Source organism: Colias philodice, chromosome 2 (genome assembly GCF_061535455.1).
Source record: "Colias philodice isolate Cphi_HAF_F1 chromosome 2, ilColPhil1 Martin Lab GWU primary, whole genome shotgun sequence".
In the NCBI taxonomy this organism is placed as follows: domain Eukaryota; kingdom Metazoa; phylum Arthropoda; class Insecta; order Lepidoptera; family Pieridae; genus Colias; species Colias philodice.
Window position 1 is genome coordinate 7,827,765 of NC_143087.1, and position 214,577 is coordinate 8,042,341.

General features: G+C 33.1%; 16 protein-coding genes and 8 long non-coding RNA genes across 32 annotated transcripts; 12 read left to right on the forward strand and 12 right to left on the reverse strand.

The window, feature by feature from the left end:
* Window positions 1-22,872: 22,872 nt before the first annotated feature.
* LOC149490595 (neuroligin-1-like) lies at window positions 22,873-33,095 on the reverse strand. Its single transcript, XM_089706505.1, has 13 exons — window positions 32,905-33,095; window positions 32,499-32,716; window positions 30,938-31,096; window positions 30,541-30,729; window positions 29,885-29,970; window positions 29,355-29,522; window positions 28,605-28,725; window positions 28,151-28,347; window positions 26,642-26,764; window positions 26,313-26,458; window positions 25,949-26,076; window positions 25,688-25,840; window positions 22,873-25,530 (listed from the first exon to the last, which is right to left on the reverse strand). Exons 1-13 carry the CDS (start codon window positions 33,093-33,095, stop codon window positions 24,632-24,634), a joined length of 2,778 nt encoding a protein of 925 aa, XP_089562631.1. The 3' UTR covers window positions 22,873-24,631.
* A 94-nt stretch (window positions 33,096-33,189) lies between these two features.
* Window positions 33,190-59,255, reverse strand: LOC149490596 (uncharacterized). The gene is made up of 3 exons (XR_016317682.1): window positions 58,758-59,255; window positions 33,503-33,560; window positions 33,190-33,248 (listed from the first exon to the last, which is right to left on the reverse strand). It is a non-coding gene; the product is annotated as an uncharacterized LOC149490596 (long non-coding RNA).
* A 17,430-nt stretch (window positions 59,256-76,685) lies between these two features.
* On the reverse strand, window positions 76,686-84,886 carry LOC149490597 (uncharacterized). The gene is made up of 2 exons (XR_016317684.1): window positions 84,814-84,886; window positions 76,686-76,838 (listed from the first exon to the last, which is right to left on the reverse strand). It is a non-coding gene; the product is annotated as an uncharacterized LOC149490597 (long non-coding RNA).
* Window positions 84,887-91,268: 6,382 nt separating this feature from the next.
* ath (ATP-dependent RNA helicase DHX33) lies at window positions 91,269-100,327 on the reverse strand. Of its 2 annotated transcripts, none has more exons than XM_089706609.1 (12): window positions 99,888-100,327; window positions 99,595-99,760; window positions 99,138-99,357; window positions 97,270-97,454; window positions 97,088-97,163; window positions 96,582-96,769; window positions 95,568-95,741; window positions 94,817-94,941; window positions 94,585-94,709; window positions 92,992-93,156; window positions 92,792-92,920; window positions 91,269-92,454 (listed from the first exon to the last, which is right to left on the reverse strand). In XM_089706609.1, exons 1-12 carry the CDS (start codon window positions 99,982-99,984, stop codon window positions 92,176-92,178), a joined length of 1,929 nt encoding a protein of 642 aa, XP_089562735.1. In that variant the 5' UTR covers window positions 99,985-100,327; the 3' UTR covers window positions 91,269-92,175. The 2 variants fall into 2 exon arrangements, with proteins under 2 accessions (XP_089562735.1, XP_089562729.1); XM_089706603.1 differs by having other exon boundaries at window positions 99,595-99,804.
* Window positions 100,328-109,295: 8,968 nt separating this feature from the next.
* On the reverse strand, window positions 109,296-110,112 carry LOC149490599 (uncharacterized). Its single transcript, XR_016317003.1, has 2 exons — window positions 109,934-110,112; window positions 109,296-109,831 (listed from the first exon to the last, which is right to left on the reverse strand). It is a non-coding gene; the product is annotated as an uncharacterized LOC149490599 (long non-coding RNA).
* A 1,706-nt stretch (window positions 110,113-111,818) lies between these two features.
* On the forward strand, window positions 111,819-113,972 carry LOC149490600 (FAD-dependent oxidoreductase domain-containing protein 1 homolog). Its single transcript, XM_089706622.1, has 6 exons — window positions 111,819-112,298; window positions 112,380-112,683; window positions 112,767-113,103; window positions 113,279-113,513; window positions 113,612-113,726; window positions 113,800-113,972. The coding sequence occupies exons 1-6, from the start codon at window positions 112,035-112,037 to the stop codon at window positions 113,937-113,939; spliced, it is 1,395 nt and encodes a 464-aa protein (XP_089562748.1). The 5' UTR covers window positions 111,819-112,034; the 3' UTR covers window positions 113,940-113,972.
* Window positions 113,968-116,172, reverse strand: LOC149490601 (calcium load-activated calcium channel). Its single transcript, XM_089706656.1, has 5 exons — window positions 115,945-116,172; window positions 115,612-115,689; window positions 115,335-115,509; window positions 114,473-114,613; window positions 113,968-114,385 (listed from the first exon to the last, which is right to left on the reverse strand). Exons 1-5 carry the CDS (start codon window positions 116,003-116,005, stop codon window positions 114,289-114,291), a joined length of 552 nt encoding a protein of 183 aa, XP_089562782.1. The 5' UTR covers window positions 116,006-116,172; the 3' UTR covers window positions 113,968-114,288.
* Window positions 116,173-117,754: 1,582 nt separating this feature from the next.
* Window positions 117,755-133,741, forward strand: PNUTS (Phosphatase 1 nuclear targeting subunit). The gene is made up of 5 exons (XM_089706524.1): window positions 117,755-118,220; window positions 119,751-119,848; window positions 120,788-121,062; window positions 121,182-122,333; window positions 132,081-133,741. The coding sequence occupies exons 1-5, from the start codon at window positions 118,218-118,220 to the stop codon at window positions 133,553-133,555; spliced, it is 3,003 nt and encodes a 1,000-aa protein (XP_089562650.1). The 5' UTR covers window positions 117,755-118,217; the 3' UTR covers window positions 133,556-133,741.
* A 2,193-nt stretch (window positions 133,742-135,934) lies between these two features.
* On the forward strand, window positions 135,935-136,648 carry LOC149490603 (uncharacterized). The gene is made up of 2 exons (XR_016317685.1): window positions 135,935-136,215; window positions 136,468-136,648. It is a non-coding gene; the product is annotated as an uncharacterized LOC149490603 (long non-coding RNA).
* Window positions 136,649-140,667: 4,019 nt separating this feature from the next.
* LOC149490604 (glycerophosphocholine phosphodiesterase GPCPD1-like) lies at window positions 140,668-148,932 on the forward strand. Of its 3 annotated transcripts, none has more exons than XM_089706538.1 (8): window positions 140,668-140,887; window positions 141,140-142,184; window positions 142,323-142,548; window positions 142,961-143,170; window positions 143,271-143,393; window positions 145,174-145,308; window positions 147,705-147,851; window positions 148,113-148,932. In XM_089706538.1, the coding sequence occupies exons 2-8, from the start codon at window positions 141,178-141,180 to the stop codon at window positions 148,482-148,484; spliced, it is 2,220 nt and encodes a 739-aa protein (XP_089562664.1). In that variant the 5' UTR covers window positions 140,668-140,887; window positions 141,140-141,177; the 3' UTR covers window positions 148,485-148,932. The 3 variants fall into 3 exon arrangements, with proteins under 3 accessions (XP_089562664.1, XP_089562674.1, XP_089562657.1); XM_089706548.1 differs by having other exon boundaries at window positions 141,143-142,184; XM_089706531.1 differs by lacking the exon at window positions 140,668-140,887 and having other exon boundaries at window positions 140,924-142,184.
* A 648-nt stretch (window positions 148,933-149,580) lies between these two features.
* On the reverse strand, window positions 149,581-150,101 carry LOC149490605 (uncharacterized). The gene is made up of 2 exons (XR_016317015.1): window positions 149,788-150,101; window positions 149,581-149,693 (listed from the first exon to the last, which is right to left on the reverse strand). It is a non-coding gene; the product is annotated as an uncharacterized LOC149490605 (long non-coding RNA).
* A 2,701-nt stretch (window positions 150,102-152,802) lies between these two features.
* LOC149490606 (uncharacterized) lies at window positions 152,803-157,546 on the reverse strand. Of its 2 annotated transcripts, XM_089706635.1 has the most exons (5): window positions 157,024-157,541; window positions 156,829-156,944; window positions 156,113-156,625; window positions 154,263-154,523; window positions 154,043-154,182 (listed from the first exon to the last, which is right to left on the reverse strand). In XM_089706635.1, the coding sequence occupies exons 1-4, from the start codon at window positions 157,301-157,303 to the stop codon at window positions 154,284-154,286; spliced, it is 1,149 nt and encodes a 382-aa protein (XP_089562761.1). In that variant the 5' UTR covers window positions 157,304-157,541; the 3' UTR covers window positions 154,043-154,182; window positions 154,263-154,283. The 2 variants fall into 2 exon arrangements, with proteins under 2 accessions (XP_089562770.1, XP_089562761.1); XM_089706644.1 differs by lacking the exon at window positions 154,263-154,523 and having other exon boundaries at window positions 152,803-154,182; window positions 157,024-157,546.
* A 2,618-nt stretch (window positions 157,547-160,164) lies between these two features.
* On the forward strand, window positions 160,165-163,517 carry LOC149490607 (suppressor APC domain-containing protein 2). Its single transcript, XM_089706664.1, has 3 exons — window positions 160,165-161,234; window positions 162,310-162,531; window positions 163,135-163,517. Exons 1-3 carry the CDS (start codon window positions 160,314-160,316, stop codon window positions 163,246-163,248), a joined length of 1,257 nt encoding a protein of 418 aa, XP_089562790.1. The 5' UTR covers window positions 160,165-160,313; the 3' UTR covers window positions 163,249-163,517.
* Window positions 163,518-163,817: 300 nt separating this feature from the next.
* mRpS18B (mitochondrial ribosomal protein S18B) lies at window positions 163,818-164,822 on the reverse strand. Its single transcript, XM_089706677.1, has 2 exons — window positions 164,281-164,822; window positions 163,818-164,055 (listed from the first exon to the last, which is right to left on the reverse strand). Exons 1-2 carry the CDS (start codon window positions 164,683-164,685, stop codon window positions 163,915-163,917), a joined length of 546 nt encoding a protein of 181 aa, XP_089562803.1. The 5' UTR covers window positions 164,686-164,822; the 3' UTR covers window positions 163,818-163,914.
* Window positions 164,823-165,258: 436 nt separating this feature from the next.
* On the forward strand, window positions 165,259-179,197 carry cnn (phosphodiesterase 4D interacting protein centrosomin). 2 transcript variants are annotated; one of them, XM_089706696.1, is made up of 13 exons: window positions 165,259-165,408; window positions 166,465-166,506; window positions 171,554-171,606; window positions 171,712-171,851; window positions 172,112-172,231; window positions 174,868-174,942; window positions 175,243-175,298; window positions 176,371-176,401; window positions 176,570-176,677; window positions 176,749-176,903; window positions 177,167-177,238; window positions 177,411-178,483; window positions 178,726-179,197. In XM_089706696.1, the coding sequence occupies exons 2-13, from the start codon at window positions 166,475-166,477 to the stop codon at window positions 178,917-178,919; spliced, it is 2,109 nt and encodes a 702-aa protein (XP_089562822.1). In that variant the 5' UTR covers window positions 165,259-165,408; window positions 166,465-166,474; the 3' UTR covers window positions 178,920-179,197. The 2 variants fall into 2 exon arrangements, with proteins under 2 accessions (XP_089562822.1, XP_089562815.1); XM_089706689.1 differs by lacking the exons at window positions 165,259-165,408; window positions 166,465-166,506 and adding an exon at window positions 169,724-170,237.
* Window positions 179,198-180,015: 818 nt separating this feature from the next.
* Window positions 180,016-180,967, forward strand: LOC149490610 (uncharacterized). Its single transcript, XR_016317039.1, has 2 exons — window positions 180,016-180,337; window positions 180,777-180,967. It is a non-coding gene; the product is annotated as an uncharacterized LOC149490610 (long non-coding RNA).
* A 6,922-nt stretch (window positions 180,968-187,889) lies between these two features.
* Window positions 187,890-189,830, reverse strand: LOC149490611 (uncharacterized). Its single transcript, XM_089711046.1, has one exon. It carries the CDS (start codon window positions 189,607-189,609, stop codon window positions 188,164-188,166), a length of 1,446 nt encoding a protein of 481 aa, XP_089567172.1. The 5' UTR covers window positions 189,610-189,830; the 3' UTR covers window positions 187,890-188,163.
* A 576-nt stretch (window positions 189,831-190,406) lies between these two features.
* On the forward strand, window positions 190,407-192,974 carry LOC149490612 (uncharacterized protein C18orf63-like). 2 transcript variants are annotated; one of them, XM_089707167.1, is made up of 8 exons: window positions 190,407-190,620; window positions 190,717-190,855; window positions 191,182-191,359; window positions 191,626-191,722; window positions 191,812-191,908; window positions 191,994-192,128; window positions 192,435-192,527; window positions 192,869-192,974. In XM_089707167.1, exons 1-8 carry the CDS (start codon window positions 190,484-190,486, stop codon window positions 192,947-192,949), a joined length of 957 nt encoding a protein of 318 aa, XP_089563293.1. In that variant the 5' UTR covers window positions 190,407-190,483; the 3' UTR covers window positions 192,950-192,974. The 2 variants fall into 2 exon arrangements, with proteins under 2 accessions (XP_089563293.1, XP_089563301.1); XM_089707175.1 differs by lacking the exon at window positions 191,994-192,128.
* A 16-nt stretch (window positions 192,975-192,990) lies between these two features.
* On the reverse strand, window positions 192,991-195,006 carry LOC149490613 (uncharacterized). Of its 2 annotated transcripts, none has more exons than XM_089707302.1 (4): window positions 194,715-195,006; window positions 194,501-194,626; window positions 194,124-194,245; window positions 192,991-193,437 (listed from the first exon to the last, which is right to left on the reverse strand). In XM_089707302.1, exons 1-4 carry the CDS (start codon window positions 194,911-194,913, stop codon window positions 193,297-193,299), a joined length of 588 nt encoding a protein of 195 aa, XP_089563428.1. In that variant the 5' UTR covers window positions 194,914-195,006; the 3' UTR covers window positions 192,991-193,296. The 2 variants fall into 2 exon arrangements, with proteins under 2 accessions (XP_089563428.1, XP_089563420.1); XM_089707294.1 differs by having other exon boundaries at window positions 194,429-194,626; window positions 194,715-195,000.
* Window positions 195,007-196,503: 1,497 nt separating this feature from the next.
* LOC149490614 (uncharacterized) lies at window positions 196,504-197,586 on the forward strand. Its single transcript, XR_016317687.1, has 2 exons — window positions 196,504-196,677; window positions 196,976-197,586. It is a non-coding gene; the product is annotated as an uncharacterized LOC149490614 (long non-coding RNA).
* A 600-nt stretch (window positions 197,587-198,186) lies between these two features.
* Window positions 198,187-201,903, forward strand: LOC149490615 (U2 small nuclear ribonucleoprotein auxiliary factor 35 kDa subunit-related protein 2). Of its 2 annotated transcripts, XM_089707125.1 has the most exons (8): window positions 198,187-198,317; window positions 198,388-198,461; window positions 198,588-198,808; window positions 198,963-199,226; window positions 199,516-199,692; window positions 200,928-201,093; window positions 201,327-201,432; window positions 201,692-201,903. In XM_089707125.1, the coding sequence occupies exons 1-8, from the start codon at window positions 198,292-198,294 to the stop codon at window positions 201,858-201,860; spliced, it is 1,203 nt and encodes a 400-aa protein (XP_089563251.1). In that variant the 5' UTR covers window positions 198,187-198,291; the 3' UTR covers window positions 201,861-201,903. The 2 variants fall into 2 exon arrangements, with proteins under 2 accessions (XP_089563251.1, XP_089563258.1); XM_089707132.1 differs by lacking the exon at window positions 198,388-198,461.
* A 1,096-nt stretch (window positions 201,904-202,999) lies between these two features.
* On the forward strand, window positions 203,000-205,291 carry mTTF (mitochondrial transcription termination factor). Its single transcript, XM_089707154.1, has 6 exons — window positions 203,000-203,448; window positions 203,534-203,712; window positions 203,808-203,904; window positions 204,303-204,456; window positions 204,606-204,756; window positions 204,920-205,291. Exons 1-6 carry the CDS (start codon window positions 203,271-203,273, stop codon window positions 205,139-205,141), a joined length of 981 nt encoding a protein of 326 aa, XP_089563280.1. The 5' UTR covers window positions 203,000-203,270; the 3' UTR covers window positions 205,142-205,291.
* Window positions 205,292-205,340: 49 nt separating this feature from the next.
* LOC149490617 (dnaJ homolog subfamily A member 2-like) lies at window positions 205,341-207,308 on the reverse strand. The gene is made up of 2 exons (XM_089707114.1): window positions 207,142-207,308; window positions 205,341-207,021 (listed from the first exon to the last, which is right to left on the reverse strand). Exons 1-2 carry the CDS (start codon window positions 207,208-207,210, stop codon window positions 205,876-205,878), a joined length of 1,215 nt encoding a protein of 404 aa, XP_089563240.1. The 5' UTR covers window positions 207,211-207,308; the 3' UTR covers window positions 205,341-205,875.
* Window positions 207,309-210,187: 2,879 nt separating this feature from the next.
* Window positions 210,188-210,904, forward strand: LOC149490618 (uncharacterized). Its single transcript, XR_016317126.1, has 2 exons — window positions 210,188-210,416; window positions 210,720-210,904. It is a non-coding gene; the product is annotated as an uncharacterized LOC149490618 (long non-coding RNA).
* The last annotated feature ends 3,673 nt before the right edge of the window (window positions 210,905-214,577 follow it).

The window sequence follows — 214,577 nt, forward strand, 5'->3', positions numbered from 1 at the left end:
ATTGATAATCCGTGAAAGAAATATTTGAATTATCCTGTTACATTATACACATTATACATATTATTATAATTCGCATTTTAGTAAATCTTATTTAAAATAATATTATTTTAATTGAATTTAAACACATTACTTTATACAAGTTTGGAAATTGAACATAAAAATTATAAATCTATAAAGACTCTTTTCATACATATTATTTCCTTGACGGAGTCTGCATGCCTAGAGCACGATATATTTTTAAGTCCAATAAAATATTGCACTAAAACGTAAATTTACTTATAAAAATATACCTTTGTCGTGAACTCATGCGTGTGCAAAGACGGTGCTCATTTGGGAGTTAAAAATTAGACTATACGTTGATTAAAATATAGCAAGTATCAACCAGCCGTATCCGGGAATGAGTATTGTGCTTTTATGCGACGTCTCCAGATTAAAAAGTGGGACAGAGACAATGAAGCAGGCGGTAGGTAAGCCTGAGGGTGGTGGAAGAAATCATAATGAAAATGTAACTCTAAAATATATCTAATTTTTGAATTGCTTTGTATACATAAAAGATATCCAGAATGCTTACGTAAATATTATTGTGTATTAATTAGAATAATAAAATATTATTTATTGATTGTTTTCTTTTTTCAAAACTGCACGAGCAATAAATACCTAAGTGTTATATTTTCTGAAAATGATATAAAGTATTTTACAATAAACAGCTGCTTAAATGCGAATTTGAAGTAACATTATTGTTTTCCTATCCGGTTCACGAAGAAAATTCTCACTATCAGTTGCAGAACTTGTATCACTAAAGTTCATGTGTATTTATTTACTGTAAACATCTGCAATATCTTTAACTTTCTGCTTTCCAATTTATAGCGACTTTAGTTTCTCTTGCATAGAGACTTTTGAAACACGTTAGCTTACTCGGTGCCAGATTTTCTATACTGCCATTTTACAATTACATTTCGCAAACGGCTAAATGCGCTTCAAACTTTCCACTAGCGTCATTTATATTAACAATTTTCTGTTCATTAAGTATTACTACCAGCGATCTCATTTCCTTAATTTGGCATGACTAACGAATTATTTAACTACAATGTTGTTGAAAACTCAGACTTCTACTACGAAGTCAGGCTGTCTTATTTATAGAGCAGCTGTTCCACACTTGACTTGCGTTTGGCCTCAGAGCTTGAACTTCTGCATTTGGTTGTTAAGTTAGCTCAATTTTCCGCTATCTACGGTTATTCGACATATCCGAATATTCCTGTAGAGTGTAGCGTTCCGTGTAGCACCGCCTGTGTTGCTTTACGGCAAAGTCGAATAAAGATACAACGCTAACAAACACTTGTATCCAACATATGTTCCATGAATATTAATACATATTATAACGAATGTACCATTGATTTCTTTTCGGACGAGTGCTTCATATTATTGGAGATTTTTCTAGTAAATACCGGGTTCATTTTAACAATGCTTCAGGTGTACCCACGTAGCTGGCTGCGCGCCCGAACTACGACGACACTATCGTACATAGGAGAGAGCCTCGCTGCACATTTGTATTGTACGAACATATTGGTTGCTTCGAGGCGGATGCACACAGCCTGATTTATAAGTTGATATCCACTGGCACCGCTACTAGAATCCAACACTCCAAATAAACGACTTTCTAGTGCGGTTCGTAAAAAGGATAATTTACGCCTATGTCTAATATATAAATATAATGATAAGTAATTTGATAATTTGAGAACGCTTCAATACTGTAATCACGATTTTGAATAACTTTATTCCAGACAAACAAAACAGCGATCTCCATATTCTCCCACTAATAAAATTATTAAATATGAATGGATTGTGATCCCGGATTGCAAATATTTAACCGGGAATAAAATGAGAACTTTAGTTAAAGCCTATTAATGGCGTCAATCGGATTTAGCCGGAGGGTTCGATTGCAGGCAAGCATCATAAATGCAGTAATCGGGTTCAGGCAGGGCGTAGTGGTGACACCAATCCTCACCGCAGGCTAAACGGCATCATATCGAATTACAAGCCGGTACTTCAAAAGATCGTTGACCGAAGGGATTTCGAGATTAAATGATAAATGTATGAATAACCTTGCCAACTTTAGCAGCTACAACGTGATTATTATTTATGCTCGTGATATAAATTTGAATTTTTAAGCAAATAAATTGACGTTGATGCCAAAAAATATGGCTGCCTGTGAAATTTACATGTAGACGAAATTTTAACAATTTTTTTTAAATTAAAAAGTAATGAAACTGAGTAAATATATAATCGAATATGATACGTAAAAATATCCAGAAAAGATACAGTTTATAAGAGTATATTATAACGTTGTACTCCAGAGATCCCAGTGGATGTGGGACAAATGTATTTGAAACTTTCATTAATCGAGTTTTCTTCTGCTTGCCCCATATATCATAGCAATTTTAAAGTTTGTTTTCACAACTGTGGTTGAAACGCCAACAAGAGAGAAAACTGACAAAATATACAATTAAATTATATTTGTTTATGATATTTGAGGTGACACCTTTTGTTTGCGTATTTGTATTCAGCTATTTGTTATGGCCTTATTAAAAATGTTATTCAAAGCCGGACGACGATATTTTTAAAGAAGATGAAAAATAATTGAAGTGATGATTCAAATTCGTTATATTTGCTGGTTCAGTGTATTTAAACCTGTACTAATTTGTTTAAGAGAATGACTTTTAAGTATTAAATTAAAGTTATTAGTAGGTCAATTACAATTTATTATTAGGTCTTATTAATTATTTTAAATACTGAACGTAAATTATAAAGCGATTCAGCGAGTTTCATTATCTGGCGGTAGAATACATAAGGCCTTAACTTACTACTAAAACATACCAATATTAATTTAGCAATACGAATTAATTTCTATATAGAACCACGGCCACAAAGGCACAGAGTGTTTCATATATCTAATAACCGCAAAACCTAATCTTCCCCACATAACCTCATATCCCTTGATATTACCAGACACTTTAACGCGTCTCACGGCTGAAAAAGTCTTTTATTTTATGCGCTCATAAAGTGACCATTTTGATGATAACGATGACACAGCCTATGGCGTTGACACGTCGTTATCGCTTTAATGTTTCATTCTGTTGCTATTAAAATCTTTAGTAAAAAAATAAATAAAAATAACGATTCGCACAGTTTCCTTTGCCTCTACATTGGGACATTGATTCTTTCAACTTAAGTAGGTATACAAAATTTAAAATAATATTACTTACTTAATTTATAAATCACAGAAAATATTTTTCTTTAGATCTGGGACTTGTCTTTTGGGAATTTCAAGGCACGAGGTATTTTAATCTGTAGAAATTGCTTGGGAAGTTAATTGTACCTATTATATGACGTTTCTAAAGCTAAGAGGTGTCTTTAATTAAAATGTATGTTTTCACTTAATTTGAATGAAAATAACAAGTTTATTCAACAATTTCTTTTATAACTAATCTATAATAATTCTAGGGCTATTGCTATCTCTAAATTGTAATTTACATCAGTTAAATTTAGTTTTCATGAAAATAATGTGAAGGTTTATTTAAAGTGAAGCATTAATGCATCACACTTAGTAAATTTAATATTCATTGTTTCTACTGAGCCCCTTCTGTAAGTTGAAATGTTCAGAACTATAATAACAAGCAGCGGCGAGTTTAGCCTCGGGCCATAGGAGCTATGGTCTAGGGCAGGCGAGAGACGACGTATGTCACTATAGCTTATTTAGCTGTTTTAATTGTAACAGACAACCTAGTTTCTATAAGTCGCAGTCTTATAGTATGAGTCAAAATTTAATTGTGGTTTAGGTATTAAATGATCACATTTCCACAAGAAATTTTTTCGACATAAGATATAAGCGGTTATGTCATTTCGCAAATTCAATGGAGTTTTGCCTGCCTCCTTAATTTGTAAATACAGGGATAATGAAAGATTCAATCCCGGGCTATATTTGATGGAAAGCTTGACCAGTGTGCCAACAAAATCGGGGACATTGCATAATATGTCACATATTGGCACCGTTACCGAATCGTTAAATTTACAACAATGGTCAAGTGTTCACAATTGTCAAAAATTTTATAATTACTACGTAGATAGTGTGGTAGATAGCGTAGTTTTTTTGTAAATAGTTGCGTCAATAAAATAGATCACGAATGCATTCATGTTACATTCCACAAAATTGATGTTTGAATTGAGTTTATCGAGTGCTTCTGTTAGGTACCTATCGTTGATTTTATGTGGACTCTTGCGGCGGTGAACATGTCGAACAATAAAACCGTTGTAGCGACCAATGCTGTCGCCACAAATTGGATTGACTGAAAGGAAATATACTTTTGCTCCCGGCGCTGCATTTTACAGCGCCAGACGATGACAATTCACTGTTTACTGTAAGTGTCCAAAAAACACCGCATTTCATGCTCTACAGAAGTGGTGTCAATTATAATATAGTATTAAGAATGAGCTTTTTTTAGGAAACACTTTGCATTAATTAATAGATAATTATTAAATAATATAAATCATCATTTTGAAAGTTTTAAATGGACACCTTCTGGACAGATTGTATTTATTTATTTATTTAAAAAAAGGCTTACCAGCTAGATACATTGTACATTAAATACCCGAATTAATTTGATACGAGATTTATTACTAAGCAGTATGGCTGATTTTTAATATCTGTAAGTAATAATTACTCTGAATAAATATAAGTACCTATTTCAAAATCAAAAAGCGAAAAGGGCATGGATGCACTATAAATATTATCTCAAAAGTAGTGCTTATTAAAAGAAGGAATAGTGAACAGGAATGCACTAAAGTGATTGAAATTGAGTTTTGTTGACTAATCCATAGCTATAATTTTATCTATCACATTAGTTAACTGTAGATAATGTAGTCCCGCTTTGTCATACGTAATGCGATCTTTATGATTTTCGAAAGAGGATATTTAAATTTGGGAGGCTTCCAAGAGAATTTCTTGCCAACGACCTTTTGGAATGAATTATAGTCATGAAAGGACCAAATACTCATAGAACGTAAATTTTTAATGACTACTCATCCACACTTATTTAATTAAGCGAAGCGCCACTTGCGACTTCTTAATTTTGTTACCATTGCATTAGAGAAATCGTTTTAAATTATAATTTTCGATGATCGGAGAGTAGATAAATTGTCCTCTAATAATTAAGCTTAAGTGAACGGAAATATTAAGTGAACGAACACAAATTAGAACACGAGCTAAAGGTCACAGAGGCAGTAGCTGAATATACCCGATTCCGACGGAGATTTATTTTGCAATTCCGAAAGGTAAAAGGAAACCTAGTTTGAGAATCGAGATGTTGCGAGATTTGTCGACGTAGTCCGTCTGAATATTCATCTCTATCTATCAAGGCGCGTAAATAACCGAGATGAGGCAGATATCTCGTTATCGCTGAAGAGTTACGTCCCTCCACTGAATAATACTTTCTCTTTTACGTAATAAAATTTAGATAGAAATTTGTACTAGTATAATAAGAAGTGTTTTAAAGGGTTTCTTATATTTTTGTTCAGAATTTTAATACCTATCTATTAGATAAAATATTTTAATCACTTTTAATAAAAATATGCCTTGATAAAACTAATAAGGTATTTTATTGAGACAATTTGAATATGTCGTCCCAAATATTTTTATTATCCTTCTGCCGCTGTTAAGGAAACCCCAGACATGTTTATTAGAATAAACAAAGACAATTGGTTCGTGCACAATTCATGAATAACCTTTATTGTTCATTGTTCACTGAAGGCAATAAATTACACGAGACATAATTATTAAGTGATATTTTGTGTAAAATCGGCACTCTGCTCAATATCCGAAAACAGGGCTATTTATAAAGACGGTATCTTTGTTTGCCTGCTATTTGGAACTCTCATCCAGTTTCAGCTTTTGTGCCGCTGAATAAGGATAAAACTAAAACTATGTTAATCCTCTTAGCTGTCAGTAGGTCAAAGTTGATCCACACCGTAGCTTAGTAATGTGTGGCCACTTACGTCAATAAAATGTTTACGAATATTTTCGGTATCGTTTTAAAAGTTGTAGAAATTTTCAATTTATCTATGGATTGTCAAATATTCAAAGACTACGAGTTATGAACAAAATATTATTGATAATTCAGATTAATGTTAATGTAGATAATTTAATGTCCAAGCTACCGGCTGCGATTCGTCTTTTCGTAAATCTAAAAGAATAATAAAATGAATATTGAAATAATGAAAATTTTTACTAAGGTCTGTGAAAACAAAACCGCTAAAAGTATTAACACTGTTATCGTTGAAAATGGCGTCATGTGTAACGTAAAATATTGCTTTGCTTATCTAGAGCGGATGGAAATGCACTACGCGGTGTGTTGGCATTCTACGGAGCTTTGCACCCGAATCTTAATTTTCTAGAATAAAACGCAAATATCCAAAACTCCGACCAGCATAGTGGCAAGCATGCAAACCAATACTTGCAAATTAAAGCAAAGCCGAACGGCCAATATCCATGATATTCTCGCTAAATCCTAACTCTTACAAGGTAATCAATGAAGCTAATAATCAAAGTTGAATCATAAATTCAGTTTGAAATATTCGAGAGAAGACACCAACGTTACCCCGCTGGAGTTATCTAGTAAATAACCCTGGTACTTGGCGATGAGATACGCTAATGGTTTCTTGTTTGAATACTCAAGCTAATGTTTGTACTGATGGCATCTACTCGAGCTGAAGACGAAATCAATGTTGTTCTGAGCTATTAAATTGTCACTAGCAAATTGTTTAAATTAATGAAGGTTCCTACATTTTTAAACCACATTTGGTGACATTGCTGGAGGCAATGGTATGTCTACTTCCGTCGATAAGTAGGTATGTTTTTCATGTTATTTTAAGACAACGAATTTATAGTACGTTCTTTCAAAGTATTACCTATCTATCGTATATTATCTATCGTATTAATACATATTATTTCAATTTCCTTATATTTAATGAAAAGCAGATACCTAATCTGAAAATATGTTAAAAAATGTAATAAAATAAATGTATAAATTAATTGAGAAGATGGTGAAAATGAATAATATCCATCATTAGAGTTTACTCAGTCCAAGTAAGTTTCGATGAAGAATCGCTTCACCTGTTGTACCAACACAAACAATAATTCTTCGCGAACCTTGCTACAGAAATATTTTTTATAAAAGTACCTACTGACAATTTATTTCAACAGTTATATTATGTTCAATTTGAAACAAAGACATTCATAAACGTAAGAAGAAAAGTCGTAAGAAAATAATATTATACAAACGTTGACTTGTTTATGTTTATTGAGTTTTTTACGCGAAAGATTTTTATAGCAAAAGCGATGAGACATTATAAGGAACATATACAAAATAATAATCTCTACACTAAAATAACAAACAACAATGGTAATGCGATGACTCTAATCAGTTAACAGTTTCTAGATATTATATTCAGTTTATTCTAATACAGTCTACCCACTAATAAGTACAAAAGTTCTATATTAGTCTAAGTATTTAATAACAATTTAACATCATTTAAGCTATAATTATTTGACCTAATGACGTGTAAAAACAATAGTAATCACAGCTAGACTTAATCAATTTTATAATATTGCTAATCGTTAAAGAACCGTAGGGCGTAGAGGATCTAATAATTAGTTTCAATAAACAGCGCGGCGGGAAGTTCAGTGTGTGGTAGTGACAGGATGTTAAATCTAAAACTGCCGCTAATCTGAGATAACTTCCTTCTCATGTATGATACCACTAAACCAATTCGAATAAACCGGCGCGGGGGTATTAACTTTTTATATCAAACTAGCTTACCGCCCGCGGCTTCGCCCGCTTTGTCTAAAACCTAATAAATGATATTCTAAAACCTTCCTCTTGAATCACACATCAATCATCTATTAAAAAACCGCATCAAATGCCGTTGCGTAGTTTTAAAGATTTAAGAATACAAAGGGACATAAGGACAGAGAAAGCGACTTTGTTTTATACTATGTAGTGATATCGAAATATTGAGAGGTGGCGTTCTGTATGAAATATATTTATTAAAGGTTTTAACCCGAGTATATATTATACCACCAAGTATGTATTCTCTCTATAAAATATTATTATGAAATGAAATTGATGCATTGTTGCGATACAATTTTCGGAATCTCGCAAGTGTTGTTTTCGCTACATTTACCTATTGCATTATAAAAATTCTTACCCACATCTAATAAAACAAAGCAACCCCGTCGGTTGATTTAAAGAAGAACTACTTCTTTAAATACTCACTTAAGCATGATTTATTTATTTATTTATTCATCTTTGACTTACAGTACAAAACATACCAACGATAAATGAACGATAAATGATATATCATTTAAAACAATATTACACATTCAGTAGTCCTAGTTTCACAGATGAATGATTTTAGTAATTTGTAAAAAAGGCCTGCATCTTACGAGGTATTTTCGTATACGTTTTCATTGTTCTGTATTTGAAGGATCCCCAATTCCCTCGGGATTTCATAAAGAACTGCTCAGTGCTTATCCCTTTCTGTGAACCCGCATCGCTCAATTCATACATGAAATTCAGGTGCGGAATTTTCCATACTTTCTTGTCCTTTGCGAAATATTAAATTCCCTCGCTGATTTATTAATATTCACCCACGTCGCCTCACGTTCAAAAATATTTTACCAGCGAAAGTCATTTAGGTTGATTGCTCAAAGATGTCGTTTATTCTTTTTCGTTTCCTTGCCACTATTAAGCAAACTTTAATGGTTTTAAACTTTAATATATTCAAGACTTTATAGTGCTCGTAGTGCCAGTTATCTAGTTTTCATAATACAAGCTTTGCTTGGATAAGCATTTGTTGGTAAAAGTTATAGGATAAGTTACATTTAGTATTGTGTATTTGAATTGTTATCGAGTTTCCCAATGTTCAAATTTTGGAAGATCAAGCTCAAAGGAGAAACGTAATTTTAAATAGAATTATATACATTTCCTAAATATTCTTACTGCTCCATATATGTACCTATGTTAGCAATAGTAACTTTGTAAATGTCATCCGATGTAGTTGGAATCCTTTTTAGCTATTTTTAAAACTAAATCTAAAAAAATAGTAAGATTAAAAATTAATTGAGGTTAATTTTGGTCATAACTTATATTTATCTCATTATATTTAACCAGTACCTTATGAGAACCCATACCCGTGGGTCTCGCCATCGTGCAATAGTTTGGTTCAATAACCACTACGTTACGGTCTACTCAATACCGACAGTCGTACATAAATCATTACTAGCAGTCTAGCAATACTAATCATAGTCAGCTAGTCACTACTGATTATCCGAGCTATGTACTATCTCTTCACAAAGCTTAACGATGTTTACCTCGTTATCTTAGTTTCGACAGTTAGAACAAGTAAGTGACCGCCTACAAAGTTTCTTGTGCGCTGACCAAAATAAATTACCTGCCTGCTATTGCAGAGTATCGAAGAAATAGATTAGTGTTTAGTTGATTGTATGCGGTTTTATCGTAAATCCAATTGCTTGTATCCTTCTAGGTCTTTAATAAAATTTAGTGATATAATATCATAAATTATAGGCTGCCAGGATTTATTTGTGAATAAGATGAAGTGTTCAACTTATTTTCTTCATAGACTGTAAGCTTATTTCTTCAAGTATAGTTTAAAATATATTTGTTGTTAATTATTATGAAATGCACATGTTGTAAATTTTATTCCATATTCAAAACATAATAAGAAGACACTTGACATACAAAAATGGTTTTCTTGAACATTGCAAAAACGAATACTTAATAGAAAAAATGTAATTTCCACTGCTACAAAATATTTTCGAACGTACTATGAACTATGACGACATAGAATCATAAAATCCCTACATAATAAACAAACTATTTTAAAAACTTTATCATAGCAATTATTTATTTAGAGACATATAAAAATCAGACTATATTTTAGGAGATAACTTTGCTAAATTCGCTATATATAAATATCAGGGTAATAGTTTTTGATTTACAGTCAAAGTTTGTAGAGAAAAACAGCACTATCCGAAATTTCAACACCATTTATTTCGCACTGCGCTAGGCATTTTGTCATCGATAAAAGGGTATGGGGGAAAGTTGAAATCGTACACTTAGTGGCCGTATGTACGTGACCGGGATTAATAGTTAATAATACATTATGATATAAAACATTAAATTGTCTGTTACAATTGCCCGTTTTACAATAATTTACGCCTTATAATTCACAGTTTCAAGCAAATTTCTTTAAAAGAAGGTAAGAACAATTTATTGCAACGTAAAATTGGCATTTCCCTGAGAACTTCCTGAATTCATGAGAACATCGAAATAAAGCTGATTTCACGGCGGCTTTAAACAAGCAAAGGTGTTCTAACTTAGGTAGTAAAATGGTAAAGAATTTTTATTTTCCAGTAGCGAGAATTATCTGAGCTTTAATAAAAACAATAGTTTTGAAGCTGCAAAAATTATCAAGATATAGTATATTTTTAGGCATATCTATGTTGGTGTTTCGAGAAGTACACCTGTATCAAATAAATGCTTTCATATAATACAGATTCCTTTAAAAAAATCAGGTGATATGCCTGTGTTTACCGTAGTTGTTCAAAGAAAAAAGTTTCACATAAAAATCTGTATCTACGGCATAAAGAGGCTTAGGTATTCCAAAGTATACTTGAAGTATACAAAGTTTTGTTCGATGTTCTCATTTTGAAAGTAGGCAGCAGATTGAACGTCAACTTTTCCTCTTTTTCGTCTTACAACAGACACTAGATGTACACAAAAACTCGCATCGCTCAATGGATGGAAACTTTACTCATCTACCTGCAAGCTTCTGTATTAAAATTGCGACGCGAAACAACGTTCTAAATATAGCTCTTTGATATTATTTGTGCAACCCACAAACTACTCATCATTAACTCGGATAGACAAACAGTTTGGAAAGTTACAAACGAAATTGAATAGTAGTTATCATATTATGTTACATATATATCAAAATACCCATTACTAAGTTAATGAATCTAGCTTTTATAAAAATCGTTTGTAATATTTATGTTTGTAAGGCTGTATTTAATTTTCAATATAATTTAACTTAACTGATTGTTTTAAACCGCCTAAAGCTACAGAGGCTACGAACTTTCAATTGTCTCCTTTATTAAATAAAGCGGCCGATAGAGCGGCGCAATGTTGAGTTATCTTTGTATTCTTGCCTTCTACCTTTCTATCCGTTTACTTGGACTTCTTGTTACACTTATTTGGGTTTACGAAAGTTAACTGTAGGCACTTATTTATTATACTGTTCTAGTTAAAGTTTTAAGCTGGGTCTTATGCATGATCTCTCTTTAAACAGGGCATTTTAAGTACAGGTGAACTATAAAAAGCTGACACAAATGAAGCAGTGACACGTGCAACGGCATAAGGCGCCCATCTCCGGGCTGCCTTCGACGTTGGCCTGGCTGACACTCGACAGCACGCCTACGTGACCGCGCAGACAGCTGCACTAATCTCATTCTAGATAAAATTCAGTTGACGAGTGAAAAAATACGTTTAATGTACACTTTTTTATATTCTAAGCAGCAGTATAGTATAACTTTGTTTAACTAGATATGGCAAAACATTATATAATAGTAACATTTATGGATTGATGAAACTTATCACAATATGCAAAAATAGTCTTGATTTGAGTAAACCAACATTTAAAATATTCCCTGTGTAATTAAACCACCAATACGTCAGCAACAATACATTCATAAACTGACTGTCTTGTTCGCCTCGTGGGTATCGTTAGGTTTTGCCAAATAAATGTTTTATTTCTTGTAGAACACATGTCGTTTTCGGTTCTTCGTCGGTCGTCTCCCAGCCCTTCAGTATGAGATTAATGGAATAGTGCACTTGTGTTTGCACACATAGTTGTGCACTATAATAAATCACCTGCGCAGTTGACTAGTCTCATTTCAAATTGGCTCCAGCGGCCGAAATTCGAACCGAAGAAAGTAGAAGATTATTCACCTAAAGTATTTAAGGATTTAGTGTAAATTGGCAATTAGTATAGGTATAACCAGTCTGAGATTATATTTTATTTCAATCGAAATCAAACCAGGCTTCTAATTTGTAGGTACTTACGCTCACTTGAACACAAGAATACATTTTGAGCCAGACGGAAAGTTATATAACAGGCAATATCAAGGAAAACTATAATTTGAAATGATATGGGTCGAGCTACTACATGTAGATATAGAACAAAAATAATTTGGAAAATCCAAAAGTGCACGCCTCATAATTTTTTTTTAATAAATATTTATTATTTTTGTTTATTTAATAACAATTAAACCACATCGAATCAGACCCTGAAAAATGAAAGGGTTCTATTCCTGAGCATACTCAAGCGTAAGAGAAAAAAAAAGACTCGATTAGTAAAGTATTTCGGTCGCTATCGTGTTAACAAGAAAAAGGATCCGCACATACAGACACACGGACGTCCAAGACAGAACTTTTTTAAACTGTTTTTTAACTAGTTTAAATAACAAAAATGACATCAAAAATATCATGAACGTTAAAAATAGTGTTTTTTCTTAATATGTGTGTGTATGTATTATCTTACAAGTGCAATGTATGATACATAAAGACATTTTAAGTTTGAAAAATCAGATGTTTTGCGCGAAGTGACAGTAGTACCCACCTCAACGCTTCGCTTATGAGGCGTGCAATAGATATTCAATGAAAAAAATGATACGAAACAGATATTTGTCACCAAATCGTGCGATGAAAAAATACAGTTACGTATGAACGACGTAAAAATTCACAAAATAAGTAATTTCTCGTAAAACCCTTCTTAGAAAAAAACCAATGTCGATTATACTTCGAAAAGATAGAAAACATAAAAAAGGTACAGAGCATAAAATTTCACGTATCAAACAAACTACGTTTGATATTTTATTCCGAGATTTTTTCATTTGTTTTCAAGGGCATCCTTTTTTTATTGTAATCTGATATCTAGGCAACATACCGCGCCATAGTAACAGTTTAGATAGGAAAGTTGATGTGAATGATATCTGCGAGGGGGACTCGTAAAACAGGCGGCTCTAGCACATCCCTGAGAATTCCTTCTATCATTTTGAGGAACCCTTGTCACTTCCATTACGTTTGCCGACACTGGCGACCGTACAGATCCGCCCGTCCTTCATTTACGCGAGTTATAACCGTCTCATATTGCCTGAGTGTCGTGTAGTCTTGACGAATTTAGAAGCTCTACTTAATTGCACGTCACTCTCGCTTATTTAGATTCCAAAGTGTGTTTGAAGAATGTAAAATTTGGTAAAATAAGGATCAATTCTATTTCCTAGTTAACATGTAGGTACCTAAATAATATCAAGATAGTTATTGAACACTACAGAACAATTATAGTTTGAACAATCGAGTATATCTGAACCAATTCATGTGATCGTGACCTCCTATAATGTATATGTAATATATAGTGGATCATTACATACCTCTCTCATGTCTTATCTTCAAGATATTACATGGAATACTAGAATAAGATAAATCGTGTCGAATTAAATGATTTCGTCCTCTAAAAATATTTTGGGAAATAAAAATTGATATTTAGACAGTAGATGCAGTTATTATTAATTTTACAAATTGGTTATTCTTATAGCCCTTAAGCCTTTCTCAAACCAACAAGACCAGACAAGAGCTTCAGCTAAATGTTAACGACTTAAGTTTGAATGCAAGTTTTTTTAAACCAATTATGTAGTCATTTTGTATCAAATGGTTTACTGCACGCCAAACAGTTTGGTTTCACAAAGGGGCGCTCTACCACTGATGCGGGAATAGCTCTTTTGTCACATATATATAAAGCATGGGAAAATTCAAAGAATGCTTTAGGGATATTCTGCGACCTTTCTAAGGCTTTTGACTGTGTAGAACATTCCACTCTATTACGGAAACTAAATTTTTATGGTATTAAAGGTTTAGCTCAGGACCTCATAGCTTCATATCTTCAGAACAGGGTACAAACCGTTGTCGTTAATGGACAGAAATCTCGCGGTGCGCCGATTAACATAGGTGTTCCGCAGGGATCTATCTTAGGACCGTTTTTGTTCTTAGTGTATATTAATGACCTACCTTATTATTTGCAGGATATGTGTGAAATAGTACTGTTTGCAGATGATACCTCATTAATATTTAATGTGGATAGACATGACACAAATGTTGACGAAGTAAACTCTGCTCTTTTACGCATATCCAATTGGTTCAATGCTAATAATTTATTATTAAATGCAAAAAAAACAAATTGTGTAGAATTTATCCTTCCAAATGTAAAAAAGGTGAAAAGGGATATTATTTTAAACGGGGAGGTATTATACCCTGTGGATTCCACTGTTTTTCTTGGTTTGACACTAGATGAGAAGCTACAATGGGGGGCCCATGTTGCCACCACCGCTGCTAAGCTTAGTTCAGCTGCATATGCAGTTCGAAGAATAAGGCATCTCACCTTACACACAAGAGTAGGAGATAGACACTGTTATGGCACAAGGAACAGAAATAAAATTGAATTGCCATTTTATCGTCTAGCTAAAGTTAAAAATTCATTTATGGGCCAAGGTATACTTTTTTACAACAGAATTCCTCATAGTATCAAAGAGTTTAGTAGTGCTAAATTTAAAAATTATGTAAAAAACGTATTAGTTCAGAGAGCCTATTACAGCATTAAGGAATATATGGAAGATAAAAACCCATGGAGGGTTATCGCGTAAAAACCACAGGACAGTTCTCTGGCATATTATGATAATATACATACCTACATATTTTGTAAAATTAAATTGTAATACTGATATGATTTAAAAGAGCAACTATGGAGTTTCTTGCCGGTTCTTCTCCATAGATACTGCTTTCCGAATCGGTGGTAAATGTAAAAAATATGTATTGACGTTTCAAAAGTGCTTCTCCAAGAAGTCTAATTGAATAAATAAATGTTTGAGTTTGAGTTTGAGTTTTATGTAATTGTTACAGATCTAATAATTCTGCATATATTATTACAGATAAAATCACTCCTGAACTAATTTGTATTTAATAAAACCAAACAAAGTTCTTAATCATATTTAAAACCAGATATAAAATCGCACACAATTTTAATATTGTTTTCATAAACGAAGAAGAGTATACACGGACTAAATTCTAACTTAATTGTAAAAACTACAAGGTACAGGAGACAAAAGGTTTCCTAGCTAGTCGACGGCTTAACCTAAATAAGAAGACCACAAAGACAGTAAATTAATGTGGCTCAACATAAGAACTTGCGCTAGTTCAAATGAAATATAAGGATAACGAAACTTAAAAGCTTAGTTTCATCTTTTTTATTTACATTTTTTGTTTTTAATAACAGAGTATATTTTTGTACAATTTTTAAGGTAAAATTTACTGCGTAATAACTTCTTCCATGGATTAGTATAAGTACTAGTGTAGTTTTAGGTATATTATCTGTAGTATTAGTATTGCAACAAAAAAGGTGAGGTGAGTTAGACCAATAAAAGTTTCTATCTAAATTAACTTATGGTGCGGACTTTGTATTCAAGCTGATTTGCAATTTTATATGTTTCTATAAACTGTATGTGTTTAGATTGTGAGTGTTTTATCGAAATGCTCATATTAAAGTCAATGATACACGGTTTAGCAGCTAGGCTGATATGAGATCAAACGCAATCTCGTCCAATGACAAGAGTCGTCGAGTACGTTATATAATAATTTGTAAAGTGAGCGGAAGTAAGAGGGCTTTAAATTGTCTCCCCTTTTATATATTTTCTTGCGTAGAGCGCAATAAGAGAGGCTCTCGGCAAAATTAAATCATTTTTTATTAAAGACCCACTTTTGCGGTGTTTATAAAAATAAAAATATAATAAGAATTTTGAAAAGTTCAAATGCCAAACCATTTACGGTTACGTAAATATGGCTTTAGCCGTAAGTTTTACTTACGTAACATGTATTTTAAAAGGAGCCATCATATTATTTCTAATTAATTGATTCAGAAGTTTTTTGAAGACAGATTATTATTATACTTTATATTACATTATAGGGTTTATCTGTAGTAACGGTAAGTTTATTCATCAATCTTTTAGCGTTGCGTAGCAATGGCTCCTTGCTTGGGTCTTATTTGTTTTCTTCGTTTTTAATTGCTTGATCGCGATGTATGCTGCATTTAGGATGCGCCATAATTTAATTAATATTAACTATTCCAATTTGGTACGATTAGCGAGGTCTTCGAATACCCATATTCCAACCAATTCTTAAAGATTAAATACTTCAATTAGTACTCTACTTATTTTATGATTCTTATCGTTACTTAATGAGGCTGAATGTTAAACATTAGGTACACTTGTAACACTTCATAGTTCATTTTAAGCAAATTCTATAATTTAAATATAATTCTGCTACTGAAATTATTTCCAAAAGTCCTTCTTATTTCTTACACTTAATATAAGAAAATACGTTACGTACAATTTTAGATTTCAATCCATCTTCTGTCAGCTTCTTTTAAATACATAGAAGAAGATGATTAATGATTTTATGCATAAGAAAAATATATGAGAGATGCGGTTAAGTATTCTGAATAATAAATGTATCTACTAATATATATCTTGGTATGACTAACATTCATCCTATCTTTTTCTATAGTATGACCTATGGTATGTCCAAATCCGACGTGCGGTATATAAATTCACTTAGCCCATAAATTAATGTTTTGGGTTATATATATCCCTCGCCCACGCATTTCCTACGCCAATCCTCTGTACAACTGTTAACTATAAATTATTCTTGGTCCCTACAATAGTATACTTACTTTTAGAATTTTACTGAAATCTTCATTCACATTTAGTACTACACATTATGTAACTGAACCAAAACGAAAAGAGTTTTTTAAACTAATTGAAGGTGTAATTCTTCTTAAATATGTACCTAAGGCCCTATTTAAAGTTTAGGTTTCCTGTTATCTATCCGTATGGCTATGCAAAATCATTGTTTTTATCATTATCTGAGTTAACATACAGAGATGATTACATACAGAATTGTTCTGGTCGAAATAACAACTGTTTATCCTTTGTCACGTTCCGACTTTCTTCATTTATTTATTACCTACCATGGCACCAAATACGATATACAAAACAAATATTATGTTCTTTTGTCACAAACTTGAAACTTCCTAATCGGCACAACAGAACTTTTTTATGGACTAGTGAACATAAAGATAATCGTATTAACAGAAAAATAAACGATATTAATCACGCGCCAATGCCGTAATCTAATAAAATAAAAATAAACAAAATAATATTTATATATATTTGAAACGCCACAACGTCCTGGTGAAAAATAATAGCAATTATTTAGTACAAAATCAGTGGAATTTTCCGTTACAAGACAAAAACAGGGCGAAAATGGACGGCAGCTTATTTTCTTCCACCTTTCGAAACATCACATTGTGATAAAACAAACAAGCTTTTATTCAACAGCCTTCTATCGATAAATGGAATCTATTTATACACATTTCTATTAAGGTGGATCAATTAAAGAAGTGATTCATATTGTTATGTATAAATAAACTCCATTTCATGGATTTGTCTTTGAGTATAAATTTATTTCTACTCCTGATAAAGTCAAGGAACGTGTACATAAAATATTTTACTTTGTATATCATCACGTTACGCAAGCCGACAAGCAAGTCTACGTGTTGTAATCTTTCGAGCCCATGCGAATCCCAAATCTTATTTGGTATTGGCAGCAAAACCGCAACTTTAAATTGTTTACAGCCTGGATTTACTGTATCCTATCAGAAACCTAACCGTTACTTACCTTAATAACAAAGTATAAAACTGTTGCTAAAGTGTTTTTAAACTTGCGTCATATTATCCCTTTAAATAAAAGCCTAAAAAAACTTATTATACGCAAAAAATATCACCCTTGTCGTTTATTATCACTTAACTCATTTTTATACCCGCTATTTTGGCTTGCTTGCTGTCCCAGATTCGCTATGAATACAAAATGGAATCCTATAATTCGATACATGGCCTACTTTAAGAGGGGTTTCCCGAATTTGTTTAAGTTTACTGTTATTCGGAATTAAGATTTATATACAGTGGGTTATAATATGGTATAGTATTTCGTTAAACCTTTGAGTAGTTAAGCTGTGCAAATACTAAACTGCTCGTTACTTTTGTGTTTAAAAACTAGGGAAGTCTCTACCTAGAAAAAGAGATAATATTTGCTGAGAAATAACACAAAATTCTCCTATATAATAATTTATCGATGCTCACCAGCCGAAACGAATTGGTGATGTAATACAAATTTCCATTCCTGAACAAAGTTTGTAGAGTTGATAAAATGAAGGGAGCGGCAGACCTTCGTCAATTAGGATACTTTATTGGATAGTGAATATCTGAAAGCCAGTGGAACGGCTACTGTCGATCGCGGGAGTAGCAATAAGGAGCAAGAAGCGGTCGAGCCTTCCCTTAATTGTCAATAAACGTGAGTCCCGGGGCACCCGACTTGCCTCCTGTCGAATAATTAACGAACTTCCACGATTTTCGAGTTTGTAAATTGCCTCATGGTCTCGTCGACCCGCGGCCTGGTTTACTGATATAAATTATGTGCGCCGAAAATTAATCTTACCGATTTAGAGGGTGCTTTCTTTACATGACTTCGAGTGAAGCTAATACATTCATTTTGTATGTCATAATTAATCAGACCATCATGAATATTGCTGTTATGTTTTACGGCATTTTGGATGTACACTTTATTTTGGTATGTAAGCTAATATACAACAGGTATAAAGTTGAAAGATGAGAAGTACATGGCGTATATTTTTTAGAACATAATAATGCTAAATACAATTAATTAGCTATAGCACCAATTTCATTTCAATTTCCATGCATAGCATTATTTGAACTAAAATTAGTTTTAAATATCTATCTACCTATTCGTAATTATTTACTCAATATAATTTACTAAACTCCGGGATGTGTATTCAGACTGTAATGAATGCAATGTCATGGTATTTTGATAGATTGTCAGTATTACTGAAAAGCTAGAAATATCTTTCAAGATTTTAGACCTTCAAATATTCGACCGATCCGAGGAAGGATACAAGACGGTAAACGTCTCACACTGACATCTCATACATTCATTTCTTTTTGTTGACACCACAATAAGTCTCCGTTGCGCAGCTTTCAGCTTTCGTTGTTAGAACAATTTATTTCAAAACGAGAACAACGATAGGCGCCATTCGTGAGAATACTGATGATCGTGGAATGTATTTCCTTATGTACGAATTTCGACTAAAATATAAAATGTTTCTTTAGAAAAATACAAAATGCTCCGTATTTTAGGAAAATGATATTTTTAGACAAGAACCGTTGCTAGCGTTAGGGCTGCGAACATAAACAGAATTTTTAAAAACCCAGCCTTTCATTTAAATGTAAACAAGCTTTCATACTCGCATGCGGTAAACACATCGACGAAGGCTATGCAGTAAAGAATGGACAGAGTACAAGTATAGAAACAAAATTTTATTTACTCTATAGTCTATACTACTGGCTTCGAATACGAGTTTATTTGAACAACTTATTGTATTAGCTATCTTGGCAACAACCGTACTACACAAGTAAAGTCACCATCATTTACAATAGGTATCTATAAATTACAAAACTGTAGTCTAGATTTTTTACATTATTTGTTAGAAAAGTAAAAACTATAGGTACCTTTAGTACGCACTTGATCCCTGGCATGAAAGTCTTATCGTTTTTGTATAAATAATATTATTAAAGTCGCATTAACCTAGCTTTATCGTGTTTCGAAATAAAATCCTACCATAAAATTTTACAAGTTCGTATGAAATGTTACATAATAAGCAATCATTTTATATACAGATATAATATATTTCTCCATTTAAACACAAATGTAAATGTCAAATTTGCGTATAATTATATGACTGAAAATGTATCTCATTACGCCAGAAATATAACGTTCTTTTCGTTATAATTGCGTAATTTGACTCTCGTAGTTAAGATATGGAGGGTGATAATTCACTGGGGAGCAAGTCGGTGTCGTAAATCGAGATCTTGTACTTGACCTCGATCAATTAGCTTGGGGTCAGAGACTGAAATCGGATAACCGATTGAAATGAAGTTATAAGTTATACATGTTCAGTAAAGATCTACATGTGTACCTATTTATTAAATACACATAGTTTATAATAATTTTAAAGGCTAAATCTATTATTTTTCTACTTAACTTCATAGTTATTGTAATGCTTAACATCTTTTAAATAACCAAGCATAAAGATAAAATTGTACAAGCGTAAATTGTTTGTTGAAATTGTTCCCTATTTTGTACACTTACAATGAGCTTCAATTGTATTATTTCCTTTGTTTGAATCCGAATATAGAATATTTTATTCAAATTTATATGGAATCATTAATTTATTTGTTTCCATGCTTATTCAATTTAGATTTAGCCAATAATGTTTCTTCTTTAGGTGGATACATAATATTTTATTATGTTTCTCACTGAACAACTCCTAAACAGCTGGACGGATTTTTATATTATTTTTTGGAGTTCTACAGGTAAAACCGAAAAATTTTCAGGTTACAAAACGATCGCGAACGAAGCCGCTGACAAACTTAGTTATAATATAATTTTAATCATCAATTTAATGATAATTCATTAATATATTAATATAATACATATTTCATTTATGTAATGAAATATCATTAAAATTCATATTATCAAGGTGGGTTAGTAACGACACTCCATCCCAATCTAACCACGAAATTACGAAAATCAAGAATCGTTTCCATTAGGGAAAATAGTTTCCTACAAGGTAACAGTAACAACCTTTCTCACTCACATGTCGTCCCTTGCCATAAAACTAACACACGCGTAATAATGGATAATTAATTGTTACATAACAATTAATAATCTGTTATTACACGTTAATTTTCCTCCACACAAAATTTGTTATATTTCAAGATAGATACATGCCATAAATAATAAATCTAACAATATTTTGTGAAAGCAAATAACTCAATTTACCCAATGTTAAACGTATTACTATGAGATAGAAAAACAGATTGTATGCATAATACACACACACTCGTGATGTAAATAAATTACTTGTTTTAAAATCCTCTCGAAATCACGGTATGGATTGGTAAAAATCGTTTACGAGTGTGGGAACTCACGGGCGGGAGGCTGGAGCGGCTATGCTTGCGTTGATATAACCTCGTATAGGCGGCCCAGCGCAAACAAATTGGATGCTTAAAATTCAATTTGAAGGTTTCACGGTCCGCATCATTCGCTCTCCTCGCTTGTTACAAACTGTTCACATGTCCAATGTAAACGCAATTATTTTTCTGTAACTTCTGACTTATTTTTTATAGGTTCCAGAGATGTGACACTTATTGGTTTAAAGGATAATGGAAACTGTTCTTTGTATGCCTTTTATTTAACTGTGAAAACTTTTTCGAAGTTTGCAAGTACGTACAGAAGTTTCGAAAATATTTGAGTATCGTTTATTAGTGCCGTACTAAACCTGTGACGTCATATAAAGTTTTAAAATGCAGACACGCTATAGTTTGTTGTTGCAAAGTTTGTGTGCAAACCTAAAAGGAACTCTTAAAATAAAGCGGAGATTGTGGTACTGTTTTATGAAGTAGGATCTGAAATAAACTGCTAAGTAAAGTTTGCTTCCTCAGACTTTACAACTTGTAGGAATAAATTAAACTTCGAAAAGGAAAATTGGCGAATATTCTAATACAATTTTAATGTAGTACAAGAAAATGAAGAAATGATTTGCAAATCCGACTTTCTCACAATTCCTGACAACGGAAGCCAAGTCCAAAGATTCAAGAAAAGTTATCTAATCTGACTTTTAAGTATACATAGAGCTGACATATTAGTCTGCAGCAAAATACTCTTTTTTCTGTTAGATCTGAATGTTATGTTTTTTGTTTTCTGAAACAAACAACTAATATTTGATAGTAGGACGAAATGGTTTATTTCGAAGCAAAGCTTTTGTAAAGATTATTCAAGTTTAAATCTTCTTTTACCCCTCTGTGCCATAAGAAGAGCTATTTTTTCGAGTAGGTATATTATGAATATCAGTGTGTATAGTATAAATAGCATAAAGAGCTTGAATTATTTTAAAGAGTCAGTACAAAAAGTATAAGGTTTTTAAACGCTTTTTCTAATTTATCCGAGATATTTATTTTTGCTGTCTGCAAATAAATCATCCAATCCGCTACAATAATAATCATCTTTCGTTCATATTTCATATGCAGCGACGATACAATATAATAATGTGTTATATAAATTTATGCGTAACCATACTTAATTATGCATCTAAATTGTAGCCTAAATAGGTTCCAAGTAAATCAATGTTATCCAGACTAGTTATTTTCAATCGATCAATATGCTATACTCTGAATACCGTTCGTATTAATCACTGGCATATTTGAGCGGAATCACAATTGGCAATGCATTTTGCAAATAGCCGCCGTACTATCGTTTAGTCCTGAAGTAATTATCGCCAACCAACACACTGAATGAATTATCACGCGGCACCACCTGCGGTTTAGCACTGCCATTAACTATAGATGTGAAGTCATTATTTCCCACATTAGTCAATTTAATATTCGTTTCACGTTCTTGTCTGCTCATTCAATCGTTTTAATTAAATTAAATATAAAACTTTTCAGTAAATTTATTCGCTTTGATGTGATTTTCAACGCATATATGGGTCAGGTGCTCTTCAAATGAAAATCTAAAAATAGTTTCAAAACTTTATTCAATACTATGTTTTACGCACTCCATTTAACTCCAAATTGTAACAAAATGTTGATTTTTTGTTTATTAAGTTTATATTTACATTTAGTTATAAATGTTACATCTCACGAAATGCATTGAAACGCTATTAGTGTACCTACACACGATTTATTTATGACCAATATGATGTAATATATGTATATGTAAGTAATTTTCTGCATTTTACGTGTTTTTATAACATGACCTGTTTTAATTACGATTTTGAATCGCAAACCAACATCATAATTTCGAATAAAATACAATTTTAATTACGTCACAGTGAATTGAAGAGAACATGCTAATAGATACTAACGTTGTTCTATGTATAATATATAGTAATATGTATTACAATTATAACTTACGTACAATGTGATTAAATACATGTATAACATACACTAGATAACAATAAAAATGGTAAAAATACGTATGCAATTCCTTTCAGGAAATAAAACATAGAAGATTTGTACATAACTTTCATAAAATTTAACAAAATGTTTAAAACTCAATAATTTTCAATTCCATATTAGACTGGATATATCATTACAATATATAACAGAAATGGTATATTTCTTCATTCACATTTTGTCACAATATGGGCACATCATTTACTTATCATTAAATCATTCACTTTAGATACTTAATCATCATCAATTCCTGCAAAGATAAAATATGGACGAGTCGTATGCAGAAGCTAGAGTTAAATAAGATAATATAGTTTAGGCCATTTATAAAAGTTCCAAACAATTGTGTTCATAGCTAAAAAAATAATATTAGAGCAAAGGAATGTATATGGCCAATCTCATGACAGCTTTCAACCGTTACGTGGTTTTATTTAGTAGCGCGTAATATAGAGCGTAACTACACTCTTGAAAATTTATTTTGTTCAACAAAAACCTTAAAATATCTGTTAAAAAGTACAGGGTTGATTAGTCTCAGTAAAGAATTAGAAATGAAATCATTAGGATGACTAGTTGATGTATGAAGAGAAATTGTGACACTTTACCCTGTTCACCTCAAAATGTTAATGTTTACATAATAAGATAAAATAAAATAAGAACTAAGTAGCAAATAGACTCGCCCATAGGAGTATCAGTTAATTTTAATATTTACTTATCAAAAACTACACACTTAATAGGTATAGTATGTTACTTAAATAAATTTACAAAAAATCACAACATACTCATTTTCCTTATGTAGTCTACAACTCTGAAACACTTTGATAAAGTTATTGTATGTACACCTAAATATTGGCAAGTTATTTAGTCTTATCTGCACTATATATTATTATTGTTATATTCACATTTGTTGGTGTATATGAATATGTTTATATAACTAACGTTATCCATTTCCACATTCCAAATTGTAATCTCCTATCTATTATGGCATAAGGATAAATTTACGTATAAACAGAACACGTTTTCAAATCGATGTAACTATTTAATAAAATGTTATTGGTCTTCTTTGCTTCTATTTACTTAACGATTTCATTTGATGAAAATAATACAAGTATTTTATAGATTTAACAAATAATAAAAATTTAGAAAAACTGATCAGCAAAAACATATGAACATGTTTGTTTACATTATATACATATTTTAATTAATCATAATCATTAACTTATATTTACACCTTAGAATATCATTTAACCAACACTATAACTTTGTCCTTTCATTAACCACCACTTCTGCAGTGCTTAATTTCTGTAAATCTCATACGGATATTTCCTGTATTTGAACTCTTTTCTTCATGATACCAGGAGGTGCCGGTGTCGTCGGTGCAGGAGGAACTCTTAGAATTCCTGAGCCACTAGCAGTCCCATTGTCTGAATCACCATTTGTTTCTGAAAGTAATTCATTACCATCGTTTAGAGGACCGAATTTCACTTGGGTCGAGCTATCTACGACACGTGGTTCAAACGTACTTGTACTAGTTCTCGCTACGGCTTCCTGTATACGTGCTTCTATTTTTTGGATATCCGGTTTCTGAGTATCTATACACACAACACTGCCGGCATCAATAGCACTTCCGACACTCACGTCCGGTAATGACCTTCGCGCGGCTAGATGTTTTTCATCATAACAACTATATTCACCAAATGTAGGTTCACCAGAATCCGACAAAGTTCGTAAATCAAATTTTGAACCTAAACCTCGTGGCACATGTGCTGATTTACATTCAAATCCAAAGCCTTTTCCTTCAAAGGCACGCACTTCGAAATCTAACTTTCCGTCGTAATTGTCCGAAGAAGAGGAACTGCCAGCTTCAGTCATGTCATCCTTACAACGCCGGGGCCTTGATCCTCTCTGGTGGTAAATTCCAGCGAAAATAAGGACATTTAGTAGTAATAGAAAACATCCAACAGCAATAGTTACTGTTAGAGCAGCAGTGTATGATTGGTAATGCGAAGATGCGAGACGGCGTAAAAGAGCATCATCCGTTTGAACCGGTGTAGCCGTGGCATTTGGAGGACATTCGGTGGACGCTGGTGGGGCCGGAGACGGTTTTGGGGATGCAGACCGAGGAGGTGGAGTACTTTTATCTCGTCCACCGGCTATGTTCACTACGTGTGGCACGTGAGCCCGGGACATTGACTGTGGTCTAACCGCACCTAGGAAAGTGATAAGTTATAGCTGTGCTTCTTATATTAAAATTAACATAGGTGAAAGTTTCCATTTTAAAATGTGTTTAATAGGTTTTGTAGGGTTCTACAATTACAATCAATTTTGAAAATATTAGGGTATATCGTTTAAGATCCCTAATCTTACCTTCATAATAATTAGCGCTGTCGTCTTGAAAATGATGATGTCTCATAGCGGCATCTGGCAAGTCTGAACCGGGTCGATGCAATTGCGGTATGAGGGATAACCATAATGACATCTTGTGACCGCGATAGTGACTTCTCATTCCAGGCTTGGTACCTAGGTGTCAAATTGGATACATTTTAGATGATATAGGATCTTCTCACTCAGAGAAGGCATCTACTTTAATGAGGTAATCACGAAATAAATTTAATAAAGGACACTTACCTATTTCCATATACAGCTGATTTATTGTATCATAAGTATCCCAATAAGGAATGTCATCAGCGCCCATTGGTACTGCTTCTCCCATTATTGGGCTTGGTGGTGGTGTCGCAGATGGATCGTTGGGATTTCTGTTTCAATGAAACTTCTATAAGTTACTTGTTTCTGTGTATATTGACCATAAATGTATTATATGTTTCAGAAATTACCAGAAAAGATGAAGACACGATACAATTATAAAATTGAAGAATCAAATGTGTTGGAATTCAACCCAACTCCTTCATTAAATTATTTGGCATACTTTAGAAATTATTTATTGTTCAATATCATAAGTAATGAAAACATTCTGACATTTTATTAAACTTACCCATTTCGAACAAAATTAGCAATGTAATGCATACAAAGTTTTGATACGCGTTGTTCTTGTGAAGTAAAATTCAAGTGATGGTAAGTCTGCGATAGAGGCATTCCCAGAAAGAACGGTAACTCCTCGCCATGCACGGATCCTGGTCGCTGATAATTAAATGAAAGCATTTTTAATAAGAAAAGAAAATGATAAAAATAATTCTTATATTATGATTTAATTAAGAGAAAAGTGAGCTCAAATATCATTTAAATCTCATTTTACACGTGAAAAAAATTATACATTTCTTCAAGTCATTTTGTTTAAGATTATGAGTTATAATAGCTATTTACCTGTGGGTAGTCTTTGTCTTGCGAAAGGTAATGAAAATGGGTAAAGTACGTGGTGCCCCGGCGGAGTGCGTGGAGATAACCCAATCGTATCAAAGGTGCTGCAGTACGACCATCACTTAGAATCTGTTATGAAGACAAATAATGCTGTTATTATAAATAATAATTACAAAATGTTGTTAAATCTTTAAAACATTAGCTTTTTCCCAAACAACAGAGTGGGACTTGAAAAATTAATGTTAGGTTAGATACTAAGATATCGTAACCAAACAATCTCTCTTGCAATGTTTTTTCAACAAAGTTTTATATAAATGAAACAACACAATTAAACGAAATCATTTATATCACATATAATCGTCTCGTAATAAAGCATTTATTTGGAAGCATATACCGCCTTCATTAACTTAGTAGAGCAGCAACGTCGCCGCACCGGTGACTTGCGAAAAATCTCTTGAGGATTAAATTAAGATCCTTCATAACGCCATAATCGACTTTATTTCAACAGAATATTATAGAGAATATTAAGATGCAATTTTATTGTTGTTGTGCTGTTTTGCTGTTTTTATACATAGTTGCATGAAATGTAACCACGTTACTCAAATTGAAATATGTTTTCAAGATAATCTCGAAAATGAACAATGATTTTTAAACAATCGTTACATTACACATCCTATTGTTTAAAAATAAAAAATGGAGGGCACAACGGTTTATTAATCATTCCAACTAGGGCCGCAGAAGCCCTACTCCCTAAACCCACATCGTTTAAAAGGGACTGCCGAAATAAATACATTAAGCCGGAATGCAGACATTCGCATATTTTGTTTTGATTAAAATTTAATACTTTGTGAATTGATAAGCCTGTGCTAAAGTTTTAAGGAAATTAATAATTTTAAGTTTAATTTTAGATGGTAAATTAATTACTTGACGCATTTATATGACAAAGGAATTGAGTCTTAATCTTTGTTATTTGTAACGACAAACAAAAAGCACGACGGGTGATAAAATTGAATAAATCATCTATCATAATTCAATTCTTGTTTAATACAGTCGGTGCCTGGATCAATCAAATTTATAAAAATCGTATTACATTTTAACACCCGAGTTCGACCTTTTGCCCTACATATTCTTATTTCCCCGTGGAAAACGTCGGTATATCACATCTCGATGCTTTTGATTAAGATATTAATGAGAGAATATTTCAACGCTTTTTTAACTAGAATACTTGGAATAACTGTCAATTTTATCTAATAATTATTATCAAGAACAAAGGCAAGACTCTGAAATTGTAATTATCGTATTATTCTACTGGGAATTAACGAAGTGAAACTATAATACTGTCGCAAAGATTATGGATAATTGTTTTGAAGTAAATAGTAAATACCTAAATCCAGCTTTAGACATATTATATACTACCTATTTATGTACAATTTTCGTAATTTTGTTAATTCTAAACATTATCGAGCAGAGCAAAACTTTTCATGTGGAACGCAATTAAATTAACGACTAACTTACCTCAAGAGTGGCGTCACGCACACTTAGTGGGTTCTGTAAAGGTTTATCCCAGTCGGTGTACTCGTTTTTAAGAGTTGAATAAATTTCGTTAAGATGGTAGTAATACGCGTTGCGGACGAAGGTGCGCAGAATGCGGTCGCGCCGGCTCTCATTGAAGCCAAACTCCAAGTCTTGAGCATTGAATTCCAAGTAAGATTCTGCAAGTAATGGCATGTCATTCATTTGCATAAATTTATGAGCCGACGCTTTGGCATTCACGTCTATTTAATTAAAAGTTGGAGCTCTGTAGTATTACAAATTTTTAGATCGGTTTTGCAAATTAATGCTGAATAATAATAACACACTATTTGTAATCTTTACATTTTATATTAATACATATTGGGTTTATATAAACTTAATTATTGTAGAAACTTATCGGCTTAATGCTTTTTTTGTGGTAAATAAAAATATTCACCTGTCGTAGTAAGTCCAAAGAGCAGTTCTCTGTGAGGAAAGTCGGCTAATTCATGACCAGCTGCGGTTGCTACGGCCGCCGCACCGGCCCCTAACCGCGAACTGTCTGTTGGCGGTGGTCCCTGATACCAAAAATATTGGTATATTTATATAGCCAATATTATAGTTAGAATAATAAACGATATATAAGAGACAATAATAAATATATTGAGGATGATTCAAATTGAACCTTTTTTCGTTGTTAAGGGCCTTCATAATTAACGGCAGTTAATTTATTTCTTCATTTTTTATCATTTCATTATTTATTGTATATTTTTCATTAATATATTTCTATCTCTCGAAGTATATTAAAATGAAAAAATATAATGAAAGAAAATATGAGGTAATTTTAGATATAATATTCAAAAAACATCACAATAAGTACACAAAAAATCATATTCAATAACGATATCGAAACAAGAAAATTATAATTCCATTTTTAATATTAATTTAACATGAGATTGTTTGATAGAAAAAGCAAATAGAAGGAAAACAATTTTAACGCAAAAACAAAAACTAATAAACGGATATTTAATATAAACGGATTGAAGTACAACATCGTAAAGTGTATTGGAGTTGCTGTCTACTGCTCCGTGAGGTGTGAGATTAACCCAAGTACCTACAATATAAATTAGAGTAAAAGATAGTAAAAGACAGATTTTAAATTTTTTTTTTTAATATGTCATATTACATACTAGTTATTTTTACTTACTAACGAAGGATTCACAATAACAGTCCCGTCAACAAAGGGTGCGAAACCAGGTAGAAAACGTGGCGGTTCTAAACGGACCGCAAGCAATTCTGCCAGCGGTTTATTGCGTAGACACGGCGCTAAGTCGTCCTCCAGTAGGTCCCCATGGCAACCAGTCTGTTCTGCTACCTGCGAGAAAATAATCATTCTCACTCACTTATTATGTACATTATTTAAAAACAAAATATCTACCATTCCCTGAGCTACACAGTTAACAAAATACAGGAAATCTTAAAACATAAAACGCTATAGCGCTAAGCTAAAAACCGTTAAGAAAGCGATAAAACATTAACTCAAGGAAAAAACCAAACGTAATTTGATTCTATCAAACTTATATTAAAGGCAAAATTGATGTATGCCATAAAATTAAATGAGACTTTGTATTTGACTTTGAAATTAATTTTGAATATCAAAGTTGACTATATTGAAGCCTTTAATCAATTTTAAAACAATATTCAAATCTATATAAACAAAGGTCCATACACCCGTACCTTTCTTTTTATTGTAAGCGGTTCCCTTTGCAGAGCCCACGAGCTCAACCCCGACCCGCTTAACAAAATGACGCGCTTCAATAGCTCTGAAACAGATAACCTAATTTAATATTGTTATTTCCGAAATGAACCATCCAGTAATGAGTCTCGTTGTATAAACATTTCGGTTAGCATAAAAGACAAATCCTTACAATTCTTTTAACTGATTTTTCTTAACGATGTAACTCAATGTTGACCTAATTACCAAATTATATTTGACAAAGAAAATTTCTTGCGCTTTTTAAATATGGGTATTAAGCAGGGATTTAATTACATTAACGGACGATGGAAGTAAGCGAGTCTCCAACATGAAAATACAATGAAATCTGCCGTGGCTCGGTCTAATTACGAACAATGGTTGTCCCACAGTCCCATGCGTCACTCGTGAACGGGTGCCATTTGCGGACTCGCCAATGGCGATTATGACGGCATAACCAAATAATTTATATGACTTTTTCGAAAGGACGGGATAACAGAAGTAGCTATAATTAAATCCTTGACGTTTATTGTTGAAATAATGGTAGAGATGTTAAATACCAAGAGAATTAACTTATTTTATTTAAGCGTAACAATAGATAGCGATTGTATATTAAATATTATACATTGCGTAAACCCACCCCTAGCAACAGGTGAAACGGCTAGGAAATTGGCCAGAGCAGCGCCGGTGCCATGACCCATCAAAGTCACTTTCTCAGGGTTGCCTCCGAAGGCAGGGAGGTTTTCCCGCAACCAATGTAATCCGGCGACCAAATCCATTAAGCCGAAGTTACCCTGAGCTGACCCTTTAGCACCAGTTTTTAAAAAACCTGTAAGAAGGTTAATGTTTGATTAATTGAGTTTTCCGAAGCCTAAAAGGTAAAAGGTTAAAACTACAATGCTATTTATCGTATTGAGAGTTTCTCAAGAGAAAAGCTTTTCTAGGTGAAAAGTTACGTATTTTAATTTATCGGTAAAAAATCTGTAAATTTTACGATTCGAAAACCATCTAAAACCAGGAGCTGCGTGTTTTCTCACCCAAAACTCCTAATCTAAAGTTGATAGTAACTACGATGACGTTGCCATGAGCTGCTAGAGTGGTGCCGTCATACGCGTTTCCTGAACTCCATTCATACGATTCCCCGTGCACAAACACTAAGCATGGCAATCCAGCCTTTTCATTTTCAACTTCTGCTCCTATAAAAATAAGTAATTGAAATCCATACAAGTTGTGCTCGAACGTTTAATGTCAGAATTAAATTACAATTGAAATTTTTGGAATTTATAATTTTGTATTCTAATTAAAAACTACATTTTATGTTTCGAATATAAACAGTAATTATGCTTGAACAGTCAAGAATTAATAAGCAGACTTGAAACGCAAAATACAATATATCTAACGACAACTCAAATATAAATCACATTTATTATGAAACGGGTTGTGCTGGTAATATTATATTCCCAAGTTATTACAAAAACGGATAAGACAAGCATTATAAGATCACAGATGTTGAAAAGCGAACAAATTAGCTAAGAAACAGCGAATGAACCGTTCCTCTTCTGTATCTTGAATCGTCGGTTTAGAGTGCCTTAACCTCACTTCCGCACTGCTTGCAGGGGGCATGATGCACTGCAATGCACTACGGAATTGAGGCCTCGACACCCTTTGTCTCCTCGCCCTTCTTCCACTCCAGATAATTATGTCTTCCTGGATTCCTTTTTCTTAATTAAGTATTTTTTTTAATTTTCATACTGGCAAATAGGCTCTACAATCTACATACCTACTACATATGTATTAATGTAATTAACTATTTTGTAAGCTTGCAAACTTTTATCTTTCATTCACTTTTACATCTGAGCGAAAGTTTAAAAAATATGAAAATGTTATTAAATAGTACGCGTACACCAATGAATTTTTGAATAGCATCTTATTTAGCGGACACTGAATTAGCGGGAAATGACGTGAATAAATTATGAATAAACCGCTGGCATGGATTAACGAGCACCGCGAGACCTTGCCGAGAATCGCCCACCTCAGACATGCCTCTATTATGATATTATTGTTTTGTTGTTAACATCAGAGGGAAATGTTGATTAGAATGTCTATACGGTTAATGTCGTGCTTTTGCGTATAATTCATGTGGGCTTAACAGAGCCGGGTTCGACAACGCTATCGTAAAATTAATTACCTACGCCATGTTCGGCTGAATAGACTACACCAGTCTATGTTATCCTACAAACTCAACTTAACTAATTTAGACCTAAACGAGAAATTTAAACACGTTAATATCATGTTATTAAATAAAGGGACAACGTTTTCATTCTTTTATAATAACATATTTTCAAACTGTAACTACTCATTCAATAGTTGGACATAAACGGTACAAATTGAAACCGCCCGCGCCGTCGCTCTTGGGGATGTGGATCAAAATAGTTTACTCCAATTCAATAAGTGTGACAGTTTATTATGATTTGTATAATACTTGATATCGTTTATAAATTGCTATATTTTACAAGACTATAAGTGTCATCAAATAATTAATTAAAGCTATTATAATTTATATTCAAACGTCCAAAAATATACGTTATCTGAACATACCATTAACAGGTACATATAAGTTAACATAAAGGCAGTCTTCGCTCTGGTTAGCTAGCGTGGGCAGCAGACGCTCTAGCTGGCGGATGCGCGCGCGTGGGTGCAGCAGCAGCGCGTCCTCGTGCGGCGCGGCGGCGGGCGGCACCTGCGGGCACGCCGGGCCCAGCGCGTCCGCCAGCCGCGTCGTGCGCCACTGCGACGGGGTCACCGGCGGCATGTATCTGTTCACACTTCACTCTTATAGCTATGCTCGTTTATAAGGACACAATTCAGTAAGTCATCTTAAATATCTGAACCAATTAGTAAATGTCATATTATTCTAGTTCGTTTTATGATATTCAATTTTCCCAGTAGACCACCACATACTAGAATTTTAGTTAAATATCATTGAATATCAGCGTAAACCTACCTGAGACTACCAAGTGGTGGCGTGGCATACGGTACGCCCAGATAGGCTTCAACTTGCGGGTGCGCGTGCACGACGATGCCACGCAGCGGGCCGTACTTGGTGCGCACGATGCGCGTGCTGTACTTGTGCGTGGATATCGCAGCGGCGCAGCAGACGAGCCACGCGTAGAGCGCGGCGCAGTCCGTGCGCATCACGTGCGCAGCGCGGGCGTGAGCGCGGGCGACGCGCCGCCGGCAACGCGGGCGCCGCCGCGCATCACGCGGTGTGCCGTGTTGCTCTCGCGCACCGCCCCACGACGCACCGACTCATCTTACAACGATACTCTTCTCTCTGGCTCGCGGCCACTGGTGTTAATAATAATTTTCAACTTAAAGATACGTCGATCGTGAGTCTATGTCCACAGAGATTAAGCTTTAAATGCAATCATTTTTATACATTTTAGAAGGATATGGATGTACTTCAATTATTGATGTTATAGTTAATAATTTATTAAATTAAATGTAATAATAAATAATTTCAGGGATTTTAAGGAAATCACTTCGTGTGTCATGTACATGTTGTATGGAGTATAATAATTTATGAGTTTCATATTACTTACCCAAATCATGATTTTCTTTCGTTATAAATGATTGAAAGTGGAGCAATCATTAGCAGACCTGAAACAAAATAGTCATTAAAATAAAGCGTTCTCTTAAATGTGATACTTTTACCTAAGCGGGCTCTAGGTAGGTATAGTAATTTAATATCTATAAAGCTCGAGCAAACAATGGAGTAGGCAGTAGAAAATGTTTATCTTAACAAACCTAACCCGTTCGTAAAATTTAATGGAACACAAACACGACAACAGCCACGCAATTTTAAACAAAATTTACAAGCTCCATCGCTTGCTCCGCTGAATACTGTCAGCGTGATTAACAATTATAATTAGATAATGCACTGAATGATGATTAAAGGCTTATAAATTGTCGTTGATTGGAAAATCTCTCTACATAAACATACATTGTGAAAACAAACAACAGATGATGTTTACAAATTTTTGTAGCAAGGTGACTTAAAATTACTGTTGCAGATTAATTTTTACATATTAATTTTTCTTTTACATAATATCGACGACCTATATTTTTTCGTTTGTGTAGCTGTATGTCTGTGCTTACGTGCTTTATAATATAGGTATGAACAATTTCATCTAATTTCTTTAAGAAAAATTTTTCATTTTAAAGCCATATTTAATTAAGAAGTGAGCTTAAGCCTAATCGCTGTCCGCGAGGGCATTTTTTTCAAAATATCAGTAACAGAATTTTCCTAAAAACGCAGGATACAAAGGTTTTGCGTGTCACGGCGCTGATTGATGGCCCATCTCCTTTTCTCTCTTTGTGAAACGCTTGTGTAACCAAATAAGCTTGTAAATACCATCACAGGCTCACAATAACATCTGTCAAATAAGGGAAATCTTTCAGTCAAAGATTCAAAAAGACCCTATTTATATTTCACACTTCGATATTATCAAAAGGCTTTTATCAATACAAAAGAAGATAAAACTCTGAAAAACAATCTCAAAAGGTCAAAGATATGTTCCGTAGCTCGTTTTGCCAATTCCGTTTTCCCGTTGCCGGCAATGTAGACGCTAAGCTTATTGTGTCTTACTTCAAACGGTCTGAAGCGAAAAGTATATTTACTTCGTTTACAGATATAACTTATTTCTAAGACGGCACGTGAGCAGTGATCGGAAAATTCATACGGGTATTAATAGCTTAAAGCGAGAGAGTGTTCTGATATTTTCTGAAACGTTAACATCGATTTGCGGGCAACATGTTAATCTTTTCTAACGTGAGCTTTGAGCGTCGCCGTCGTATCTGGCCGAAGATAACATCCACCGATTACCCAGATCTCGTCGGTTCTGGAAGCGGCAGTGATCGATCGCTTACGTAATAAATTGTACTATCGCATCTCGATTCAATTTCATGTTTGATTTATTTATCGGAGATGTAGATTAATTACCAATACTGAATTATCAAAAGTACACATTCATATACTATAGCGTTACATTCCCCTTGTAGGTACCTACATACAATGGGAACATACGTCCTTATAAAATCTACAGCAGGATATTAAATGAAGGAAACCTTGAATTACTTTACATGTACATATTTTAAATATTTAACGTTATGGTATCGATTCATAGTTGAAAAGATTTTAAACTGTTTTATACTGACTAGATAAAAAGAATCCGATTAAAATACCGCTCAAAATGGCAATCAGAAAGCAAACATCATAGTTAAACTTTGCCATTACAAAGTTTTATTACCATTAACAGTATATTAACCAAGTATGATGTTTGCGTTCCAATTTACAATTTATTTAGTGAAGTTGTGTGTCTCACAAATACGATAACTTAGATTATCTAAGTTCGCAGATCTCGAGCAGGTGTTCACAGAGTGTTAATTAATTACCTACGAGCAGAATTTATTTCTTCTAACTTAATTGATAAATACCAACAGACTCGTTACGGCTTCGCGGTTTCATTAAAATAAGGAGAACACACTCGTATTCTCTCCGTAACAAATTAAATTAATGGCATCCCTATGTTAAATGAATTAAGGTATTGCGGTACCTATATTGAAATTAAAACATTCAAATGTTTTATTTAACAGTTGAAGAAATTGTTATGGGGATTAAATGTTAAGCCGACTTTTCGGCTTAGCGGTAAAAAATACTGAAGAAACCTTTGAAATTTACAAAGGTTCCGTGACAATCGTATTAAAGCAAAAACGTTTATTGAATGCACGAAATGAAAAAGCCATCGGCGGCGATACAAACGACATGAATAATGCGTTAAAATATCATTAAGATAATTCAAATAGGTATTCATATCATCGTGTAATGGGGACAAGATAAAGCTGCGGTGACCGCAGCGGTGACGGCAGTGTCCGGCACGATACGTTGCGGTGGCAAGCGGCTTGGTTGTGGACGAGTGCGAATTAGCGTCATCAATCACCAACGAGCCATGAGCCATTCTTGCGAAGCATTTTAATAAGACGAAACTTCTTTAAAAGCACTTTTTCTACGGTGGCTCGGGTAATTAACCATACGGTTATAAGACTTCCAATTTTTACGTCAAAAATTTGAAGAGATTGTAACAAATTACTGGTTTACTAGAAATAATTACCGTAAAATATCTTCAGATGTGTTTATCTGCTTTCTATGCACAAAAATACATATAAAAGCTGAATAAATTTCATCATAAAGCATTTTTCAAAAGATAAAGCAAATGAATTAATGAAAAAACTATATGACAACGTTTCAGATGTTAATAGTATGGAAATTCTACTTCGTGCTTACGTTCGGTGAAAGAGTGGTACTTAACCTATATGGTATTAGAACGGAAAAGGTCCACCTTTCATTGCAAACTAGCCTCAACTATTATAAAAAGTACCTAGGTACATATTTTATTCTATACCTACTTTCACAGCTCATTTCGATACAACTTTAAACAATGTAAAAATAGCATATGATTAATAAAGAATATAGCCATAACTAAATTATCTGCAGCATCATAACTAAAAGCATTTTATCACAGACGAAAAACCTCAGCCAGTTTTATGAAAATTAATCAATGTTCGACCATCGACACGCCATTAATCTTCTTTTATAATCCAACTTTTAATATTTGTTCAGTACAATAATAAACCAAAAGCAGCTATTTATAAAAGTAAAACTTTTAGACATCTGTCAAATTTCTGACATTCGTGATAAACATATGATGTCATGAAAGTCATATCTTTCTTGTTTGTTTTATTTTAGTAAGATATAAGGTGGGTAAGATAAATATAGATTTTCTTTTATTACATGTTTCATAAGGATTGTTCCTATATATCGGTTGTTAGATCGAGAGGGTTGTAGCAAGAAATGTGAGGCTATTTGCACTGGGCCGCTCTCAGGGCGTCGAGCCCTCTCCACGACCGCTACGCCGAGCAAACAAGATTCATACGGCCTCGCTATAAACTTTCGAATCAAAGTAATAACCAGATTTATAAACACTAAAACAAATGTTGATATTCATGTAAATTTTTATATAAATTAATTTAAGCAGTATTTACACAGCACCTACAAAACATTTAAGTAATGGGTCATGCATACCTACATAGTGTTTAATAAAATAAATTGTAGTCGTTTTCTATCTCAATTCTTAATTCTTTTTTTTTCAATTATTATGAGCAACGTTTGTAATAAGCTAGGGAAAGCGTTGAATGGTAATATATAATAGCGGTCCGCCCCAGCTTCGCCCGTTGTACATATTTCGCAATAAAAGGCATATGTTACATATGTGGCATGTAGCATATGTTCTTTCTCAGGGTCTAAAGATTATCTGTGCCAGATTTCATCAAAATCGGTCTTGTAGTTTATGCGTGAAAACCAAACATACATACATAATTACAAACCTTTTCTCTTTATAATATTAGTATAGATAAAATAGTGAAACGTGACGAGTTTATAAACGTAATAAAACATTTAACGTAAAACAAAAACTGTTCACTAAAGTCGAAGTATTCCCACGACACAGACACTAATACAGCGCCGGGCGACTAAGTCCGCAATACACATAAAATCAATTTAGCAAAGCTACTTTGTCCCGTACTGGCCCTTAGATAGATAGTCTAAGAATAAAAGTACCACACACCCACAACCTCCGACTGCCTTTACACGAGCCCATCATTATATTTCCTCTTATTTATATTTTCCAAATTAAACATCCTCACGTTAAATATATTTTACATTATATTATGAAAACAACTTTATGGTTCGTTTTATTTTACAAACAAAGCAAAGATACTCATTTAATGGAACTCTTGAGCTCGCCTTTTTCTTATCTTAACGTTTTTAGGGATTCGCAGTGAAATGCTAAAATGGGTTAGGGTTAGGTACCTCATTGACATCTCTCTGTTTTATGGTATCATTATTCTTGGTATCGTCTTTTTTCTTTAAGAGCCAAATAAATCATGTTAATTTGTTATCATGTGGTTGTCATAATTGATATAATGTTATAAATAAGATTATAAAATGTTTGGCATTTTTTATAAGTCATATTTTTGTTGCTCGACAAACACTTGATTTAAGTAATATGTTTTACAAAATGAGAGCGTTACTACGTCTATACGTCTACATAATATTATGGGAATAATAGATGGATATAAATGGGTGAAAGTTTAATACATAGTTACCAATTGTGTTCCGACTTCCAAAATTGGACTTAAAAAGAATATACCTACAAGTCTGTAAAAGAACATAATATTTTTGGTAAAAGAACATAATAATTTTTTGTTATGTGTAGAACATTTTAAAAATTATTAAAATTAATTGTACTGCCTTACTAAAAATAAAATACCTAGGCTACTAGTAGCTATCTAACTTTTACATTAAAATATTTGGAAAATAGTTTGGAAAATCCAAAAGTGCACGCCTCATAATTTTTTTTTAATAATTATTTATTAATTATTATTTTTGTTTATTTAATAACAATTAAACCACATCGAATCAGACCCTGAAAAATGAAAGGGTTCTATTCCTGAGCATACTCAAGCGTAAGAAAAAAAAAAGACTCGATTAGTAAAGTATTTCGGTCGCTATCGTGTTAACAAGAAAATCCTCCGCACATACAGACACACGGACGTCCAAGACAGAACTTTTTTAAACTGTTTTTTAACTAGTTTAAATAACAAAAATGACATCAAAAATATCATGAATGTTAAAAATAGTGTTTTTTCTTAATATGTGTGTGTATGTATTATCTTACAAGTGCAATGTATGATACATAAAGACATTTTAAGTTTGAAAAATCAGATGTTTTGCGCGAAGTGACAGTAGTACCCACCTCAACGCTTCGCTTATGAGGCGTGCAATAAACTCATATTATGACTTTTGCTGTAATAGAGTAAGCGTACGTACTCGCAAACTTCCTTGTAATCATAATGGTCAAAGGACATTTTCCAATATACACGTATGTATTAAATTTTCCTCTAAAACGCTTTCATGTTCTTATATATTAACAGAACTAACTAAATTGCAAGAAATCCCTGAGATTACTGAAGACTCAATGAAGTTGCTTTACAAAAACATACTACTAGAGATAACTCAGAACAGACTAATGAAAAAGCGATCAAGAAAAGGCAAAGCAGTCTCCTTTAAGACACTGAGTTTCACCGACGTGCTCTAACTAATCAGCTTCTTTTACTATGTTCCTAACGTAAATCTATTAAGTTTCCAGTTCCCGACAAAAAATGGAAATGAACCTTTCAAGTCCAGTGTAATGGCTGCATTTAAATGTAAAAACATAGTATTTCAATAGTTCGGCAAAATGTCTCTATGGTATTGAAGTGAAGTTGTTCATAAATAACTAATGACTTGGCACAATACAGCGTCGCTACGAAAAATGTAGCTCGAAAATTGAGCAATTTAAATGCGTTATACAATGTACTGAATGATTTAATTTATAACTAAAAGCGATTTCATTATATTGAAAAGTAATTCTATGCAGGTTGTTTATAATAAAACGAAGTGAGAAGTTGTAATTTTTTAAATAAAGAGGACAAATGAGAAAATATCACCTGCCACACCTTTAACAGAATAGGAGGGAAGTCAAACGGAAAAGGGAATGGGAGGATTAAGGAAATAGGGTCTTCGAAACTCCTTCGCTGTAGAAAATTCGATAGAATATTGTTTCTAATTCATGTTGTTATTGTCACACAAAATGGAACGATTTCACAATTGAATGGTTTGGTGACAAAGTAAAGTTTAACGTGTACAAATGGCTAACAAGTAACAATACACTACTACAGCTACGAAGAATGTAAATTTAAGTAAATTGCTGTACAAATATTATTTGGATTCATTTGATTGTTAAAAATTTGTATATTAAAACAATAGAATTATGTTTATTATTCAAATATAATTATACCTAAATTATATTTTAAAAATCATAAATATGTACTAACATATCTCTTGATATACCTCTACTTGTGTAGCGTAGAGGCGGCCTACGAACACCTTTCCTTACATTTTCTCTGAATAACGAATGTTCACCGTCCTTACCATTTATCTATGTCACTTCCTGGCCATCAATCTAATCATTCCTAGTTATATTTGTATAATGGTTTACATGTCTTCTCTGAAAGTAAACATTTTTAATGTTTTTAAGCATATGAATAAACTTGTGTTGGTCGTAACGAAGTCATAACGTATGAACAAATTTTTTACGTTATATGTATATAAAAATGTAAATAAAAATTTCATCATTAAAATACAGTTTTGAATATTTACTGTACACAATCAATTTATACAATTATGGTAAAAGTATATCGTTTACAAAAGCGTCAAAGTGAATATTATTATAACAAAATTATTGTGGCAAGGCTTAATTATTGAAATAACAAATAATTACCATAATATGCAGCGAGTATTCAATTTAAAAGTTTTTATTACTTAGCAATAACGTACTCTGTATCGGCACTGCGATCGTTACGCGTTTAATTAATTGTACTTGGTGTATTATAACTGAAAACCACAGAGCAACAGGCTCTGTACGGACCCAGCTTATTATATTAAGGGATTAAAACGATCTGATCGTGCGCGCAAAGCACGTATACATAGTGTTTGTTTAATATCTCGCTATCTGGTTTGGTCCAACAAAGATCATAAATATTGCGATACAAGCGCCCGACCCACGCCCAAACCTTTCCACCGCTGTTGTTGGAATTAGTAACGATGTTGCCGAATCTTTATTAAACATGAAGCGCTGAAATATACTTACAAATATTTGTATAGGTTTTGTGAAATTTTATACCGTCAGTCTACGTGCCGCCAGCATAATGTAGCCACAATTTTGTTTTATGAAATTTCAGGAGCATAAAATAGGAATAACGCCGTTTACTGGTCGCATAAATAAGAGCGTAAGTATGCGCTAAATATCACGATACAAACAACCTTAATTGCTTGGAGGATGTGAGCTTATGAAGAATGTTTTCAGTTGGTTGCATACGGAACCGCGTTACGCTTACGCAAGTTGTAATGCAAATCAGGCCGTACCCTACATTTTATATAAAATATTGCGCTGTAGAATACTCTACATTCACAGCATTGTTATATTTGCTCATCGAAAATAGTAGGTTTCAGATATTAAAAGAATTCAAACACAATACGCACTCAAAAAAAAACTTGCTTTAGATTTTTATGATTAACTCGTTATTTACTCTATCATAATCAAAATAAATATCTAGTGATCGTACATGAAGTACAACTTCCTACCTTACAACGAATCACATGTACAGGAATCAATTTTATGGTACTCTTGGTAGCTGTGCCAAATTGCTATCGAAATAAATCTGAAATTCATCAAACTGAATACAATGAGTCAATCCGGAAAGGTAGCCATTATCATACTCCTGCAGTAGACAGAAAATAACCATTTCAATTTCATTGTAATTTACCCGAGCTAGAATTGCTGTTCTTTTAATATAAAGAGTATTGTTATTTGCAATATTCTATCTGCATAATTGATTACATATATAATATGCACTTAAAGTATCAATATTTTTATATTATATTGTTTAATTACCTAATTTATTTTGAAATAGATTAAGAAACGTATTAGAAGAGATTGAAACCTGTTTTTTCTTTCGGTTATATTTTTATATAAATTTATATATAAATTAAAAGTTACATTCCTAATAACCAATTTAAACATGAAATATTTTGCCTGAAAATAATGAAACTATTAACTGCAGTAAATAAAAATTGACTATATTACATAAAAAGACAATTTAGTTGTACATACACAAAAATTAAAGGACAGTTTCGTTTTTGGTTATGGTTTACACTACACCAGTTAGAAGTCAGATATAATAGCAGACCAATATAGATGAATTTATCCTCAAAATCAGAATGAGAAACAACATTTCAAGCATACGTTCAATAATATAATATCCCAAACTATAAGTAAACACTGTAAATTTGAACGAGTAGATAGCGTGGTTTAATTTAGCATCGCTATCGGTAAATTCGTATGGATATTAATACTATCGTAACCAGTGTGAATTTTGACTGTTTCGCGTTTATAACCACGAAACAACTGATGCATAAAGCAGTATCGAAGTGTCAGTAAATTAGGAAAATTACGGCTGTGCAGTTACTTATCTACAGGCATTATGCTGTTCAAATGATAATTTAATACATCTAAACTTATTTTTATAGTATCGTCATTTTACTAAATTATCAGACATGTTTTCTCTGATGTTATGTTTAGGTATATAATAAAGCAATTTATGTAAATTTTCCTGTACGTTCCTTATCAACGATGCTCCGCTTTAACTTGTGTGGCGTCTTGTAAGAAACTTTTTCTTTCTTCTTTTATAAGTTGAGATAGCTTATTAATCCGTGTTTAAGTTTTTGTAAGGTATCTCAAGCGAGAATACCATCTTAGTTGTTAAGAGAGTTCTATAACCACAATATAAAACCACAGAATATTAAATCAATAGAACTGACAATCCGACAATGCTAGACGTTTTAAAAATATATTCTTTAATGAAACGAATTTTTCAATAGGGCAATATAAAACAAAAATATATTAGTATTGCTTAATCTGTATTAATCGCGGAATTCAAATTGCTTTTCCCGCGTTGCGTAGTTTGTTGATGTTATCTGTGGAAAATAAAATCGGGCTGTGTAATTGCTGGTCCCTGTTATCTACATCGATATGAGGCTCGGCTGCGTTCGCGCGACCATCGCGCTTTTTCAGGAATTATCTGTATGCAGCTATTGTGTATTGAAAATGTTTTCCATGTTTTCCTTTATACACATGCGTGCAAATTAACTATTATTGGTTGGGGTTTGATTCATTGTGTTTCATAAATGTTACAACAATATACTATACATTGCGGTTTGTTTCTTAGTGCGAGTTAATAAGTAATATTGTGAGAGTATAAATAAACTATTACTGCTACTATAAAAATTTATACATAATTCGAATACTTTACAATAATAATGTACCTACCTAAATACTTAATGTACTAATAGAATTCAATGGTTATATGTGTATTGTATACGCATTAATTTCAAGTTTTCAACATCATACCGATCGAGATCATACTGATATATTCAATCATACAAAGCAACGGCTTAAAATTAATGTAATAAATTACCACATTCGATACAATAAAGCAGATTGAAACCAATAATTGATACCATTACTCATCATTTAGTATTTAATCGGGAGATTCGCTAATTAATTTTTGCGATTGCATTTTATTTCACGGCAGCAGACATTGAAATCTCAACAGAAGTAGTAGTAGCAACTGTGATTATACAGTTCCCAAAAATATTTATAAAATTTAAGTATGATTAATGTTACACACATGAATAAGAATTATTGCAATTGCTGTTATGGATATAAAGCGCCAATGCAATAGACAATTTTAAATTCGATTTTATCATATATTTTACTGCCTACATCTATATACATAATAACAAAAATAACATTTAACAAAAAAGAACAATGAATCAAATTCAAAACTCAATAATTGAATGTAACTAGGTTAATTGCTAATTATCTAGAAATAAGTTTCTATTTTCCCCACTTGACCTCTCCGAACACTAAAGCTTAGAGTCTTTACTTATAGAGTGAAGTAATAATTGTAAGTTTGTAACATAAAAGAAAAGATTGAGTAAGTAGTTTGAAGAAGAGTTAGCTTTGAAGTCAGAGCAAAGGTCGAGGCCCTTTGGGCATCGGTCAAAACGCTGAAAGGGTCGCACATGAAACAAGATGGAAGTGTTTTAAATATTCAGTAGAACAACCTATAAATATATTAGATGCATTCTTAATTTTAAAACCAACTACATTATTAAAATGTAGAATTAAATTATATTATTCCAATATAGGTGTAACTAAAACTGCGATACATACATTTAATAGACTTACTTAGATAATGTGTTCTGGTTGAAGTATAGGTACAGCAATGGATCGAATATTCCCAAGGGGTTGCCTGGAACTTTCCAGGCCATCTTAATTGAGAGAATACGATCGCCAGAGTTCTACTCTCAAACTAAAGTGATGATGTAGAATGTAGATACATATATAAATTGCACGTGAGAGTTACAAACTTAGTATTGTTTGAAATGCTTAAGATATATCGTCCACTTCCTCTGTGTCCTTGTTATTACACAACAAATGTACGGTGTTGGTTATATGTATACCTGGATTATTTTTATAACAATGATATGAAACATAATTTTCATTTTATTATATTTGTTTGATAATAGAGCAATAATATGCAGCATATATTATACTAGCATACCGCCCGCGGCTTCGCCCGCGTTTGCAAAGGAAAACCTGCATAGTTCCCGTTCCCGTGGGATTTCCGGGATAAAAACTCCTATATATATATATATATATATATATATATATATATATATATATATATATCCTAATATAATATATCCTATGTGTTAATTCAAGTTACCCTCTATATGTGTGCTAAATTTCATTGTAATCGGTTCAGTAGTTTTTACGTGAAAGAGTAACAAACATCCATACATCCATACAAACTTTCGCCTTTATAATATATATATTAGAAATATATTAGAATATTAGATATTAGAATTAGATATTAGATTAGATGAGCAATGCATGTTTGTATGTGAAAATGAAGTCATCAGATTACATAGTACCTATTTAATAAACATAGTCGTTGTATTTAACTCTTTGATAGCAGGCTCTGCGTCCAAACAGCTTCGTATTTCACGCTGCATTAATATCTTCATAAATAGGATATACTGAACTATACGTATATTTAAGTCCTTGTGGACGGAAACAAGGGAAGTGTTTGCCAACTAAGCACAATTACGCTTGGCATGTGGCAGCTGCGTCGACCAACACAACGCAAAATTACTTTCATCAAATCACGCCAGAATCACATGCATATCTAGTTTTCATGTAAATTGCGAAGTTCAGAGTTTAAACAACCGCAAACTAACGCAAACATGTATTAAAATATGCTGTTTTATAAAGTTTAAACATCTAGTCTGGGTAGAAGCATCCCCGATATAAATTGCAAAGTGTACACCTACTAACGCGAGCTAACCAAGGGAAGAAGACAGCGCAAAACCCTCAAGGCACTAAAAAGCGAGATTTAAGCAAACTCTCATCCATTTATATATACAAGATATTATTAAACAAATATAGAATACGTATCATATTGCAATTTCATTATTACGTGTATATGAAGGTAGAAAGTCACACGCACCACGTGTAACTGATGCCTTTATTAAAACGCTCGCGATTATTCCTTATGGGCCACACCTGTCAACTGTCACAATTAATTGAACATCAGCAACGCGAGAGATAAATTCGTCTTTTAGAAGCTTCATTTAGGCACGGTAAGAAAGTGACGTAAATATACCCTATCTACCTACATTATAATATTTACCCGATGTTTCCGAAACCGAGGGGATTTAATTTTAATCGTATTTTGGAAATAATAAACACCAAATAATACTAATAATATTCTCATTACAAACATTTTTACTTTTTGTATACATATATTATGTATGTTTCTCACACAGGTTTCTCATTATAATATGTAACGTAAACCTAAACCTGAACAAAAATCATCAAAATAACTTATCTTTGTTTAACATTGCTGTTGAATTAACGGTTAAGACAGGATAAAACGAAGTATTCATATTTAAATCTAGATGAGGTGAATAATTTTATCTTTAAATTGCAGGGAAGCAATTATAAGCGTAAATCCTATTTTAAATTCATTTCAAGGCATATTTTATGAGTGAGACAGAGTATAACAAGACAATTCTGTTTTGTAATTACTCTTTGTTTATAATAATTTTACTTATACATAAACCAATTGTTTTTAATGTTTTCAAATAGATTATGTAATGCTGCACCCACAATAACACTTAAAACAGTATCCCAGGAGGAACTGACACAAACAATACAATATTATCGCAAACGTCTGTGACCCGAAAACAAACAAAGGAGATGAACAAAACAAATTGCGCATTTGCTACGATTTTTGTATGATATTACATGGATATTACGAAATTTTGTATTACGTTCGGCTAAAATTAAATTTCTGAAGTGTTCTAGAAGAGAAGAAGAATCGTCATTATTTATGTTCTTCTATCCTCAACATTTTTTCGGTTTTGTCTTTACTATGTTTTGAAAAGTAGATAGGTATTTATTCATAGTTTTAAAAGTATAAATATAATGTTGAAGTGTAAATTCACACCGCTTAATATAAACAAATTTACCATTTTCACCGCAATAAAACTTGCGATGAAAAAAATTACTTATTTCTTTAGAATACTTTTTCTTATTTATTATATGATCGATGGAGGTTTTAGGTTTATTTCGGCATCGGTTTTTCCACAGAACAGGGTTTTTCTCTGCTGTGGAAGTTTCTTTATTTTTTTGTTCTTATTGAAACTCCGCGAATGAATTGTAAAGCATTTGACTGTTAAATATTTTACATTGACACTTAAAATTTACAATGACGGAAAAACGAGAATTTCCCCGCACTCGTTACAAGGATCCTTGCAGGATATTGCTTTTTTCTCTGCTATAATAAGATTAAATTTTTCTAATGAAACAGAAAATGAGAATGTCTTCAGTTGAAATGAAATTCAAAACATAATATTATGTTTACTACAATGAGAATTAGTATTCGCGACTCTAGTACAGATATTTTTTTTATCTCTATGTTAATAGATTTTATACAAATACAGTAAAGGGTTCTACTGTTCTACATTAGTACTACATTCTATAGTATTTAACAAATACTATTAAATTTGAGGTTAATGTTATAATTCTTATTTCATAAAAATAATATCTAGAATAGACACAGAATATAATGGTGTAGCGTTTGCGTAGTGGAAAACTAACATACAATATTGCAAACGACTCAACAATAAAAGTAAATGATACAGAACAAAATAAGGGAACTATAAAATATTTTAAGCCAGTATTTTTAAAGTAGACAGAGGTGAATATAGACTGTGACCCAGATCTGCTTTAAGATGCAGCCGAGCCAAGTGTTTCATGAGAGATTCAGTAATTTTAAGTAAGCCTAAGTTAGTCGCATTATTATGCACATATACGCATTGTATGTTTAATGTGATACGATTATGCATGGTGTTATAATTGCGTGCCTTTATCATTTGTCAATAATGTTTTCTTTATTATAAAAAATTGAGTATAAAATTTTATGTAGAACTTACCTTCATTACTTTAATTATCTTGGGAAATTAGTTTACATTTATTCAAGCAAAGTTATTTCGCTGCGTACCTACTAAATTATGAATTAAAACGGCATCGTTCCTAAAACCAATATCCAACAATCATTTCCGTTTAAATTGTCCTTTATTTGCTTCAAATTACTGATTGCTTAATTATAATTCTAATCAAACATTCTCAGCTTCTACCAAAATTCAGTCACGGATTTTCTTTAGATCCCTATTAATTTTGTTTATTTCATTTAATAGGGTTTTAATATTGCTCAACGCTGTAAAACAATCAATTACTTTTGCCGACACAAACCTTTAATTAACTTTACTCAATTCTATTTTAATCAATCGAAAGGAGTTGCGCCAATAAATCAGAGCCTGTTCTTTGGGCTTATAAACATTTGTTTTATAAATAGCTGTTCCTATTTTCTATTGATCTGCATTGTTACATTAACAGAACTGGAAAAGGGATATAAATGGAATATTAAATGCAACAATTAAAAAGTATTCATCAAATGCTAAGAATTAAGAAAATACATATACAATACAGTACTGGGTGCTAGTCGCGGCTTCGCCCGCGATTTTCACTGAAATTAACAGCAACAGCGTCATTTATCGGAATTTATGAGTATTTTAAACCGTTTTCTCTCCAGAGAGACAAATCATACCAAAACACTTTCTCAAATTATTGAGTATGTATCCTTAATTCTAGCTATAACATTACTCGATAACCAACTTCGAAAGTAATACATAATCTACGTTCAATAAATAAGCAACTGACAGGTTATGTTTGTGCTTCCAACTGAAAAGCCGACGAAACGATAAGCGACGTCATCGAAACCAAAGGTCGGCTGCTATCTGTGCCTTTGTAACTGTTATCTCTATTCAATAACGCAGCCTCCATTAGACTAGATGCTTCCACAGCTTTCAGGACATGATTTTCTAGGGATACGAACTAGCAGTATCGCTCGGTATTGTAAGATTTCATCATCTAGACCGCTGAAATTAAAAATAGAGACGACTTATAAGTATTTTACAAATCATCTACTCCTGTTTCAGTTAAAGTTCAACACAGAGCTTCAAGTGCTTCTCATAAGAAAAAAGTAAGCCACAGTGATTAGGGAAAATGAAAATCTGTCCATTATTTGTATTGGTTTAAACGTTTGTTATGTAATTTGTATATTTATATGTGGGTAGCATTCATTGGTTATATCCACATTGCAAAAAGATATTACAAAAGCAACGACAAATACATAATCTAAACATATTTTATTTCAGCATTCAATGCAATATAGTTTCGCATTTTAAAATGGTAACAAAAAGTACAAAGCCTGTCAGTGACATCATAAAATGGCAACCGGATGAATTGACTTTGGATGAACATTTTTGTTCATTTTATACATTTTGTATAAAATGAACAAAAATTGTCATATGTCTAGGTTTTAGAATATTGCAATAAAATATTGGAACTGGTAAAGTCCTTGTACCTAAAAGGTAAACTTTTAGAATTTAAATTCTTTGTTATTCTGTAACTTTATAGAGTTTACGTACTTACACAGTAAAATATACTTTTGCAGAGTTTTTTAAAGTTTACAGTTTCAAGATTAGGTATAAGGAAAGCAACTTTAAGATGAATTACACTTATATTTATATTGGGGTATAAATTTATTAACATTAGAAGGAAATGTATATTAGATAATGATTTTGTGAAGAAGGAAAATGTTTCGTCCTCATAATAGTTCGCCCTAAACTGTCAAAACGCTGACGATCATAATTGAAAATTTGATAATGGCATTAACCAAAGAAACTGGTGACACACACTCGTAAACCGCCGTAACATAAAAATTTATGAGGGTCTCGACGGAATTTACTTTAACTATATTACCCTAATAAAATTACTAAATACTTGCGTACGATAGCTCTATGTTTCATCTCATATTTGGATTTCCATTATTTTCAATTTCTGACAAGCTGCAAAAATGTCTCGAGCATCACAAGGATTTAAAAGTATGTATGTTATAACAATAATTCAACGATTGTGAAGAATTAATGTAGGTAGTAAGTATTTATAAACTTATGTTATAATGACGGGTTTCTCAATACTCACTTGTGTAATACGAAACCTAAAATTATAATTGTCTCATTTCTAGGTTTTCATTAATTTAGACGGTTAAAATGTAATTAATTCTTAATTTTAATTAACAGTTAATGAGTTGAGTTCTGTAGAATATAACTTAAAGATACTTTGATAAATATCTGAACTTATTTTCGTAATTGGTTTTTAACTTTATTCATTACAATCAAACTTATAAATAATCAGTCGCGAACTCTGTTTAGAATTTAGATAATGAAGATAGATAATATAGGAGGATTTTAGTTTTCATTTTATTTTAAAACATAATTTATTAATAAAACCGTATTAATTATTGTTTACTAAGTATTTTATACTAGCTGTCCCTGGAAACGTTGTTCTGCATTACTCTTATCACTTAGAGGTATGATAAAAAGATATGTTATTCAATTCTCAGACCTACCCGATATGCGCACAATATCATGAGAATCGGTTTAGTCCTTTTGGAGGAGTTTAACTACAAACAACGTAACATGTGAATTTTATAAATAAGTATTAAAGTCTAGATTGTAAATAAATTAATCTGTCCCAAATGGGAACAACGTTTTAGAAGAACAGATATTCAAGTTCTTCCAAACGTTGTAAATTTCCTGACGTAATGATTAAGATCAATGAACTGTGAAAGTAATAAAATTCAGTAATCATGGAATTCTCTTGTCAAGAAAATATTCAAAATTTAAAACGGTTTACCTGTGGTAACTAAATTATCTATTATGTTTGAATAATAATAACAGTCGATAAAGTTTGTACGAGAATAATTGGTGCCGTCTACGTCTTCAATTCTAATTTCGAAAAGTAGGTACATATTTTACATATTATTATTGTTAGTATATGTATAATGCATTGTATCGCGCTTTTGAACGCGAGTGCACTGACATCAAATTTCATATGAATGACACCTTGCTGAGTTGCATAATTGCATTTCCATCTGTCCATGAACACAATGTCGGCATCAATTTGCCAGTACACTTGTCACATAGATTCTATTAATGAATAATTAACCACGAGAATACACAAAGAGTTGTTTGATAAATTTGGGACTATGTAATTTATAGGCTTTTTATTTCTACTACATTATTTCACAGTACACCTACTACATTATTCCACAGTACACATCTGATTTCTTTGTGTTAATTGTGAATATTAAAAAGCTATTAACTGAAGTAAAAATAAACCAGTTAACGTGAAAAAATATAACACATCCATATGAAATATTTAAGGAAAAAGCTAAAATCCACCATGACTTTACGCTAGAGCGTGCAAAAAAATGACCAAGTCAAAAACACTTCTTTCTAGGTCATTTGATTACGTACGTAGTAGACAGATTCCGTGATAATAATTTAAATAGAAGCTATCCGGTCAAAAACTCAAAATGCCAAACATAAAAATCGATTGAGCTATAAAATGCGATCGTTGCACTTTCATACTAACGTAATTGAAAATTGCTAATCATTTTTAGATTTATAAAGCGGATAATAGCCCGAGTTTTCCAACAAAATAACCGATATTTTCATGAAAGCAGCGGTTTCGTGTGACATTTTGTTTGACAGTATTAACACTAACTACCTACCGATCATATTTTAACATCAGCCATTCTGTTGTTCTGAATTAACTGGGTGAATACAATAAACGATGATTTTGAACACATTAATTATTAATTTTCCTGTTTAAAACATATGTTAATAGATAACAAAAGGCATATTATATAAAATATATCTATACATCTATATTTTTCTATAAATCAAAGAACTATTCATTCAGGAAATCGAGTAGCGAGTTGTTAGAACGTAAGTAAATTTACTAAAGTGTCTAAAAATTCCGTCTAGAAGCCCGAATGTTTATAAATCGGAGCGAGTTATGTTAAACCATTAACCTATTAAGAAAATTTATCTTAGAGAAATCCCTAAGAAGTTACTGACTATAAATCAAATGTACATATTTAATTAAACGTTACCTAAACCTACTTAATACCAATTAATTTCCGGACAATTGACAACTGTCAACAACCGATCAATTAATTAATTAGGAATGAATCTCGAGTCGGGCTAAAGTGACACCCGGACCACAAAGATTGTAAGCAAACATTTAATTAGAAATCACACTAAAGCAAATATTATATTATTCAATTACGCCCACATATACATAGTAACGCATACAGTATTTGATCAACGCAGTTAACGCTACACTTAACAACTAATTAGTTTTAATTAAATACGAAATGTATAAATAATTCCATGAATAGTAAATTAAATTTCAGCAATCAAAGCTTTAACTGGCAGGTCATATTTAAGGCTACTGAATAATATTAGTGTGAAGAAAAGACAATAACAAAAACAATTTTACCTAAAAATGGACCAAATAAACGCAATGCCTGCGTTGAACGAAGGTTGGTTATGATAAATGAGGTTCTTCTTAATTACCTTCTATAAATCATAACACAATAAAACTGTCATTCTCAGTCGTACATTTGTTGTAATTAAATTTCTAGAACAAGAATAAGTTAACCAACATAAGTGCAGGTACCTTCACATCAGGGATATACTCATTTTCATCAGTATCTCTAATTCAAATTATTGTTCTTTATTATATGTATTTATTAATAAAAAAATTATCACCAAAATATTTGTCCTGTAGCACAATGCAATTTATGATTACACTCTATATGTTTGTATTATATTTAATTACCTAAGTGAAAATTTAAGTTTTACTCTCTCCATTCTTACGTCATACAGATCCGAAACATATTCAGACATATATTTATGTATATGTCTTCTTATCGAAGTATATTTAACACCATTGTATATGTGAACAAAGGATTAAACTAAGGTAAACGATAGTTTTGTTTTCCGACATCGTTCTCTTGAATTTAAAAGCTGAAGTTAGCATTCTCGCCTTTCTGTTTCTAGTAGCACGAGAATCACGATTCACGTAGTGTTTTGAAATAGACGTTTTCAAACTCAAACAAACTCAAACATTCATTTATTCAATTAGACTACTATTTAGTAGCACTTTCGAATCGTCATTACATAGTATTTTTAACATTTACCACCGATTCGGAAAGCAGTAGGTATCTATGGAGAAGAATCGGCAAGAAACTCCATAGTTGCTCTTTTAAATAATGTCAATAAATTTACATAATATGTAACTTATATCTACCTAACTACATAATATGCCAAAGAACTGTCCTGTGGTTTTTACGCGACAACCCTCCATGGGTCTTTATCGTCCATATATTCCTGAATACTGTAGTACGCTCTCTGAACTAGTACATTTTTTATGTAAGTTTTAAATTTAGAACTACTAAACTCTTTAATATTGTGAGGAATTCTATTGTATAAGCGTATACCTTGACCCATAAATGAATTTTTAACTTTAGCTAATCGGAAAAATGGCATTTCAATTCTATTCTTGTTCCTTGTACCATAATCGTGTCTATCTCCTACTCTTGTGTGTAAGTCAGAGCTTTTGTGTACATGCAAAATATTATTAAATATATACTGTGATGGTACAGTAAGGATACCAGTATTCTTAAAATGATCTCTTAGTGAGTCCCGAGCACGTAAATTATATATAGAGCGAATGGCTCTTTTCTGTAAGATAAATATAGTTTCTATATCTGCAGCCCTGCCCCACAGTAGAATTCCATAGGACATAATGCTATGAAAGTAGCTGAAATAAACCAATCTAGCCGTATCTTCATCGGTGAGATACCTTATTTTTCGGACTGCATATGCAGCAGAACTGAGCTTACCTGCAGCGGTGTTGACATGGGCTCCCCACTGTAGTTTCTCGTCCAATGTTAACCCTAGAAATACAGTAGACTCAGTAGGATGCAATACCTCCCCGTTCAAGGTAATATCTCTGTTCAACTTTTTTACATTAGGAAGTAAAAATTCAACACAAGTGGTTTTTTTGGCATTTAATAATAAATTATTGGCAGTAAACCATTCAGATATGTGTAAAAGAGCACTGTTCACTTCGTCAACATTTGGGTCATGCCTATCCACATTAAAAATTAATGAGGTATCATCTGCAAACAGAACTATTTCACACCTATCCTGCAAATAATAGGGAAGATCATTGATATATACCAAGAACAAGAAGGGACCTAAAATTGACCCCTGTGGAACACCAATGTTAATTGACGCACCGCTAGAACGTTCTCCATTAACAACTACAGTCTGTATCCTATCATGCAGGTATGACGCTATGAGGTTCTGGGCTTTTCCTTTAATTCCATAGTGAGAACCTCTGTCATCTAATTAACTTTTTTTTGCTCAAACACTAGATCATATAACATAGTAATATTTAAATAATAGAGTAAATTAAATAATATTAATTAGCTATCGTGCATTGCAATAATTTTAGAATCTCGCTAATAGATATGTATAATCAAAAGTGATATTTTACAAACATACACCACTATGAATATCTTTATATAGATAGATAGTAGTGTACCATGCGTGCGTTGAACTAAATACAAATGTAAGAACTTCTATTAGAACAGTGTAAATGAAGCTTGATAAATAAAAATACGTCTTTATTGCCCATATATTAAAACATCATCAGAATAAACAAATATCATGTCGGGTCAATGTTTCATCGAATAAAATAAGATTAATGAAACTGAATTAAACAGATAGTTCGATAATCAACAATAAATGGAGGCTATATAAAGTCACATGTCAGCCACATCGAAACATGGCCAAAAGTGGATAGTTCAAGTATCAATTAGCGGCATGACCTGTCGTTCATAATTCATGTGTCTGATGCACCTGTTGCCATTGGATACGGGTGACAGTGAGAGGCTTACATCACCATACTACGAAATTGAGTGCACGATAAGGTTATATATTAGATTCAGATCATAAAGGCAAGTACAACGCAATTATTAACATACTAATCTGATTTGGTGTACGCTGACTTTCAATATGGAAATGGTTCTGTACAACCTTCTCTATATTTCCACTGTATCTAACAATTATCTACCAAATCATCCGCGGCCGCCCAGCCAGTAAATTGAAAATTATTTACAGATGTTTTAAAATTATATTTATTTTGGTTTATTTTATATAAATATTTTAAAAAGAACAAAACGCATCTCGTCTTTGTAATTAATAATGTTTCGGACCTTTATAAAAATTATATGTAAATTCAAGTCAGTATGATAAATATATACATATTATATATGTTACAAAGGTCTTTATTTACTTAGATTTTTTCGATTTATTAACTGCGTGCTTACTGCGTGTGTAATTTTTATAATTATAATTAACATTGACTTTATACCAAATTTATCCATCAAATATATAAAATAGTCTCACGGTTATTTAGGCCATATTGCTAAGCCGTGAAATGTTGATAACCAATTCTGTTCGATGATACTTATCTTTATCGATTTCTCGCCCACAAAAATTACGAATTGCAGAATTCATCGAATTGAATGGTTCGCAGAAATTTTTCAAGAAACTATGAACATTTTTCAATAAAACACTCAGAAATTAAAGTGCTTCTCGTGAACTAAGTTATTGCCGGAGTTAAATGTTATAAAATTATATATATAAAGTATTTATATAACGTGAAAAATTAATGAATTCTGTAATAAAATCTCACAAATTAATACAGTAAATATAATTTTTACGATATGATATATTTTTAAACATTCTCGTCTATAAATCAAGAAAAAGCCTAAATAAGTAATAGTTTCCGGAGGTGACACTTTTGTTTCTACATGCGACCTTTTAAACGATGGGCCAGGGGTAAAGGTCTACATTATTAAAAGCAATTAATGTCCGTCCTTTTTGTCGGATTTTATCAAAACCAACATCATTAAGAATTTCCTTCTAATTCTGAAAAATAAAACAACGTTTCTTATAACCATAATAACAGATTATTTTTCTACAAATTTAAATAATTATAAAAGGCGATTTTAGAGAAAAATCTAATGTCCTTCTACGGAGTATTCTTTATAGAACATGCATATCATTTAACTGTTAATCCGTATGGATTTGTAAATAAATATTAATTAATTCATAACCAATTTGAAAAATTACACCGCCCTTACGTCATATATATATTGCATTCAGTCTAGAAAGTTTATTCAATTTAATTTAAGCTCCACATAATATAATTTGAACAGTTTTATTTTTCTTTTCTTTAAACTTGGGATCAATATTAGGGAAGGAACAGGTCCCCTTAATACAGGTTATACCTAGTAAGGGGGCCTGAACCCCAATCCAATATGTCAAACTTATGTATGAATTCAAATAAAGATTTTTTTATTTCTATAAGTACGTTATGGAAAAAAGATTAGAGCTAATGACCAAAGGAAGTTTGAGCGTCTTTCAGGTGCATGAAAGGAGTGTAAAATAAAGTGCTGAACGTAGGTCGGGTAAATGCGAGAAGTTACCCTATTATTTGCGTACGCCCAAGCGAATGTGGATAAACAGCGCTTACGCGCGTGACTAGAATGAATGCTACACGTAATATTCACGATGGGAGAAAGAACCTCAGAATTTGTTCAGAATATTATACATACCTAAATATTCTTTTCATAAATTCCGAGACAACGGGCAACAGCCAACAATGTAACAATGGATAAGACTAAGAAAATTAAAATGTAATTCTTAATGATGAACAAAGGAGCTTTATCTCGGTACCATGTTGTTTACAGTGAAACATATTATTTACTTAGGCATTTGCCGGGAAACAAAAGTCGAATTTTTTACTATAAAGAAATTATTTCAGACGTGAGAAATGATCTTTAAGCTTTATGGAATGAAACGAACCGCACCCAAAATCTATTCATTCTTTCGATTCACTCGCAAAATCGCTCCCTAACACTAACTCTACATTGAATAAATTACATAAAGAGTGTGCATTAGGGGACACTTACACATTATGGTAATAAATCCAATGCAACATCAGAAATGTTTAGTTCTAGAATAATGGATGTAGAACTTAGATGTAGAATTACTTTTGGAATAGAAGAATAGAATTGTATTTTAGTTGTATTTGTTTTATAACTTATATTTATCTCATTTTTTCTTAATATTTGTATGCTTTAAGGCAAATCATGATGGAATCCAAGAATAAAATAATTTATTGGAGGGATGGAATGGGCGAATGGCAGTTATTTATTTCATTGTATTACTTAGGCTTCTTCCGTTTAAAGATTCTTTATTCTCATCAAGAAAATATTACCATTTACCAAACATGGACACTATCTTTAAAAAATGCTTAAAAATAAACGACCCGTTAAAATAATCCCAAGTCGTGCCATCGCCCAATATATTATAGGTTGTAAGCTTCTTAATACTGCTTTTTCATTTTGAAAGATAGAAAAATAAAATGTTCATTTTTTAACCATCTGAATAGTATAAATAATGTAATTCTTCGGGCGGTAGAGATTTAGTTAAGTCAAACTGACTCGACAACTATGGATTATCGTAGGCTTATCAAGACTCAGGAGTGAAGGTCGGTCAAGTGACAGCTCACTACTCAATCATTAGCCGAGTGATTAAAGCACCGTTTTCTTAATATAACTGCAGAGAATAGATATAAGGAAAAACCGTTGAATCATAATAATGATACGAGTGTAATTCTGACGAAGCAGTATAGGTCCTTCTGCTAGAGGGTTTTGGTCTGATAGACAAACGAGAAAAAAGAGGTATTTGTATAACTTTTTTCATAAAAAGTACATAGCTTCGTCATATAGATTTGTAAACATATCAGTCATCTGCAGACGTTATTCTGAGAAAGGTTTGCAAGGAATTCACTTTTTAATTGCATCGCACCTGCGTCCCCTCTCGAACATCCGCCGTCTTTTGTCGATGTCCATCCCCATTTTATACAAACGATTTGCACACCTTTATATTTCCATGTCAAAATATAAAAAATGACCTAGTATAAATCTATTTATACTAGGTCATTTTTTATATCTATAATAAGTATAAACTGAAGTAATCCAAACAAAAAACATTATTAAACATTTTCACTACTTAACAAATCTATTGGTTCCTATGTGCGACCATGCGTACCGACTTACGTTATAGGGAAAACTTTGATAGCTTAATACCAGGAGTATACGAACATATTATAAATATTCAATAATGGTCGTAATTAAATACAACTATAACACCTTAATCAATCTAAGTTTAAAAAAATTATGTGTTTATTTGGCTCTCAGCGGTCAATATAATGAACGAATGCATATATACCTATTCAAATAGGCAAAGACTATGATAATGTCAATTGGTATTAACATAATAACATACATTAAAGACTTCAAAATTTTTGAAATAAAAAAGGCGTCGTTAAATACGGGCGACGGGGCTTTCAGTGTTCAGATCCCGATCTTTGGTTCAGTAGTTGGTTCAATTTTGTATAATAGTTCAAGACGAATTGAATATTGTTTCTGCTTCTTGACAACAATAACGCAAGAAGACTACATGATTTAAGAATAAGGATAAAGGTCACATTGTTTATACGAAAGAAATTTGATATATGTGTATTTGAGTAAACTGACACCAAAGCAAACCTTTAGTGCGTCTACTGTTACGAAATTCGAGCGAATAGTATAAGCAAGTAATGTTTTTTGCGCTTGTTATTTATCCAAGTCTCGAATAACAAAAATAATTACGTTTTCCTCGTAATTAAAAGGTGTAAGAATACAAACAATAAATCTGAGCAAAAAATATTACGCAAAATAAACCTCGAGGAAAGTTTTACTACTTCAAATCATGACAATAACGAGATATTTTATCTCTAGAGGCCTTTCTTGGGTTCATTGTTTCAAGTTTTTCATCATAATCCTAGATCTAGGGATGATATTCCAACCGCCGGATAGTCATCAAATCGCTGTTTTTATTTACTTCTATAAGACTAGGAAATTACTCAGGGGAAATGAAATTGTGTCGATTGCAATTGATTAATCTTCAGGCGTAACCCGAAAAAAATAAGATAAGATTAGCAAGCAAAAAAATCCATCCACGCCAAACATTTTCCAGGACGGTTTTCAAATCAAACCGACAGATTAAACAACCAAATACGTAAATTGATAAATCATCCAAATCGAGGCCTAAATACCTAAATAGGACGACCCTGTATTACACGCTGTTATTGCTTATTCGATTAAAAGATCCGTGACAGAGGTTTGACAGGTAATAGGTATGATGATTGCCTCATAAAACAAAAAATAATATCTTAACTATTATATAATTTTGAAATTATAAAATCTTAACTATTATATAATTTTGAAATAAAAAAGAAATAAAAAAATTCAAAATTTGTCAGAATTAGAATGCCTCTCAAAGATATAATCAAGGCTTGATAATATAATATTGGTGTTTGGAATAAGGTTGCTCTTTCTGCACACAGTTTAGCCACCGTCGCCCGCCGAGATAACGCGCGACCCTTATCAGTATACGCTCCTTACCGTTTGTCATAAATTTTATCACTCCGATGAGCGGACGTAGGCGAAGACCTCTTTTTTCGGCTTTTCTCCTCCACCGAATTAACGAGCCGTGAACTCGTAAGCAAGCTTCCGAGTGTCCTTTTTCTTATCACATACACGATCACTCGAAAATAAAATGCACACAATTATGGTTTTATATTACAGCACAACACGAGCCTTACTACTTATTTACTGAAAATAGTTTGTCATCAGTATTATGATATTACAGCGAAAAAAATCGTTGTGATTAATGTTTAAAAAATATAAACATTCCAGTAAAAGTTTCTAGCGGTAGGCCAAAAAAGTTCCAGTTTTTACATAAGAGCAATTCCTAATCGAGGTAAGGTTATCGTAATGTTATCGCGCGCTACGCCAAGTGTCAAATGTTGCGGGTATTGGCGACGGCGCGGGCGGTGAGACGATTCGTCGCAGGCAGTCGCTCGCCAGGCGGCCAGCTGCGGACTGCGCGGGTGAAGCTGAGTGAAGTCACTAGGGATGCCGCCCGCAGCAGACACCGCAGCGCACGCGCCCGCCGGTGATCGATACACCCCGCCCAAACCACCGCGGCACCCGCCGGGTGGCCGACCCACACACGCATTTGTCGCGACGCTCACACTTAAGACACGCTCGCTTCTCCACTGCGTCTTGATTTTTTTAATATTTTCATCGCATTAAAGCTTAAAAGTGACAGTATTTTACATATTAAATCCGTTTAAACTTTACCTTATTAACCTTTAATATCTAGCTTTACAATAGGCGCTATCTCTAAATCAGATTTAAATTAAACAACGAAAATTGTGAAGAAGTTATTTAAAATGGATATTCATTTTAAATCGAATGTATAGCCCATTAAAAATTCTATAAACTTGTTTTACATATCATAACAACTCGTCAACCGTCTCGTTATAAAGGCACAATACGTCTGTACTGAAAATAATATCCGCTCTTCATATTATGTACTGCTTCACACAAGGAAAATAGGACGTCGAAATATTAATTTTCATACGGGTTATTCATGTTTCAATTCTTCTGGTATATTAGAGTGAACATTTCGTGTTTATAATAAATTAAAATAATAATTGATGAAAGAATTTAATATACAAACACCATTAATTTTTGTGAGATTGTAACAGGGATTTTCTTAGTTGTGTATAAGTATATAAATATAAACGTAATAGTAAACTTTCATATAATGCATTTAGATTAGCTGTCGCTAACACTGACAGTTTGATAAATTGAATTATAACATTTAACTTAGTTATTTCATTTGCTACTGAAAAACAATACAGTACCAATCGGTACAAAGTTTATTTGAAGCAACATGAAAATAAAAAAATCCTAACAAAATATTCTTCGTAACAAAAAGTCTCGTATTCGTGTTTAATAATATCTAATGATATATTGTTTTTGTCACATAACGAAACATATTTTAAAAGCATTTAATTTAACATACCTACATTGAATAAATTTTGTGAAACGCATGCAACTCATATTACATTCCCGATAGAAATACACCTTACTTTATTTTCGTAACATTATGACAAGGATAATATAAATTGAACTTAAAATATGACAGCACACTTTATTGTAGTTTGTTAATAATAATATAATCAATGTCGCTAAGAATCATTAAAAAAATCTAAAACAATAAACTACTTTCAAAAAATATAAATACAATGTTCAGGACATTAAATCAGCGTGTAATGTGTATTATTTATAATCCTCTGAAACCATCTTTTAAATGATTACAACTTTAGTAACTAAGAGTAGCGTATATATAGATCGTTTATAGAAAGGCTTAGGCTAACATTTGTGAATAAAAATTTTAATCCATTGTTTTGCTCGGCCTTTGGATAAATTATTCATCAAAATTCATTTATTATAATTGCTCTCCGCTCTATAAATATTTAGATTGCCTAGATTACTGTATTAATTCACTTCACCAGGAATCTGACGTTATACATAATATAATGATAATATAGAATAAATATAATTAACATTAATGACGTTAATTGCACCATAAAACATATTAATTTTCATTATCATTTCATTACACGCTCACAACAATAACAAATGTGTCGAGGGAAATCAATTGTTCCCAAATTGACATATATATACGACGTATTGACCCGAAAATTAAAAATATACACGCTTAATTTTTATTCATACTCCCCTTCACCATGTAAGACGAAATACAAATTCTAATTAAATGTTATACGAAAGGTGAAAATAATTTCTTGAAATTCAAAACGTCACACACGAGCGGCGACTTGAAACCTGGCAAAAGTAAACGAGTTCAAAAATACACGAACCCTTGTAACATCTGGCGGAACTGCTAAAGAATTTTGCTCTTGAATGCATAAAATTTTCCTAAATATGAAACGTAATACATTGAATTTATTATAAAATATGCCGTTTATTTGTTGTTTTCGTCTGGTTTGTGTAATAATAGGATCATCTGGAACGGACTGCAAAGAAAGGGCCTATAATATTATTAGGGTTAAAAATTTTATTTAAAGTTATTTTATTAGATATATACCAAGATTCTTTATTATGCAAATAACACAACCCAATATATATTGCATGTTATTAGTTATTTTACAAATAATACGGGCCTATAATCGTAACATAGAAATATTTTATTTTGTCGATTCAACTGCTTTTTTGCTTCGAAACTTGGTACTTATTACTTTATAATATCGTTTGGTGTTGGTGAAATAAAATTTATATGTAAAACTTGATTTAAAACATCTGAAAAGGCAAACTATTATCATCAAACATATTATATAACGGTACAAAAAAATATTATTAATATTGATGATACATAGGCACTTTCCGAGTATAAGTCTTCATTTAAATTCTCAATAAAACCCAAAAAGTTCTCGATTTCAATAATAACCGTCGCCCAGGGCCGAAAGTGGCCGAAACGTGAGGACGTCTCCATTTTAATACCACTGCGAACCTTAAATTTTTCCATCCGATTACAGATATCAATGGCGGACCGAAAATAACTAAAAACTCATTACACAGCAGGTGTTTCGGTCGATGAGCAATAAAACAACTTTTATTGGTTTCTCTTTTACTGCTTCTTATTCCATTCTTGGGTAAAATAATTTTGTGTATTAAGTATATGGAATCGAACATATTTTGAAAGCATAAATTAAACTTAAATTCCCTATACAAATAATGCTTGGCGTAAAATTTATAATACTATTAGAAATATCACTCAAAATTGTTTTTTCTATCAAGAAACTTGTCAATACATAAAAAAAAACATCTAGTATTTAATGATAATGTTATTTATTCAGTAATATAATAATTGTAATTGTAAGGTTCATAAAATTATTTAAAATATAAAATAAAGTTTATAAACTAACTCCCAACAAATGCGAAATAACGAGGACTTATAAGTTACCTTAAAGCGGACTCATTTTCGTTGAACGTCATGATACTAGTTATAACGGTTCAGGAAATACATGAAGAGCTTTAACCTTACAGCAAACAAAATGTTCGCTATCCGTAGCGCGGCGTAGCGTAGCACGTAGGTATATACCGACGTACCGAAAGCTTCGTAGAGCTTTACACAATCGCTAATACCTTGCTACGCTATCACATTTATGCGCATATTTTGAAACAAACACAGGCCAATTTCAATAATGGATGCGGTAGGTTGCTACAAAAAACAATTCATAGCACATTTTAGAGATATGGCTGAGCAAACACTCCAGTAACGGATGTAAAAGTAACAAAAACTCACAAAAAACCGATCCTAAATGCCTGAATAATTTTGAATAGAGACACTTTATAAAAGTATTCTATAGGATTACGGCTTAATGAGTAACAAAAGGCGAATTAGGCTACGTCAAATCAATAAGCATCCAATATTAGCGCTCGACGCACGCTCTAGAATATGCATCGATGATTTTATTATAGAATCCAATTGTTTATGAGGCTATTTCCCTGCTGAATACTATATAACTATCTGGCTTCTGGGTTTATTATCGTGCATGATATATTACAACCGCTTAGTTACAGAAGCTTCTAATAAATTAAACATGAACAATCATCCGGAAAACCTATTCGCCAAAGTATTATTGATGGCGAGAACTGTTTCCGAATTTTCAATGGGTTTTGAAAAAGTTTGAAAGTAACCTGCACGCACATAAAGGCGATTTTTAAACTTTAAATTAACCCCGAATAAATACAAAAGAGGGATCTGAGTAGGTGTCATACAAATATACGTATATTGCGAACAAAAGCCCGGTCCACGGCATCACAGGTGAGGACTACTTGAGTGATATTTGCCGCGTCCTGGAGTAGAGCAGAGTACTGTTTACGCGGCAAACACTCATACTCACTCGGCCCTCCCCTCCCCTCCTCTCCCCTTCCCGCCGCGATCCCGCCCACAATCACCTGCTACAATGAGTATCACCTGTTAACCCTGTCTTTGCTAATGAAGCTGAAATTTAAATGTACACATTCAACGACTCATTTCTTGTCACGTCGCCTTAATATAGTCTGTGCTACACGAATTCTCGACTTTATCGTTGTTCTTGTTGTTAATGTTGTTTCTCGTACTATGTAACATGCGGCATATTAAAAACTTCAATTAATTTTAAAATGTTACATGAAACCTTCGCTAATCTTCTAAATTTCATATACATTAACGTATTACTTATAACACGAATATGAAAATAGCAATTTACACAACTTAAATTCCAATTTAGTTGCTACGTTAATTTCGTACGGAAACTTGTTAATCCAAATACTGTTATTTTACGTATAATTGCAATATTTTAATGAAATATTTATTATGATTGCCATAGTATGAAAGATGTAACTTATATTATTGAATTAATCATCGGAATCACATCATCATCATCAGTCCATCTGCAGGACACTATCCTGCTGTGAGGAATCATATTTATAAAAAATATTTTATTAATTCTATATAACTTTATAATGACATTTGAAGCAAATTAAAACCATAAATTTACAAACAACACTTACCACCTGACTTCGCCAGTAAAGGTTGTTGTTATATGAAACAATTCAAAATTATCAACGCGTCATGAGCAAGAGACTGTTTATTTTCAAGCGATGTTTGTAAGCAATATGTGTAAAAATGTAAACGAGTATCACACAAAGAGAACACAACATACCGAGCGACCTTACTCTCGTGGTATTTCTCTGAAAACATTCGCTGGCAAAGTGAAATGTCTTTCCAATTTATATTGTTAGATTCTTACTTACAAAAATATAAGCTAATATATAAGCTGCGCCATTCCTTAGACGTTGGTTGTTGTAATAGTCCGGGATACATCGCCCATTTTTGCAAGTGATTACTATCAACGTAATTTTTCGTGAGTAGCTTTATTTTGATGAGATGCCCAATAATTTCATGTACGAAACTCTCGATTGTGGTAGCTTACAGAGGTAACAAGGATAAAAATTTTTGATTTGACGGTTCTCAAATATTTATTACGCAATTTGTAGGACAATATGTCTGTTGAATTATTTAAGTATTAAATAAGTGAAAATAAAAAAATCAGCTGGTTAGTAATCATTTATGATGACTTCGTTATCGATACACATTGGAAAGGGGGACTCTTTGATCAAACCATAGATTTTGTAGGACAAATATTTTTTCGAATAATTTAGATAATTATCTTGAGATTGAACAAAAAAAAACATTCAGTTAGTAATTAATATTTGAGAACCATCAAATCAAAATATTTTATCCTTGTTTCCTCTGGTAGCTACCACAATCGAGAGTTTCGTACATGAAATTATTGGGCATCTCATCAAAATAAAGCTACTCACGAAAAATTAGCTTGATAGTAATCACTTGCAAAAATGGGCGATGTATCCCGGACTATAATATCTTCATTGTAAATTGCCTATTTTGTCAATAGGCGGCAATAAAATAATGCAGAAGTTTCTTGAACAATTAACTTCAGTCTCATGATATCATCGCCCCTACAATTGTTAAACTTTCCTTTTGTTTAAACCATCTTATCCATGAACGCATAAAGAACAAGCTCCAAGAACAAACCAGTCGGACAGAGTTTTGTTACTGCTTAAACAATAAATAATAATTATCTTCTTCACCAGTTTCCCTCACTTTAAAGCCCAACTTGCAATCAGTTTATACACCCGCGCTAATTGCTTTTTATTTTTAAATTTAAACATTAGAATTTGTTTTATTATGTATTGCGATTCATTCGATAAAAAACAATAAGAAGAATAATTTGTCCATGAATATTAATGAACTTGGATTCGCACTCATCGCTTTGCCAGCGCTTTTATCGCGTATTATTATAATGGCTTCTGAATTCTTATTAAGTTCCCAATATTTTGTGATCGGTTTTCGTATTAAGTTTTTCGGATCATAGCAAAAAAGTTTTTGGAAGACTCATCCATTGAATGAGGGATATAAAATATTTCTTTGACCTACTTAAATGATTGCAAAGTAAAATATTTCACATACTTTCGGGAACGTAAGTCAAACATTGGGTCTTCAATATTTATCAACACAACATACTTACCATAATATCGATTTTATTAATATCGCGAAAAATTTCATGCATTAATGAAAGTAACTTAAAAAAATATTTAGAAAGATCATTTGAATTTCGTTGCGTGTTGTTTATGATCCCATTGTGAAGTTGGGGATGATATAGATAAACATACACTGCAATTAACTTGCCTTTCTACGCTATGTTTGGGTTGTAGAAAAGGAAAAGGGTAGTATAGGTATTATAAGATTGTGTTTTATTGATTTTATTCATTCATATAATATCAACTACGCGACCCTGCTTAGCTTTCAAGTGCATATAACTTTTTGTTTAAAAGTAAATTTAAAATTAACCAAAAATGAAAACAACAGCCAGATCTATAGAATAATTTCCTCTGTAATTGTCGATTCATACCGATTTTGTCACATAACGGCAAACTATCGATTCAGACCCTATTATAAAATAATTATTGATTTTAAAGTAAAATGAACATATCAATTACCCACCTATAGAAACATAAAATTTTGAAGCTCACATGGTAACGTCATTTAGGCGGAACATTTTCTTTTACGATCGCGAATTTCTACGACACAAATGAGATCAGGTAACCTACACTTTTATTATGTGAGCTCCATTGAAAATGCCAGTTAATATTTTACGAGTTGGTTCTACGCTTCTACATATAAGAAAACATTTATAGTTCATGATTGTATTCGATTTTGATGTTTACCTACTGTTTCAAATATGCTCAGTATTTGGACTTAATTAACTTCTTTGTAATTAAATTCTATTTCTATTCATTTGTTAATAGCAATGCAAACACCTCTGCCATTAAGATCAAAGGAGAAAAAGTACTTCACAACATGGCCGCTCACCGCTCGCCCCTTGCACACTAAACAGCTACGCTCCACTAACCTCCAATGGCCAACAAGTATTTAAAACTTTTGCTAACGCAATAAAGCTCTCCCTAATTAATTGAAGGTCTTAATTAAATATCATTATCTTAATGTACACACATTATTTACCCTTAACTCCCTAATATTAAACAGCTCTACGGAATTGTACACTGTATATATTATGATTGGACTGTCAAATGATTTTGAGATTAAAATGGCTGACCTAAGATATAAAAATTTATCAATTTTGTGAAAGGATTAATTGCTAAAATATAAACTTGACCTGGCAGAAAATAGAAAAAAAAAAGATTTTTCAAACGTGAAATTCGTGATTCATAAATGAAATCAAATTACGCTTGAAACATTTCCGACTCCTTAATTAACACTTATTTTTTAACACTCTCTTAACAAGTTATCGTTAAACCTTTCCAAGCATCGTCCAATTAATGTGAAACGAGATGATATCTCTGATTACGACATAAATTTTATTTCATCACGGCTACGCTTAATTAAATCAAGAGGGTATGCCTAAATAAACAAATGATTTTCTTTTTTAATGGACCATTGTGAATATCGCTGTTTTACATTTTTTTACTGTATTTGTATAGAAACATCTACATTGGGATCAAATAAACATACACGTAGATACATAAAACGATACGAAGCACTCATAATTGATGTTGGTTATTGTATCCATCTAATTCTCAAATAATACACCGTTATTATTGATTAATACGAGCTACCTGTTGTGCCTTAGTCCATTCTTTTAAATTCTTATTCAATGCAGGTTTGTGTAATATACGATGCAATACATCCACGACCTAAGTTGAAAACATGCCAGCACCGTAGGCTATACCTACAGCATTATTACCATCTGAAATAAACATTATTCCCTATTGTAATTTATAACCAGATTTTGTGCCAAAAAATAGTGTTGAAAATTAATTCCATGTAGGTATAGATACATAATACAAACATAAAAAGAAACAAAGTACATTTTAATACTATAAATATATAAAAAAAAATATACGAGTGCTATTTAAAAACATTATACAATTTTTGTGAATATAACAATAGATTATTATCTAAATTAAATGAAAGCCAACAAAGATAAAGTTATGCCGACTCTTCTATTTCTCTATGATTAAAATATGAGAGTTATAATTATATCTATACAAAAGGCTCTATATGCACGTATTTTATATTAAATGTGCTGAGGAATTAATATATAACGATAATTATTTTCATAAAGTACTGCAGTAATCGTATCGCAAATGGAAAAGTTCAATAACTACTTGTCTACAGATAAATATCCTGCTTTCCAGATCATTTCATTTCATTACGGACTTTCGTTCTTCAAAGTCAGTGAATTGCTCTCATAACCATTAAATACGTAAATGGCATCTTAATTGCGAATCAAATTATGAATCAGATGTGTTTTCCGTAATAATCGAGAAGAATTAATGGTATTTTCCCGTACCTATTTGCTGATATGTAAATTTGAGACCGATTCGATTCTACTCAGGGTCTTTCTTTCAACCTCCACATAAATTGAATAACTTGCCAAGTAAAAGTCACCATAAATTAAATTTATTTCGAAAGTTTTTTTTTGTAATTTTGACCTAAATTGTTATATAACTTTATCTCATTAACATTAAGGGTTGGTTTTTTACAATAATATTTTTTAGCCTAGAAAAATATTTTTTGCCCACCATACCCAACTAACACAATATAATATATTCTGGGTTAAATGATAGTCATGATTAACTCTAGTTTCATTATACTGCATTTTGTAGTTGCTTACATAAAACAATCACAACGTTTTTATTTTTCAATTTTGTGTTTTTCAATCTGTATTACAAATTCATTACTTTAAGAACTATATACCTACATATATTACGTGTTTGGGATTTTACCATTTTAACATATATTTACACCTCTAATTTATGGTGGGTCACCACGAATAAACCTACTTCTTATAATTTTTGAAAAGGGTTTGCTTGTAAATCAAAATTAATTAATTATAAACGAGCATAGGGAACATAAATCATTAACTACAGAACTACATAAATCAAACATGTAGGTAGGTGTACCCACTCACCTATTTGAATATGTTTGTTTGGAAACAGATTTGAAATTGCTTTACAAGCAGGTACAATGATTAAACAAGCTTATGATTACATGAAAATCGTGTTAGAAGTACGTTCGAAGTTCTCCCAAAGTTCCGTTTATTATTTGAATGTCATACTGACATGCTGCTTTTGTGATTTATTTGCTACGGCGAAAACTCAACATTATTTCTATTTCTGTTTTAACTTTTTGGTGTCACTCAAAATAAAAGATTATTAAAAATACTCAAATAGTCAATTATATTGGGTTTACAAAAATGTTGTTGATAAAGAATATGATAATGATGCCTTTTTTCGTGCGCCAATCTTTATCTTAATCTTTTTACCTTTTCTGTCGCTAATAAATATGCAAACATGTAATATCGAATAATCATTTATTGCTGATAAATTCTGGACGTGTTTAAAACAGCTTGAACGAGAGCAGCATCCAAATTGTGCAGAGATTTAGCTTATGCGATTGTAATTACCTGCCTATCTATCGCCTCTAATAAACGATCTAACTATAAATAACTTTAACAGCTTTATTAGTATTGATTATTTCAGGCTCAATAGGTGTTACGAGTTACGAGTGAAAACCTTCGTGGAATATAAATACGTTCTCCCTTTCAGTGCTTGTTCACAGTCGGGCAAAAAAGGTTATTTCGTTAACGCGTGTCATTTGTGGGCAACTTGTAATGTCTCATATATGTGTATAAATACGTGCAGAGAATAAATATAAGGACGGCGACCGTCAAACACTCCGTTTCATGTCCGTTTCCTTCATAGTCACATTTGTATCCGGCCTACGTGATATTTTGCGTGAACGTACCTGTATACAAAAATAGAGATAAAAAGATTCTAAGATTAAATATTTCTTTCTAATAATAAACGAAGTAATTTTAGTCTACAAAATCTTATATAAATGAAACATATGATCGTTTTGGGATTTATAAACATCATCTCGGTAGTGCCAAATTAACAACAATTGAACGAATAATGCCGGATAAATGAACAATATTATAGATGTATCTATTTTACTAGGTTATCTATCAATTATCATAAGAAAGCTTTATTGATATAGATTCACAAAAATATCTACACTATTAAATTTATCCTTTCAAGCTTCGTGCCACTTTTCATGTGTCATTCCTTATTCACGTAAATCCATTCTCCGCTTAAGCGACTAACTCCCATAGAAACTAGATTTGTGTTCATAAAATTTGTTATAGGTCGTCTATTTTATTGTGGCACTTAAATGTTGTCTTTGACATTTTTCTTGGTAGCCATAATAATAAGCTTAAAAAATATTAAAAAGGTAATATGTATGTATGTCGTATATATTGAAATAGATAAGATTATTTGTTAATAAAAAACATTCAATTCGTATTGAGGAAAATAAGTATAGAGTCAAGTAAACGCTAAGCGGATAGCTTGCTAGTTGGCTCGTTCTATAACAAAGTTACCGCTGGTCAAGGCTGTATGGCTCGAATCTTTCACTTAGATTTATGTTTACTCTTTTAATTACTTACCGGAGTAATGTTGTTATTTAGTGCAATGTGAACTTTAACTCTATAAGGTAATGAAACAATCATATGTATTTTTTAAGTTTTATTTCTTGTATTAGTTAATTACTTAATCGATTCATATAGCTGTGCTGCGATAAATATATTTAACACATAATAAACCCAGAGTAAGAACCTATAAACTTTTATGTGTGCCGTAAAAGAAGACACGCAGCCATGCCTCGCCCCTAGATGACATTGTTCTCCGAGTCAAATAGTACAGTAAATTACCGTTTAGCAAATAACTATCATCGGCACTTTATAAGACAAGAGACACGACACTATCTCACTATATGCCAATTAAATTTTAAATAGCTTGGTAGTAAAAAAGCAGATTTACTAAACTGTATTTATAATTTACAATGATTATACGTGAAAATTCAAAATGAATTCTTGTCACAAGACCGCATTATAGGATCAATCACTTCACCCACAAATATACTCTTGGAATAGAATTTGAAAATTGGAGCATGTTGTTGGCTTTGGATTTCCAATTTAATTTCTAGAAGTGTAATCACTACTTCATAAATTTATGTATGAATAAAGAATATTTTATAATACTAACTAGCGGTCCGCCCCGGCTTCGCCCGTGGTACATATGAAAAATAGATGTTGGCCGATTCTCAGACTTACCCGATATGCACAGAAAATTTCATGAGAATCGGTCCACCCGTTTCGGAGGAGTATGCAGACTAACATTGTGACACGAGAATTTTATATATAAGACTAGCGGTCCGCCCCGGCTTCGCCCGTGGTAGTACATATGAAAAATAGATGTTGGCCGATTCTCAGACTTACCCGATATGCACAGAAAATTTCATGAGAATCGGTCCACCCGTTTCGGAGGAGTATGCAGACTAACATTGTGACACGAGAATTTTATATATAAGAAGTCACTAATGATAATAATTGTTAATGTCTAGTTTTTATTAATTATGTAGATAGTGATTATTTAGTAATCTGTGTTGGTATTTCAGCCTCCATTATAATGGATAGATCAATGTAAGATAGTTGTACTCAAAATAATAAAGTTAGTAGGTAAAAACTACCATATATTTAAATATTACATTTATTTTTGAAATAAACCATAACAGGCAACAGTAAACAATCTCGGGCAGCTAAATATATTCTAAAAACAAATTTCCTTTAGTTCCCCTACGGTTATATCGAAAGATATAAAAGTTCGAATCAGCCACAGCGAAGCGCACAGACAAGACATCGATTCCAATATCTTTCCACTACATAAAAAGAATATCGCAGGCTTTGAATCTCTCCATAAGTTTAACACCCTCCATATAAAACCTACGCGTCTCTCCCGTGTTGTATAATAGGTAAATGGTTTAATTTAATTTTAATGGAGTAATAAATAAAAATTGAGATATACTTATAATAAAAAGTCTGTGAACCCAAAACAAAATTGCATCGGGTTGAATATTTTTAATTCAAGATGTTAAAACAACTTTGTCGTTATGCGTTTGCCTTAAATATAAATAAATCGTTCTTTAAAACGCAAAAAATAAATGCCCTTCTACCGACCTTTAACCTTTTTGAGTGAATGTTTGTTTTAAAATTTAATTATGTTTACGCTGGAGGCAGAATAACTCGACAAGCTTCGTAGATCTGAAAATATAGTAAATAAAAAACAATATATGTACAATGTACACCTTACACAAAGGAATGCTAAATAAAAAAAGACTCGAGTATTTCATGAAAATAGAAGCCTGTATACCTATGTATTGTAAATCCAATGGTCATTTTCACTTCAACTAGAATTACCTACATGCTACCGTTATCGACCATTCCGTCTACAATCTGACTTGCCACAGACCACATTAATGTTTAAGCTTGCAAGCCTATCAGACTAACCTCTATTTAGATGATACGTTCATCGTTGCTTCAAATGCATTTCTTTTGTATAGATTTTCCAGTTGAAAGATGAAGTTTATCAATTTTAATACTTTCTTGCATTATTACGATGAATATTCGAATCCGATAACGATGTTTAATTAACATCATGATGAATGAATAAATTATACAGATGATAGACTTCTTTCGAATCGTTATAACTATTTATAACTTTATAAAATAGTCGAATCTGAATATATCTGACATATTCCTTAATGTACGTACTTAAAAAGTATTTTAACGATTATGGGTGCGGCACAAAATACCAAAACTTGGAGCCGTTTTAAGCTCGATCCTAAACAAACAGATCTAGTTACTTTTGAAAGTTGTCTTTGTCTTTTCATTCTCATATCGTTATAACATTTAACGAGCTTAGACTTTACTAATTAAATTTTATATTCCAAAAATTGATACAACATAAAGTTTTAATATTAGAGATACATGTTCAAAGTATGAAATGTTATTAAAATGAGTTACTATCAATTTAATTATTATCTGTTTAAATTATATAACAAAGTTTCTTAATTATTTTCTTTCTTCTCATTAAAATTATTTTCTTAATCAATTTAATGTAAGTATTTAAAATCATAAACCAATCGCTTGAGCATACGCCTATTTAATTCAAAGGTAAACCTAAAACGTTGGCGTAGATTTGAATAAATATTAAAATAACACTAAAATTTGTGTACAAAGCAAGAACCCTTCTACTAATGAGAAAGAATAGAGGTGCATGCGCGCTACTGAAAACAGAAATACAGGTCAAACTTACCTAATACTGAATTTCCTATCATTAAAAATATATACTTCATAACACATTTTAACTAACTTTAATTGCTCTCACAATAATGCTTTTGCACAAAACATACAAATTGCTTTCCTTAACCTATTTTATGATTCTTTGTCGTCATTATGAAATAAGATAAAATTCCGACTATCTGGTACATCATCAGTAACTACAAAAGAAATTGGAAATTTACCGTTGTACGTACAATTTGCTTTATTGTTAAGCGTCAACAGATGATAGAATTCTAAATGAAACAGGAGTTACCAGGAGATAGCAAATTAAGTTGCTGATGTAGAATTTTAAAATAGAAAAGTATTTTAAGCTCAGTTCAATTGTATAATAGCTTGAATGATACTGAGAATTATAAAGAGACATTTATTCAAAATTTGAGAAGCAATATGTAACCCTAAGTTCTATATATAGTGGAGTACAGAGCTTTGCGTAGGTACTTATTTTTTTTTAAATATAATATGTCAGTGAGATTTCCTATAAAATGAAATTTATAACCAATTTATAACCGATCACTCCAAGTTCGCAAATAATTGACAAACAAGCATCCCCCTTCGCAAATATCATCACACTCTTACAAACTTTGTTTATTATTTCTGTGCGCGGGATACGCTATAGACATCGTTATTGTAAAAGGAGTGCTAACCGACAGCTATAATATTCCGCTGCACACTCATAAATACAAATTAATTCTTACAACGTAGCAATCTACGAAGATTACTTTTTATGATACATTCTCAGCCTAACAAGTTATGATAATATAACAGAAAATAATGTATTAAGTGTCATGTAAATATTATGCTAATGCAGCCTCTTTATTTTTCGTAAACTATAATCAGGTTAGGAATAATTCACGAAGTAGTAGGTAGAGCCGCGGCTTGTCGCTTTCATTATCAATGGAAATGCTATTCGGCACCCGCGAGACTCGCTCGTATAAAACCCATAAGAACATAGCTCGTTCAGATTTTACATACAGCTCTTTCTAAATGGAAAGACATGCACAAACAAAAGCATTAAATTTATTGGGCCTTCTATCAATTCAATAGATATATTATTATCATATATATGAGACTTTTATTAGTATCGAGTAATATCGCCGTTGGACGGTCTGCATATTCTGTCAATTTATGTTATTTTCACTTATACATATTTGTATTTCATTAGAATGTAAACCTTGCATACAAAGTGGTGACGTTCTTTCATCACTCTCCTTTTTTAATTATCAGCAATGTCAAAGTTACAAATGGAACTACCTGTTTTAGATTCTTTGTATTCGTATTATATTATTCTTGTTTTATTATGTTTCTGTGTGACTGTAGATACTAGGTACTTACTTACGATGTTGGAGATTTAGATAAACCTATCCAAGTTATTGGTTTACAGTATCGATAATTCATATCCATTCAGAAAAAAAATTTAAAGCTAAAATCTGAAAAGTTATTTTAGACTTTGTTAAATGTATCTTTTTAAAATTGTAAATGTTGAAAGTTAAACTAGTCGAGAGAGCAATAAATTGTGTAAACAACTTGTCTGTCGCAGTTGTGAGACGCGGTATCTCGCCAATGTAGCGTTTCTTTTGAATGTGATAGAAACTACCCTTTGTGTGGAAATATGTTATTTCCAAATTGTAACATATTTATGTGCATCCTGCTTTGTTTGTACTAAATATTAAATAATAAGTTCTTCCGTTCATCTTTATTTTGCTGCAAATTGAACTCTAAACTTAGAATCTAGGAATAAAGGGTTTATAATTAAACGTTTATTACAGTGAATTTAAATTATTTAAATATTTTATACTAAAATACAAAAAAATAGCAAAAACAAATACACTTCTAGAAATTAGTGTAGCGAAGTGTAACATTTAAATTTCCAAGACAATTAGTATAAATTAAATTTGTATACACATAGCGAGCCGAGCTATCAGATCAACATTACAAACCGACCTCTGTAGGTACTTTAATTTAATCTCGACCACTCCGCCTTATAACAAATCAAATCGAATTAATACTAACAAAAACAAAAGGGTATTTCCTTGAACAAAGTCGCTATAATTAGTCCGGAGAACCGCAACATCATCGGGTATTCCGCTCTGCAGTGCGACGACAGTTGTGAAAAGATATTACTTTCTCATTAGTGCACTCTTTTATCCAGCACACACCTCCTGCGGCGAATCTTGCGTGTTGACAGTGACTAAATGATGGCTTTTTATAATATCCAGTTCACTCAGATTAACCGCAGTTTTATAATTCCTCAAAGATTAAAACTTCTCTGAGTTTTATTCAATGTTTTTGTACTTTATGTCTATATTTCAATTCCCAAGGATAATAATAGACAAAAAATAAACACTAAAGTGGCTCAGAGCCAATTGTCTGCTTCACGGGATTAACAACGCTCTCAAGTCATTGCGGTACATGATACGAACAATTCTCCTCTCCGCTCAAATATTATTATTGCTTAATAAATATCGAATAAGCTTTTTATTTATCCTTACCCACAAAACATTGTTATGTAAGTATGAGTAGACACGTATTTATACATTTTGTATGAGATATAATGGTCCATTTAGTCAAATACTACTCATAAGCATCTCCAAAACTTAGCTGAGACAACATTGCCCTTACATAAGTTTGTGGATTATCATGAAATAGTGGGATAAGATGCGATGGGAAAAGCATATAAGGAAATGTGAATCGTTTGGGAATTTAAGGGATAGTACTTACTTGTACACCACCATCGCACCGTTCTGAATTAATAACACCTATTAATATATCTTAAGTTGACTTTACACCATTTTTTTTGTATTACCAATTTCATTAAAATGATTACTAAAAACTGTTTTAAATCATTTTCTGAAAGCAAAAAAAGCCTCTTGGATAAAAAATACGAATCTTTTAACTGTGTTCTACCTTACATAATATTTTATGTTTGAATACAATTGAAAAATATGAGTAAAATGTATGATATTTTTTGGTCAAACAACATGTTCATTATGGAACAGGATTAATTAAAAGAGTAATCAAAAATTAAAATGTTTGGCACACGTGGCAGGTACGCCACGAGCGCTGCCAAACATTTCGTGCAATTAAATGGAGCCGTAGCACCACAGCGTCGGCGTTGTACTTACAAACTTTGTTTTAGCACTTCTTCCATTATATTAAATTTATATTTTTATGCGCTTACATATTATCATCGTGAAATAAGATTTTTATTTTAAAGATTTATATATTTTAAGACACAGACACTTTATCCTCACTCTCCGTACCTACCTAATATTATTAATGAGAAAGTTGGTATAAATGTCTTTCCTTCATGTCGCAACGGAGCTATTATATGCTACGAGTATGATTTTTGAGTATACAGAAGGGTATAGAGAGTGGCATAGACTACTTTTTAATGCGGTGAAACATCTTATTCCCATGAGAATTTCCTTTGCCTACACGTGTTAACTCGCAGGCTGAAAGGCTACATAAGTTATAAATAACTTGTATCAGTGACGATCATATCAAAAGTTGTTTTATGAATATAAGCTTCAGAATATAATTGACTTTTTAAAAATAGAGTTGATAGATACACATTACACATATAGTATTAATTTAGATTAGCGATTGTAAAATAAATCAAATCAACCTCATCATAGCAATATAACTTGTTATCAAAACCTGACTATGCATTCATATTTTAATAAGGTTTTATTGATGTATACAGGGTGTCCCACTATTGGTATACTAAGCGCGAAGGGACTTGTAGTTTTGCATATACTGATCACGTAAAAAATACTCGAACAACAAAATTACGTCAAAAATTTTTTGCTACATTTTTCCTTAAAATCCACGTTCTCTTCTCTAGCTTCGCACAGCCAGCATATACCACTTCGCTAATGTGAGCATTTTGTCTATGAAAACATAATCATAAACGATAGCTCACGTGCGGGTGGCAAAGTTGGACGGGTTGCTTATTACGGGTGTACACATAGAGTTTTAAGAATTCATCTATTTGGAAAAAAAATGCTTCTGGAATTTTATATAAGTATTTTTTACGTACTCAGCGTATGCAAAACTATAACCTCCTTTGAGCTTAGTATACCGTCAGTGGGACACCCTGTATAACGTTAAAAAGAATATACAAGTGTAATAAATCAAATAATATATGGCTACAGTAAAATTAAATATCGGTGAAAGGAATTAAAGAAATGCATTTTCCCCTTTGTGCGTCGCCTTGATCCAGTGAAATATGAAACATGTAGCACTGGCGGCGAGCCAGCCACTCGCCTTACCCTGCAGCCTGCAACAAAGGGATTCATATCAGAAATGGTTCTCAGAACAAAAGACGAATGTGTTGCGCTTTTATTAAAATTGCTGTAAAGTTTATTTGCTTCCAATAAATCTAATACAAGACGACAACATCACAAAACGAGTTAAACGCGACTGTTTCGTGCACAATTTGAGTGATCTTTCCCTGAAAAGTAAAGTACGGGGGCGAGGCAGGAAAACTGTCGAATCCGTTATTGCTTTGCTCTATTTTTCAAACGAGGGAGAGATAAAACTCCGAGGTACAATTGCAGTGATCGCTTTTTCTTTTTTTTTTCTCTTAATTGATTTAATAGGATTCATTAAATTTTATGATTGCAAATGTAATAATTGCATGGAAATATTTATCCAAAGCTACTAATTAATCTCAGAATATAATGATGTATATCATTAGATACTCGGGGATAACAAAGTTAGAGAAGAAAAGAAATGTTAATATGCAGTTATATACTTATATAAAAAACTGTAAAGCTTTACATTTTTAAGTTTCTTATAGTCATACAACCAACCTAATGTCTCACACGAGCAGAATGAAGATTTTAATATTCTTGTTACAAAGTACCCACTTACGCTAGAGTTCGTACTTGACCATGACGCGATTTCAATATTCACTATCGCATAGAAATCTAAAACACAACCAGTATTATGGTAGGAATGAATAGATATAAAATTAATTTTATTATGAAATAACTGGCTTTGTATCGTTTTAGCAGCTACATATTTATAATATTTTCTGATAAAATGTTATGTTTATCACATTACTGATAAGATGAGATGAGAAATGTTAAATTAATGGAATAACCATATAGTACAGGATATTATTTTATGTGTAGAATAGTATGGAATTTTGGAATAGACTTTTATTAATTATTTATGCATTACAATTAATGTAAAATTTTATTTTCACATTGAAAATGCGGAATACACCAATATTGTAATAAGTTCTACTTTACATATCTACATATTAACATAATTACCGCAAAATGGTAAGTGATAAAACGATGTGTGGGCAGCACTGGTACCCTTATTAATATGGAAATCGGTTGAAAATATTACCGAATGGCATATACAATCAGTCACTAATTAAATTTGGTAAGTGTACAAAAGCAGAGAGTTTTGCATTGTAATTATGTGAAACTCAAATTATATTTTAATCAGCGGTTAAGCAATTTGTACCTAGCGAACATAACTAAAAGACAAGAGCGGGGAATGGGATTTGTAATTACGACTGTTTCTATTCTAAATGAACACTAAGCTAAGCACTAAGATGTCGTGCAAATATTTATCCTAGTAAGTTCATTGTTTGAGGAATTAGTTACAAGTTTAAAGCCACGGCCACGGAGTGATAGTAAATAGATAAGTTTTTTCTACTCTTCGTTTCTTTAACTTAAACTTTAATCAAATAAATTTAATTAGTCAATTCAATATTATAATAATATTTTTAAATAATGGATACCTAGATACTGTTTTCTAGTTGCAGTGATGGCATCTACAGACCATAACTATTGGCAAAATAGTTGGGTCAACGCAACAGCTTCATAAATAAATAAAAAAATAAAAATCGTTTATTTGTTTCAAAACACAGTTTACAATCATTTTAGAATACACTAGTCCCCACACTAGGATCCCCTGTGTTGTGGGAAACTAGTCTCTTCCTATGTTACAGAAGTATTTTTTAGTTTCTAAAAATTAAAAGCTATACATTGCAGTGTAAGAAATATAACAAAAAACGAAAAACGAAAATAAAATATTTAACAAACTCCAGTGTATGTGTGAGCGAGTGTGCGTGCATGTGAGTGTGTTTGCGTGTGTGCATGTTTATGTGTGTGTGTGTGTGTGTGTGTGTGTGTGTGTGTATGTGTGTTTTATTTTTCACTGACAAGCAATGCTTCAGTTTCACTATAATTTAAGTTAAGTAAAAGTTGTTCTAATCTCTTTTTAAAAATATATATAGATGCATTTATTATATTTACATTCAATCTTTTAATGAACTTATTGTAGAGGAAAGGGCCCCTATAACTATAAAAGCGTTTGACAAAATAGGTATTACATTTCGGAAGCGTGAAATTGACTCGTCTTGGGGCTCTTGATGTTGGTGCAAAGGTTTGCTTAGACATTTTGTGGAACTTTTGTGCGGTAGCCAGAATGTAAAGTTGACGGACTGACAGAACTTTTGTGTCGGCGTAGAGTGTAGATGTAGCATATCGAAAAGGTTTCTTGTAAGCAACTTTGAGTATTGCCCGTTGAGCGCGCTCAATTTTAAGCATAAGGGTGGAACCGCCGCCTCCCCAGACTGAAATGCAATAAGAAATAATGGATTCGCAGAGTGCTTTGTAAACTAATTTTATTGTATGGGCATCGGCAACTGAACGTAATTTTTAAATATGTGTATAAGCTTTCTAATCCTAGAGCACAGTGTATTTATCTGAGGTTCCCAGGAAAGTTTGGAATCAATGATGACTCCCAGATATTTTATTTCATTAACTTCTACAATGGATGGACATAAACAAGAAGAAGAGTTTGTACACGAATGTATTTGAAGATTTAGCGACGTAGGTGGGACAGAGCGACTCGTTATACTGAAACTGATGAATTTAGTTTTGTCAATGTTCAAGGTTAAAAGGTTGTCCTGTAACCAAGAAGCGACAGTAAGAAGACCATTTTGAGCTACAGCTTTTACTTCGTTCCAAGAGTTAGAATAAAATACGAGAGCTGTGTCATCTGCAAAAGAGAACAAATTGGTATATGGAAGGGAAAGGGAGCAGAGATCGTTCATGTACAGTAAAAACAATGTAGGAGCGAGCACGCTGCCTTGAGGCAAGCCATATGGGATGTTCATTAGAGTGCTATGTTGATTATTTATGCATACTCTTTGGCGACGGTCAGTAAGGTAAGAAGTGAACCATTGCAGAGCGATGCCTCGAACTCCGTACAATTCCATCTTACGTAAAAGAATGGGCCGCGAGACAGTGTCGAAAGCTTTCGCCAGATCCAGGAATACCGCGATGCATTTCTGTCCTGAGTCTAACTTATTGCTAATGCAATCAACAAGGGAGGAAACAGCACCGTCAGTAGACCTGTTCTGGCGAAAGCCAAATTGGTTGCAAGCAAGTAGCGATTCTTTTTCTAGATAGGAAAGTAGCCTTTTATTTACGACTTTTTCCAGAATTTTGGATAGCGTCGGGAGAAGAGATATGGGTCGATAATTAGAGAACGTTAATTTGCAACCAGATTTATGAATTGGGATGACGTTTGCGATTTTCCAGTCATCTGGGAATGTACCCGTAGTAATACTGAGATTACATAAGTATGTAATCGGGGCAGCAAGGCAGGTTTTTGACATAATAATCATTTTACTTGGAATATTATCCCATCCACAGCTAGAAGAGGTTTTGAGGCTACTAATTAAATTGGCAATTTCAAGTTCGTCGGTCGGTGTTATGAAAAAAGATTTTGTAAAATTAGGTATAGATGTCTTAGCGGCAAGAAGATTCTCAGAGGTATTGAGTTTTTGTAATGTTTTATTTGCAAGATTTTTACCTATGTTAGTAAAGTATTCATTGGTTTTGCAAAGAGACTCGTCAATGGAGTCAGAACATTTTAATAAATCATCAGAATTAGAGTTGGGCGAGTTTAAACTACAGATATCTTTAATAGTCGACCATAAACGCTTTGAATTGCCTTTATTTTTCTTTAATTTTTCACTATCATGGAAGTTTTTAAGATTTTGGAGAATATTATTACAATAATTACGATAACGTATGTATTTTTCTTGCAGTACGGCATCCTTAGGGCGCTTCCTAGCAATGTTGTGGAGACGATCTCTTCGTCTAACGCAACGGAGTAAACCGGGCGTAATCCATTGTTTTCTAATGGCCTTAGAATTTGGAATTGTACAACAGCTTGAATTGTTTTTAATCGCTGTGTGAAGTGGATTGACAAAAGCTGCCACTGCTTCGTTAATGTTGTCGATGCTGTACAAGAATTGCCAGTCAATATTTTGAATATCATTATGAAGATTATCAAAATTAATTTTTTTAGATTTCTGTGAAGGAGGGAATGGTTCAAAATTGGTGAGGGTAACACCCACTATAACAGCATCATGGTCGGATACTGCTGAAGGACAAACAGCGACACGGCAAGATAATTGGCTTTTGATTTGTGCATGGTCTAAACAGCTGTCGCCCCGTGTCGGCAGGTTATGGCCAGAGGTTATTCCATAGTAAGCCAAGAGATCAAGATATTTATGGACTCTGGAGTCTGAACAGGAATTCCTTATATCGATATTGAGATCCCCTACGATAAATATGGACTTATTTTGGTACGATAAGATCAAACGTTCCAGCGATATTAAAAACTCGTCAATATTGTGAAATGACGGGGATCTGTATATTGATATAATAACAATGTTGCTATTCAAAACGGTAACCGTGCAGTTGGCATCAGTAAACGAAGGTTCGTGATTCTCAACTTGCAAGCTCGATTTAAAAAGTAGAACAATGCCATCACTTTTATTTAAGAATTTGTTTGATTTAAATAGAGAGTAGCCAGCCAGATTTAAATATGTAAATGATTCATCAATCCAACATTCAGTTAGGATTATGAAGTCAGGAGCAAAATTGAGTCTATTCAAGAATAAGGAAAAACTATCAAAATTCTTATGAATGCTTCTTATATTTTGGCTTACGATGGTGAGATGACAAGAATTAAAGTAGTTGGAACAACTTTCGGGACATGACAAAAGTGCATTTTGAATAAGCGGCGTGTTATCAATGTTATTAATTAGCTTTAAGTTATCGAATGTTATAAATTATTTTAAAATAGAGGAATTCGAATATATATGCATAAAAAGAAAAAGTATGTAAATAGATGTGAGATAAGATTATTAAATTGATTCCCAATATAGTTAATATTTTAGTATATGGTGAAAAATAATTATTTGTGAGTGAGATTGAGTATATTATGTGAAGTGTGTAAGGAATGTTAATATTAAATTGTGATTTAATCAACAAGCTGGAGTTTGTACTGTTATTAAATTTATGATACGAAGGCAAAGAGATGAGTAGTTTATAAAAGTGATTTTTTCTTACTTCTAGTCATTTATTGTTTTGGAGAGATTTAAGATGGTTTTCGTTTTTCACCAAGATGTAGGGGGCCCCATCGTATTTTCTTAGATAGATATTCCCGTTTGATATCCAGCAGTATTTGTATTCCTCCATTTTTGCGAAGTCACGAGCAAGGTAGAAGAGGCGTTTGGCATTATAGACCGGGAGATACTGACACAAAATTTCGAGTCATTTGTAACAGGATGGCGGTTCTACAGGGTTCTTAGTACGCAATGACAAAAAGAAAAATGATGGTGTGAACGCTGGTACCGGCGGCTTAGTCGCGTGGGCGTTAGTCGAACTCGTCGGAAAATAGCGAAAGTCAAACGATTTGTAACAGTATGACACTTATTTTTCCTGGAAGTTTGAGGATCAAAGAATATAAATACAAAATTTCAAAGATCTAGGTGTTGGAAATCTTCACTTATATAAATTAATACTAAATTAATTTTTCAAGTATGACAGCACTTTTTCCCCCTACTAGAAGTATGGCAAATATAATAATGGTCACATTTTATCAAATACTTTCCAAAAATCCAAATGCAATACTGGTACAAAAAGTTTGGCGAAATAAATTTTTTTTGCAGATTTTCGGCGGTATGGCGACCATTTGGAATCGTCCGAAAAGTATGGCATGGCGATTTTCGTAAATGGCTGCACGACGATGGTTACCTGTGCAAAAGTTAGCCTGGTACAAATGGTTGAATAATTGTTTTATTTAAATCAACATATTCGCGTCGGTATGGCGGGCTGTAAGTCACACCGGAAAAGTATGGCATGACACTACCGCCTACTTCTTTTTTATGGGCTATCGGTAAATACTAAAATTTTTGTGTTACAAATCGTTTGACTTTCGCTATTTTTCCGACGAGTTCGGCTAACGCCCACGCGACTAAACCACCGATACCAGCGATCACACCATAATTTTTCTTTTTATCATTGCGTACTAAGACCCCTGTAGAACCGCCATCCTGTTACAAATGACTCGAAATTTTGTGTCAGTATCTCCCGGTCTATTAGGCGTAAGCATTTCGGAAATATAAATAGGGGTGGGGGGAGCCTCGATACCCAGGTGATTACAGTTTAATTGGCGGGTCTTGTTTTCTTTATTAAATTTTCGCGCAGCGTTTAAGATGTTAGTTTTGTGTAAAGTATTTGAAAACTCAATGAATAGGTTGGACATAGATTTATCTTTCCTATTCGTCGTGCGAAACACATCTCTTAAATCATTCGGTTGTATAACAATCTTTAGGGTTGAGCAAAGCTTAGATACGTAGTCAAATAACATGGATTTTGTAGTTTGATCTTTTTTGGGAACATTACGTATTTCTAAGATAGTTTTGTTTAATGACCTTGCCAAGGTTTCATGTTGCTCCTCGAGAGCTGCAACTTGTAGGCTAACAGCTTTCCACTTGGCTTGCAAACCATCTATCTTGTTTTCCACGTCGTGAATCCTCTCCGTGATGAAATCCACAGATTTTTCAATATCCTGAGTTGTGGTGGAAATTGACGAGATATTCGCTGATATTTCACTTATATATCTTTCCATGGAGTCGAGCCTGGTGTTCTGTTGGTTGCGGAAAGTATCAAGTTGTTGATTTTGTTCTCGCTGGAAGTCTTTCAACCATTCTTTCATCTCGTTTCTAAATGTAATAAACTCATCGTCCTCGGATCTTGCCATCGCGCGCTTTTTATTCCGTGCAACAACATGATGTTTGTCACTATCACTATCGTGCGACGAGGCAGCATTGCGATTTGATGCATTACGAGATTTGCCTTCCATCGGGGAATACGGCATTATACGTACGCAATAAGGTTCCTTTTGGCACTTATGACGAATAAAAGTCGGTCGAAGATAGTATGAATGATAGATAATAATAAGGTGCTAATTAGTAGTTTTAATAGTTGTCATCCGTGATTGGAGAATTCAAGGTCATACGGGATGCGGTGCGAGACGGACGAACTATTTGTATTCTTTCTAACGCGTACCGTACTTGATCGCGGTACTAGGCGCACATGAACACTCAGAGATTGTCACTGCTTACACGGATCACCCCGCACTTATGTTCTCCTATTATTTTAAAGATATTTACGCAACTATTTTTTAGATTTTCGAAGGTTAAATTAATTATAATATTGTAAACGTCCACTATCCACGACATCCGAGAGGGAAGAGGTTAGTTTAGGAGGATAAAAGTCTAAATGAAACCACTACCCAGTATTAAAACATGATACGAGGCACAATATAAACCACCCGGATATTGTGCACAGTATCTGCAGAGTGCCTAAATAAAGTTTGCCGCATGCAGCCCAAAACATGTTCTACAAATTTTAGTACAGAAGGTATAACGGCAAACAGGCTATAAACTGTAAGGAAATAGGGATGCGGCCGCGCACTCACGCGCGGAAATGAAGCAACCCGCAAACGCTTCCTTCGCTCTCACATGGAAGTTCCTATATTACCTATACGTCACTGTCCACTGTGAACAACTTACGGCCGCCGGATTAGCCGTGTTCGCTGAAACGTATACGGAATTTAAAGATTTATTTTAAGTTTTACGACCCTAAGCTTTAACGAAAGATTTTATTGCTGGTTAAATTCCTTACAGGAAATCTATTTATTACCAAGTAATTGATACCTATTACGGTACAGAAATATTATGAGGCCATTGATATATATAAAAAATAATTATAAAATGTGATGCATACATTTAGCAAACGGCCAGGTTGAAACTGCAATATGTAACATCATTAAATGTTAAAATTAGAAACGTTGATCCAGTACATCCAATAGAATTGATTATAATCGAATTTCTATCCCTTTTGTAATTTGATCAGACTTACTTGGGAGGTTCAGTTTATATTCGTCGGCTGTATTCGTACGGCACATTTGCTTCCAATTCAATTCTCTGCTCGGCTCGTTGCAGCAGTGAATGAGCCATCGCAAAGATTGTCTCTAACCCCACCTCCTCTCCGCGCCTTCGTCCTCTATAGGCTCAATAAACATAACATCTCACGCACTGTATATATAAAAATTTGATTACTTTTTAGATTTTTTTCTGATAGCCAGCCAAATCTGTTGAGAAGCTTTTGTGTAAAAGAGCAACAATTATCGCAGGCAACTTTAAACAAGATTAACTGAAAATAAAACATGAAAATCATGTTTAAATAACATCTATTTACATTTTACCAGTAAGTAACATTTAAATTTCACATTATTCTAATAAGCTTGTTTAAAAGCTACTTTATCAAGTTTACTCGTTTCTCGCGTGATTGGCTAGCAATTATGCATAAGTAGAATAGCCCTCTGGAGATTTAATTATTCACCGACCTTCCCAAAATCAGTAGGCCTACATAGCATAGATTAGTAGGTAAATTGTTGCTGCTTTCATTTAACTTAGTTTATCCTCTTTTTGGTACGTGGTAAACATAAATAGATCAGTCTTTTATCGTGAGCTTTCACGTAACACACAACATATCAAACTACTAACACGCACAGTAAATATTTGTTTTCCATATAACATACTATATCTATATATACAGGGTGTAATCGTTAAGTGTGCACGGCGATTTTTCCGTAAGTATTACAGATAACAAAAAACTTTAAACTGATATCGAAAGTACTTAACCTAATGAGTAAAATGGCCGTAATAAATTTTTAAAAATAAATCGAGAAATATCAAAAAAATTATCTTTAAACCCTCCCATACATTAAGTATGAAATATGAATATCCCGTATACATTTAATATGAAAGATTTTTAGCTTTCTTTTTCTTTTTTGGTTTTCTGCTTTAATTACTTCGCAAATTTGAAGTGGCATTTTCCACGCCTTTTCCGGACATTTTCACGCATTTTCCGGATATTTTCCGGGGATTTCCCTGGCATTTTCCGGTTATTTTCCGGGATTTTCCAGACATTTTCCGGGAATTTCCCAGGCATTTTCCGGGGATTTTCCGAGCATTTCCCGGGGATTTTCCGGATGTTGCCCAGACATTTTCCGGACATTTCCCTGGCATTTTCCGGGAATTTTCCACGCATTTCCCAGGCATTTCCGGACATTTCTCAGGCATTTTCCGGGGATTTTCCAGGCATTTTACGGATATTTTCCGAATATTTTCCGGGAATTTTCCAGGCATTTTCCGGACATTTCCCTGACATAGCCTGTAAATGTCTGGAAAATCCCCGGGAAATGCTCGGAAAATCCCCGGAAAATGTCTGGAAAATGCCAGGGAAATGTCCAAAAAATGTCTGGAAAACATCCGGAAAATCCCCGGGAAATGCTCAGAAAATCCCCGGAAAACGCCTGGGAAATTCCCGGAAAATGCCTGTGAAATGCTCGGAAAATGCGTGGAAATTTCCGGAAAAACCGTGGAAAATGCCAGGAAAATATCCGGAAAATGCGTGAAAATGTCCGGAAAATATCCGGTAAATGCGTGAAAATGTCCGGAAAATATCCGGAAAATGCCTGGAAAATCCCCGGAAAATGCCTGAGAAATGTCCGGAAAATGCCTGGGAAATGCGTGGAAAATCCCCGGAAAATGCCAGGGAAATGTCCGGAAAAGTCTGGGAAACATCCGGGAAATGCTCGGAAAATGCCTGGGAAATTCCCGGAAAATGCCTGTAAAATCCCGGAAAATAACCGGAAAATGCGTGAAAATGTCCGGAAAAAGCGTGGAAAATGCCACTTCAAATTTGCGAAGTAATTAAAGCAGAAAACCAAAAAAGAAAAAGAAAGCTAAAATCTTTCATATTAAATGTATACGGGATATTCATATTTCATACTTAATGTATGGGAGGGTTTAAAGATAATTTTTTTGATATTTCTCGATTTATTTTTAAAAATTTATTACGGCCATTTTACTCATTAGGATAAGTACTTTCGATATCAGTTTAAAGTTTTTTGTTATCTCTAATACTTACGGAAAAATCGCCTGTGCACACTTAACGATTACACCCTGTATATGTATTCGTTTCAAACAAGGCTACTAAAAATCTTTATTCCTGTACGCATTACTATAAGTATAATAATATGTACTTTTCTTTCATCAAAATGGACTTGATAAATCTCCTAAATATTAAATTTTTGTAGAAGTGGGTATTGCAATAGACTACACTTATTTGTGTGACACGTCTATGCGTCTAAAATCGTGGAGACATAATTTATTTAACTTTGTCGTTACCTACAGCATTTTACCCTGCAAATGGAAAGCTTTTAGCTTGTAAACGAATTTCTATACTGACTATTCTGTGAGGGTTCGGGTATTCGTCGGCCTCACACGTTGTAAGATTTGTTAAACATTTATTTGCGTTAAGATGAATTTAATAAACTAACTTATTTAGTAGATACTTTCTCACTAAGTAAAATATAAGTAGGTACTACATGAATTGAAATAAAATGAGATGATAATATATCAATCAAATTAAAAGCTGTGGGTTGCTATTGCCTATAAAAGTGGTCCCGTGTTCGCTGGGATTATAGGGAAGATACATTACACTCTTGTGGGGCTTGCTATACAAAGATTTTTTTTTATTAGTCTCACTCGGAATTCTCATGCTCATGCGATAATCACTGAACTAGGAAGAGGATGACGTGCCTTATTATTTATGTAGGTAAAACAAATGTATGTTTTACTGAATGCTGATAAAGCCAACTCACAAGATCTACAGCTGCTTCCTACTATGTAATTTTATTTTTTAATAATTTAGATCACATGCTCATTAGAATACATTTCAGTAATAAGTTCTCCTCGGCTCCTCCACCTCTATGTTTTGTCGTTCTATGTTTCTGAAATCTTCTCCTGATATAACTTCCTAATATAAAGATAAAGAACATGTTTGTTTGTTTTTATCACACTGTTCTCGGGAACCTAGACCGGTTTAAAAATTCTTACACAGTTGCATAATATATATCTTAATATATATAAATCTCGTATCACAATGTTTGTCCTCAATGGACTCCTAAACCACTTAACCGATTATAATAAAATTCGCACACCATGTGCAGTTCGATCGATAGTTTAAACATGTAGGTACCACGGGCGAAGCCGGGGCGGACCGCTAGTTATGCTATATATTTGTATGAACCACAGACGAAGCCAGCGCTCACTGCTTATTTAGTCTTAAGATAATGTATAAAAATATTAAATAACGTTCCCAAATACCTTTATATGCCTTCTGTACAAAAGATGTGTCTTAGCTATTATAGGCTATATTTAATGAAGGCAAGATTAAAAACTTTCAAGTGATTAATCTTGCCTCTAGAGATTAAAAAAATACGACGTTTGTATTTAAAATTTATTGTTAAAAACCTCTCAAGGCTAGCTGAAATAGCCTTCAGTATACCGTAAAATCAATAAACTTTTTTTTTAATTACTTACCTAGTTATAAACATAAAGAAGAATTAATGAAGTCAACCTTTTATTAGCTTCTCCTGTAGGTATGTATGTGGCCGACTCCTTTTGGCTTTTAACTCGATTTAATTCAAACTTTGTCCACTTATCAAGATTCGGTGACAATACAATAATTTCATGTGTGTGTTTCTAAGTTGTTTTATTAGACTATTTTTAATTTTTATATTGTTTTATTAAACTTATCAGGTAGGATGATAAGTTGGATAATTCCTATTTTACAAATAAAAATACACACATATCCGTAGGCTGTATCAAACATTTTAGTTAAAAGCATTGAGCTATACGTAGTAATAGTAGCTCAATGGTTAAAAGCGGTTCTGAATTCTGATCAAAATAGGAATATGTAGGTATCTACGAGTAGTTTCTTAAGCTGTGGTAAGGGTTTAGCGGGAGGTATCTAATTTCAGAAATTGAGATCCGTATATAGTGTTTACATTTTGTCTATTATGTACGTACGTAGGTATTTACAATTTACATTCAGGCTATAAAACGAGCTCGTGCAATATAGAATTGCCGCGAAGATTTTTCGTTTGGAGTTCCTTCTTGTTACATTTTCATGCATTGTTAACATAGGCCTTTGTTTCATTTTTAAAAATAAAATCCAATACCACATTTCAGCTTCACATCTTCTCATATTTACGGATGCATTTTGTATGGATTTTTGACACAGAATATATATACTTAACTACCTACTTATGTTTATCAAAATCACCCCAGCTGGTGAATATTATATGGTCATATCAATTAGGTTGATGAAAATCAGAAATAAAATACAAATAATTCCAAGCAATATTTTATTACTAAAATAGTAAAATGTATTTACAAAAGGTTCAAGATAGTTCCTTATATATAACAATAACAGTTACATGTTCCTTATTTATAAAATAGGTAAGTATCTAATATTATAATTTATAATAAACATTATAGGTAGGTATATGTAATAGGCACAAAGGATATTTTTAGATACAACTAAACATTTTTAAGTAACAATGCTATATATAACTACTATGAACATTAGGTATATTCAAATATTGCATTCAAGCATTACAATAATAAATACACGCAAGGTGGTGTCAATAATGGTTTTAAAAAAACCTTTTAAAGTCCTTCAAATTCTAGTCTAATCTGATCAACTTAATCTGGTGTCCATGAATTATCTAAAAATTTAAGTGAAATCGTAAAAATACAGCGGTTGGGTATTACTAAGAGTATTACAGTTAAATTAATCGAACGATGAAATTAACTTGATACGAAAATTAATCACTGATAAAATCTTAACGACAATCCAGTTCAAAAAATAATAATTTTGTGTTTTTGATGCACAATGTTTTTATTTTTTTATGTTTTTATATCTGTGATTTTGTCGAATAGATCTATTTAGACAGATATAATAATTATTAACCCATTGACCACCGAGCGGCCCGATCGGGCCGAGACACAATAGATTTTCTATTGTGTCTGTGATCCGAGGACTGACGGAAATTTACCTTCATACGTTCGAACATTGCCATATGCGTGTTCTTATTAGTTATTGTCTAATACCTATTGTTCGCCCTTAGTGTACTTCACTTCATAGTGTATCCCTGACTAAGGAAGTCAAGAGTTACGACCATCACGAGCTTACACACGTACGAGGACATTTCCTGACGTCACACCTTTGGTTAAAAATTATTAGAAGCTTTTTGTAAAACTACATAACAGCCTGAGGCATTGTTCAAATCAGGGATAAAATATTTTTGCTTTTGAAAATAATCTAATTATGTATTATTTTAACAGATTAGTTTGTTGTTGTTTAGTTTTATAGCATTCAAATTTATTAAAAATGAACCATGAGAACTTAAAAAAATGTACAAAAAAAAAGTAGAGTTGCCACGGTATGGCAAAAGATGCGGGTTCGAATCCCGCCCAGAGATCGAATTTTTACCTATTTGTGAAATAATCTTATTACAAAAAAGAACTTGTGTGCCGAGCACACGTATCAGAAATGAAACTTCTTGGGCAAAATACAAAGATGCCAAAAATCGTCGCCTAACTCCATGACGGTATTGCCATAACGCGACCTTGAAATTTGACTCTCAACGTGCCTAAAGCAGTTACCCTTCAATAATAATGTACAAATTTTCCGTCGAAGGTAAATGATATTGAATTATTAAATGCTCCTAAGAGCCAGCGCGCACGAGCAACTTTGTCTCCGCAACTATTTTGTCTCTCCCATCAATTTGTATGGGGAGTTGCGTCGCTACGTGCGTGCACTTTGATACTAGCCCATGGGTGGAGAGACAAAATAGTTGCGGAGACAAAATAGTTGCGGAGACAAAGTTGCTCGTGCGCGCACTGTCTTTGTAGACAATGTACACAATATACTTGTCAATTGTTTATCATTAACAACAATGTCAATCAAAATATAATAAAGGTCTTCTGAATATATTTTTATTTGCTACAGCTAAACTTATGTTAAGTAGGCAGCAAAATATAATTTTGCTTATATAATGGTAACAAATTATTGCAACTATATCATGCATTTATTTATCTAGATGTATAAAAAATATACAATGTATAATGCAATCATAACAGTTAATATTTATTTTTCATAACAATTCCTTATTCTAAGCATGGACTAATAGAGTCTAAAAAAAACACCATATATTCTATTAGTCCATGTTCTAAGTTAACATTTTAAGTTTTAATTTGTACACAATACATTCTAAGTACGAAAACATCTTATATAGGTTTATGATTGATATTTCACTAGTGAATAGCAATATAATATACATAATTAAGAAAATACTACTAAAAATTATAGCAAAATAACTGGTTAAATGCAAGTTTATTATATCTTACTGTACAATATACAACGTGTTAAAGATTTTTTTTTTTACAAAACAAACACACAAACATAATATAAAAAATAAACTATGGCAAGCTCTATTATAATTTAAAACTTATAAACAATATTAATATTGACTATACAGTCAAGTCGTTTAGTCTAAAGCAACTATAAAACAATAGCACGAGGGTCTGATGATTCCTTTTTCCGAGGCGGATTATTTTATTGTAAGAATGGCGGAGGTACAGACAGAACTCACAGTCGAACTTAATGGCCTCTATCTTTATGAAAAATACAGCTTGATTGTGTATCAGTAGCAGTTGACGGAATAACTTCTCAGTTGAGCGTTCTCAGTTGTTTGTCGTGGCTGTACCTTCAGTCACAACGAGCATTCCTGTCCACACTAACTCACGTTACATTTCACATTAAATTTAAATATTTAAATTATTTTTTCATCACCGGTATCGTCTCGAATCCTCACGGACACAGCTACGAGTTATCTTTAACTTTGATTTATATTATATATGCACTAGTGGCCGCCGGTTGACGAAATAACTTCCCAATTGAGCTTTCTGTACCTCAAATAAGAATGACACATTTGAAACAGCTATAGTTCAGTGTCAAGCATTCCCGTCCACTCAAACACATATTCCAACATTGAGTTACCATGTACTACGTACTAGAGAGGGCATCTCTACTAAACTATTTCTATCACGAGTTAGAGTCAATCGTCTCAAGCCATTTTTTTTGTTACATTAAAAAAAAGTAAAGAAAATTTTATTCATATTTTTTTTAATAAGATAAACAATATTTATTTGTTACATTGATTGGATTTATACGTAATAAAAGGCAGAATATCTACAAAGTGTCTACTCACTATCCGGCCGGCGACGCCGCGCTTGTTACACAGATTTTGTTCGTGGTGTCCTCTCTATAGTAATACCTCAATGTATTCCAATAATCTTTTCGTCACCGACTAGCGCGGCACCGCCTTGCATACTCCGGCGCCACCTGGTGGAGCCAGTTAGCATCTATAACAGACACAGTTACTAAGTAGGCTCGTCTCGTATGCAATAGTTCCGAATACAGTAACGCGGGTGGTGGCGGCCGGATAGAGTGTAACACGGACGCGGGATGTATGGACGCAGCTGTGTTCGATGCGGTGACGTAACGACCCACACCGCCTGTGGCCCCGCCGCGTGCCCACGCGCAGTTCGTGAATAGACCGCTGAGAAGGCACTTTAGTAACTGAAAAAAAATAAACAAAAACATTCAGTATGTCTGAATGCACAATATTTTATTGCAAGAAAATTTGATATATCGAATAGAAAGTTTACACTTGAGTTAAGATTAGGATTCATTTAGTTCTGCTTTGCTTCGATTCTAAATATAACACTAGTTATATATTACCTATTTGTAATAATGGATTGCTACCTTATTATGATATACAATAATATTATATTTTTTTATATAATAATAAAATATGTAGTGTTTGTTAAGTTTAAGTCTGTATTTAATAAATTATAACTTATTCCAAGAGTTTTATTTCTAGTTTACACAAAAAATAAATAACAGTTAAAAATACCTGATCCAAAGCCGTTCCACAACTCATCACTTCCATATTCAACCTTTGACAAATTGATAGCAACTGGTGTCTAATGTCGCACGCGTAAGACAAATTCTTATGGTTCAAATAATTCTCTTTACACCATTGCTGTAAGATAATTTTTTTATTAGGTAACAGAAACCAATTCTGCCAGATTACAAATAATTTTTATTGTTTACCTTTTTAAGAGGTGCTTTACAAAACGCTTTAAAAACGTTAAGAAGAGTGATATGATCGCCGAGAGGTGACACAAATTTTTGTTTGACTTTTATGGCTTCTTCCCTTTTGTGTAATGGCGTGTAAAACACATTTTCACTGGACATAACCGCTACGAGACTTAATGCCTGTAATAATCACCAATTTTACTTTATGAATACCTATAAATATATATATAATTACTAGCGGTCCGCCCCGGCTTCGCCCGTGGTACATATTTACGTTTTCTCTACATAAAAACCATCCTCGTACTTCAAGGAATATAATAAAAAAAGAATTATCGAAATCGGTTCAGCCGTTCTCGAGTTATGCGCTTACCAACACATTTTGCGATTCATTTTTATATATAAGAAGATATCACTACATAGTATAAAACAAAGTCGCATTCTCTGTCCCTATTTCCCTATGTCCCTATGTCCCTTTGTACGCTTAGATCTTTGAAACTACGCAACGGATTTTGATGCGGTTTTTTTTAATAGATAGAGTGATTCAAGAGGAAGGTTTATATGTATAATAACATCCATTAAATAGTGGAGAAGTACCGTTATTTTTGAGGTTTCTAATGTGATGTCGTAAATAATTACATTTCTTCCGCTTACATTGCAAACGCAGGCTGAACCCTACGAGTTTTATCAAAATAATGTACTAAGTATTGTACACATTGAAAAGGTCTACAGAAAAGTCCGCGATGGCATATGTCTATCTCTTATGGATAACCCACAATAACTTTTTTTGTCATTTACTTTTTACGACAAATAATGGCTAATTTTCGAAGCCATTTTAACCAATACAGCATTAATCCTTAACCAATTAAATACCTTGAATACATTGTTCATTTAATATAGATCTATATGGCCCTTTACACCGTATGATTTAAGTGAATATTTTCGAAGATATTACAGATTTAAAAATTGCGGGACGTACCGTTTGCGGCGGTACCGGCCGGCCGCCCGGCTATCTATTTTAATACCCGTGCGAAGCCGCAAACGCTACGTCCGCGTCCCGCAATTTTTAAATCTGTAATATCTTCGAAAATATTCACTTAAATCATACGGTGTAAAGGGCAATATAGATCTATATTAAATGAACAATGTATTCAAGGTATTTAATTGGTTAAGGATTAATGCTGTATTGGTTAAAATAGCATCGAAAATTAGCCATTATTTGTCGTAAAAAGTAAATGACAAAAAAAAGTTATTGTGGGTTATCCATAAGAGATAGACATATACCATCGCGGACTTTTCTGTAGACCTTTTCAATGTGTATAATACTTAGTAGGTACATTATTTTGATAAAACTCGTAGGGTTCAGCCTGCGTTTGCAATGTAAGCGGAAAAAATGTAATTTTAAGAAACCTCAAAAATAACAGTACTTCTCCACTATTTAATGGATGTTATTATACATATAAACCTTCCTCTTGAATCACTCTATCTATTAAAAAAAACCGCATCAAAATCCGTTGCGTAGTTTCAAAGATTTAAGCGTACAAAGGGACATAGGGACATAGGGACAGGGAAAGCGACTTTGTTTTATACTATGTAGTGATCTATACTTACTTCCTCTAAACAATTGTATTCTGTAGCATTTAAAATTATTCTAGAATACTTGGGATCAATCGGAAATGCTGTCATTTTCTTCCCAAGTGTAGTTAATTTTGGATTACTTTCGTTTTCTATAGCTCCTGAAAGAAAAATAAATAAAAAATATTGCAAAATTTATAGTAATTATGTAGATTGTAGATAAGCACAGTCATATGCATAAAATTATCAAAATTAAATAATACTTTACCTAGTTCTTTTAATAGGGTTATTGATGCTTGAACAGAATCGGATGAAGGTGCATCAATTAAGGGAAATGTGCTGGGATCCATCCCCGTAGCTATTAACATTAACAAAGTTGCTGCCAGTGGACACCTGATAAACGAGAAAAATTACAAATTACAAATCTAAGTTGTATTTCCCAAAGAAACATTTTTTCAGTAATCTGATTGTGCTGACACATTTCGTTTTTAGACTTCAATGGTGCTACCACAAAAAACTTTAGACAGGGTTTAACTTTAAGCGCGGGTTCACTTTAATCTGGTTTTGTCGTATTTCACATAGACAACTATTAAAGTGACAAATTCCTGGTTTAAAGTTAGACTGTGTTTAAATTGTTTTCTGGTAATACCACAATTATTTAATTCCTTATACTATTAATTAAAATTTTAACAGATATTTCCAATATGTGTAATATTTAAGCTTCGTAGATCACATACTTTATGGAGCTATGTAATACGTACCAGCCGTAATATATATACAGGGTTACTTGTAAAACACCAGCAACCTCGCAGGACAAGATAGCTAACATCATAAGTAACAACATTTGTTCTACTTCAACTTTTTTAGGCGCGTTGAGAATAAAATTTCATGGCACTAACGTCACGTCGCGTCATGTAGTAAGATGACGATTTTGGTATCACATCATAAGAAGATTCACATCATAAGAAGTTTCACTTCTGGCACGTGTGCTCGGCCCACACGCTCTTTCTTTGACTTGCCTCAATATCTCCGGCGTATTGTGCGTTGGGCGCGCCGCGAACTCGCTCGCCGTGTAGAGGCGGTAGGCGGCGCCGGGCGCGGTGCGGCCCGCTCGCCCCGCGCGCTGCCAGCACGCCGCCTGCGAGCACGGCACCACGCGGAGCCGCTCTGCGCCCGTTGTCGTACACCACGTCCTAACGTTATTTGGAATTATATATTGGAATTTTATAGTTAAACAGCTAAAGCTTAAACATTTACAGACTATTAAAATAAACACTCATACAACATCAACACATACACACATACACATACACATATACACGCACGCATACACACACTTAACACTTAAAATGGCAAGTAAAGTTTGAAATATTTTTTATGTATAATACGATGAAAGAGATTGAGCCTCACAACACAGGGTATCCTAGTATGGGGTTCAATGCAGCATACGTAACTATATTATGTAACATTTTTTGAAACTAATAAAGAAATTTTTCATTTTCATTTTTCAAAGTCTGCGATTCCACCAGAGATGTGCGAGAACGCATAGCGAGGGATGTGTTTGTAAAGGACCAGTAGTATCGCTTACAAACGCTAATATGATTGGTTCTTTACAAACACATCCCTTGCTATCTCTTTTAGAAAAGCACAATAGTGTAATTTATACTTTCTATTGTTATACCTTGATGGAATTACATTTGTACATAGTTTAGATGTTTAAAGAAACACACAATTCATTATTTCTAATTTTATATCCTTCTCGATTTTTAATTTATAAAAACTACGACCGGTTTCGTTACATCATTGTCAGCTTTAAAGTAATGTTATAATAATATAATGCCTTGCGTTTGCACTGATTGACGTATTTGCTCTCGTGCGAACGGAATTATTTATTTTTATGTAGAATAATATACAAAATCATACGTAGTTCGTGACCGTGCTGCTTTAGTTGGATCTTGCGGATACAAGGCGAGTGTCTTAAAGTGAAGAAATTAAAAAAAATGAATGGAAAAGTAGTTCTTATTAAACCTTACCTTTCTTTGACAACTCCAGTGTCTATAACACATTTGATTTGTGGAATTGTTACAGACGCTTCAGCTATATTAGTTGCTAAGACAATTTTCCTCATTCCAGCAGGCACAGGTTGCCACACTTGCAATTGTTTTGCAGCTGGAAGACCAGCATATAATGGACAAACCCTTATGGGTGGCCCTTGTGATTCCTAAAATTAGCAAAGTTTTTAATGATACTTTTAATATTTTAACTTCACAAGTTTATAATAACAAAAACTATTTAATTGAAAAAAAAACGGGTTGCACTCCGGGAGTGCCGGCAGAAGTGAAAACTTGATTATTAACGTTCAGCATGTTTGATATTTTGGAATGGTATCCGTCTTACGCATGAAATATAAGGGCTAGAAAAAAAAAACATCCGTCTTACGCTTTTTCGATCAGGTCACGTGTCCTGACGCGAGTTTAAGATTTTATACCCAACGCCGCTAAAGAAGTGCTCACTTCAAAAATGCCAAACATGAACTCACCTTTGCTATTTGCCTGATGTTAGCCATTACAGTTTCAATTTCCTCTTGGCCAGTGAGGAATACTAAAAAATCATGACTGAAATCATTTAAAATTCTGAGTTATATAAATGATGCATAATATATTAAAGTAAACTTAATTACTAGTATTTAGTGCTTATTTCAGTAATATGCACAATACTTACTTGGCCGGTGTAGTAACATGTAGCTGGAATATAGCACAAACCACAGAATATTGATAGTCATCCTGCTTTATTTGTGAATGATATATTGTTACTGGAAATGTGCGCCCTTCTAGGTATATTACTGCACAATTGTCATAATAATTTCTAAATGTATCGACATCCATTGTAGCAGACATAATAATTACCTAAAAATTGTATATAGTAAGTAGAGATTATACAGTAAATTTAACATATTCTTAATTGTATATTTCACTATATTCTTAATAGAGCAGGCTCCAAGGAGATGTTTGTTTGCATAAATAGCGGACCTAAATCTGACTTCTGATATATATTGTATAGATCCCAGACATCCTATAGACAGATGTTGCCAACCAGTTTTGTGGTCCCCTTCCCCGCACCCCGGTAATAAAATATGGCATACAAAGAAAAAATAAACATTTCCAAAACATGCCGCGTGGGGTATCAAATGAAAGAGCTTATTGAGTAGATCACGAATATATAGCATACTATAACATTTCTTACACTTTCTCTAAGATTTTTTAGAAAATTTACGAAAATGGTCCATTTTTGAGTTAACTTTAAACCACTATAGATTGAAAACTCATGAATATATTTTTTAAATTATTATTTTAAATAATTAACAATAGTCCATTGTTTACGATTCAATAGTTCGTACAGTGAAATAGTTGCATGGGGGAGTGGGGGGAGCATCCAAAGATGGCGAGTATATTTTCAAGTTTATGCCAAATCTAATCACACAGAGGCTGATTCAAGAATTTTCTGCCATATTTTTCATTCAGTCGAACACAAAGACAGTGCAGAGATAATTATTCTAAGCCCTGACACCGATATTTTTGTATTAGGCCTTTATTTCTGGCATAAACTTGAAAATATACTCGCCATCTTTGAATGCTACCCCCACTCCCCCATGCAACTATTTCACTGTACGAACTATTGAATCGTAAACAATAGACTATTGTTAATTATTTAGAATAATAATTTAAAAAATATATTCATGAGTTTTCAATCTTTAGTGGTTTAAAGTTAACTCAAAAATGGAGCATTTTCGTAAATTTTCTAAAAAATCTTAGAGAAAGTGTAAGAAATGTTATAGTATGCTATATATTCGTGATCTACTCAATAAGCTCTTTCATTTGATACCCCACGCGGCATGTTTTGGAAATTTTTATTTTTTTCTTTGTATGCCATATTTAATTACCGGGGTGCGGGGAGGCGGACCACAAAACTGGTTGGCAACATCTGTCTATAGGATGTCTGGGATCTATAGAATATATATCAGAAGTCAGATTTAGGTCCGCTATTTATGCAAACGAACATCGCCTTGGAGCCCGCTCTATAAACGATTTTCATAATCTTTTAACTAGGGATGAACGATACATGATTTTGCCGATACGATACCGATACCGATATCGATATCGATGGCTTGGTAGAAAAATAAATAGTGAATAATGCATAAAAGTTACCAACATTTAACAGAGATTCAACTGTAAATCGTATTCTTTTAAATAAAAATGCCAAATCAAAAAACAAGAAAACCATTTATTTTAGTATTATTATTTTGCAAAGTCAGTTAAACTTTAAGTTATACACATACAATCAGTTCCTAATAAAAGTTTACTATTGGTAGAGTTTTTTCAAAAAACAAAGTGCGCACGCGCGGGTGGCCTCCCGCATCGTTCATTGGGCGCGGTTTTTTGAATTGTTTCATATCGGTATCGGTTGTTTTATAATCGGCGATACCGATATATCGGCTTGCCGATTATATCGGCCGATATATCGGTATCGGTATCGTTACATCCCTACTTTTAACACTTTAAAATTCAAAAATAAATTTCTTAAACATGTACCTTTAACTTATTTGGCTTGAACTTTCTTTCTCTCTGTGCCAATTTCACTATCCCAAATAAGACATCTGTATTCACAGTCCTTTCATGAGCCTCATCCAAAATTATAATAGAATATTTCAATAACAGTGGGTCAATAATAGCCTCCCTCAATAACATACCATCAGTTAAATATTTAACTTTGGTTTGTGGACTTGTCACATCTTCAAATCGAACAGAATATCTAAAAAAAAGAGTTACAATACAAAACTTTCATAATTTCAAAAAATATTATGCATTGTGTGTCTTTCACAGATGTGGTACTTCATTACTACCTATCTAAAAATGTGCAAATTCGGAGACCACCAGATATTTACTTAATAAATATTTACTTTCCATAAAGATTTATAAGAATAGTAGATTTTGTTTTAAGGAGTCCTTCATATTGTTTAGTCAAAATAATGAAGAATATCAAATTTACCCCACAATGGATCCTATTTCTGTTTTCATCTCAGCTGCCACTCGGAGCGCTAGTGTGATAGCTGCAACTCTCCTAGGTTGTGTAACAGCTATTCTACTGGTGCCTTCGAGCCTATGCTCATGAATTAACTGGGGGATTTGGGTAGTTTTTCCACACCCTGTTTCACCTATCAATATCATTGTGTTGTACTTCTTTATCTCTTCAATAAGTCTAAAATTAAGAAAAAATTGCAAAATGTTTCTGAAACCAATCTTATGTTATATCAATTATCATACAAGGATAAACAAACTCACCTATTTCGAACAGTGTAAACTGGCAATAATTTTCTGGACTGTTGAAAATCTTCAGAGATAACATTAACATTATTACTTGGAGGAAGAACGGATCCATTTATTTTATTTTCAAGTTTTTGGTCAACCGGCTTCTTATTATCGATACTTAGCTTAATCCTTTTTGCCTTAATATCGAAATGTCTCTTCTGATCTTTGTCCTTCCCAAATGATGTATATTTAGAATCCATTTATTTATATATTTATTTATTTATGATAAGGTACCTTACAGCTAGCTTATTATAAACTAAGCTATTATAAACTTAAATTCAATTATATTTCTCGGCTTAGATTACTGTAACATAAAATAAATAATATTAAATTTAATAATTTTTATTTATAGTCAATATAATCTTTCAAATAGTGCAATTTTGTAGGTTATTTTTTGAAATACAAAGCAAGTGTTTTAGCATGTCTGGTGCACTACATACAAAAGACGATTAATGCCATCCGTCTACCAATAGATGCCGCTAAGTGTATCATTTTAACCAGCAAAAAATAAAATTAGATTTAATTGCAATTTCATTGCTTTTTATAATTTTTTACATACTTTTGTAAATGGAACCTACCTATTTAATTTAATTTTCACTCGATTTTAACTAATTTTACAGAAAAGTTTATATTCAAAACAACGCCATCTCATGAAACTACTATAAACAAGTTATTCTCCTCCGATTTGGCGATGCTAAACGAATACTAGATGGCACTAAGACGTTTTTACGTTACTTTTCACGTTTTTAACACAGACTAATAATAATATCACAGACCACAGACTAATAATAATATACTACGTTTTTAATACATATAGTCTCATTGCCTTTGCAGTACCTATAAAAAATATTGTAAATGTGTTAAAGCCGTTATTAATTATTACTAACTGCGTTCCTGTAGCGGCTTATATTAGGTAGGTACCTATAGTCTGTCCACTATAAGAATTGCTTTTTGACAGCTCGACGGGTGATACCAGAAGTGATGTTCAAAAGATTATCGATTGTGATACCATTTCAATTATAAATTTAAAATATTATCATAAATCGAATCAGGTACGTAAATAATAATTACAACGTAAACGTACTAATAAGATATGTAATAATAAGACCACATATCTATGCATTGTATGTTAAAACTAAACTAACCACATATTTTATTATTTATTGGTTTCTATCTTACAATTCGGTTGTCTTTACGTTTAAATTATATAACATAACTAGCTGGTGCGTTGTGCGCGGGCTGCAAGCAGCCCGCGAGCCCCTTTTGCCCCTGGGTTGAAGCAATAGGGCAGTCATTAGAAAATGTGTTAGAATTCCAAGTTAATTTGTGATTTTCTGCTAACAGCAATTCCACAGTCAATCGGAAGTGCTTATAAATTCCCACTTAAAAAAATTTATATTCTGGAATGCTGTCGACCTTCGAGGGTGCGTGGTGCGCGGGCTGCAAGCAGCCCGCGAAGCATCACAGGGCAGAAATCTTCAGTCAGTTGAAAATGCATAAAAATTCCCCGTCAATTTGTTAATTAATATCTGCTAACAGCGATTCCACAGTCAATCGGAAGTGCTTATAAATTACCCATTCAAATATTTTCTATTCCGGGGGGCTGTCTACCTTCGAGGGTGCGTGGTGCGCGAGCTGCAAGCAGCTCGCGGCTCATCCCAGGGCAGAAATCTTCAGTCATTTGAAAATGCATTTGAATTTCCTGTCCATTTGTTACATCTGCTAACAGCAATTCTACAGTCAGTCGAAACTGTTTTTAAATTACTTATTCAAATATTGGTTAAATTCTTGAAACGTGATCCCCGAATTTCATCATTTTGAGGTGTCTAATGGATAGTGGGCAGTGACTTTTCATAATAAACTGTTAAAGAGTTTACTTAACACGCTCGTCGCTTCGCTCCTCGCTACCTATTTGAATATTTACGCCGGCCGCTGACGTGACTTGCTCGCTTCGCTCGCTTGGCTAGTGCGGTAGTTCAAAAGTACCCTAACTCGCTCGTCGCTTCGCTCCTCGCTACTTCTTTGAGTATTTACGCCGGCCGCTGACGTGACTTGCTCGCTTCGCTCGCTTGGCTAGTGCGGTAGTTCAAAAGTAACCTAACTTGCTCGTCGCTTCGCTCCTCGCTACTTCTTTGAGTATTTACGCCGGCCGCTGACGTGACTTGCTCGCTTCGCTCGCTTGGCTAGTGCGGTAGTTCAAAAGTTAACCTAACTCGCTCGTCGCTTCGCTCCTCGCTACTTCTTTCAATATTTACGCCGGCCGCTGCCGCGATTCGCTCGCTTCGCTCGCTTGGCTCGTGCGGTAGTTCAAAAGTTAACCTTACACGCTCGTCGCTTCGCTCCTCGCTACCTATTTGAATATTTAAGCTGGCCGCTGCCGTGACTCGCTCGCTTCGCTCGCTTGGCTCGTGCGGTAGTTCAAAAGTTTATAAATATTTTCTACTCCGGGAGGCTGTTCACCTTTGATGTTGCGCGGTGCGCGGGCAGCAAACAGCCCGCGGCGCCGTATTTGCCGTTGCTATTCCTATTACCCATCCTACTATGGAAATTTCCATACAAAATTTTCGAAAAAAAAAATTTCGCTTTTTACCAAAAATTATTATATGCCTGGAAGCGGACCAGGTTTTGAAGCATTTTTTACTTCGGCGACCCCGACCTAAGTGCCACCGGTTCAGAGAGCCGTTGAATTTCGTGATGTATGGAAAATGGAAACCGGGGGTCGGAGAGAAATTCTGAGTATGCAGTTTTGTAAATATGGCCGATAAGAGCACAAAAGTCAATTTTCAGACCGATCGTAAAGTAACCGGCGCCACCATCTTGCTTTGAAAAATTGGCCATTTTTGAAAAAAAAATTGCGTCCAATTTGAAATTTCTCCATTGCCCTGGTAGCGCCCCATCTTCCTGATCATTTTTTAGTTCTACACCCCCCACCTATCTGGCGCCGTTTCGGAGAGCCGTCGAATTTCGCGTTGTATGAAACTCGGAAACCAGCGATGGAAACTCGATGATGAGTATTCCAACGTAATGTGAGGCTCGATTAAAGCCCCTGTGCCAAGTTTCAGCGCGATCGGACCAGCGATGGCCGTTTTAGCATTTGTATGGCGGCGGCCATTTTTTCCGCCATTTTGAATTTTTTTCACTATCTGTGGTAATTGCTCGAGGTCTACTACAAGTTTAGTTTGAGCACCCCAGATGTAGCTGCTACCGTTTGCGCGGGCCGTTGACCGTCTTCGCGAGATGAGGGAAAGTTTAAGATATCGGATTTTTCTGGATATCCTGGGAGCTGGGCGAGTATGAATGCATCATTGGTGTGTTTCTCCGTTGCGCCACCTCGTCTAAATTTACGTTTTTATGTTTGCGCCAAAAATGGAAAAATTCCAAAATCGAGCGACCCACTATGGCTCCCTGGTAGCGTCCCAGGGTGGTGATCATTTTTAGTTCCGGGACCCCCCACCCAACTCGCACCGTTTCCGCGGGCCGTTGAATTTTCCAATGTATGAAAGTCGGAAACTGGGGCCCGGAGCCACTCGAACGGGGCACCGATCGATTCGCCGGCTCGAACAGAGCACGTGTGCCAAATTTGAGACGTAAGGATTCATAAACGGCGATTTTGGCAAAGTACGGCGGCCATCTTGTTTTCGCGAAAATCCCCATTTTTCCACCTCCCCTGGTAATCGCCACCAGTTCCGAGCATTTTTTGTTCAGACACCCCCCCTCCAGGTGCCACCGTTTCTGCGCACCTCCAGGGGTCCACTCGGTATTCGAAGGTGATCGAGATCGCTATATTTTTCCTCTGGTCGCTCGGCGCACCTCTACACGATCACGTCGTTATCCCCCCCACTTTCCGCGTAGTTTCCGAGAAAAGCGATGTCAGTCAGTGAGTGAGTGGTAGTGTAGCTTTATATATTATAATAATAATAATAATAGAAGAGTTTTTCTGTATCGGATATATTTTACAGAGTATTTGTATCGATTATTCTAATCTATCGACCCATTATTGAATAATTCTGTGTAGGCATCACTAAGTGGGCGGGACCTGTCCATGAAGTACGATAATTATTTGTATGACATTTTAACATAGACAATACAATCCTACATAGGCGTGAAGCTGTCAAAAAGCAAATAATAATATAATGGACAGAGTATAGTGTATTGATCGTTTTCATACGAAAAATGAATTGTCGGAAAACTTGCGAGATTGTGTGAATATTTGATTGCAAGATCTCATTACAAAATAATAATAATAATTAATCTCATTGCAGACGACTTTAATATTGAATTAAATAAAAGCAGTATAAATCTATACTTATAATAAATCTGTAGAGAGGCCAATTCTGTACATGAAATATATTTAAAAATACAACCTATACTTAAACCGTAGTAAGTATATTATTTCTAGTCACATTTAATTATAAGTATATAAATTATAAATAAATATTAAAGGACAATATTACACAAATCGACCTAGTCCCACAGTAATCTCAATTAAGGCTTATGTTGTGGGTACTAGACGATGATAAATATAATTTAATATTTTATAAATACATATCCCACCAAAAACATTTTCATGTAAAATGTTGCCAAGACGAGCCCATATGACTCGCACTGTCAAAAAGTTATCAGATCTCATGTAGAGCCAAGCTTCTAACACTACACGCCCTAACTCTACAAGGCCTAACTTCACAAACTCTACACCTTAGTCAAAATATGTGGCTTGGCCATTTCGCTACATTCACATCGGCGTAAGGTGAAAAATTAATTCACTGTTCATTACTTTTGTGTTATACAATAGTTCTTGTAGTAACGAACGGCCAAGCCACATATTTTGACTAAGGTGTAGAGTTTGTGAAGTTAGGCCTTGTAGAGTTAGGGCGTGTAGTGTTAGAAGCTTGGCTCTACATGAGATCTGATAACTTTTTGACAGTGCGAGTCATATGGGCTCGTCTTGGCAACATTTTACATGAAAATGTTTTTGGTGGGATTTCATTTCTTTTTGTAAGTTGTTTGTAACAATTTTTTTTTTATTTTTAGCTACTGTGTGGACGTAAGAGGCAGGAGACGTTCGCAACACTTCTATTCATTCATATTTATATGATCTGATCTGAAGTAGGTATATGTCTCAATATATGTCGATTAAATTTTTATTTTTTTTTTAACAAGGAGTACCTATACATATATATATATATATATATATATCTAGGGGAACCAAGTTTTAGATTATTAGATTAGACCTCTAGCGTCATCAAAATTTAATTTAAAATTACAGGTCTCATACAAACTCCCATCCCCTAGTTTAAGGGGTTGGGGGATGAAAGTTACAAGTTTTATAATTTTTTTGTTGTTTGTGTGCTAATACTAGCTTACATACAAAATTTCAGCTTTCTAGGACATTAGGAAATACCTTAAGAATTTTGATGATCATCAGTGAGTCAGTGACGAAATTAGCGTTTTTTAGATATAAATAAAATCTGAAGTATTAAAGCTAATGTAATTAAAACTTAATATGTTAAATAAGTCCGCTATTGACAATATATCCCGAAAATTTTGTTGATCTAGCATAATCCAAACCCAAGTTATGAGGGTTCAAAAAAACGTCGAAGCGCTTCGAGAAAAGGTAGGTAGTGCCCGTGCGTTTCGCTTGGCTCGTCTTGGCGGGGGCACTACCGTGCCCCCAGATATAGATAACACCCAGACCCAAAAACAAATAATCAAGTTCATCACACAAATATTTGCCCTGACCGGGGATCGAACCCGGGACCGTCAGCTCAGTAGGCAGTTACTTTACCTCTGCGCCAACCGCGTCGTTAAGAATATCAAGAAATCATCATAATGATAATAAATCGAAACTAAAGTTAAATACCTACCTACGTCATCTTGTTTTATTTTCTAAATAATCCTATCAGATTACCTTTATATGAAGTATTAACCAAAAAGTTTTGAGATTTAAACCGTAGAAAAGGTTTTGAATGATCCTTTGCGTTTTTTTTCTTTATGCGCCTAAAATTAAATATTTCGACATCGATTCCCATAAGAATGAAGTATTTTCCCGTTATAAAAAGTAGCCTAAGTTCATCAGGTAGGTATAATTTTTGCTTCGAATGGTGAAATAATTTTTCAAATCAATCCAGTAGTTTCGGATCCTATCCAATACAAACAAACAAACAATCAAATCATTTCTGTTTTGTAGATAAATACGAAAGTTACTCCGTCATAGTAGGACAAAATAGAAAATAGTGGGACCACGAGAAAATAGGTATTCCCGCACGCGTCTGAACCGATTTTGATGGAAATTTCGATATACATACACGGTACATACCTACGTTGAAAAAGGACATCTCAATTTTGTTGCATAAATATTAGTTGGATTCAAGGTGTAGGAACAGGGATTGAATAAGGCACACGGTTGAAGCCGTAGAATGAAAGTTGGTAATTTATAAGATTAATTTATTGTATAACTAGCGACCCGCCCCGGCTTCGCACGGGTGCAATGCTGATACTAAATACACTACAGAAAAACTGTGAACGTTGTATATAAAAACAGCGGCCCGCGGGCGGCCGGCCGGTACCGCCGCAAACGCTACGTCCCGCAATTTTTAAATCTGTAATATCTTCGAAAATATTCACTTAAATCATACGGTGTAAAGGGCCATATAGATCTATATTAAATAAACAATGTATTCAAGGTATTTAATTGGTTAAGGATTAATGCTGTATTGGTTAAAATCGCATCGAAAATTAGCCAATATTTGTCGTAAAAAGTAAATGACAAAAAAAAGTTATTGTGGGTTATCCATAAGAGATAGAAATATACCATCGCGGACGATTTTAGGGAAGCGCGCTCCATCTTAGGCCACATCTCAGCTTACCATCAGGCGAGATTGTGGCCAAGCGCTCCCCTATTGTACAATAAAAAAAAAAAAAAAAAAAAACTTTTCTATAGACTTTTTCAATGTGTATAATACTTAGTACATTATTTTGATAAAACTCGTAGGGTTCAGCCTGCGTTTGCAATGTAAGCGGAAAAAATGTAATTTTTTACGACATCACATCAGAAAACTCAAAAATAACAGTACTTCTCTACTATTTAATGGATGTTATTATACATATAAACCTTCCTCTTGAATCACTCTATCTATTAAAAAAAACCGCATCAAAATCCGTTGCGTAGTTTCAAAGATTTAAGCGTACAAAGGGACATAGGGACATAGGGACATAGGGACAGGGAAAGCGACTTTGTTTTATACTATGTAGTGATGATAAACTACTTCATTTTACTTAAACATATTCTATTTATCATTCATTGACTTATCATAATGAGTCTAGTTAGGTACTAGTACCTATTATGTGAAAATTTTGAAAAAAATGTTTTCTTTAGAAAATTATTTAGCATTAATTACCTTGTCTTGTCATTAATTTATTTACCTACTTGGTAATAATCGGTCGAACACTTGTTTAAAGTTTATTTTCCTTGTCTTTTCCAGGTAATCTAAATTATTTAATTTTTGCAGTAGGTAATTAATTCATTTCGGCTTGAACAGACAAGGCCATTAGGTGAAGCGAGATTGCCAAATATGGGTGATCTGTAGATTGCCGTCCTGCTGTCGTGCGTTCGCGGTACGGACGCCGCGCTGTTGCCGCACCGTGCATTTTGTATGAAAACAAACGACCGGCCGTGCGCCGTACGACAAACGCACAGCTTCGGCACTGTAGCGACTAGCGGTCCGATACGAAACGCATAAATTGAAAGAGCCATAAGTGTTGGAACAACATTCCACCACCATTTAACCAGTTTGACAAATATTAATAATTTTCGTTTCCAATACCGGAGACATATTTTAAAATCCTGTTCTAACCCTGCATTTGTATCGAATTACAGTTTACACATAAACTTTAATTAAATATTTATTTTATTTACTGGTTATAATATAACATAACATTATATAGACCGTTATTTTCTGCCTATTTATCATTATAATTATAAACATTGTAAGTATATGTTAACGGAAATGTATGTAATCCGTCATTGTATGAAATTCCCAGGAAATGTATGTAATTCCTAAAATCGCATGGAAATGTGTGAAATAAATTATTTTATAGTACACATTTCCTAGGAAATCCATACATTTCCTAACTAACAGTCGGAAATGTAAAACATCTAAGATATTGGAAGGTACGCGGGACGAGGGGTATGTATGTCGCAATCGGATTGTATAATCCGCCGAATTACAAACGGCCGGCATATTGTAATATACCGAAAATTCGTAATCAGAATTTTTTGGTTTGGATAAGGGGGTGGGTTAGGTTAGGTTCGTGTTTTTTAGAACTATACAGAAATAGGAGCCCCACGAAGAAAAAGCGTGGAAAATGCCTGGAAAATGCCCGGAAAATGCTCGGAAAATCCCCGGAAAATGTCCGGAAAATGCGTGAAAATGTCCGGAAAAAGCGTGGAAAATGCCACTTCAAATTTGCGAAGTAATTAAAGCAGAAAACCAAAAAAGAAAAAGAAAGCTTAAAATCTTTCATATTAAATGTATACGGGATATTCATATTTCATACGAGGGTTTAAAGATAATTTTTTTGATATTTCTCGATTTATTTTTACAAATTTATTACGGTCATTTTACTCATTAGGTTAAGTACTTTCGATATCAGTTTAAAGTTTTTTGTTATCTGTAATACTTACGGAAAAATCGCCTGTGCACACTTAACGATTACACCCTGTATATATGTATATATATGTATATCATGTTTTAACTGATGTATTTATTTATTTATTAGTATTTATCATATTAATAGAAATATATCTTTCACATAATATACTCATGTTAAATTATCATTATATACAATTCTAGACTGAAACTCCAATAGTCACTTGGGGTCACTGAAAATCAGTGGTGGTGAGGTATTAATCACCTTGCCACCATATACTGAGTTGGCTCCATTTGTCAGGTCACTCACTGCCACATTACAGTTCTTAGGAATAAGATTATTTTTATTTAATTATTTTTCTTTTTATTTCTTTTTGTTTTTCCTTCGTTTATAAATGTATCTCGTGTTGTGATCTTGACAATAAATGTGTTTTATTTATTTATTTTTTTTAATGTCCCTAACTGCATGCTTTTCATGCAGTTGTCCGCACCATATGTATTGTGGTCTTTGTCCATACACACTTTCTCCAAAGCCCTGCTTTGGTCTTGTTTGATGTATAAGCTCCTGTATATTAGTAAAAGTTAATCAAATATTTAATTCTTATTTCTTGAAATTTGGTATAGTATTCTTTGTGTGATACAAATCAAAACCAACAGTCAGGTTAGGTAGACTACAATTTACAAAACTGGCAGGGTTGCCATGCAATGGTTGGTGGTTAATGAAACACTTGACTCGACTGTAAGCTTGTATTGAACTGCTTAAACTGTAGAACAACAGGACTATATATTCTAGACGCACACATACAATAGATTACACACTACACTGTAAACTGTAGAATTAATATTAAAGACATAGTTCACTATATATTTTGTAGTCTTTGATTATTTATACAACAGACTAGAAATAAATACTATGTATGCGATTATACCTATTCTAGCCATCCATTTTAGTGTTCCTTAAAATTAAGTACATCTTAGTCAAAGGACAACTTATTGTGTGTTTGCCCGTAATGCACTCATAATAATTTTAAGTTGAATGTTTGTCATTCTTTATGTACCAAACACAGTCACGGCCACGGCGCTCATTCCATTTTACTGGTATTAAAACAGATGAAATCCTTCATGATCCCATATCCTTCTTAGTAGCAAATGTAGAAATCCCTTTCTTGTGTCTACAATGTTTTTGTGGAGAATCGTATTTACATTTGGGATGGATTAATTCTTCTCCTCTCTTGAACAAATTTGTTATTGCGAACGTAAGCAATAAGTCTGTAATAAAACAATCTTATATTGGGTTACAAATCCATACCTAAACCAATCATTAAAAATCATGTTTGTAAAAATTTATGTTCAGAGAAAATATCAGTTTACCATATAAAGCTTATTTTCTGCCGTTTTTCTGCCTGTAGATTCTACATAACCTGACAGTCCATCACTCATATTTAGCACTTATTTTTCAACAATTAAAAACGAAAACAAACAAAGCTTCTCGTTTTGGTTTTGACAGAATCTCGTAAATAAACTGAACTAAATACCAGTCATAATAATGTAGGTACTCACTACTCTGTGAGTCAGCTTTGTTTAATTAAAAATCCGAGTAGGTACAAAATATTATGTTGACAGTTGACAGTTGACACTTGACGCCAAAGACTTGAAAATAAAAGGTACGTGTACATATATTTACATTAGTGCCATCTAGTGGCTCTGGAAGGAAAAGAACATCAAGTCAGTGTTTAACGTGCCATCTAGTGTGTTAAAAGCAAAAGACTAAGAGATATAATCGAACATGTAGTACGTTATTTCCCCACTGGCGCTTTAATTGCGTAAATTCATAGTGCAACTTTTTTTGTATGGAGTGCACCGTCTGTTGTATACGTAGTATATTATTATTAGTCTGTGGTTTTAGGCAAGTTTTAGGACATAATATGTCAAAAAGACAATCATTGTCATTTGTCTGACGTCTGTTGTCATTGCCAGTGCCATAGACAAAGAAACAGACCAAAGAGTAAAGTAAGGAGTAAAGGGATAAGGGGCGTTCAAGTATTAGGGCGTATGCAGAAATAAAGCTGGTAACTTATAAGCGCTTACCGAAGCTTGTCAGCGCTGGTAACCGCGCAGGAAAATATATGAACACGCGCCGATAAGCGCTGAACGGCGCCGACAAGCTTCAACAAGCGCTGGTCAGCGCTGGGCGCTGAAATATAAAATTTATCTTGGTTTGCTTCAACCTGCTTCCTTTGTGTAGAACGAACCAGCGCTTACAAGCGCCGGTAAGCGCTTATAAGCTTCCAGCTTTCTTTCTGAATAAGGCCTTACGCTAAGGCCTTATGAGGGCGGAATCAAGGTGGAATCTATTTATTGACGTAGTAAGGTTGTCCACACAGGTTGTCCACAAGCACAGAACATCCACAAGGTTGTCGTGGTTGTGGTCGTGGTAACGTTTAGCTTCACATCAATTCGTAGACAGAGAAACTCTCTGTCTACCTCGCTGTCTACGCTTCAATAGGCATGACGACAGTAAACCATAAATGATCGTATTAGTGTTTTAAGGGAATATGTATAATAAATAAATTAACTATAGTGACTTAGAAATCTTAAAAACATTAAGATTAATGAGATTATCAATAAAATAAAACATTGAAATTCTGCAGTTGGCCATTTTGACTAAAACACGTGTGACGTCACGCTTAAGTAAACAACTCACGACAGATGTGATTTGTTGTTATGAATATGTTGAGAATACGCATTTTTATTTATTTTCTATTGTTTCACGTATGCTTTATCGACTCAGAACAGAAATATAATTGCGAATTCACGAATACATGGTTCGGGGTTCTCCGGGATAACTATATACAATCATTTCTTATTATTTTCTTGCTTGAAATAATTACTAACACATTTTTGAGCATTATTTTTATGTGGATTCACACTGCAATACTGCACACCACTTATAAACTTAGTAATTCGTTTCTATAACACATATTAAATAAATATTTTTTAAATTTTCTTCGCAATGCGTACAAATAATTACGTATTTACTAAAGAGTGACGTCACGCCTACGCCATGACACCTGCGAACTGTTTTGGCACAGTTAATAAATATTTTTTGAAAAATGGCTTTTATCTTCGTTAAATTTAAGTATATTACCGAAATATAGGGTTTTTCTTGTATAGTAAACGTTAACACACATTATGGAAGAGGATTTCAAAATCTTTCGTCATGCCTATTATTATCAATCACTTGTCAGTTGTCAAATGAAATGTCAAAGTCGTACAATTTATATTTTATATTCATTTCATTCCCGTATGTGTTACTTTTTAACTCTTTGATTTCATTTCAGTAGTGAAAAAAGAATCATCAAATAACGAGTTTCTCAAAAGTAATATTATAATAATTATTTTAACTATAGACTTTATAATGAACTCTTAGTTTGGATCAATAATAAAAAAAAAACTATATTTCTGCTACAAAATGTTCTCAATAAGCAAAATTTATTCACGTAAATATATTAATATCAGAACTTATGTGCAACATCAAAATCCGTTGCAACGAACTTTAGAAGCTTTAACAGGCAATATTCGATTTGGAAAGTTAACAGAAACTCCTCCTTCAAAGCATCCCGAACATGCAGACATAGTAATAATTGGGGGAGGATTTTTAGGATCATCAGCAGCTTATTGGTTGAAGACTATAGCGGGAAAAGGTTTAAATGTAGTTGTTTTGGATAGAGAATTTGTATGTTTCTTGCTACATTATTATAATTGAATACCCCTCAATCAATTTTTACATCTCATTTAACCCATTTAAATGTTTCAGAATAATTCAGCTCCACGAAAAATTCCTATAGGGATAATAAGCCATCATTTTTCATTGCCAGAAAATATCCTGTTATCAAAATTCTGTGCTGATTTTATAAGAAATACAAAAGAACATTTGGGTACAAATGTTAATGTAAGGTTTCAACCGCATGGCTATTTAGTCCTTGCAAGTGATAACTATTGTGATTTATTAGAAAGGAATGTTTCTGTACTTAAAGAGTATGCCATCAAAAATGAATTGCTTTCCCCTGAACAGATTAAGAAAAAATATCCTTGGATTAATGTATCTGATGTGAAACTTGGTAAATTTGGCTGTAATATTTAAAAAAAATATAATAATAGTATTATACAATTTAACACTTACATTTCAATCACTGCATTACAGGATGTTTAAGCACAGAATGTGAAGGTGTATTTGATTCCTCTGCACTGTTGCGAGGTATGATGGAAAAATCTATAGAGCTAGGAGCAAATTATGTTAATGGCAATGTGGTTGGATTTGAGGTTGAAACCCAAAGAGATGTATTAATAGAAGGTGTCAAACCTATGTCTTATCAAAAACTAAGTAGAGTAGTTTATAGAAATGAGGAAAATGAAGAAAGAGCTATAAAATTTGCTGTCTGTATATTAGCAAATGGATATGAATCACCAGAAGTACTGAAATTGGCGGAAGGTGGAAATGATAATGCACTTCTATCAATATCTTTACCTATAGAGAAAAGGTAAATGCATTGTAATATTAAACATAGTTTTTATTTCATTGATATATTAATATGATATTGATCTAAAGCGACTAGATAATCATTGCAAAATAAAATTATATATTTCTGCATTATTAACAAAGCTACAATTATTATCTATCAGTATATATCAAATCATTCATCAACATTTTTTCAGGGAAGTAAATATTTATTCTTTGGGTGAAAATTCGGCTAAAGCTTCAATTGGCCTGAATTCTCCTTTAGTAATGGACTCTTCTGGCTTATGGTTACGAAGAAATGGATTAAAAAATAATCTTATTTGTGGACAAATACCAGTGAAGTCTGATAAGCATTTATCAAATGAAGAAAATTATGAAAGAATATTTAAACCTTCTTTACACAATAGATTTCCAAGCTTTTCAGATATGGAAGTATGTATTCTCATTGCTCAGAATTGCAATACTATTTACATTACATTTATTGCAATACTACATTTTGTCAGATTGCTAAATCCACTTTTTTCTTTCAGGTGAATAACTTAGATTCTGAAGTTTATGACTGTAATACATATGATGAATCAGGTATTATAGGCCCACATCCTTATCATATTAATGTAATTTTAGCCACCGGATTTGGAAAATTAGGTAAAATTTTATTTAAAATTTTTGATATATTTTTTATAACATTTATCTGCTATTTCGATTTTTATTTTATCAGGTATCCAGCATTCACCGGGCATAGGAAAAGCCATAGCTGAATTAATTGTTGAAGGCCGTTACACAACCACTGATTTAACAAGATTAGGTTTTGATAGAATATTAGTAAATGAACCTCTAGTTGACTTTAATATTTACTAACTTATTGTATAAAAATAAAAACATGTCATCATAGTGGATTGTTTTATTTTCTATGGTTCTGAAACATTGACACAAAAATCATAAAATTCCATCAATTTAAAATAACATGAAGAAAAACCATTATGTTTTCTTAAAATGAAATAACGAGGAATAATAAATATAAATGCCGTTAAATAAAAACATAAATTTAAGAAATACATTGACAGTAACAATTTATCATGAAAAAAAAATAAACACTATAGTCTATACAAACTATCATTTTCCTAGTTTCTATGGTATTAAATTATTAATTATCAATACAGTACATTTATTTTTGCTAACATTTTAGCTATTACTGTGTGTACTGGATTTATTTAAATTGTCCAGGTGGTGCAGCAAATAATGCACCACCTTGTTTGGATGCAGCTCTTGATGGAGCAAATCCTAAAAGCTTTTGAATATTTTGCCTGAAAAATAAAATTATTAGTTCCAATTATAGAATCTATAATATTAAGTGATATACTTTTTACCAACTAATGAAAAAGTATATTTACCTAATACTCATTGTACATAAAATATACAAAAATATAAATGAGCAGTCAGTATAATCATCACCAGGTAAATTTCTGTGGCTTAAACCTTGAATCCATGAAATTGGATAAAAAGGCAGTTTTGCTACAACTCTTCCATCAAATCTGAAAATCAAATCAATTAAAAGCTATTTTATAGTCATATAAAATAGATAAATTACACATTTTACATACATAGCATAACTTATAAACAGCATTATAAGAACAAGTTTCTAGAATCTAACAATTATGATTAAAATGTGAAAAGGAGTTTTTTTTTGCACGCCTCATAAGCAAAGCGTTGAGGTGGGTACTACTGTCACTTCGCGCAAAACATCTGATTTTTCAAACTTAAAATGTCTTTATGTATCATACATTGCACTTGTAAGATAATACATACACACACATATTAAGAAAAAACACTATTTTTAACGTTCATGATATTTTTGATGTCATTTTTGTTATTTAAACTAGTTAAAAAACAGTTTAAAAAAGTTCTGTCTTGGACGTCCGTGTGTCTGTATGTGCGGATCCTTTTTCTTGTTAACACGATAGCGACCGAAATACTTTACTAATCGAGTCTTTTTTTTTCTCTTACGCTTGAGTATGCTCAGGAATAGAACCCTTTCATTTTTCAGGGTCTGATTCGATGTGGTTTAATTGTTGTTAAATAAACAAAAATAATAATCAATAAATATTTATTAAAAAAAAATTATGAGGCGTGCACTTTTGGATTTTCCAAATTATTTTTATTTCATTTAGAAGAACTGTATGAACTTACAAGATAATTAACAAATGGATTGAATATGATAATTGTTTCTATAATCTTATATTATTTGATACCTACATGCTATTGAACATGCTAAGAAGTGCTGTAAAAGCAAATCCAATGGCAAACATAGACTTCATCTTGACTAAACTGAGATCCCTATTATTATTTTTAAGCCTCTCTTCCTCACGTTCAATCTTTTTCTTATGTTGTTTATCTAAAGAATCGCCATGAACCTCCTTGCGTCGCTCCACTTCAACAACAAACAAAAATTATATATTTTAATGTAAATTATACCAAAAAATAATAAATTTCAAAAACATCGAACTTCAATATTTAAAGCACAATATCATACATTTTTTACTTTGACGTTCAACTTCAACTTTGAGTTTCTGATACTTCTCTGTTCCATATACTAAAATCCAAGTCAATCCTGAAATAGTAAAATAATTATTTGTTTATCAGTAATAAAAAATATATGAAATATAAAAAAATGTTTAAAAAATTACACTAGCAGAAATTATCAGATCGTGAATTCAGGCTCAGCTAAGCATAGGTAACCATTAGATGATTTTATTAAATAGTCCCCATCAGAAATTAATTTAAAATAGGTGACTTAGCATAAGCTTCATCCACTAATCTAACGCTATTGAATAAGTACACTGTGAATTATTTTTAAAAATAATACCTTCACTTAGTAAGGCAGTGCATATCGAAATAAAAACTATCAGCAAAGAATCACCCCACATTATTATATATAGTTTAAACTTTTCTCATATAAAACTTTAAACTAATCTATTTTTAAGTAGTAAGTACGTATCAGTTTTATATTCTATTAATTATATTAATTATATTTTTTTTATTATAATTTTATATCGTAATCATATGCATGCGAACTTCGACAGCGGACGCCGGACAGCCACAGGCCACTTTGTCAAATGTCATTGTCATCTGACGCACAGAACATAATAGGTACTCAGGTACTCAGCCATAAACAAATATTTTCTGTCTACGCGTGTAGCACAAAATATTAAAATATTTCACAGATATCTGTGACAGATATATTTGATTTGATAGAGAGATCTATATATCTGTGAAATTGTGAAATATTTTAATAGAGAGTTATCTATGAATTAAGTAACGACCAAGAAGCTTATCTAATACACTGGAGATTTCAGTATGAATGACGCCTGTATGTTATTTTATCCCTTTCACACCTAACTAGGCAAGTGGGTGTGAAAGGGATAAAAAACATACAGGCGTCATTCAAGGTCATATTTTCTTGTTACAAGTTAATGTTCATACTGAAATCTCCAGTGTATTAGATATAAGCTTTTTGGTAACGACTAATAAAAAATCTGCTTTAGTCAAATTATTGCCTTTTAAATACAAATATAATGAAGTACAAAATAACATGCCCGGACTATATTTTTTACTGTTCTGTGATTTTACCAGTTTACTTTTAATATATCTTCTATTTTAAAGTGAAACTTTTATTACATCGTCTCAAACTTTTTGGTCTGTGTAGCGCATGTCGCGTGTATCGCGGCTGCCGAGTAGGTATACTTACTCGGCAGCCGACCGACACGCGACATGCGCTACACAAAGCAGTGTTCGGAACCGTTCGAACAGTTTCACTTTTACCGTGGTTTCATAAAACCACACAACATTTTTTTTCATTTTTGATTCTGTAATCGTATGTTGTGTCTTTTATATTGGGAAGTTTTCAATAAATGTAATAAAAATCATATTAATAATTATTCAATCAAACTCAAACATTTATTTATTCAATTAGACTTCTTCTAGATGCACTTTTGAATCGTCATTACATTATATTTATAACATTCACCACCGATCGACTCAAAAGTAAAATCGACTTTAAAAACGACTTGTAGTGTTTTTTTTAATGTGGTTTTAAATCTGTGTTTCTAATGTTGTAAAGCTAGGCCAAAACTAGTCACATAGGTCTTTGCTCTACGTAGACAGAGAAGTCGTAGGAAGTGGTAAGTTTTTTTTTCTCTGTCTACGTTGCTCTATGATTAATGCCCGGAATGAATGAAAATTTAAATCGTTCATTCAGTACTGCCAGGTTCATGAATTTCACCAAAATTGCAGCACTCTTAAAGTGTGTGAACATAAACAAATATATATGAAACCCTGACAAATTATTAATAATATATCTGACCAAATATGTTGTTATAAAATTGTTGTATTTGGTATAAAATTGTTATAAGGTTACATAATTTGAAATAAGATTTTCTTTTTTTAGGAAAATATAGGAATAGCTATTAATATTTTACCAGTATAGGACATACGTTGTTTCTAAATGATAGTTTCAATGTAAATTACATTTATTTAAATTTTTAACAAACACTATACTATCCATTCATGGACTTCAATACTAAGATATAGTAACACTGTTTTCATTCATTAGTACTTCCGCCGTTAACAGGTCGTTGACTCTTTCAATTGTGCTTTCATTTTTCAATTCATTCTTCTACGGGGCATCTCGTTTGCAAGACGTGAATTGAGCCGGTGATCGAATAGGGGAAAGCTATTATCTTTCCCTGGTCTTCAATTGATTCTTAGGATTAGGAAAATTGTGTTTGATTTTTGAATAAAATATAAAATTATAATCCTCTGAATATTGCTCTTAAAATAAAAGAGCTCAATATAGTAAAATAGTTGTAAGGAATCCTACTGATTAGCTAAGTCTAAAAATAATTAGAACTGCCTTAGTGAATTCGTATAGTTACTTAATTTTTGTTGATAATGTGCTAAAACAATTTAAACGAACTCATTAAACAGTTTATATTGTGATCTATATTGTGTTAAAGCTTGGGAAAAGCTAATGGAACTATGATACGCCATTTTGTTTTACAAGCGAGGCGTGGCACGGTATAGTGCGACACGTCATCCACATGTTGAAATATTAAAACGCAGTACATTCACAAAATTAAAATGGTAAGTTAGTTATTATTGTTAATATTAAGAATGCTGAAATATAACAATTATAAAGAAAATAATAGTGTAAATGTTATTCCTGTCCAAATATATCATCGACCGTAATATTCGACACCTGCGAATTTATCACTATCAACAGCTAATCGTATTTGTATTTAGACTAAAAATCTATAGCTAAATTTAATTTATAATAATTAGTATTTATTATATGGGCATCTTATTAGTAGGTTGCAGTATATGTATTAGGGCTCGGCAGACATTTTGTTTCGATGTTCTCGGTCCTTCGCACAAACGTGATAAGTAGGTAGGTACCTACGTGATGTAATCAACGTGTATGTTACAAATAACTACCAGTTTAACTATAGCTGATAGCTCATAAATGTACGAAAGAAGTATTCACTATTCATTAGAATTTAAAATTTTAACGTGTGCAAGAGGAACTTATATCCTGCGTAGGTTATTATTTGCGCATAAGTTTGACGTTTATCGAGAGAAAGCGTAAATAACCTAGGTACATAAACTGATGAGTCATTGTAGGAAACGAAACTTTTTAAGACTATAAAATTTAAAAATATAATAAAATTTCCCTGAAATATAAAATACATAAATCCATCTTTTCAAAACACATTTAATTGTGTCGTTTTAAAGTCGACAGTCGACACGATCTTTTCAAGGTTTTGTGTGATATTTTTTTGTCTTTGACATTTACACAGTAGATTCAAAATTATTTTTGTTGTACTATATTACTCCAGTCTTTCTACAATTACAAAATTGCAAGATTAATTTATTTTTCTCCATGTGAAACCTATTTTTAATTAGTTTCTGACAATGTCCAAAGTACCTTACCTTTTGATTTTAACCTCTCAACCACCGAGCGGCCAGATCCGACCGCGACACAATAGATTTTCTATTGTGTCTGTGATTCCGGGGCCTGATGGATAATCTACTTCAATAACATGTCATTAAGTTTCAGTGATTATCATCATAATTAGATTTATTTAATGATGTACTTTAATTTGTTTGAATATTACTTAATTGCTTATGGATTCTCCAAAAAATAACTTTGGGACCGAATTCATAATCACATATTATATTAAAAAATAAAATATTTTGGCTTATAAAAAATAGTACACAAACATTCATTCACTCATGATTCATTTTACAGTTTTTTTCTGCCAAATAGTCAATGCTTTCTATATATTTTATTGTCTGGCCTTAATTTATTCATTTTATTAGTGAGAATTCGTTTCATTTTGTCTCAATAAACAAATAAACAATAAAAACTTGATTGGATTGGTTCCTATAAAGTTTTAAAATAACAAAAATTTTTATATTCAATCAAGATCATATAAATAAAAACTTGTCATTATTTAAATCTTTTAGGAATGCTGTGTAATGTGTGATATTAAAAAAAAAGTTAAATCCATAAAACCACATAACCCATTTTTATATTTTTAATTTTACCCATTTGATATACTGATTCAACTGTTTTATTTATGTGTTTAATAATTTGCCATTGATTTGTTGTAGCCACGGATTGAACCAATAAGATTGCTGAATTGTTTGAGAGTTCTTCTTTCCGACACTGGCGGCATCAAAGATGGTTCAGTTATTACTCCTCTTGCAAGGTTAGTACGAAAGTTTTATTTATGCTGTGTCATACTTAGTAGATTATTTTCTTTTCCCTGTATAGTAGAATTTTTATGTGTAGAAGTGGAGGAGTTATGCGTGAGCTAGATTTTACAGGTTTTTCTGTATCAAACTATAATATTTGAAACTATTGTTTAAAGAAAGTAATTTCTTAGTCCTGAAATTTATGAATATGATTTGTATACCTTGCAACAAAAGGAATAGTGGGTTAGCAGAAAAGTACAAAATTTGAACTAAATTGTGGTTGCAAACTGGGAACAAATTTCGTACATTAACCTGAAATAACCTATTTCTGTCCATTTTGCCTGCATATTTTGCATCCCGCTTTCACCGAAGCAATGACAATCGTTTTTGCAAACCTATGATCTTAAGATTTTCCTTTGTTTGGATAAGATTACATACAGATAATAGTGTTAAAAAGAATTGGCTTTATGTGACTACTAAGATGTGACAGTTGTATTGATATTTTTTTTAAATGTAGATTTTACCCCATTCCATTTAATTAACATCTCTATAACATCAAAAAATATGGCGTCGCTTGAATATCGTGATTTAAGGTTTATAACTTTATACTATATTTCACTTTTAGGTTAACCGTCAATTGGATTTTTGTACAAATTTCTTTGTAGCTTGCAACTGTACTTTAATATACACAATATACATTATTAGGCTGGTTGCAGAGTTTGACCGACCGTCAGTGCGTACCGTCGGTCCTGACGATACGCATCAACAATTGTATGACTATGACACTAATGCGCATGACAATACGCGTGCGTATGGTCGGTCTAGCTATGAACGGTTTTATGAATTTCCATACATATGACAAGCGCGACTGACGTACGCACTGATAGTCGGTCAAGCTCTGCAACCGGCCTTAATGTTTTATAATAACTGAGAGAGATTTCTTTATATTTCAGATTAATGACCACATATTCCAAAAAGCTGGTGTCTAAATGTATTTATATACAGATTTTAAAATGTACAGACTTAGAATTATTAGCTTCGTTTATGGGTTGTGGTGGTTGGCGATTAGTACATATGTGGCTAACAGAAAGTATAGTAGCACAAAATTGGCCTCTTGTACGAGAATTGTTAGAATTACTCTTACTTTGTCCTGTGGATATTGAAAGACTAAAAACAAATAATAATCCAAAACTAGTAAAGGAGCTATCAAAAGATGGCAATCATTTCGGTAAGATTTTTGCAATTAGCTAGTTAAGAACCATGATTTATGTTTTGTTACATTTTTTGTCATAAATATGTATATGTGCATTTTAATAAACCTAAAATAATATACTAATATTTTTGTAGATATCAGAGTTCTAGCATCAAAGTTGGTAGAGCAATGGCTAAAAATTGTTAAAGGTGAACAAGTAACTTTAATATCTATATCAGATATCCCTCAAATTATTGCAAAAGCACAAGAAGCAAAATCAGAAGTAGTTAAACCTGTAATTTTTGAGAATGGTAATGTTGAAAACTCAAATGAGGTTAAGTGCGATGAGTCAAATAATACCAGCTATATAGATGCAAATGAAAGTATAAAGGAAGAAAGTCCACCTGAAGAAGAAGATACTTCTGTTGCTGACAACTTATCTGAAGTCAAAGAGACAGTAGAATCAGATAGGGAACATGAAGCTATACCTATTATAAAATTAAGTTTGAAAAATGGAAAACAAATTATAACACAGGTTGAGGTTGACAAAAGCCAGAAAAAAGATTCATCATCAGACACAGAAAGAGTGAAAGACAAATCAAAAAGTAGAAGTAAAGACAAAGAAAAGGAAAAATCGTCAGAAAGAAGGAGCAGTAGTTCTTCTAAGTCAAGTTCTTCCAAACATTCTAGCAAACCATCCAGTTCTTCAAGTGACAAAAATAAGCATCGTTCAAGTAAACATAGCGATAGTAAAGAAAAATCTAAAGATAAGGAAAAGGATAAACATAGGCATAGCTCTGACAGTTCAAAGTCTAAACATAGTAGTAGTAGTAGTAGGAAATCTAGTTCATCAAGTAGTAAATCAAAAGATGATAAGGATTCAAATAAACCATCTGAAAAAGACAAAGTTAAGGATGACAAAGATGATAAAGCTGAAGATAAACCACAAGTTCCTTCAATCCACAAATTGGGCAAGATTCCAAAGTTGAGTGATGTTAAAAAAGAAAAACCATCAATATCAATAGAAGTCAGGAAGCCAGATGAACCCAAACCTAAAACAGTTAAAACATTTCATTCTAGATTTCGAAAACATGGTCTCGAAGAAGAGGTTAAACCTCCTCCATCAAGAGCGACTTTATTAAGCAATAAAAAACCTCCCCCAGCTTTACCACCAACTGTTTCAATACCTAAAAGACCATCTCCAGTGCATAATGAAACACCACCAGAAAAAAAACCTAAAATGCTAGAAATCAATGAAATAAAAGAGAAACCGGGTTCTATAAAATTAATACCGGCTAAACCGAAACGTAAGTGTGATTTCTTATATCCCTTATTATCACTGTTACTAATATATTATATTTTTCCAGGAAATACGCAACAGCCAAAACTGCTGCCAACATTTGCATCATTTTCCATATATAATTTTAAGTGTAATTTGTGTGGTAAGTCTAAAATGTATAACTTGGCGGGTTATAACAATTTATTTCTTGTAAAGTATTTGGTTTTTCAAATAAATGCTAAATTGAATTACACTCTTTCGTTGAATAATTATATGGACCTGATCTGTTTAAAGATGATATGAAATATGCACGAATCATCATTCGGTGGAAGATCCCGAGGACTCGCCGCCGAGCCAATGGGGCGTCGTCGCATCAAAATGTCTTCGTCAGTCCGTTTTATGGAGGACTGATAATAGGTTCACATGAAATTACACGTAACTCAGACTGTACTACACTTGCAATAAACTTTATTTGAGGAGTGGAATAAACTCAACCTACAGGCAATGTTAAATAACAGATAACTAAAAAGTCTTCATTCATATTCATTAAGGAAAATTATTTAAAGCAATTATTTCTGGTTGATGAATCTGGCATATTTATATTATGAGTTTTATTAAACAAAGCAAGAATACCTTTCTCAAATTTTAACTAGAGAAGACGTACTCAGCTTGTTTGTGTGACCCCTTGTTTGACAACATAAGAAATTATATTTTGATAATTTATCATAACTGTTAATTAATGAGTAATATAAAGTAGAAAACGAATTGTATATCTCCTTTAGTCTTCTAGCTCATTTGACCGGGAACTGAAATTAACAATGTTTTTCTTTTTATATAAACACTGAAGATTTGAAAATATCTTACCTGGAATACTCATATTGCTATAAGTTTGATTATAGTCCTTTTCATTTAGGATGATTCCTGTGACACTTCATCGTGTTCCGAATTACGTATTTTATGTTTAAAAAGTCAAAATAATTTTAGTCCATAATATTTTTATTTTATGGCGGCATTATTACCAAAAATATAAAAATGAAACATCTTATGCTTATAAATCAAAAACAGTATTGTTTAGTTTAATATAATGAAAAATAAAATAAAATAACACAAAAATATAATACCTACGCAATTCGTGTACATGAAATGGATCGTTGTAAAATCATAGAGTTGGAAAATCATATAATCGGCGCCCATCTTGTGATCGTTTGTCAATCGAGTCAATCGTCTGTACGAGTACGTCAGCCTTGTATACAAGTTGCATTTTTATATTGATACTTTACGTGGTATTCTGTTATTTTTACTAATTGTTATTGTTGACTTTTTGTTGCTGGTGTTTGCTAAGTTTCCTTAGTTAATTGTTGGCGAAATGCCGAAAAAACTAATTTTGGTACTTTATTCAAATCGATTTCATTTCCATATAGAATATTATCGATTATCGGAAACAATTGATACGATTTCAGTAACCGACATCTCTACACGTGTCAAAAATCGATGTGTCACAGAAATCATCTTAGGTGGAAAGGACTATAGTAGGTTAAGTGATAGATTATGATGAGCAGTATAGACATTAATTAATAGCATGTTGAGATGTGTTCATTTTGATATCATAAATTATAGAATAGTGCATTCTGTAGCTAAGTACTTCAACACGAAAAAAAATACGTGTGCACATGACAATCTACGATGTGGTGATAAAATTTTCAAAAAACATCGCTCGAAATTTCACACCACAATGAGCGTAATGCCTGCCAGATGAAATCTACCAGAAGTTACTGCATTTATATCTTCCTAAAGAAAATTCAGGGCATAGATAATTGAAGATTTTAAATTAATAATTTTTAGTTCCCTATTAACACAGACAGCCTGAATTTTCGTGTCTCAAATCTTCGTATCTGTTCGATTATTTGCGTAAATAAAGTTGCTAGGCAATAATAATATAATCCAAGTAATATCTGAAGCACTAAGTATATATTTTCATAGAAGAAAGCACTAGTTTTATCAAACGCGAAAGTTCCCACATTACATGAGTATCTAAGGGTATATTGACTTCGCGGGTGAGTACCGACATCAGACGTTTGTTCTATATAAAAATCTATGAAGATCTAGAATTGTGTGTTTAAAGTTTCCTAGCTAAGCCACTCGACCTTGGCTTAAAAAAATTGTGGCAAAGTACCTCACGAATTTATTATCAAGGTTCAATGTACCTCAACAATTTAGGAGGGCAATCGCCTCATCCATCTAGCAGGCCTCTCGCTAGAATTACGTTCAGAATAAATAATACCGATTGTATCGCATCTCAAACTACCTTTCGATTTGTGTATCAATTAGAAGGCATCGCTAACAGGACAGGTAATAAATAATAATCAGTAACAAAAGTTTTATTTTTCCAGTTTTTAATTCGGCGTATTACCCGTGGTCCCCCCGCTATGTCCCCCTGTGGGTCTACGGGTAATATTTTTTCCCCGTGGACCCACTGCTATAGAAAGATTTGACAGTGGGTCTACGGGCACTGGGAATAAAAGTACTTTTTACCCGTGGTCCCCCGCTACCATGCTTTGACCATTATAGAAACAGGATTATTATAATTATTATGTACACTTCCCGGTTTATGTCCTGCGTAATTATTTCGATTTACAGTTAGTTTCGAATAGTTTCAGTTGCGGATATCAGATTTACCATAAATCTATATTAATATTGTGAAGTTGAAAATTTATTTTTCAAACTGCAATACAACGTATAAATACAAAATATACGAAACTAGCTGACCCGACATGGCCGTTATTTTTTCGCATTTGCTTATTTTTTTGGCGCAAAATTATTTTTCATTTGAATTTTTCTTTAATAAGATCCTTGTCCTGACAATAACGACAGTTCAAAATAAGAATTATGGAACGCGGTCGAGCCGAACGCGAGTGATGCCGTGACCAGGAGAAATAGGGATTCATTTTTACATAAAGGGCTAAAGAGACGATAACCTTTAAAAATTATTTTTTTGATATCATACTCACACACATTGAATGAAGTTTGTAAACATTATTTTCTTTTTGAGATTAGAGGTACATTTTGGCACAAAAATCCTTAACTTTGCTTTATTTTTTAATTCTGATGCACACACACCTCACACCACTCATACGTAAAATTGTGACAAGCTGTTTTTTCTTTGCGGCGTGCCAAAGAAATATTATTGTCAGGACAAGGATCTTATTAAAGAAAAATTCAAATGAAAAATAATTTTGCGCCAAAAAAATAAGCAAATGCGAAAAAATAACGGCCATGTCGGGTCAGCTAGTTTCGTATATTTTGTATTTATATGTTGTATTGCAGTTTGAAAAATAAATTTTCAACTTCACAATATTAATATAGATTTATGGTAAATCTGATATCCGCAACTGAAACTATTCGAAACTAACTGTAAATCGAAATAATTACGCAGGACATAAACCGGGAAGTGTACATAATAATCCTGTTTCTATAATGGTCAAAGCATGGTAGCGGGGGACCACGGGTAAAAAGTACTTTTATTCCCAGTGCCCGTAGACCCACTGTCAAATCTTTCTATAGCAGTGGGTCCACGGGGAAAAAATATTACCCGTAGACCCACAGGGGGACATAGCGGGGGGACCACGGGTAATACGCCTTTAATTCAGATCACCGTAATTTTAATTAAAAATATAACACCGGCACCGTAATCGGCCTACTACAAAGTATCATACTATGCCCGGAACAGGAAAGTGCCAGGCTTTTGCCTGGCACTTTCCTATCAACACTCAATCGTATTGAAAATTACGAGGCTTTTGCCCACAGCCGTCGCCGATCAGCACAGACGAAGCATGCACGATGCGTCACAATTGACATACATACGGCAATTTTGATACGCTCTAGTGGGCATAGTAGACGATATCGTATTGCTTTCCGATCCTGATCCTTTCCCGTTAGAGCCATTTCAGACTAGCGTATTTTTCTGCGCGTTGTTTCAGTACGTACGCGCTGCATATTATGTGCTTGAAAAAATCAGACTCGCGTAAACGGGCTTATTTCGGTTTGTTCACTCGAACCGGTGGGTGCAGTGGAGTCGTGTCAGTATCGACATGAATTATACAAGCGCGCCTATACGCACATAATATAAAACGCTACCTACCTAGTCTGAAACCGCTCTTACGGTCAAAGTGTAAAATGTAGTTTATAATTGTAGGTATTGAGTAAAAAGCTTGAAATGCACGCCGTTCTTGTGTATTACCTACGTACCTCACAATTATTTACTAAAATTTCGTAGTTTTTTCCATAAAATAATGTAGCAGATAGCAGACACTAGGTGTAGGTTATATCCCCGCGAAATTTTATATTTTATAAGACTGGTGTGCATTTTCTGATCGTGTTTATAATAATATTGAAAATTACAAAGGACTCCGCAAGAAACTCGAAAAACAAAACTTTCTCGCTGAGTTATTCCTGTTCTATTAAAAAATCCTTGGAGTTTATGTATTAATACATAAATCTAAGTGTTAGGTAAGGACAGGCTCGATCAGATTATTATTTATTCTGAGCGTAATACAAAATACAAGTGATGGATCGCCGCTGGATGGATTTGAGGATTCATCGTAATTTCTTTCTAGATTGTTGTAGAATATTGGATCTTGTTAATAAATTCATGATCATTGGATCAGCAAAGCAATGCCGCATTTTTTCAGTCTAGCTCGAGTGGCCCCGCTAGGTATAAACACGTATATATATTACCAGAACACATGATCTAAAGTGTAGAATTGCTATTTTGATCGTCGCGACAGTGAAAAATAAATGTAATTTATTAAATTTAACTAGTTACTGAAATATAAAAATATACCTTCTCTACTAATGGTTCGTAAATCAATTTTATACACAATGTAATGAAATGGTTCACCGTAGAACTAAAACTCTTGCTCAAAATGAATATCTAATAGACTGTGTGGCCTATTTTATTAACAACCCGTTTTTTCATTGTCACTGTGAAAGTGCTCAGAAATTTCGAGAGAATAATTTTTGGTCACTTCATACTAAAATAATTGCAATTTATGCAGCTTCAACGATGATTTAAGTAATTAAAATATTCTTAAAACGTAGATAACCTTACAAATACATATTAGTAAGGTTACGAGAAACTTGTTGATAGATAGGTTTGAGTACCTAATATTCTTAATTTTTTTGTTTTTAAAACTGCGTCTCCATCAGACAAGAACTCGTAGGTAGCCTATATCTTTATAGATGGAAAGTGTGCTTTCGAAGTTGATAATTTATATATAACTAGTAGATAATAACATTAACGTAAGTACCTACTAACCTTAAACCTACCATACTCTTCTAATTATTCGTTGGTGAAATGCATTCGTATTACTACTTAGATTTATTAAGTAGGCATGCTCCATTGTCTGTATATTTTGATATTTTATGAGCAAACCGTATTTTAGCAAATCACGTGAAAAAAAATTGATATTATCAGATACCTTGTTTTTTTAATCATTAAAATATATACTTTTTGCATAATTACTACTGGTACTGCTCGATTTTAGAAAAGGATTTGTGAGTTCAAGATAAAATCATGCCTAAAATCCAGACAAACGGTCTATTTATTAGATTATTAATAATCTTACTAAAGTAGTCTTATCTCAACGTAAACGGGTTTTTTTAGTTGAAGATATTGTTACAATGTCAAGGAACTGTCTGTAACTATTATCTAGGTATAATATTAATTTATTAGCTAAATACCTATTTTACATACCTAGGTACATATAAATAATTATAGGTATGTGTTTGAACTAGCTTTTATTACCTACAAGGTAAAGATGTAAATATACTTTAGGTGATGTAAAAAATAAAGGAATTATATTTTTTCAAATCGATGGAATAGGTATTAAATTAAATAGTAATAAACAATCAAAAGCCCTCTTCATAAGAAATTATTAGAAGCTATTAGCGATAGAGCATTTTGGAATCACATAGGTTCATGCTATGTACCTATTTGATTATATAAAAACTTAAATCCGACTACTAAAACACGCTTTTAAAAATAACGAACTACCAGCGGACAACGAAGAGGCTTCTAACGACCGTATTTGTCTAATGATTACTAGTTTAGAAGCTATGAGTGAATGAGATGAACATCCAGACCCACATACCTTCATAGGTACTGGTCAAAATTGTAATCCTACTTTCGCATCGTCAGGCAAAAATACGAAGTAATACAATAGCCTAGGGACTCTTAAGAAACAAACAAAACTTATGTTTTATTAGAAAACCATTAATTATGTTTAGTTTTCTTGTTAATTTTGAATGTAGAATATATAACGTTGCTTAGAATACACATAATAATAATATGAATATTCAATAGCTCTTTGCGCCATGTAGTCTGCAAGTATTATTTGTTCAAATTTGCACTGTTTAGTTCAAATATGCAACTTTCATAATTAATTCAAATTATATGTCTTTTAAATTTCAAACGCTATTTTTAAATTCCAAATTCATTTAGATGGAATCTTTTCAGTATCAGTAGTAGGTATTAGGTCATATTTTTAATTAATTGGTGGAAATATATTTTAATGTAGGTACCTGCTTTAATAACAAGGCTAATTTAAATATAAATTGCGAAGATAAGTATGCTGTATGCCTATAATTATGATAAATAGTACAATTATTATTTATATCAGATATAGTTTTGCATGTTAATATTGAACATTCATAAAAGATCATTTATTTCTTATCTTATTTTAATTTGCATGTTAAACTAGGTCTGTTGAAAACTTTTGTTTATTTTCATTTGCCTAATTATGGAGCTACTAGGTACCCTATATATAAATAAATAAAGTATTTTTAACCGAAAAAACACTAACGTAACGTTAGGACTTAGGTATCTCTCTTCGACTAGCGTTCTTCATGAAATGTATCTCACATCTAACAATAATACACAATTAAAATGTATGTCTACTGTCTAGAGAAGTAAATAAAAAGGTTTGGCTTGTGCGGTAAATATTTGCATAGGTACCTATTTGCGTAATTATCTCTCGCACCGTTAATAACCCGGTTTCATATCCGAGCTTTCGCGTAGAAAAAAACTTAAATGCTTTTAATTAGTTACTTACTTACATTAATTATTTTTAATAATTGTAATTTAATGACTTCAAAAAAACCTGAGCAACACCATTTTAAACATACGTCACGGTCATCTATATATAATATATAAAACCGGCCAAGTGCGAGTCGGGCTCGCGCACAAAGGGTTCCGTAGCAGCAAATATAATAAATTACAGTTAAATCAACCTATCTCAAAAACTATAAGAGATACTTTGATCAAACCAAAAATCGTTGAAAGAGTTAATTAGCATGCATCACCTCTATTTTTTTTAGAATTTTATACCCCGTAGTTATAAAAATAGAGGGGGGGGGACATACTTTTTACGACTTTGAGAGCTGATATCTCAAAAACCGTTCACTTTAAGAAAAATGTTTTTTAGAAAACTTTATATCATTTTAAAAGACCTTTCCATTGATACCCCACACGGGTATGTACATCGAAAAAAAAAATTTCATCCCTCAGTTACATGTATGGGGGGCCCCACCCCCAATTCTTTTTTTTACTATTTAGTGTCATATTTTTGTAGCGGTTCATACAACACATATTCCCATCAAATTTCATCACTGTAGTACTTATAGTTTCCGAGTAAATCGGCTGTAACAGACGGACAGACGGACAGACGGACATGACGAAACTATAAGGGTTCCGTTTTTGCCATTTTGGCTACGGAACCCTAAAAAATGAAACCCGTTTTTCTTGGTCACGGCCGCGGCATCACGCTTGAACGGGTGGACCGATTTCGATAATCTTTTTTTATTATATTCCTTGAAGTACGAGGGTGTTTCTTATGTAGAGAAAACGTTAATATATACCACGGACGAAGCCGGGGCGGACCGGTAGTACGTAATATTTTATGAACATGAACAATCGTCTATTGGGCTTTGTGAGATTTAACATCAACTTTCTCTTTTAATAGTCGATTTATATTTTATAGTTTACCGTTAATTTAACCCAGATACAGTTTTAGTGTAAATGCTAGCATCCACACAGTATAAAAATCGAAACAAGATTTATTTTTACAAAATTCATTAAGAGATCCGCTCCGTGTTAATAAATAAGTCTAAGAACTGCCCTCGTTATTATATCAATACCAACTTGTATTATAATTTGTATTATATTTTATTATAATATAAAAATGTTATTATTTTTTTTTTACTGTGATACGTACATCGAAAAAAACCTGTTTTTATCACTATTTTATAAATTTTAAATGTGCCTTATTTCGGGTTCGAATCCTGACTTGATTCAGTTATGTTGTTTCTAACTCAGTTAATTTTATTATCCATATTTTCTGTAGGTACCTAATCAAAACATGGCGCAAATGTGATATCTAAGTGTATTTTATACGAGCTTTCGTAAGCTACGTATTTTTTAATTTATAGATTTTGTGGAGAAAAATTAGCTTTATTCAGCCGTATCGACTATCGATCCATCCATGTACCTACTAGGTACAAGTACCAAATAAAGAATATACCTATTTTAAATTGAAACTTCTTTCAATTGATACCTACATCTTTAAAAATTAATTTTTAATTCACGCAGAAATTTATAGGTATAGGTACGTGATTCGAGTACAAACACAGAAAAACGAAAATTAAATAGAAATATATTTTTGTTTTCTGTTCGAATAATTTTAAAATAATGTACATATGAACCTACATGTAATTTTCTATTTCATAAGCTTTATCATGACATAAATACTACTTACAAAAATTTATCAAAATCGGGCCAGTGAGAGGTATACATTTATACCTACATATTATCTACTATACAGATTTGTAATAGGTCTATTTTTGTGTTTAATATTTATAAATTAATCCTATTAATAAATTTATTAGGTCAGAGTATAAAATGCGATAAATTATCTAGTTATCCGACGTATTCAGATACATAACTGAGTACTACCATAGTGCGCTGTTTATAACGAAAGGTGACATTGTAATTTGTATTATGAACTAGTTTTCTTGTTTCTACCGAGACCTTGCTCGCGTGTACTTCACCCTCCACCACAACTGTTTTCCAATGTCTATGCACTTAGGTATTATTTTAGCGATAAAAATTGTCTAAGGCTCTGAGCTACGGTAGCTATGATATATTATCAAAATGAATCCACATCTATTATACCACTCAGCAGTCAGGGTCCGCCCCGGCTTCGCCCGTGGTACCTACATGTTTAAACTATCCTATCTCTCAAGTTGGATCGAACTGCACATGGTGTGTGAATTTTATTATAATCGGTTAAGTGGTTTAGGAGTCCATTGAGGACAAACATAGTGACACGAGATTTATATATAATAAGATAGATTAGTCTTCAATAAGTTTCTTTCGTTAGCTGCATGCCGCGTCTCCGCTCGGTTTCAAAATTTAAATTTTATACGAATAAAGATGGATTGCATAATTATATATTTTTTACTCGTCGATATGGTATTTTTGGTTTGTAATGTTCGAGTTTTTTTTTTCTATTAAATAATAACACTTCTGATACACTTAATACATCCTGTTTTAACACACATTTCAAACCAGATTTGTCATTATTTCTAATTATTTTATATCCTAGATACCCGCAGTTATACATTTTATTCTTATTTATTGACGTGTTTTAAAATGATTAAGTCTATAACTTTAATATAAGTTGACCTGACTATAAATTATAATTACATTATTTTGTTTCAGCGATGGTACTTCAGGAGAGTGACATGTTTATGGACGCTCTAAATGCTTCTGCAACTAATAAAAAAGAACCAAAGAAAAGAAAGCGACGGACAAGTGGATCTAAAGATGGTAATCCTTCAAGTGATGGATCTCCTCCCCACACACCTACTATAACAAGTCCTAACAGTGAAAATAAATCTGTACCTCCAAGATTTTATCAAGATACTTTAGATAACGATGAAAACAAGGATAGTAAAGAAAAATCAGATGAAAATAAATCGGAGAATGAAACTACTGAAATTTCTGAAAGTAATACAAGTAAAGACAATAAGATTGAAGTTGAAGAACCTCATACGTTAACAATAAATGGAATAAAAGGGGTTCTTTGCTATCACAAAAGAAAAGGTCCCAAGAAAAGCATAAAATGGAAGCCTGATTCAGAATTGGAAGAGATTCAATACTTTGAACTAGACGAAACTGAAAGAGTGAATGTTACAAAGACGTTTACGGATATGAAATACTTAGAAAGAGTCCATGAAAGAGAAGCATTCCAAAAAGCAAGAAATCTCATAAATGATGATGTTATGGAAGAAAAAACGAGTTGGAAACCTTTAATTCTCATAGATGTTGAAGGCCAAACTCCAGTAGAATATGGCAAAAATAGCAAAGAAAAAGATATTCAAGCAATCCGACAAAAAGGCACTCTACAACCATTATATTTTTATAAATCAATGATTCCTGATTCACCACTTGAGCCAGATGTTGAAACACACACATATTCAGAGCCAACGATTATACCACTTGAAGATGTAACAGGAAATCAAGATAATATAAGCGATTTCAGAAATATGCCCTGGCCAGAACCTAAAGGTAATGCCCCTCCAACTACAACCAATAATGCGAACGTTGCTCCAATATTTCCTACAAACATGGCGCAATTTCCAGCGAGTTTTCCTGGTCCACAATTTCCAGGTGTTCCTGGTTTTCAAGGACCCCCAATTATGCCTGGTGAATGGCCTAATGGAGTGCCACCTATGATGCCAAACGGAATGCCTGGCCCAATACCAACACCAGGTATGCCTCCTGGTCCTATGCCGCCTGGTAATCTACCACCTGGATTAATGGTACCTCCCGATAATATGATGATGGGTCCTGATATGTTTGGAGGACCTAACCCTATGTTTCCCGTCGGTCCTGACGGCTTTAATATGCAGCAAAATATGTATCCTGTTGATTTTAACATGGGTGGACCACAAGGACCACCCGGGCCAGATGGGTTTCCTGGGCCTGGAAATTTCCGTGGAGCTATGCGTGGGCGTGGCGTAGGGGGACATTGGAGAGGAAAAGCCCCTGGCAACTGGGACATGTCCCAGAGAGGTCGTGGAGGTCGCGGGGGTGGACGGAAAGCCGTTTGTATATATTTTCAAAGAAAAGGTTCATGTCGACAGGGTGATAATTGTTCATTTTTACATCCGGGCGTCAACTGTCCATTCTAAATTTTAAGTAAATATAACACAGTAAGAAATAATGTACATAAGATATGAATTAATTAATTTTTATACTTTTGCCAAAAGACTGCTATTGTAAATATTGTACAAATAAGTGTAAATATCTTAAATTAAGTACAGGCTATCCAAGTTTGTTATACAAAATGGTGCAAATAAAATATGTTACATGATAAACACTTTTTTTAACCTCTAACTATACATATATATATAACACATAACATCATAGAACTCTAAATAACAAGACACTAGAACCACAGCATTACCATAGTGCTAGAACTGCTACAATGTTATAATTAGTATGAAATCAAAATCTATACATTTAAACCGATAGCTAAACAGACACAATTATTTGTAAACTATACCTTTTATTAAACAGCTTGATTTCTGTGAAAAATCTTATATATAAAATTCTCGTGTCACAATGTTAGTCTGCATACTCCTCCGAAACGGGTGGACCGATTCTCATGAAATTTTCTGTGCATATCGGGTAAGTCTGAGAATCGGCCAACATCTATTTTTCATATGTACCACGGGCGAAGCCGGGGCGGACCGCTAGTAACATATACATATATTAAATTCAGCTTTTTAATTTGTATCCTAACGCACGATGTTACGGTTTATTTTTGAATAACATCCCTAGGTACATGAGACGTTTTGTTTTTTTTTTGCTCCAATACGAAAAAAATCGGCTTTTCTACAACAGCGGGCGTTAATTTTCAATAGATATAACTTTGAACCTAAACACATAGAAATAAGGTTGATATTTGTGTTAAACGTGATAATAAGAACGGTCGACTGTGATATTCATTATTATTTAGATTTCTATGGTGACATTCGTAATACTTGTAAGTATTCTATAATTTTAAGAAAAAACGGCATTGTTTCTAAAAAAAATACCGATGAAATGTTAGTCCTTTATTAGTATAATTACAACTTATGGAAGAATTTCCGCAATGGGAAATGCTGAAACACACCATGTTTACACACATACGTCTCGAGAGCAACTGAACAGTGACGAACGCACTGGTGGCTTGGAAGTCACCTGAGTGGCGACAAGGTCACGCGCGCTTACGACTTCTAGTGTCTTGTTATTTAGATGTCTATGTATATAATGTATCACATCCTATATTGATCTAAGAGCTGGTGGAGGATCGACCTACACCTATCTGATAACCTGATGAGATGTATTTTTATCAAATATAATTCAAATCATGAACAAAATATATGCCTATCAAGAATAATAATAATTATTCTAGAAATGAATCTTAAATGGCGGCCAAAGCTTACATTGACATAATATGGTAGGGTCAGCAAAAAAGAAAATAAAAATAACGTAAATGTATAATTATTTTAATTTGTTTGTTGACAAACTGTTTTGTTATGGTATTTGTGTATTTATATGAATTTTTATATTTACGTATACAGAATGCAACAAATCTAACTAACTAAACTGAAACTGAACAACTTTTCCCAAAGAACATATTATGTCAAATTCCAATAAAATATTATTTAATATTTAAATAAATACATAATTGTAAAGCAAATACATAATTGTCATTGTAAATCTTATCTTATATATAAAAATGAACGGCTGAACCGATTTCGATAATTCTTTTTTTATTATATTCCTTGAAGTACGAGGATGGTTCTTATGTAGAGAAAACGTAAACATGTACCACGGGCGAAGCCGGGGCGGACCGCTAGTCTTATATATAAAAATGAATCGCAAAATGTGTTGGTAAGCGCATAACTCGAGAACGGCTGAACCGATTTCGATAATTCTTTTTTTATTATATTCCTTGAAGTACGAGGATGGTTCTTATGTAGAGAAAACGTAAACATGTACCACGGGCGAAGCCGGGGCGGACCGCTAGTTATATATAAAAATGAATCGCAAAATGTGTCGGTAAGCGCATAACTCGAGAACGGCTGAACCGATTTCGATAATTCTTTTTTTATTATATTCCTTGAAGTACGAGGATTGTTCTTATGTAGAGAAAACGTAAACATGTACCACGGGCGAAGCCGGGACGGACCGCTAGTTTATGATAAAAATAACCTGCACCTCGCAAGTTAAGGTACCGTGCGCTCCTAAACGCTGGAAGTCGGCCTACTTGTTCTTTAGATACTATGATATTTGATGATATTATTGTACGTCTTTGGTCCTTAGAGATAATCAGTGAATAATTCAGTCATTTATCATTCAGTGAATTAAAGATCAAAGTGATAGATCGTAAACGTAAAGTTGTGAGTCCTCAGTCAACGTCATAGACCAAAGCGTAGACAGAGAAACCAATAGACAAACTGATATCTTATGTCGCATTCACACAAGAAAAAGAGTAACTTATGCCGGTGTTGTGTAAAGAAATGAGAGAGAACGATAAAATTTTTTGTTTCACGCAGCGTGCCACTTTTTTCAAGAAATAAGAATAGCAACCTAGTTTGATAAACAAAGTTTGACAGCTAGCTATCGTCTTCCATAAAAATATAGTTTTACATGCTCTAAGTTACGTAATTCATGGTATGTTTGGTTTTGAATAATTTAGACTTACTGTTAATGCCTTATAAAATAATACCATGGTGCGGTGTAGCGTTAAAGGGTATAAAAGTGATAATGGAATGAAAATGCCTGGATTGTCTTTTCACTCGTAAGTATACAACTCTTTATCAGTTTATAGGTCTTCATCATATTTTAGCGTGTTAATATATTGTGTATCACGTGCTGATGACTTGAATACATTGTTTAAAAACCACAAAAATAACAATTATAAATTTTAACCTAAAAAATTTTGTGTTGCCAACTTTTCTACAAATTGTTACCACTATTATGGGAAATAATAATATATATTCTGCAGTGTGTATTTAATTAAATATCTGAAATATTCAATGGCTTGTTCCAGTTTTCCTGAACCGGATAATTTACGACAAATTTGGATTGTAGCTACAAGACGAACAGATTGGAAACCAAAACCGAAGGTTAGAAAGTATTACGGCAATCACCACCACCGCGACGCTGCCCCGCCGAAGACAATGGACACTCTTGGTTCCAACATTGAACGAAGTTACTAGTTAATTAAGTTAGAGATAATTTAAATGTAATTTTTTTATCGGGTCGGTCAATATAATTAACGTGTGTATCTGTTAATACTTACGAAAATAAACATTAATTTATTTATTTTTTTATTTTATTTTATAAAAAATAATAAACAATCGAGTTTTCATCTACATTATCATTACATACACATTTTCATATGGGATTATGAAAATGATATATACATCTTATATATAAAAATGAATCGCAAAATATGTTGGTAAGCGCATAACTCGAGAACGGCTGAACCGATTTCGATAATTCTTTTTTTATTATATTCCTTGAAGTACGAGGATGGTTCTTATGTAGAGAAAACGTAAATATTATGTACCACGGGCGAAGCCGGGGCGGACCGCTAGTATTATATATAATATATAGGTATGTGTATATACATAATATATATTACCCATCTAAAAGTAATATGTTTATTATATACTAGCAGCGTTCCGCGGTTTCACCCGCGTGGCTCCACTCCTGTTGGTCTAAGTGTTATGGTACAATATAGCCTACTATAGCCTTCCTCGATCAATGGGCTATCTAACACTGAAAGAATTTTTCAAATCGGAATCAAAGTAGGTAGTTCCTGCGAATATCTCTTCCCTCCTCACCTTCACCCCGTCCTGCACTACGCCTCGTCAGTATACCTTCTATTTTCTGTAAATTGACACTTAAAAATTCGTTATATCTTTTGAATGGAATATCGCGGACTTACTTGTAGATATTGATCCATTCTATAATACCGTAGAACATTTTTTTGTTCTATTTTCAATACATTCCGCAGCGCACGCGATGACAGAATTTTTATTAAGGATACATTATTGCATTTTTGGTAAGGATCTCAAATTTTTTTGCTTTCTAATGGTGAAAGAATTTTTGAAATCGGTCCAGTAGTTTATACGTGAAAACCATACATACATACATAATAACAAACCTTTCCTCTTTATAATATTAGTGTAGACATGTAAGTATGTACACAGTACACTACATAATGTGGATATCTCATTATTATCCACTTATGTTATGTGAATAATGATATTGAGAGATTTGTATCTTACAAATTGTGGGGTAAATTTTCCCTCACACGGTAACCCTAAATATTGTGACGTATTCTTTTTTATCTCTTTCTGCGACACGCATTGCCGGCGTCTATTGGATTCTGTGTCTACGGACCAAAGTATTACCAGTAAGATTAATAATATTAAACTCTTAGGGCGTATTCAGAAAGAAAGCTTGAAACTTATAAGCGCTTATCGGCGCTTGTCATGTTCATATATTTTCCTGCGCGGGTTACCAGCACTGGGAGTATTCAGAGAGAAAGCTTGAAACTTATAAGCGCTTATCGGCGCTTGTCATGTTCATATATTTTCCTGCGCGGGTTGACAGCACTGACAGGAAAATATATGAACATGACAAGCGCCGATAAGCGCTTATAAGTTTCAAGCTTTCTTTCTGAATACGCCCATAGACAGGAAAATATATGAACATGACAAGCGCCGATAAGCGCTTATAAGTTTCAAGCTTTCTTTCTGAATACGCCCTTAGAGTATATATTAATACAATAGTATAGAGCGCGTGTATTGCACAAATTGCTTAGTGCGCATCGTAGGCAGATGAGCTATAGATACTTTATCGATGTGTGTGTGACAAATAGAGATGGGTAGGTATCAATTGCGTGTTGAACTATCGATAAGTTATGTAAATAAATATGTATCATAAGTAAATTTTATGTTCAATAAGTTATTAAAGGAAAAATATATGAATAAAGTATAAATATGTAATTTTAAATTTGTTTACCAACTGAATTATGTTTGTTTATTCCATTTGAATATTTCTTCTATTAATTATAAGTACTTTAAAAAAATATGTTTAATTGGAATATTATCAGAAAAACGTGAGTACTTTTTAAATAATAAAGTTAATAAAATAAAAGGTCGGGTATTTGCTATTTCTTTAATAATAAATCAAACAATAATAATAATGTTTTAAAAATGTTAAATAAAAATAAGAAATAATTAATAATTTAAAATGATAATATAATAAATAATATTAATAATTTTTTTATTTCATTTTATCCATTCTACTATCAAAATCTTCAAAATCAATTTAGCGGTTCAGAAAATATATCGTAAAATTACCTACATACTTTACATTTACACTATAATACATTCGCATTCATAATATTAGAAAGTGTATCATACAAAACACACCACAAATTTATTTAAAAATTTATTTACATTTTTAAAAGAGTTTTAATTTTAAAGTTAAATAAATAATTTGTAAAAATATAGTTCTTCTAGTAAACTTTATATCGAGTACAGCGTTGATCAGGTCACATCACTACAATAAAATGGCGGCAGTGAGGCGCGCGAGCAAGCCTGCGCATGTCCGCCTCCCACCTCCCCCTCACCCCCGCGATGCTAGATTTATTTTCATAAAAATAAGTATAACAATCGACTTACTGATGAAATGTGATACTGGATTTCAATTTTGTGTATTTTCTAGTATCGTTTTTGCAAGATAGAACTGCACATTTCACCATGTTTATTCGTATATATTATATGAAAAAAATTCCGGAGCAACGCACTTCGGCAGCACTCAACCACGACTACGAGCGCTCGCGGCGGGAACTTCATGTTGTTCCCACCTGTGCCTACTGTTCCCACTTGGTTGTTCGCACTCTATAGATAGTATAATATATACTCTACTAGCGACCCGCCCCGGCTTCGCACGGATGCAATGCTGATACTAAATACACTACAGAAAAACTGTGAACGTTGTATATAAAAACATAGCGGCCCGCTCCGGATTCGCACGGGTATAAAATAGATAGCCGGGCGGCCGGCCGGTACCGCTGCAAACGCTACGTCCCGCAATTTTTAAATCTGTAATATCTTCGAAAATATTCACTTAAATCATACGGTGTAAAGGGCCATATAGATCTATATTAAATGAACAATGTATTCAAGGTATTTAATTAGTTAAGGATTAATGCTGTATTGGTTAAAATCGCATCGAAAATTAGCCATTATTTGTCGTAAAAAGTAAATGACAAAAAAAAGTTATTGTGGGTTATCCATAAGAGATAGACCTCATGAGAGATAGACATATACCATCGCGGACTTTTCTGTAGACCTTTTCAATGTGTATAATACTTAGTACATTATTTTGATAAAACTCGTAGGGTTCAGCCTGCGTTTGCAATGTAAGCGGAAAAAATGTAATTTTTTACGACATCACATTAGAAACCTCAAAAATAACAGTACTTCTCCACTATTTAATGGATGTTATTATACATATAAACCTTCCTCTTGAATCACTCTATCTATTAAAAAAAACCGCATCAAAATCCGTTGCGTAGTTTCAAAGATTTAAGCGTACAAAGGGACATAGGGACATAGGGACATAGGGACAGGGAAAGCGACTTTGTTGCACGCCTCTTATGCGAAGCGTTGAGGTGGGTACTACTGTCACTTCGCGCAAAACATCTGATTTTTCAAACTTAAAATGTCTTTATGTATCATACATTGCACTTGTAAGATAATACATACACACACATATTAAGACAAAACACTATTTTTAACATTCATGATATTTTTGATGTCATTTTTGTTATTTAAACTAGTTAAAAAACAGTTTAAAAAGGTTCTGTCTTAGGGTTCTGTCTTGAACGTCCGTGTGTCTGTATGTGCGGAGGATTTTCTTGTTAACACGATAGCGACCGAAATACTTTACTAATCGAGTCTTTTTTTTCTCTTACGCTTGAGTATGCTCAGGAATAGAACCCTTTCATTTTTCAGGGTCTGATTCGATGTGGTTTAATTGTTATTAAATAAACAAAAATAATAATTAATAAATAGTTATTTAAAAAAAATTATGAGGCGTGCACTTTTGGATTTTCCAAACTATTTTATACTATGTAGTGAAGATTAAACTACTTGTAAACTACGTAGCTATACAATTTACTCTATAGTCTATTCTATGTTGAGTTGTCACTTGTCAGTGTAAGTGTAAGCTGTCAAATTGACTTTTGATTTTTGAATTTTGCAAAATGCCAGTATTGTTCTTCTATCTATTGTTGTAGACTGTAGAGTTTATTTAATAATTAATTAATAATACCACCACATTTATTACAACAGAAAAATGTATCTGATTGTGACGATGTTCTCATTATAGCATATAACCTTCATATTGCCTATCGAATATTTTGTGATCAATTTTATTCCTATAATGTGAGCTTCTTTGTTTATTCTTAGCTGTTTAATTTTATTGCCAAGTTTGTGCAAATAATTTTCGTAATAAAAATAAATTTTTTGAGTGAAAGCATATGGATTTATTTGTTACTTATTTTTCATCTATTTTCTTCTTCCATATGCACCATTTATCTTCGGAAGAGAGTTTCCATTGATTTCATGTTATTCATTTTCATATATTATAATTCTAAAGCAACATTTCGGTGATTATGCAAAGTTGGTTTTTTTTAGAAGATTCCAAGAGGCGTAAGTTAAAAATACAAAGAAAAATGACGGATAAACAAATACCTCAAAAAACAGAAATTGCAACTCAAAATTGGGTGTTTTCTGTCGCTTTATCGGATTTATCATCAAAAGAGAAACTCTTCATTACTGGAAGTACACCCGAGCTTGGTGAATGGGACTACAGAAAAATTGTTCCTTTAGAACTGAATGAAAATGCCAATGTTTGGACCAAAACCATTGAAATACCAAATGATTGTGATGTATACTACAGATATGTTGTTTGTGCTGTAAATGAAGAATGTAGTGAGACAAGAATATGCCGATGGGAATGTTCAATAGAACCAAGAGTTATTAAAGAAAGTATGTTGCACCCTGTTATTGATCATTTTGGAGAATATGGTGGTAATGAAAGGTTAATAAGAGGCTGGCTTACATCTCAGTCTTTAGTTCAATTTAAATTTATTGATAACCCTTTAAAACTTAAGAGCCGTCTTGCTGGAAGGCTTATGCACATCAAAGTTACACCTGTTAAGTTAAGTTTCGGGACAGAGTCCCATATTGAAGAGTCTTCGCTAAGTACTGATACAATGGATATAGAAACACCAGCAGGAGTTTATGTAGAAGTTGCCACTTTGGATAATGATCCTAGTCTTTGCTCTTTACAACCCCAGGAACAATTTGGTAGAGAATATAGACCTAATGATACATTATTAGTTAATGTATTTGCTCCAAATCCTAAAAGTATTGCATTTCTTATTGACTTCTATTCATATAGTACTAGAGCCTCCAGTGAAGATCCTCCTTGTCACATTGGATACACTTATGTCCTCCCTAATATGTTTAAGCCTTCTGAAGGTTTGTTAGAATTGCCAGTCACATGCAATGTTAAGCATCGTCCCCTTGGAACAATTAATTTTGAATACCTCATAATTTGCCCTATGGAGGAAAATCTTTCAAACTTTAAAGTCACTTATGCTAAGCATTGGGATCCCACTTGGACAGGCTTAGAAGTTGGACACCGGGGCTTAGGAGCCAGTTTTAAAAGAAAAGAGTAAGTTTTATTCTATTTATTTTAAATGTAATATTTTATAAGTACAGTTAAAGAAAACAAAATGTGTTTAAAGTGTTTATTTTTGTATTATAGTGGCATAGTCCACTTCCTTGTGCCGTAATTGATAAACATTTTCAGGGGAAATTCAATTCGCGAAAATACAATAGCTTCCCTTAAAAAGGCAGCTGCCAGTGGGGCAGATATGCTGGAATTTGATGTGCAACTTAGTAAAGACATGATACCTGTCATATATCATGATTTCCATGTGTGTATTTCTATGAAAAGAAAACGAGAAGTTGATTTCTCTGAAATGCTAGAATTGCCTGTGAAAGACTTGACCTTGGAGCATCTGCAGAAACTAAAGGTATCCTGATTGAGTGAGCTGTTAGCGCAAACCTGTATAAATAGATCTCAAATTTATAACATGCTCTAGAAATTTACATCATTCTGTAAGAAAACCAAAAAAGTAATAGTTCACATTATGTGTAACAGACCAAGGTCTTTTCTTTTATTTGTTGTAATTTTTTTTTAATATTAATGAAAAACAGTATTTATACGAGAATTTTAGATTTTGCTCAAACTATTAAGAGTGGTATATGTATTTCATAAGTAACTTGTGTCTTAAAAATAATTATTTAAGCACTTATATGATAGCTCCTTGATAACAGGCAGTCAACCCAAATTAATATGCAAATAAAATACATTCGAAATGTAAAAAGTAAAAAAAAAATATAGCGCATATTGGTGATAAACTAAAATTGTTTAATTTTTTACAGGTGTATCACTTAGTAGAGGGTCGAAATCATGAAATTCTGTTCTATGATGAAGATTTAGAAGAGCATCAACCATTCCCTACTCTCAAGGATACACTTGAAGCCTTGGATGAACATGTAGGATTCAATATTGAACTTAAATGGACAATGGAGCTTAAAGATGGCACATTTGAATTGAATAATCCTTTTGACATGAATACTTATGTGGACAAGGTAAAGTTAACTTTATTAAAATAAATAATTAAAAAAATGTCTTAACAATTAAATTTAATTTTAAATGTAATATTATTAAGTTATAATAAAATAATAACAGGTGCTCGAAGTTGTCCTGAAGCATGGTGGAAGCCGTCGCATCGTATTTTCCTGTTTCAATCCCGATATTTGTACAATGGTGCGGTATAAACAGAACAAGTATCCCGTTATGTTCCTCACTGTCGTAAGTATTGTTTACATAAACATATTGTTTACTAAAATACGATGACACATTCTTTGACTCTACGTTGCCTGGTTATTGACCTTTACTCACGCTACTTTATCTGCATAATGTGATTAGACCAATTAGACTTTGTTTCTTTTTTTTTGGATGGCATTGAACTTTGATGGATGAATTTTTTTAATACACTACTAAAATCCTTAATTAATCCACAGCAATTAATTAATTAAAATAACATTGACCTGATAAGGTGCTGTTTATAACATATTCTTAGGTTGTTAGTATATATGTTATGGACCAGGTGATTAATGCGGGCATTATTTATAATGCACGAGCATTATGAATAATGTCTAGCTTTATTGGGCTAAGTGATTAATTACTATCTTAACTTCATTATTTATCACATTGCACGGTCATTATTAAAATGCTACATGACAATTGGGCAATTTGATAATAAAGCTTGAAAAGTTGTCGCAAAGCCAAAAAGTTGTGTACCTCAAAATGCCATCACAGTGGCAGTTGTTCTAATAAATAAACCTGTTACTTGCTACATATTGTATAATTATTGTTTTCAATTTTATGTTCTATTTTACTTCTTTACATTTCGTTTATTAAGAGTAATTGCTTATTATGCCAAATAATGAGTCTGATTGCTTAAACTTTAGTTTATTTTATGTTTCATAATAATAAGTCATTTCTATAAAACAAAGGTATGTTGCGAAATTTTTGTTTTTTGGATTGATTTACTTGGAAAATTTTATAGTACTTTTAAAGTTTCTTACTGAAGCTGGTGTAATGATGGAAGAAAAGAAGGTTAAAATAACACAAAATTTATATTGTATAAAATATGGTTTTCAAACCCAGGTTTACATTTAAACCATATAAATCTAATCATTAAAATCTCAGTTCAAAAGTATTTACAGTACTGATAATTCTTCAATATTATGACAATTCCAAAAAAATAAAAATAAAAACAATCAAAATCAGGTCACATTATCTTTTTTTCTGAAATTTTAGATACATCGGAACTTTCATTATGCTCTTCTTCATTTTCACTTTCCCTTCTGCCATCACCTGTGTAAATCGTTTCATCGATTAATTCAATTCACCCTTAGAGTATGTATTACTACATAAAGAATTGACATTTAAAAACAAAACCAAGAAGGGTATGTAATAGCAGCTCTATATAATTCCACACAGAGAGAACACGTGCAGTCACCAATATTTAAAGACGACTGACGGATTTTTGAATTTTTTGACTGACAGGCTACCGTCACCTAACACCCGATTTGTTTTTGATTGTGTATGACCGTGAATTGACTTCTATTTCTTTTAAACAAGGTGTAAAATGCAAGTGCATTGTTTAAGGCTCTTACGATTCAACGATTCGAGTGTTTTCGGAAATTAGCGAAGATTTGCATGCGCATTATTAATTTTGGAGTACTGTAATATGACTTTTTAAATGCAAAAACTAGTGGATTTTTAAGGTAGAAGTCCTTGGTAATTAATCCCAATAATGAGCCTGATTGTTTAAGTGGTTTAATATTTAGTTTATTTTAAGTTAAATGACAATAACAATAAAAAAATAGTAATTAAATATGTTTGTATTACTCTGCCCAAAAGGTGATGGGCAATATGTATAATGCCCGGTCAATTTGATTATTTGAATAATTATTATCAAATTGCACTCTCATATTGGGCATTTTTCATAATGACCGTGCATTATGTATACTGCCCAATTTATCACTTGGTCCATAACATATACATTGTTATTTTTTTACAGGGTGTGTCTGAAAAGTACCCCCCATACCGTGACCCCAGGTGTCTGTCCATCCCTGCGGCCGTTCAAAATGCAATCAGTTCCGATATTCTCGGCATCGTAGTGCACACTGAAGATCTGCTTCGAGATCCAACACAAGTAAGTTTTCGAGTCCTTTTAAAAAAAACTGAATAAACTATTTGTATAAAAACATAACATCTGCTCGTCTTTATTTCAATGTTTGATTTTTACTACTTGTTTATTTGTGGAGACTGTAATATTATGTGTGTTAAGGTTTTTCTCAGTTTTCAATTTAACTCTTAATAAGACACCTACATAAGTTGCAAAAAGACGTATGGTTGTAATGTGTATTTTTACTAGCATCAATATTCCTCGTGCAGCGCCAACTGAAAATAGCGCAAGGTCAATGCGCTATTCAATATACAGATTTTATTTTAAAGTACTTACATATTATACTGTAAAACCTTATGAGTTATGGTATAGCAATATCAGGAGTCAGTACTATCACTCGATATAAAATAATATCTTATTATTTTAATCTTAACGATTAAGTCCTTGAGCAATTTTTGCATAATAATTTTCAATTTTTCAACAACGAATTTATTTTAGTATTTTTTTTTTGTATTTGCTACGATACGATATATCGTATTCCGGACGGCTATAACTGAAATGATTAGAAATTAAAACAAAAAAAAGTTTGAGTACCTACATAACATAAGGTAACAATTTATGTTACTAAATTAAAATCCTACTTTATTGCTGAAAGTTAAATATTTGGTTAAAATTTTTAGCGAAATACCTTACTACACCCATACTAATCTTATTTTTAAATCTTATAATTTATAAATAAATATTATATTAGCTAGAGAATATTAATCTTGCCTGGTTTACCTTCGAGCAGATACAAAAACATTCGTTTGCCAGTCACGCGATGATTACAAAACACGTGATCATTACGTCAAAAGTTCAGTCGCAGTTCAACAAATAATAATTGCTTGTTAGAAAATCAATTGTTTAATGTCTTGGGTACATAGTTGATCACATAATACGTAAGGATTACATGATCATGTCATACTAATCTATGTAGTCATGATGGACTAATATCGACAGTCACGTTTATAGAATTTAGATATTGGGTGTATATTTAAGGTGCTAATATTGCGTTTATCGGTCTCTAATAATAAGTTATTAGAGCGTTATCATTTCATTAGATGGGAAAAAACACACTAAATTTCAACAAACAATGTTCGATAGATGTAGATAACAAGATATCGCTTGACGCTTCTATAATAATAATCACTCCTTGCCGATTTCGGCTACGGCGACTGCTAATTATTATTGTCAACACGGCGGGTCAGCCCTTTCATGCGCACGTAAATGGCTGATGTAGCCAATTTTGGCTAAAAATGTACGGTCACATTTGGGGCACGTCAAAACACCACCGCAATAATTATAATTGATTGCCGCAGGTGGTCGGGCTTTGAGCTCATCGCGTTTGGCGTCTAGCTCTCTGCAACATATCTCCTCAAAAGCGTTGATGTTTTGCTTAAGAAGGTGTCTCCATTTAGATCGATCATTAGCCAATGCCTCCCATCTGGAGGAATCGATCCCACATTTTTTCATGTTCCGCTTTAGAACATCCTTGTATCGAAGGAGTTGTCCACCATGTTTTCGCTTACCTTCTCGTAGCTCACAGTAGAATATGCGCTTGGCTACTCTTTCGTCAGGCATCCGGAAAACATGGCCACACCATCGCAGCTGCCGTTGCATCAGGAATGCTTCTATGCCAAAGGTGTTAGTGCGACGAAGTATTTCCGTATTTCTGATCCTATCCGTCCACTTGATGCCTAATATATCCCGCAGGCATTGCAAGTGAAAGCGATCAAGCATGCGAATTTGTTTTCGAAAGAGACACCAAGTCTCCGATGCGTATAATAGGTTGGGTAGGACTATAGCCCTGTAGACCGAGACCTTTGTTGCCATTTTTAGGTCGTGAGAGCAAAAAACCTTTCGTCTTAGTTTGCCAAAAGCAGCCGATGCGTGCGAATAAAACTAGAACCATAATCAAATAAGTAGGTACTTTGGCAGACTTAAAGTTAATATAAAGAAGTAATATATACAGAAGAATGTTAATATGTTTTTTTAATAATGCGTAAAAATTGCTAACCGCATAGAGAAGTAGGTAACGTAGGTTACTATTTGTAAGTGGAAATATGGCCAATTATATAGGTAACACTGAATGATATACATACATATAACCCATCCTAGGTATAGTACATACCTGATGTAATTAATAGATAAATGTAATTGCATCAGGTTTTCAGAATGAGCCCTTTTTATTTAATTCAAATTGCCCGAATTACGCGTATGTACTTAAATAAGAATATTATAATAAGCTAGCCGTATCCGTAAAAACAGACATTCCAATTTTAGTTTTTTGTATAGACTATAGTTAACTAGATTATAGATAATATTATCGTTTCAATTCGGTTGGTCCTTAAGTATTTTAAACGAGATAAATAATATTTATTTAGGTAAAGCTGGCGACTGATGCTGGCCTGGTTATCTTCTGTTGGGGCGATGACAATAATGACAAGAACACCATTAAGAAACTTAAAGAGATGGGACTACACGCTGTCATCTATGATAAACTCGATCAGTACACAACGAAGGAAGTTAAGGTATATGAAATATAAAATTTCATTCTAAAGCTTCTGCTATCCTTTATCGTAGTTTAGCCTATGCGATCACTCGATCGTTTATAGTACATGAAAAAAGCCTATAGTCATGAGCACAGACACTTTCGTTAGTAAGCTTTATCAAAGATTAACATGTAGTTTGTCCTCACAGCAATTTTCGCATGAACCGCATTAATAATTCAATTGATTTATCGAAACAGAATGAGTATTTCATTAGTGCTGATTTATAATGTGGCATCACAGGAAAGCATATTCTTGATGGAGGCGCGGGAATCGCAACGAGAGATAATGCAGCTGGCTGCATTGGACGCGCTCCCCGCTTCCGAGAGCTCGAGCTCGGTACAGAGTCCGTGCGAGTCGGGAGTGCGGCCGTATCTCAATCTGGCCGCGCGCCACAAACTGGCCGAGCGCTCCACCGTCACGTCTCTGGAATCCCTCGCGTCCTCCATCGACATCCGCGACGATCTCACCGACCGCACCCTTAAGCGGAACCACGATATCATAATGAACATACACAAAGAGTCCCAAGTAAAGGAACAGCGCAACTCTTTCTTGGGACTCTTTCCGGCGGGCGATTCCAAGGGCTCGCCGAAAAAATTACGTAAAGATACGTGAATTTATCATACGCAAGCACTGTTTTGTAATTGTCGCCACCTAAATTTTAAAAACACATTTCGATGCTCAATTTTTTTGTCGAATTTCGCAACATTTTTCATGTTATTATTTTTGTATGTATAGTAATCATTTCTTAATTTTATCAATAACACTTGCTATCTCATGATAAAGCTGGTGATTTTAGTACATTTTACATAATGCTGCCAAAACATGTGACCACCTTATATCCAGATTTAATAATCTAATTTAATCGTAAGCTGGTTTGTAAAATTATAAAATAGAGTATAGGTTAATAAACGAATTTATAACAATTTTAATTTAGTTAGATAAATTGTAACGATGTTTAACTGTGATATCCAAATATTATTATTATTTCCCTAATTTTCATGTTATCACATTAAATTTTATGTTTGTAATTACGTTACTACAATAAAAATTTTACCAACGACATAGTAGTTTTTGTTCACTTTTTATTGAAATTTAACATGTCTGTGCGAAAGGATGCAGCGGATCAGTCTCGACTTCAATAAGGTACTTTGCATCATATTATTAGAAACGGAAGTTCTCAGTGAATATTAAGGCTTACAATGGGCTTACATTTTGCAGTCAGGGTCTTTATTGAAAAACGACTTTCCGAAGCGAATGTTAAAATAAAGATGATAAAAATGTTTACATTTTCTTAATACTAAGTTAAAATTTCATGTTTGGGATCGAAATTTCGTATTTCAATAAGGATCCATTTAAGATTGACTAAGCATTTTAAATATTTAAATCTATTTTTAAAAGAGTTTCGTCACTTCATTTTATTATAGATAATATTATAATGGTATAGGTAATTGCTGTTCACAATTGTATTGCTTCTGAAACGAAACGAACTACCTTTATCTTCTTTCCATCTACATTCGACCAAACGAGAGCTACCCATAAAATCTAAGCGCGCGTGACATTGTCGCCGCTCAGGTGGTTACCATGCCACATGACTATAACCATTCTTATTATCACGTTTAACACAAAGGAGAATGGGCATTTTACTATGGAAGTTGGGCCTGAACCCTTGAGTTGGACCAATACACATGAGATATTGTTTTTATAATAGATCATAACACATACATAACGGGAAAAATATATATAAAAAAATAATCAACCGGGTTTTTGTACAGTCACATCAAGTTTTATTTCTTTGTGTATAATATTTTTTGCAATAAATAACTGTTATAAGACAATGACAATATCTTTATGTTACTCCAATTCACTTTCACTTACAAATACGTACTAATCTTAAGCCTTCTAATAACCGAAATACACTAATATTATGTTTTGTAACAGGTACCTATACCGTGTTTATTATAATTTAACGTAGTTAGACGTTTTTTGTGGTTAAACTCAGTCACTCCAGTGACATTTAGATTTATACTTACTTCACTCGAATTAAAAACACCGTTATTGTGCGCAAAATAATAGCCAAATAAATAAAACTTTTTGCCTTGACTGTACAAGAACCCGGTTGATTTATTTTTTTATTTTATTTTTTTCGTATGGTATGTGTAATGATCTATCACAAAAACAATATTTCGTGTGTATTGGTCTTAGCCCAAGTTTCAGGCCCAATTTGCCCATTCTCCAAACAACCTTATTTCTATGAGTTTATGTTCAAAGTTATATCTATTGAAAATTGACAACCTCTGTTGTAGAAAAGCCGAATTTTTGCGTATTGGAGCAAAAATAAACAAAACGTCTCATATGCTTAGGGATGTTATTCTAAAATAAACCGTAAATTCGTGCGTTAGGATACATATTAAAAAGCTTAATTTAATATTTAAGTTAGTTTTCACTAAAATCAAGCTGTCCAATAAAAGGCATAGTTTACTTGTGAGTTGTGTGTACTGTTTAGCTTCTATGTGTCTTGTTGAAATAAATTATGATGAACGATGAACTTTTATTTTATAAGTTCACTACTGGGACCTGACGTGCTTGCCTCAGCCCACATTATACAAAAGGCGGCACATAACTGTAGCGCTGAGTGAAATCCAAAGTGGATTACTGTGCATGGTAATAATTGTCGTACTACAAATACAATTATTATTATTTAGTTACCTTTATTTCGACTTCTACGAAGGTTCGGGCTAGTATCTAATCTTTAGGCCCTTCCAGACTCACGCCGAGAACACCCGAGAACACCCGAGAAGCGTGAATGTGAACAGTTCCTCGCCTTCTCGTTCTCGTTCTCGCCTGTTCTCCGTTCGTTGTCGGTTTTTTCGCCCGCTTCAAAGGGTTTCTCGGGCGTGAACCGAGAACAGTACTACATTCTCGTTTTATCTCAGTTGTAACCAAGGCGCCGTCAGAGAGTGACGTACACGTATTGTTAATTTTGTCTTTAAATATCTTACGCGTCAACCATGTGGACCAACGAATTATCCTTATCTATAATATATAATTATCCTAATCCTTTTTTAGTTTGTTTTATTTTTGGCTAAAACATAATGAAAGTATGCAATGGCACATAAAGTCAATCCTGCTGCCGTCTCCGTAGCGTCGTCCATATCGGTTGGGAGCGAGATGACTAATGAGAACATTTGAGAATGTGAATACTTTCTTGTTCTCGGCGAAAAGTCTTGGCGAGACTTCTCGCCGAGACTTCTCGCGTGAGTCTGGAGGTGCTATTTAATGCATGTTCGGGCCAGCGCTAATGAAATTTGCCACTAAAAGTGTACCTACGGAAGTACCTTATATATGTCTTAATTTCTTAGGTTACTTAATTTGACTAAGTACGTCAATTCAGTCAGTCTTTTCAATCAGATGAATATCGTACAATAAACTAGCAAACCGGGCGAACTCCGTTTCGCCACCAGAGACACCTTTTCTTTGCTATAAACCTCACGGAGCTCGAGACCTTTCCAAGGAATGCAAAACCGTGGAAATCGGTTCGTGCATTCTGAAGTTATAGCGTCAGGAAGGAAAACCCGACTTATTTTTATATACATAGTAGAAAATATAATTAATTTAAGACTGTGAGTTGCGGAAATAAGTATGTACTTACTTCCAACGTATTTTAATGAATCCACAATAAAGAAATATACGAAAACGTTTTTGTTTCATTTAATCATTTATATATAAGCATATATAAGCGCAACCATCTTTTCGAGATTGCATTATTCAATTTTAACGGTTTTTTTTTTAATAGGAACAAGTATTTTACGCAATATGTTTCATGGGATACAATCGAACGTTATTCAGTATTAGCTGGTACTTTTGAATTGAGCTTGTTAGAAATCATTTCAATGTTAGCTTTGAACTGACAATTAGGTGATCAAACATCTTTGTCTTGCCTAACCGTGACTTTTCCTTGTTAACTTGATCTACGCCACTCTACGCTTAGCCCTGGGTCGGCGCAAACGGGCTACCGACCCCAGCCCCAGTAGCCAGCGACAGTCATTCACAGATTTTTTCATATATTTTGTCGCGGACATTTAGAGTGGTCGTCATCACACATGTGCGGTGCGTCTATAACAAACATACTACATAATATAAAAATGCGTTCAGTAGCTGTCGCCGGCCATCAATGACTGCGGTAGTGCGGTCGGTGTCCTGTTTGCGCCGACGTTTACGTGATAACCACTGTAGATACCAAAGAGGCGGTTAATGAGAAAAAATTGAATTAGGATCTGCAAGTTTTGGTTCATACTTTAATGTGCGGATGAAACCGCAGTGCATACCGCACACACATAAGTATTTAAAATTTATAAATTAGAAGCTATAAAGGGGTTAATAAAATAACTTTTCTAAATATTTTTTTTAATAGCACATAGTTTAAGTACTTACATTGTAAAAAATTATACATTATTATTAAATAATATATATAATAAGGGACGGAATGTATTTTTACATCACACTTTGTTGCACTAATAATGTATATTTACTACAGGAGCAATTAGGTATATTATATAATTTAATTAGTTATATAATTATATGTAAATACAATTTTGTATAAAATAAATAACTTATATAAGTATTTACCTACCCTTCATAAATAAGTTCAACACAAGTATAATAATACAATATTGCGTTCAGACAACTTTGGTGACAAAAACGAAATAAGTAAATAAAAGTGTTGAAAATAAATCCATCAAATGCATAATGCCAAAATGTAGGTATGTAATAAATAATAATGTAATTTGTTTATTGAAAATAATAGAGATTACTGAGAAATATAATAAAAATTTAAACTTGCAATGTTATAAATTTTCATTATATTTCTCAGTAATCAAAACAAAACAAAATTAGACATTTGAATTCATGAATAGTTGAATTAAAAAATTAAATTAAATTAATTATAGTTCAATTGAATTGTGAAATATAATTCTAGCACAATCAAGTTTTAGTAGTTGATTTTCAATTTCTATACAAATTATTCTTGTTTAAAAATTTAAAATAATGTTCAAGCACCTAAAATAACAAAACTATCATATAATTTCCTGATAAACGAAACTTTACGGATCTTTGAAGAATCAAAAAGAAAATATACTTTACAGGTTTTAAAAATAGTGGAATGGTAGATAGTGAGTTAGTAAATCTTTCTAAAAAAAGGATTACATATTAAGATTACTTCATTAAATTGGACGGATCATTTAAGTATTTGTGCTCTTAATTACAACCAATAATTGTAGTTGCATATTAGAATCCTATTCAATAATAATTACTTTTATGGCTATATGTTAATCACATATACTTTCAAATAACTATACAACACTGAAAATATATATAAATGTGCGCATAATCATTATAAATACTTACAAGTAGTTATTAAAAAACAATATAATGTTGTACATCGGAGCAATGTAACACTTTGATTAAGTAGTTATACAATTATTGCATCTTATTATTAATTGACTCAGTGATATGCAATTAATATAGTAATATCTTATTATTTTGTTTCCTATATTATATATATAAGTTATTGTATACTTTATGCGTTAATATATTATTACTATGTATATCCATTAATATACACCTAAAAAATATACGAATCTAATATAAAAAAGTAAATAGATCATAACTAATATATTGTTTTTAAAATAAATTATACAGGATTTAAATATTTATCCACACCATATAAAAGGGTTAACATACATGATTATGCAATTTAAGTACATAGTTCTATGGCCACTTATTGATTTATAACTATGTATTTTACAAAAAAAAAAAAGTTTTGTTTACTTTAAAATATAAACATTAAATGGTCCCTGGACGGTATGATATAAGATAACCATTAGTATAAGTTATTGTATAGGTTCCTACTTAATAATTTCAATATAGTAAAAAATTACACCAACATTTATACAAAAATATACCTGGATATCCATGTGCAAGTAATTTAGCAATTTTTGTTACTTATAGATGTACAAGTGCTAACTATCATTTACAAAGCGAAAATATTTCAGTTTGTACCAGGACGGATTAAGGATTCAAATAAAAAGTGTCTATCATCTTAATACACTTGAATACTTTGATTAGGTAAAGAGAAGAACTTGGCTAATCCAGCGGGAGGTTTTGTTTTAAGGTGCTCTTCTATAAATTGACACGGACAGATGTACTTTTCGCCATGCCGACCGGGAACAATACTGCTCAGGTTCAATCTGTTTTTCACCGCGTACGCTCCCCAGCGTGCGACGTACCGCAAATACAGAAGAGCGCCTCTGTCCTGTAAAGATATTTAAAATTATTTATATTGCAAAATATTGGCAGGTACAAAGTACGGAAATTATATGAATCGTGACTTGCCAAACGAACAATACGGTACAATCAATCCAGCCCGCGCCGCCTGAGCCAATCGTTGCATGTGGAACAACAGGCGCGCGTGTCTTTGGGCTCTTTGTTGCGTAGAATCTCTTCTACGTATTGGCACGGGCAGAGCGCATGCGCCAAGTGACGCGGCGCCGCGGGGTTGCCGCCCTCTTCGTCGAGCGTCCAGTCGAGCCGGCGACGCAAGAAGTCTTTGCCCCAACGTTGGAGGTAACGAAGGAACACTTGCTCGGCCATATCCTGCACATTTTATTTTCCTCACTTACCCATATACTACACACACCGACTAGCTATGTATACGTTAGTGGCATGCGTGCGTGTTAGCTCGATGACATGCTATGGTGCATAACAATGAGACATGCATTTGAATTAGGTGCTTGCTACCTACAATCTACATATCTATATATTTTATTTAACAAATAAGCTTTTATTGTAATGTAAAGTTATCTTAAATGTTTTAGGCGCATAAAAACATGCTTATAATAATATGTCTTAAATTTTACAAAGAAGTATATAATGGTGAATAAATGGTGAACATATGGCAGATTCCTCTATTTCCTCAATAGGCTGAAACCTCAAGCCTAGTTTATTGTAAATTTGCAACTACAACAACTAAATTGCATATCAACTTAAACAGCCATTGCATCTATTATTTGACAACAGGCATAAGATTGGAATGGCGAATGGATTGTATATTCAATGTCAAATAAATATAGAGAAACCCAGAATCAATGTCAAACTACATTTCAGTAGGAATTACAAAATATCATCATGCAAGCAATTACACAGCATTAATCTCAATAGATTAGTTAAATTATTATTTGAGAAATAAAATATTAAAACAAATGAAATAATTTACAATATTCCGCATTTCAATGTGAAACCCATTTACATTAGGTATATGTTTATGTACTTATATCTGTACTGTATATATTTTTTTACCATGAAGAATGTGAAAGAAGTAGGAAAAAAAATGCTTTGTTAAGTTATTTGATTAAGGTGCAGATTGCAAGAATTTTATGTTATTTTTTTTTATTTCATTCAGGTCATAAAAATAGCTTGATTGTTTTACGTAACACTTGTAAGAAATGTTACACTATGTCGCGCTAGTAACAATAAAAAAATTATCTCCTTAAGATGTATGCATTACAAACACCTTGTAAATGCGTATAACATATATTATGTGCTAATGGAAAATAACCTTTGGAACATTTATTATGAAATTTGTTGGCAATTGAATTAATTTGTATCATGTATGGTAATATATTATAAGAATAAAAATATAAAGTTGTTTTGTTACATTACAAGGCATTCATAAGTAAAATAAAAGCTTCAAATTCCTGCATCCCTATGGGATATCCCATTTAGAAATTTGTTATCTATATGGAATGTGGTAATGGTGTAACCCAACAGGTTTTTATACCTTTCTAGTATACCAAATCTATTTTCAATTTCTATACTTTTTAAATTTGGAATAGTTATAGAAATAATTTATATTACTACCTGACAACAGTTACTTATTCATGTATTTAATTAATTGTTTAGAAGATCATGATATATACAAAAGATCAAAGTACTAATAAATTCCCACAGAGATTTTAATTTGTGGTAATATGGAATCCTTCACCATAAAGTTAATAAAAATAACCAATATTATCACATAAGTCTTAGCCATAATTATTTAATAATTTATATTAGGAATTCCATACCCAAAATATTGCACAGTTTACAAGACATTTTTTGTTTTCAATACCATTATGCTGTCAGTATTAGTAAAAGTTAATAGAATAGAAAAAAATGCAGTAAATCTAATAAAAAGTACAGTTTACCTGTTTCCTAGATAATCTGGTTGTTTGACTTCCTCGTATCACAATGTCATTTGCTTGTACATCTAACTTCTGCTCCCAGCCTTTCATGATTGTTTTTCCTTCTTCACTCTCAATAAATTGTTGTAAATGTGTAATACAAGGTGTTGAATCAAAATACATATAACATAGATGGACTTTGTGACATGAGATTTTGCCTCTATCATCTAGAGCCAGTAACAACTTGTGCTTGACCAACAACTTATTCACACTCGCCAAACATTGTTCCAATCCCTTTGATAGTCTTAACTTGATCCACATGCATAGGAAAATTGCTAATGCATTCAATATCAGCCACAAAACACCAAGTGAAAACAATGTTAATCCTGTTAATCCTGAGAATAAAAGTGTGAGCAGGACCATAAAGGCTACAGTGATCCAACAAACAAGAACTCTCTTGTAGCAAATGTTATACAATGTAAACCGTGCATCATTCACAAGCAACTCCATCGCATGAACATATTCTTCAACTGTGAGCTGAAAAGATCAACAATATATAAAAAAAAAACAGTTTTAAGTAATTGTGAAAATAGCAGGTTTATGGAATATGGATATATTATACTAAATAATTCAACCAAGAAACAATAATTTGATTTTCATAAGGAAGGATTGCACTTATGAGCAATAATTGAGAAGTATGAACTATGCATAGTAGAAGTAATAGATTTAATGTTACTTACTGTTAAACCTTGAGCCATTAATTCTTCAGGCACAAGTTCTGGCTTAAATTGAGCTGCAGTTATCCAAGGTAACTTAGTGTTGACTGGTAACAATGTAACAATGATGTCTCCATTAGCTAAAATTGAATAATATTGGAAAATTAGAAACTATTATTTTAATACTGCCTTCATGTCTTACAGTAAAACTGAACTTACTAAACCCCTGGCGTATATTATTAAAATCAACATTCTTCAAAGCAGCACTTGATATTGGTTCTAAATGTTTGTCATTACGCTCTAAGTTAACATGAACAGTTTCAGTTTTTAAAACTGCAGGCAATTCTGTATTCAAAGATGATGCAGCTTCAGAGAGTCTTTCTGAACCAATTGTTGTATTTGGAGAAGGTACTTCAACTTGTGATGTATCATCATCGAATTTTACCCATTCTTTCTTCCTTTCTTGGGTTATATTTCCATTTACTTCTGTCGTTTCCATTTCTAATCACTACAATAGTTCGATGTTAAATGTTTTTGGTCCACTATAATAACTTGCATAAATTACACTTTAAAGAATTAAAAAGTATGAATAGTACTTGTGTAATAAATTTTGAAATGTTTTGAGTTTTTTAAATAGTTAAACTTCAAAGTTTATAGAAAAATTTTATACGTCAATCTATATAATCGTCATCGCCATAGTTCTCCTTGACGGTTAGAGCTGTCATTGACATTTGACATTCACAAACTCAGCTGTGTCACGAGTAAACAATCAAAGATTATAGCTCTGAGATATAAACTAAAAATCGTCACGAAAGAAGTCACAAACCCCGTTTTCCAATTACAGCACTAGAGCGCATTATGCGGCATAATGCTTAACGTTGAATGTTCCAACTACAGCAACGCTTCGCACAATCGAGCACTAGAAAAAGTAATGTGCGTGAATTGATGCGTGCAATCGATTTATCGTTAGTAATTATTAGGGTGCACTCACACACATCAGTCACCGTCACGGCACGTCACCGGACAGGATTAAAAAAAAATATGTACCAATAGTTCTAGTATGACTCTGTTCCCACACGACAGTCGCCGGCACGAAATCTATCAGTGACGTCCCCGGTCAGGCACGTCAAATAATCTTTCCATACATGTATCATACTTTTATCCCCACTCACCCGGTGCCGTCACGTCTCAGTTCAGTCAGCGTCGTGCTACCGTCAATTGCTACATGTTCTCTAGCGTGACACACGTCTAATCACTCACTAACCTGATGTATGTGTTCAATGATTCAGTCAAACCGGCGACGTGACTGACGGACAACATGACGGTGACTGGTGTTTGTGGATACGTACACAAACCGTCACCGATCAGTCATCGGTGACTTGACGGTGACTGATGTGTGTGAGTGCACCCTTAATTGTTGGAAAAAAATTTAAAGCTTTCGTTTCATTGTAGTTTTTTCGAAATAATCAAAGTTAATTCAAATTGTGTTAAAAAAATAAATTTAAGTATGGATGAAGGTACAAACATTGAAAAAAATGTTAATGAAAAAATCACAATCCAAATTACTTAAAATAACCGTAAATATTTTTCAACAAATTATTATGTATACCACTTTATTTACACATTATTGAGGTTATTGCTAACTCTATGAATATTTTTTTTTTCAACACTGAACTTAGCGCAACCTGGTTTCACGTTCCAATCAGCCACAGCAGCAGCAGCATCAGCATAATTCGGCATTGTGCGGCACTGAGTCGCATTATGCTCTGTAATTGGAAAACGGGGTTAATTAAAGGCGTTGGCAGACGTATAGTTTAAATTTCAGGACAATAAAATTTACACACACGGCACGATCTGATGATACAGGTCATTTCAACAATTGAAAATTATCATATTTTGTACATGCTGTTCACTGTTCAATCATTGTTTTACATGGCATGGTAATTTGGCATATTATAGTATTATATTCTGTGACTTGTTTGACCTTTGTTTGAAATGTCGCAGGCAAATTGTATAATCTCGCCGTTTCCAAAATTCTACAAAAAGACGGTCGCGAGCCAACGGAAGTGGGGCTCCTAATCCTATTTCTATGTACCTAGTTTTAAAAACACGAACCTAACCTAACCCACCCCCTTATCCAAACGAAAAATTTCTGATTACTTACGCATTCTCGACATATTACAAAATGCCGAGCTTTTGTAAGCGGCGAAATACGGCGAAATAATACAATTTGCCTGCGATATATTATATATATATACTAGCGGTCCGCCCCGGCTTCGCCCGTGGTACATATGAAAAATAGATGTTGGCCGATTCTCAGACTTACCCGATATGCACAGAAAATTTCATGAGAATCGGTCCACCCGTTTCGGAGGAGTATGCAGACTAACATTGTGACACGAGAATTTTATATTTAAGATATATATATATGCATTTTAATTTTGTACACTATTAGTTACATAAAAAATATCCAATGTAAGTACAATGATTTTATCATATTAATATGTATATTTTATTAAAGAAGATTTTTGAGTAATTCTGTCTGTATGACTGTCTCTTCTTCACGTCGAAACCACTGAACCGATTTGATTGAAATTTGCTGAAATTTGGTACAAAGATAATTTGAGAAAGATTTGAGATATGAGAAAGGACATAAGATTTTATATCGTAAATCCCACGGGAATGATGCTGGTTTTTCTGTTTAAGTTAGAATGTTAGTAACAATTTATGAACGTATGTTCGTTACTGTTTCATGCCATTAAACTACTCAACTGTTTTTGATGATGCTTATTGCTTGGCAGGGATGTAGCTTATGTACCAGACTAACACATAATGTAGATATAATATATAAACAGTTTCGTCCACGGATGAAGAAGCGCGGCACAGTTAGCCTTATAAAGTTAAAGTTCCTATTTCTTAAAATTTCACATAATATTAATTATTGATATACATACAGGTAAAACGAATATTTCACTTCAAACGTAAGTTCCGCCAAGCGAAGGTCGCGGGTTCGAATCCCGCCTCGTAATAGATTTTTTCTATTCTTTAAAAAAACAGCAGCATATAGCTTTCATACTATAACTAAATAATATTATGTTATTCTAAATATCAAAGAGTTTGATAAAAAATAAATAATAGTAATAAAATACATACTTATTAACGTACTTACATATTTAAGAACAAAACGAGACACATGAAAATATGCTTAACTACCTCGTATATAAGTAACCAAATCGACTGCACCGTCCATAGCACTACACTACTTGCCCAAAATGCCGCTTGACCGGTTTCCGTACATAATATTATACTCACACTTGAACGGCGATCTTATTTAGTCTGCAAAATCACTCCCACAATCCGGTGCGTGTTCAAAACGTTTATTTAAAAGTTATCTTACTAAGATTTATAAAACCTTTAGTTGTTATTAATTAATGTAGCTACAATCAGTAAGAATAAGTATCGAAGTGAGAATAAGGAGGTGAATTCATAACTTGAACTGGAATACAAACATGGAATCATTACCAAAACAATTCGTTTCAGCAATGAGGACCTTATTCGATATTATGGATGATAAACGGACTGGGTACGTTAAATTAACAGACATTGAAAACCGCTGGCGTGATGATCGTACCAAAGGTTTACCTCACGGGGTTATTGAAAGCCTCCAAAAAGTTGCTTCACATGACGGCTTCTTAACATTTGATAGTTTTTGTACTGGCCTCAAAATATGTCTCCTGCGTAATCAAGTTCAGAGCACTTCAAAACAAATAGATATTGTAAGTGAAGAGGTCGAGGATGTTAATTATCACTCACAGGCGAGTTCGCAAGATCATCGACCTCCTTCAGCTCCAATAATAATTGACTTAAATAGTGCACAGAATCGAGAAAGAAATTGGAATGCAATGAAAAAACCTGGTTCGCAACACCGCACACATAGTATGCCACATTTGGCTGAAGACAAAAGTTCGCGTGAGAAATCACACCTTGGAACATCCATTTTATCTAGTCACGATATAATTCATAGAGGATATGGACCACCAAAACCACCTAGACTTGAGAAAGTCGTAGACAGCAAAGAAACTATTAGAATTATATCCGACTCAGAAAAAAGTAATAATAATAGTAAATTGGAAATTGAAGAGATAACTGAATCAATAGAAGGACAAGGTCGGGGGTTAGGAGACGGGCGTTCTGCAACCGGATCACAATCGTACATAAGCCGTACATCAAGGCGCAGGGAACCCCGTCGACACACATTGCATAACGGTGTCGACTATAATTTGTTAAAGAAGATGAAACAAATTGAACAAGAGAAGGATATTTTGCTACAAGGTTTAACTGCAGTAGAAGAAGCTCGCGAGTGGTACCTCAAACAACTAACGGAAGTGCAAGATAAAATGCGATACGCTGGGAGGATGGGTGCTTATGTGGTAAACTTTTATGCATTCGATTTCACGAATTAATTTAATAGAAGCACCAATTTAGTTGAATCCCATAGATACCTCCCAAAATACGATCAACGTAATATGTTTAACTGTTTATCAATCCTATGCCTTGTTCATATGAGCAGATTTAGTCAAACTTAGAGACCAATGAAAATCTTAGTTTACCGTTATAGTTTCAGTTTCATATACCAAAATAGTCTTTCTAGTTTAGTTCTTTTTACCAAAATAGTATTTTTTACTATTTATGACTGTCTGTATGTTCCGGCTATTATCTCAAGAACGGCTGGACCGATTTTGAAGGGACTTTCACTGTCAGATAGTGGTTAAGGAGTAACTTACATAAGTATTAAAAGGAAAAACTCATTCACACGCAGATGAAACCGCGGGGCGTGCGTAGCTATTATAAAAATATAATTATATTTATGCATAATCTTTATATTGCGCAATAAAGCAACAACCTTGCTTTTAAACAAAAACGTATACCACATTAATGTTAATAACCTACATATTTTTGTTTATGTTAATGCTAATTAGGGGAGCCTACGATACTAAATGTACGTATATAATATTTACTCGAGCGCCACGGCCGCGGCGAACCTATCAGAGTTGGTAGATTAGGCGATAGCGAAAAAAAAGGTCCCATAATGATTTCACTATTAGCGGGGAGAAAACGTTTTTTTATTTTTTTTGATACTCTGTTGCGCGTGAGATATGTATAATTGATATTTCGCATACTCCAGAATGTCACTGAAATAAATTAATAAAGATTACTTAGACGATTGGGGGGTTACTTAAAATATGAGGTCCCAATTACGCTTATCTGACGATTTGAGCGCAACTTTAGAGAATGGTGGATTTTTTTTAAATTATTCTTTGAGCGCACTCCACAATACTAACTGCTCAATGCTCATACTGGCTAGGGGTAATCAACTATAGGCAAGGTATCGTAACTTATATTAATCTGACGCGCACGAGTTAATCCCAAAATCCCCTCTTGGGCTACTATACTATAATTTGTAAATATATATTATGAACTATGAACAATGAAATATAATTTCAGGAACCTTACAATGAAGCACACCAGGAGCGTTTGGAATTGCTACGCGCTCGCATTTTAGAACTCAACCGACAATTAGGGGCACTAGCAACGGCGACTGGTTGGCGTCATTGGCCCCTGTCATTGCATATGAACTTGGCTTTACCTGCAACAATATTCAATGCTTCATCTAACACTAGCAGCAATGCTTCAGTGTTGAGATCGCAGAATAGAATGCTCGCTGAGGTAAATATTGTTTATTCATAACTTTACTAAATAAACACACAAAATAATTTTCTTTTTCTTATGGACATACATTATCTGTGTCCATAAGAAAAAAAAATATTTTTCTCTTCTAAAAAAAACACAAATTATATTATCCGTTGCTGCATCTGGCAAAAGCGGCACCATATACACGCAACTAATTATGTCAGGAGAAAAACATTTGGTTATTGAGTATTTTTTTTATTCTATTAGCAGAAAATCTATACCAAAACAATTAATCATCTTTGCAGTGAACCAATACACATATGCACACACACACAAATAATGAAGTCCTTCACCGTGTCTCTCTAACCAAATCTAAATATCCATTATATTTTGTTTTCACCAATATTGGATATTTTGGCTCTCTTGGGTATACTACACAGTATATAAAATATGTTAATATTAAGACAATGCGGGGGGAAAGCTAGTACGGTATAATAGTCATATACTTACTTGAACCATTGACAGATCTATATGTTTCCTATTTCTAACTATCTATGAAATATCAAACAGCACTGGAATACCGTGATCTTAAATAAATTTACTTTAATAATGATTACTAATTATAACCTTTCTCTACAGGAGGTTAACAGAAAAAACGAAAGGATATCAGTATTGGAAAGAGAAAAATCTGCCCTCATCAGAGAATTACTACTTCAAAGAAATAGAACAAAAATGATTGATAATTTCAGTTAAATCTACTGAGACATGAATAACATACATAATGTATTATATGCAATTTTCGACATATATTAAAAGTATTGTTGGACTTGGTCATTATAATCAAAATAGAAAAACATCTTATTAATTATTATTTTTATGTATAAATTTTACCCTCTACATATTTCTTGATAGTGTTTAACAAAATATAAAATGTAGGTGAACACAAACATGATTCCAAAAAAATATGTAATTAACTTATTAAAGTACAGTAGAGCCTATATAAGACGAACATGAAATTGATTCCAACATTTAAAGTTATAGAGCCTAAGCTAAGAGGTAGTTAGCATAGACCAAAATAAAAGAAACCCTGTTTATATGAATAAAAGTCCTCTTAACAAAGTGACAATATTTTTAGCCTGATTGTATCAAGTTATTGTTATCAATCAAAGGGTTACTTAAATAGGTTCTACTGTTGATTGTTTAGTCATTTTTTTATAAGATTTTGGCTAAGATTATCATAAAAATATCATATTTGCTAAGTCATATTTGAAACATTGTTATACTTGTATTTTGTAGAAGGATTTTCAAATTAAAAATTAGTATGTGCCATTACTAACATTTATTAAATGTTTTGTAGTTAAGTTATACTTCCTAATAAAAAATGAAAACTAATATATTGTAATAGTATTCTTTAAATCACTAATTATTGTATAATGCGTAATCATACTCCCTAAATGGTACATCATAAGTAAGGTATCCTTGATCCCAGGCTTGTTCAATGGCAACTAACAACTGCCTATGTTTGTATTGACAAAGTCCCGTTTTAAAAGCATCCAGAATCTAGAAAAGAAAATGATATAGTTAGTCATATGCTCATATCTATCCAGAAAAAAATATCAAATAAAAGTAAATAAAATATTTTGACTCAAATAATTCTCACAATCATTTATATGCACAATATTTTTCAAAATTCTTTTTAACTAAGCTCATTTAAGCTTTTTGAATTCCAATGTTTTTTAATGTGTATTATTTTTGAATAAATAAAGTTAACTAATAAAAAATTACCTGTCCAGTGTACTCCGATATAAATTGTTCCAGTAATTTCGTATTCCTAGGATCTAACACCAAATATTCATCCCTGCAAATTGGGCAAGGATTTCCGGTAGCTATTACTCCGTTTCGAATACACATTTGTCTTGTCTTCTTCGGAGCAAAACCTCCTTTATGGTTGCGACGATATAGATGCCAAACAGGCTTATCGCCATAAGTTTGATTGTAAGCTTTGCTTTGAATATATCGTATACTTGATTCAACGGGAATTATTTTAGTTCTATCTTTACTTGGATCGATTTCTTTTTTTTCATCTTCAGCATTTTCGTTCGTTTCTTCGGAGTAAAATCGAACCCCTCTTCTTGTGTCCGATAAAACTATCCTATTAATCATTGACCTTATATTTCTTGTAATAGACATTATTATTCAATATAAGACTATAAATCTGAACCAATTTATTAAAGTATTTCTCACGTATTTCTGAAAATGTAATATTTTGAAATTTGTGTTCCTAAATTTTCTAGGTTATATCAAATAGAGAGTAACAGAATACAGATTATACAGTCAGCTGTTACATATTATGTCAAATGTAAATCACAGAGTATTAAAGGGCCCACATGTGGGCCCGTAAAATTAAAAAAAAAGCATATCTCGTGCAACGTTTTTTGGAAATAAAACAATATGTTACAATGTGGTTACAATCATGATACATATTATATTAGGTGCGTAGTGGAATAGTTCGGTAACTTATTTTAATTTAAATTTAAATAACATAATATGATTGGACCAACCAGATTGTGCACAAAAATTGTTTAGGCCATAGTTTTCATGGCAAGAAGTAAGGCCATAATTTATAATAGAGAATGAACTAGTTTATTCTCGCTCTACGAATTATCGTAACAATTTATTAAAACCAAAACTCTATAGTGGGTTTGTTATTTTTGGTCCATCGTCCGTCTGTGGTCCCGGGTCCGTCATAAACGGGAAATGACAGGCGTTTGAAGCTTGGGCGTTATTTTAAAAACAATCGTTCCGAATTTCGCCTACATTAATTTTATCACATTGCGCTCTGTTTTTCACTGTTTCCTTGTTGTTCAAGTAAAATAAAAACAAACTCCTAATTGTATCAAAAATTTATTGAATGTAAGTATTTTTTCTTTGTTTCTTGGTAACATAATATAATGCACTAAGTTTAGTCTGATCTATATTGCACGCCTCATAAGCGAAGCGTTGAGGTGGGTACTACTGTCACTTCGCGCAAAACATCTGATTTTTCAAACTTAAAATGTCTTTATGTATCATACATTGCACTTGTAAGATAATACATACACACACATATTAAGAAAAAACACTATTTTTAACGTTCATGATATTTTTGATGTCATTTTTGTTATTTAAACTAGTTAAAAAACAGTTTAAAAAAGTTCTGTCTTGGACGTCCGTGTGTCTGTATGTGCGGATCCTTTTTCTTGTTAACACGATAGCGACCGAAATACTTTACTAATCGAGTCTTTTTTTTTCTCTTACGCTTGAGTATGCTCAGGAATAGAACCCTTTCATTTTTCAGGGTCTGATTCGATGTGGTTTAATTGTTATTAAATAAACAAAAATAATAATTAATAAATATTTATTAAAAAAAAATTATGAGGCGTGCACTTTTGGATTTTCCAAATTATTTTTATTACTTGCTGGAATCTGCAACTTTATTCACGTTGTGCACGGGTAAAAATTAGACTTGGTGCAATTTCAGACTTAAATAATCTTTCTCTGTCCAAATTTCATACAGATTCGATCAGCTGTTTTTGCGTTAAAGAGTATCAAACATACATCCACACTTCTTAGACTTTTACCACTTCCTCAATTAAAATATTAATAGGATTTAAATTTGAATAGTATTTATAAGGTATTAAATTAATTTTTTGATAAATATAAATCTCGATTTTAACTAGGTAAGTACCAATATTTAAACAAAATGTTCATAAACTTCAATTTTATAGTACATAATCAATTTCTTACTATATATTATACCTAAACAACAGTGAAAACATTTTTCAAATGTGTAGTAGTTTGTGAGATAAGCATTTTCAAATAAACAAATCAGCATAATAAGAACTTATTTATTATTTTGATTGAAACATGTTTAATTTATGATGCCAGTTTATTTATTTATTTTGTCCCTAAAATATAAATTTTTTGCAGGTAATTCGCTATGGCTGATTTAGGGGATATTAACCTTCACATGTAAGTTAATATCTTTTTATATTTATATGAAAATGTATGGAGGTTGAGATGATGACATATTGATGATGCATTATAAATACCTATGTTATAGATTTGTAAACAACTTGAGCCACAACAACACCCTTAGATTATTATTAACCCAAGATTAAATAGGGTTGCCTGACATGATGATAAAACAGCCTAGAATCTATAATATGTCAATATAAGCCTATAGCCATATGATATAGTGTTTAATGTTAGCACTAAAAATATTAAATGCTAATTTTCAACTGATAAAAAATATTTTTTTTATGTTTATATTTAGTGTAGTTTTATGTCAAGCGACATGCTGAATACTTAAAGTTGTGTCGGATTGGTTTGATAGTCCAATGATTCCTTACTTATTTAATATCCTAAGGCCCCTAGGTGGGGCAAAGGGCGTCAACAGTACATCGCCATGTATCTCGATTTTTGGCGGCATGTTTTATTTCGCTCCAGCATTTTCCTATACACTTGGCCTCTGCGATGACAGTCCGACGCCAAGTTAGCTTTGGACAGCCACGTTTTCGTTTTCCCTGGGGGTTCCAATCCAAAGCCTGCTTTGGTATGTGTTCCGGGTCTCTACGTAGCGTGTGGCCAATCCACTTCCACTTACGGCGTTTAATCTGTTGGGCGATCGGTGTTTCGTTGCAGCATTCCCAAAGGTTGTCGTTGGAGATAGTGTTAGGCCAGTAAATTCTGATGATGCGACGAAGGCAGCGGTTTACAAACACCTGCAGCTGACGTGTGATTTCCTTTGTGACCTTCCATGTTTCACATCCGTATAGCAATACGGTCTTTACGTTTGACTGGAAAATTTTAAGTTTTATTTGCCGCGTCAGTTTACTCGATTGTCACACGGATCGCAGCCGAGCGAAAGTGGCCCTGGCTTTGGCTATCGTTGAAGCGATGTCTTCTTCGGTACCACCATTCTCTGACACAACGCTTCCAAGGTAGGTGAATTTGTTCACGCGGTCCAATGATTCCTTACCAATATTTAATTTTCTTTTTTCCTTTATTTCTTACTTGAGCAATAAGGAATGTTTCCTTTGCATTCAATTCTCTATCTACAGTATTAAGAGTGTAAGGGTGCTTTTCCACCAGATATGTGATATGCAGCTATGCTACGAAAATGACACTATGTGACCGTTCCCACTGATACCAACTATGGTACTATACTAATAAAGAGAGAGAAGTAAGTTATCTTCGAACAAGGGTTCATCGCGCCGTTTGAAATTACGCGGAGCGCTTGGCCACGTTCATGTACGTACGCACGCAAACAATTACCAACGCCACTTGGTTCCTACTCTGGGACCGGTCGGGTCTCTTGAGGGCCGCGCCATTGCTGTGAGCGGTCGCTGTTTGTTTATATACAATTATTTAAAATATCCGTGTGACAAGTGACAACCCTGCGCCTCTCGAGTTTAGGTACCATGTGCTCTAAACGACGGGAGTTGGCCTTCTTCTCTCTTTATATACTATGCTGATACTAAGCTAAGTCTAGTATCTAATCTGTGGCTACGTAGCGTTGGGAGTAAGATGTACTATGAAAATGCGCCGCCCGCGCCGCAAAAAAGCTTTGCGAGGAAGATACGCAGCTTGAGCTATGCGATGTATCGATAGTAGGTGCTCTGCAGTCTGCACATAGCACGCATCCTTCCATATAAAAAACGTATCTTAGCTGAATCCGTTTCCACCAGTTCTATCTTAGCCCGGTTGTACACGGACTGCTCGAGCAGTTAACGGCTGAGCGACGTACACGGACTGCTCGAGCGGTCGGTCGTTCACTGCTCGAGCTGTCGCTACAAACCGCGGTCCGCGCAGTAGACGGCTTGAAGCGGACGCGACTGCTCGAGCAGTCCGTGTACGGCAGTAAATGAATGTCTATATAGTTGACCGCGCGGTCGCGGCTTCAAGCCTTCGGTCTCAATTGCTTGAAGCGGTCCGTGTACGTACGTACGTACGTACGTACGGCCGCCCTTAATCTATACTAATATTATAAAGAGGAAAGGTTTGTATGTATGTATGGTTTTCAGGCATAAACTACTGGACCGATTTTGATGAAATTTGGCACAGATAATCTTTAGACCCTGAGGAAGAACATAGGCTACCTTTTATTGCGAAATATGTACCACGGGCGAAGCCGGGCTGGACCGCTAGTCTTAAATAAACATGTTTTTACGAAACTTGCTGGTGCATGAGCTTATGGTTTTCAAAAGGCTGAATAGATTTTCATGAAACATAGCATAGATCACTCTGAATAAAATATTACACAAAACAACTACATGAAAATTCTTTCTTTTATTCTATTCTATTCTAAAATTGGTACATCCGTATGTGAGTTACGATACCACAGTAGCCGCGATACCACATATTTTAACTTGTGATACTTTTCTTTTCGTAAAAATTATTTAAAAATGATTATTTTAATAAAAATATTTGCCTAAACCGTATAATAAATAAAACTTTAAAACAAGATTTCTCGATTCAAAGAAAATTAAAAATCATCAGCCACAACACCGCAAAAGATAAAAACTATTTGCCTACCAAACTGTCAAAATCTGAACATTTGATCATCAGGAGGTCGGCTTGGAACAAGCTTGGAAAGATACCGGGGCGTAAAAAATAATAGCATTCATCACTATGCCGTCACTAAACTTGCTTACAGAGAACAGATAAGAAGTAGGAACATCTATCAAACCTCATTTCGGAAATCAGTCTATATTTTAACACCCCTGACAATAAAAATAGCATATATATAATCACTAGATGAGTTTCGAACTTTCGAATAGCCTTGCCTTGTCTGAGTGATATTTTGTGAAAAGTACAAAAACTGGGTATGGATGTTGTCTTAATGTTGTATACTTGGTTTTAAGGTATGAAATACTTTATCATATTTTTGGTAATAATCTAAAAGAAGTAACTACCTGATTACCTATATTGCAATATTTTTCGAAATCAGGCTTATTTATCCAAATTAGTCTATTCGACGGGTTCAAAACGGGTTGTTAAATATGTATTTAATTATGTATATATTATAAGTAGTTCTTTTAACCAGTTAATACATTTCGCTCTGAATTTAGCTGCATCTATTCATTGTAAATGAAATCTATCAGGTAGTTTCATAACAAGGTGCCTACTACCTGCAACTTTTTATGGTCGTTGTCACCTTCTATAAAGTACATATTCATTTTAATATTGAGAGTTTCTGCATGACGTGCGACGCATCGTGTCTATTTTTGTCCTATATATTGTAATGAACAGCATCCGTCTACGCCCCTCCTGTGTCCATCTCTTTTCGTCGCATCTAAATCATATGTAGTGTTTTGTTTCAACGGCTTGCGGTGGCGGTCGAGCAGTCCCGAATCTCTGACATCGGCCCTTTTCTGCCCTAAATACAGTTTCATCTGGTAGATAATCAAAACAAGTGCAAATTATTACAGGGATTTTATTAATTAGTTCAGTGAAACAATAGGGTTGAATTTCTATATAATAATTGTTACATAGTGATAATGTAGGTACTCTGTTTATCAGTAATTGACAAAGTTCATAGTGCCAGTATATTAGTTATATTTGTGATTGTGAATACCAATTACTTACTTATTTATAAATAATATTCTGTAATGTGATTGAAAAAAAGAAACAATGGCTACTTTACCACGAATGAATAGTTCTAAACATGGTAATAATCCAAATATATCATCACCTTTCAGGTAAGTCATGAATATCAAAATTGTTTTTATTTTTGATAATTTTCCTTCAATTCAATGTAATTAATTCCCTTATTCCATATAAAGCAGAATTTGTGTTACATCTTATGTGGCAAATATATTTTATCATACTTAGTTATTTATTTGATAATAGCAAAATCAAGCAAAATTAATTAAAATAAAACCGGCCAAGTGCGAGTCGGGCTCGCGCACAAAGGGTTCCGTAGCAGCAAATATAATAAATTACAGTTAAATCAACCTATCTCAAAAACTATAAGAGATACTTTGATCAAACCAAAAATCGTTGAAAGAGTTAATTAGCATGCATCACCTCTATTTTTTTTAGAATTTTATACCCCGTAGTTATAAAAATAGAGGGGGGGGGACATACTTTTTACGACTTTGAGAGCTGATATCTCAAAAACCGTTCACTTTAAGAAAAATGTTTTTTAGAAAACTTTATATCATTTTAAAAGACCTTTCCATTGATACCCCACACGGGTATGTACATCGAAAAAAAAAATTTCATCCCTCAGTTACATGTATGGGGGGCCCCACCCCCAATTCTTTTTTTTACTATTTAGTGTCATATTTTTGTAGCGGTTTATACAACACATATTCCCATCAAATTTCATCACTGTAGTACTTATAGTTTCCGAGTAAATCGGCTGTGACAGACGGACAGACGGACAGACGGACAGACGGACATGACGAAACTATAAGGGTTCCGTTTTTGCCATTTTGGCTACGGAACCCTAAAAAGAGAAGTAATAATACACATATAATAAGTAATTAACAAATAACAATAATATGTAGTCACATAATCAAACAAAACACGACGTCGCTGTTCCAACAACAAAATATCACAGAAAATAAATTAAAATATTATTGATTTGTAAATAAACAAATAAATATTATAACTATTTATTTTTCAAAATTGTCAAACAATATTATATGTATATTGTATGTGAACCGATAACATAGTATAAAAATGCCGATAGCCTTAGCGAATAGCGACGCTTTGATATCGCTAAATTGGGGCTAATTATGCGCTTTTAAGTAGGTACCTACATATATGTAACATAATTATGTATTCCATGTTTCTAACACTACAATTACCTGCACCTTATTGTGCTAATTTAGATGTTTATTTGTAAACGGTAAAACTCTCCTTTTGTTGGTAGGTACTTACCACTTTTATTTTAAACGAAACTGCATTGTTCGTACAATGCATTTTCATCTTCATTAACAACGCTCGTGCGTTAGATGTACAACAGGTGTTATATTATATAAAACTGATTTTTAATATTTATTTCTAGTACCAGCCCGCGAAAACTACAAGAAATGACATTACCTAACCAAGAAGGACATGGTAAGTTCTTCTCACATTTTGCAAAATAATTAATAGAATTAAAAAAAGGATCATAATAAAATACTATTACTTAAATATCTGTTTAAAAATAAAATTATGTTTAAGATGTTACAACTGCAAGTGGTATAAGTATGAAGCAGTATGAAGAACAACTAAATGGATTGCGAAAAGAGAATTTTCAACTTAAGTTGCGTATATATTTTCTTGAGGAGAAATTGGGAAATGGTTCACCACCCGCTGTCCAGGTATTTTATTTATATTTATACCAGATGTATATAATATTATATGTTTTGCAATATTTTTCATTGAAGCTCCTGTCGCGCGTTTCGTAGCCTGATGAGGTTTAATAGGTATGACTCTGTAACACGCAAATAATATTTTAATTCGCCCCAGTAGTTTCTGAGTTCGAAAAAACAACTTTAGCTTTATAATATAAGTTAATTAATTTAAATATAGTATTTCTTATTTATTTTATTTCATTCACAATTTCTGTTCTGCACATCAGGGTCTATTAGAACATAATGTGAGGCTTCAGGTGGAAGTAGAAGAATTAAGAAGGCAGTTGAGTGATAAACAAGAATTATTGGCGGCCGCCGCAGAAGCGATTGACGTATTAGAGAATCAGGTAAGTAGTTACTATAAAAATTTACCTCCAATAATTTCAATTAGTCCATTGAATGAGTCCCTCCAAGGGGGGTCTAGAGTGCGTGAGTTAGTAACGTAAGATGTTTCTTCGGAAACATGTCAAGAGTCCCTAGGTAATAAACATACTAAAACCCCGGGACACTAGGAGGAGTCCCGGAGTGGGGGGAGGGGGGAAATGAGTCCATTTTTTCATTTTTCGCTTAAATCTCAAAAACGGTACATGTTAGAGAAAAACTTTCAAGGAAAAGTTGAAAGGCCATAAAGTTATCTACAAGTTGTACCTCAATCATTTTTTCCTATATCCTACCGTTTCTGAGTTATACGCAGTAAAAAATGATTTTGGCTCAAACAATTTCCCCATACTACACATCAATCGATCAAAAAATATTTATTTCTTCCAAAAAACTCAAATGTGCAACTTGTGACCGGTACTGATAGATTGCTCTTAATTAGGTCTATAATTGGTAAAATAAACACATTCCTCCATGGAAGCACATGAGTAGAAAGACGGAACAGAGACTAAGCTTCAAACAACCGCGCGAATCGATTGCACTACTACAAGTACGCGGGGCATGTGTGTGTGACCTCAGGCCGCTTGTCGCGTACGCAGCGATTCTGGAAAAACCCGGTTTGCGCTTGCACAGGCTGAGGACAGTCTCAGGGTTGATACGACGCACGTTGTTTGTTTTATTAGTTGCAACTTGCAAGTTTGAATATTTTAATATAAAACGTAATATTTTATTGTTAAAAATGGTTGTTTATTGTACTGTGTGTATGAAGCATACTAGAAAAACTAAAAATATATCATACTTCAACTATCCCAGGGAGTACAATAGGTGAGTAAATATTTTGATTATTACTTTTTCAAGTAAGTACCTACTTGCGTTTATTTTATTAGGTCCTTTTTTAATAAGAAGAGAATTGTACACGGTGTGTTTTTAGTTTTTTACCTTTCATTATTATTACAAGTTTAACATTTGTAAGTATGTATGTAATTGTGTGTAATTATAAAACTATTTAACAAATGTTTTGTTTAATTTGTCTTAACCTATTGTGACAACCCTACCAAAATAGGTAACAATTTTGCACGTTCTTAAGAAGCTTAGTCTCTGTTCCGTCTTTCTACTCATGTGATGGAAGCCTTTAGAAGGAATCGATTGTCAAAATATTATATTAGGGCAGTTTGAGTTACTGAACTTGATCTTTTTATTTTTTTCTTCCAAAAAACTCAAAAGTGCAACTTGTGACCGGTACAGATAGATTGCTCATAATTAGGTCTATCATTGATAAAAATACTAGATTCCACCACGGAGGCGTTTACGGGGAATTGAATTTTATTAGGGTAGTTACGATACTTGAACTTTTTATTTTTTTTCTTTCAAAAAACTCAAGTGCAACTTGTGACCGGTACCGATAGATTGCTCATAATTAGGTCTATCATTGATAAAAAAAACCAGATTCCACCATGGAGGCGTTTAGGAGCTATTGAATTTTATTAGGGTAGTTACGATACTTGAACTTTTTAACTAACTGTCCTAATAAAATTCAATTCCCCGTAAACGCCTCCATGGTGGAATCTGGTATTTTTATCAATGATAGACCTAATTATGAGCAATCTATCGGTACCGGTCACAAGTTGCACTTTTGAGTTTTTTAGAAGAAAAAAAAATAAAAAGTTCAAGTATCATAACTACCCTAATAAAATTCAATTCCCCGTAAACGCCTCCGTGGTGGAATCTAGTATTTTTATCAATGATAGACCTAATTATGAGCAATCTATCTGTACCGGTCACAAGTTGCACTTTTGAGTTTTTTGGAAGAAAAAAAATAAAAAGTTCAAGTTCAGTAACTCAAACTACCCTAATATAATATTTGACAATCAATTCCTCCTAAAGGCTTCCATGGAGCAATGTGTTTATTTTACCAATTATAGAACTAATTAAGAGCAATCTATCAGTACCAGTCACAAGTTGCACTTTTGAGTTTTTTGGAAGAAAAAAAATAAAAAGATCAAGTTCAGTAACTCAAACTACCCTAATATAACATTTTGACAATCGATTCCTCCTAAAGGCTTCCATGGAGGAATGTGTTTATTTTACCAATTATAGACCTAATTAAGAGCAATCTATCAGTACCGGTCACAAGTTGCACATTTGAGTTTTTTGGAAGAAATAAATATTTTTGATCGATTGATGTGTATACTACACATCAATCGATCAAAAATATTTAAATTGTTTGAGCCAAAATCATTTTTTACTGCGTATAACTCAGAAACGGTAGGATATAGGAAAAAATAATTTAGGTACAACTTGTAGATAATTTTATGGCCTTTCAACTTTTCCTTGAAAGTTTTTCTCTAACATGTACCGTTTTTGAGATTTAAGCGAAAAATGAAAAAATGGACCCATTTCCCCCCTCCCCCCACTCCGGGGCTCCTCTTAGTGTCCCGGGGTTTTAGTATGTTTATTACCTAGGGACTCTTGACATGTTTCCGAAGAAACATCTTACGTTACTAACTCACGCACTCTAGAACTTTTTATTCAATGGACTAAATGTTGATTGTTGGGTCAAAATTTAGGCCAATTCATCATTCATAGATTTCTTATAAATTTCTAGGGATCGATTTCTACAGAAGCCGCGGAGGTTTCCATGAACAACAGTAATCTAAAAAAAGAAAATGTAATTCAGAAGGTAATGTTTATTTAATTATTAATTATTTAACATCGTGTATAGAAATAACTTTTATAATAAAAATGTATGTTGTTGTTATTTCACAACTAACTGTGATGCGCTGTTTCACCTATGGGTAAGCAAGTATTGTATATAGCTCATGTATTATTCTTGCTACATAACTTTTAAGTATCATCTAAATCCGTTCAGTGGTTTTTGCGTGAAATAAAACAAACATACATTCTTACAAACTTTCGGGCTATATATACCTAGTTAAGTATATCAAATTAATTTCACGAGAATTATTTTTACGTGTTATAGGATACAAATGGACATGAGAAGGCTGATGAAACCTACCAGGAATCTGAATCAGCAAGGTAAAGCTGCATTTATCAAAAGACAGTACATAATATTATACCTATCACTATTATATCATACAATTTTACAAATATTTTCGAAATCCATCCATGGTCAATAAAACATGCAGGCTATATTATATAGGTACTTGTAGATAATTGCACGCATATTATACGTAAATGTTACCAAAAAATGTTGTGTGGTTTTATGAAACCACGGTAAAAGTGAAACTGTTCTACTACGGCCACACTACCGTGATATGCCAATAATTATTGCCACAACTTTAACAACACCTAGGTGTAACCACGACTTATGGCCATAATTCTACAATGCCAATCAATATGACAAATGGCGGTAGGCAATAGCTCCGGCGGCGGTATTCTTTCGCACATCAAAGAAGATTACCGCCGTAATTATTGCGTATGCGGCCACACTACCGTTTGTCCAGTGTGCAATATGAGCTCACCGGCGACGCACGTATCGACCGACATGGAGTGGTCAAATGAAAAAGCGCTCGATGGCGCAAATTTTTGGAATTCTTGGAATTCTTCTCTTTGGGATCTTGGGGATACCCAACAGAAGAACTATAAACATCGCAGTGTACACAATGATGCGTGGCGTCGGATCAAACAAAATTTATCATTTCCAAGTACAATAGATGATTTGAAAAAGTCCTTTTTAAAAAGAAAGAATCCTTGATGAATTATTACAGAAATCATATTATATATTAATTATTAACTAATATTTTTTTTGCTGCGGTAAATGCCAATAATTACCGACATATCTAGGTAAACTGTAGTGTAACCACACCAGTTCATGCAGTAATTTAGACGGTAATTTAATGCCATAATCATTGCGGTAACAGCCCGGTAGACGGTAAGGTAGTGTGGCCGTAGCATTAGAACGGTTCCGAACACTGCTTTGTGTAGCGCATGTCGCGTGACGGTCGGCTGCCGAGTAGGTATACCTACTCGGCAGCCGACCGTCACGCGACATGCGCTACACAGACCAAAAAGTTTGAGACGATGTAATAAAAGTTTCACTTTAATAAATCTTTTATAATTAATAAAATCCATATTATTTGTTTTGTAGAGAAAACTTAGCTGCAACAAATGACGAAATGGTAAGTTTTTCTTGACAACCCAATGAATTTTTCGTTTTTAACATAAATATATTATAGTTAATATGATCTAGTTAGTTATATTATATTAAAATTTTAAATATAAACTATGTAAGTACTTACTTATTAAAAAAAACTGAATATTATTGAAATGTGTAATAATGCCAACAGGATCAGCTTACAAGATTAAGAAAAGAGAATCGGAAGGCTTTACAAATGATAAAAGAATGCATGAAGAAGATTCAACAACAAGACAAAGAAATAAAAAAATTGAAATTGGTAATGCTCTTTTCATTTAGTTGATGAACTAACATTTTGGATATTTTGTAAATATTTGATTTTGCTTTTAGAATAAGGAACTGACATATGCACATGTAAGTGATTCCCAAATGGAGAAATACGAGGAGATATTAAAATGCAAAGACGAACACATTAAAGATTTGGAAAATAAAGTAAGACAGCTACAAAGTACTGTTGAACATGGACAAACAACAGACCCCACTGGGTAATATATTTATCACTACATAGTATAAAACAAAGTCGCTTTCTCTGTCCCTATGTCCCTTTGTATGCTTAAATCTTTAAAACTACGCAACGGATTTTGATGCGGTTTTTTTTAATAGATAGAGTGATTAAAGAGGAAGGTTTTAGTATATAATTTATTAGGTTTTAGACAAAGCGGGCGAAGCCGCGGGCGGTAAGCTATTTTACTAATATAACATGCATTTGAGTATATTTTTGTTAATATTTTCCAATTCTTAATTTCAGAAACTTACAGCAGATCCTTACTAAGCGACTTCAGGGAATGGCTTATTTTTTGGATAAACTTTTGTCACACAAGTATGTATATTTTTATATTTTATGTATTATGTACAATATATAAAATACGATCACGTAGCGAGTGTGAAAGGCAATCCTGTAAATTTTAATTGATTTAATAAAATTATACTTATGTATGTTTAATATTATATACTTTCGAACTTAATATATAAAATTGCATATATTTTTATAGATGTGTCCTTGGAGAGGAAAAGAAAAAATTATGTGAAAGTATTTTGGAACAAAGCCTTGCTCTTCCAGTTGGGTTAAAACTAGACGAATCGATGGCTCCTGAAGATTTCACTATGGACGAAAGCAACCTCGATATTTCTCAATCTATGAGGATAGAAGATTTGACCATGATGTTTGGCCATCACTTAAATTGCAATGACGAAAATCATAGACATTCCTCTAAAAAGAGATCATATCCTCAGGCTGATGCTATTTCCGAGTCTGAGGATTGGTCAGAGCCAGACAGAAACGTGTCGTTAGCGAGAGTTGGGCTATGTAATGCTGGAGTCGAAAGAGAATCAGCATCGGACAATGTAAAGTATCGGTCTCGAAGATCACGCGTGTCTTTCGGTTCACGTACTGAAGACCGAAAAACAAACAATTATCAAGCATTATTAGATCAAATTAGTGACTTGACAGAATATAACCAAGAGTTGAAAGATGAAAATAGAGAACTCAGTGCAAAATTAGAAACTGCAATGAAACAAATTGACGATCTAGTGAGTGAAAAAGACGAATTAAAAATATATGTAGAATCGGAGCAATGTAAACTTGACAATGCAAACAGAAATGTAGAAGAGATGAAACAAACATTATCACTTTTCGAAACCAAAATAAAGGATAATGAGCAGCAGATTGCATATAATGTGCAATTAGTAGAAAAGTTACGATCAGAAAAACAAGAGCTTGAAGCTGCGTTTTTGGAAACCGAGCGTTCTCTGCGTCGGGCCGCAGATGAGGCCACAGTCCAAGCGTCACAGGCTGCCTTGGAACGAGCTCGAGCGCATCACGACAGATTGAGGGTGGAGAGAGAACTAGAGGAAACAAGAGAAAAACTCTCTGCCGCTTTAGAGGCGAACTCTAGATTGGAAATTGAAATAACTCGAAAAATACCATTAGAGGCGGATAATAAAATTGCTGAGTTTCATGATGCACTTAATTCGGAGGAAGAGCGACCAACATCCCCAGATCAAGGTATAGATAGTGATAGATTGTCAAGTTTGGAACACAATGATGCAGTTAATTTATCTCCCCGTAAGTATATCATTAAAATATGTTTTCGTTGTGATGAAATTTTTTAGCAAAGGAATTTTAAATTTGAAAAAGTGGAAAAGACAGAATAGGCACGCTTAAAAACAACAGTATTCATCTGACTTAAATGCGATACATATTAAATATTTGTCTATATAGATTTTTAAGTGCTTTTTATAACACTCAATCATTTGTTGATGCATATTTAAAAATATAATATATGTAATATGAAATTTGCTTCACAGGTTCTCTATATGAAGAAAACGTTGTGTTGAAACAAAAACTCGCAAGGACTAAAGCGACCCTAGCAGAGACTTTAACACAATTAAATGCTGCCAATATGCGAAAAAGAAACGTGCAACGGGCTATTTGTCGTGAAATTCATAAAACACAAGGTGTTCTCCGTAAGGCTCGTGATCATCTAGAACACCATAATTAAAATGAAATAAAGAGTAACATACTCTAATAGTTACCGATTATATATGAAAAGCCTAATGTGTGCCTCTTTGGTCTCATTTTTTAAAACGGAGGTATTTTAAAAGTGGAGCACATTAAATGCACCTACTGAAAATATTATGTAAAAGATTTTTTGAACGATGGCTGTTAAATCGGAATTGAATATTGATGAGCACATGTCGCGAAGTAATTTTTTTTTAACTTTTACACAAAATGATAAATTTGGTATCATTCCAAAATTTGGTACCAAGCTCTGTGATGGTTCAATTTTTTTTTTTTTTTTTTTTTTAACCATTTATTGATAGAAAAATAAACATACATTAAGCATACAGAAGAAACACCACATAAATCGACACGATTTGATCGTGGTGCACATGCATTCTAGACGCCAAACAAATAACTACTAGACAGATCAATATAAATTTTGCTGCATTACATTTGAAAATAACATTAACATTATGAAATTACATTGAAAAATACATTAAGATGGCAAGTAAATTATACAACAGAAAAAATATGACGTACAATAGGGTACTTGTGGAAAAAATTATTTGCGATCACCTACTGTGCTGGCCGAGTCTTTATAAACGTGATATATAGTATGATTTTAATTGACGGTTAACATTTTTACAGTTTATTTTATTTTTAATGTTATTATCTAATTTGTTGATTAGAATACAAAAGTAATTCTAATTTGGACACCGAAACTACAAATTACGATTTTCATTATTGATATAAATATTGTCACTCACATATTGTCCCTGGTTCGCGATTAATAACGTGTCTATAGACGGCATCGCGTCGGTATAAGTGGTTGTAATAATTTATCTTAGTATTAAACGTTAATCAAGTTGTACTTATTTAATTGTATTTTTTACGACATTAACTTTTTTAATAAAATATGAAAAAATAATAATCTTTGTGTATCATTTATACCTATATTCCTTACAAAATAAATTTAAAATTAATAAATAATTCACAAAAAAAAACGTATTTGCATAGTAATTTTCTGTACAAAAAGAAATGATTTCCCACCATTGAGCTATTATTACTACCTCAGAGCAATAAACCTACTATAGAGTTCTTATATTGAGACAGAACAAAATACATATTTTCTAATCTACTTACTCTTAGTCAATAACAGCATAAGTCAGATTGAGATAGCGATAGAGTATCTGCACTGTCTTCAAACGTAGCGCGCCGGCAGTCAGTTTGTTTTCCAACCAGCTGGTGGGCTCAGTGCGTCAAGTGTTTTTAACGAAATATTTAGAAAATATAAAGTGTATAGTGTTTCTTTTTATTTGTCAGTGTGCTAAAATGACTATTGTATGTTTAGCTACCGGCTATTACTAGTCGAATGGGAGTTTTGGATGAAAACAATGAAAAAATATCTTTCCATCGGTAAGTGATTTTCAGCAAATTGATAAATATTTATGTTCTAACCCTATTTGAAGGTTTTACCAAGCGCTTTTTTATAAGTTTATGTTGTAACTGTAACATTTACCCACTTTATGGGGTTGTGGAATACAAAAGAATTAAATAATTTTTAAAAAATGTCACAATATTATCACGTTTGGCATTTTGTTTACCACCGTAGTGTTGTAACACATCTAGCGTATATTATCGATTTATGACAAAAAATCTATTTCATATTAACGTTGATTTATTTATTTTGTTTCTTATATCAGATTTATATGTAGTTGTTGTTGCAAATAATAGATGTAAACAATGTGATTTCTACAGCAGGAAAATAAAAAATACCACGTGGTTGTTTTATTTGACTTATCTGTTTAGTTTGTTGTTTCTCTTTTAGATTATTAATAAATTCATTTTGTTTTAGATTTCCAGAGCTAAATAAAAAATGGGTATAAAACATGAGACGTGTAGATTGGACGCCGTCGAAATTTGCTAGATTGTGTTCACTGCATTTCGAGCCTGCGTGTTATCAAGATGGATACTCTAGAAGAATTGTGCAATCTTACGCTTACGTTTTTTTTTGTTCCTTTAGATAATAAATACATTTGTGTGTGAGTGAATTTTTATTTGGAAATTTTTTTACACATTTACTTTAAATGTGTAACTATGTGAAAATTAAACGGTTGATTAAATGACAGTTCTCATAGATGAGAAACTACTATTGAAATACATACTTAATATACATGCGTTTTCAAAGAAAAACCCGCATAGTTCCCATTCCTGTGGGATTTACGGGATCAAAAGTAATTTTTCCAAATTTCATTGTAATCGGTTTAGTAGTATTCGCGTGAAAGAGTAACAACCATCCATCCTCACAAACTTTCGCTTTATTAGTAGGATGTAAGGAAAATGTTTTCTTTAAGACTGTCCTTTTATGAACTTGTTAAAATTCATGCTGACTGTGCCTTTCTCCTCACTCCTTTAACTTTATCATCATTTCCATCTTTATTTTAAATTAGTTACATTTCAAGTTTTAAAATTTATTTTAAAATATACTAGCTTTCCGCCCGCGTTTTTAAAGAAAATCCCGCACAGTTCCCGTTCACGTGGGATTTCCGGTATAAAACCTATCCTATGTGTGTATGTACAAAATTTCATTGTAATCGGTTCAGCAGTGAAAGAGAAAGTTATCCATTCTCGCATAATTTCGCATTTATTATATTCGTAGGATTAAACAAATAATGTATTCAACTGAAATTAATGATTAATTTTGTTTTTTTTTATTATTTATTATTTCACGAAACCGTAAATGCAAAATGCATTCACGATTTTATCGATTGAAGCACATCCCATCACTATCACCTTCTATCTATCTAAATACGTACCTATAGTAAAAATGGTGCCATGACTATGTTGAAACGTACTTGTAGTCTATAGCTATCTCATTCTTTCATACGACGTTTTCTTTAGATAGAGAGAAACAAATATATGTAAATTGTATACGCTCGATACAAGTACTCTATAGGTCTCAGAGGAATAAACCTATAGAGTACTTGTATCGAGCGTATACAATTTACATATATTTGTTTCTCTCTATCTAAAGAAAACGTCGTATGAAAGAATGAGATAGCTATAGACTACAAGCTACGTTTCAACATAGTCATGGCACCATTTTTACTATAGGTACGTATTTAGATAGATAGAAGGTGATAGTGATGGGATGTGCTTCCATCGATAAAATCGTGAATGCATTTTGCATTTACGGTTTCGTGAAATAATAAATAATAAAAAAAAAACAAAATTAATCATAAATTTCAGTTGAATACATTATTTGTTTAATCCTACGAATATAATAAATGCGAAATTATGCGAGAATGGATAACTTTCTCTTTCACTGCTGAACCGATTACAATGAAATTTTGTACATACACACATAGGATAGGTTTTATACCGGAAATCCCACGTGAACGGGAACTGTGCGGGATTTTCTTTAAAAACGCGGGCGGAAAGCTAGTAAGTATATTTTAAAATAAATTTTAAAACTTGAAATGTAACTAATTTAAAATAAAGATCAATAAAGTTAATGGAGTGAGGAGAAAGGCACAGTCAGCATGAATTTTAACAAGTTCATAAAAGGACAGTCTTAAAGAAAACATTTTCCTTACATCCTACTAATAAAGCGAAAGTTTGTGAGGATGGATGTTTGTTACTCTTTCACGCGAATACTACTAAACCGATTACAATGAAATTTGGAAAAATTACTTTTGATCCCGTAAATCCCACAGGAATGGGAACTATGCGGGTTTTTCTTTGAAAACGCATGTATATTAAGTATGTATTTCAATAGTAGTTTTTCATCTATGAGAACTGTCATTTAATCAACCGTTTAATTTTCACATAGTTACACATTTAAAGTACCTAAATGTGTAAAAAAAATTCCAAATAAAAATTCACTCACACACAAATGTATTTATTATCTAAAGGAACAAAAAAAAAAACGTAAGCGTAAGATTGCACAATTCTTCTAGAGTATCCATCTTGATAACACGCAGGCTCGAAATGCAGTGAACACAATCTAGCAAATTTCGACGGCGTCCAATCCACACGTCTCATGTTTTATACCCATTTTTTATTTAGCTCTGGAAATCTAAAAAAAAATGAATTTATTAATAATCTAAAAGAGAAACAACAAACTAAACAGATAAGTCAAATAAAACAACCACGTGGTATTTTTTATTTTCCTGCTGTAGAAAATTTACATCTATTATTTGCTACAACAACTACATATAAATCTGATATAAGAAACAAAATAAATAAATCAACGTTAATATGAAATAGATTTTTTGTCATAAATCGATAATATACGCTAGATGTGTTACAACACTACGGTGGTAAACAAAATGCCAAACGTGATAATATTGTGACATTTTTTAAAAATTATTTAATTCTTTTGTATTCCACAACCCCATAAAGTGGGTAAATGTTACAGTTACAACATAAACTTATAAAAAAGCGCTTGATAAAACCTTCAAATAGGGTTAGAACATAAATATTTATCAATTTGCTGAAAATCACTTACCGATGGAAAGATATTTCTTCATTGTTTTCATCCAAAACTCCCATTCGACTAGTAATAGCCGGTAGCTAAACATACAATAGTCATTTAAGCACACTGACAAATAAAAAGAAACACTAAACACTTTATATTTTCTAAATATTTCGTTAAAAACACTTGACGGACCGAGACCTCCAGCTGGAAGGCAAACAAAACTTAGCCGGCGCGCTACGTTTGAAGACAGTGCAGATACTCTATCGCTATCTCAATCTGACTTATGCTGTTATTGACTAAGAGTAAGTAGATTAGAAAATATGTATTTTGTTCTGTCTCAATATAAGAACTCTATAGGTTTATTCCTCTGAGCTATAGGTTTATTGCTCTGAGATTACTACGAATAGAGAAGACACCACGAACAAAATCTGTGCTGCAAGCGCGGCGGCGTGGGGCGGCTAGTGAGTCATAGATTAAGCAATGCCATCGCCCCACTGCTATAGAGGAGACACTTTCCCCGTTTTCCAATTACAGCACTAGAGCGCATTATGCGGCATAATGCTTAACGTTGAATGTTCCAACTACAGCAACGCTTCGCACAATCGAGCACTAGAAAAAGTAATGCGCGTGAATTGATACGTGCAATCGATTTATCGTTAGTAATAATTATTAATTGTTGGAAAAAATTTTAAAGCTTTCGTTTCATTGTAGTTTTTTCGAAATAATCAAAGTTAATTCAAATTGTGTTAAAAAAATAAATATAAGTATGGATGAAACATTGAAACAAATGTTAATGAAAAAATCAAAATCCAAATTACTTAAAATAACCGTAAATATTTTTCAACCAATTATTATGTATACCACTTTATTTACACATTAATGAGGTTTTTTTTTTTTTTATTATTATAATGGCAAGAAGATATGACTATTTGCCAGTGTCAAGTAAAAGGTAGGGAATCCATACACGGGAAAATAGGATAGGACCACGATAGGAAAGGCAAGGTGATCAGAAGAGTTAGGAAAAATCAATACAAATTACATTATATTATTACATATTTTTTACATAAACTAAATAGATTAAATGGAAAATAATAAACCTTACAATTTGACGTTATTCTTAAATATAAAAATAGATATATTATTAAAATATTTTTTAGGATACATTAAAAGATATGACATACGAGTAGGAAGAGGAACATTTGAGGAAATTAATGAATTATAAAAGGAAGAATGATCGTATAAAGAGCAAGAGAAAAATATATGGTCTATATTTCCCTCACTCTCTCCACACTCGCAAACTTCAGTATTTAATACGCCAATTCTGGCTAGATGGCTAGGAATACACATATGTCCAATTCTCATGCGACTTATTGTAGATACAACTAATTTATTTGCTTCAACACCAACGAACCAAGGCTTTATTGGTATTGTCGGTTGAATTTTATAATAATATCTTCCCTTACACTGCCCAGTATCTGCCCAGACCGTATTCCACGCTTCAAAGAGATATCGCTTCGGTAATGTCATAAGATCATGAGGGTAATTAATGTATGGATACATATCTCCACATTGCACCGCATCCTTTGCCAAACTGTCAGCCCTATCGTTTCCTTGGATTCCACAATGACTTGGAATCCAGGCAAAAGTCACCGAGTATCCCAGGTTAATGCATTCAGCTAACTTATTTCTGATTTCAAAAATAACAGGGTAAAATGGTTTATTATAGAAAGGATATTTATCTAAGCATTGCAGAGAACTCATTGAATCAGTAAAAATTACAGATTTATGTAGCTTCATTAATATTATATATTCTATTGCTTTTAGTAGGCCAAAGCATTCCCCAGTGAAGACTGAAGACTCCGGCGGTAACTTGATCTTTTGTGTAATCTTAAATTGAACGTGTAATATACCAACTCCAACACAACTATCAGTCGAGGTTTTAGATGCATCCGTAAAAATATGATGCCAATTGCGCCACTCCCTATCGACATTAAACCTAAAGTTTGCATTTGAATTCATATCATTCTTATTGATTCCTATATTGTAATGTATAATTGGTTTGATCAAAAGGCACTTGAAATTATATGCATACAGAGGTAAAACTGGGGACTGAAAAATACTAGATGACATTGAAATGAGTTTTCGGTAACTTATAATTAAACAAGGTAATGATTTATTTTTCCAGAAAGAAGATGTACGTATCCGATCGTTTAAAATTTTCAACTTGTTTATTAATGGATGGTTGGTGAATTGTATTATACGAAATAAAAATCTATCAGATAAATATTGCCTTCTGATCTTCAGTGGGGGATCTCCACATTCAACCTGAAGGGCATTAATAGGGCTCGATTTCATTGCACCTAACACAATGCGCAGCGCTTTAGCTTGGATTTGATCTAATTTCTTAAGTGCCGTTACGTTACCGCTTTCTAACAAAAACGTTCCATAATCTAGAATACTGCGAATCAAAGCATTATACACCAATTTCATGCAAAAAGGGTGGGCACCCCACCAAACTCCGGAAAGACACCTCAACAAATTAAGTATACTTTCACATTTTGAGCATATGTACTCAACGTGAAAGGTACCAGACATTTTGCTATCTAAGACCACGCCTAAAAATTTTGTATGATTTTGGAGTGGGATCCGTTTCCCATCAAAACTAATATCAACCCTAGGAACTATTCGCGATCTCGTAAAAATCAGAGCGACGCTTTTGTCAACAGAAACATCTAATCCATTTTTATCTAGCCAGCCCTTAAGCTCGATGAGACCTTTATTTAAAAAAATACAAGCTGAATCTAAACTAGAATCTATAGTGTATAATACAAGATCATCAGCATACTGAAGGGTGTTAATTCTATTATTAAACGAATCAGCTAAATCATGTGTATAAATATTATATAATAGAGGACTTAAGACCGACCCTTGAGGAAGACCCTTACTCATGGTACGCTGAAAATGGACTGATTCATCAATATTCAAAACAATATATCTCTCTTCTAATAAACATATGATTAAATTAATCAAAGCGTCAGGAATTCCAAGTCTGAAAAGTTTCTGCTGTAGGATTGTGATAACCACATTGTCATATGCTGAGCGAATATCAACAAACGCAGCAACAACATGTTGATTATCCGAAAAAGCAATATTAATATCAGAAGTCAGTATGGAGATGTTATCAATGGCGCTTTTCGCCTTACGAAATCCGTATTGGCTATTTGATAAAAAATTATAGTGTTCTAAATACCACTCCAGTCGATTTTTGATTAAATGCTCTGAAATTTTGCAAAGGACAGATGATAAAGCCACTGGTCTATATGATGATACGTCACTTGAAGATTTATTGGGCTTTAAAATAGGAATAATTTCTTGTAATTTCCAGGATCGCGGAATGTTCCCAGAACTCATAATTAAATTTATGAGGTCCAGATAATATTTTAGACCAATTTCTGACAGGTGAGATAAAAAGGAATATGGAATCCCGTCCATACCCGGCGCGGAATCTTTAACACATGAAAGAACTCCTTTAAGTTCCTCTAAAACAAACGGAGATACTATTAAAGAGCTATAATCGTGGTCTGTAGGGGAGATAATAGGTAATGTTTTCCCAATGTACTCTGGCGCTGTAGATGGAGCTAAATTATCCATAAATTTGTGAGCTAATTCCTCAGAAATGACGGATGTTTGTTCCCTGAAAGCAGATCGGAAACGCCTGATGTTTTTCCACACTTCACTTGAGCAAGTATCTGGTGATAATGACGAACAAAAAGATTTCCAACCTTCTTGTTTTTTCTTTTTGAGAAGTGATCGGGTAAAGTTAATATTTTGAGAGAGGTTTTCAAAATTAACATCAGACATGTCATTTTCATATATTCTTTCCATACGCTTCCTTTCTTTAACTGCATCACTACATTCTTTATCCCACCACGGTGGGGTAGGAACTTTAAAACTTTTAGCAGATTTATGCCGGAAAGTTTCATCAGCAGCTTCAATCAATATTTTCGCTAAATATTCAGAACAAATCTCTTCATTACCTGCCTGACTTTCAGGTAGATCTTTAATACGTAGATCAACCTTTTCTTTAAATTTATCCCAATTAGCATTGTTCAATATGTACTTCAACCGTGGCTTTCTTGTTGTGTTATTAGTATTTCCTATGGGAACTGACATTAATAGCGGGAAGTGATCACTGCCGAATGAAGATGACAAGGGACGCCATGATATGGATGATGCTAAACCTGGCGAACAAAGAGAAAGATCTACCGCACTCAGATTTTCATTCGCTCGCGTACGTCGCGTTGGTTCACCTGTGTTAAGTATACATAAATTATGCATGTCCATAATATCTAAAAGTTGCTCACCACTACTAGTAGTAATACTACTTCCCCAATATTGGTGATGGGAATTGAAATCACCAAGCAACAATAAAGGTGTGGAAATTGATATCATTAAATTTTGTAAATAATTAAACGTTGATGCTGAATTATACGATATATATATTGAAATGATTGAAATATTATTTTTTAAGCTAATGCCAACACTATTTACATATTTATTATTGTGCGCTGGTAATGTTAGACGTTTAAATTGAATTGACTTTTTAATAAGTATGGCAGCACCGCCATACCCATCAACTCTGTCATCTCGAATACAAACATAGCCTGGAATGCGAAAAAAGAGATTTGGTTTTAGCCAAGTCTCATTTAGAGCGATTAAAAAAGGATTATGCTTATTAATTATGTGAATTAGGTCTGACTTTTTAGGTATTACGCTTCTGCAGTTCCACTGTATTATTTTGGAATCCATGATTACTATTTATACTATCAATTAATTTATATAAAGTGGCAACGTTGGACGGTTTTAAGGTGTTATTCTTTAATAATGTGTTGATAAGGGAAGTAATTATGTCCATTATCTGGGAAGTTTCAGTATCATTAGGGGCAACTTGATAACCACATCCATTTTCAGGCGTAGGTATCTGAGCTTCCCTGATAATTGTATTGTGAGCTATTTTGTCAAAACCCTTGTTCATCTTCGGAGGCGATTTTGGTTTCAAAAAATAAGTTTTTTTGTAAGAAGAATTTGTAGTGTTTACATTTAATCTGTTTGGGGATGAATAAGCCGGTGAAGATATTAATACATCCCCATACGACTTTGATATTTGTGGGTAAAGTTTACTTGCCTCACCATATGAAATGTTTTTTTGAGCCATGCTAATTTTAATGTCTTTTTGGCGTTTAAACTCTGGACAGATTTTGTTGATTGCATAATGAAACCCTGAACACAATAAACATGATGCACAATCTTCTTCTACTGTACAAGTGTCACCGGAATGGTCTTGGCCACACTTGTAACACCTGGGTTTAGATCGGCATATATTTTTAGTATGACCATACCGACAGCATTGATAGCATTGGATGGTAGGGAAAATATATAGGTTAACTGGTAGGGAGTTATAACACACATACACACGTTCGGGTAAAACTTGGCCATCAAATGTTAAAACAACTGATTGTGTTGGCTTCCAAGATACAGTACTGTTAACATTTACTTTGTAATTTATTCTCCTGACTTTAATAATTTTACCGCAGCCTACTGGGGTGGACACATTTTCTTTTATTTCTTCAGGTGACCATTCAGTTGGTATTCCCTTAACAATACCAATTCTAGTGATATTAAACAATGGAATTTTTGCATTAAGGTTGTATGAGCTTAAATTTTTATTTTTGATAAAATCATTTGCATCCTGTGCTGTAGTAAATGCAACTATGCAACGGTTTCTGCCTATTTTTTTTATACTTCCAGACACAATATTCTTAATATTATTGTTTTTTAAAAACCTTCCGAAAGTTATGGGGTGCAATGTGGAGCCATCCCCGGGTGATGATTCAGTTCGCTGAACATGAACAATGTAAGGATAAGAATCTGTACCTACATATTCACATCGACTATCTTGCATGGAACTAGTATCAAGTATTTTAGGTTGAATATTAGATTCATTTTGCCTATTATCAACATAAGTATTATCTGTTAACATTAGCTCATTTAATTCATTATTTTCTTTCCTTCTAAGACGCCTTTTTTTTGGAGTACTCTCCAGAACTAAATTTTTATCTAGACATGTATTTGAAATTGTAACATAACTGGCTACCTCAGGACCGGGGGTACCCAGCCCTGGGGGATTAGGATCCGGCGGATCGTTCATCTACCGAATCTTACCCTATGAATTTTTGGTTTTTACATACTATACATAAAATATTAAAAAAAACTTACCTATACGAACACTACTATACAAAATTTATTAAATATATACAATTCTACAATTATAAACTATATATACAAAACCAAACTCCACTGATCATATATTAAATTAATAATTTTAAGCTCAATAATTAAAATTACACCCGCTTCGTTCGAAGGTTCCCGCGCTTTTTCAGTTGGGATTTTCCATTAATGAGGTTATTGCTAACTCTATGAATATATTTTTTTTTCAACACTGAACTTGCAACCTGCTGGTACGTTTCACGTTCCAATATAGGTAGCATTTATTGTATCTCAATGTATACCACCAAAAACATAAATGTAAAAATGGGAGCCAAGTTCACTCGCGACTGCCGAAAAAATGTGTGCCAAGTTCTTTAGACAGTCCAGAAATACAAAGATGAAGAAAAATCTTAGGTGAACTGAAAACTCAATTATTTTATTTTCCCATATAGAACAATGTTTATTCCAAAATATGACTTTTTTTATATATTTACACTGTCATTTACACAAAGTAAACAACTGGCGTCTATTGAACTCATAATTATTTTACTCGGCTAGTCTTTTCTACAATAATTTTCTGTGTTATAAAAAAACAGCTATTCAATATCTAAATATTGGCATTATATTGGTAAGCTTTTGTCTGAACCTGTGGTCTGAACCAATAATTCTTAATGAAATTCGGTGTAGACACACCATAATATGGTTTTTTGGCGCGTAATTTAATCATATAGGTACCGAAGATTGTTTGTGCGCCAAAAACCTATACCTAAATAAAAGCTTTTATACATATATTTTTAAGTTTTATAAGTCATAAAATGGATAAATATTACAACATTCGTATATTGAATTCAAACTATAAAAGTTTGGGTTATGTGACAGCAACTGCAAATATTAAAGACAAACACGATCGTTCAGCACCATCAGATTTTCACTGGAAAATTTTAAAATGCAGGTAATTATTTTTAATTAATTGTATAAATTACTGACTAAGAATAATGATATTTTGTCCAAAAACTGCTTTATCATCAATGTTGTCTTTCGCTTTCAGAATGATTATATTTTCTCACTCATCTGTTATAGCAAGTCCTGATAAAAGTGATATTAAAAAAGTTCATATTATATTTCCTCGTCGCGGCGAAGACTATGATCTTTTAAATTCCTTATTTTTAAGATTTTCTTTAGTTCAGGTAGGTATCTATTATTTTTTTTGCTTCAAATATTTACATCATCGTGTAAAAATAAATTTATTTTATTTAAAACAACCATTTCAAGTAGGTACTTTAATATGTTCATTTCAGAACTATGTACATATATGTACTTAATCAATAATTCAATATTTTAAAAATAACGATTTAAGTGATATGTAAATCACAAAAAATGTATTTATTTTTTGCTAATGATTCATAATAATTATTAATTTCTGAACTTCTAATATTATTAATATTTTTTATGAGTGAATGTATAACAATTAGTTGGGCTATGTTCTCAGTGCTACGTAAACTTGTTTTCATAGGAAGGTGATATTCGTAACGTAGACGACGAAATATATAAGACTTGTTTCTATTACACGATGGGAGCAAAAATTGCGCCTCTCTGGAATATGTTAGGCTATAATTATTTTATAAATAACAGAAGTTTTTTAACTACATCTGGTCCACAAGAGGGAATAAAGTGCATTCTGACTATTAATGGTAAGGCACTTACAAATTAACCAAATTACATAAATTCAATAGGTAGGATAAATCTAGGCAATGACGTATAATATCTTTGTCTCTAGGCAGGTAAGTTGTAAGAGAGTAACCCAGCTTTCCTCTTAGATTTAATAGGGTCTTTTCTTATTTTTAAATATTCGAATTGATAACATGCAACCACATTTTTTTCACCTTCACTGCTGTATATGTATAACAGCACATATCTTAGATATTGTGTTAATAATCATCCTTAATATTTTTTTTAGCAAATGTCTTAAATTTAGAGCTTAAACCAGTGAAAATAAACCTCATGCGATCGAAGGAAAAATTCTTTCCCGGGGAATGGATTCGCGTTCTACCCAGGTAAAACATACCTTTATTACCTACACAATTCAATGTTTATTAAGAAGAATGGATTTTATTTTTATAAATATTTTATACCTCGATTATAGTTTAAATAAAGCCATTGTGGAGGAGTACTATGAAAATGTTCCGAAAATTGGAGACTTCAAAAGCTATAAGGATTTACGTCGACATTGGAAAAATATAGTATGTAAAACACCTATTCTATCATATTTCATTGAATAATCCAAAATATTATCTATAAAATTGACATGAATTTTGTTTTAATCAGCATGGATATCGTTTACCTGAAGAAGAACGGCCATGTTATTCTGTTCGCTTCTGGCGAGGCGACCCTTTAACTTACCCCGATGTTTGTCTTGTTAGAGCTTTTCCTATTATCACACCTGTGCCTAAGTCTTCTGAAGTGAGTAGATATACACATTACACATATAGAAAAAATAAATATCTACCTACCTATTTTAAATTAGTTCACCAGATATTCCCAAAAATATTATGACCAATATATAGAATATAGATAAATATATATGCATGCATTGGGCATATAAAAAAATCTCCGATAAATAATACTTGTTAAGTGTTTAAAAATTATTCGTTCTATCGATTTAAAAAAGGTTAATAAATACTTTGTGAAACTGCTTTAGTACACAATAATTATAATGAACGTGTAGGTACGCCTACCAACTCACGATTATTTTCCTATTAATTTCAGAGATCTATACTTGCGCAATTTGTAAATTGTTTGAAAACCAAAATGCAGTATATACTGGGAACTTCTATTAATTTTATAAACAACGAGGATGAAGTAAGTAGTCTTCTCTATACTCATATTATATACCCTAAGTATCTAATAATATAACTAATCTAATAAAAGTTTTATTAGATTAGTTATATTATTAGATACTTTAAAACGTACTACACAATTATTTAAATTGCATCATTGAGATATATTGAGTTACATTTTTTTATGCAAATAAACTTAATTCTTGCACTTCACAGCATATTTAGTATGTATGTATATTTTATTAATTTAATGAAAAAAAATGTTTACATAAAAAAATGTATAATAATATCTTATATTGAACTAGGTAACTACCTATTTATGAGCACAATACCAAAAGGACATAATAAATGATTTTTTTTAAGGGAAAGGTTGAAATGCAGTTCATGGAAACTCAAGCAGTGAGTTTATGCACACCAACACAGCAAACAACCAATAAAATGTAAATTTATTTTTCACAAATAAAACATTACTTGTATTGCTTAGATATTTTATTTCTCTCTTTATTTTACATAGTTACACTGATGATAAATTTATGAGAAAAAAATTGGTTCATAACATCGTCATTAATTTATTCTTGTAGTACCGTTAGTATTCTTAACTGATACACTTTCCAATGTTAAAATAATGTCCATAATATTTACAAACCTAATAAAATAACAATTATTTAATCGATTGACAAAATAAACTTTAAATTAAATAAATCTTTCATGTGAAGTCGTCAAATTTTATAACTTTATTTTAATAATTCCGGAACTCTTAAAATGTGTAAATTAATAAATGTCCACCATAACTATTGTGCCGTTGGTGAGAACGTAGGTCCCAGGGGGGAACGCGGAGGTGTTAGAGATGTTTGCGCTGCTGCAAGGTTAAAAAAACTTGCAACAGACGGCGATAAATTCCGGTGATGCGTCACGGGCGTTCGTCGCAAATCCTGAAACACGATCCTTATCTGTATAACATTTTTAAGTAAATTTATCTTATTTTAAGTAAATACCCCTAAAAATAACGACATCAAGAAATGAAGATCCTGTCTAAGTTGCCACCTCGGTGAGAAGGACTAATATTGAACTAATATTTTACAAAATGATTCATATATTTTTTTATATTTTAGATGATACATAATAACCCTAGTTTTTTTCATGTGTGTAGTTATCGATATATTATTCTAGTCTAGCTGTGCTACGAGCGCATTTCTTTATATAACTGGTGCATTAAGGTAATCCGAATGACCCGGGGGTAAATCCAATAACGTCAAATTAATACGTAATTAATCATTGATAAATATATAAACGCTATTACATATTATAAAACCCGTTTATTTTCATGCGATACTTTAACGATATTCACAATAAAACGATGCTCAGTGGTATGGTGGGTATGAACAATTTTGCCTTTCAAATTACCCGACATCCGGAAATCCCCGAATGCACTAGTGTTTTTTTTGGTAGATGGTGCCGAATGTCAACAAACTCCTTGCAGTAGATTTCATGTAAAAGAGTAATACGTTACAATTTACATTTACGTTCTCACAAACGCGCTCGTGTTTATTATATTATAGTAAAAAATATTGTACATAATAATTAACTAAGTATATGCAAAAAATATTTTTGTAGTTACCGATCTATGTTGTCTAGACATTCTTGGAGATGGTGTCGCTGGTACTTGAAGTGTGTGATGCCTTGTTGTATCCAGTAAATACTGTAATTTGTAACCTTTTCCTAGATCTTCCAGTGTTTTTCCTGAGGTGAAAAAAGTACTTTAAACTATATAACCAATATTATTGATCTCTGATCAGAATTTTTTGGTGTTCAAATTAAAAAATAATTTAACAAAAACCGACTAATTTATAGTTTTGAAAATTCAAATAGGAACCAAAATTCTCGAAAAATACTCAAAAAAGAAACTTTAATATATATTATAACCTGTTAAAGATGTTGGTATGTTTGTATTGCAACGACCTGTTCCGATTATCTTTCTTAAAGCTTCGATATTACCAAAAATAATCGCAACTGCGGCTCCATCAGCTAACTGGGATGAGTCGCAACATGATAATAAAAAGTTCCATTTATCCATATCCCAATGCTTAGCCGAATATACCGCAAGTTGTAAAGTTGAGGCACCTATAACGTAAATAAGTAGTTGAAGTAATAAAAATTCTGTAATTTTTTTCCTTAGGTTAGAAATAAAAAAAAAACATTATATACACACCAGATTCACTAAGTAGGTGTGGATTGGCGCCATATCTTACAAATGATTTAACTAAAGAATAAAATCCAAGCCGAGCAGCTAATCGAATGGGCCATCCACCTTCAAAATTAGGATCTAAATTATTACGTAAAAGGTCAAAGACTTCTCTATCATTGTTACTCAGAATTGCATTTCTTAGTTTTTCTCTATTCCTTTCCATTTTTATTACAATGTTTTATAAATGGAAAGAAATGAACGTCCACTCAACACTAAATAAGAAGATTTCATAATTATGAAAATACCCTCATCCGTACCATTTGTTTACAGATAATGACTCGGATAATGAAGTCGGTTTAAAAATATATACCAAAAATTTAAAGATAGTGAATAGGTTATCTATTCACTTTCTTTAAATTTTTGGTTTTGGATCCAGGAAACTCATCCTGTTGTTATGCACAATTATTATTTATGTACCTACTTTAATTTGTTTGTTTACAATCTACGGGAACAATTAATCAATCCTACGGTAAATTAAGATACCACAGAACAAGTAACATGGGTAGGATTGTACGACTGCAATATAATAACGCTATGTCGCGCGGTTTCACTCTTGGACGGATCCATCGGCAAAATCAAATCTTTTCTCAACCTCAAGGGATAATCTGAAGTATATAATATAATCTAAGTTACTGTAAAGTTTAATCCAAATTCGTCCAGTAGAATTATCGAGAAAGAGTATTTCAAAAAAGAGCGTGTGTGCCGAGCACACGTGTCAGAAGTGAAACTTCTTTGGCGAGATTCAAAGTTACCAAAATCGTCGCCTAACTCCATGACGTGACGGTATTGCCATGACGCGACCATGAAATTTTACTCTCAATGCGCCTAAAGAAGTTTCGCATAGTAATAACTAGGTAGTTATGCAGGTTTATGCCTTGTTTATACTGACATATTTGAAAAGTTGGCAAGACATAGGTATTTGAAAAGTATACTCTGTGGTTCTTATATATGTTACGGCTAAAGGTAGGTGAGAACATAAACTTAAGATTAGCCGGCTAAACTTAGGTTTATTTTCGACGAGGTGTTAATGTTAGTTTGTTCTATCTTTAGCCGGCTAAACTTAAGTGTAACCGCAGGCCCGTGGCTAAAAATGTCGGGGTGGGTAGATTTGGTTACTATAATACATGTAAGGAACAGGGCGAGTGTTTTCTGGCACTTCGCCGGCTGCTGCCGCAGCACGCTCGCTGCGCTCGCTCGGCTCGTGCGGGTCTTAAGAGTTCTAACCTAACCTAACCTAGCCACCAGCTTTCTGCCCTGAGTCGGGGTGGGTAGATTTGGTTACTATAATACATGTAAGGAACAGGGCGAGTGTTTTCTGGCACTGTGCGGGCCCCTCAAGCCCTCCACCGGCCCGGCGCTAACCAAATCTACCCACCCCGACATTTTTAGCCACGGGCCTGCGGTTACACTTAAGTTTAGCCGGCTAAAGATAGAACAAAAAACTAACATTAACACCTCGTCGAAAATAAACCTAAGTTTAGCCGGCTAATCTTAAGTTTATGTTCTCACCTACCTTTAGCCGTGACATATATACAGTACCTACTATGCTCTGTGGGCAAGACTCAAGACTGTCCTCGGAGCAATTAACTAGCCTGGAGAAGTAACAATTAATTGAACAATAACGCACTAGTTTGGCCTTTTTGGCTTATGGCAAAATGTCATGCGAAAAAAGAGAACAGATATATGTCAGTTCGACAGTTTGAAATGACATGGCCCATTTCAAGTTGTTTTGATCTGATCACCAGTCTGGTGATCATCGCTTGGTTATTTTAATTATTTTGTTTGAAGTGAAAAACGAGTGTTTTAGTTTAATTTGTTATTTTATGAAAAGACAATTAACTAAAGATAACATGGCTTGTGTTGCTTACGGCTGTATAATCCGTAGTAATGTGAAATCGGACGAAGATAGAAATTTGTCATTTCACAGGTTAGTGATTTTGATCAATTTTTGACTAATTGTATTATAAATCAGTGAATTTGCGTTAATTTCTAAATCATCTATGTTTTATCTACCCTTGATCATTTAAATGAAATCATAATTAGCTTATTTTTGAGAGAAAATGCAAAATATTACTTCCATAGTGTTGTGCAATTATCGATACTTTAATAGAAACGAAATATTCAAATATACGTACTTTGCTAAGGTACTTTGACAATGACTGCTTTAAATCAAATAGGTTTGGAGAAAAAAGTTATTTAAGTATGGATTTTATTGTTATTTGCAGGTTTCTGGCTTGAGAACAATTAAAAGATGTTTGGGTTAAAGCTATAGCACAGGGAAAATTGGAAGCCTTCAAAACATTCTCGGCCTTGTTCAAATCATTTCTAATCAGACGGGAAGAAAAGTAAAGTGCTTTGCAGAGATGCTGTGCGACAAGTTTAAGGTGGCATCTATTTTAAATAATAAATATTGTAATTTGGTAATTAAGTGTCGAAATAAAATGTTGTTAAAAAAATAAATGTTTATTTGTTTTATTTGAAGCAATTTATTTTAAACTTTTACCATTTTTTTCCTGTGGGAATGAGTTATTTTCCCGCGGTAAATTGTAGCCTATATGTTATTCTGATGTTTAAACTATATAATTGTAAAGTTCCATAAAAACTCATTCAGTAGTTTTTACGTGAAAGAGTATCAAATGTCCATCCATACTAATATTATAAATGCGAAAGTAACTCTGTCTGTCTGTCTGTTACTCAATCATGCCTAAACTACTGAACCAATTTGCATGAAATTTGGTATGGAGATATTTTGATACCCGAGAAAGGACATAGGCTACCTTTTATTGCGAAATATGTACCACGGGCGAAGCCGGGGCGGACCTCTAGTTCTTATATATTTTTGCTTTTATAATATTAGTAGGATACGACTATTGATTTGTAAAAAGATCAACCAAGTGGAAGTCAGATTCGCGCACGAAGGGTTCCGTTGGTATAATTCTATGAATGAATCTATGAAAACAGGAAAAAATACGTACCTTTTTACGAAACCATAAAAACAACCTAAACCGAAATACCTAATAATATTTTTTATAAATACCACTACCATACAATGCAAGGCAGTCAATACGCATCGTAAATGAATAATTCCAAATTAAAAGAATCTTAAAATTTGGAATTACCTATCCATAATTCAAAATTAAACGAATCTTAAATTATCTTCAAGCAATTTTATATCTTAATTTTTTTATTTATCGATATTTTAGTATTCGATAAAGTGTCAAGCACTACCTTTTTAGAACAAAAAGTGGCTACATGTGGATTTGAATGCCAAGCAGATAATAGTGTGTTGTCTCTTTCTATCGCATTAATAAGGGTATTGAATAAAAGAGAGCCACTATATAAGAAACGTTCAATTAATTGTTACTTCTCCAGGCTTGTTAATTGCTCCGAGAGACTGTCATTACTGCCGATTGCCATTTGCCTTCCATTTGCTGACAGCGGACCGATTGACAGTTGACTTTATCAAAACAAACAATTTGAAAATTATGTTTTACGAGATTATTTTATTTTTAATCTAATATAAATGTTGTAATTACAATTTATGGAAAACAAAATAAACATGGGGAGGTAAGAGAATGTAGAAACCATAAATAAAATATATAATAATAATTTTTTATTAATCATATTGTGCCTCTAGACATAAAGAATGGAGAAAAATTGCCAAACGTGAGAGGAGACGAAGAATTCGCACTAAAATAGCCAAAGATAGAGGTACCTATTTACAACTACGCTAGGATCACAAAGCCTTTGTAGCGGAAAATTTTATCACTAATTTTTTATTTAAAAATATAACATATGTATATTTTGCAATAGTAAACTCACTTATTATTATTTTAGATCAAAATCTTAATCTTACATCAGATGAATACGAAGAGTGGATGTTTGAGCAGGAATTACTAGAAAAGTTTGAACTGCAACAAATAGAATTAAGAAATAAGATAGAAAATGAAAAGTGGCTCAAAGCGGAAGAAATAGCTATAGAAAAATACAATCGCATTGCATTGGAAAAAGAAATGCAAGAGAGAAAACAAATAGAAATGGAAATTAAGTTGCAACAAGTAAGTTTGTGTCATAAATTTCATAATCTATGTACCTATGATTTTTTACTTGCAATCATATACTAGACCTTATTTCTATTTGTAATGATAGATATAATGAATTATTTAAAATGTTAATAACATTATAACTGATGTGATTCATTAAATAAAACAGGAATTGGAGTTGGAAAAGCAACGCAAAGCCAAAGAAGAGGAAAAATTAAAGGAAATTGAAGAGAAAAACAGGATAAAACAAGAGAAGTTCATAAATAGTTTAGAGAAGTTTTTATCAGGAGATTCTTCTAGACCTCCAGTAGAACTGTTAATTTACCGTGAAAGTCGACCCAATTTGGAAATATGTCCATTTTTCTTCAAGACTGGTTGCTGTCGTTTTAGTGATGAGTGTTCAAGAAATCATCAGTATCCTGGAATTAGCAAGGTGAGTAATTTTCAGTGCCCATGTTTTAGAGAGTGTATATGCAGATATTTGAATTGGTTAGGAGAACTGAACTTATTTTATGTGCATAAAAAAATTACTTGCATAATTAAGTTCTAGAAGTATGTTTGATGATATTTCGATGTTGTGTCATCAAGTTTTGTTGATTTTTTCACTCATCTCTTTCACTGTATATTATAATGCATTAATTAAATATACAGTGAAAGGGAGGCAATATTTTAATGCATTAATTATTAATATTCATTTACATTTGTACATTTTTCTATTTCAGACTTTATTGGCCACTAACTTTTATGTACATTTTGGCTTAGAAAATGCTATTGTAAATGAAAAGGATTCCGATATAATGTTAGAATATGAAGATAGTGAAACAAATAAGCATTATGAGGAATTCTTTTATGATGTTCTACCAGAATTTCAAAAGTATGGTGAAGTTATTCAATTTAAGGTAAGCTGATGGCGGACTGCGAAATATTCTTTGGTATTTATGTATCCTTTAATATACAACATTGGTTTTGACAATAGTCGATAAATAAAAGCAGTGATGACTCAATTCTGAGGACCTGGGAGTTGGACCAGGGTCCGGATTTCAAGATTGAATGAGTATCCAATAGTTAATTTAATTAACTTTTTAATTTATCTCAACGTTATCCACATCACCACTGCTACATTTTGTAAAAAAAACATGAGCAAACCATCAAGATAATGATGTCCAAAAACAAAATTCAATTAAAGTGATCAACTTATCTCTTATATATAAAAATGAATCGCAAAATGTGTTGGTAAGCGCATAACTCGAGAACGGCTGAACTGATTTCGATAATTCTTTTTTTATTATATGTATTCCTTGAAGTACGAGGATGGTTCTTATGTAGGGAAAACGTAAACATGTACCACGGGCGAAGCCGGGGCGGACCGCTAGTAATACAATAAAAAAATAGGCTGCTTTGAATTATCTTTGAATTATCTTTTATATTTTATTACATAATTTACCTTTACATTAAATTCTCAGATAATCTGTCTGCTTTAAAAGCCATGCAAAGGTTTGTATATTTTATTTTTATTTTTATATCCTTTTCTATAAAAACAAATTTGGAATGCCATCATTGATTCATCATACTTCAAATACTCTCCCACTCAGCTCTAAAGAGATGGTTTATTGTTTACGTATTTTTTTCGTAATGAGTATGCAAATCCAAAAGTTCCATTGAGCATCGTACACTGAACCGACCACGGCGGGCGGGTAACCCTTGTATTCAAAATATCGAGAAAAAGGAAAAATTCGGGCTATGTGCCAGTCGGTACTCTTGCACCGAAGGCTGCAAACAAACCTTTGGTTATTTATATGATTTATCTAAAAACTATGCTTCTCGCAATTTTTTGTGCTAAAAGACGTTGTTTCGTACTAAACTTTAAATTCTATGTTCACAGGAAGTTGGTAGGTTTTGAGTTTTGACTCCCTTGCAAAAAATTGCAGCATACAAGAACCTTTTTTTTTATTATGTTTGCTTAGATTTGACTTTTTCACAGCTCCAAGATATAGTAAATCTGACTATTTCATATGAATTTCAACTGACAGACAGACAAACAGACAACAAAGTGATCTTATATGACTATCCATTTTTTTCTTTGAGGTATAAGATTTTAAGTTATGTGTTTATAAAGTAATTAAATCTTTTATAGGTGTGTAATAATTATGAAAGGCATCTCAGAGGAAATACATACATAGAATATGCTGATATAAGAAGTGCGGTACAAGCCTACCGTGCTTTACACGCTCGATGGTATGGAGGAAAACAAATATCATTGCAGTTTTGTAATATTTATTCATGGAAAAGAGCAATTTGTGGTAATTTTGATGATCTTAAATCTATATTTTTCATTTAATTCTGTGTTATACTTTTTATTTATTGGCGTGTTTATAAAATTAAAATTACGGTTTTAAGTATTTATCTAGTTTACTATAATAATAATCAGTCAGGGTAATGGCTTCACAAGTTTTTTTTTAGTAAATGTAGGTTTGCTGGTACTGTTTGTATATTTTATGTACCAATCAACTATATTAATTGAACTTTTTTCCAGGACTTGAACTTAGAAATCGATGCCCTAAAGGAAATTCCTGCAACTTTTTACATGTTTTTACAAATCCAGGGGGATTATATAATGAAATAGAATGTTATCCAGAAAGGTACCTATGTTTTTAATAAATAATAATTGATCGATTTTAAGTAGTTGCGTTACTATTTTACACAAACTAAGTACTTGTAAGTAATTATAAAGAAAAAAAAAATTAAAAAGCTTTTTTATCAAAGCTATTAGGAATAACCAACCGTCGCGTCGTTGACTTACGGCATATTTTTAAAAATCAATACCACATACATATACCTTTTCTTTATTTCCTAGTAATTAAATACTGTTTCATTTAATTATTTCTTCCATATTTTTAGGAGGAGGACATCACCAACTCGTTCATGGCGATGGTCAGAATCACCGGAAAGAGAACCTCGTAGAAGAAGACGCTCAAAATCGAGAGAGCGAGAAGGCCGACGTAAAGATAGCGAAGGAAGAAGACGACGCCGATCGTCCAGTAGAAGGCGATCTGAAAAGAATCAATAGACTATTTTATGTTTTTAAAATAATATAAAGCTACACCTAATAATTGTATTCTTCCATTCATATCATGCCATTCGTGTATCCTAATTCCTATACTTATTACGATTTTCAAAGGCTAGTCACACTACTGACTACACTCACACAATGATGTTGCCAATCTAAAGCCCCCAGTACACAATGGCCTGTGATGGCCACGCTTTACAATGCACAACTGGAGGCCACGATCAATTGCATTTCAAACAATGGCCCATGTCTCATTGCTGCCTGGCAAGCCAATGGTGGCCTGCAATGGATCAGCGTGGGCCATTGACCATTGTGTACTGGGGGCATAAAGGTCTATTCAAACTAGAGCGGTATCCGCTACCGAATAGCGCAAAGAGTAAGGGCGTATTCAGAAAGAAAGCTTGAAACTTATAAGCGCTTATCGGCGCTTGTCAGCGCTGGTAACCCGCGCAGGAAAATATATGTATACGCGCCGATAAGCGCTGATCGGCGCCGACAAGTTCCGACAAGCTTCAACAAGCGCTGGTCAGCGCTGGGCGCTGCCATATAAAATTTGTTTCGGTCTGCTTCAACCTGCTTCCTTTGTGTAGAACGAACCAGCGTTGACAAGCGCTTATAAGTTTCAAGCTTTCTTTCTGAATACGCCCTAAAGTAATACCACAGACTAGTAATACATATCGAAAAGCGGATATCGTACCATGATCGGTACGCGATTAGTGTCTCCATTAAGGTCTCCATAATATAATGTAATATGTAAGCTCAGTCGCTCGGCAGCTACATTGACGTGTATGTACTTACGTTTAATAAATAATATCATTTTTAGATTTTTATCAAAAACGAGTCAGTGCGGGTCACGTGCGAGTGGATTTGGTTCAATACATCTAGTAATCATTATTACGTTTAAGTTTAATATTATGTGGAAATATAAATTATAGATGCTTTCAAAATAAAATAGACCTACTTTTTAAAATCAAATCAACATAACTTGAGCTATCCCATGTACAAACTGCGCGTAATGTAATACAGATGTATACAGTGTAGCCGGGGTTTAATGTTTATTATACCATATGTCCGCACAATCTACTATTAACTAGATTACTAAATAATTGCTCTGTGTTAGATCATTTCTTGCTGTCTGTCAATTGTCATACAATAAATTAATGTCAATGTCAAAAAATATTTTTGGTTATTGCTGTGAATTTTTGATTTCAAAAATTTTAAATTTAAACGATAACTTATAAAAATATTGCTTAAATACTAATTACTACTTACCCTAAATATATACATTTTATGGTCCTCGATTATTGATGTATTTACACAAGATTTTAAGCCTATATGACCTAAAGGATGACTGGGACTCTGGATACATAAATTTCATATTTTAAATTCAAATTAATACAAACTGCATTAATGATGCTTAAATCTCCTGTTATATTGTTTTTTAAGCAATCTCTATTTCAACTACATAGCACATTAGTTCCTTATAGAATAAAAGTTAATACTCAGCAATGTGATCTATTAAAAGTTTTACAAAGAAGTCTAATAACATCTAAAACTACTGATACGTTGAGTGAACATACCAAAGCAGGTAAATTTAAAACTGAATATACTCAAGTATGTTACTCGAAGTCAATTATTATAGTCTTAATATTAAATTGTGATATTTTTTTTAGACTTTATTTCTGAGAAAACAAAACTCATATCAAAGCTGAACTTACAGTCAGAAAAACATGCAGAACCATTTTATAAATTACCGATTAAAACATTGTCTACTATTTATAAAACCACTAAGAGAGATGAAAAAAATGGATATTGCCGAAATAGACTGTACTATATCTCTTCACAAATAAAGGTTTGCAGTATAATATTTTTATTACCTAATTTAACAATTGTGTTGTCGAATTTTTTAATAAAATATCTTATAAAGTGTGTGTTGTAATGTTTCAGTGCCCCCCTGCAATGTTGAGTGAACGCATAGCAAAGAGAAGTTTTATTTATACCTTATCATTTGAATGGATACAAAGCTCATTAAAAGTTTTGTTAGGTAAGAGGTAGGTTACATATGTATAAAAATATTTAATGTTGAGTTTTCTTTATCTAAACTGTGATTCTTGTTTAAGAGAAATAAAATATATCTCATAGGGCATATTCACAAAGAAAGCTGGAAAAATGTAAGCGCTGGTTTGTTCTACACAAAGGAAGCAGGTTGAAGCAGACCAAAACAAATTTTATATGGCAGGGCCCAGCGCTGACCAGCGCTTGTTGAAACTTGTCGGCGCCGATCAGCGCTTATCGGCGCGTGTTCATGTATTTTCCTGCGCGGGTTACCACCGCTGACAAGCCCCGGTGAGCGCTTATAATTTTCCAGCTTTCTTTCTGAATACGCCCTTACAAACCACACAAGAGAAAGATTTGATTACACTTAATCAGTTATATTGACAGACATGGGCGTTTCTCCTGACCGAATTATGAGAGATTTATGGGTTTTAAAATATCATCATAAAACTATAGCAGAAAGGTTACAGAAGGTAAAAGACATGGGTATAGATCCAGTGTATCCATGGATGGTAAGGTGCTCAGAGGATATTCTAAATAGGTAAATGTTCGATATCATCACCATTCACCATGTGAGCTGCAGAACATTTCATTTATTGATTTAATTTAAATGTCATCCTTCAGTAATGACAGCATAAAATCACAATAAATAGTATACATAAATATTATATCAAATTTCTCAATTTTCAGGTATGTCGAAATATATCAAGAAACAAAATCAATTTTAGGAAATGATAAATCAATAAAAGTGTACATAGCTAATAGATTAAACACAAATTTAGATGTTGTTGAGGAAATGTATGTCAGAGCTCCTGCTTTAGAACGAATTAGAGTTAGCAAGGTATTTTTTTCATAAATGCTGAGTAATGCTTGCTATTTTTTTTAATTAACTGTGTAATATTATTTAAAAGATAACTTTTATGATATTCTGGCTTATTTTAAGACTTTATACTGATGATAATAATATGGGTGCAGTTTATGTTAATTCTATATTTGTTTAACAGGTAAAGAATTTTTTCGATTTTCTCTTCAGTGAAGGATTTACTACTGAAGATATTATCAGTAAACCAAGAGTATTAGCAGCTTCACAAAAAACGGTACAAGAAAGGTTAGAAAAACTAAGGGGTTTGGGTCTTAAAGAAATAAATTTGAATATTCTCTGCAGGAGTAGAAAAGGATTCAAAAAATATTATGAAAGTTTACAATCTGCATCACGGGAAAAATGAAACACTTCTCTTAGTTTGAAATGATTAAACATAAAACAGGTGTATCTCAAATTATTTTCTATTTGTTTTACATTTCAGTTACATATTTATGTTTTGAACTTGAAAGTAGTATTGTTATTGTTATCTCAAGGAAAAAATTTATAAAAATATAAATCAATAAATGATTTTTTCATTAAAATTAAGATTAAAATTAGATAAGTGCTTATCACATCTTTATTTTCTGAATAATTGATACACTCCTATATTATAATGACAAAATTATAAAAGGTACACATAATATTACAAATTTTGTTAATGTACTTCATCCCTAAATCCTTTCCTTTAATTACCAATTTTTAAAACGAAAATAATATTTAATTGAAATAAAAACATGACAATTTTATTTACTATAAATTATAACAAGATCACAATAAAAACCATTAATTGTTGATGCATTAAATGTGCAATGTATGAATGGAATGAATTACATAAATGACACTACCATGGTTTTATTAAAATACACTGAACAATGAACATATACAACAGGTATTTAATTTGTTACTTTTAAACTAAGTACCATTCCAGTACATTAAACACTATTTTAAGGCATTAGCTTGAAAATAAAATGAATGAAGCAAATATTAATTTTGTGTAGTGTCACATGTAAATATTAACTACCTAAGGTTATGTTAAAATTACACATAATGTGAGGTCTGAGTCAAAATCAGTTTCCTATCATGCTAAGTCAATTTAAACTACTGATGAGCACACTGAACTCCCGGCCCTGCATGCATTTGATCCTCGTCATCACTAGCGTAAGCTTCTTCTCTACCACGACTCCTCTCACTGGGAGTGTAGTCCATCAGATTTACTTCTTCAACATCTTCTCCTGTAGGCATAACAAAGGCAGCACGAGGTGGTAATACAGTCTCTATTTGCTTCAACTGCTCCTCAGTAGCAAAGTGGTTTTCTGGGAATGTGACATCAAACTTTACATACAAATTTCCCTTCTCAAATGGATTCTTGAATTGGGGCATTCCTTCTCCTTGTATTCCTTTTAAGTCTCCTGGTTTAATCACTTCCCCTGTAGCATGTTTAATCAGCAGATCACGTCCATCCAAATGCTTAACAACAAATTGAAATCCACATAGAGCTTCTGTTAAAGAAATGTCATGATTTATGATGAGATCATCACCGCTTCTTTGGAACACATCATGTGGTTTTTGTTGAAGTACAATAATAACATCCCCTGGTTCTGTATCAGGTTGTTGATCACCTTCACCCCTGAATGTAATTTTTTGATTTTCGCGCATTCCTTTTTCAACATGCACCTCTAATATTTTAGTTTCATTTAATACTTTCTTACCTTTACATTTAGGACATTTATCTTTTTCACTAATAGTTTCACCTTGTCCTTGGCAAGTAGGGCAGCGTGTTTGAAACTGGCGTGTCATATTGGGCGCAATCTGCTGATAAGACACTTTAATGCCCTGACCGTGACAGTCTCTACATGATACAACAGATCCAGGTTTTCCACCAACACCTTTGCAGGATCCGCATATCACATTTTTACTCAACTGCAACTTTGCAGTTTTCCCTACGTACATATCTTCTAAGGATACTTTTAATGTATGAACCGTGTCTTCACCACGAGCACGTCCACGACTCCTTCCACCACCACCCATTCCAAAAATGTCACCAAAAAATTGTCTAAACAAATCATCTTGAGGGAAGCCACCGCCTTGGCCACCTTCCTGTAGTCCTTTCAAGCCATACTTGTCATAGGTTTGCCTTTTTTTGGGATCAGAGAGAACTTCATACGCGTAACTAATTTCTTTAAATCTATCACCAGCTGCCGGATTTTTGTCAGGATGGTATTCTTTAGCTAACTTGTGGTAGTTCTAAAAATACACAAAATAAATTAATACATATTTCAGGGGCACAAAGCATGCTAAATTATCAGTACCTATGTACTATTACGTCCACATGCCCATAATTAATCGATAGTGTACAAAACTTACTCGTTTTATTTCCGCATCACTTGAATTCCTCGTAACACCTAATATTTCGTATAATTTATTATCAGCCATGTTCTCTATAAATCTTTAATGTAAAAGGGAGTAATTCTAATGCAGCTGATGAAATACGAAAGGAAGGAATAAAGAAATCTACAGTCTACAGATAAAGTACAAACTATAGATGATGCTTTACAATAGATAAATAATTTAAAACTAAAGCAATAGTCTATTATTTTTGGATAACTAGTTATAAAAGCGCTCTATTCACGGTCCATCTGGCTGTACGTCTCGCCAAGGTCATACACGATGCACGACGCAAAACGACAGTGAATAGTATTGACGTACGTCAATAATTATTATTATTTCGTTGCTGGATGTGCATTGTGCACCGTGCACGACCAATTTTTCATCCAGCGAGCACCCCCGTCCCCCACCACACAGTGAATAGACAGTGAATAGCGCGGACGTACGTCAGAGCCATCCTGCATCGTGCGTGCTCGATCGTGAATAGGCTTGCTAGTTGCTGTACAGCAGATGCTGCCAACAGAACCGGTTGCGACATTTCGCCGTTTTTCATGCATGAAGTAGGTAGCCTAAGGGCGCGTTCCCACCGTGTCGTGACGACAGATAATCGTGTAGTTTTAAGTGTCGTGGCTTATATGTTTAAATGGAGGTGTTCCCATTTAGAACGACACAATTTACTGTCGTCTACGACAGTTTTTGCAGTGACGACGCTTTGTCGTGACAGTGGGAACGGCAAGCACGACAGTCGTAAAACGATAAAAAATCGTGGACGGCAACTCTATGACGTCCATTGAACTCAGGAGAGTAAACGCACTAGTAATCACCAAGCGAACGCAGAGGCGACTAGATTTGTAGCTTGCTGATGATGTGTAAACGACAAAGCGACTGCCAGGAAACGATAAAATGTCGTCGCGATCCAATGGGAACAGCTAGATACGACAGTCGCTAAACGATAAAAAATGTTGACGACAAACAATCGTTATAATGGGAACAGGTAAAGACGACAGTCGTCGAACGATAAATTAGTCGTTACGACATAGTGGGAACGCGCCCTAAGAGGCTAAACAGACGTTCGAACTGGTGCGACCGGACCACCGTACTCGTGCGGTGCGATCGACTCGCCACACGACCGCACCGCACCTAGGGTTACCAGTATTTGATTTAAGGGCATCAAAAATGCGAGTTTTAGTTATTTTTTACGGGAGACAATTAAAACAGCAATGTTAAATAGAGAAAATTTATTTTTGGCATTTATATTTGCTGTTGGAAGAAACAGCTTTTAATAGCTCTTCATTTTCTAAAGCGAATGTATAAAAATCTTTGCACGATAATTTAAAATTACATTTAATTAATTTGCAGCTTCGCCTTTACAGTTTCAATATGAATATTCAATCGGTTTCGGCTATCCGTCCAGGCATTGCCGCACAAAGAAAATATTCTTTGTTTAAAAATTACGATTAAATTTACGATTTTTAAAAAAACATTTAAAATATGTATTGGAATTTTCCCGGCCGACTAACTAAGATAAATAAATTCGTATAAAAAAAATAGATACACTAGATAATTTATTATGTTGCTAATATATGAAGTGATTAAAGGCGCAAATTATCCCTTTTTGAAATTTTCGATATTGTCGATAGAGGCGAAAGTATTGTTTAATGTAATTCTTTGAAAATCTATTTCACGTAATAAATTCGTGGTTAGAATGTTGTATTTTTTCACATGTAGACCTCAGTTTAAGGCTTCTTTTGGTACAAGTACAAGTACAACCATTGAAAAGAAGAAAACGAAGAGAAAAGAATGGGTAAAATTATATTTAAAAGACAGGGATTCATTCAGACATATGCAGTCATATCATAAATCTTTGTAGAGTTCTAAAATTTATATTACTAATCTTTTTTCAGTAATAGCCACGTCATCCGACGCCATCGCCATTGATAACGATCGACCGACGTCCGTTTTGTTTGGCGGTAGAACTGTGACTAAAGCTGTAATAAGTATATAGTCTATGACTTAAGCGCTGTCCGGTGCGATCGCCCGTCCACACGCGCGAATTTGGTACGGTCCGCACCAAGTTCGGAAGAAAAAACCATCGGACCGACCGTACCGTCAATAATAATAATTATGTCCGGCCACAGAACAGTAAAGTAGATAGAAGTGTGATGTGGGCGTGGCCCACGTGTCAATGATAAGTTTAGATCACCTAAAGCGTCTTATTTACGGTCCATCTTGACGTACGTCCCGCCAAGGTCATACACGATGCACGACGCAAAACGACAGTGAATAGCGTTGACGTACGTCAATAATTATTATTATTATCTTGCTGGATGTGCACGACCAACTTTTCATCCAGCAAGCACCCCCACCACCGCGAACGTCGTGCAGATGGACAGTGAATAGCGCGGACGTACAGCAGATTAGTGTTGCCAACAGAAATTAATGTAAATACTTGGAAACGTGGCCTATTGATATGATTTTTTTGTGATAACTTAGTGAGTACATGAGCAAGCAAGAAACGGTTATTTTTGATTTTTATGTACACAGGAAATCCCAATTATCATTACTTTTGGATCAACCTTGTACACATGGACAGTTTATATTCAGAAGTTATTATTTTAAAAGAACTCCAAGGCGAATTGTTGAATAACACAGATTTTATGCAAAAGTCCACTGCAGAAAAATGGCAATTTAATTAAAAAAAAAAATATCTTGACGAATTTGTTTGTTTAAAAAAAAATGATTAGCTATATACTCTCTGTTCCCGCCACTTTAGCATTTACTGAAAGAGTCTTTTCGGTCATGAATGTGAAGTGGCGGGAAGAGAGAAACCGAGCTTCATTAAAAATTAATTAAAAATGAGCTCTTGAAATATATAAATTTAGATTTGGAATGTTTGGATTCATATAATTCATTTAAAAATAATGAAAAATTCTTAGTTACTGCAAAAAGTACAAAAAAATACATTTTTAAAAATATTTATTTACTCTTTATTTAAGCCATGCTTGATGCGCGCACGATCGTCAGTAGGATACATCCAGCACCGCGGCCTTGAGCCGACGTACGTCGGGGATTGACCGTGAATAAGACGCTTAACTTGCTCTCAGTTGTGCGCAGAAAAATATTCGAGTCGGTTGTCAGCTGTCAAACCTTTTTTCCATATTTATTCATTAATTAGGACGTGTTGTTCGGTATAAAGAGTGCAAAAATGATAGCAGACGAAATAATATCAGCAATGAAGGCATTTCATACCGTCGGTAAGTCTTATTTTAATTTATTTTAATTATACTTTATGTTATAACTTCGCTTGTCGTAATTTGTCAAAATTGTATACAAATATCTAGTCAAAATGAACCTTAATCCATAAGAAATTAGTACTATTATAGATTGAACAGCAAACAAGACTTTCTGGAATATTATTGCAATAAACAAACGAATTTCGCTTTAGTGATGCTTGTGGTGCATATCGACAGTATCGATACTTTAGAAAAGACAAACATTATAAATATTAAATTTTATTTTATTTTTCCTTAGCTTTCATTTGTCTAATTTATTTATAGATTTCCCAAAGAGGCTAATTTAAAAGAGAAATGGATAAATGCAACGTGACGAGTTAACTGGATGCCGAACAGTACTAAGCGGTCTAACAAAGGCCACCGATACATCAAACCTACAGCAGTTCCAAGATTTAAAATAATGCATATTTTCTGTTTGTATTTTGTAAATATAGATTTATACTATTCTATTCCGTTTTTTATTTAATAATAATAATATAAAAAGACGTACTTAGTAGTAATAAACATACTCCAAAATGTGACGCATTATACTATACTCATATAAAAGAAAGAAAAAAAAATACACAAAAAATATTTATTTGTGAATTATCGATAACAAGGCTGACATCCCTCAGAGCATAGCATCAGATAAATATCAAGTTAATGTCATTAATGTTGAGTGACACAAATTTCAACCTTATCTCTATGTGTTGCGTTTCAAATTTATATCTATCGAAAACTAACGCCCTCTGTTGTGGAGTAGCTGAATGTTTTCGAATTTGGAATTTCTGTGCAATGAGAAACAAAACAGCTAATATACCTAGGGATGTTATACTAAAATAAACCGTAACATGGTGCGTTAGGGTACATATTGAAATGCTGAATTTATAACCTAAGTAAGTTTTTACTCAAATTAAGCTGTCCAATCAAAGGCATAGTTTATTTGTAGTGTACTGTATAACTATCGGTTTAAATGTGTGGGTTTGGCGACACTGGTTTTCATACTAAGTAGACATTACAGCACTTCTATATGTTTTTACTGTTCTGTGTGTCCGGCGGACCACTGTACACATGATCGAATATGGTCCGGAGCGCACCAAGGTCACGGTGCGGTCCGTACCAAATTCGAACGTCTGTTTATAGTTTAATATCGCCGAATTTCAGTTGTGTAGCCTAAAGTAGCCCAAACACTAAGAGCGAGCGCGCACGAGCAACTTTGTCTCCGCAACTATTTTGTCTCTCCCATCAATTTGTATGGGGAGTTGCGTCGCTACGTGCGCGCACTTTCATACCATAGGTGGGAGAGACAAAATAGTTGCGGAGACAAAATAGTTGCGGAGACAAAGTTGCTCGTGCGCGCTCGCTCTAAAATATCAATATGAATAAAATAAAATGTAGTTTTCATCAATTTATCTATACTTACTATAGTCCTTTCCACCTAAGATGATTTCTGTGACACATCGATTTTTGACACGTATAGAGATGTCGGTTACTGAAATCGTATCAATTGTTTCCGATAATCGATAATATTCTATATGGAAATGAAATCGATTTGAATAAAGTACCAAAATTAGTTTTTTCGGCATTTCGCCAACAATTAACTAAGGAAACTTAGCAAACAACAGCAACAAAAAGTCAACAATAACAATTAGTAACAATAACAGAAGACCACGTAAAGTATCAATATAAAAATGCATCTTGTATACAAGGCTGACGCACTCGTACAGACGATTGACTCGATTGACAAACGATCACAAGATGGGCGCCGATTATATGATTTTCCAACTCTATGATTTTTCAACGATCCATTTCATGTACACGAATTGCGTAGGTATTATATTTTTGTGTTATTTTATTTTATTTTTCATTATATTAAACTAAACAATACTGTTTTTTATTTATAAGCTTACGATGTTTCATTTTTATATTTTTGGTAATAATGCCGCCATAAAATAAAAATATTATGCACTAAAATTATTGCACGCCTCATAAGCGAAGCGTTGAGGTGGGTACTACTGTCACTTCGCGCAAAACATCTGATTTTTCAAACTTAAAATGTCTTTATGTATCATACATTGCACTTGTAAGATAATACATACACACACATATTAAGAAAAAACACTATTTTTAACGTTCATGATATTTTTGATGTCATTTTTGTTATTTAAACTAGTTAAAAAACAGTTTAAAAAAGTTCTGTCTTGGACGTCCGTGTGTCTGTATGTGCGGATCCTTTTTCTTGTTAACACGATAGCGACCGAAATACTTTACTAATCAAGTCTTTTTTTTTCTCTTACGCTTGAGTATGCTCAGGAATAGAACCCTTTCATTTTTCAGGGTCTGATTCGATGTGGTTTAATTGTTATTAAATAAACAAAAATAATAATTAATAAATATTTATTAAAAAAAAATTATGAGGCGTGCACTTTTGGATTTTCCAAATTATTTTGACTTTTTAAACATAAAATACGTAATTTGGAACACGATGAAGTGTCACAGGAATCATCCTAGGTGAAAAGGACTATAATATTATAAAGCTGAATTGTTTTTTCTTCTTTTTATCGAATGTCTTTAGTCGAATTGTTTTGTCTTCTTTCTGTCGGCAAAAATTCAGGCACGCACGGTTCACATTCAAATTAATGTAAATATGTATGTACTTGGAAACGTGGCCTATTGATATGATTTTTTTGTGATAACTTAGTGAGTACATGAGCGAGCATCTGTATTCGACATGAAGTAGTATATTATTACATATTAGTCTGTGGACATGAAGCTATAGCGACGCGTCATCGAGCGGCAGACGGCAAATGGCAATGTCGCCCGATCGCAGGTAGTCAGGAGTGCCCAGTGCCCACGTAGTGCTGTCGTATTATTATATGTAGTACTCTTTGAGTGCTGTTGACGCCGCGCCGGAGCAAAATATGTTAGGGAACTGTTTTTTATTTAAACGACAATACTCTGAATTCTTTCATATGGTTTTTGATCAGTATTGAATAAGTTCCCTCACATGCTCAGAGCAACATATTATATTTTAAACCATCTACCCTCACTTTGCTAATAGTCGTTGACTTGCTGCGATTTGTTATCAACTACCTACATCAATTAGGTAGCTGTGTAAATTCGCAGTACATTCTTATTACATTCAAACTAATATTTTAACCTGGCCTTCGCGTGTAATTTCTAACATTTCTAACAATATATATAAGAAAAGCAAGTTGCTCTGCATTTATTCATAGGACGTACGTGGTTTTTCGTCTTTTTCTGTATAATAAAAGCAAGTCATCATCGTCTTCTTCCTCTTCTAATAAGAGATGTAAAAAAAATGTGATCACTATTCTCGAACACGACAAATATCTTGTTTCACGGAACACTGAACCAACTGGGTGCCATGTGCTGTTGTCGTTTGCAGTCTGGTTCAAAATCATGACTGAAGCGATAGGACGCAACGACGTGTCGTGAAGACATGAAGCGACTACGTGTCGTCTGCTGCTGTTGCGTGCAGTTGGCTACCACTTTGTACCTTGATATTATAAACGACGTGAACGGTATGCATATGGTAAGGATTCACCGCCCGACCGAGTCTGGCCCATCTGGCCTCTTCTACTCGAACGACATCCCAAGCTGAGGTTCGTGATCCCCGTCAAGGGAGGATGCCCTTGCGCATGGCTCTACCAGGGTAAACCTTACGTTCACCCACGTGATGCAGCAGCCCTTTTGGCTAACTTCGAGAAACACCACACAAAAAAAGGTATGAATACACGTTTGTTACTTTTTTCACGATAACCATCGAACGGATTTTTATGATACTTGGCAGTGATGTAGCGCTATCGAAATATATTATATATTATAGAAAGAAAGAAAGAAAACGTTTATTCATATACTTACCCCACTAATATTATAAGGACTTATATTTGCCTTTAGAGAATTTCTAAGAATATTGACAAGGATGTGTTTTCATCTTTCTTTCATTTTTTTTTATAATTCGTATTCTGCGAATGTCTCCAACGTGGTCTTTTAAATTTCATAACGCGGTGGGACCTGTTAAGAATTATAGGAGCATATTATGATGGGAATAAAATATGTCAAATTGAACTTTATAAAAATCTAATATATCAAAAGAAGTTCCGAACTAATCCTAGTGTA

Bases quoted from the DNA above. Each gene is read 5' to 3' on its own strand.
- LOC149490595 (XM_089706505.1), bottom strand. From the start codon at position 33,095: ATGCGCACGGACTGCGCCGCGCTCTACGCGTGGCTCGTCTGCTGCGCC. The intron at 31,097-32,498 runs GTATGTTCAGAT...TTATTTTTATAG, and splicing joins CTTATATGTACCTGTTAATG to GAGCAGAAGTTGAAAATGAA. The intron at 28,726-29,354 runs GTAAGTAAAAAT...TTTTGGTATCAG, and splicing joins TTATTGTGAATCCTTCGTTA to GGACCACCGCCAACAGACAG.
- ath (XM_089706603.1), bottom strand. From the start codon at position 100,114: ATGGATTCTAAATATACATCATTTGGGAAGGACAAAGATCAGAAGAGA. The intron at 93,157-94,584 runs GTAAGTATAGAT...TGATTATTACAG, and splicing joins AATACAATTGTTTAGAGGAA to GCATTAAGTCTCGTAGCGGT. The intron at 92,455-92,791 runs GTATTTTTAACT...ATTTTTTTTCAG, and splicing joins GTGGAACGGCTTTGGATCAG to TTACTAAAGTGCCTTCTCAG.
- LOC149490600 (XM_089706622.1), top strand. From the start codon at position 112,035: ATGTTCTCAATAAGCAAAATTTATTCACGTAAATATATTAATATCAGA. The intron at 112,299-112,379 runs GTATGTTTCTTG...TAAATGTTTCAG, and splicing joins TTGTTTTGGATAGAGAATTT to AATAATTCAGCTCCACGAAA. The intron at 113,727-113,799 runs GTAAAATTTTAT...TTATTTTATCAG, and splicing joins CACCGGATTTGGAAAATTAG to GTATCCAGCATTCACCGGGC.
- LOC149490601 (XM_089706656.1), bottom strand. From the start codon at position 116,005: ATGTGGGGTGATTCTTTGCTGATAGTTTTTATTTCGATATGCACTGCC. The intron at 115,690-115,944 runs GTATTATTTTTA...TTACTATTTCAG, and splicing joins CACTGCCTTACTAAGTGAAG to GATTGACTTGGATTTTAGTA. The intron at 115,510-115,611 runs GTATGATATTGT...TTGTTGTTGAAG, and splicing joins TGAACGTCAAAGTAAAAAAT to TGGAGCGACGCAAGGAGGTT.
- PNUTS (XM_089706524.1), top strand. The intron at 119,849-120,787 runs GTTAGTACGAAA...TTTATATTTCAG, and splicing joins GTTATTACTCCTCTTGCAAG to ATTAATGACCACATATTCCA. The intron at 121,063-121,181 runs GTAAGATTTTTG...ATATTTTTGTAG, and splicing joins AAAAGATGGCAATCATTTCG to ATATCAGAGTTCTAGCATCA.
- LOC149490604 (XM_089706531.1), top strand. From the start codon at position 141,118: ATGCAAAGTTGGTTTTTTTTAGAAGATTCCAAGAGGCGTAAGTTAAAA. The intron at 142,185-142,322 runs GTAAGTTTTATT...AAACATTTTCAG, and splicing joins GCCAGTTTTAAAAGAAAAGA to GGGAAATTCAATTCGCGAAA. The intron at 142,549-142,960 runs GTATCCTGATTG...AATTTTTTACAG, and splicing joins AGCATCTGCAGAAACTAAAG to GTGTATCACTTAGTAGAGGG.
- LOC149490606 (XM_089706635.1), bottom strand. From the start codon at position 157,303: ATGGAAACGACAGAAGTAAATGGAAATATAACCCAAGAAAGGAAGAAA. The intron at 156,945-157,023 runs GTAAGTTCAGTT...ATTCAATTTTAG, and splicing joins TAATATACGCCAGGGGTTTA to CTAATGGAGACATCATTGTT. The intron at 156,626-156,828 runs GTAAGTAACATT...TGATCTTTTCAG, and splicing joins TAATGGCTCAAGGTTTAACA to CTCACAGTTGAAGAATATGT.
- LOC149490607 (XM_089706664.1), top strand. From the start codon at position 160,314: ATGGAATCATTACCAAAACAATTCGTTTCAGCAATGAGGACCTTATTC. The intron at 161,235-162,309 runs GTAAACTTTTAT...ATATAATTTCAG, and splicing joins GGAGGATGGGTGCTTATGTG to GAACCTTACAATGAAGCACA. The intron at 162,532-163,134 runs GTAAATATTGTT...CTTTCTCTACAG, and splicing joins AGAATAGAATGCTCGCTGAG to GAGGTTAACAGAAAAAACGA.
- mRpS18B (XM_089706677.1), bottom strand. From the start codon at position 164,685: ATGTCTATTACAAGAAATATAAGGTCAATGATTAATAGGATAGTTTTA. The intron at 164,056-164,280 runs GTAATTTTTTAT...TTTCTTTTCTAG, and splicing joins TATCGGAGTACACTGGACAG to ATTCTGGATGCTTTTAAAAC.
- cnn (XM_089706689.1), top strand. From the start codon at position 170,170: ATGGCTACTTTACCACGAATGAATAGTTCTAAACATGGTAATAATCCA. The intron at 171,607-171,711 runs GTAAGTTCTTCT...ATTATGTTTAAG, and splicing joins ACCTAACCAAGAAGGACATG to ATGTTACAACTGCAAGTGGT. The intron at 175,299-176,370 runs GTAAAGCTGCAT...TTTGTTTTGTAG, and splicing joins CAGGAATCTGAATCAGCAAG to AGAAAACTTAGCTGCAACAA.
- LOC149490611 (XM_089711046.1), bottom strand. From the start codon at position 189,609: ATGAACGATCCGCCGGATCCTAATCCCCCAGGGCTGGGTACCCCCGGT.
- LOC149490612 (XM_089707167.1), top strand. From the start codon at position 190,484: ATGGATAAATATTACAACATTCGTATATTGAATTCAAACTATAAAAGT. The intron at 191,909-191,993 runs GTATGTAAAACA...TGTTTTAATCAG, and splicing joins GTCGACATTGGAAAAATATA to CATGGATATCGTTTACCTGA. The intron at 192,528-192,868 runs GTAAGTAGTCTT...ATTTTTTTTAAG, and splicing joins TTATAAACAACGAGGATGAA to GGAAAGGTTGAAATGCAGTT.
- LOC149490613 (XM_089707294.1), bottom strand. From the start codon at position 194,913: ATGGAAAGGAATAGAGAAAAACTAAGAAATGCAATTCTGAGTAACAAT. The intron at 194,627-194,714 runs GTGTGTATATAA...TTTACGTTATAG, and splicing joins ACACCTACTTAGTGAATCTG to GTGCCTCAACTTTACAACTT. The intron at 193,438-194,123 runs GTAACTACAAAA...ATCGTGTTTCAG, and splicing joins TGTCTAGACAACATAGATCG to GATTTGCGACGAACGCCCGT.
- LOC149490615 (XM_089707125.1), top strand. From the start codon at position 198,292: ATGGAAAACAAAATAAACATGGGGAG. The intron at 199,227-199,515 runs GTGAGTAATTTT...TTTCTATTTCAG, and splicing joins AGTATCCTGGAATTAGCAAG to ACTTTATTGGCCACTAACTT. The intron at 201,433-201,691 runs GTACCTATGTTT...CCATATTTTTAG, and splicing joins ATAGAATGTTATCCAGAAAG to GAGGAGGACATCACCAACTC.
- mTTF (XM_089707154.1), top strand. From the start codon at position 203,271: ATGATGCTTAAATCTCCTGTTATATTGTTTTTTAAGCAATCTCTATTT. The intron at 203,449-203,533 runs GTAAATTTAAAA...TATTTTTTTTAG, and splicing joins GAGTGAACATACCAAAGCAG to ACTTTATTTCTGAGAAAACA. The intron at 204,457-204,605 runs GTAAATGTTCGA...CTCAATTTTCAG, and splicing joins TCAGAGGATATTCTAAATAG to GTATGTCGAAATATATCAAG.
- LOC149490617 (XM_089707114.1), bottom strand. From the start codon at position 207,210: ATGGCTGATAATAAATTATACGAAATATTAGGTGTTACGAGGAATTCA. The intron at 207,022-207,141 runs GTAAGTTTTGTA...GTGTATTTTTAG, and splicing joins GTGATGCGGAAATAAAACGA to AACTACCACAAGTTAGCTAA.